Below are 288,358 nucleotides of genomic sequence, written 5' to 3' on the forward strand. Positions count from 1 at the left end.
GATAGTGGTTTAATATCAAGTTTCAGTATATTTTGCAGACAGTAGCAAGGAACAGTATTATTTAGTTTTGTCCTAGATATTTGTCATAATGTTGCAGTTTTTCAAATACCATTGAAAGTAAAATACTTTTAAGATTGATTATTTGAGTACGACGCCATTTTGTTTATTTTGGTACACTAATGAAAAGTTAATTGCGGCGTACCGTTTCTAATCGCGTTGGACAATGGAGGATGAAGTTGCAACATCAGGGACCACCGCTCTAGGGTCATTGGATCTCGGAACAAACCCATTACGGTTATGGTCACGGGAATATCGATACTTGTAACGGAACATCACTAGACTATGACATTTTTTTTTCTTTTCGTTGCTGTGTAATTAAGTATGTAATTAGGAATTACTGTATTTGATTTATATTAATTAAGGGTGAAATACTTAAATGCGGTCTAGTGTCTTTTACACTGGACAAAATTTTAAGTAGTATTTAAAAATTAAGTAAGTTAAAATTAGAATACTTATATTTTGTGGTCTATCGCACTAACATTATAAAGGTGAAGGCACACTTATCGGAGCCGAAAGAATGGAACGAGCCGAAAGAAACGAATTTTAGAATTATTTATATGAAATCTTATGAAACCTCGCACATTTTTGAATCTGGCAGGACCCCAGCGCAGCACCCGCACCCGCACAACGAATCGAATTCCTAGAAGGCCTTACAGCACCCGTAGCATGGCTACAGTAGAAATCCGAAAGTATAGACAAACAGCGGAGATAAACTGAAGGAGCCGTTCCATGGGCGTAGCTAGGATTCTACATAGGGGAGAGGCATATTAAGAAAATCCTAGACTTCAAATTCGTGATTTTTAATATTCAAGTATCTCACAATAGTATTGAAGGTGAGTTAAAAACAAAATATGAGCGAGCGAATTTTGATGGTACCTCGCTACGCCCATGTGCCGTTCCGATCTTTAACGCGGTCCGCGGCTAGCCGCGATCGACAAAAAATCGAACATAATGCCACTTTATGACATAGACGAAAGTCCTAAAAATTCAAATAAAATCCTTCTTTATGACGTCGACTATAGAGCTATGTCATAAAGTAGCATTTTAATTGAATTTTTGTCGATCGCGGCTAGCCGAGGTAAAGATCGGTACGGCACTTTCAGTTTATCTGTTTGTCTTAGATACTTTCGTATTTCTACTGTAGCCATGCTACGGGTGCTGTAAGGCCTTCTAGGAATTCGATTCGTTAGGTTCGGCTAAGTGTGTGTTCAGTGTTCACCTTTAATGGAATAATTTGTACTTGTGAGTTGTTATGTTTGTCTGTTGTCACTTTACACATTCCCCGCGTTCTACTTGACTTTAAAAACGATCAAAACGCTCAAAATGCCTCCTATTTTGAGCGTTTTGATCGTTTTTAACGTCAAGTAGAACGCGGGGTTACTTGATGAAATCCATGTATAATAGGATCCTGCTTTTTGCCCTAAAAGGAGAGTGATTATTTTTTATAAATCCATAAGTACCTCCATTTAATACAATATAATTCTTGTAATATCGAATGATAAAGCAATTGTTATAATGACTGTATCTGCGCCATTTTATGCGGAATGAAATAATGGTGAATGTTGAATTTTGTTATCAGACTTGTCTATTTGTGTTGAGTTTACATTGTTTCTTGTTAATGAAAGTAATTCTATCTCGAGATAACGTTCCATTCATTTCTCTATTCAAAACAGTTAATTAATCTTTATTCTTATTGTTATCTTAGCAAGCGCTAGAGGGTATTGAGGCGTCCACTTAATTTGGTATCAACAACACCGACGTTTACAAAATATATAACTAAGTTTCATCTAACTTGCTTGCCTCAAAATGTTCTCTTTTCATTCTTTTTAATCTAAAGCTATAATATAAAAATGAGTCGCTGAATGTGTTGCTAAGCGCAAAACTCGAGAACGGCTGAACGGATTGGGCTAATTTTAGTCTTAAAATATTCGTAGAAGTCCAGGGAAGGTTTTTAAGTGACACGAAGTTCACCGGGACAGCTAGTTTAGAATAAAAATTACTCACTAGAAATATCTCCTTTTTGCAAAAGTAGACTTCCACTCTCTACTATGATTAGGTATATTATTTATACTTGAGGGTAAGTTTACATTGCAACATTGCAAGGCCCTGCAGTTAGTTATTTAGTAATCTGTGGCGAATGCTGATGCTACGCATTTTTAACCGACTTCCAAAAAGGAGGAGGTTATATGTTCGGCTGTGGATATTTTTTTATTTTTTTTAAATTAAGTAATTCAAATTTTGAACAGGCAGCCCGACCGCGACACCGCGAGCGGCTAGTCTTTCAATCCAATGTACGAGTATTAAGAGGATACACCAGGGGCTAGAGAAATGAAAAAAAAGTATGTGTAATATCTATAGCTGTCTGTCTCCCATACCTCAAGCCTATACCGCAGAACGCGATAGAGACAACTGCAGAAAATCAACGATTGTCCCCTGATTCCTTCTCCAAAACTTAAGCGATTTAAGTACATTTTTTATTAAAGAATAAAGAAAGGCTTGAGCTGTGTTCCTATCTATGTTTTATTTTGTAAAATGTAGCCAAATCTGTTTTCTGGACGTTTGAACACAGCGGAAAATCTGGCCATTTTTGGGTTTTTGAACGTTCATATCTTATTTAATATTTAAATTATGAAAAAATAGAAAACATAGGGACATTGTATTAGTGGCCGCAGATATTCAGGAAAAAAAATATAACTCTACTAGCATTGTCCAGGGAGGAAACAGGGGACAACGTTTATATGGAAAAAAGGGCGGTGTGGACTCCTCTCTTCTCGTTAGATGTGTCCAGTTTTAAATTAATTTTTTAAACGCATTGCATCGACGCTTCATTTCAATTAGAATTTATCGTAACTTCCGTACACGTATAACTACGTACTAGTTAATAACACTAGCAGTAGCAAGTGCAATGGCGAATTAGAACTACCAAGACGAAAGTGGCATACCGCCAAATTGAAGTATGGCATTAGTGCAAGCACCAGCTATATTATGGCTGAGGAGCTGCGGCGAAAGCTATTACTCCCCCTCTCATCCTTATCAGTTTCTAGTGCATTATGAGCTAATAAGTAAATTAAGGAAGACTTCGTATTAAGAAGCTACGTTATTATTATAAAGTAACTAGCTGTCCCGGCAAACGTTGTTTTGCCATATAATTTTTTTTGTATGAAAAATAGATGTTGGCCGATTCTCAGACCTACTCAACATGCTCACAAAATTTCATGGGAATCGGTCAAGCCGTTTCGGAGGAGTACTCGTATGGCAACGAAAACTGTGACACGAGAATTTTATATATTAGATGTAGTTTTAGTGCTTGCAATTTCTAAAACAAGCTTTGTTCTTTTGAAAAGGTTGTAAGATAAGCACAAGAATCCTAGGTAATGTATCATACTAATATTATAAATGCGAAAGTGTGTCGGTCTGTCCTTCACGCCCAAACCACGTTCCAGCGGGATAAACGTTGAGTCGCGGGCTTCGTCTAGTGTCACAGATTCTAGTGTAGTAAGTAGATGATATTCCTGTCAATAGACTATAAATGATTTGAGAAGATTTTAGGGTTCCGCAGCCAAATGGCAAAAAACGGAACCCTTATAGATTCGTCATGCCTGCCTGTCTGTCCGTCCGTATGTCACAGCCACTTTTCTCCGAAACTATAAGAGCTATACTATTAAAACTTGGTAAGTAGATGTAGTCTGTGAACAGCATTATTTGATTTCATTTTGATACAAAAATGGAAAAATTATTAAAAATTTTAGGGGTTCCCCATAGGTACAACTGAAACAAAAAAAAATCATCTAACCGTGTGTGTGGAGTATCTATGGATAGGTCTAAATAAAAATCATATTGAGGTTTCTAATATCATTTTTTTCTAACCTGAATAGTTTGCGACAGAGACTCTTCCAAAATGGTAAAACGTGTGTCCCCCCCTCTAACTTCTAAAGTAGTCATGATAAGTCTAAAAAAATATATCTGATGTACATTTAACATTACTATAAAAACTACCAACGAAAATTGGTTTGAACGAGATCTAGCAAGTAGTTTTTTTAATACGCCATAAATGGTAAACCTTCATTATTTAACTATTCAACATTACTAAATCAACTGAAATATAAAATTTAATCAAAAACCTTTTGATTTCATAAAAATAAACCGGAACCCTCCATGGGCGAGTCCAAATCGCACTTGGCCGGTTTTTTTTTGTTCTGAAATAAACTTATAATCCTCCAATAAAATTAATTGTACAATACCCAGTGACTATTACCTCCTAATAGATTTTGAAAAGATCCAAGTAGCACGCAATATTAATACTTGACACAGCTTCAGTAGAATTGTTATCACAGGATCAATATCGTCGCTACAAGTATACAAGTATACACCCCCTACTTGAGACTGAGTTGAAGCACTCAAGTACTTGTTGTGACTGCAGCCGATAATGTTACATACCCGAAACATCAATTGCCTGCCATTTGCGAAAATCCCTTTGTGGGGTGATTAGCCTTTCCAAAGGATGATGCTTTGTAAGGTTAGTCAATACTGTGGTACAATTAGCGCCACATTCCTGCATCGCGCTATCGAAGTTTTCTAGGTACGTCGGTATATATATGCCTAGCCATAATATATATTCTGTGGCCTAGCTGCAATCGATAACGTGGGTTTCGTCCTGACCGATCATACCACCTCGCTCGGTCGGAAGATCTTCCTTTGCGGCCACCACGCAAAATCACATACTATTTAAAAGTTCCCAAAATCTTGACCTACCTGCAGCTATTAGACTACATGACGCCCGCAACTCCGTTGCGCCAAAATTAGTTTATCGCGTGGGAACCGTACATTTTTCCGGGATAAAAAGTATTCTATGTCCTTTCCCGGGACTCAAAGTATCCCCATGCCAAATAGCAAAATCGGTTAAGCGATTTGAGCGTGAAGAGGTAACAGACAGGAAGACAGACAGACACACTTTCGCATTTATAATATTTGGTCTAAGAGCCGGTGGGAGGTCGACCTTCACCGATCTGATAACCAGATGAGACATATTTTTTATCAAAATATATAATTTATAAACAAATATGCCTATAATTACTTGCCTATCTAAAAGTGCTCATTGGCTAGTTTTTATTAAATTAACTTTAATTGATATTTTTTTTCATCACTTTCATTCTTTTGATAACCAAATGAATTTTATTTCACTGTTAGTTTTTAACACACAGAATATGCCTCAGTACACTCAGTAGGCTTGCCTAGTGCCTACTCATTTCTATGTATAGCTGGCACGCCAATGTGAACAGGTAAGTCAATATAGGTGACTCCATCGTTCTGCTAACTTATCGAAAGTTATATCAAATTTTAGATTATTTTATTACAAAAACAGGCATATAGACTTGCCTGCAAAAAATCATACTTAAAGTACCTGTTGCCTAGCTAAAAACTAAAAAAAATAGCCATGAGCACTTATAGATAGGCAAGTAATTAGTAATTATTATAGGCATATTTTAGCATATTTGTTTATAAATTATAATATTTGATAAAAAATATGTCTCATCTGGTTATCAGATTGGTGAAGGTCGACCTCCCACGGTCTCCTCTACTAATTGGTATGGATTTCTCTGGTGAAACTCAAAATTTAAATTATTTCGTCATCCATCATCCTAGCCCTGCGAATCTCCGGTTACAATAAGCCCTTTATCGTAATGTAGCAGCAGGTATGAAGGGCGTGAAACGACTCCGTCGACTCCGATAGAGGCACGCGCTTATCACATCCCCATACATACAGGAGTAGAGAATCGTTGGTGCTGCGGTTTTAGTAGTTTGAGACACAATAGAAATTCTATTGTGTCTCGTTTTTCCACGATCGACGGGTTAATCCACATTACTAAGGGCTCTGGGTGCGTATAGTTTTTATGTGGAAAATAAAATATTATCTAGAAGGTCTATGTTGCTCCCCCGAAAAACCTTTTTTTACGTAAAGGTCGACGATTTAAAAAAGCCATTGGCGAAAATACCATATGCGTATTGTGAGGGATTAAAATTATTTATGTAAGTAATTAGTTAAAATTACCCATGTACGAAATCTGCCAGCCCCCTACGGACGCTGCCGCCCCTAACGACCTATATATAAATCCAGGGCTTATCATAGTAGCAAATTACTCGATAGTTTTGCTCTAGAGTCTAGACCTTTTTAGTATCAGTCTAAGAAAATGAGAACATCTAATTCACCGATATATCAGAGTTGATATATTAGTATGACCTAGGTCCTAGGTAATCTATGACGGAGCTGCGGCTAGACCTAATCCCCAGCACTGTTATAACCGCAGCCTATCAAATATCTCGTTAGTAGAACTTGCATCAATGATGTTACTACTAATTACTACGTAATGGTAAATGGCTAATTTAATACATACAAGGTAAATTAACATACAAGTCATGTAACGTCTTTACAATTAGGTATTGTACAGGCAACAGAGATGAACTTTGAATTTATGGTCCTAAAATATGGTCTGTTTTATTTGTAGGACAATATTACTCATAAATTATATGACTATTAATCTATCAATATACAAAAACTTTGCTAAACCCTAACAAGCAGATTTTTTGTACATTGATAGGTTAATAGTTATAATATTATAATCATTGTCCTACAAATAGAACAATCCATATTTTAGAACCATCAAGTCTAAGTACGAAATCCTTTCTATCTCTGTTAGCTACCGCTTTCAAGATTTTTCGCAGATAAAAATGTTGTCCGTCTTATCAAAACGAAGCTACTCACAAAAAATTAGCTTGATAGTAATAAATAAAATGTTCTAGGGCTCCCGTACTATAAAAGTTATATTGAGATAATTTTTGTTAAATTGGTTTCATTTAGTTTTGTTATAAAACGTAAAACAAAAGTAAAACAATGTTTAAAAAAATTAACGCCATTTAAAAGAAGAACTAACAGACAGACAGAACTGTACTTTTACATTTATTTCTACAAATTAAAATTTTAAATTACAATAATAATAATGAAGACGTTAGTGGATGAAGCATGTATGATGTAAGTGTCAGAAAAAAAATTGCCGTTTTTTGCATAAATGGAGGCTTTATGACCGGGTAAATGATTTGAAATAAAATAAAACCGGCCAAGTGCGAGTTGGACTCGCCCATGAAGGGTTCAGCAATAAGTTTTATTTATATGAACAAAATTCAATTTAAAAATTATTAGGAAACAAAACGGGAAAGTTGATTAGCAATATTAATCACTCGGATAAGGTAGATAGGGGTATCTCAGCAGTTTTTGTGTTCCCTCTGTAGGTTTAATGTACAGAGTGGATAAAATCATGTCTAGACTCGCTAACAGTATTCACGGCACGTCTTAGCAAGGGAGGCCAGGGCTGCTGGGAAATGATGGATAAAATGCACTTCAGCTTCCCTAAAAACTGTTCTTAGTGACTAGATGAGTGATGAGTGATGACCCAGCGAACTTTGTATTACTTTTCTCCAAATATAAACCTTCCCTGGACTTATACAAATACTTCAAGACTAAAATATACAAATCAAATCGGTTCAGCCGTTCTGGAGTTTTAGAGAGACAACATTTAAAATTCACTTTTATTTTTAGAAGATAGGCAAACTAAATGAGATAATGATCTTCTGGGAATATTCAGATCTAATGACGTAAAGACGTTTAGGCAGTAAAATATCTTACAGAAAAAAAATATTTTGTGTACTTACCTTACATTGGTTTAGTAGTTGAGGCGCGGTAGAGAATATTCAAAATGCGTAGTACATAATATTATGTTATTGGGAGTACGTATGTTTTATATATTATTATTTTCCCACTATAACAATATAATTATTCGTTACTCTTTCTTTTGGATTTACGGTGGTTAAGTAAAAAGACTTATAGTCAATTTTCGCCCTGGTTCTACGCACGTAGAGCTTACGTAGTACGTGCTACGTAGAACGTTGCGTGATTTAAGAAGCTCCGTTACATAATTTTTTCTCAACGAAATGTAATAGGCAATAGCTAATATCTAGCTTGCTTTCATGTGCCGGTTCTGCTTGCCTGGGCCTGGACCGGTAGGAGCCCAGGCTATTACTAAAAGGTACAATTCTGAAGGCATTACGGAATAACATTCAAAAATATTAACACCTTTGAATAATATTGTACAACTAATATTTCCCACACTTTTCTAAATCAGCGGGGCTAATATGGTCACATTTAGCAATTCCTCTCAGTCAATTCAGCAAATGAATTGTCAAAACTGTCAAACTGACAAATGTCAAATTAGTACGAATTACTAGACATAAATTGCAAGCAGAGTGACCAGTGATTTAAAAAAAAATTATCATTTTATGATTCATAATATGATTCTCCAAAGCGACCATTTTAGCCCCGCAGGACTGTCCTACAAAACCGCGTCTTCCTGGCTACCCCCTTCCATTCCCTGCACGTTTGTTTCCCCCCTGATTTTGTTATTGAAATATTACTATTGGAAGCCTCACCTCACGTACCGCGTTATGTTGATGTTTATTTTATTTGCCACTTTCAGTAATACCTTATGAAAGTTACTTCGAAGACCTTTGCATATTGTCCCAAGATGGTGTTATCAATTTTTGTACGCATATTTATTCTTAACATAACTCTCAATCTTCGGTGAATTTTTTGAATGTTGTATATATTTTAGGAGTGCGTTATTGAAATATTCGTCATATTTGGCTTTTTTTACTGACTTCGAAAAAAGCAGGTTATCAATTCGACCTGTATATGTACTATAGTCTATACCTAATATTTCTAAAACTGCCGAGCAGTTTTCGTATATATAATATGTAGTTAGTTTATATTTAAAGCATCTGAATAAATGTGCCCAAAAGTGTATGTAAGATATTATGTCTGTTTCTATTTTTGTGTTCGCATATCCCTGGATTCCCTGGTATTGTTTAACTTAGGGAATACTGCAAATTTCATCAAAATCGGTTTTGTAGTTACTAGTTTCTGAAATAGTGAATTTTAAGTAAACTTTAGAAGTTACTGTACTTTAGAAGTACAGTTTAGTAGTGTGTGTGTTTGTAGTGTGTGTAATGTTTTATTTGTTAAAAAAATTTATGACAAAAGTATAATTTCAAAATAATATTAGCTCGATGCACTCCTTCATCATATACTTAAACTATAACTGTGCAAAATTTCATTCGCCTACGTTTTCCCATTTTTCGTCAAAAGGGATACAAAGTTTTTGGCTCACGTATTAATATATAGATTTTAATATTATTATTTAGGTAAACATAACATAATATAATAGGTGATACGGTGAGCTTCGACTAAGTGATGACTGATGAGTGATGACTGAAAAACTTTGACGTGGGAGAGCCATGCTTCAGCACGAATGGGCCGGCTTGACCGGAGAAATACCACGGGATCACAGAAAACCGGCGTGAAACAGCGCTTGCGCTGTGTTCCGCCGAGTGAGTGAGTTTACCGGAGGCCCAATCCCCTACCCTTTTCCCTTCCCTACCCTCCCCTATTACCCTATTCCCTGCCGCACCTGCAGCTCTTTTGATGCTGCCAGTGTCCATGGGCGACGGAAGTTTCTTTCCTTCAGGTGACCCGTTTGCTCGTTTGCCTCCTTATTTCATTAAAAAAAAACTTGGTCGCTTGCGCCAACGATCGGAACGGTATCTTTAGACTCCGCGCTTCGAACTGCAAAATAGGTTTTATATTTTGCAACAAGTTCAAAGCTTGCAAGATTAACTTCCTCCGCATAAGGAGTTAAGTTTTGCATGTGTGTCTATCAGCATTCAATAAATCAATGTCAAAAGTTGCTAACGGCCAGAGTAGTTTATTGCATTACTCGACTACAATAATAAGGGGTTGTATTTTTTAAACATCCAATACAGTTTTTTTTTTTATTTTAATTTTTAATAGTTTGAGTCGTCTTTTCGCCTTTTTCCTGTCGCTTTTGTAGTATTTGTTCGCGTACAAAGGTTTACACTTTACAGTTTAAATACGGTTAACAACAAGGCTTTGGTTTGGTATATTATAGCTTGGATGTCTCACAAAATACCTACGGTTTCTCCACGTTGACCCCAGATAGTGCAATAAAAACAAATAACAATTACAAACATGTAGAGGGACATTTAATAATTACTAGAGATCGCCCAATGGTCGAAATTCGACCTTAGTTTCAACAACATTAGGACTACTACCTATATTTTGTAAAAAATGTTGACTTCATTTTTATTTCAACTCTTGTCTCTGGGACTTAGCTGATCTCAGACTGGCCGTGTAAGCATTGTCTAATAGTGTCTTAAGGGCCCCGAAGACGATCAAACGGTTTGACTCAAACACGTAAATTTTGGTTTGACTCAAACCGATTTGATCGTTTACAAAGCTAGTTTGAACGGTTTGTCAAACATTTATGTGTTTGAAGCTTGTTTGATGAAATTTCATATTTTCGTTGTGTTTGACGCGCCGTTTGATCGTGTTCCGACGCGTTTGAAGGTTTGATCAAACCCGGCTTAGTTTAGTGCTGGATTATGAAGAAGAAAAAAAGAAAGAAGCTGTAGTTTCTAGCACTTTCTGTAGATGTTCGTGGGTAAAACGATATTATGTTAGTCCATAGTCCATACCATTCTTTGGATCAGTCTTTTTTCTATGAAATAAGGGGGCAAACGGGTCACCTGATGGAAAGCAACTTCCGTCGCCCATGGACACTCGCAGCATCAGAAGAGCTGCAGGTGCGTTGCAGGCCTTTTAAGAGGGAATAGGGTGATAGGGGAGGGTAGGGATGAGAAGGGAATAGGGGAGGGTAGGGAATATAAATCGCGATCCTCGTTCTAGAATCTAGAGCATCTTCTGCATCACAAGACGTGTACTCGACAGCGCGTATTGAATGAAACTGCGCAGTGTCGTTTGACAAACCGTTCAAACCGACATCAAACGGTTGTATCAAACACGTAAGGTTTGAATCAAACCGTTTGATCGTCTTCGGGGCCCTTTAGATTCAATAAAAAAACTATAATCCATTTTCAATTTGTCAACTTGTTGTCAACAGACTTCAACCATAAATAAAAGAGTATAATTCGTATGTATAGGCTTGTCACACAAAAATCTGTCATTTTTCCTAGTAGTAGTGTCGTAGTGTGTATAACGTTTTATTTGTTAAAAATTTATATGATAAAAGTATTATTTTAAATATTAGCTCGATGCACTCCTTCACCATATAAACTATAACTGTGCAAAATTTCATGCACCTGCGTTTCCCCATTTTTCGTAAAAAGGGTGACAAAGTTTTTCGTTCGCGTACTTATTAATATTATGATGATGATTGTTCTTGGTAAATGGTAATTCATCATGGTAGCATTAAGACTTTCAAAAATTCTTTATTTTAGCTTGTTTACCTACTTAATACGGTCAACTTTTTGTGGAGTTCGAGTCCTATAGAATATAGTGAGGAGATCATAGAACGATTAATAAAAAACATCCGCGAACAGACAAAGAGCCGTGCCTCATGAATAAAGCATACGCACGTGCGTCCGATTAGGGCTACCAATTGGGGCCCGATTCTGAGGCGTCGAATGTCGTTTCGATCGCAGATTGTTTCACTAATACTATTTAACGCGCGAGTGAAGCAGCCTACGATCAAAACTATTTAAAACGACATTCAACGCTTGAGGATAGGTCCCCAGTTATACTTCTGCAAACCAATTACGATTTTGTAGTTAAGACAAGTGACAACCCTAGTCTTGTAAGTAAAAACTTCTTTAGCGACGTTCGGTACTTTTGAACCTAGCGCTACATAGCGTGGCCATAGACCGGGAGATGGTGACTCAAAATTCTTGGTCATTTGTACCAGGATGGCGGTTCTTCAGTGATCTAATTACGTAAAGGCAAAAATGAAAATGATGGTTATATAGCGCTCGCACTGGTGGCCCAAATGCGTGGGCGTCGGATAAATAACGAGTGTCGAACGATTTCTTCCACAAAAATGCTTGTATTTTCAGATAGTCGACAAAAGAGAAGTAGGCGGTAGCGTTCTGGTGTCTTCTTTTCAAGTTTCTGCTGGTACTCCCAGAGTGGTTTTGAATGTCAATTAAAGGCTAAAAACGGGACTCTATTACTAAAACTCATAGACTAAGGAAAATATACAAAACTTCAATGTCTGTCCATCTGTCTGTCTTCCATACAAAATGCCGTTTTACGGTACGGAAGCCTTCGTGCGCGAATCAGACTCGCACTTGGCCAATTTTTTTACTAATCTAAATATTTCTTCTAGTGTCTAACATAGACTTATTTATTGGTGTCAAATAACCCTGTTTTCCTAATGTTGGCAGCCCTGCGCGTCGTTACCAACATGCAGTAATGGGTTTGTGATGACATCGTATGCACCATATTGGAGATATTATGCTTCTTTTCAACACCATCAACTTTTTAAAATAATCTTTATGGAATAGTCCATATATTTTAAATGCGAAAGTTTGTCTGTTTGCCTATCTTTATTTCAGACTAGCTTTTTAGGGTTCCGTAGTCAACAAGGAACCCTTATAGATTCGGTCTGTCCGTCCGTCTGTCCGTCTGTCTGCCTGTGCGTCTGTCTGTCCGCGGTTCTGCTCAGTGACTATAGGACCTACAAAGCTGTAATTTGGCATGAATAAACATATTAATGATGCCGACAAAACGGTACATAAAATCTTAAAAATATATTTTTTATGGTACCTCCCCTACACATCATGCGGGAATGAATTTTTTTTCGCGCCCACCCCATCGTGTGGGGTGTCGTTGGATAGGTTTTTTGTGCTCGGGCCACACTAACGAGAAATGCCGTTAATTATCGCGATAATGCTAAAACTTGTTATAGCATTATCGCCTTTAATTAGTGGCATGTAAAGGCAATAATGCTATAACATGTTTTAGAATTAACGCGATAATTAACGGCGTTTCTCGTTAGTGTGGCCCGAGCATTAAAAATATTATTAGTATTCATAGATCATATTATATAAGAATACGTAAGTCATAAATGATAGTTTTCATCCTCGAAAGAAATACGATTGTCGATTATGTTAACTTAGGAATTTGGCACAACGACGGTGCTGGCAACACCTATTTTTCGTACAGTAAGTTAATATACCTAGCGGAATAGAGAAACAAAGGCCTGAGGAAGAGAGATGTCACTATCAGTAACACTGCGTGGTAAAAAGAGACGTGTGATACATGACAGCAGTACTCTTTTTTTGACGTCCAGTCGGCACGTGCCGCACGTTGACAATTTAATCTCATAGAAATCATGTTCAATCATGCTTGTGTAAGTGTATACGTATTACGTACACATATTTTTACACACAGATGAAACAAATTTCGGTTTCGTTTGACAGCTCGAGATTGTTGCTCTATAATTAACTAAAAGCAGTTTTGCGTTAGTACGTTCCATTTAGTTTATTTATTTCTAGTATTCCTAACGTTTTATTTCTAAATACAGTTACGGAATAAAACGTTAGGAATTTATTTTCTAAGCACTGAGCTAAAATCGCTTAAATCGATTTAGTATTTTAATCGAGCGAACAATAGTAATCTGTAACGGATCGTAAAACAATACGATTTGTAACCCAAGCCCCGTGTAATATTGCGTTGTGCTGCGTTTCGCTGCGTTGTGCTGCGTATTACTGCGTTTTGCTGCGTTTCGCTGCGCCGCTGTGAGCGACGGCCGGAAATTGCCTACTTGCACTTCGCTTCCACAACATTTGCTTATTACTGGCGTAAGGATAGATCCTGCCGATTGCTAAAATGTCTCCAGCATCAGTAGGCGCCCAACAACGATTAGATTAGATTTTCAGTAATGGCATTTGCCTTGTAGGATAATATTATGTTCTTGTTTTTAACGTATTTTTAAAACTTACTCAGACACTCCTAAATCATTCATAAAAGTTGACATAGATAAACTTTCCAAATCAAAATCAAATAATTAATTTTAATCTGAACTTGCAGTAAATATGTATGTGCCAATTGATATAACTAGAGTACTAATTAGTTGTGCAGAAGGGTAAAGATAAGACATTAAACGTTGTCGAAAACAATATGTATGGAACTTTCGATAACGTTACGAAGTTCGATTAAGTACCTAGATACCTCTCTACATGAACTTATTCTCTGTATGAAGAAGGAAGGAGTTTGTCCTATCCTTGCTGGAAAATCATCGTTGCACAATGTATAAATTTAATTCCGCTCGCTCAGCACTTTACAAGTCGGGGCAAATTAATAGGTTTCAACTACCACCCCACAGCTAATCCAGTTTCTAATATCTTGCTAATATTTTATGCACGCTCTTAATCTTATTACATTATGTTTTAAGAAGATGAGAGATTAGTTTCCTATGTTTTTACTAGACTAGCTGACCGGGCAAATGTTTTTTTGCCATCTAAAACATTTCTATAAGTATCAATATAAAAAGTAGATATAAACCTATTCTCAGGCCTAACGAATGTACTTAATGTACATGTTAACTAAATTTAATTAAAATCGGCTGAGCCGTTTTGGAAGAGTTCGCGCACAAACACTGTGGCACGAGAATTTTTATATAATATTAGTTAAAAATTTTGAACTTTTAAAAATTAAGGATGTTCAGGGAAAATTATTATTCGAGTCACGTAGTTCAAATGTATTTTTCAAAGCGCCAATGAATTAATTTAAAATTTACATATAAGGTATCTGAAACTTCTAATTAAAACGAGTATTATTCAACTCTTTCACCTTGATTAAACATATGTGTAAATAATACAGTTGGGAATCCGAAATGTTTGGCACTTTGTAACTTTATTTTTTTTACTGACGGAATTCCATAATAAAAACTAAAGCGTGTCTGTCAACCTGTCTGTCTTTTTTTAATGATATCCATACTAATATTATAAATGCGAAAGTATCTCTGTCTGTCTGTCTGTCTGTCTGTCTGTCTGTCTGTCTGTCTGTCTTGCTTTCACGCCAAAACTACTGAACCGATTGCAATGAAATTTTGTATACAGTTATTCTAGAGTCTGAGAAAGGACATAGGCTACATTTTGATGTGGGAAAATATCTTATTTCCATGAAAATTTCGATGAAAATGAATTCGCATTGCGCGTGGCCAGCGCTCATCTCGGGGGTCCTGGGTTCGAGTCCCGCAGGCGGAACAAAAAGTTTTCAATTTTCCTGGGTCTTGGATGTGTATTAAAATAAAATTTCAAAAATCTTAAACATATTTTATGTATAATATTATAAAAAATCCAGAAATATATCAATGGAATGAACATTTTAGTTCTAATACGATTCAACAGATGGCGTTTTATTTTTTACTTTATTGTAACATAGAACTAATCATACTTATTAGTTAGTATGTTTTTGTTTATAGTTTTTAATACGTTAGAATATGATGTTTAATAATATTATAATCCATACTAATATTATAAATGCGAAAGTATCTCTGTCTGTCTGTCTTGCTTTCACGCCAAAACTACTGAACCGATTGCAATGAAATTTTGTATACAGTTATTCTAGAGTCTGAGAAAGGACATAGGCTACATTTTGATGTGGGAAAATATCTTATTTCCATGAAAATTTCGATGAAAATGAATTCGCATTGCGCGTGGCCAGCGCTCATCCCGGGGGTCCTGGGTTCGAGTCCCGCAGGCGGAACCAAAAGTTTTCAATTTTCCTGGGTCTTGGATGTGTATTAAAATAAAATTTCAAAAATCTTAAACATATTTTATGTATAATATTATAAAAAATCCAGAAATATATCGATGGAATGAACATTTTAGTTCTAATACGATTCAACAGATGGCGTTTTATTTTTTACTTTATTGTAACATAGAACTAATCATACTTATTAGTTAGTATGTTTTTGTTTATAGTTTTTAATACGTTAGAATATGATGTTTAATAATATTATAATAATATTATATATATACTAGCTGTTGCCCGCGACTTCGTCCGCGTGGACTTTAGTTTATAGCGCGCGGTGTCAACAAAATTTGTGTCAAATTTAAAAACTTTTTAAAACCCTGGTAAGTGGTACCCCTCTTAGGGCCGCGCTACACCGGAATGGCAGCGCTGAAAGTGCTCGCCTCGCCGCTGCCATTCCGGTGTAGCGCGGCCCTTAATTAATCAAAATACCCAAAAACAGCTGTGCAGTGTGCACATAATCTATACTAATATTATAAAAATGCGAAAGTATCTCTGTCTGTCTGTCTGTCAGTCTCGCTTTCACGCCAAACGCCAAAACTACCGAACCGATTGTAATGAAATTTTGTATACAGATAGTCTAAAGCCTGAGAAAGGACATAAGCTACTTTTTTACTGGAAAAAAGGGTTGTAAGGGTCGTAAATTTGTTCAAAAAATTCATAATAGATGGCGCCGTGCGTCTTCTACATCGCGCTGACGCTTGCTCAAAAGTCTTTTTATAAGAGGTGGTATCATCTTACATTTAAGTCTCGATTTTTTTCGATTGTTATATCTATTCTACGGTATTAAATAACTCAATACTTTATCTGTGCAGGCAGTGACGTAACCTTAAGACCAAATTTCACCAACGACTGTTAAAGTTAATGATCGAATTAGTATCACGTTAGCTGTTTCGTTTTTCATATGAATGAAAGAGAAGACAGGACATTTTAACAAGCTGTTAACACTAACAGACGTTGGTGAAATTGGGGCTAAACCTATCAATGATAAATAGTTTATGGGTAAAGTTGTGTAATTGGGGGGCTAAATATGCTTTGAAATTTGGCATAAAATATAAAGTTTAATATAAAAAATAAAGTACTTATTGTGTGCACACTACACAGCTGTATTGATTTAAGGGGTACCAGGGTTTTTTTATAAAAGCTTTTGACACCAATTTTGTTGACATCGCGCGCTATAAACTGAAGTCCACGCGGACGAAGTCGCGGGAAACAGCTAGTATCTTATAAGGGGGCAAACGAGCAAACGGGTCACCTGATGGAAAGCAACTTCCGTCGCCTATGGACACTCGCATCATCAGGTGCGTTGTCGGCCTTTTAATAGGGAATAGGGTAATAGGGGAGGGAAGGGAAGGGAAGGGAATAGGGGAGGGTATGGAAGGGAATAGGGTAGGGGATTGGGCCTCCGGTATACTCACTCACTCGGCGAAACACAGCGCAAGCGCTGCTTCACGCCGGTTTTCTGTGAGAACGTGGTATTTCTCCGGTCGAACCGGCCCATTCGTGCCGAAGCATGGCTCTCCCACGTATAAATCTATATCTATATCTGTCTTTCACCTCTTCACGCTCATACTTTGGTATAATATTATTGACGTTTTACACGTGATCAGCAAAAGGTGCAACGAAAGGACGAGGTTCATCTAAATTCTAAATATATAATTTTAAAATACCGCACAATTCAATAACAAGAGCGATCTAAGTAGCTATATATGCATTTCCATAGTAAATTTTGATTTTTTTGCACCAACGAAGTACGATCAAGCTTAACATTTTTGTCAACTGTACTTGAGCTCTGGGTGTAAAGTTTATTCACAAAAGTCATCTAACAGACGTTAAACACAAGGTCCTTAACCGAGGGCGGGTAACGACGCCATTTTGTGTGAGTATGATGCCACGTAATGGCGGACATTTTATTGTTGGCGCGAAAATGTTATGGCGGTTTTAAAATGTGTTTATTTTGTTTCCTAATGCTTACACTTTATGAACTCACGAATGAAAATGATAGAAGCTTCGGATTTTAACTTAGATATTTAAATTTTTCATAATCATCAGCATAATCATTAATCGACAATCGGCGTCCCTATCCCAATTTAGGGTGGCCCTCACACGTTCGCTTCCACTTTCTTCTGAAACGTGTTCAGCTATTTCGAATATTGATTACCTTGTAATTAAGCGAAAAGTACTGACTTAAGAGGTAGGGTTGCCAATAAAAATAAAAAAGTACTTCAATCTACAGCTATTGATTATCTACGGTAATCTATTATACGGTACGGTACGGTATCTATTAAACGGTGATGTCAATAAAAGTATTCAAGTTCTTCCAACGCGCCTAAAGAAGTTTTTACTAACACAATGCGAAGTATTCTGCTCATTAACTGTCTCGTAGATTAAGTAACAGTCTAACAGACAGTGCGACTTAAAAATATATTGTGCAGGGGTTAAAACAAATGAAAATCTCTCCCCTGCAGTTAATAAGGGCGCGTATTTAAAACATTTAATTACGGGGGAGCGACCCTTTGATACGAGGATTCTCGCTCGCCGGAATGTGCATTTGTACAACCCTAGTTTGGACAGGTGGCTAATACCTAGACTAGTTGTCTCCCATTTGTACTATAATTGGTAAAATATGATGGTATTATGATATGACTTATGAGTAATCATCATTACGATGCTGTCTTAAGCATGGACAATAATTGATGATGAACATGGCCATAGACAAATATGTCATAACTAAATGTTAACCCCTTTACTTTTTCCAAATTTCTACTCAAAGTCTAAACTAATAATACTTTTGGGTTTTTTGGCAGAGGAAAACGAGATTTCTACAGTTATTCCGCAGAAAAAAAAGCTTTTAAATACTTTATCGACGGTTAGGTTCAGAACTGGATTCTCCTAAAGTAACCGCGATCGAAAATTCTTAGTTGCTGGTCGTTTTTACCTCTGTAGGGGTCAATGCAATGGTAAAATGACAAAAGTCTGGCTGGCCATCTCTGACACTTACTCTATAACTTCAATAATCGATATAAGTATTAAAATTTAATGTAGGTATAGGGGCATTATCTCTATGAAATACCTATAGTTGGTGAGGGGAAGAGGGGATTTCGGGAGTAGCTCGAGCGAGTCTGATTAAGCTTGCATAGGCTTCCGACATGTGTCTAGTTATCATGGTATAGAAATCAGATTTCTCACGTGGAGGGTAATTTTTTTTTAAATATTGAAATGTCGTCGGGTCTGTCAGATTAAGGTAGGGGATGTTTAGTATACCCCAAATAAGCTTCCTGGATATAAAGCACTGACGATTCAAAGGTTATTTAAGCCTGTAGGGACATTTTTAAATATAAAAAAATAAAGCTTCATATTTTCTTAACTAAGCTTTGCAGATATTTTATTTCGCTCTTAACTAAATGATTTAGACCTTGTTGTCTAAAACATATTTATAATTTACCTAAATAAGCAATTTTCTGAATATATTTTCTTTTCAAAACTTTAAAATGGCTGCAGTTTCTGAACCCACCGCTAAAGTAAAAAAAAACGCTCTTATTATTTTTTTATCAGCTTTACCTAATGTACAAAACCTACTAGGTCTCCATGACGCTCGAGTGACTACAAAAATACCACCCTCCCCTCCTCTACTACGAATCTTAAATCCAATTTCAAAGCTACCATTATAGTGAGTGTTGATTTAATCTCTGTACTATACAGGTGTGAACAGTCAAACATTACGCCGTTATTACGAGTACAGACAGACGGATTTACAACCCCTGACACAGCTGATAAGGGACACACAGACACATTTGTCATCGTGTTTGCGGACGTTACATTATATTTGACTCATTTAAATACTGCTTTACTGGCTGATTATATGGGCGTGGAGTAAAATCACACAAATATTATAAAGGTGAAAGTTTGTGAGTTTGTATGTTTGTTACTTCTTCACGTCCAAACGGCTGGAGCGATTTTAATAAAATTTGGTATGGAGTTAGTTGATACCCTGGATTAACAAATAGGCCACTTTTTACTGCGGGAAAATATCACAATTTATTTTCTCTAATAAACCGCGGGTAACACCGCGGAGCACAGCTAGTAAGTAATATACCTGACGTATTATAGAAATTAGAAATACATATATTGAGTGTTGCAAAGCGCGCACCTGGCAATATCTCTCTAATATTTAAAATTCTCGTGTTTGTGCGCGAACTTCTCCAAAACGGATCAACCGATTTCAATGAAATTTTGTATGTACCATCGATGCGCATCGGTGGTCGCTGGGTTGATGCAGTCAGCACTAAGAGTCGTCGAGTATTTGTGACAAAGGGTCAGGCTAACAGTAAACGCTGATAAGACGGTCTTGATACCTTTCACCAAAAAGAGGAAGTTAGCGGGACTAAAACCCTTAACACTCTTCGGGAAAACTATTAAGTTTGCGGGTGATGTCAAATATCTAGGAGTAATCCTAGACAAAGGACTCACTTGGATAAGCACATCGAGTATATTACGAAAAAGGCTAGATGTGCTCTGGGTTCCTGTTGGAAGCTTGTCAGCTCTAAATGGGGTTTTCGGCCGAAGGCAATGCTATGGCTATATACAGCCGTAGTGAGACCGATTACCACATATGGCTGCGCAGTGTGGCATAAAAAGGCTGAATAAAAGACTAAACAGCGTACAGAGACTGGCATGTCTAATAATCACGGGTGCACTCTCGTCAACACCCACCGCTTCCCTCGAGGCCCTGATCAACTTAACTCCGTTTCCTCTGCTTGTTCAGATGGAGGCCAAAAAGGTGGCTCTCAGGGCCAGGACGGCGGGTAGGACGAATTGGGTCTCCGCCCCATTTCGACAGCTGGAACAGTCTCTCAGTGAATCACCTATCATGGCCATGCCATCAGATGCCATGATCTAGGTGTATAGCTTTTCGAAGCAGTACCAGGTTTTTATACCTTCCAGGGAGGACTGGGAAAGAAAAATCCCAATCGATGTCCGCCCTAGCGACATAGTTTGGTTCACGGATGGATCAAGGAAAGACAACCGTGCGGGAGCCGGATTCTACGGGGGCAGGCCACCAAAAGGCAAATACGCCTGTTTGGGGGAGTTTGCGACCGTGTTTCAGGCTGAAGTCTTCGCTATCCTCGGTTGTTCACTAGAAAGCCTGGAGATGGCCCTAGTTAATAAAAACGTTTTTATCTTCTCCGATAGTCGAGCTGCACTTAAAGCACTGACTGCCGCAGAAGTCTCGTCCAAATTAGTTCTGGAATGCGTTGAGACGTTAAACATGCTAGGAAGGAACAACAACATCCGCCTAGTATGGGTCCCGGGCCACAGCAACGTCCCCGGCAATGAAACCGCTGACGAACTGGCTAGGCTTGGGGCCGAGAGTCTCATATATGGTCCAGAACCAGTCTGTGGTATAACTCCCAGTACCACAAAGCAAGTGCTCAAGGAATGGGGTCACAGACTATGCAGGAAGCAATGGGCTGAGACCCCTGGCCTTGAACACTCCAAGGCACTAATTCCTGACTTCAACAAGAAACAATCAGAATTAGTGCTCACCTTGGGTAGGAACCAATTAAGAATCCTTACCAGAAGCCTAACTGGGCACTGCAAGCTCAACAAACACCTAAACAGAATGGGTATTTGTAGCTTAACGACTTGCAGATTCTGTGAGGAGGAGGATGAAACACCTATTCACCTTCTCCTCGACTGCCCTGCTCTACTCCGGAGCAGGAACAGGCACCTTGGTCGCCACGAATACTCGTCCACAGAGGAAATTCGTGGCACCAACCCCAACCATATCGTTCAATTTATGAGCAGTATTGGGTTGGGGATGATACTCGTACTCTAGTGCGAAGGAGTCACAATAGATCCTCATGGGTCGCAGTGACGTCAGGGCTACAGCGACCTGCCTTCTTTAAGAAAAAAAAAAGTACCATCGAGGAAATTGATTCCTATTTCCTAGGCAGTTGACGGACCTACGTCATGTGGTCGACTTATTTCATCGCGTTGAAAAATAAATTCGGATGGGTTTGACTTAACCTATTAAGCCCCATAAGCTCACCGGTGAGCGAGACACAATAGAATAACAATAGATTTCCATTTACCAAGAATCCACGATCGAAGGATTAACGCGACCAAATTACTTGTCCGCCAGCTGCATAGGAAATTTTATGTTATGTAAAATGTATTCCTATTGAAGTATGTTAAAAAAAAACTCAAAATAGTTTTCAACTTTTTTCTGTCTACGCGCTGTCACCACACATATGTCTATATCTGCGCGTGTGCATGCCGCTCTAATCCCTGACTTCCTGCGCGCACGTGTCACATATTATATGTACCACTTCTGACTATATTCGCGCACATTTCATTGCATTTTGACGAGATGTCTCAATTTCATCGCGTTTCTCAACAAATGACTAATGAGCTTCATTATCGCGCGGCCGCGGTATGAGTACAAATTAGGTACTGCTTTTTGATTTTACAAATTATTCTAGTTATTTATAAATACTAGAGATCGCCCAATGGTCGAAATTCGACCTTACTTGCAATGACATTAGGACTATACTACCTATATTTTGTAAAAAATATTGACTTCATCATAGTTTTTTTTCAATTCTTGTCTCTGGGACTCAGCTGATCTCAGACTGGCCGTTTAAACATTGTCTAATAGTATCTAAAATTAAATAAAAAAAACAATAATCCATTTTCAATTTGTCAACTTTGTTGTCAACAGACTTCAACCATAAATAAAAGAGTATAATTCGTATGTATAGGCTTGTCACTCAAAAATCTGTCATTTTTCCTAGTAGTAGTGTCGTAGTGTGTGTAACGTTTTATTTGTTAAAAATATATAAGTAATATGATAAAAGCATTATTTTAAAATAATATTAGCTCGATGCACTCCTTCACCATATTTATAAACTATAACTGTGCGAAATTTCATGCACCTACGTTTCCCCATTTTTCGTAAAAAGGGTTACAAAGTTTTTCTCTCACGTACAAGTAACGAGTAAGTTTGTAGTTTTGTGCCATCGAGGAAATTGATTCTTAGGCAGTTGACGGACCTACGTCATGTTTGATGTGGTCGGCTTTTGCTGTGATCGGTCGGATGGCTTTGACATAACGCGACCAAAATATTACTTAGGTCCGCCATCTGCCTAGGAATCAACTTCTCTGATATATATTATGCACATAAACTAATACGAGCTATGTAAAAGTTTTAAACGAACTATGGCACTCTATAATTAAGCTCAACTTTCACGAAGTTCAACAAGCCAAGTGCCAGCAACGGCCAGAATTTCGTCATGTTATAAAAGCTGGAAGTTTTCCTGTTACATAATATTATGACCTATAAGAGGTAAGTACTAAGGATTAAGACCAGCAACAATAGAGTTTCGGTCGCGGTTACTCACTACCTCAAAGTCTTTAGGGCTTTTAAGGGTGTCTGGCAGTGGAAAGCAACAGTTAAAAGCTAAAGCTAGAGACCATCCATAAAGTATGTCACACGATTTTCGAGATTTTTAGACCCTTCCTCCCCCTCCCTACCTATGGACGTCACAAATTTGTAATTTTACATCTTTGGATGTCACATACTTCTTTAATGGCCCCTAGGCTAGCTAGCTAGCGTAGCTACGCCTATGATATCCCAAGATCAAGTAAAAAATGATTTAGTATGAAGTAAAGACGAGTAACACAAGAAGTGTGTCAAATTCGTTTATAATTACATCTGTAATCGTTTACAGGAATACTAATTCTCCGACTGACTCACTTTCAGCATATTGACTCTGTCGCAAATTACGTGTTAACAGCTGTTTCGTTTTTTTCATTAGGGTTGCCAATTTTGTATAATAATATAATTTAGGGAGGGATTGACGCATATAAATACTTTTTAAAAGGCCGGCTGCTTTTAAACCGCTAAACATTTTGATGCAGACATTCTTTGATTTTAGGAGAGCTATGATGAATTAATAATCGAAGACAAGATGCATAGGTATAATTTGGAATAATGCTTTGGATTCAAAAGAATAAATCCTGGGAAAAATAAAATATTTTTAAAACTTACAAACATTCACAGCCCTAGAAGACATCTTTATGTGTATCAGTGTAAAATATGACAAATGAGTGTAGGTACTGCGTCATCATCTTTTATTAATTTATTTTAACATATTTTATTCATGTTAACAGTACCGTTAAAATAAAAGAGGAATTGAAATACGTAATTTCTTTGAAGCGATATAGGCTTCGTGCTTTAAATTCGGATCTGCTACAACAACAGTTAAATTTATTTTAACTGAAAAGAAACTGTTAAATTTTCCGGCAGGAAAACTATCATATTTCCCGGGAATCATATCAACCTTTCATACCAACTTACATGAAAATCGGTTCAACTGCTTAAGCATGCTGTGATAATACACTGTTGCATTTAAAATTTTAGTACGGATTCTCAGTATAATCGGCCAAGTGCAAGTCGGACTCGCGCACGAAGGGTTCCGTACTGTTAAAGAGCAAAAATAAGCCAAAAATGGTGTTTTTTGTATGAAAATTTTATTATTAAATTTTCTTTTTATTTTAATATTTAAGTTATTAATTATTAAAGTAGGTGCACATATAATTTAGGCCTTTGTGAAAATTTCAAGTGCCTTCCTGTTGCCATTATTGATATCGAGCAAAAAAGGCCAAAAAATCAAGTTTGTTGTATGGGAGTCCCCCTTAAATATTAATTTTATTTTGTTTTAGTATTTGTTGTTATAGCGGCAACAGATATACATAATCTGTAAAAATTTCATAGCTCTTTTCTATTATTAATCTAGCTACAGCGGTTCTTGAGATACAGCCTGGTAACAGACAGACAGACCGTTGTCTGTCATAGTAATAGGATCCCGTTTTTACCCTTTGGGTACGGAACCCTAAGAACATAAAAATAAGGAGGAATATTATACCTACAGAAATTCTAAGTATTCTTATCACAGGTAACAGTTAACCGTTGGCTGAAGCGATCCAAAGGGTCACTGAGCCGTCAGAACATCGAGTGATCATTGATTTGACAAGCCCTTAACTTGATATACTAATACTAAACACAGTAATATAACCCTTATTGTGATATTAATAAGGTTCATGCGTGTATGTTGAGGGTGGTGCATGTTTGCCGGAATGTATGCGCCGGTACCTTTGAACGCGTGATACGTTGTGCAGTGACTATAGTTTTGAAAGTTTATGGATACATTAGAAACTAGATATTAGGCGTAATTTTTCATGCAGAAAATATAGTGTATTATAAATTTTGTATTTTGCTACAGTAAAAACTATTTTTACGTATCTAATTTCATCATAATCAGTTTAGTGGTTTTTTTTTTTATGAAATAAGGGGGCAAACGAGCAAACGGGTCACCTGATGGAAAGCAACTTCCGTCGCCCATGGACACTCGCAGCATCAGAAGAGCTGCATGTGCGTTGCCGGCCTTTTAAGAGGGAATAGGGTAATAGGGGAGGGTAGGGAAGGGAAGGGAATAGGGGAGGGTAGGAAAGGGAATAGGGTAGGGGATTGGGCCTCCGGTAAACTCACTCACTCGGCGAAACACAGCGCAAGCGCTGTTTCACGCCGGTTTTCTGTGAGAACGTGGTATTTATCCGGTCGAGCCGGCCCATTCATGCCGAAGCATGGCTCTCCCACGTATAGATAGGTTAGAATACTCCCTCTGTATGGACGCGCCTCACGAACGAGCGCGGCGGCCTCGGAATCATTGCGATGCTGCCTGCAAACGACTGGGCAAATCAAAAGATCGGTGGCTCGGGCGCGCGCCAAATGCCTCGCGAGGCTGTGTGGACCCGCCTATTTGCAAAATATGTAATAATTGCGAAGCCGTCTTTACCACAATAATTTATTTAATTGATATACGAATATGACCCTATAGTCTCTACACGTTTGTAATCGCTAGTTTTGTCCCATTAAAACAAAAACATAATATCCGATAGTTCCCTACGGTGTGGTCACCCGTTTAGCACTTAAGACGGCTTTGATGAGTTAAGTTGTCGGCGATACTTGTATCGGGATCTCGTTACTCGCAACTTTGTGCATTAATTTAATATAACAGTACCCTGGGTACTTGGTCAAGTTGCATTCGACAGTTCCGACAGGGCAGTTAGACAGAAAAATGTACGGGAATTGGCATATCGCTACGCCAAGTCACCAATGATGTCAAAACTCATACATTTTGTAAATGTAACTTCGCTCTCGAATGTAATTTGACTTAGTACCCTGCTGTCCGAAAGCTCGGTGGAGCTTTTAACAGCTTGCAGCTTCTGTTAAGTGCCTTCCGACTTCCTGACCTCAGGCAGACAAGAGACAGTAATGAAATTATGGATGGATGTGAATGGCATATTTAGTGTTACAGATATTGCCTAGAAATTAAATCTAATGTAATGTAATGAAATGCAGGTATGATTAAAGATGAGATGGGGACATGTGTTAAAAAATAACAATAACGACGGGTAGCGAAAAATTATATGATTCCCGCCTATAAGGTTCAAAGTTCAAACTTTATTAATTCATTCATTCATTTAACGAATTTGTCAGTTACTAGATGACGCCAGCAACTCCGTTGCGCCAAAACTCGTTTATCGCGCGGGAACCGTACATTTTTCCGGGATAAAAAGTATCCTATGTCCTTTCCCGGGACTCAAAGTATCATAATACCAAATTTCAGCTAAATCAGTTCAGCGGTTTGGGCGTAAAGAGGTAACAGACAGACAGACACACTTTCGCATTTATAACATTAGTATGGAATATAGACAATATGTTGAAATGGTTAACATTAATGTCTGTATACCTACAATGATGTAGACCATCATTGTGGTCGATGGTCGTTGCCAAAACTGCTACGTACAAATATTTTGGCAATGCAATTTTTACTAAAACTAGGATTAGGATAGGACCAGTTGTTGGCCACTTCTACACTAATTACCTATTAGGTGTTTGACTTGTCATGGATACAAAATAAGTTCTAGACATGTTCCAGAATTAAACAAGTACCGTACGTAAAGTTTATTGGTATTAATATTTTAAAAGCGAGCAAGAAATAAAATAAAGTGCAAAAACATTGGTTTATTTTTAACTGACTTAAAAAAGGAGGTAATAATTGACCAAATTTTTTATGCTAACATTATTATCATAAAGATTAACTTTACTCCACGGCAGTTTTGCAGAAAGAAAATGATTGAAATTTTGATTTTTTTATAACAAAAGGGAGAAAACGAGCAAACCCATCGACGCTCACAACATCGAAAGAGCTGCAGGTGCGTTGCCGGCCTTTTAAAAGGGAATAACCTCTCTTCTTGAAGGTTTTACAATAACAATTTTCCGAAAGATGTTGTTGGCAACATCTAGCTCTCCATCAATTACACACAATTAATAACACAAATCTGTTATTTTAAGAGCATTTTAACGTTAAGTCCCTCTAGGGAGGTGTATCTAGGCCACCAACATCGCTGCACCACGCTGGCCCGTCGCCAGCGCCGGCGAATCAGGTGACGACCGAAATAGGCGCTAAAAACAACCGCTAATCTGACGATCATTATTTAGACACGGTATTATTGGACCACCGACATTATACTATTCTTGTGTCGGGACTGTGGTGCAATTCTGAAGACACCTGCTGCTTGCCTGAGTTGCTGTTTCTGAGACTGTAGGAGAGGAGAACGTAGGAGTGCCATTATAGTGCCTTACTATTTTCGTGTTGGGTCTGTGGGGCGATTCTGAAGACACCTGCTCCTTGCATACACTGCACCGGTTTTTTTGACGGTTACGTTGAAACTAGGAAAAAGTAGGAGTTATCACTCCTACTTTTTCCTAGTTTCTATTTTCTAATAATATATTATAGTGCCTAAGTATGTGCGTTGTACACAAGAACTTGTAATCCAGTGGGCTGTGGGACCGATTAAACCGACACAACTGCCGTGATCAGGCGCAGATGGATCATCTTTCTTAACAGATATGAATTAATTAAGTAATCTGCCTTCATTGACCTAACTATATTCAAAACCACATTTTTGAACACATTACACAGAATGTATCAGCTAGTCAAGACTCAGGAGTCAGGAGTCACTTTGAAATCTACGGGAATGAAGGCAGGATTTGTATTTTTATGAATATGATTATAGGTCAATTTAATTTTGCCGCCCCAATGTACGAACTCTGCCGCCATCCTAGGGCGCTGCCGCCCCCCCCTAGGAAGCCATGGGACGCTGCCGCCCATAGGCCATGGCTTATACTGGCTATACATAAATCCAGAGCTGACTAGAATACGTAGGTTTCAACTACTTGCTGCATTCACTCAGTCAAAAATCACGTCACTGAGACTTCTCCTTCCGTAGAAATAAATCTTCCTATAGAGACCATGTTAAGCATGCAGATACTAATATAATAATACTATATTATGATGACGTGGCACAAGTGTCTCGCTTCGTTAGTCGTTCATTAGGAGCGGCCGCTTGCACTTCGCCCAGACACACATACAATCATTACGCGTCTGAACACAGCAATCTCTGTCTTAGCTTAGATTTTGATACTGCATAAAATCTCGTAGCCAGGGATCCACTATAATCTATGGTCTATCCATTATCTACAGCTTTATATTTTACTGACTCTCATTGCAAAAAAATAAAGATCGTAACACAAAAGAAGAAATAATGACTATCCTACTTCCTACTATCCTACTAGTCCTACTAATATTATAAAGGCGAAAGTTTGTTTAGATGTATGGATGTATAGATGTGTGGATGTGTGGATGTATGGATGTTTGTTACTCTTTCACGCAAAAACTACTGAACGGATTTTAATGAAACTTTACAATAATATAGCTTATACATCAGAATAACACATAGGCTACAATTTTAACCGACTTTCAAAATTGGGGAGGTGTTATCTTCGTTTTCTTATGTTCAACGATTACTCCGCTGTTTGTTAACCGATTTTCAAAATTTTTCTTTTGATATTGGGTATCATCCCAATTTGGTATTATATTCACAAAATTGGTGATCTGATGAAGGATCCATAAGTAATCGAGGGAAGTCCTCAAAATTTATGGGGAAACATGTGGTGACTTCGGTTTCGTGAGAAGTATTCTAAGCATATGCTACCAACAAGTAAGATTTTGCACCGAGGTACACCTGGTATACCGTGGTTCGGAAGGTGCTGAGAGTACTCTTGATTCTTTATAGATACAAGTTTGGGAGTTTCGGCGTTGTTTTAAGAACGGAAAGCATATGCTACTATGCAAATTACATTCATCATCATCATCATCACTACCATAATATTATACCATGCATCTTCTCATGATTATGAGCCTTTTCATATATTTGGCACTTATAGTAGTAGACCACGTGAAAGGAGTATTTATAGCTATTTTTATTTGAAAATGTACGGTTTCTGTGAAATTCCTAATTTACGCGGGCGAAGCCGCGCGGGACATCTAGTAATGCCTAAATTAACATTCATAGTTTACACACTGCCAAAATTGTTATTCTCCCTTTTCTCTTCGTCGTAATCTGTTAAAAAACAAAACTAAAGTATCAAACCTATCATGTTTCATTCCAGTAGATACCTAATACAAATAGCTAAAGTCTGTAACATAAGCATTCGTTTTTATCACATACAACTAGCATGAAGTTATCATTACTATGTTCCCACAAGTCATAACAGTCGCGTACCTAGTTAGGTTAGAACATGCATTCAAATTCTAGACTTCTGTGAATTTAGAGCTATGGTAAGCGCGGCCATTTTCAGAGATTCATTTTTATTAGCATCGTTGAGTGTAAGGACACACTGCAAACATTAATCAATTATTTTTAAGATCGCGTCGCGTTGTTCACAAAACTTTAGTACAAATTAAAATATATGATTCTGATTAATTTATTATTTCGATTTCTTTTGTGTTAAACTTGCATACAGAACTGCCAATACGATTTTCAAGGTACCCTATAAGTTTGAATCTCTAACTCAGTATCTAAGTACCTAGTTTATAGATTAAAAAAAACTTGTGAAAATTACCCCATCCTGGGTCGTTATTCTATTATTACCATTTTTGATCGAAAATATTACGAATGCCAATAATATCACTTTCTTCAAAAATGAGATTATAAACAGGTAATTGTGCTACTAAAATTACATATTTTTAACCGACTTCCAAAAAGGAGGAGGTTATACGTGCGTCTGTTTATATATATATTTTTTTGTATGTTCAATCATAACTTCGCCGTTCGTGGACCGATCTTCATGATTATTTTGTTGTTGTACAGGGTTGAATCCGAGGTTGGTACCATGTTCACAAAAATGGTGATTTGATGATGGGATCCATGAGGAATCGAGGGGACTCCTTGAAATTTATATGGAAACATATAGTGATTTCAATTTTTTCTGAAGTGTTTCAGGCATATACTACCAAAAAGTAAGATTTTGCACCAGGATGTACCCTGATTCCGAAGGTACCCAACAGAACTTTTGAATCCTTATAGATACAAGTTCGAGGATTTTGGCTTTATTTATACTACTCCAAGCAAAAGCCAATGAATTCTACATTATTTCTGCTGAACATAGGCTAAATTTGTTTTGGAAAAAATTGGGTTTCGTAAGATATTTGGGTTTTTCGGACGCCAGGTGTAAAATCAACCAGAAAAGTTACTTATTTTGCGTACGCTGCCGAAACTATATAAGATAGAACCATAAAATGTTCTAAGTAATTGTAGATCTTATAAATATCTACAAAAAAGTCCGCGACACACTATACTTACCTATGTCGAGTAAGGCACAATAACAATTTTGTTATTTAAAAATCTTGAATTTTTTTTGGACAACATTTAAACGCGTTTATTTTACTTATGCAATTAATCCTTATGAAAATAAATTATTTCATCACTAAGTACGGTTTATGTAGATAACATTGAATGATTAAAATTGGACGTTTAGTTTTAAAATTATGGCGAAATGAAAATATAACGATAGTGGACGTCACCAAGCGGGGGTGTTCGTGCGGGGGGAAGACAATCTGTGCTGTGTGCACTATAATATAGTATTCAGTCATTATCCGAAGGGATGCATATTATGCATCCCTTCGGATAATGACTGCGTCCACGTCGTCGATGTCAGTGTTGCAGTCTGTGAATTGACTTGAGAATCAGTTTGCTGACCGACTCTTTCCTGGGTAGGCTTTTTGCAGCCGTAACCGACATCCACGCGGGCGGAGCGGAGCGGGCGACCGCTAGTAATAATATGTACAACTCTAAGACAACAAGCTATAAGTAATATTATAGCCTTGTGGTGTCATAGGTAACTAAAAAGGGTAAAATTATTATTTTTTAACAAAAAATTAAAACCGACTTCCAAGGTAAAAACAAAAGTGATATTCTTAAAAATAATCTAAAAAGAATCAAATAATTCTTATTCGTTATTATAGTGCCGTCTTCAGACTTCGCTTTTGTTTTTACCTTGGAAGTCGGTTTTAATTTTTTGTTAAAAATAATAATACTTTAAATGTTATGTTTGGTACTCTTATTATTCCTATTACACAAAACGTTGTTATGCCACAGGCAAACTATTAAAATATCAACTCTATATTAATTTTAGCAGGATTATGCTTCCCCTTTATAATCTTCTCTTTGAAGTCTGTAGTGTGCGTTACACCCTGTGACGTCACTCGCAGGCATCGCCTACAGCATTCCTGGTTCGACGTGAGCATTGTGCCACAAAAACTATACCCTATCTCAGAAACCAATACACGTAGTCCGGTGGAGTATAGTTAGCGATGATTTTGAAACTATAGCGTGGCTTTCATAGCAGCAGCTGATGATATAGGTTGGGCTGTCTTTGGATAAAAAAAATTATAGCCGTAACCTCTGCAACTTCTATATCAATTGGAAAAACTGAAAGGGGCAATCGGTTTCTTTGTACTACTATAATATTTACCCGACTACGGCGAAGCAAAAAGAAGGGTTATGATTTTGGCCTGTATGTATGTATTTATGTATGTGGGTATGGATGTTCATCTGTTCCCTCGTAACTCTAAAACTACTTATCCTATTTGGACAAATGAGGTGTCGTTAGAAGCGTCTTGATTGTTCGCTGGTTATAGGCTACATGGCAACACGTTAAATTTACTTTAGCGCCAACTAGGGGACTTAAAGTAAAGAACAAAAAAAAATGCCTGATGGACGTGTCGTGTGAGGTATCAAATGATAGAGCTTTATTAGCACATTTGAAATATGTAAACTTTATTACCAATAATATCTAATTAGTGATCAGTGATCACTAATAATATATTCATTCGATTTCACTGATCTACACTGCCGTTGCCTATCGTTTGCCCCTGCGCGCATTCGCCTAGTCCAACCTTCGTCCAACCAAAGAGGCGAAAATCGAACATTGCGTCTATATTTTTTTTACAAAAATAGTGCTTACATATATTTAACATAATTTCTTTACTTTGCTATAATTGTAACTTTAACGCGAAATAAAAAGATTCATAAACATAAAATCGCTACGTATCGCGTAGCACCGCCGTAGAGGCGTAGCATAACTTTTGCATTTTCTTCGCTCGCATACTCTTGTTTTGTTGTAACTGTAACTTATTCTCCGACTTATTATTCTCGGTGCAGCACAGATATTGATCATACAGACTTGAATGGCTTTATTAAACTCGATAATAATAAATTGATATTGTATTTGCTCGAGATGTGATTGCAGACAAAAACGATGACTATTAAATAGTCATAGTTTCAAAAGGCTCATCTTACACCGTACACTTGTATATATATATATATATATATATATATATATATATATATATATATTTGGAATCTCGGAATCGGCACCAACGATTTTCATGAAATTTAGTATATAGGGGGTTTTTAGAAAATGTCATTTTATTCGTGTTTTATCGAATTCGGAGCAAAGCTCGGTCAAATAGCTAGTATAAGTTTAATAGTCAGTGGTCTGATGCGCTGATAAGACTGAAAGAGAACAAGAATAGAAGAGTCAAGAGTAGTGGTAGGGCTATTAAAGATTTCTACGTGTTCACGTAAGACAGAAAAAGAGATGCTTCAGCATTTGCAAATGTGTCTATCTTCTCACCATAGAACCATAAAGTTATCCCGCAACGAAAATGTATCTTAATCCGATCTTCTCACTATCGCTAAACGGATTAAGATACATATTTCATTGCGGAATAGTTTTATCCCGCAAAAAGGACGGTTTCTGCGTGCATTTAGTTACTCTATTATTAGTTACTCTACTATAAGTTACTTACGTACTTAACGAGATGTTCGATCTAGTTACTTTGGAGTACTTAACTAGATCGAACATCAAGTTACTCCAAAGTGCTTGAAATACATGTATCGGGAGTTAACAGCGCTGAGTACGGTAACCGCACATTAACTGCGGTTGCGGTCACAATTTAACGGTCCAATCTCTCTACTCTATCTGTCCAAATGCTCATCGTGACAACATGACAATGTCAACTATGTAACGAGGAGTAACTGACTGCAGGTGGGACAAACAGCTAAAATTATATAAAGGTGGCCATACACGGGACAGTTATTATCGTAACGATTTATCTCCTCGATGTTAAAATCGAACGACAAATTGTACGTGTGTAGCAATATCGCAAACGATTTTACGTTCAAAAGATCGATTAGACGATTTTCTTGACGATCGATCGAAACGACAAATTGTCCCGTGTACTTTTATAATTATATCAAATTATTACATTAACGACCGCTGTGGTTCAGTGGCTCAAGCCAGGGGTGGCAAGTTTGAATCCCGCTCAATCGACTGGATTGCGATTTGCGTGAAACCAAAAAAATTCAATGTTTCTAGGTCAAAGGTTTGAGCGAAGACTACAACTGGAAATCTAATTTCACGGATGAAACAGACAATATGGAATCTGCTAAGTGCCATTATGACTTATGTATACCAATTAAATAATTAAGACTCAAGTTGAGGTGCAAACTGAAAATACTTAGGTAATCATGATGAGGACAAATAGTAAATAGATTCAGCAATAAAACAATTACCACTACAAGAGAAACCGAACGAGTTTGGAGCAAAAACTTCGCGAATGGAGCTGTTGGCTGCTGCGGAGGCGTCCGGGTAATTGTTGACTAAACGGGCTGGTGCCAGCCCTTACATGGTTACTAGTGTAGACTATTTACACATAGAATGTTATAATATTTGATTAACACTAGAATTTGCGAGCGGCTTCGCCTGTGAATTTTTCCATGACAAAAAGAATTCTCCGTCCTTCTCTATAGTCTATCTGTCGATCTGTCTTTGTCCATCAAAATCGGCTGAGTAATTTCAGAGCCATGCAAACAAACAAATCAATAAACTTAACAACAAACACAAAAAGTTATGAGCACTCAGCTCAGTCAAGACTCAAGATAGTCCACTGCAAAACCTATAAAAAAATGCAAATCCTTGCGGTCTTTGTTTTTTAAGGTAAGTTTGAGCGTGCAAAAATCGAAAGTATTCATTTTACAAAAATATAACGCTCTTTTTATTTTAGTTAGGCAATAATGTCTCTGTATTCCTATTCTCTATCAAGCCATATTCGTAGGTTCGAAGTTGTGAGCTAGTTTTTGCGACTCTGTAGCCTCAACCATTACTGATCAATAGACGACCAATACGTTTCTTATTATGTCTGGTATGCTCAATTGCTCTGTAATTAATTATCTTATTTTAGACTGTGTTTTTGTTCACAAGAATGCGATGCGCTCGAAGTGACAGTCGAGTCATGAGAATGAATCCCCAGGATGAATGTGGTTAAGAATGAAACACCTATTATATCGGTAACATTATACAGGGTGTACAAAACTAACTGATAAAACTTTTGGGTGTGTATTAATAATATATAAAGTAGCAGCCCTGATAGAGTTAAGTATTCTTTTATTATTCTATAATCTATGAACTTTATGACGTTGGGGTATTTCAAATATTGATTATAAGTAACTCCTTCGGTGCTGCTACTTTCACAATGAACTCCTTAACATAAGGGACACATACACTCCCTAATATATTATATGTCCAGGGCACAAGAAAAACTAATCCAAACCCTGAAAAACCAGATTAAAAAATCCGAGTTCATTTCTAAAGGCATCTTGCCGCTAAAATGGTTAGTAATGTTTTTACACGGCAGCTCAGTCTGCACAATACTGATGTCAACGAACGCCGGTACAGTCAGACACTCATATTCTAATATTTTGTGTGCTGCAGCCTTCAGGGTCGGATTAGAATAGCACATGTAGCTAGTGTGCTATGGGCGCCGCGCTATTGAGGCCCCTCGGCATAGCATCTGCTCGCGGTCTGTTGACTTGAAAACGTCCAAATACTTTTCAAACGTAAAAGAAATTAGCTCTCAAACTATGTTTACTCGTGTTGACAATAATTCTGCTGTTAAAAATTTAAATATCTAAGGCTTCAGTTAGATTTTAGCCGTTATTTTGAGAAATTTGATATGGAATAAGTATTCTTTTTATCCCGGAAAAATTTACGGTTTAGGCGCAATAAAGGTGAGATAAAAATTAAAACAAAATATAAGAGAGCAAACTGGGAATTGGGAATTGGGATTGAATGCTTGCCCTCTCACCCCGCAACTCTCTCCGCTCCACGTTTAGATATGAAACTCATGAGCAATAGCGACAGATTGCTGCTATTTATTATCGGGAAATAATAAAACGAGCGAAGAAAAAATTACTTTGCGACTGATGATGAACATACTGTTTTAATAACATGAGCGGTATTAATTTGACTAAGCGAAAAATAAACTAAACTTACGACTAATATTGATTTATAATAAAATCCAGAACGAGCTTACAAAATGTGGGTTGCGATTAATCTATTTCAGATATTAAAATTCTATCCGAGCGACCGTATTACTAAGTGAGCGACTGGAAATACATAGCGGGCAACTTCAATATTAAATATAGATTCAATTTTTCTAAGTGAGGTTATTTATTAAGAGCTACTAAAAAGTTCATTTTGAGCAAACTTTTGTGAGCTGCTTAATTAATGATAATTGGTTTCTGATATTCTATTTGAGCTTTATATTTTATATTTTGATACGTGTTTTAATGAAAACTACATATTGTTAAATGCGTGCGAATTCGAATGGGGGCGGGGCGACGAATCGTTACAGTCAGGCGAGTTGGGCTGCGGACCAATACGACTTTTTTGGGTTAGGGTAGATGGCTAAGGCGGGAGCGTAGCGCAGCGAAGCTCCTGCCTTAGACATCGTGGTTATTTTTTGTAAACCACCTAGAAGTAGGAGCCCCGTGTAGCGGGGCTCCTACTCGAATATACGTCGAATCATAATTGAAGCCAGTTGTTGTTTTTTTGGTATAGGTCGCCATTAAAATTTTACCCATTTCTTTGACGTTGCGTTAAGAATTATAATTTGTGTAATTTATTAATGATTTTTATATATAAACGAGGTTTACTCCCCTCTCCCCCCTCCTCCCCTGCCCCCTAAATCGTTGGGTATGATTCTAAACTTTTACCGTTATATAATTTAAGTTCCTACAAATAGAACAATACACATTTTGGGATCATCAAATCAAAGTATGAAATCCTTTCTATCTCTGTTAGCTATCTTCACATATAAGCTGTTTTCACATATAAAATTGTTGTTCCTCTTATCCAAATGAAGTTACTCACAAAAAATTTGCTTGATACTAATAAAAAATTGTTCTATCCCTGTCCGTAGTAGTCCCTGAATATAAGTGTTTCATCAAATAGTTATTTCATATTCATTTTTTTCTTTTAATGTGTGCTCATTATACTCTGCTCATTAGTGTATTTTTCAAAGTGGTTTTTGGTATTCGAAACACTTCATTTAAAATAAAATGCCGCTCAGTATAAAAATTACATTTGCCAAATATTTAAAAAAATGCAGGACGTAACGTTGACACTCAAACAGATATTAGGTCGCTCAAAAATTATAAAGCTGCTCATTTTGTATTTTAAGTAACTCAAATAAATAATTTCTAAGTTGCTGTTCTGTTAATTTCTCATCACTCACTCTCAATCGCTCAAATAGTAATTCTATAACCCAAATTTAGTAATTTTGACACCTAAAATTGTAATTTACAGTCACTCGATTAAATACTACCCTTTATTATCTCTAGTCCGTTCTTATTTGTTATTCTTCTTGTTTGTTATTAAACAAACACAGCCTCTTACTACGTAGTCGGCTAACCGCACTCTACTATTTTTCTATCCGACGTTACCCTCGTGTAATGGGAGTCATTAGACAAATGCGAGCTGACAATGAGCAGCCTGCAGGCTGCACGGCACTACGCCAGCCTGACACAGCCTTCAGGAAATTTCATTTGTACTATTGTGTAGTGGTTAGGGGTTAGAGATTCATACACAGCTTTATTAATTTTGTGCACTAAAATAATATGAGAACACAATGTTTTGCGTTGAGCAAGGCTGCATTGATGCTGAATCTATTTTATGAAGGCCAGATAAACGACAATTCATCCGAAATGAGCGGCTATCTCGACATTTTATTTTATGCTCACCATTAGGTATAACGTACAACTTCATTAGTGTACGTAAGAACTGCATCCATATAAAATATAATTATGCTCTTGGTATGTTTATGATTTATCAAATCCATTAATTCTGGGATTCCCAATTTTTTTCAGCCTGCGGCGCGGCGCAGTTACACGACGCAATATTTTGTCACGGCGCCCTATTCTACCTCGTAAAGAATTCACTTTGAAAGTAGCAGCACTGAAAGGCCAACTTTTTTTTCACACACATTCCGGAAAATGTGTACTTATAGTATTATTTTGTGATATATATATTTGGTATTTATGTATAGTATTATTGTATATATATGTATATTTATTTATATATTTATAATAATATAATATTTGTATTCTTTTGTCTGCGCATGCACACTTATCTCTTCCACAATTTTCACCTTCGCTCGTGGTTGCCTGGAAGAGATTGCTACCTAGTAATAAGGCCGCCATTGTGACACCTATGTAAAATCTTGTTTAAATTGTTTGTATTCTCTATGTATTGTGTGCACAATAAAGAATATTTGAATTGAATTGAATTGAAAATGTTCTGACGTGACAAAATAAAATACGAAAACATAGACGTATTATTTTCAGTCTTATCGTCCCTCTAGTCTCGTTATGCAAGTTAACCTAGTAAGAACTAACCAACGCAATAATGCTTAAATGTATACTAATACTAGCGACCCGCCCCGGCTTCGCACGGGTATAAAATATATAGCCACTGAAAAAAATATTAAAATCGATTCAGCAGTTTTGATTTATATTCATTATTCGTGTCACTTTAAAACCTTCCCTGGGCTTCTACGAATATTTTAAGACTAAAATCAGCCCAATCCGTTCAGCCGTTTTCGAGTTTTAGCATTACTAACACAATTGAAAATCCATTTTTATATATATATATATATATATATATATATATATATATATATATATATATATATATATATATATATATATATATATATATATATATATATATATATATATATATATATATATATATATATATATATATATATATATATATATATATATATATATATATATATAAATTTGTGTATTTTAGGTTTAGTGGTATTAAAGTTCAAATTGACTTTTAAGCATTATCACAAATCTTTTGTATGAGAGTATAGAAAAGTGTTGTTTTTAGACTTTTTCAGAAAATTAATTTTTTTTAATAATTTTTCTCTCCGTAAGAATCATCCTCGTACTTCCAGGAAGATTTAAAAAAAAGAATTAGGGAAATCGGTCCAACCGTTCTCGAGTTTTGCGTTTAGCAACACATTCAGCGACTCATTTTTATATTATAGACTAGCTGTCCCGGTGAACTTCGTGTCACTTTAAGACCTTCCCTGGGCTTGTTTTTATTATTATTATTATTATTATTATTACGAACATTTTAAGACTAAAATTAGCCCAACCCGTTCAGCCGTTTTCGAGTTTTAGCGTTACTAACATAATTAAAAATCCATTTTTATATATTTTACTTTTAAGTATTATCACAAATCTTTTAAACGGGAGTATAGAAAAGTGTTGTTTTTTGACTTTTTTAGGAAATTAAATGTTTTTTAGAATTTTTCTCTCCGTAAGAACCATCCTCGTACTTCAAGGAATATTTAAAAAAAAGAATTAGCGAAATCGGTCCAACCATTCTCGAGTTTTGCGCTTAGCAACACATTCAGCGACTCATTTTTATATTATAGATTATAAATGCGAAAGCATCTCTGTCTGTCTTTCTTGCTTTCACACCAAAACTACTGAATCGATTGTAATGAAATTTTGTACACAGATAGTCTAAAGCCTGAGAAAGGACATAGGCATAAATAAAGTTCAATTTAAAATAATGAAATATTATGTGCACAGTGCACAGCTGTTTTGGGTATTTTGATTTAAGGGGTACTAGGGTTTTAAAAAGCTTTTAAATTTGACAACAATTTTGTTAACAAAGCGCGCTATAAAATGAAGTTCACGCGGACGAAGTCGCGGGCAACAGCTAGTAAATTATAATTATCGCGTTCCACTAGCTATACAAAGTACAAACGCTAACGCTCAATACAGCGCATTATGAAGTTTAGTGTTTTGAGCGGAGAAAAGTAAAAAAAACATATTTTTTTATACAATACTAACATTTCTATGAATATTTAATCATATTTTAATAACCAAACCACATACTTAGCATATTGTCACATAAAGGTAACAATACAGCGTTAAAGTAAAAAAAAAAAAGGAGAGACGAAAATTAGTATTTTATAAGAAAACATTAACATTAACCTTTCATTTAAAACAATTTCTTTTTCAATTGAAGTATTTCATTTTTTTTTTGATATAGGTACATATATTTACTTATATTAAAATTATTATTTCTAATGAAATAACAATAAGTATGAAGTTTTATTGTCTCTCCTCTTTCCTGAAAACTTTTCGAACATGGCTTTCGTGGTATTGTTACGTTAAAAAAACTAGAACGCCCACTTCGACCCAGCTTCTATGATGGATCGTTTTGAGCGTTGCCTGTTCACGCGGACGAAGTCGCGGGCAACAGCTAGTAAATTATAATTATCGCGTTCCACTAGCTATACAAAGTACAAACGCTAACACTCAATACAGCGGATTATGAAGTTTAGTGTTTTGAGCGGAGAAAAGTAAAAAAAACATATTTTTTTATACAATACTAACATTTCTATGAATATTGAATCATATTTTAATAACCAAACCACATACTTAGCATATTGTCACATAAAGGTAACAATACAGCGTTTAAGTAAAAAAAAAGGAGAGACGAAAATTAGTATTTTATAAGAAAACATTAACATTAACCTTTCATTTAAAACAATTTCTTTTTCAATTGAAGTATTTCATTTAATTTTATTTGATATAGGTACATATATTTATATTAAAATTTTTATTTCTAATGAAATAACAATAAGTATGAAGTTTTATTGTCTCTCCTCTTTCCTGAAAACTTTTCGAACATGGCTTTCGTGGTATTGTTACGTTAAAAAAACTAGAACGCCCACTTCGACCCAGCTTCTATGATGGATCGTTTTGAGCGTTGCCTGTTCACGCGGACGAAGTCGCGGGCAACAGCTAGTAAATTATAATTATCGCGTTCCACTAGCTATACAAAGTACAAACGCTAACGCTCAATACAGCGCATTATGAAGTTTAGTGTTTTGAGCGGAGAAAAGTAAAAAAAACATATTTTTTTATACAATACTAACATTTCTATGAATATTTAATCATATTTTAATAACCAAACCACAAACTTAGCATATTGTCACATAAAGGTAACAATACAGCGTTAAAGTAAAAAAAAAAAAGGAGAGACGAAAATTAGTATTTTATAAGAAAACATTAACATTAACCTTTCATTTAAAACAATTTCTTTTTCAATTGAAGTATTTCATTTTTTTTGATATAGGTACATATATTTACTTATATTATTAAAATTATTATTTCTAATGAAATAACAATAAGTATGAAGTTTTATTGTCTCTCCTCTTTCCTGAAAACTTTCCGAACATGGCTTTCGTGGTATTGTTACGTTAAAAAAACTAGAACGCCCACTTCGACCCAGCTTCTATGATGGATCGTTTTGAGCGTTGCCTGAGCGAAAATTAGAGCGCCGCGATTAAAACGACCGCGGTCGCCAAGTGGAACGGCGGAATCGGTATTGTGAGCGTTTTGATCAATTTTATCGTTAAGTAGAACGTAGGCAATATTATAGCAAGCATGATAATATGACGGTTGTCCGTAGACTTCACTTAATTAACAACGGATGTGAGGAAAATGATAATTTCCACCAAAAGTATTCTCAGGGGGTGACCTATCTGAAGGGGTCAAGCGAGGTCAAAAGTCAACGGGGGGTCAAAAGAGGAGGCACCGGGGGTGCAAGGCTGTAGGCCTACTACGAAACCGTTTTGAGACTCAAACAATCGGGCGAGAATGCCGCATCCTGCTCTAACAACGTCATTTCACGTTTGTTAGAGTAGGATGAGGCATTCTCGTTGGATTGTTTGAGTCTCAAAACGGTTTCGTGGTACAAGCCCTGGATCCGGCTACTTACCAGAGTCCGATAAGAGTGTATCAGAAATTATATTAGTATCGTCACTCACATAACACTTAACTTTTTAATTAAAATTGTATAAAACGTAGGTATGTTGCTTAATATTTTCTTAAAACTAATTTTGGCATTTTGGCGTGGTGAAATACATTTATCAGAGTAGGTTTTAATTTTGATTTTGTAGATTTCACAATAAAACATGTTTTAAATTAAATAAATGTCAAATAATAAAAAAAAAGGTGTTATAGCTATAAACATAAAATGAATCTTTAACTTTAGAGCCTCTATCCCTAACCCGCGGAACCGCCGCGCGCCGGGGCTTTATTTGTGGCCCGCGTGATATTAAACAATTTTGAAATTCACGTCCACCGAAGTCTACGTGATAGTCGTTAAATTTTTCCACTTTACTTCATTATAATTATATAATAATCGTTAATTTTTAAGAATGTTATTTTTTTAACCCTAAAAAATTTTTGTTGCAGCCCCAAACCAAAACATGTTTGTGGCCCGCACGAAAAAAAGTTTGGGGACCACTGCTTTACAGCATTTTGAAAGGACAATATTTATAATATTTAAAATCGTCTTTTGTAACCCAATAAAAAAAAACTAAAATTTTTCATAACATTTTTTCAAATTACTGTATTTTAATTTTTAACACAATTTCAATTTTAGAAGCTTTTTATAGTCGGTTAATTTGGTGTAATAAAAGTACATCAGCTAGTTATGCCCACAAAGCTTCGCTTTTGTAATTTTAAATGGAACAAAAAATAACACAAAGTTAACAGTTGTGTGGGTGAGCGTACGCCTCGGGCGAGCAGTCCGCAAAGAAATAATAACACAATTTGGTCAAAGCCAACAGGTAAATGCGGAAATCATTGTTCAGAAGTCAGAACACGTACGGCGAGCAACATAGACTAGCATTTTTTTAAATTGTGTACAAAAGCCTCTTCAATGTTGGTATTCAGATTAATATTTCGTACCTTCTTTAAAGTTTTCAGATTAATGTTTCATAGCAGGAAACATGAATCTGAAAACTACTGCCATATACTTATGCCGTATCAATTATACAGGAGCCTCAGGCCACAGGGCCAACGTGCGCAAGAAAAAAATTTTGATTTCAAGAAAGGCAACCCTTCCTAAGGGTAAAACAAAATTTTATATGGGGCCCCACCAAGGCACATTACGCTTCTGTTTCGTAGTTTCGTTTAACTAAAATTATAAATGCGAAAGTGTATCTATCTGTCTTCTTCACGCATAAAAACTAATTAATAACTAAAGATCGCTTCAGCTAGTGCGTGGTGACTGGTGATATTTGGTACATAAATACTTAGAAGTTAGAGTGTTTGAAAAGGACTTACGAATGTTATTATCAAGGCAAAATACATATACGGCTATACACGGCTTAAATACGGCTACCAAGCGATAAACTCATTCCTTCGTAACGAAGTTCTGGTAAAATATAATTAATACACATAACACAATGAAATCACAGATTTGTGTATTTAAAATGTAGACACCACAGATACCATACAAGTACTAATATTAAAAGTTTGTGAGTTTATGAGTGTATATGTTTATTACTTCTTCATGTGTAAACACAGGCTACTTTATATTGCGGAAAAATAACAATTTATTTTCCCCAATAAACCAGCCTGCACACTGCACAGCCAGTATGTTCTATAAAACACACACGCTAAATCACACGCAACGTATCGATGTCTGCTTTTGGACAAAACAATCTTGGGGTCCTTTTATCTTGTGCAGTCGAGCGAACACCACAACATGGGAACACCAGACCCCAACGAACACAATGCTGGAAAGACAAATGTCTAGCAGATGCTAATTACTGGTACACCTAGGTATAGTTCGCAATCAGGGAGCTGGCTCTACGTAGGATTTTTAACCCCGAAGAAAGCAGAGGGGAATAAGAAACGTGTCTATGTGTCTGTCTGATTTCCGAGGAATTAAGACGTGAAATTGAATAAATAAAATATTATGTATTTCGATAACTACTTTTGTTTCTAGATATTTTTCGTAATCAAACGCAGAACTATGCTAAGGTCTAGGTAGAAAATATCCCGAAGTAAGCAGAGGGATGTGTGTTATAAGATTCGTATTTGTCTGTTTGTGTATCCGTCCATCTTAGCTCCTGTAACGAAATTTTGGGATGCTTCGATCTAAAATAAGTAAGTATACAGGGAGTAACAAAAATAAGTGATAATACTTTAGGGTGTGTACGTGTTCCTTGTAGAGAGTTCACTGTGAAAGTAGCATCGCTGGAAGACCAAAATTTTTTTTCACTTTTGTATGGGGAAACTCGTGACGCTCGGACCCTTGCCCATACAAAAGTGTAAAAAAAATTTCGTCTTTTAGAGCTGCTACTTTCACAGTAAACTCTTTACAAGGAACACGTACACACCCTAAAATATTATCACTTATTTTTGTTACACACTGTATAAACCGATAAAGACTAATTTTTAAAATAAGGATAAGAATCTTGTCGTATTTTATAGTTTACAAGTATAAAGTAGTAGTAGTAGTAGTAGTAGTAGTAGTACCTAGTAGTAGTAGTAGTAGTAGTAGTAGTAGTAGTAGTAGTAGTAGTAGTAGTAGTAGTAGTAGTAGTAGTAGTAGTAGTAGTAGTAGTAGTAGTAGTAGTAGTAGTAGTAGTAGTAGTAGTAGTAGTAGTAGTAGTAGTAGTAGTAGTAGTAGTAGTAGTAGAAGTAGTAGTAGTAGTAGTAGAAGTAGTAAGTAGTAACTAGTAGTATATTATCTGAAAAGTTCTACGTGACAATAGTAGGCGCTGATAAATGTTATGGTAGTAATATTAGTATGCACTATACAACATAGTTACGCTTACAAATTAGGTAATAAACAGTTTAACTGCCAAATTAATCAACGCCCGTAAAGTTAATTGTTGATTAAATCATAGTGCTCTTCTACTTTTCATATTCAGAATAAACGAAAATACGTTAATATTCTGACAGACAATTAACACTAACAGGCGTTGGTGAAATGTATGTCTAAGATTACTGAAAGTAAATTTTATGAGTCTGGTGCACATTTTATAATTTATGTACCTCACTGCTCAGACTAATAAAATCTAAATGAAAACAGGTTGAGTGAATAATAAAACTTTTATCATTTTTATGTCTGCAGTGAAAATAAATAGAATGCGTCAACACATTTGCATTTTCTAGCGGGAAACTCTTTGAAAACGTCATTAAAATAAATTGAAACAACCGAGTTCACGCAGCGACTAGCGAGCTTCTAGCGAGATTACGCCTGTGACTTGCAAATGTTTATCAATAGCGCACGCCGAATCGCACAATAATTCATTCATCGCTTTCCCTACAACGCCGAACGCGGCTCACGAGCCCGAGAAGATATTATAATATGTACTCCAATTTGTCGACGCATCGATTCCGGTGCGTCGAAGGATTTTTTATCGCACACGATAAGCTTTTGAGTCTACTCGTAAAATAAAAACTTTCACTAGCGAAGTCGGAGTAAGCTCGAAAGCTCCGCGGCCCCGCGCCGCGATCAGTCTGCCGGCGGCTCTCGACCGGTCCACACGTATCGTTGCCGCTCGAAGTTCGCGCGCGAGTAACAGCGAGCATGCTCGCCCGAGCGCTGGCCCTGCTCGCCACCGCGGCCCTGGCTCTCGCGGCCGGCCCCCCGGACCCCTGCTACGAGGACGGGCGCCCGCGCCGCTGCATTCCGGACTTCGTCAACGCCGCCTTCGGCGCCCCCGTCGCCGCCTCGTCCGCGTGCGGCCGCCGCGGGCCCGAGCGGCTGTGCGACCCGCCCGGCGACCTGCCACCCGACGCCGCCTGCCGCGTGTGCGACGCCGCGCGCTCCGACCGCCGCCACCCCCCCGCGCACCTCACCGACCTCAACAACCCGCCCGACGTCACCTGCTGGCGCTCCGCCGCGCTGCCGCCCGCCACCTCCGACTCGCCGCCCGACAACGTCTCGCTCACCCTCTCCCTCGGCAAGAAGTACGAGCTGACGTACGTGAGCCTGCAGTTCTGCCCGAAGGCGGCGCGCCCCGACTCGGTGGCGATCTACAAGAGCGCGGACTACGGGGCGACCTGGCAGCCGTTCCAGTTCTACTCGAGCCAGTGCCGGCGCGTGTACGGGCGGCCGAACCGCGCGACGGTGACGACGGCCAACGAGCAGGAGGCGCGCTGCTCCGACTCGCACCGCCCGGAGGGGCCGGGCGCGGGCGCGGGCCGGCTGGCCTTCAGCACGCTGGAGGGCCGGCCGAGCGCGGCCAACTTCGACGTGTCGCCGGTACTGCAGGACTGGGTGACGGCGACGGACGTGCGCGTGGTGTTCAACCGCCTGCACATGGGCGAGGGCGCGCCGGGCTCGCAGGCGGCGGCCGGCTCGCAGCACTACGCGGTGTCGGACTTCGCGGTGGGCGGGCGCTGCAAGTGCAACGGGCACGCGTCGCGCTGCGTCGCCGGCGACGGCGGCCAGCTGGCCTGCGACTGCCGCCACAACACCGCCGGCCGCGACTGCGAGCGCTGCAAGCCCTTCCACTTCGACCGCCCCTGGGGACGCGCTACGGCGAGAGATGCCAACGAGTGCAAAGGTCAGCTCTAGCATAAGGCAGATGCGATAGACTTAACTAGAATAGAGGAGACTAGATGGAGACCAATAACCGTCTTAAATAGTAGTCATGGCAAATGGACAATGGTCTGGACTAGACTTAATTCTTGGTTAAATATCAGCTAATGTTTAGCCCCAATTTCACCAACGTCTGTTAGTGTTAACAGCTTGTTAAATTGTCATGTCTTCTCTTTCATTCATAAGAAAACGAAAGAGGTAACGTGATACTAATTCGAGCGTTAACTTTAACAGTCGTTGGTGAAATTGGGGCTTAACCAATGATAACCTGGAGGATAACCTAGGTTATTCTCTAGGTTAGAGCGAGAAGATTTAAGTCGCTGTAATTATGCTTTAGTCGTTATAAGAAGAGAGAGTCATCAGTAGCAGATAGTTTATTATGCTTATCCTAAAAATGTAGAGCTTATAATTTAGGGCCCCTCCACACAACGTTTTTTTATGCTCGTTTGGATCGATACTCGATACAAACGCTAGTTGAACGCTCAGCAAACGGAAGGAAGCCGACACGTTTTAAACTTTATATATATCTGCCAAAACGCGATGAAAACACGCAGAAGACGAGTGCATCAGAAACGCGCGTCGTCAGTGCACAAAAAATACGTCGTGCGGAAAGGCCCTTAGATGAGTATTGCTTTGCAATAAACATAGAGTAATCGAAAAAATATGAAGATTAATTACTGTCCAGTGTTTCGGCATTAAAAAAACGCTAGGGCAAATTTTGCAACGTGCGAAGATATTTTAGTGTATTCTAGAAATGTATAGCTTACGAAATAATTAATTTTATTACAAGACTAGCTATCCCGGCAAGTTGTTTAGCGGTTATCTTGCTATATGATTACGTAGTACTTATAATATCTCAAACCTCAATGCATAATGTAATATAATTATTTGTATTTAATAACTAAATCCTCGTAAAATTATTTCTTGAACTATTCATTTATACTGGCAAGTTCGAATGATCCTTTAAACTCGTATTCTGGGGACCGATCGAACAAATTACCAATCGACCTATCGAGGTGTTCCTGCCATAGACTAAATTTTGCGTTCCGTTTCGGCATTAAAAAAACTCTTGGACAAATTTTGCAACGTGCGAAGATATTTATGTGTATTCTAGTAAATAAAGCTTACAAAATAATTGATTTTATAATATCACTAGCTATTTTTGCGATTGTTTTGCAATATACTTATCTATATCATTTGTAGTTAACAGAGGCGGCGCAAGGCGTGGGCGGTGTGGGTTGCCCCGTCACTGGTAGTTAATACGAGATACAATAGCTTATCTATTGTTATCGCGGTCGCCGATGACCGCTTGGGGCTTGGAGTGTAATTTATTATCTAATGTAATGCCTAAGAATATAGCGGAGTCCACCAAATTCATTTCGACGCCCCCACGTGAGGTTTTTGCTGTTATGCGAATTTTGGCATCTAGAAGTCAAAATACATCATGTGAATTTTTTTCAGAATTTTTCTGTGGAAAGATATAAAAAATTATGTGTTTATTCCATAACAATACTTAAAATTGTATTTTACACCAAAAACTGGGCAATAGGCTATTGCGAAAAAATATGTCAAAACGAATTGACGATAAACGACTGTTGCATGACTATTCGGGTAAATAAATTGCTGCCTACTGCACACTTCCACTCCTGCGCATCTCACTTTCACACTCCTTCCACTCAGGTAGGCGCTGATCACCCGCCTCAGGTTCCCCAGACACCTAACTTCAGCTAACCGAACCTTTACAGCTGGCCACCAAGCATTGTCGAAGGCCCCCTTTGTGTCCAGCGATACCACAACAGAAATTTTCTCCCTATCTTATCTCTGATGTGGTTCAATAGCCTACAGAGGGCGTCTTCGTTGCACCTTTGGGGCATAAAGGCATATTGGTTGGGTTTTATTTTGGACAACTTGTAGAATCTGAGTCGGACGACCATCATATCGCGGTGATCATCTCAGTCCACTCACCTCCAGCCTCCAGTCTCAGACCAGCATCAGATCAGTCATCACAGAGGACAGGACCCAAGAGTCAGGAATTGTCAGACTTTCTTCATTAAAAAGAATAAGAAGTCCCTGGCTAGCTTTTTTGGATGTCTTAAGTCGATTAACTTCAACCCTTTGAGTCCTATTTTTGAGGAAAGAAGTCAAAAGGCTGAGTGCTGACTTGCTGAGTGATGAGAATTGGCGTACGAATTCCGCCATCGTAGAAATAACCGTTCCTACTCATTCGACTCGAGCGACCTTTGCACGGAATATTTCGAATGTGAAGTTTTGAGAATACGCAAACTGTGTTACATTCGTAAAAATCTCATAATTGGGTAATTTTTTCGAAGATGAGATTTTATCACATTCTGAGAATTGGCTTCCAGTTCAATAATCATAGGGTAAAAAATTAATTGAATAGTTGAACCACGTCCACGGTTCATTCGTACCCGGGGAGCCGGCTAGTTGTTCCTGATTTATCACTTTCATTATAAATACTGCTCTACATTTTTTTTCCTTTTCTTTTCTTCGCCCTAACTCACCTAAGTAAAAGAAATTGCTCGCATTAATATTAAAAGCCACTTCATTGTAGTCACAAGCTCGAGAAATTATAAGGTACAAAAAAGTAAGAAATAAAAAATATGTATAACGCGCAAAACTTCAATATGTTACCTATTAAATAATAAAATAAGAACATGACTGGTAATCTGGTAAATCATAAAACTGGTAAGCTAGAAGGTTAATTTATTTATTTTTATATGTAACGATCGTTTTAAATATAACAACCAGGCTATAGTATTCACTATTTAATATCAAGCTTTCTTACACAAATGATATAAAATTGTAGAGTTATATTTACAAACAAGCATAAGAAAGACCAAATAGAAACCCAATCCTCTACATGTTCCATACATTTATTTCAAGACCAAAACAACAAGCGTATTGAAACCATAAAGTTAATATACCTAGCGGAAGGAATATTAACTTAATGATTAAAACACAAGATATTAAATGTAGAGTTTATACAAGTAACGAGAGCGCAAGTGTTTTTAGTAGCCCTTATAATTTAGAATGAATAGTTAGTTGGTTATTTCAATGACCAATTTAATTATTGTATATTGTGCTATTATTTGTGTGTCCTTTAGTTTTCCTTAGCTGATTAATAAGATAACTATTGTAGGTAACACAAGTATTTAAATCAAATGACGTTCATAAAAAAAGAAATCACTCAAGTCTCACGGAACCTATCTTTTCCAGGAACAAAAACAATCTCCACACTAAATTACATCAAACACAGTTTAGCGACTTAAAGCAAAATGACATTTTTGCATATAATCTTACATTATAAATATGGATAGTAGAATAAAAGAAGCAAAGTTAGCTAAGGATACAGAAAGGTTATTGACAAATATTGCGTTCAACAGTTTCAACACAAACATAATATCATAGTAAACACACAAACGTAAATTTCCCCTAGGAAAGAGAGAACATAGACAAAGAGAAACCCGGGAGAGTTCTAATATAATTAATAAAACCCAGCTTGTTACAACAAATTATATCTAACGATGCAGCTTAAAATAACCAAACATTAGAGTCAAATTATACATTATACCAAACCAAATACTTATTAGACCCAACAAAAAGTTAATGTGAAAAGCAGAGTTAAGTACTGCTTTGAGTATTGTAATAGTTGGCTTATACCTCACGTGACCATATTTTCCTCAAAAAACGGGACATCTTGGAATCGCGAAATAAAAAAAATATATGCATGGCACTCGGGGCTGCCGCGCTAAAGCTATTGAGGTTAGTCAACACGCATACGTGTAGTCGCACGCACACAAACACCGTGCCGCCGGAAATTCCTTACCGCTGTGCCGGTTGAAGTGAGGGATGTTAGGTTTATCGATACTGAATTTCTTGAATCCGTCGCCGCGCTCATAATCGCTATAAAAGCTATGCAATAGTTAAATAATAAAATGCCATCTATTAGCATAAGTTTTTAAGGGGGAGGGCGCAGGGTTCACGATTCTTCCCCAAATCTAGATTATCTTTCAGTAATCACTATGTGGTAGTTTCATTTCGACATTGCATCTATAACCAATTATATTATAATTTAAAAAAGTAAAGCTATCCGAGGCCCCTCTCAAAATCTCGTACGACCCCGTAAAATTTTAACCTGCGATTAGCACATTTTCAAGAAAGCATAGAAGCTTTATTAATTTTATCCATACAAAGCGCTAACCTTGCTAGATCTGTGATTTTATCTAGTGCAAAAAACATGGCATTTTCAGCACTTGTCAACCTGAAAGCGGGACCGTCCCGGCAAAAGTGGGACATATTATGGTCACGTTATTATACCGAGGCTGTCATTACTGCATCCGCTTAACATTTCTAATTCAGTGTTGCTAGCTCCGAAATCGTTCTTAATCGTATGCAGCCTGTGTTTATTTTGTGTGCTTCTACACTCATGAACTCTAAAATAGAATGTGGATTTAAAAAATCGTATATAATATGACAAGAATGTTAGGTTCAAATAATAAAGAATATTATAACGTAGGGCTGCTTGGTCCCTACTTATATGACTTAAGGTAGAGTTTAACTGTACCTAAAAACGCTAATAACAAATCTGCGTTGACAAAAATAATTTTAAAAATACTACGTAGAACTGCTTACTTATAATATGACTAGATAAAGTGATATATGCTAAAATTTATGTATTTATGTATGATGAAGAAAAAATAACGTAAAATACAATTTTTCTTATACTCGCATTGTCTAAGACTTAACTTAAATATTTTATCATAATATAAGTTAAGCATTTAAAGTTTTAATTACGACTCGTCTATAAAACAACCCCAGACAAACAGACACAAAAACAAAAGCAATATACCCAACAAGACATTAAAATACCTGTAACTCGACTTTATCGGGAACACGAATCGTAAAAGTAACGATTTTCCGTCGAGGTGTATGTCATAGTGATGGAATGTAGACCTAGTTTACTGTCATAAGTTCATAACCAATATTTTAGCGGAACACCTAGCCTAGCCAAATTATTATTAATAGATATCGTGACGAGTAAGTTCGTAAACAAATATTGCCAAAAAATCAAGCAATTTTCTTTTGGAAATGTGCCATGCAATGCTAATTCATGTGTCAAATCCTGGGCGTTTAGTCAGGCTTCGCTAGATGTTTGGGCAGAATCTTAGAGTATACATTAGCAAGCTATAGAGCGCGCGCATCGCTCGTTCCCCGTTGTGCCGATCGTAAGCAGAAGTTCTATAGATACTTGTCAAACGTATAACGCAAGTCTAGTGATGTTCCATGCGCCATCGTTTGACGCTTATAGGAAAATATGTTCACACTCGTGCTTACAGTTCATACCTTGTTAGAAGCACTCTATAGCTTGCTATAATGTTTACTCTATGGGCAGAATCTTTTCAATTGCGTTATTCGATTGGTTACTATATAAACTTATTTGACAGCTAATTGAAAGCGCCAGTGCACCAACTCTTGTCAAAAAACATAAGTGTTGTTCAAATGTTTTTTTTAAATTGGTCGCCTTTCTTTCTATCTTCTTCAATAATAGTAACTGAGCTGAAGTATCAGGTACCTACTACTAAGAGATGTTTCAATCAATCATACTGATTAATTTCTTGTCTATTTTTGAACTACTGAATAAATCAATTAAACTTTTTTCAGTAAGTGGGCATTAGGCTACTATGATGATATCTGCATAGTGTCTGTGTAGTCTACTTCGATCTAGCTGCTCCTAGATTAAGTAATGAATAATATAGTAGATTTCGTAAGAACGTAAATCAAGTTCTTCCGAACATGACATTAAACAGAGCAAAAATTCAAATTTTGTCGTAAATTTTACTTCTATTATGATCAAAAAGATTTACAAAGCATAAAACCAAATTTATGCCGCTAATAGAAATGTTTATATTATTAAATGTTTATGTGAGTTAATTTACATAATGTTAACATAAGCATATAATAAAAGAATTTCTTAATATTTTTCTATGTAACACCTTACATCAAAAGTGTTTAAAGTTTTATAGGTTTTGCTTTAAATAAAGAATCGTATTTAATTTATCTATACAAATAAAATAATCGTAAAGATTTTGACTGTTAGTTGTTGTTTGCCTTGGTTTAATACTGAATCTATACTAATATTATAAATGCGAAAGTATCTCTGTCTGTCTGTCTGTCTGTCTGTCTCGCTTTCACGCCAAAACTACTGAACCGATTGCAATGAAATTTTGTACACAGCTATTCTAGAGCCTGAGAAAGGACATAGGCTACATTTTGATGTGGGGAAATATCTTATTTCCATAAAAATATCGATGAAAATGAATTCGCATTGTAGTTCTTACATGTGACAGCAGATGTCGTTTTTATTGCCGATGGCTCCGTAGCTCATGTGGTTAAGCGCGTGGCCAGCGCTCATCCCGGGGGTCCTGGGTTCGAGTCCCGCAGGCGGAACAAAAAGTTTTCAATGTTTCTGGGTCTTGGATGTGTATTAAATATTATATAATAGTATCATAATAATATTTCAAAAATCTTAAATATATTTTATGTATAATGTTGTAAAAATTCCGGAAATATATCGATGCAATTGTGGCGGTACCCACAATTAGCCTAACATTCCTGCATCGCGCTATCGAAGTTTTCTGAGCGCGTCGGTATATATACGACAGTTGCGATGTATCACGTAGGTTTCGGCCTGACCGGGCATACCACCTCGCTCGGTCGGAAGATCTTCCTTTGGCCGCCACGTCATTATCCCACACAATGAACATATTTTTAGTTCTAATATATGACAAAGATGGCGTTTTATTTTTTACTTCATTGTAACATAGAACTAATCATACTTATTATGTTTTTGTTTATAGTTTTTAATTTTAACGTTAGAATATTATGTTTAATAATATTATCACTTGGTATAATAATAATCAATCTATCTTATCTTATAGAATTCCTACTGCATTTCTAATTATGTGACAACTTGACAACAGAAGGCGCTCTTAAATAAAGGAGTTCGAGTGTACCGTGTTAGCCTATATTCCATCCAGAAAATATATCAATGCAATGAACATTTTAATTCTAATATATGAAAACAGATGGCGTTTTATATTTTACTTCATTGTAACAGATTACAGAACTAATCATACCTACTTTATTATATTGTTTTTATTATTCATAACTAGCTGTTGCCCGCGACTTCGTCCGCGTGGACTTTAGTTTATAGCGCGCGGTGTCAACAAAATTTGTGTCAAATTTAAAAAAAAATTAAAACCCTGGTAAGTGGTACCCCTAGGGCCGCGCTACACCGGAATGGCAGCGCTTAAAGTGCTCGCTTCGCCGCTGCCATTCAAGTGTAGCGCGGCGTGAGCGCGGCCCTTAATTAATCAAAATACAGAGAAACAGCGGTGCAGTGTGCACATAATCTATACTAATATTATAAATGCGAAAGTATCTCTGTCTGTCTGTTTGTCTCGCTTTCACGCCAAACGCCAAAACTACCGAACTGATTGTAATGAAATTTTGTATACAGATAGTCTAAAGCCTGAAAAAAGACATAGGCTACTTTTTTACTGGAAAAAAGGGTTGTAAGGGGGGTGAAAATGCGTAAATTTGTTCAAATTAAGTTAGTTCCAAAAGTCATAATAGATGGCGCCGTGCGTCTTCTACATCGCGCTGACGCTTGCTCAAAAGTCTTTCTATAAGAGGTGGTATCATCTTACATCCAAGTTTCGATTTTTTCGATTGTTATATCTATTCTACGTTATTAAATAACTCAGTACTTTATCTATGCAGTGACGTAACTTTAAATCTATCAATCAAAGAGAATATAATCACTACGTTTTACTATCAATGATAAATAGTTTATGGGTAAAGTCATTGCTGGGCTAAATAAGCTTTAAAATTTGGCATAAAATATGAAGTTTAATATAAAAAAATGAAATACTTATTGTGTGCACACTGCACAGCTGTTTTGATTTAAGGGGTACCAGAGTTTTTTTATAAAAGCTTTTGACACAAATTTTGTTGACATCGCGCGCTATAAACTGAAGTCCACGCGGACGAAGTCGCGGGCAACAGCTAGTGCTTTTATATGGAAGGTAATAAAGTATGCATTAAACTTACTATGTAGTATTTACGCAGAATGATGTTAATAATTATAAATTAATGGTAAGTACTTATAATAGTAAAGAACTCAATTTTCATCGGTATAGATTATACTGTAAAACGATCAGAGCTAAGTGCTCTGATCGTTTTACGGTGTACTATAATCAAAAGTAATAAAGCAGCTTATTGTCAGATTGAGCATAATGATAATATTTAAATATATTTGCTATTTGCCAATGCCATCTTTCACGACGTACCAGGGTGCTATATAGGGTCTCGTTATTAATACCGAATGCAGAACCTTAAACGCTTAAATATATCTTCAACATTTATCAAATAATAATAATTGAGAGCTAGAAACTTTAAATTTCGCACACGTACTGTGTTTCTCTTATGATGTAGCTATTATAATATTAATAATAAATAAGGGAATAAATTATATGGCAGGATTTACTTTACGCGGAAAGAAGCGCGGACAGTGCTAGTCATCAATAAAATTGCGCCAACTTAGAACAGGCGGCACCTCACACAATCACACATCCAAGGCGGTGTTTAAATCAAGCCCACGTGCTGCAATTATATCCGCACCGCAGGTTTAGTGTCCGCCATATTTGATTGAGGATTCGACCGTAAAATCCCAAGATGGCGACACTTAAATTGCCGCCAAAATAAAAACCCACGGCTCGAACAGTAGCGTATGACTTAATGTCACCCTTTTACCCGATTTTTGATTCATACATACTTAAATTAATAATGAAATAACGTAACATATTTTGTGTATTTAAGGAAAATATAAATTAATGGCAAGATTCTGAGATTTCTTTAATTTTTGACAAGTGCATCTATTCAATAATTACTTGTTCATTGGCTAATATTTAGGACCTAACATTAGACATTAAAAAGCCTCAGTGAAAACATAAGCTTCAGTCAAAATACCTCAGACACCAAGTAAGTATAATATAGTTCTTTTCGTTTTAGATCAAAAAGGACATACTTTTTTGCAGCATTTTCATTTAAGAAAAAAACATTTCTGATAACAGCGAACTTTAATTATTATCAACTTTATAATGTAATCCTCATATCTACTATTAGATAATAATAAAATATTTTATGTGTAAAGCTACATTATCCAGTAGGATACTCAAACTATTCCGAACTCGTAAACGTAGAGAATAGAGATAGAACCATCGAAATATAATATCGCATAGAATGCTTTGGACCGCTAAATATAGGCTCCAGATTGTCAATACACGTAGCTAAGGTACAGAAAATTGTATGACTGACCTGAGTAAAAAAGGTGAAATAAAAATATAAGTACTAACGTAAACTTATAAAGCAATTAATAATAAATAAAATAATAAAAAACTCTTTATTCAAACAAACAAAACAGATCAGTTTACACAAGTTACAAAAACAGAAATAGTTTGAATTGGCGGCCTTACTGCTGGAAGCAGTCTCTACCAGGCAACCATAAAATATAACTAAAAATATTTAAAATCAAAGAAAAATAATAAGATAAGATACTAATAGAATAATGTAAATAAATAAGTTTAATACACAAATAAATTTAATAGATACTTACTTATACTTTATGCCAAATAAAATAAATACATATTATATATATATATATATATATATATATATATATATATATATATATATATATATATATGAATCGAAGAAGAGGAGAAATCGTAAGGGTTTTAAGAGTTAGCAGCTAAATCTAAGTAATATTGTTTGAGTCTTTTTTTAAAAGTATCAATAGATTTGGGCTTATGTATGCTTTCGGGTAAGGAATTCCACAGACGAATAGCAGAGACGGTGAAGGAAGTGTCGTAGAAGTTAGTGTTGTGGGAAGGGAAGGCAAGAGTTAACTTATTGGCTGAGCGAAGTGTAGGATGCTTGTGTCCAAGAAAGGTAAAGTTTTGTTTCAGGTAAGCAGGAGATTTGGGATTAAATAGAATATTAAAAAGAAGATGAAGAATATGTGAGTTCCGACGCAACTTAACAGGTAGCCACTTTATTTTCTCAGACCAAAGATAAATCGGATGCAAAGATCTTGCAGGCGTTCAAGGGAAGAAAGAAGTTGATCATTTAGATCACTGTAGCAGACATCTGCGTAATCTAGGATGGGGAAGAGTAGAGCGTGAACTAATGAGATTTTGGTTGATACAGGAAGGAAGTAACTGAGACAATAGGCATGATGACTATTTTTTTTTCTTATCGGTAATTGAAGGACACTTAAAAAATAGAAACATCATTGAAAGAATGACTCTGATAGCTTAAAAATTCACCAAGATATGACAATTCAAATATCTCATAAAAAAGACCTGCCCGAAACGCTCCATACAAAGTGCTACGAAAGTATGACGTCAGTCTTTCGTAGTTTGTACGCATCGGGAGACAACTTTGTTCGACAGGTATATTAAATATTGCGTTTATGAAAGTGGTTTCATAACAAAAGTTGCTTTTAATTATTGCATAAGTTATCGAATTGTATACAAATATTAAGAAATTTAATTGAAAAAAAAAATCGACTGGAATATCCAACTTTAAAGGCGCATAACAAAAAAAAATACAAATGCTATCAAGCTGAAATTTTGGGAACACTTATTTTTTACCGTGATTTCTTTATTTTATTAACAAAATTCGCTAATCTTTGACCTTGTCATCATCCCTATTACTATATAGAAAAAAAATACAGCCGAATATAGAGCCATAGCTCTTTTTTTGGAAGTCGCTTAAAATTGCATTAAATGCATATTGCACACCCCATTTCGTGGAACAATTTTTTGACTCACTTTACTCTTCCATAGTACGGTTATATTTCGATGGCTAAAACTGTCTACATTAACGTAATGCTATTAATTTTAATATTATCTTTATTTCCCCATAAAATGCTATGCCCAATCTATGCCCACACCCACTCCCACTAAGATACAAGTGATTTATGAGGTTTCGATTAAAAACCTAATACCAAAGACTTGAAAGCAAGCAAGTTTTACAGGCTAGGTTTTTCAGCACGATTTTTTTTATGTTGTTAAATATTCGAAGATTAAGTGAATAAATCTTAATATGAAATTTATTTTCTACTAGATGTTGACCCTTAACTTTGCTGCGACGAAATTCGATCCACGCGCGAAATGTGTACATTTTAAGTCTGCAGTCATATAGGCAAAATTCACTCGCTGCGACAGCTTTCGACTTGTTAGGTCAAAGCTTTGAAAGCTTTTTAATTTGCTCTGACCTGCTAAAGATAAAGGCGGTCCAACAATACATTGCTTTGCTACGTGTACTTATATGATGATAATAGAGATATTAAAGGGAGGATAACCATGATTCGGCACTAATGAGTAGATTCAACTGACTGAATACCTAGTTTTATTAAAAATTTAAGCGAATTTGCAATACCATAGTATGAAAAAGTATAGGAATATTGAATATTTTTACTTATCATCAGTTGATCTATTTGCTGACTGCTTGTGATTTTTATATACTTAATTTTATAAATTTATGTATACTAGTGGTCTGTCTACTAACTTAACACACTACACAAACCTACAACAAAGCCGTTTTGGCGCGTGGCCTGAAGCAAAAATATCGCTGATATAATAACTCTACATTAAGAGACATTCTCATCATAGTGGCTCAATTTGCATTATTTTTTGCCTAACGACCACGCCCCCATTAACAATATTATCCACACGCCAAAACATACTTGTAATACTACTATTGAAATTTCCACAGCATGTTTCAGTAGAATTCACCGGAGCCCTCATTTAGAACAATAATTCTAATTATATTTTAATAAACACAAGTGCCTATTCACTAGAACAATGAGCCGAACTGGTAAATCAATTCCAACTAATACCAGTATAACATTATACTGGTACTGGGCACTTAGACAACGTGCATTCGATGTAAATAGGGATTTGACAATAATTAAAGACATTGCAAGCGTAATGACTAATGACTAATGATACTTAGCAACGCGTTATGTTAAATCTTCTTCATTGCTTATTTTGCTGTTAAAATCTGCTATGCTGGATACTGAGACAAAATGCTTTCAATAATTTGGACAGCGAAGTTAGAAATCTAAAATGTGTTGTGACTTCTTCAGTCTTGTCATAACGTATCGCAAGCGTGATATTTGGCGACGCTTTATGTCAAACTAGCTGTTGCCCGCGACTTCGTGCGCGTGGACTTCAGTTTATAGCGCGCGATGTCAACAAAATTGGTGTCAAAAGCTTTTATAAAATACGGACGGACAGACAGACATGACGAATCTATAAGGGTTCCGTTTTTTGCCATTTGGCTACGGAACCCTAAAAACCCTGGTACCCCTTAAATCAAAACAGCTGTGCAGTGTGCACAAAATAATTCAATTTTTTAAATTAAACTTTATATTTTATGCCAATTTTTTAAGCTTATTTAGCCCCCCAATTACACAACTTTACCCATAAACTATTTATCATTGATAGGTTTAATCTTCAAGGTTACGTCACTGCATAGATAAAGTACTGATTTATTAAATAACGTAAAAAAGACATAACAATCGAAAAAAATCTAAAACTGAATGTAAGATAATACCACATCTTATAGAAAGACTTTTGGGTAAGCGTTAGCGCGATGTGGGAGACGCACGGCGCCATCTATTATGAATTTTTGGAACTAACTTAATTTGAACAAATTTACGCATTTTCACCCCCTTACAACGCTTTTTTCCAGTAAAAAAGTAGCCTATGTCCTTTCTCAGGCTTTAGACTATCTGTATACAAAATTTCATTACAATCGGTTCGGTAGTTTTGGCGTGAAAGCGAGACAGACAGACAGACAGAGATACTTTCGCATTTATAATATTATTTCGCATTTATAATATTAGTATAGATTTCGATTTTGTTTAATTTCGCCGTTAAAGTTATCGAATGCAAGCTGTCTAAGTAGCCTGGTGTATAAAATATAACGTGCTATTACGAATAGTGCTTAAACAATTACAACACTAATACATTATGCTAAAGCTTCGACCAAATATTTCTGAATGGAAATATTTGATCGAAGTTCTAAAGTAAATTATTGCCCTTTATGCTCATGGATGGTGTTGTAATTTAGCTAGAACCATTTTTATTAATTTTTAAAAAATAACATTGTTCTTTTTAGCTTTAGCAAAATCAGCATTATACTTTTAGCTATAATGACAAGCGCGATGAGTTTTGTTAAAAAAATGAACGATCGATGAAATGTACTTAATGTTAATTAATAATATAATTAATTATATTTATTATGCTTGCATTATGTGAAGCTTATTTCACCGTGATTTCACCGATAGCTTTATGTCAAATAATCATACTTCTTCTAATCTTCTTATATCTCTCTTACATTTCATTTATCTTATATATTTTTATTTCATTTTATTCGTGTATTATCGAATACCGAGCAAAGCTCGGTCAAATAGCTAGTGTATTGTAAAGAGACCAACCTAAAGCTTATAACAAAATCAATTTAACACAATAGCATAATATTGATTCTTGACAGTATATGTTAAGGTGTACCCACAGCATCGCCAATAGAGGTCGACGATGGCCGCCCACGCAAAACATCAATCAATCGATACAGCTAATTATATTAATACGTCAGGGTTTTTACACAAGATATTAACGACCCACGTGGAATATGCACTTTATTGGAACTTGTGAAACCGATTAAATGGCAAAAAATCTAGTTATGGCTACTTTTTGTTGCAATAAAAATGTTTCAAAATTAATGTTTTCAATCAAGTTAAAATATGCGAGCAATTCTTGTATATACATATTATATACAAGAATTGCTCGTTTAAAGATATAAGATAAGATAATACATCACACATGCTTATGAGTAGACATCGGACTGTATGCTTTTGCATATTATGCAAATGCATATTATAATGGCACTTTTTAGACGTTAGTGCATATTTTAGCATATTTTCGTTAATAGTGCATATTTCAGTCGTTTTATGCACTCGTTGTCTGCAAACTGGCTATCATAATACAGACCGACGTCACGTAATAGAGGTACAATAAATCAAAATACTTCAATTATATTGTGGCCCCATCTCTATTTACTTACAAGACTTTCGCAGTACACCCGATAGGTACAATATATTTCTGGAAACAAAAATTTTCTTTGTAATTGGCTGTTGGTATCATTTGAAAAAAAATAATAAAGGTAGGTAATGAACTTTCATGGGCACTAAGATTGCAATCGGAAAATGTTGGTAGAAAATTATTATTGGTAGAAAATTATTTCATATGTAATAAGAAATGAAAAATCTGATGAAATGATGAATATTGGCGCATTTATTAAAGGCACCACCGGAAAACTCTTCAAAAAAATAATAAATTTTAATAATAAGTGATTTTTATTGAGCATATTTTGTGCACATTTCGGTCATTTTTCGTGCGTATTTGCATGCATATTTCGGCACTTTGATCGTGCATATAATCTGATAGTTATGCCTTATACATAGCATTTTCTTTTGTCTATGACATAGCTTAGGTAAGCTTTTTAATCAAGTATGCCAGTTGTATGTATATTACGTTCTCTATTCGGATGTGTGTGGTGGGCATTAGTTTGACCATAGGCAATTACCATCAACCTTCATATAATCAAAGCAACCTTCCATACATTTGTGATTGACCTGACGTGGTTGAAGGTCAAAACAAAAAATGACGGATGGCACGTTAATGACTGTTTTTGTAACACCATCATTTGCTAACGCAGATGTTAATATAGTTATGTACTTTTAAATATATTAATACATATTTAATTAGCTGTTTGTTAAACTAAATGTCTTGGCTACTCTGTCATAAGTATTTATTATGATGAGATGACGCCCGAAATCATTGCGCCAACATATTTTGTTTATCGCGCGGGAACTGTGCATTTATCACTTCCCGGGATTTTAGTGTCTCCATACCAAACAGCAAAATTGGTTTAGTGACTTGGGCGTGAAAAGGTGACAGACAGACAGAAATACACCTTTTCGTATTTAATAATATCAGAATGGATTTTTAATGAAAAATATTATTGTGCAGAAAGATTATTTAAGGAATTATCCCAAAAAAATACTTATTTAGAGATCTTGCTAAATTAATTACTGCGCGTACACTATAAATTTAGACTGTAATTTGATACTTTTTGTCTTTGTTTTATTAAGTTTGATCAAACTTAAATCAAGTGTACGTAACGGGTCAAAACAATAAGATACAACCGTCTAATATATCACGTACCTTGATCTCACAAGATAGCTTTAAAAAGGCCGTGTTTTAAGATTTATTTTATGACTGCTTCCCTTTCGTAAACATCGTCCTTTGACGCGCGATTGAAATAAAGTCGTAATTCGAGCGTCGTTAACAAATTCCTGATAACACGTTTCATTGATAAGGTGGTCTTATTTGTTCTCTCGGGTAAGTGTACACAGACGTTCGTGTCAATGTAAATATTATAAAAATGTTAAACGTGGCGACTCTCGATTGTATAGAGTTAAAAATTTCATAGACAAAATGGTAATTTTATATTTTACTAGATGATGCCCGTAAATCAGTTGGGCCAAAATTTGTTTATTGCGCAGAAACCGTATATTTCCTGTTACCTGCATACAAAATTTCATCGGAATCGTTTCAGCGGCTTGGCGTGAAGAGGTGACAGACAGACAGACAGTTACACTTTCGCATTTATTATATTAATATGGCTGTCATGGCTATCTTATATATAAAATTCTCGTGTCACAATGTTACTTATGTTATGTACTCCTTCGAAACGGCTTTAGTGATTTTCACCAAATTTTATATGCATACGAGCTTCTGCCCGCGGCTTCGCTCGCGTTAAGAAGTATTATTATATACAAACTTTCATCCCCTATTTTAACCCCTTGGAGGTGGAATTGATCAATATCCTTTCTTAGCGGATGCCTACGTTATATCATCTACCTGCATGCCAAATTTCAGCCCGATCGGTCCAGTGGTTTGGGCTGTGCGTTGATAGATCACCATGTCAGTCAGTTACCTTTGAGTTTTATATATAATATAGATATAGATGTAGATTCAGTAGGTCTGAGAATCGGCTACTGGCTACTTTTTATATTGATAAGTGCATTTGTTGAATAAATAGTAAATTATCACAACTCGAGACTGACGGCGACCATTGTTTGTGCGACGGGATAGCGATGGATGTACATAGCCATTAGCCATAGTGTCATGCTTATTTAGCCACTTCAATAAAATAATATGGGCGAAATACTTTATATATGGCAAAACAACATTTGCCGGGACAGCTAGTTCAATACAAATATTAAAGAAAATACAATTATTAAGCTAGTGTACACAATACTTGAAAACGGAGCTTTTCCCATAGCGCCCGAGTGCGTTAACTTACATTTTAATATTTTTATACGGAGAACGGAAAGCAAGCTAATTTGTTCCGCGCTTAAAAGGCATTTTAATTTTAATCGACATTTTAATATTCGTGTTCTAATATAATTACGAAGCATGAGGTTATCGCACCATGATGGATAACTTTGAACACTAAACTAGATTAATATTTAATATTATCAAATTATTTCATGAAAATTGAAATGTTCGTCGCTTTAGATCTTAATATTTTTATATCGCTTTGAAACATCGTTAATGTTTAAAATAGAGATATTTGAGCAGGAAGTCGTGTGTCTCAATCCTCCAGCCAGGAAAAACCACTCTTTGAAAATATTGCGGCTTTATGTTATACGCGATTGCTGGCAGTTTAGCAAAAATAAAAATACTAAAGGTACAGGAGTCAGGAAGCTATTCTATTCCTTAATTTAGAATGGAATATAATAATTATTTATTTGCAACTATTACTACTATACGATACAAAAATAACTTAAATCATGATAATATTACAACAGAATAAACTTTAACTTAAAATATTTAACTGTTCATTACTTTCGTTAAGTTAGAGAATAGGGACTTATATAATGGCAGTACAAAATACCAAATACCTTTTTTCTCAGTTTTTAATTCTGATTCGAAACGTGTGTTACAACTTACAAGTAGAACATATTTTTTTAACTTTTTTGGTAGAACTCTACCAGACAATAATAAGTTATAACGCCAAATATTTATCAACAAATAATTCAGAACAATTAATATAATAGGACAATACATTTCTCCGGCATATTTAAGTGCAGTAAAGTTGACGTATGCTGGTACTATGTGGTTACATTGTTTATAGTGTTATTGTATTACTAAGTAGCAGGGTTAAAGCGTCTACCACACGGTTCACATCAGTCATCACACGTATACGATTTGCAGTAAAGAATTATAAAGTATGGAACAGCAGCTTAATAAAACAATTTGACAACCTCTGTGGCTCAGTGGTGAGCGCGTTGGTAGCTCAAGCCGGGGGTCGCGGGTTCGAATCCCGCCGACGGAACAAAAAGTTTTCAATGTTCCCGGGTCTGGATGTGTATTAAATATGTGTATGATATAATAAAAATCTTAAATATATGTATAGTATAAAAGTATTAAATATATTTCCGTTGTCTGGTACCTGTAACACAAGTCCTTTAGGTACTTAGCACGGGGCCAGACTGACGTGGTGTGAAGCGTCCATAGATATTATATTATTATTATTATATTATTATAAAAAGCGCAGAACTTTAAGATCGTTAGGTGAAAAGGGAAACTCGATTACATAATATTTTATTACATCTCTGGATTAGTAATTAGACGGGTCGTTATATGTAGATCACAATATGACTGTTATTGGTAACTACTAACTAATGACCCGGGCCGCTTTCCGGGTGTCGAACCGGGTATTTGGAGCAAACAAAAATTGACAATCGGTTTACAGACAGTGCAGTGGAGTAATCGATGAAATTACGTAAGTTGTGCACGGCTTACACAATTCTTTTTGCATCTAATTGTAAAACAAAAATTGCAAGCCCAGCTTTGTTATAAGACTTATAAGTTGTAAGTTACGAATCAAAGTTAAAAGTAAAACTATAGAGAACGAACAGATCGTGCATTCGAAAAGATTAATGTTTTCACTTAGGATGTATAGACACAACACTAAAGCCACCGTGAAAAAAGAAAACATTTAGCGCTCGTCAAGCCACAGATAATAAATCTTTTCAAAAATCACTTAGCCGCACGCGGCATAGACAACGCATCTATGCGAACAATGCGAGCAAAACATTGCACTCTGCTTTTTGTAGTCTGCCTTTATCACTTCTAAAACCGTTTTGTTGTTCCCAAAATAATCACAATCTAATCTTGTTAAAGGCATTTTTACCCGAATACGGTGAAGCTAAAATGAAAGGTAACGATTTTATAATACAGGTGTAACAAAACTAAGTACTTAATAATACTTTAGGGTGCAATGATATTATATGAAAAACGTTAGGGTGGGTATGGGTCCTACTTACCTCATACCTGGCTATACAGAATTCGCTGTGAAAGTAGCAGCGCTAAAAGAGTAACTTTTTTCTACTTTTGTATGGGAAAATTCTTGCCAATAAAAATAAAAAAAATTGCTCTTTCAGCGCTGCTTCTTTCACAGTGAACTCTTAATGAGGGGCGCATACAAAGTACAAACCTTAAAGTATTATCACTCAGTTTTGTTACAACCTGTATAATGTATATGTGCCCACGAAGCGCCTAAGTTACTGGTCCAATTTTAACAAACTAGAGACCGCCCAATGGTTGAAATTCGACCTTAGATTCAACGACATTAGGACTACTACCTATATTTTGTTAACAAATATTGACTTTATCTTTTTTTTTTCAACTCTTGTCTATGGGACTTAGCTGATCTCAGACTGGCCGTGTAAGCATTGTCTAATTTAGTATTTTAGATTCAATAAAAAACTATAATCCATTTTCAATTTGTCAACTTGTTGTCAACAGACTTCAACCATAAATAAAAGAGTATAATAATTCGTATGTATAGGCTTGTCACTCAAAAATCTGTCATTTCTCATGTGTGTGTGTTGTAGTGTGTGTAATGTTTTATTTGTTAAAAAAAATGTATGATAAAAGCATAATTTCAAAATAATATAAGTTCGATGCACCCCTTCACCATATAAACTATAACTGTGCAAAATTTCATGCACCTACGTTTCCCCATTTTTCGTAAAAAGGGTTACAAAGTTTTTCGTTCGCGTATTAATATTATGATGATAGTGTCAGTAGATTACTAATGATGCCGCGTGTAATAAAGCGATAAACTTTTTTAATGTCGTATTTTTAAGAAGTCTACAAGTTATAACTTATAAGAAATTAATATTATAAAGTGTTTTTAAATTTATAAATACAATATACTTACTTAATTTTTGTCACTCCTTGGTCTAAAATTAGGTACATAAATATGTCCATGGACCATGTAGGTACTAATGTTAGAAATTCGATTGTGTGCCGATCCAACGCTACCGTTGATCCGATTTTTATTTTTGATGACATGGTACCGTACTTTGATTCCTAGGACATAACTTGCTATCGTTTTTATCGCAGCTAGTATCGCAGATTCCTAGGTCGCCGAATAGTTTAATCGCAGAAAATATATTATCTTATTGATGTTTTTTATTAGAGTTCCGTACCCAAAGAGTAAAAAGGGACTCTATTACTTCGATATCTGTCCGTCTGTCTGTCTGTCTGTGTGTCTCCAGGCTGTAACACAAGAACCGCTATAGCTAGACTTCTGAAATTTTCACAGATTGTGTATATCTGTTACCGCTATAACAACAAATACTAAAAATTAGATATTCGTAGGCACTTGAAATATTTACGAAATACTCAGTTTTATTTGTAAATTAATAATTATTTATAATGCAATTTAAATAAATGGAGTAATTAAGGGGGCTCCCATACAAAAAACACAATTTTCAATCTGTTTTTGCTCTATGGTGGTACGGAACCGTTCGTGCGCGAGCCCATCTCGCACTTGACCGATTTTAATACCAAACGACCTCATCGTTTTCAAATGCTAGTCGCTTTTAAAATGCTAGTCTTTGACAACATTCCAATTTCCAATGCACACTGAGTACCGTAGCGCAGCATAACTAATTCTGTCTACTCTGACTACTTCGTCAAGTTGCATTCGATATAATATTGTCAAAGCCAAGTTAAAGAATTTGACGTTATTTTTGCTAGTTATGGCCCGTCAAATTTCTTTTGGATAACTCCGCTTAGCTATAAAAACTATAGAATGCCAATCGACTAGTTCTCTACATTTTCATCCTTTGTTTTTATAGTCCGGCTTTGCATTGTAACTGCACTTGGAGGCAAATTAAGCTTTGTAGTACAAATGTTCTCTCAATGGTCCAGTCCCCACCCCCGCATAATCCGACAAAATCCAGTTTTAGCCTAATGGAACAGCCATTATGATAATATTACAACACAAACCGACTTGTATAGTCGGCATGTAGTAGGATATTTGCTTATGTAAAGTTGGCATTCGACATAATATTTTTGCTGTTTTAAGGCTTAAGCTTGATTTATATATGCGTCCGCCCGAACGCGCGGTTTGGCGGTTACAACAAGATAGCAAGCAATTGTGTGTAAACTATGGAGGCTAGATGGAGGAGAACTATCTTATATGGGGGATATTTGAAAAAGTGTCCAGCTGTATGCAGTAAATAACAGTTGAAAAATCCTCCAAGAGTGGCGCTAGCTGCAGCAAAGGGTATGGAATGAATGTAGCCGTTGGTGACAAAATATAAATATATTTTATTTAAATGTTATTTAAATAATATATTTTGAAAAATATAACCTAAAAAATAGCTGAAATAAAAGCAGCTAAATGATTTAAAATTTACCCTGTTGCTACTGTAGCGCCACCCTAATTTAAAGCATTTCAGCGGACACTTTTTACATACAAATATAGTTCTCCTCCATCTACATTCCATAATGTAAACAACAGCGCGAGCGGGCAGCTATTCAAATAAATCGTTACTTGCTTGTGTTCTCGCGGTGTAGCGGCTAAAACGCGCGTTCGCGCGGCCCCATATTATAAATCCTTACTAGATGTCGCCTGCTTTTTTGTGCGTTTAAACGTGAAAACTGAAAAGGTAAGAAGACATACAAATAGGTACTTTACATTTTATTACTATAGGCGACCAATTTCGGACTAATATAAGGTTTGATCAGCCGTCTGGCAGTGCAATGCCCTCCTTTTCTTGGCTACTTTTAAATGTTAATAGTATTAGACTCTACAATTTCGACATTCATATTCTGCTTCATAACTTTTTTACATAACGATGTAGCTAAAGACTCTGAAATGAATTCTACCAAACACTTACCAATTTTCGGCGTCAATTTTTACTCGTAAATAATGAGGACTTCAGAAGAAACGTTCCGAAAATGACGTCATAACTTTTTAAAAAAGCTAGAAAGAATTATCTGTAAAAAAGTGCAGATAGCGGGTTATTTACGTTTGCCCATTGGAGATTGGAGCAGGGTTGGCAACTGCATACAAAAGGAGGGATACGGTTGGTAGCCCTGTTGGCAAGCACTCAACAGTAATCTCAAAACGTCTGCACACTCATTAGGGAGAATCGTCACGGCAATGTGTAACTGTGTTTATGTATCTTGTGATTACGTAATTATGTTACGTGTTACTTACAAAACATAGGGAATAAAAAAGTTTTTTATTATAATAAATATTATAAAAATAAAAAGCTTTGAACATCTCACTTTTCAACAGAAGAAGGGGGATCGCAGACGGCACACTTTTTGTGTGATCGAGTCTGCGGCGATTTTAAGCTATTATATTTTAAGCTATTTAAGCTGCTTAAGAGATTTTAAGCTATTGCATAGCTTTTATCACTGGTTTTGAGCGCGGCGGCCGAAACAAACATTTCCGTAACGAAATTAAACCAAACACCCCCCACTCCAACCGCCGCGCTGTGCTGGCAGACTTCCGCACGATGTTCATGTGCGTGCGACTAGACGTATGCGAATATAATAAAAGTTGCATCAGTTGTTAAAAATGCTATGCAATAGCTTTACCGCGGCAGTCGTCGAGTTTCACAAGTATTTTTTTATTTAGTCCAATATCGAATTTTTTTGTTTTAGGTAATGGCTCTATGTACACTCTCCTTTTTAGATGATTACAATAATAATTTTCACCGACGAAAAGCTCATTCATTATAATCATCGCCACAGCTACATTACTTACCTATGACTCGAGTCTAGGAGACCGCTTAAGTTCGAATAAAGTCTGAAGGATAGGATTATGCTGTCCACCACGCTAGTCCTCTGTAGTCTGTGACTACCTAGTAAATTCTGAATGAGACTGTAGGTCTTGGATTCGAAATTAGGGATGACCAAGTCTATAGAACATAGATTTAAGTTGCTTATAGAACTACTAATTACTACAGCTAGTAAATAGAACTACTGGTTATTTATTTATTTATTTTTATAGACTCACCAACAGAACAGCATTTGTGACATTTTTTGTACATAAAATTTGTTTACAGATAAAATGAGTTCTAATGACAGGTGCGTATGCGACAAAAAATTAGACGAGATGAGATGTAGTGAATATGGTGATAAATGATAACGATAAAAATATGTGTGTAACAAAAAAGATATCTTGTTTTTTTAAACAAATAAAACCTTGAAATGAAACTAATACTAATATCACAAAAAATAAAATTTCAACTGTAACAGTACACCAAGTAGTTAATTATAAAATCATTATAGTAGTTTCAACTTTACTTGACCAAGGGATATTTATTAAAATAGTGTTTAAGATTTAGTGTTATATATGGTAATAGAACTACCTTAACGAAAAATGAAATTATAGCGCGGGTAGCTCTGCGGAAATGTAGGGGGGAAATGTTTATACAATAACATGCTAGCTACCAAAACCTCCGTTTGATCACAATCTACCAATAACGACTCACTGACCCACATTTAGCGTTTTCCCGTCCCGTTCACACCCCGCCCCACCAAAGAGACCTAAAAATTGAACTTCCCCTTCCATTTGTGCCGAACGATATTAAAGCCGTGCACCGCCGACAACAACTATTCCATTGTGCGGTATCCACCACCTCACAATCCTGCATCACGCTATCGAAGTTTCGGAGAACGGCAAGATATTATATAATATACAACGTCTGAAAATGACGTCAGTGGGCTTCGGCCTGACCGAGTATGCTAACTCGCTCGGTCGGAGGATCTTCCTTTTCGGCCGCCACTCGCATCGCTAAGCCATAAAATAGAGATTAAGCATTTAAAATTGCTTTATTACTCTTGGAAGGAACAGCACTCCTCGTATTGCATTCTGCAGCAGACGAATCTTTGATTGCTGATGTGTCATTAGATGGTTCTGTACGAATAAATCTCTTGCGTAAAATATGTCGTCAAACGCACAATAATTTATGTCTCCAATGACTCCGGATTATTTCAGGAATATGTCTTTGTTACTGATCAAAAGTATTTATATTCCATTTAGTATATTTAAAACAATAACATTCGAAATCCGTATGCATGGAATCAGTAGAAAATAAATTAACTGGAGCACACGCTCACCTTTTTTCCGAACGGAACGAATTCCGTACGTACGTTTCAAGTGCAAACCGGCGCGTTAGCGCGTGAAAAATACGAACGTTTGCGCTAGTCTGACGGAATTACAAATCGTAATTCCACATTATCGAAATCGAATACCGAAAACGTGTGTTTGCGGCCAGCCTGAAATATAATAATATTTTTATCTAAGCACCATATTTGGAAAATTGTTGCAGGCTGCAGCGTATACTGTTATCTGACTCATAGATTTACTTACATCTAAAGTCTAAACAGTATTCCATACTGTCCAATGTCCAGCCAAAGCAAAGAAGGCAAAACTCAAAAAACGCGTTTTCAGTCATCCCTCGCTATGAATTATATGCGGGGGCGGGGACAGCCGGTTAACTGGATGGCGGGTGACTAGATGGCTGGGGTAACAAAGTAGAGCGTCGCAATGAACTATTCAAATGATGTTGATTCAGTCGCGAGGTGTCTGAGATCATTAGTGACGCTGTAGAAGTTCTTTGAATTATGTTTAAATCTTGAATTTGTTACTGCGTTTTTGAGCTGATGACGTACTCTTATTCTGCAATTCTCAATGTTAATGCTTCGTTTCTTGGTCGATCTAGTCCGTTTCTTAATAACCGTATTCTAGAAATCCTAACCTAGAACTAAAGCCACGATGACTTTAAATGTAGAGAATTGTGAAGCTCTACGCAGAACTTCCATTTGGAATGGCTGCACGCTTTGCACTGCATAAAACAGCTGCTGGTGTCCTTACTTTAATGAATATAATTTTTTGTTATTATTAACGGCTTTGGTTTTTGTAATTATTATCGGAACAATTTTGGCCTGCAAACACACCAATCCAAGCACTCCTTCTGGCACTGCTCGTCAAAAATTAAGATGCAGTCTCACCAATGAGTCTCACTCATACAAGGCAGCGCATGAGACGGACGCAAATGTCATACATTCCCAACATAGTACAGCGAGATACCTACAGAATGGTGCCAATATAAATACACGGCATACTTGTAGTGCAAACGGAGCGAGCCAACTGTTTACTATGTGATTTACTACAATGGAGATCACAATAAGATAGCAGGAAGTTGGGAAGAACTGATTCGTTCCGTTGTTCTATTGTTGGTTGGTAAAACGAACTGCAGTGCCCGCACAATTTAGCGCAATTTCACTTTGTGATCGCCCGGGAACCGTACATTTTGTCGTCATAAAATTGTCAATAAGGGAATCCCATAAAATTAGGTTTTTCCAAATTCAAAATTCAGTCAAATTATATTTAAATCAATTCGGTGGTTTGGGACTCACGAGTACAATATAATATTGGCGTTCTTTTGATTTAAAATATTTACAGTAAATTAGTATAACGCTATGTGCAAAGTATTTTACATAAAATAAATTACCTAATTCAGTAAAACGGTTTCTATATTCAAGTGCATTTCAATGATCGATAGTCAATGTTCACTCCAATATAATTTAATGGATGTTCGTTCAGTAGTATACTGTGTGTGGTTATCGGTATCAGCATAATGTACATAATCAATTGCAATAAATGTATACATAAATTATTCCCGCACAATCTGACAGATCACAATTTCTTGACCTAGGCAACACTGTGTGGTCAGTCTGTCTCTTTTTTACGAGCGCACGCGATGATTTGATAGAAAAGGATGAGAACAATTTGTACTTGAAGATTCCAAATTTTTCGACTCGTGCCAGTCCCTCAATAAACTATTTCTTAAAGTTTCTTTATTGGAAAACCCCATAATTCTTCTTTGCTATTAAAGTTCCTTAAAATTCTTAAAGCGTGACGATTGCTTTTCAAAAGACAGAAGTTATCAGACGGTCACCCAGCACTTTAGCCCCAAATTCTTATCACTAACCGAAGTATATTTTGTTGTTTTTAAACTTTGCGTGTCAAACTACATTATTAGTTTTTTTAAATATTCGAATTCGTTTTAAAAAACGAAACAAGAGGTTGTGTACCTTTGCTTGTTACTTAATTGTTTTGTATATTTTTATACAAGTGTCAAAATTTATGTTTTTTTTTCACGTTTGGCGCCATAACTTGTTATTAGGCAAGTGCAAGTGCCACAGTCACACTTCCATTCCAGTTTATCTCATCGATGGTACAAATAAATATTAAAAAGTAATCGCTGGCCGCAGTTCGGGAGCAAAACCAGTTCCACTGGATTCTATGGCGCTATACCTCAATGTGTGTACAGATTTTGATGTATTAGCATATTCTATCTCCATTTCTAAAGAATGCAGCCGACCGATCGCTCTCTCGCATCATTTAACTGGGATAATATTTGATCATACGTAGAAAATTAGGAACATTTAGGTACTATCTTAGGGCGAGCGCTCACTGGAGACGTGACGGTCGAAAGACAAACTATGGCAAAACTATTTGTTTGTGTTTTGTATAGTTATAATCTGTCTTAACTATTGGACTTTGGTGTCTTAAAATAAGCCTTTGCCCTTTAGCCTTGTCCAATGACTAACCTCCATAATTAAATTAGGTATTAAAGATAATTTTAGTATCGTTGCAGCCAAAATATTTGTCTCCTAAAGTCCAACTTATGATTGAAGTTTGTGACAGCTAAATTGATAGGTACGCAAGCATAGTCCAGAACTCCAGACCCAAAAATAATTATTGATTTCTATTTTTCCCTTATTTCTTGTCGATTTTCATTTCCCACGTCCTACGAATCTTGCGGTGGCAATAACTATTTACTTTATGAACAATATTTATAACTTCATAACAATACAGGATGTGACAATTATTGAGACCTTCCAATCTGAATTCTTACCAATTGTGTCCCCCGCTCCTGTTTGCTCTTATTGTAAATTATACCTTAAATTTGGAGGCAGAAAGTTGAAAGTCACTTTGGATGTGTAAAAATAGGTTTATTGTTTTTTTTATGCCGTTAATGTGGCACTATAATTGATTTAAGGTGGTCTGCCCGCCCACATGGCGCACGTTGCTTCTTCGACGATTTTTTGTGGTCGGTACCTGTTGTTATTGTTTACGCGTGTAAATATTGACAGACAAGGCCTCGAAAACACATTGTTTACTAGCAAGTAGCAACAAGCTTGTTAAAGCTTACCAGCAAAATGTATAGCCAATTTCACTAAAGACGTTCGGAGATAGGAAATCGATATGAAGGAATTTGATGTGGTGAGGCTTGCGATTGTTTTCAAACCTTTATTTTTAAGATTTCACAGTAAGAAAAAGGACAAAAACATTTTAATTGTATTCAATTAAAATGTTTTTGTCCTTTGCTTGTTACTTAATTGTAATTGCTACGTCACTATATCTGAAGTAAAATTGAATAATCATTGTTAAACATAGTCAAAATGTTCAAGAGAATATTATAGCCGATGAATATTATAATGCAAATTCCAAATATAACCAAAATAATTATTTCTGATGGCAACCGCGTACATGTAATTTCTTTTTCCATTTTTAAACGCTTAATTTTTTTAAGCAGGCAGCCAAGTAAGGTGTACCTAGGTCATAATCATAACTTCCAAAATCTGTGATCATAACTCATATTAATACATATTATTAATAATTATAATGCGTTGCTAAATACTAACAGGTGGTCAATAATTACTTCCATTTTCAAAGGATTAATTTATTTTTAAGTAAGTTTAGGCAGCCAGCTAAGCAATGAGGAGGTCGTATTCGTTGAGCTATAATATTATCTTAAAGCACTCCCTAAACGGTAATTCATTCCCTAAACAATATCTAACATACATTTACTTGACAGTGTTAATTATTGTTGCATAAGCGATCATGCATGCAATTAAATGCACATATTGCAGGACGTAAAAATTAAAGAACTTGTCAATCAATGTACATACAAGCACGAAGTTTGCATGTCATTCGCATCAATAATTACAATCTACACTACAATAAACTATCATGCGTGCATTACAGCACGTAACGTATGTAATGCTGATTTACCGTCTAGGGAGTTGCAGGAGGTCAATAATTCGTTCCATATTTTTCTAGCGTGAATTTTTTTAAATTGAAAGCGACCATTTCATTTTCAAATGCTTATTTTTCTTCCAGCCAAGTAAGGCTGAGTAGTGAGTTCGTACGGAACAGGAAGCAATGAAAAGGAATAGTTATAATGAAATTTTACCACGGCATTTGTTTAAACAAGGTGTTGTAAATCCGTCCAGCGTCCCGACTCCTGACTCCCGAGGGACTGTTATAGCTCGGTTAGGCGCGGTGCACACGTGATGACAGATCTCACACCCAAACAAGTATACAGGGTGTAATAGAACTAAGTGTCTAATAATACTTTAGGTCGTGTATGGAACTAGTTTACTGAGAAAATAGTAGCGCTGAAACAGCAAACATTTTTTTGAGATTTGTGTGGGCAAGGGCCCCAACGTCATGAATTTTCCCATACAAAAGTAAAAAATCGGCCAAGTGCGATTCGGACTCGCGCACAAAGGGCTCCGTACCATTATAGAGCAAAATTAGGCCAAAATTTGTGTTTTTTGTATGGGAGCCCACCTTAAATGTTAATTTTATTTTGTTTTTAGTATGTTGTTATAGCGGCAACAGATACTCGTATATTATACAATCTGTGAAAATTTCAACTCTACCTATTACCGTTCTTGAGTTACTGCCTGGAGACATACAGACAGACAGACGGACAGACAACGAGGTCTTAGTAATAGGGTTCCGTTTTTACTCTTTGGGTACGGAACCCTAAAAAAATAACTTAACTCTTTCAGCGCTGCTAGTTCCACAGTGAACTCTTTATAAGGGAACCATACACACCCTAACGTATTATCACTTTGTATCTTTAGTAATAAGGGGGCTTATTAGATGACGTCTGCAATTCCGTTGCGCCAAAATTCGTTATCGCTTAGGAACCGTCCATTTTTCCAGCATAAAAAGTATCATATTTCCTTTCCCCGGAATCAAAGTATCTTCATGCTAAATTTCATCAAAATCGGTTCTGTGGTTTGGGCGTGACGATTTAACAGACAGACAGACGGACAGTAAGACAGACATACTTTTAAATTTTTTTATATTATAGTATGGAAGTATGAATAGTAAAATAGGGGGTATCCATGTTAGTCTGTACTCTGTCACAGTATATTATCCTGTGAGTATACCGAACAGTATAGCCCTAGAACCTACCTAGAACTGAAGTTTCTACTTTCAAGTGACTAGTAGGTATTATAAAACTTATAAACTTATCGTGATTTTCAGCAGTTGAAAGTTCAATAAGCTCGAGTTCCACGAACTTTATCGATTCAATATTCCTATTATAAGTTAGTGAGCTCTTCGAAGCAAAGTTCATAAGGATTAAGGAGCTTTTCAATAGAGGACGAACCAATTTTTGTATTCATAGTTATTTATAACTAGCTGTTTGACCGAGCTTTGCTCGGTATTCGATAAAACACGAATAAAATGACATTTTTTAAAAATGATTCCTAGCTAGACCGAAACCCCCTATATACAAAATTTCATGAATATCGTTGGAGCCGATTCCGAGATATATATATATATATATATATATATATATATATATATATATATATATATATATATATATATATATATATATATATATATATACAGGATGTAACAAAAACAAGTGATAATACTTTAGGGTGTGTACGTGTTCCTTGTAGAAAGTTCGCTGTGAAAGTAGCAGCGCTGAAAGACCAAATTTTTTTTTACTTTTGTATGGGGAAACTCGTGACGCTCGGGCCTTTGCCCATACAAAAGTGAAAAAAAATTTTCGTCTTTCAGAGCTGCTACTTTCACAGTGAACTCTCTACAAGGAACATGTACACACCCTAAAGTATTATCACTAGTTTTTGTTACAGCCCTGTATATATATATATATATATATATATATATATATATTTATACAGGGTGTAACAAAAATAAGTGATAATACCTACTTTAGGGTGTGTACGTGTTCCTTGCAGAGAGTTAACTGTGAAAGTAGCAGCTCTGAAAGACGAATTTTTTTTTTCTCTTTTATATGGACAAGGGCCCGAGCGTCAGGAGTTTCCCCATACAAAAGTTAAAAAAAAATATGGTCTTTCAGAGCTGCTACTTTCACAGTTAACTCTCTACAAGGAACACGTACACACCCTAAAGTATTATCACTTATTTTTGTTACACCCTGTATATATATATATATATATATATATATATATATATATATATATATATATATATATATATACAGGGTGTAACAAAAATGTTCGTCTTTCAGCGCTGCTACTTTCACAGTGAACTCTTTACAAGGAACACGTACACACCTTAAAGTATTATCACTTATTTTTGTTACACACTGTATATATATATAAGCGCACTTAAAAAATTTTGTAAAGAGATGATACAATATTATAATAATGAGATAAAATTTAGTATAAGGATATAAAATATTTTTTACCGTGGAAGAATACAGGCAGATCCGATTTTGAGGACATTTGTTGTGTTATTACTTTAACCGCCGTACCCAGAGACATTTAATTATGATTAACCTTCAATTTAATGAAGAGTTTGACCGATAATGTATGGAGGTTATGTCAAAATTTTGAATTAAAAAATTACAAAATATTTTAAGTACTTAAGTAATTAATGTTCCACTCTAAGTGCGGCAGTAAGTCCTGCAAAAGATCTATTTTCATGATAATGTGAAGTTCCCACGCGACATATCTACTATTTCTTCTTTTAATATTAGATTCAACATCTAGAAGATTTTTATGTACTTATATAGGTATAGTCTGTCAAGAAAGTGAAGAAATTAAAAAGTGGCAACATCCCTTTCAAATCAATCTATGAAAAAAATCTCCACAGCCGAACATATTATAACCGCCTCCTTTTTGGAAGTTGGTTAAAAAGGCATCCCTTTGAAGAAATTAAAAAGTGGCAACATCGTAGTGTCATCACACTACGATGTTGCCACTTTTCAATTTCTTATTTTTTGTTTTTTAGTTAAATCTCTGACTAGATTTCTTAGGTCTCCTTGATTGTAGGTAGTTTGTTTTGTTTCAAGAATTCGTTAAAATGTGATTAACTTAATTTAAGTCTTTAAGAAATCGTACTCAATTTTACGACTAAAAAATAAAATATCACTTCACAAAGGTGACCGGTTTTGACTTGACATAACAAGACACGACACGGCACGACACGACACACCACGGCACGGTACGGCACGGCACGGCACGGCACGGTACGGCACGACACGACACGACACGACACGACACGACACGACACGACACGACACGACACGACACGACACGACACGACACGACACGACACGACACGACACGACACGACACGACACGACACGACACGACACGACACGACACGACACGACACGACACGACACGACACGACAGGACTCGTGACTTTTCAATTTACTCTCAATGAGCCTTTTTATTTGATACCCATATTGCAGAAGTGCTTTAAAAATAACTATATTCCCCTATCATAGATGAGCCGCCATATTGGATGTAGAATGACATTACATTCGTTTCCGACTTACTCTCAATGAGCCCTTTCATTTGATACCCATATTGCAGAAGTGCATTAAAAATAACTATATTCCCCTATCTTAGATGAGCCGCCATATTGGATGTAAAATGACATTACATTCGTTTCCGACTTACTCTCAATGAGCCCTTTCATTTGATACCCATATTGCAGAAGTGCATTAAAAATAACTATACCTCTATCTTGGATGAGCCGCCATATTGGATGTAGTATGACATTACATTCGTTTTCGAGTTACTCTCAAAAAGCCCTTTCATTTAATATCCATATGGTAGAACTGCATAGAAAATAACTATTTCGCCATCTTGGATGGTCGGCCATATTGGATTTAGAGTGATGTCACATATAATATCATGCATTATCATCCAAACTAAACGTGCATGCAAAATTTCAGCTCGATCGGTTAAATATATACTTCAAAATTGAGTTCCAAGATTTCACCCGAACATACATACTTACATACATACAGAGCAAGTTAAATAAAAGCTTTTAAAAAGTGCGAAAGTAAATTGACTCTAGCAATACCGGGGTAATTGGAATAAAACATTTTGATCCTTTTTTTTCCTTATAGCGGCTTCCTCTGTGTGTGAAACATGCAAGAATATAAAGTTATCCAATGACAAAGGATATTTTTTGAAAAACTGCTGTCAGCCATCAGATTCTGGTAACTGAATAGTTTTTATAGGACAAAAACCTACGAATTATAAAAACTATAAAAACCAAATATTACTGCATTTTATGACTGTCATTTATTTTGACTATTAACATTTGGCTTGGCCATATAATATGCTAAATTGTATCTTACCAACGACGTGACGCAACGGATGAAACATTGCTGAAATGTCGAGCCTTATCTGTGAGAACATAAACCATTTTTATGTAACACGTATTGCTGATAAGAAGAGTTCAACTTTACTGCGTACTGTACTGCTAACTATTGCCCACAATTTGTTTCTATAGATACTCTACCCAGAGTCTTCAGTATAAGATTATTATTAGGGGTTTTCTTAATAATAAAATATTTTTATTTGTTTTTACTTATTAGTTATTAATACTTACCTAATTACCTGCTAGTCAGTCTCTTACTTGAAAAACTTTGCAGCTATTTCGGTAAGATTTCAAACCAAGCTCTCATATTTCAGACGAAAACTCCTAGTAAACTAATCGGAATGATTTAAAAAACAATCATTTTAAATCGTTTTTAGGCTTTAATTTTTTTGCATCTACTATGTACACTAAAAATCAAATTTAAAATTATTGAAGTAACTTTGAACTGAGGAGCTGGCGAACAGAACCGGGTCCGCGAGAAAAAAAATATACATTGGCTAAAAACTAGTATCAACTACTAGTACTACTACTACTGAACTAATCCGGTTTTGTTTGAAAATGGACTTTTGAAAGCCTTTTTAACCGGTTTTGATTGAAAATATTAACAGGGATTGACGCAGATGGGTCAAGAGAAGACGATTCGAAAAAAAAAATCTTTCGCACTCTGGTGGACATAATCGGTTTTGTTCGCCAGCTCGTCAACTTGTTTCACCAACTAGCTTTTAATAAAAGATACGGTGGATATTTTCTTGCATTTTTTCTGCTAAGTATAGGTTCCTACCTACGTCATACTGTATCCTGAATATTGAAATTATAAGTTACACTATTATTTCAGGCTTGTACTCTATTTTTTCAGTATTCGACATCCATTATTGAATTAAACAGTAACGAGACAGGCTACTTATATATCATTTTATGTCTCTTCCGCAATAACATGAGAAAACGTTCTGAAGGCCGTTAAACATCTCTCTCTCTAAAGTCTAAACCCTGTGCGACCTATGCATAAAACATGACATTGAATCTGCATTCATTTGTTTATCGCAAAGAAAATGATCGTATTTTAAACATTTAATACACAGTACCTACCTGGATGACCGAGCTTTGCTCGATATAGCAAACACTTCGTGTTACTTAACAACGCCATCTGCTGGAATAGCTTATATATATAAGAATATTATAATAAATCTGCAGTTTTTTTCAAACGTTTTTTGTATAATATGAACACGGCGATCTTAATTCTTATTTATTTTAGCAATACACTGTACTATTATTCAAGAAACGGTAGAAATAATTGAAATTGCTATAATCATTGTTGAATTTATGAGACGATCATGTTAGGCGTTAGCATTCTTACAATTTTTTCGTCATAACTATTAACTACGTACCATATCTATGAATTTTAATGACGATGGTTCTTTCACATTGCATGCCAACTTGCCACGGCATTGAATATTAAACGAATTTGATATTTTTATGTACTTATCCAGAGTTTTGTGCTTTGATTAGTTGTTTGTGCATTAATATCTTATTTATTAGTAATGATTATTTGAGATAACATTTTAAACTCGTAGTAGCATTACTACTTAAATAAGTCGCGTTAAGTCCCGATTAAAAAGTTTAATGAGTATTTGAGGTCGAATTTTGACCACTGGGGGATCTCTAGTTAAATTAAATACTTGTCAATTTGAATTTCTTTACAGAACATTACTTTTCATACCAGACATTACTTGTCATCTTGCACTTTCACACGTTTCCATGTGGACGGGGCCTTGCGAAGTGTTTATTTCTGTATTCCTGTGGTAACCGCGTCGTTACGTTCCGATTTACGACCAGCCACGACATGAAGTCGCATGTCTGTGAACTCTGTATTACTTTTATCGATTCGATTATACGCATATCGATTTTTACGTTTTTTATCTGTTTTTACGACGTCGTTACGTGGAATAACATTTTCATCTGGACTATCAGGAGTCGTATTTATCGCGTTTATAGTAGCTTAAGGCAGTGTAGATAAGGTCAAAAAAAAATTGAGTATAATTTAAATATGAAAGACAAGTCACAAACATCCAAATCGAACCTAACGAAATTCTAACTTAAATACAAAATGAAACTAATACCGTATCCCAAAATAATTGTGTACTAATTGTCCCTCATAAATCGTGATAAAGCGTTATTTATTTAGGGGCCTAAATCGTAATAAAGTAATAATGTTGCCAGATGTTACGAATTTCCGTTTCACCCCAACACTGACCTTTGTACAAGATGGCCGCCCCCAACTGTCAAAAGCAAAGAATTCGCGCGTGTTCCACTCGCATTAGCTAAACCTTTTCGCATGAATAGTAAGCCATATTGGCATATTGCTCTTTGTGCGGGACTGCCAAAATAAAATGTGTTTATGGGGAAATAAATGGTAGTTCCGAGGGCTCGAACTACTTTTGCAGTTCTGTCATTTATCGTTTACTTTCCTCATAAAATTATACTTTGCGTCTTTCTTTTATTTAAGCCCGGTTCTATCTTTTATTTCTATCTTTTATTCTATCTTTTATTTAAGCCAGGTTTGACAAGAACTTATCTATGTTACAGCGTTTTTTTTTTCAATTCAATTCAATTCAATTTGATTGGTTAATATTTTGTTAATAATCGTTGGTTATATTGGTTAATAATCGTTGTTGATTGGTTAATATTTTGACGTAAGCCAAACAAAATCGCTGGCGGATGGATAAACTTCCGTGATCCGTCAAAAAACCTGGGTATATGTATTTATATTTTTACGGGCCGAAAAAGAAATACAGTCACAAAACTCTTGCTTGCATGTCGAAATACAAAGCGATTTCTCTCACGGCCTTTGAGATAGCTCCAAAAGTTATCAGATTGTCTGGTTAAGCAACCTGTTAAACGTACGTATCAGCTCATCAAACATACGAACCATAAAAATAGACCAAAACACACAATACAGATATAAAAGCAAACAAAAACAACCATAAAATGTTGCTAGCGTCAAAATCATCAACAATGAATTTAAAAAGACGCAGATTTTAAACTTAACTTTTTACAATAAAATTATGTTGATTCTCAAGAGATAAAATAAAATATAATTTTAGCAACAGTTAACAAAATCAAGAGTATAATTATTATCATTAGAGTCTATTACACAATAATACCTACCTGGAACAATTTCGTTCCATATTGTCCCCATTTGGGCACAATTTGCCCGGACAGATTTGACGTCTGAATAGACTTAATTATAGTATTTGTATCCGTTTCATTGGCCACCCCCGGGACACCCCCGAGGGTGCGATGGGATGTTGATTTATATACCGGGGATTCCCGCGGATTTAGCGGGAAAAAACTTTTTTTGGCAGAATATACTGCGCGCACCTTTCTGTTTTTTTTTAGTGAATGCCGCATGTGCCCACGGCTTGTTTTGGCTGAAGTATTGTAAGTTGTCTATCAATTAATAATGTAGATATTATGTACTTACTATTATCTTACTCGATAAAAGTACTATACTATGATAAATCTTGTCAGTTCCAGGTTATTTGTAATATTTACTAGCTACTTCATGGTTATTGATCCTTGGCTACTATTTTCTAATCAATTTAAAGCCATTTATCAAAGGGACGCTAATTTTCTTTAATAAATATGGATGCCATTACTCAAGCCTGAGACCGCTGCAGGCACTTAGGCCACGTACTCTGACGATGGCGAATATTAAAACCGTGCAAGCAAATAAGGATGAGTAAGAAGATTTTGACTGAAAAGTTTAAAAAAAATCGGCCAAGTTCGAGTTGGACTCGCCCATGAAGGATTCCACAGCAGCAATAAAGTTTATTTTTATGAAATGAAAAGATTATTGATTATTTTTTTTTATTTCATATTTCAATATAGTTGATTTAATGAAAGTTAAATTAAAGTTTACCTGAGGGTTTACCATTTATGACATATGTATAAAATAAATTACTTGCTAGATCTCGTTCAAAATATATTTTTTTATAACTATCAAGCAAATTTTTTGTGAGTAAGCTTCATTTTGATAAGACGAACAACATTTTTATCTGCGAAAAATCTTAAAAGTGGTAGCTAAGCGAAATAGAAAGGATTTCATACTCTCACTTGATGGTCCTAAAATATGGATTGTTCTATTTGTAGGACAATGTTACTCTTAAATTATGTAACTATTATCCTATCAATATACAAAAAATTAGCTTGTTAGGGTTCCGTTTTAGGGTTCAGTAGTCAATCAAGTTTTGTTGATTACAGAACCCTATAACGGAACCCTAACGAGCAGATTTTTTGTATATCGATAGATTAATAGTCATATAATTTAAGAGTAATATTGTCCTACAAATAAAATAGTCCATATTTTAGGACCATCAATTTAAAAATTCTTTCTATCTCTGTTAGCACTTTCGAGATTTTTCGCAAATAAAAATGTTGTTCGTCTTATCAAAATGAAGCTACTAACAAAAAATTGGCTTGATAGTAATAAAAAAAAAGTGTTCTAGGGCTCCCATACTATTAGTAATTAGTAAATAGTAGTCCCATACTATTAGTAAATAGTAGGCCACGAAACTTTTTCGCTGCACGCCATCGCTACCGTCCTCGTTTGAGGACATAGCCATCACAAATGGCTGTCTGACGGAGATTGATCGTGGCTAAATGGCGTCGCATTGTATTCCAGACAATTATTTTGCATATTTGTTTCGGATTATGATACCAGATGCTCCTCCAGACCGGAAACAAATGACTTTCCGAGTGAGAATCCAATTGATAAAAAGCTAGCAGATTTCGCATTCCGTGAAAAGTTGTATTTTCTTGCAGATGAATATTAGGTTTGGAAAGGCGAAAATTGTCGACAAAGTGAATTCCTAATGTAGAGATGAGAAGTAGAGGATTCATTAATTTTACATTTTACAGATTGAATTTACTTTTACGCAAATGTAGTACCTGCATCTACCCTTAACAGTTAATTGTAACACCTGAAATACTAGTATATTATAATATACCTACCGATCTATCTATCTATCTATCTGTATCTTGAAAACTTCGATTAAGTTAGGAGGAACTCATAACTTGTGTGTCTGTTATTATGATTTAAATTAAGCTAACGTTAACAGAATACGTCTATAAACCACGACCTAATATCAATATTATTTTAATGTATTTTTAAGCCGTTTGAAAAGATTTCCAATCTGTATTGCTCCTGTTTGACACCGCGGTCACGCACGCCTCTCGCGGATTATCAGGCTTGTGCAAACACTACCCCTAATGAACTTTATTCAAATTGCGCCTCTGCTTCACATAATTATAGAGCTCAATTACGTATGCACATTACTAATAGATGCCCCACGCTAATACCAACTCTGTATACGAACACTTAAAGTTCTTTATTGCTTCATTTGAAAAGTTAGTTAAGCGTTTGATTTTCGAACGTTCTTCGATTCCTGAAGATGATTCGATCTAAATTCTACCTTGTGCTGTAAGTTTAAGGCTCACTTTCATTTGCATGTGTAATTTGTGTAAATATCTGTAGCGTCGTACGCGTGTCTACGCATAATCATGGACATACACTTATTAGTGATGATTTGTCAACTTCACCTGCAGCGGCGTTATAAGCTTTATGTGCACTACATAAAGTATATAATCGTGTGGGGTGTTGTGTTTATTTTGTCTTGTGTTAAAAATGTAGCTATGATACAGGAGACACGTATGAAAGGTTCGCCCTTCGGAATGGAAGACATTTCGATAATATTGTTTGCGATGAGTTATTGGATTTTATATTATTGTATACGTTTCCTGAATTTTGGTCTTACCAGTTACCGTACACGTGCCTTTGATAATAATATTCAATGTACAGGGGGAATATTTATTTCGTTTTGAGAAAAGTTGGTTTCGAAGAGTATTTAATCTACAGAGGCTCGAAATTCACCTGTATATTATGTACCTACCATCTGAGAAATTTATTCATAGGCAGTTAGTGTATTTACGTGATTTGGTTGGGCTATGTCAAGTCAATGTCAACATTTAACATTATCCGACCAAAATACGAAGCTCAGCCATGTGCCTATTAACTAATTTCTCCGATAGCACATGCAATGTATTTTCATTTTGTTTTATCCAAGAGATTTTGTATAAAAATAATCTTAATATCTATTTTAAATACCGTTACTCGGATTCGGGACCACCTACACTATCCATATTTGAATTTGGCTAAATCGGAAATGGTGATAATTGTGCTAATGGTATTACCATATGAAACAAAAGAAATCGTTAATTCGGTGATAATCTGACCCGAAAATATTATGCACGTCGAGATGAAATAATTGATATGGATTGTTTGCCTCAAAACAAAAAATACATATATGGTACAGACCACAGAAAATACTATATCCATTTCTGTGGTACAGACGAAAATAATAAGTATAACCTGCTCCTTCTTGGTAGTCAGTTAAACATTCCACAGCCGTGGAAGGTAAAGGCACAATAGACATAACTACGTAAAGGGTAGAACTAGAACTCTACTATCAGAAAAATGCACTTCCCCCATACAAATTATATTATTGATGCGAATTTGTCTGTGTTTTACATCTAGTTATCTTATATCTTTAAACGAGCAATTCTTGTATAAATATATATATATATATATATATATATATATATATATATATATATATATATATATATATATATATATATATATATATATATATATATATATATATATATATATATATATATATAATTGGAATCTCGGAATCGGCTCCAACGATTTTCATGAAATTTAGTATATAGGGTTTTCGGGGGCGATAAATCGATCTAGCTAGGAATCATTTTTAGAAAATGTATTTTTATTCTTGTTTTATCGATAATCGATAAACTGAAAAATGTGACTCTTCCTGACATCTATTGGTGAATAATAATACTATTTTATAAGCAACTAATTGCTTTAACGCCACAACAACAGCTAAAGCTATTCCAGCAGATGGCGTTGTTAAGTAACACGAAGTCAATGAGTGCTTGCTATACCGAGCAAAGCTCGGTCATCCAGGTACTAACATTAATAGCATGTATAATGTATGTCTTCCTTTTATTTATATTCTAGTTATAGCAATTGGTAACTATGTTGTTAAATCATTACTCTCTTTGTAAGGTGGGAAGTTAAGACATTAGGTACATTCTTCTGGCTAACGCCCAGTTATGAAGTTTTTGACTGGAGTTTATCCTTTCAACGGCGTTGTTGATTGATTAATTATTTCGACTTAAATGCGCAAGTTAGGTAATTCGGATGCTTAAAACATTGCTCTTTCGGACTATAATAGCCGCATTTAAAGATCTGAATGATGATGAATCTTAATATTTAAAGTAACTTTAATTTAAATGAAATTTTGACAAAAGCTCCATTAATTTTCTGTCAAGATCTTCATTTAATAAAAGTTAAGTAACCGTTAAATACGTAAGCCGGGTTGGTACAACATTGATCTATCTAAGTTCTAAAATATTGCCCTGTTACCTCCTCACGCTCAAACCGCTGAACCGATTTTGCTGATATTTTGTATGGAGATACCTTGATCCGGGAAAGGACATAGAAAACTTTTTAAGTTGGAAAAATGTTCTCGCGCGTAAAACTAATTCCTGCGCGTAATTTTTCATTCTCATTAGTCATTAATCATTACCCTCCTTCTATGTCGGGTAAACACAGACATTAGGGTCGCATATTACAGTAGTTTTATGAATTAATAATATCGCCATAAAGTCTACCCGGTAATGACAGGGACTGGTACAAGTTGACCATAAAGCCTTTACAGCTTCCTGCCCCGGATTCAAATGTCCAGGGGTTCCCAACCTCATTAATGTTTTAATATTTAACCGACTTCCAAATAGGAGGAGGTTATATTTTCCAAAGGTCAAAGTTTTGGTGGACGTTGCGCTGGAATGTTAGTTGGATATGGGTAAAATTTGGGTTTATCCAAATTATCTAAGTATACTTTTTAGGAATAACCTATTAGTCGAATGTGAATTAATTTGTGCATACTGCATACCTATTCCTTTGCATTCGATATAAAAAGCTTCTTGATGATTTCTTATAGGTAATTGTTATTGTGAAAGTAACAGTGTTAAAGAGTTAACGATTTTAATAACTAGATATCGCCCAATGGTCGAAATTCGACCTTAGTTTCAACGACATTAGGACTACTACCTATATTTTGTAAAAAAAATATTGACTTTATCATATTTTTTTTCAACTCATTATCTCTGGGACTCAGCTGATCTCAGACTAGCCGTGTAAGCATTGTCTAATTACTCTAATAGTATCTAAGATTCATAAAAAAACCATAATCAATTTTCAATTTGTCAACTTGTTGTCAACAGACTCCAACCATAAATAAAAGAGTATAATTCGTATACGTATAGGTTTGTCACTCAAAAATCTGTCATCTTCTTGAGTGTGCGTATTGTAGTGTGCGTAATGTTTTATTTGTCAAAAAAATGTGTGATAAAAGCATAATTTTAAAAGCAACCATATAAACTATAACTGTGCAAATTTCATTCACCTACGTTTCCGCATTTTTCGTCAAAAGGGATACAAAGTTTTTCGCTTGCGTATTAATATATAGATTGTATGGTCAAATTCACGATGTTGATTGTTGGGTTATTTCTCTAAGCCTGGGGTTTGCAGTCAAAATTAATTCTTGCAGCGCTACTTTTACAAAAGGTATTATTTAAGGAACATAATTTATTACACGCTTCAGTATTATCCCCCATTTATATACCGCGTTTAATAATATTAAACGAAGCCACCGGTTGCGTAGCCCTAACAGAGATAACGTCTAGCTTGCATGTTATTTGTCCAGTAATTAGCGACTAATTACTCGTTGTTAGTACATAGACTAGACCTAGATGAAGTTAGACAGGCCTGACATGACACTTGGTCAATTATTCACATGTCAGTTTTAATTGAAAGCAAAATTTTAACTATTTTCTATCTATACTAATTACTTCTTCACGCTCGGATCCGTTGATCCGATTTTGTTGAAATTTGGTATGGAGATATACAGTGTGTTGGTGTAAAGTGTAAACACCGTTATCCTTGAAACCATCAAATGAGCCCGTCAAAATGAACAACTTTTTCTATGAGAACAATGCTGGGAAGTCAAAAAAAATGCTGTCTTCATACCCATACGGATGCTCGGATCGGCAATTTGTATGGTTATAAAGACGGATTTTTTGAGTTCCCAGCATTGTTCTAATAGAAAAAGTTGTTCATTTTGACGGGCTCATTTGATGGTTTCAAGGATAACGGTGTTTACACTAACATCTTATTAGTCCCGGGAAAGGACATAGGAACTTTTTATTCCGGAAAAACGTACGGTTCCCGCATGATAAACGAATTTTGGCGCAACGGAGTTGCGGGGGTCATCTAGTAACTGATAATTGATAAATGACCTACTTACCGTAAACATAAGTTTATGTAGATAAATTGGCGAGCAGTATCAAGACGCGACGCGAGGCATTTTTAAAACAAACTTAAAAAATTCTAATAAACCCAGCACCGTGACACCAAGGACCACTTCTTGTGTAGTATTTCAAGTTCAGTTTTGAATGGCTCATTGAAAAATGTATAGCGTCGCATCGCCTACTCGCATTGTAATGTGAACAGACCCTTCGAAGATGGAGTTATACGTGGTTTACTGGTAGTGCAGACTGGTTGCGCCAATATAGTAGGTTAGTGTCCTCTTCCTATGCCTAGTTGAGTATAGGCAGGTAGCTGATGTTCCTTTGGACCTTTTTAACATAGTAATAAGAACGAATAACCCTGGATCTATCGGTGGCAGTAACTCTAATACTATGCCCATACTGATATTATAAATGCGGAAACTGTTTGCCTGTCGGACTAATTTTCTGTCTTCTTGTTTGTCTGTCTTCATATTGAAACTGTCGAATTGGTTGGTGGTGGATAAAGAACAGTTTTTATCACGACAAAATGTACGGTTTTCGCGATACTATACCAAGTATCAACGTGGACAAGAAGGTACATGAAGTCGAAAATTGACGCGCACAAAATATTATATATTTTTAGGCATTGAGAATCTTGATTTTGTTAATTTTACCCAAACCATGTCATAGCAATGTTTTCATTCTTAGGATATTCATTAAAAATTTCACAAAAATCATAATATGAAATGATAAGATAAGGAATGCACAGATTCATAAAAAGTAGAATATAGATTTTATAGTTTCGCGAACTGTTTCTTTGAACCAGTTCTAAAATAATAAAGTTGAATTTACATAAAACACTATTTAGCAATAAAAATGCTGACTATAAAAGTTTATATCATACAATAAATAGTAAGATAAAATCATAAGTGGTACAGAATGCGGATGACAAATTTCCTAAGCCTATATCTTGATCAATAAAAAAAGATCTTCTAATTAATTAAAAATTATGATAAGAAAAACCATAAACTAAAACAAATCTTTTCCTGACTTTTTTTGACTATAAATCGCTTTAATTTTCGCTTAACATAGTTTTGATTTGCAAAATAATATCTACTTAATTAAGATAAAAAAATAATAATCATAAAAACTTATGAATCTGTTCTTTCCTTAGATCTTTCAAGTTTCCTGTTGTTAAAACAATGTTATCTTGTCGATTTTAATTAGATAACATTATTTTTTAACATATTAAACAGTTTGACTCTACCACACACGTTCATACCAAATACCAATATTACAATCACATGTGGTTCTATGTTACCTCATCACGACCAAACCGCTGAACCGATATTGCTGAAATTTCGTATGGAGATGTTTCTATTATATATATTCTATGTTCTTTTCCGGGACTCAACGTAGTCCCGGAAAAAAACGTAGAATAGTTTCTATACCGGAAAATGTGAAAGGAAAGTGTGAACCGTTCACACACAGATAAATGAATTTTTGGATAACAGATTTGCGGGCATCATCTAATACAAAATATTGTTTAATAAATAAGTATAGTTTGCAATGAAGTGTACAAAACTGAAACAAAATAAGGCTGCCACTCCGCTTTATTCATTTATTCTCACGTTACATTGTGAACTTGATACATTGCTCCCGAAATTGATTCGGAATCGATTTACGAGTGATCCGATTTCGACTTTGATTCAAATTCGATGGTGATATACACCGAAGAAACTCAAATCGAAACTGATATTCTGTTGAGATCGTGTGTGAAATTCTCGATCCGTTGATTATAACCTATTGAGAGTTGATTAAATTATCGTATTTCGATTCTGGCGAGAGGTAGAGCAGAGCTAATGTTTTGCTAACAACGACTTATCAATATCTTTCTCTCACTCGGACTCAGGAATAGTCACTGTCAGATCATCACCAATATCATGATGATGATGTGGAATACCTAACTACTACAATAAAATCATAGTGACGATATAAGAAGTGGCGCTGCTCATACGTAATGATCATTATCATCACCATCACATGATGATGGTAACTAATAGAGCTCTTGGTGATGATGCAAAAAGAAGCGATGCTCATGTCAAAGGCGGTAGGTACTGGCTTTGTAAATGTTACTTGACCTACTAACAGTATGATCTAACAAAGGCTGACTCGGCACTTCTCGACAACCCTTTCTTAAAACTATACAGCTAAATCTCTTAAGGATAAAAACCGATCACTGAATCTTCTGAGAGGTTTTGATCCACTTAGCAGATTCATTCACTTGATTTTAAGGGTAGAAGGGTTAAATAATGTAGGGTAATGTTATCGGTAAAATATCCGTTACTAAAGGATTGATATTTTATAAAATGTTGACTTTTAAAGTCCCAAAACCCTTCTTGGGTCCTCAAAGAAAAGTTGACTTTGTAGAGTTCGATGTTAGAATATTACTTTTAGGGCCTGTTTCACCACTTCCTGATAAGGCTATCCACCAATTAACTTGACAGATCAAGTATGGAGAATCTGTCAAAAAAGTTGTGAGCCTATTAGGCACTTTATCAGAAAGTGAAAGGTGAAACAGGCCCTAAGTAAGGGGGCTATAAATAACAGAAAAAAATAGTGGTGTAACCTATACATAAAATACTCAAACACCTGCTTAGCCATAAAAACGTAGTAAATATCTTCACGATACAATTTGCATTAAAATTCTAAACAGACAGAAACTTGGTAAGTAAAAAGCCGTGTCTTGTAGTTATTGGTCAATAAAATACATTGTATCCAGCACACAGTATTACCATAGAGGATGGTAGAAATAGACGTAGCAGAGGCAACCTGGATAGATCTATCATCTAACTACATAGCGTATATAATTCTATTCTCTTATTTGATATTTTTAAATATTATGTTAGCTACGGCCTACGACTCCGCACGCATAGCGTCCTATGAAATATGAATTATGTTTTTGGATAAAAGTTGTAGCGTAAAATGTGAATCCAGAATATATCTAGTGCTTTATAAATTTTAAATTGTTATTTACATTCATATTATTATTTGAAAATTTTAATGAAATTGTGGGTGAAGTTCGTTTCTATAATAGAAACGAATTATGGGTACATAGATTTGTAGTTGATTTTTAGACATGTTATTAATTTTGAATTGTTACTGTTGTTTTCTTAATTCATTTATATTCAAACACGAAGATATAAGGTAAGGTAAGATATAAGATGTTGAGAACTTTGTCTTCGTAAACAAGATGTTAACGATAATTGACTCGATCTACAATAAAATTATTACGACATATTATTACGATATCACATTACACACAGAAACTACTGACTAGTAAGCAGAAAAATGTAATGGACATATTACATTACAAGAAAATTCTTCCCTTCTTTATGTTTCAACCATCCATTTAAGAATGCACCTGACCCTAATTTGACTACATACTTAAACTTAAATCTTAAAATCTGTAAGTTCTAGAAAACTGATTTTTTTACTTTTACTGATTTGGATCTTCGAAGTTTGGTGTCTTTCCCTTAATATTTTTTAATATCTAAAAATGCATCGACAAAACCTAAATTGGCTCAAAATACTTTTTTCATAATAATTATTATAGTTTGTCTTTTATTCAAGTACAACTAACTTGGCGATGAATCCGCGTCGTTCTTTTTCACCTGGCATATGAAAGACGGGCGTGAGTGTGAAGAGAGAAGGACGATATTTGATTTTTTGGGTCAGTACCCCTTTTAAATATGAATTTATTAGTAAACTTACATATTTTATTAATGCATCTGTATTTATTTGATAGCAGAATTCAAAAATTAATTACCTTTTTTTTTAGATTTTTTCAGGTAACCACAAAGTATTAGTATGTAGATATACATAATTATTAGTCTAAAATAAAATAAATATCTGAAATACGTACGTGGTCACAATTTTGTAAAGAGCCACGAAATAAGATCTATGTATTTTGATGATTTTTGTATCGAATAGGCTATGAGAAAATTTTATCTACATTTGGCACAAGGATGGATTATAGCAACTGCCAAATCGGTGTGGCATACTAGTATTCTATAAAGACCTAAATATTGCTCGTTAATCTGAGAAACCTAAGTCTCGAACAGGAAGCACTAAATTCCACGATTTGCTCGGAGGTTTTCGGTACAAGTATTTGCTGTACACGACAGACAGGTACAAGACTACACGGTGAATGCGGACAGGCGACAACCTGGAATACTTAACGGTATAATATTGTTGGATTTGTTGGGAATAAGGACTATTAGCGACATCAATTATTGAGGTACTAGTGAAAGCATAAAATAATGTGGGTAGAGCTAAATTCAGGCTCATTTTGATAGCTTAAAAGAGCTCGTCTTTAAAATGGCAAATATATTAAAAAATCTTAAATAATTTGAGACATTTTGTTATGAAAAATGTTTTACAACACAAAAGTGTTGTAAAATATTGTTTTTCTTCTAAGTATAAATAATTCAATATTCAAACTTAGAAGTACTAAGAATTCGGGGGTAAACATAATGATTATAATATTTATATCGATGCCATGCAGAAGCTTAATATTAATTTTATTATTTATTTCAACTTTTTTCACGGAATTACTTAAAAAACGTAATCCAAACAAATGAAAAATGAATGTAATTAAGTAGTTGATTTTATTATTACTTACTTACACATTTTGGCAGCATTATGATGCATAATATCTTACCAAATTATTGGTATTTGTTCTGGTCGTTTCAACTATAGACATAAGTAAACCATTAATTTACGGATCAATTTGTTTGTATAATTAATGGCAGTCAATGCAATGTCATAATTAATTTATCCTCCGACGTCGGTTGTGATTTATCGCTAAATAATAACCTCCGGCAGACAAATTGTTATGTAATTTGTTCACGAGTACCGTGGCCACTCTGAAATTACTTAATCGAAGAGTATAATGGTAAATTAATATTATCTTAGATATTGTAAAAAAAAGTTTTTTTGTAGGTAGGTCATTTCCCCAAAACCAAACGCCAATCTTCATCTTATACTTATATAAAATTCTCGTGTCACAATGTTAGGCCGCGTACTTCTCCGAAACGGCTTTACTGATTTTAACCAAATTTTATGTGTCGTAGGATGTCGTAGGATGATTTGATAAATCGAATTTTCGCGAAAATTCTAGGGATTTCGCGAAAACACGGATTTATCAAATCATCCTACGACATATGCATATTCAGTGGGTCTGAGAATCGGCTACTGGGTACTTATTATATTGATAAGCGTATTTGTTGAATAAATAATAGTAAGTAGTAAAGTCAATTATTACTATTGTTTGTGCGACGGGATAGCGATGGCGTCTTGCCATGGTGACATACTTATTTAGTCACTTCAATAAAATAATACGGCCGAAATACTTTATATGGCAAAGAAACGTTTGCCGGGACAGCTAGTAATATTATATTATTATTCACATTAAATTTCAAATGGCGAAATTTTTGTTTGTTTTTACTTTTTTACGCAAAAATTGCGTAACGGACTTTGATGAGCTATGAAGATAATGAGGCTGTGGTACAGAATACATAATTAGTACCTTACGGTAGGTGTGGACTTTTCAGATCCTTCCGTGATTCCTACGTCTAAACTCCTATCACATACGAGTATGCTGCGGGAATCATGCAGTTCATAAAAATTGACGCGATTTCCAACGATTACGAATAAAAGCCGAAGTAGGGCAGTGGTTCTTAACTGGTGGTCCGCGGACCACTGGTGGTCCCTGAAGGTATTCCAAGTGGTCCGCGAAGCCATCCTATATGTACAAAATACAATATTATAGTATGACGTGAGAATTCTGAAGTTAGTAAAGTGTATGCAGTCACAAAAATCGCATTATATTAAAATCTGTAACTTTTAGATATTTTCCAAATAAAAAAATGAGTACTGATCATAAAGTTGTGCTTGTTTTCTTTATCAAACAACGCTTAATTTAGGTAAACCAACTTGGTGGTCCCCGGCAACTCAAACATTTGGTAAAATGTTCCTCATGACTAAAAGTTTAAGAATCACTGAAGTAGGGTATAACATCAGTATACATATTCATAAATAGTAGAAGTAGATATTATTTTTAAGTAGTAGTAGCATATTTATAAGTACTTGTAGTATATTTTTTATAAGTAGCGGTATTACAAAGTAACGAATAAGTTATCTTCTAGAGGTCGGCTATCTCGGGGTCAGATAATATTGTGTACTGAAGGCTCTATTTAGTTACCATGTAACTGGATAAAGGACTGTCATCTACATAATACATTATCATAAAATTATACTTAACCAGATGAACGAGTGAACTTCGTATCACTTCCCTCCTTATACAAAACTTTCTTGGACCTCCACGAATAATTTCAAGACAAAAATAAGCCAAATCGGTTCAGCAGTTCTCGAGTTATAGCGAGACTAAGAAAGTAAGAAAATAATTTTTATTTCTATCGATAGAAGATAGATGTTGCCCTTAATTTAGTGGAGAAGAAATTTCTTTTTTTGTTTAGGAATATTTTTTTACCCTTTAAACCTGAACCGATTTTTATAAAATTAACTATTAATTGAATTAACCTTTAATGCTATTTTAAGTCAACTAATTCTCCTGATTAAAAAAAATGTGTTCAATTCTGGCAACATGATTTTTTTGACTAGTAACTAAATTAAAATATCATTTACTTAACACTTTTTTTCCAAATGTAATTTCGTAACCACCTTATATAGTGCACAGTACACACTGTAAAATAACTAGCTGTGATTTGTACAGTCACATACATTGGCTTTTGACCTTATGGCTATTTACCAGTTTTACAAATTGGGCTATTTATTTGCTTTCTAGGACATAGTATAATATTAACATTACAATATATCTAAGTAGTATGAATGTGCTACTGTTCGCTTAGGGTCTGCTCACAACGAGACGAGATGAGAAGCGACGATGTGGTATGCTTCACTTTTTTAATTTTGTATCATTATTATCCATTGCCTTGTCTAGTCACCTCGTCAGGACTCAGTGTGACCTGACAATTAGGAGTTTAAGCTACAAAAAAGGGTATTTTTGGTCTCATAACACGCAGAAAACAATAGTTTGTTGGAAATACTGGCAACGGCGCGAGGCGGAAAACTGATTATATGTCCCTCGCGGCTTCGCCCGCGTAAATTAGGAATTTTACGGAAACCGTACATTTTCCCATAAAAAATATCTCTTATGCCTACTCCCTTCACACTTGGTCTACTCTATATCTGTGCCAAATATACAAGATCGTCTCCTTTACATTGTAAGATTTAGCGATCGAACCCAATCTATAGTGGGCTATTTAATTACATTCAGATAAGTACGGAACCAATAAATACGGTATCTGCGCCATCAATGCTGATAACAATGTTATCTGAGATCACGCGATAAGTGGAACGTCATTAGGACCTCGTTTTAGGGTTCCGTATTTCTATTTATAGTAATAATTAATAAGTAGATATTTATTAGTATATAAAATAAACTTTTGCCAGCAGAGCAGCCTAAATATATCTATTGCAACTGTAAAGATTGTACTTTTTCGGGATAAAATGCCGCACCCCTCAGCCAGCAGAAAATACCATGCGAAAGTTGAAGAAAAAACGCTGATTAGTTTTGGCGCGAAAAATAATTAACTTGTGAAGTTACAAGCATTGACTTTTATTATTGGTCTGACGCGAAGTGCGAACACTATTGAAAATGTTGCTCTTCATATTATGTAGTACTGCCGCGTCTAGTTCTGTACAACTTTCAATAAAATATGGCACACAAAACTACTTTGCTTAAACACCTTACGAAAACCTTATAAATATAAAGTAGGTACTATATAGTTATTTTACATATTAAAACACTTTACATTGTCTTCTGTAGACATTAAACCATTTAAATCCACCGAAACAAAACATTACTATTCTAAAAGCGTAGTTTTATAATCTGTAAGCAGACTTATATAGCGCGAAATCCACGCGAGTCGCCTCCGGCAATATCATGTAGATCGCTTACCTGCAGTTACCAGCCTTACCATTCTTACCGGCCTTATTGTTCTTACCGCACTTAGAGCCCCTACTACGAAACCGTTTTGAGACTCACACCATTGAAAGAGAATGCTGCGTCCAACTCTAACAAACGTGAAATGACGTTGTTAGAGCAGGACGCGGCATTCTCGTCCGAATGTTTCAGTCTCAAAAGGTCTTAAAACGACACAACGAGACAGTTATTCGGCCGAGTATATCCATATTAAACATGCCGAGTGCTCGGCTCTACCCAGCTGTACTCGGTACGTCTGATCATGGCATAAACGTTGCCTGTCTATCCGTCTGGTAAACGTTTAGGAGGCTTCATTTCCGTTGTGAAACCTTTAATAAAGTTAATAAAGGGTCGTCCACACATCACGCGACATTTTAACTCTTTAAAAAGGAATCAAAGAATGTTTGACATATTTGTAGGATATCTTTGTCACGTACCTACTGCCACTAAATAGTTACAAAATAAATAAGGTCACAAAGGGGCTGAGCCATATTTTAAGAATTCTCTACAGGATAAATTATTATAAGGCCTAACAGGAAATTACCGGAAAAAAATGCTTAGGTTCGCTGATTACTGTGTTGGCGGTTTTAGAAATACCATTTTGATAGAATTTGATATAAGGTGTTAGTGACGACAGTCTACTCTGGTGACGAGGTGTCAAGATTTCTATAAGTCCATTTCTGTCAGCTTAGCAGTTAGCACTTATATTTTGACGACCTCTATCTAAATCCTTTCCTATTGTAGAAGTTGGGAATTTTATCCAAAGCTCAAGCCCTCATCACTGCAATACGTTTTAGATACGGTACATTTTGCTTGCGTTAATACACTTTATCAGAGTAAGGACGACGATGATGATGATGGAAGTATTGACGTGGTAATAGCCGCCGAAAGTGACCGCCCCTCCATTAACTAAGCGGTTAATTTAACCACGAGCGGTAATATCGTTAAGTGTATCTCCTTGATGCAAGTCGATCGGACAAATTATGGGAAATGTGTGCTCTAAGTTATAGGAAGTCGCGATTAACGAACGTATAGTTCGTAATGATTGGGGCTAAGAGGATCTTTTAACTCCTTATAATCGAGTGGGCTGAGACAAAAACACCAACAGCTTACCTAATTATCACCTCTAAACAAGCTTTTTTTTTTCAAGAAAATGTAATTACAAATCAACCAAAATCTTGTGGCACTTGGTAGCATTGTTATGGATACTAGCGATAGTTTTAATTTCGGCCACATCTTTGCATCGCGCGTTGCAAAAATCAGTAGACAGCTTTGTATAGCTACATTAACCAGCTTATTGTAAAACCTTTTTAAACAAAATAAATTACTATATTATGTATCGGGCAATCGGATTCCCTGATACATAGCGGTCGCTGACTTGCTGTAGTTGTTTGAGTAATGAAGAAAGAAATTAGAGAGATTTTCCTGAAGGTTTAAAACTTCAAGATTATACACCCGCTTTCGCTTACACCCTGGGCCAGCGAATCTGGCCCGAAGCGGTATAACACCTCCGCCTCGACAGAAATTACCGAAGAGAGCTGAGAAATTACACCGCGGGTAACTAAATGAAGTATTACCGCGCTTAGCCTGTAGGTTTTAGGTGATTAACTGGGAAATTGTTGCTCTACCTGCATACTTGGCATAGCAATAGACAACTATAGGAATCGTTACATTGTACTGAAGAAAAAACAAAGTATAGATCGAAGAAAGAAAAGCTTATCTTTTCATTTTAAAATATTGTCATTACAGACATTATCTCTATAGTAGGAAACGTTTCTCTTTACGGAAGAATAGACAAAGTGACTGATTGTAAAGGGAATCTGTAATTATGTCCCTTAACTTTGTCAGTTTTTCACTGTGATCATGTCTACTTTGCTGGCGAACTTTTGCTTTTTACATCCTATTCTGTAACAATCTTACAGCTTATTTCTCAGTCATAATAAAATTAATAATTGACCTTGTTAATAAAAAAAATATATCTTAATTACACAATAAATATTTAAGATAGTTTTTTCGCTACAAAACTGTTTGGCATTGCTTGTATTCAACAAAAACTTTCAAGGAATTTCTGAGAAGGACGCGCATGTCGAAGGATCCTTAAGTTTATTTAAACTTTATTTATCCTCGAAATGGATATTGAAAAAATATATCCGTGTACACTTTTAACGACACTCAAAACCCATTAAAATATAATGAAATAAACATCGTACATCCATTAGAATATTTCAAACTAGTTTTCAATTAACGCGATTGGGTGTGACCGGTTGATTAAGAAACATCTATTTGTGTTCAGCCGGTGTCAACTTTTGGTCTTTTAATGTAGGATCAAATTTACTGCCCATGCTTTTTGACACGCAAGATAGTTGTGCAGTAGCATTGAAGTAACTTATTTCATACTTGATGAACTGGTGAACTTCGTGTCACTGCCCTCTTCATATAAACCTTCCCTGGACCTCCACGAATAATTCAAGCCTAAGCTCATACGGTTCAGCCGTTCTCGAGTTTACGAGAGACTAACAAAATATAGGGCTTTTTATTTTTATAGATAGGAAAAGAATATATTTTGACCCTTTAGCAAAAAAAATACTGAAAGTATAGCAGGCAATTATGGTAGGTATACAAGATGAACCTAATAAACATAATATTATTGTACCTAAACAAGGTTATGAAGATGTTATAATGAGCTATTCAAGGTATCAATTTGTTGTTATATGCTATGGCCTATGGATACTATGATTATTATTGCTAGTTACTTTTCTTTGTTTTTTTATTTATTTAGATTTAACATAAAATGTCAAAGTAACGTCAAAAGAGTCCCTATTGGTCAAGAAACGACTATCATAAGCTTCCATCACTTTTACCTTCGTTCTGTCTACTCTATATGTTGATGTGCCTAAATAAATAAATAAATAAATACTCTGCTTTTACTGTCGCACTCAGAGACTTTTAATGATGAAATAAATTTAATGTAATGAATAGTTTGACATATAATGTATGGGTCTTATGTCAAAATCTTTATTTAATTACAGTTAAGTAATCAATATTCGTCTCTGAGTGTGGCAGTTAAAGTGAGGCAACGTAGATTAATATTATGTTTGTTGTTTGAATAACAGATTAAAATATCGTTGTAAACATAATTTAGAAGCCAATTGGGGTAACGAGAAAAGTTTCGGAGTAATTTTCTACAGCGGCAGCCATATTGCTAGTACTAAGGGCGCGTACACACTAAGCGACAGGACATGAACGTCGCGTCGCGTCGGCTCTACAGTCTTTACTCTAATATTTATAACTAATAAATATTATGGATTTTTCTATTTGTGTCAAGTTTTCATTAGTTTAAACCCTGTAAACATTTTGTGTTAGTTTGATAAAATATCTCTGGTAAAGTAGACATTGCTGTGTGTTCAGCTACAAAATGTGATGTTTATATGTTAAGACGGATTGTACGGCAAACTGATTAGTTACTACTTATCATCAAAAATAAATAAATTTTTTGACATTTAAACATTCATTCAAAATGAATGTTTTAAAATATAATTTTCGTACGTCAAGCTTACATTGATGCCTACCACCGCGTTCGGAAACTTGTCTGTCATTCAGAAAAATGGAAAATAATTATTTTATAATAAAAACCAGTACAAAAACTATTGACAGCTTTATTTCTTTATATTTTTCGCGATTGATGTTTTTTTTTCAGGATCCCTGGTTAGTTTAAGTGTGACTTCTGTCGCCAAGTCCGAACAGGCCCTTATTGTCGCTTTAAAGTTTAACGTGAGCCTGATGAATTGGTCATTGTGTGGAGTACCGTTAGTACCAGCACAATACCACGTATTTGTCGGTCGGCGATTATGCCAAATATACATAATAGTTCCTTTGTAACCTGCAATTATTGTAACACCGATTTTCTAAATTATTTTCATACCTGACTTTCGTTGTACCAAAATGTTGCATGTGAAAATGTTAACTTTTTCAGGATATTAATTATCTTTTGTCCTTTTCCGGGACAGTAATTTGAGAAAGAGGATAGTAACAAACTAATACACTTTCGCATTTAAAAATTATGTTACGTATTATTATATTGAATCGAAAATATTATGTTAAGGACAACATATACGCAATATACGAGTACCTACGCGTAAATTATCTCGTCTTCTATGCCTACACATGCATATTAAGGACGGGCCGCGTTTTGCATACATTGATCACTCGTTTTTATCTACTCTGATTTCAGCGTTTTAGGAATGTAATTAAACACGTAATTAGTTTTAGCGTTTAGAATCTAACTAAACATTTTGTAACTATGTAATGTACCATCGAGGAAATTGATTCCTAGGCAGTTTAAGTTGGCTTATGTCAATTCAATGTTAGCTGTGATCGATCTGATGATAGATTTGATGGGTCAAAGTTAAACGCAGAGGTGAAAACAGAGGTGGACTTTAACTTAACGCGACCAAATTACTTAGATCCGCCATCTGCCTAGAAATCAACTTCTCTGAAAGTACAATAATTAGTATTCGCGTGCAATTATCAGGTGTAGAGTTTTTCAAATATCCTACTTAATATAAGAATATTATATCCTACTTATTATAGGATTTAGGATAATTAGTATTTGAAAGACTCAAACAGACAAAGGCTTTTATATAGATTTTTAGATGTTATTTAATCACGTTAAAATTTAAATCAATACATTATACAATATTAGTTAACTGTCGGCTGAACTTAACATAACCCGACCGAATTACATAGGTACACCGTCTACAAACCAATTTATCTGATACTAGATATCGCCCGTCTACAAACCAATTTATCTGATACTAGATGTCGCCCGCAACTCCGGTGCCCAAAAATTTGTTTAGCAACAAGTAACAACCATACATTTTATTGGGATATCGGGACTCAAAGTATCTCCATGCTAAATTTCAGCAAAATCGGTTCAGCGGTATGAGCGTGAAGAGATAGCAGACAGACAGACTTACATTCTATAATATTAGTATGGATGATGACTGTAGGAATCTAAAGTACTGTTGAACGAATAAAAATAAAAGCATGTTACATATCAATTACGGTCTAGGCGTGAACAGAGATGCAATTTATACGGAACGAGTAACAGGCGTTTTATTACAGCGAGCTCTTCGTTTATGGTGGTTTTACTTCCATAAGAGTGGTTCTAATGTGGTTGGCATAAAGGCGCTATCAGGAGCAAAGTAACCCTGAACGTGTATTTCACCTCGTAATTTCTATTAAAGTGGTCCTTATGTAGTGGGCTTAAAGGTGATGTCAAAGGCAAAATAACATACGTGATGTCACTCCGTGTTCAGGAGAATTTAATACTATGATGATGCTATCCAGATGAAATGCAGAAAAATCTTTTGAAATTATTTTCCAGCTTATAAATAATAATAATTAGGATAATTAATAATGCATAAAAATATTTAAAGCAAAATGTATAGGAAATGTGGCAGGAAAAATCTTAAACAATAATGCGGAAATTTATAATTAATTTATATTATTGGTAGTTCATAATGTAAGTACTTATAAAAAATATTTAAAGTAAAATGTATGATAATGACTATTTTTTAGGGTTCCGTAGCCAAATGGCAAAAAACGGAACCCTTATAGATTCGTCATGTCTGTCTGTCTGTCCGTCCGTATGTCACAGCCACTTTTCTCCGAAACTATAAGAGCTTTACTATTAAAACTTGGTAAGTAGAATATTATGTAGTCTGTGAACCGCATTAAGATTTTGATACAAAAATGAACCGTCACCACTCACCAGCAGTATTTCCGGACCTATACGACCTGCAAACCTTCAAGAAGAGAGCGTATTCCCTCTTAAAAGGCCGGCAACGCACCTGCAGCTCCTCCTCCATCCTCTGATGTTGCGAGTGGTCATGGGCGACGGTAGTTGTTTTCCATCAGGTGAGTAGAGGTAGGAGAGTTATGGCGCATTTTCCCTGGTCGATAGGGCCCGCATGCGGGGTGCGGGAGATCATGCCACGACCAAAGACATGCACCATTCGTTGTCATAGACTCCCCGTATGCTGTATACCGTACGAGTTAAGAAAGGGCGCATTTTCATTAGTCGTTTACTAATGACAGTTTTATGGCTCCGTGATCGCTAGGAATATGTCACGATTTAAATTTGAACTTCGAAACCCCCGCGTTATTTTTTAAATTATTTTGTGACTTGGCTTTTCTGTAGCAGCCTATAAAATTATGTACTTTAAGATTAATAACATATAAATAAGCCTAAAGTCAAATAACATGATGAGTATTAAAAACTATCCCTCGACTAAACTATAATTAAATATACTTATCAGTTTATCCCTTGTTAACCGGATAAAATTACATAATTCAAATAAGTTCCGGATCCTTGTCGGCAAAGTCGGGTTGGCAAAGTCGGCTAAGTTGGCAAAGTCGGTTATCCGGTCATCCGGCTAATTGGCGGACTTGGACTTTGACAGTGGCGCCAACGCGGCAACGGTGATCCGGACAAATCCGGTTATGTGGAAGTTTATCAATAGACTTAATATATACTGTCGATCGGCTTTCAATTAGCTCGGGTTTGGATGTGTTGAGGTGCACATTATGTTGAGCTGGAGCGGGATATTATCATTACATATTCTCTCTGTCTGCCTGTCTGTCTTCGGCCAAACTCTACATTAAAATAAAGTTTATCTACCTTAATTATTAACAGGCTCTGAGTGCAGCTCTAAAAGCTATTGCTGTTCTTACCCGAAGTATAAACACATTAAAGAAACAAACCTGTCACAAGTTGATGTGTAATCGATATGTGGCTACATTATGCATGGCAATCGATTCTGCCTGCACCGCCACGACTTCGGAAACGCTCACTGGTCAGCTGGCATTCGACGGCACATCCCGCGCCTTTTTAGGGTTCCGTACCCAAAGGGTAAAAACGGGACCCTATTACTAAGACTTCGTTTTCAGTCTGTCCGTCTGTCTGTCAGCAGGCTGTATCTCAAAAACCGCTATAGCTAGACTTCTGAAATTTTCACAGATTGTGTATTTCTGTTGCCGCTATAACAAAAAATACTAAAAATAAAATAAATAATGAAGGGGGCTTCCAGACAAGAAACGTGATTTTTTTGGCTTTTTTTGCTCGATTTCAATAATGGTAACAATGAGACACTTGAATTTTTTATAAAGTCCTTTATTATATAATATGTACTTACTTTAATAATTAATAATAATATTAAAATAAAATAAAAAATGAGCTCCCATACAAAAAACACAATTTGTGGCTTACTTTTGCTCTATAACGGTACGGAACCTTTTGTGCGCGAGTTCGACTCACACTTCACCGATTTTATTTTATTTGTCTGAGAAAGAGGATGGATTGAGGCTATATGGACTTAACTTAAGTCAACTTTATAAAAATATTGTCGGCAAAGATTGCATGGCTTGAAAATTTTAGGCTTAGCAAGTTGTTTTTACCCGACTACGGCAAAGCAAAAGGAGGGTTATGATTTTGACAGGCGTATGATGAACATACGCCGTTCCCTCGTAACTTCTAAACTACTTATCAGAATTCGACAAATGACATATAATTAGAAGCGTCTTAATTGTCCGCTGGTTATAGGCTGTATGGGGTTTCACAAAATCTAATGTGGCAGTAAAACACTATGTCGAGATAAATTTTCATGTTTGGAAAGGCGTAGTCACACGTTACATATACCACAAATTACAATAGAGATAACTACCAGTACTTCGATTGCAAAGAAACGGACAGGTTTCAATATCTGTCAAATTCGTCGGGTTTCACTAGGATTATAAACGGAATGTGCCTCGCGCTGGCTGATATAATTTATTTTTAAATATTTAAAATAAAGATTTCAAAATTGGATTCTGACAATTTTAGTCACATGTGCCAAAACACAAACAACAATACGACCAAAGAGGAACACGTCCAGCGATTATGTCATAGTTTTAAATTCGTAGGTAACAAGTTAACAACCCTAGCGACGATTTTCGTCATAATACGTCAAATTTAAAAATTTCAACATCAGTTCTAAGTCGGTATACTCTATCATTCTGTCTACTCTGCATTTACCTCTACCTACCGTAGTACTTTGACAACGTGCGACTGCGGTTTTCCAAACATGAAAATTTATCTCTACATAGTGAATATTGCATACTTGAATAGTATTGTATGACATTATTGTCAATTTACAACGAAGGCATCTTGGTAGAGTCTCCTGTGTCCATTTACTTGCAACTACATTAGCAACTTTGTTCATATCAGTATTCTGAAAATCTTGTTTTATGCAGTGTGTAGTTGGGTTTTAGTTTTTTTACTTTTTATTATGTACCTACCTACTATATTCGGTACATGCATCCAAATGTTTTATATAATAATACGACAGTATATTATAAGTTTATGATAATAACTATTTAATCCAAACTCTTATATCAAAACTTTTTGCAAAATTACATTTTGCGAAAAATTAATTTGGCAGAAAATTACTGTTTTATAAACCAATATTTGCTGTCATTTCAAAAAGCTTGCAAATCTCTTTGGTCACATCAAACATTGTTTATTAGTCCTTCCGAAAAAAACATCCATCAAGTCCGTTTACTGTTTAGACTCGAGTACAGGTTGTTCTGATTATAATATGTGTTGTGACTTGTGATTGAGAATAATGGTCCTAGTGTCTAATTGAAAAGATCTGCACAACTCATTCGTTGCATATTCCTTCATTTATTGCATACATTGCTCTCCCAACAAAAAGAGGGATAGGCACCATTCAAAATGTTTAGTTTTTTTAAGCCCTGATGAAAAACATGGGGTGTTATAAGTTTGTCTGTCTGTTTGTCTGTTCCATATTTCATGTCTGTCTGTATATTGTGTGATATGTCTAGGCGTGGCATCGTAGCATCTACATTCTAAACTGCGTGGACCGTGTTTATCTACATACATATTTTTTTTTTAACGTGAGAGAGCCATGCTTCGGCACGAATGGGCCGGCTCGACCGGAGAAATACCACGTTCCCACAGAAAACCGGCGTGAAACAGTGCTTGCGCTCTGTTTCGCCGAGTGAGTGAGTTTACCGGAGGCCCAATCCCCTACCCTATTCCCTTCCCTGCCCTCCCCTATTCCCTTCCCTTCCCTCCCCTATTACCCTATTCCCTCTTAAAAGGCCGGCAACGCACTTGCAGCTCTTCTGATGCTGCGAGTGTCCATGGGCGACGGATGTTGCCTTCCATCAGGTGACCCGTTTGCTCGTTTGCCCCCTTATTTCATAAAAAAAAACAAAGTTCTTTTTGTTTGAAAGCTGACAATATAAGCTAGTGTTTTTAGCAATAGTGTGTGTTTTGTGTTTTAATATTTTCATCACTTTTCATCCCGGAAAACTACGATTCCCGCACGTTCGTTACGGGCGTCATCTAGTTAAAATACTAATACGCGAGCGAAAATTTTAAGTATATCCTTTTTTACGAAAAAATGCGGAAACTTAGGAGCATGAAATTTTGCACAGTTATAGTTCATATGCTGAAGGAGTGCATCGAGCTAATATTATTTTGAAGTTATGCTTTTATCATATTTTTTTTTAACAAATAAAACAATACACACACTACAATGTGCACACTTTTCTTTTTTGAATGACTATCTATACATACGAATTACTTAGGTATACCTATTCTTTTGTTTATGTTTGAACTTTGAAGTCTATTGTTAAATTTAAAATTTATTGTTGTTTTTTTATCAAATCTGAAATAGTCAATACTTTAAACGGGGAGCCAAAAGAAGAAGATAATTAAATTTAAGATCGAACTTCGACCATTGGGCGATCTCTAGTCCAGTTAATTTAAACCTCTACATTCCTAGTCACCAGTGGCGAAGAGTTCATATAACCCGATTCCCGTCGGCTTCCCTTTTGGAAAATCGAATCTATGGGCCAAATACATTTTTATGTAATAAATATTTTACATACTTAAAAAACTTTGAATTCACTAAACGCCTACAAAATTTTATATGCAATAAATTTTTCTCTCACTTGAAATAGTTTGAATTAATAATTAATCGCCTACAAATTTATATAGGCATCTCCGATAGAAGCCGATAAATTAGCGGGTTATTTTTTCATACAACGAAATTTCATAGTAAGCATCTGTCCTTTTCATTCCTGTGAACTGATCGTCATGTTCTGTCTCGTTCTAGCACGCGCGAATATACTCGGAAATAAGCCGATACTCGGCGAGTTATTACGGAGAAAGGTTAATTAGCAACGCACAAGTGCGAGCGAGAAAGATGAGTCATGAAGTAAAATTGTTATGAGTCAAATGGCGGATGAGTGTTTGTAAACAACTTATTTGTTTTGTGTTTAAATGTCGAATGTTATTTGTTTTAGCGTTAAGAAGAGTGCAGTGTCGCGAATTTAATTTAATTTGTATTGTGATTTGTTAATTGTGACTCGTACAACTGAGACTGTTGTCTGACAGATTATTTGCTGTCGAAGGAAACTTCGTTTTCCAAACTTAGTTTTGAATGACCGCATGTGCCGTCAGCCCGTCACGCATACAACTTAACTCAGAAGGCATTTTTCAAAGGCATCATTATCAAACTTGAAACTCGAACATTGTTGAACATCAGTGCTGAGCGTATTGGTAAGTAGATTTTTTACTCCGGCTTCCCTTGCGAAAATATTCACCCTTCGCCACTGCTAGTCACTACCACCATAATATACAATTATTTCCCTAAGCCTTTATTTCCCGGAGACTCAGTGCATGTCACATCATTGGATTACCGTGATGACATTACTGTAATGTCTCTAATTGTGTCATGAAGCCCCGCGCCCTAATTCCAACTCTATAGGATTTAATAAACACATTACCAGCTTTTGATTGTCTCATAGAGTAAGAGCCAGCGACAACCAGACTTTCGTTTTATAATAAGCTGCAAGATTTTCTGTATGGCCTCTATAATAATATTATAAGAACGACGAGCACCGTGTGAGGGAAATTTATTATTAGTACATTCCAAATTATAACACATTTTTATAGAATTACTAGCTGTCCCGGCAAACGTTGTTTTGCCATATATATATTTTTGGTATGAAAAATAGATGTTGGCCGATTCTCAGACCTACTCAATATGCTCACAAAATTTCATCAAAATCGGTCAAGCCGTTTCGGAGGAGTATGGCAACGAAAACTGTGACACGAGAATTTTATATATTAGATAAAAAGCGTGAGAACAATCTAATCGTAGTATTTCGCGCCGAATTAAGCAGCATTTTAATGACTTGATTTATTTAGGCTTCATTTTAAAACAGCTTATTCTAAATCAATTCTGGGTAAATGCTTAATGGTATTAGGTACATAAATCATTGTATTTAATACTAAATCTGTATAAGTAATATAAATGTGGATTAGCTAATTCGCTAATAAAGATATAAGTAGGTCCGCCCACCTGGCAGTATCACATTAATCATTGCGTAACGGAAAGGCGTGCAGTTTTAATGTTGCAACTAGCAATCAATAAAGGATTACATTAAATAAATGTGAGGGCTGAGGGTATTTAGGTACAAGTTGGTATAGATCAGCGGTTCTCAAACTTTTTTGGTGACGGAACCCATTTAAGAAGTGACATTTATAACAGACTTCTTAAAAAAAGCTTTGAATGATAATATAAAATATTGTCTACATGCTGAATATGTCTAATATCAATATGACATTTGTAAAACAATTTTGTAGGAGTCCCTACAAGTTCAAGTTCTCGGAGCCCCAGGGTACACAATTTTAAGATTGCTCGACCAAAACGGGAGGGAAAGGTTTAGTGCGCGCACGGGGACGCTAATGGTAGGTTAGTTATCACATATAGGTAGATATTGTACACATGCTTCCATTCGATGAAGTAACTAACATTTTACAACATTAGACCTATTATGCAAAAAAGTCAGTTTTTAAATTTATTAGTTACCTACTTCATCTACCTACTGTGGAAAATGTTTAAGCCCCGCATGTTTTAAAAGTATTTTTATGGGTTTTCGGAAGCATACGACCTTGGTGTTAAATTTCTCCCTCACTCAATTAACAATTTTTCTTTACCGTCAATGCAGAAGCTACCTACGAAGAATTTACCTACATTTCTGTCTTACTTTACATTTTACAATAATTTGCGCCCCTTCATCGTAAAAAAGAAAATGCTCAAATTACGTTTAACACAGGACATTTCCTGGAGGCTGTGTGCTTCTGTAGCAATCATTCTCTTCTTCAACCGTTTTCTTCAACTTAGTAAAGGCAAATATTTGTTGTTTTTTTACCCTCAGTCTATGACATACAAAACTCAGGGATTTAATTAACCTAAAATATTGCCAGCGACTCTGTTTTGAGCATCATTTCACGTTTTTGACATTTGTAGATGTAATTATCACATTAATAACATTGGAAATGTCGTGTATGGGATTGTTTTGTGACATTATACTTATGACGTGTATGTAATTGCGATTGCCCAACTAACTCGTACGAATTACATAAGGTTACATTGGTAACAAAAATTGATAGATCAGACTTTGAACAGTTGAAATACATCATAGTGAAAAACCTCATAATTTCATTATAGTCATTAAGCGATGTTTTATACAGTTATCGGCACAATAAAACAATATGGACAGCGAAAGTTTATGCATCCATATAAAGAAGGTAATAAATTTCGCCCATAAACCTACTGCTGCTTTTTTAGCTCACAAAAAGAAGCTACCTAGTAGGTCCTGTATTTTTTTTTTGTTATTTTTAGTCAACAGATTTACAATAGTCGTGGCCCGTGGGGAGTCAGGCTGAAACCTGATAGCACAGCATATGCCCACTGACCACTCTGTTGCGCCACAGTGTAAATTACATACATAGAGCTGTTAACCATGTCCTTGTAACATGGCTTAACGAAGATGGGTTTTACGCGCGTATTACTGCTTTGTTTTTGTTGTTTAAAAATATCTGAAATCACGGTAATGTGTGAGATATAATATAATATTATGTAGTGTAGTGTATGATGGGCTGTGGAAATGGACTACTGTTTATCATAATAATATTGTTGTTGTCCTGTGCACATGCTATAAATATAAGGTTTTTTTAATATCATGAAAAATGTTTCAAGTACCTACGGTCCCAAAATACAGTCGCAAACGCAAATGCAATAAAAATTTTAAATAAGTATGTTGATAATGTTAGAGATTAAATTGTGAATTAGGTACAGTCAAATCTTGCAATGACACAAACTTGTAATAATTATTGGCCTTTTTGTTTTACGTTAAACCTCGTTACGTGTTATTTTACTAAACTTTTCCTAAATAAAAAAAATGAGATCTTAACATACAGTCTACAGAACATAAAATTACAAAGAATTCATTGTTTTCAGTAACTTCTGATAACATTGTTTTAAATAAGCATTGCGGCCATAAACAAATCCTAATTTGTTTGTCTTAAGTTGTTCGAGCATTTAAGTCCGAATACACAATATTTTATGAGAACATAATTTTAATTATGTTAATAATTAAAGTACTTAAATAAAGAAAAAAATTAAATTTGAGAGCCAATCTCGATCATGTCGGCTTTAAAAAAAAACTAATTACTTATTTCAAAATTTGCCCACCCGTTTGGATGCTATGATGCCACGGACAGATAAACAAATAATATTATACAGACACGTTAAACTTATAACAACTCTTTTTTGCTGTCGGGGGTTAAAAATAGGGTAAGTACTTAAATCATTTTCTGAGAAAAATAGACCAAAAATTAAAAAAAAAAAACTAAAAATCTAAACACCGAACTCACTAATAATGCAAATCCGGACAAACAGACATGTGTAACGAGTAGGTATTCTCAATGCCCAATTAATTGAAACCTTCCCTCGTGATAAAACAAACCCTTTGTCCACTCCACAAGCGAATATAGCCTTTATTATTATTTGCATAAAGTCTAATTTTACACCACGACAAATTCCATGTGATACGATCATTGATTTGCGAAATTAAATTATATTGTTCCATGTTAGAGTTGATTTTTGAGTGTGATGTTACCTTTGTGTAGCTTTGTAGGGTAGACAGAGATGATGAGAGGTCAAGTTACATCGGATGGTGTGTTCGGACTAGAAATTATCATGCTCAGAATGCCCACGGCATTTTCAAATGTACAATGCCCTGAAAAAGTGCTTAAAAATGTATATTATATAATATTAAAATTGACAGTACCCCGATTCCCGACCGAATTTACCGACATCCATACTAATATTATAAATGCGTCAGTGTGTCTGTCTGTCTGTTACACGCCATAACCACTGAACCAATTTTGCTTGGTATGGAGATACATAGAATCTCGAGAAAGGATATAGAATACTTTTTATCCCGGAAAAATGTACGGTTTCCGAGCGAATTTTGGCGCAACGTAGTTGCGGTTGCCCTCCAATGAAAATCATAATTTTTAAATTAATGATTTCATTTCTTTGAATTAATTTAATCAAGATTTCCGTTATAATGTAGCAAGGGTATTGGATTACAGAAGCATAAAATTTTTAATCAAATCAGCAGTTTTAAGAGTGCCGGTTATGAGAGAAACCTTTAATAGATATTGGAGTATCGGAATTCGGCGCCAATCAGTGTATTTTTTTTTAATGTTTAAGGAAGTAAAGAGAAAATACACATATTTTACATTTAATTCTGTCGTAATCTGCAATAATTTTGTACAAAAAGTGTTTTAGACGTCTTTAGTCTCTTTGAATTTTTAAAATATTTTTTGTATTATTAACGTCATATTATAATTCAATTTGATACCTACTGACGTCACCTGCATTTTTATAAACAAACGGGGAATAATTAACACGACTTAAATAAGCATACGCTGCATAAACGTTTTTATTAGGGATCACTTCCCTCATTATATTATAAACCTTTCCTGGACTTTTACAAATATTTCAAGACTAAAATTAGCCAAATCGGTTCGGTGAGTAACAAAATTTTAAATTAATTTCTATTTATACATACTTAGTTGAAATATTAATTATTGTCATTCACTTGTGTCGTCGACTATACTTCAGGGTAACCCCAGCCAGTTAACAAGATCACTTTCGACGTCGCACGTGAGCCTCACAAACAAACATTCGTTACCTCACTCGGATTACTTACTTCATTTGCACTTCCTTCACTACAGACAGACACCTACACTTTACAGGTTTATAGGATTACCTAACAAGAATCTACTGAAACTGTAAATTGGCGGTGACTGAATTTGATTTGAAACATCATAGAATTTGATTATTCCTCGATCGTCGGAATCGCAGACACAATAGATTTTCAATTGTTATGCGGCAGCCGGCTGCCGCTTGGGATTGATGGGTTACGACTTATAGGTCGACATCTGCGACGAACTTATATTTTTTTGTCTGATTAAGACATGGGTAACAAAACAAAGTAACTACTCAAACTTTAGGACGAGTGCGGAGTGTCTTTTGTATAATTATTATGTACTTTACTATTTTACTGTAAACGTACCTAGCAGCACTGAAAGCTAATTTTGACGGGTTAGTTCCCGAACCGGTGGTAGGCACCTTAGTATCGACGTTCGGAAATGTTTTTGTAAAAATAATAATCTGAATCAAAATATGTATTTTGATTTGATTTGACTATGAATGGCGAATTAATTTTTAATGCCGGATAAAAATCTGACCGCCGCGCCGGAGAATTGACAACATCGGAAAATATCTGACTACAAAATAAAGTTCTTACGGTACGAAACTTCCATCATATAAATCTACAATTCAAAGCATGTCCTCACTGACAATTAGAACTGTCGTAACTCGCGGGACAGTTTGTCATAATTCCCCGGCCCGGCAGGGCTCCGTGACATTTAGGACTCCCAATTACGTCGGACAATCGTCCCAAATGATTTACAAGCTCCTTTGGTTATTCGGTTAGAGGATCCTAATAATAAGGTTAAATCTGTAGTACTTTTAGGACTCTTTTTAAGCAACAATTACTAACAATATTATACATATTAATATTTTAAACTTTTGTTTGGGCAAGCTCATGACACGGATGCGCATGCCCATACAAATCTCAAAATAATAGCTCTTTCAGCAATGCTACTTTCACAGTGAACACTATAAAATAATGATACAATATGGGATACATCCTAAAGTAATAGTAATAGTATGTGTACAGCACAACCTAAAGCATCAGTACAGTAGTTAGTTATGTTACATTCTGTATAGAGGAATTAAATAGCATAAAACATGTAACATAATATTTTAGTAATATTATTTTAGTTTACTTTTTGGCAAAATTACGTCTTTCTGCGGACAAAGTTATCGGGCAACCAACAAAGGTATTCGTACAAGGTATTCGTCGATATATAGTTTATGTTGTGAATTAGTCAATCTGTCTGTCTTATCTTATCTATCTATGGCCAATTAGTTCAACGAGTGGCGGCCAGATCTGGTTTTTATCTAACGCGAGACTTTCTATTGAATGTCGATAAATATTTAACTGCATTATCGATTAAAATGTAGAGAAATATAGAGTTTTGAAAATAATTTAATATTGAAATAAGACAATAACAAGAAAAATTGTCGTTACATTAAAAAAAAAGCTTAAGTAATTCTTTATTATAACTAAAAAGTAAAAAGTTAAAAGACTGTTCGATTGTGTTTTGAAAATTTAAAAAACCATAGATCGCATAATTTTGTTTATCTAAGTTATAATTTCTTTCAATCACGATTCTTTGCTTTAAGAGTGTGTTTTGACAATATCAGCATAATATTTACTACTTATTTCTAGACATGTGCCGACTAGTCGGTAAAGCCGACTATCCGGACACTTTTGTAGTCGGCGACTAGTCGGCAAAAAGCGCCGACTATCCGGCTTATTATTATTTTACTGTTATTGAAATTACATACAACTTAGCTTAATTGAGGATTTTCCAACTCTGCATGTGCATTGTAGGGCTGTTATTTACCAAATTTTATACATACTTTATGAAAATTAGGAAAAAAGGGCATAACATCAGGTTTCTAAGGTTTTATTACCGGAGTTTATCTATTCACTTGCACTTTTGAACAGATAAACTTCTATCAGATAACAAAAAAAAAATCTTCAGCTTAACATATAACCTTCTCGTTTTTTGGAAGTCGGGTAAAAATTAATACCGACTTTTATGTGAAAACAATAACATTTCTTATTCTTAAATGAACTTAAACCGGCCAAGTGCGAGTTGGAGTCCGCAGCAGCAATAAGGTTTATTTTTATGAAATTAAAAGGTTTTTGATTTATTTTTATATCTCAGTTTATTTAATGAAAGTTAATTTAAGGCTTACCATTTAAGACGTATAAAAAAACTACTTGTTAGATCTCGTTCAAACCAATTTTCGTTAGTAGTTATTTTGTCTTTTTTTGTCGACGATATTTTGTCTTTTTTTTTTAATTGAAAGTTAAGTTGGCCACTTTGAGTTGACCTCCCCTACATCATATATTTTTTTAGACTTTTCATGCCCTACTTTAGAAGTTAGAGGGGGGGGGGACACTCATTTTACCACTTTGGAAGAGTCTCTCTCGCAAACTATTCAGGTTAGAAAAAATATATGTATATTAGAAACTTGAATTGAAGTATCTTCCACCACTTCCAGTGGCGCACATTTTTGACAGTTGTTTCCCACTGCCAGACACTCTCAAAGTCTAATACTGTAAGAAAGTTTAAGTGTCTGTAAGTCTGGTACTCACATGTAAGTTACTTATGCAACCATAACTTATTTAATAACTTGAGTTTTGGCTTAATTAAGATTTCATTTGTTCAAGTTACTGCTACAAAGTACTAGTTAGTACTTTACTACTAACGGGAAACTTATTACGAAAGTTGTAGTAACAATTTTGCTGCACTAGAATTGTTTATTAAGTAGTTTTGTGCCCACCGCTTGTCTCTACTACAAAAGTTGGTTACGAGTTGTTTCTTATTTTTTATTATTCCACTAGATAACGCTCGCAACTCCGTTGACCCATAATTCGTTTGTTGCGCGGGAACCGTACATTTTTCGGGATAAAAAGTATCCTATGTCCTTTCCTGGGACTCCATACTAAATTTTATCAAAGTCGGTTCTGCGGTTTGGGCGTGAAGAGGAGAGACAGACAGACTGGCAGATGGACACACACACACACACATTCGCATTTATAATAATATTAAGTGTACGGTGCAACCGTACAAAGTCCTAATTATCAATTTCACATAGCCATTAATTTATCATTTTCACATGCGCGCTCATTTTATAGATATAATTTAGGATTAAGAGCAGTTACCGGAAAACCGTCGCGCCTTATGGAGCGCTATAACTAGCATTAGCATCTTATATCATAACAATAATAATATATACAACTTATTATCAACTAATAGTTTTATCATCTATCTATAGTTTTATTATCTAGCAGCAAACTCAAGGTGTACCCGTGGTGTACCCGTATGGATTAATAATGTTTTGTCGTTTTAATCTGTCAAAACTTCTAAAAAAAAAACCGCGAAATTATAAATCAATTGAGATGCCAGTTGCCACACATAATGAGCTAATGGGTTACGACTTACGAGTGAAGACCACCGGCAGCCAGCACCATCAATCTCATGAGACACCTGATGGAAGCGCCCAATTGTGCCATTCATCTCCAGCGATGTCTTTTAATATTATAGACGCACAACTGAATAAAGTTATACTGTTAATAAAAAGGTTTACAATAAAATATTTTAAGAATTTCAACTTGTTCGGTGTTTTGTCCGTTACGTTACAAGAGAACGTCGTGTAAGCGTCTTGAGTTATCATAATATATTAGCGATGTTTTTCGAAGTTTTTCATACTTACATAATATTTCTGTTTCTACTTCACTGTCAAATAATCGATCTAAGCTAAGTTCGCGTATAGTGTCAAAAAGCTCTAAGCTCCCTTATTAGCACACGGCATTTTTTTGTTTGCAGCGCTACTAACACTTGCTTCCCGCATTTGTAACGAGCGAAAAGTCGTAGTGTGCTAGGGCCCTAAGCTCTCTTGTCGAGTACTTACAATTATTTAAGACTTAAGTGCTAATTTCTCTTGCAATGAAACATCAATAAGAAGATTATGCGTGATTAGTTAGACCCAGTTCGCATATCAATTCAATTAATAGTGCGCAGACGCCCACTACTTACTTTGCTCGTTTATCACTCAATTATAGACTTCTTAAAGTTAAGAGCTTCTTAAGTTAGCCTGTTTCCTACGCTACATGACAAGGACAACAATATAATAGTGAACTTAATATTTGGCGAAAGATAGAATTGTCGGCTAAAATATTAGTTAATTGAATCAGTACGTGTTAACACAAAAGTCCTTCAGGTACTTACTACGGGGCCAGACTAACGTGGTGTGGAGCGTCCATAGATATTATTTTGTGGAAATCCATAGCATAATATGAAATGTAGTGAGTACAATATATTTTTTTGTATTTTTAGCAATTTTTCGTAAAATTAGTTAAATTACTTATTACTTATTAATTTAAATTACTAATACAGGAGCTGCGAAGCTAATGTAACATTTGATCAAATTATTTTCTTTAGGAAAAACACCAATCAAAAGTTCGTAAAAGTTAGAATGTTTGCCAATAACGGAATTTTACTGATAAAAACCCTGAATAATTTACCTTCTACCCCTCAGTCTAAAAATAATAAATTTTTTATATTTTTTCTAACACGAAAATAGCAATTATTGTAATTTCAGATCTTTAGGCACTAAGGAGGTGTCTAATTTGTTAAAAGAGGTACTTTGAATTTTACATTTCTTTGAGATTTCCTCCACCCAACGTCAATCGTCAAAAATTATGACTTTTTTGTGGAGTTCATGTCACTGCTGTAAATTATAGCTACAATAGCAATAATTTGTAAGTAGTCAAGTTCTTTTCTAACCCTTAAATACTTACAGTGTACAATACTGACCCTGGGCACAGATGTACACTTTCCTCTTTCGTCACGCGCGAGTATTGGTGTCACAAAATTCGACACGGCCCGTTTGTTTCACTCACAACACTATTATTATTAATGTTCATAATGAACATGCCCTCCATTTTAAATCGTTGAATGAAAACGTCACAACACTAATTCAAAACTTATTTGAGGCTGAACCGAAACTCTTTTTAAATTTAGTTTCAAATACTTAACTTCAATAAATATAATATTGAATTCAACCAAAATGTGTCATTGTATCTATGGGCGGGACCGTACAAGTATTATGTAATGCAATTTTTTAAGATTTAAGATTTGGTTTAGACTTACAACGCGCTGAAATTTATATAATCGCTTACTTCCAAAGAGTTTCCTTAAGGCGAGTGTTATACATTAAATTTCAACTGAACAGTAGTTTTCAACTCTGTTTACAAGTTGGCTTCTGGACAATGCATCGTGTTGAGAAGAACCATGCAGCGAAGTTAGATCTGTGAATCAGCAGTTAGGTTTTGCGTTTTGCACACAATTTGGATGTTGTATAAATAAATTACATACAGACTAGGTGATTTAATAAATTTAAGATATTTTGACATCCTAATTTAACCTTACTTTGTAATTGTTTGATTTGTGAGTGTGATCTTTAAATCCTCTCTATTCTAGAATCTAGAGTTTATTTTAGGGTTAAACAAGACTTTGCTGCACAATATTATTTTTATCATGTGCATCACGTTCTATCAGAAAACTTATTTTTAATATGATATAATATCATAATACACTTAGGTAAAATTTTCTACTGTTCCACACTAAACCCTTATAAACCATAATCTCAATTCTTGAACTGGTACCTACCATTATCCTAAACGGCTGCAAGAATTCCATTTATGGTGCAGGTAACAAATCTTTTTTTAGCCGCCGACATCAATGAATTTACGGCAGACTGGCTGGCTACAAAACTTTTTTTTACCATTTATAAGATCCAAACGTCTTAGCTCCGAGTTAATCAAGATTCAACTTAATTACCTTCGTGTAGGGTGTATAATGCCTCTGACATAAAGTTATTTTTTTTGTGTTTATTTAGGCTGTGATTTGATATAGGGATGTGTCACTTGTGTTCCGGTGTTTATTCTCTGATGACTGTGTAAACGCCTCGGAATTCCGCAAATTTCACGGACGATTAAAATTGTCCCGTTACTGGCAAACCTTGGAACTTTAAAACCTTGGTCTTATTTATTGATTTTCATATTATTTTTTGTTCAAATATACAATTATTACAAAACACTAAACAGTGGAACAGTTTGTTGGGGTTAAATAGTTTTTACCGCTATTATCTCATCTATGGTATGCTCGTAAATTATAATATAAGTAGCTCAAAATATTATCTATTATATTATCTCACGTACCTACTATAAAAGCAAAATATGTTCTTAATTAAATCAATTACTCGTGCCTTATTAATCTTCCTCCCTAGCCTAGGTTCCAACCTTGATTTTCAATGAAAATAAACGTAATAAAACAATCAAAACAACGCAATCATACAAATTACAATATTGAATATTGTTTGTATACAGAACAAAGTACACTTTTATCATCAATTTTATTTCCCATTAATTTTGTTAATGGCTCTTATCCTAATAGGGGATAAAAAACATAAAACTGACGATAAATGTGCCACTGATAAGAAACGACGTAGGTATAGACTGTATACAAATACAATATACTTTCTACATTATTTTAACATACTCACTTCACTGTTACATAAATGTAAAAGCTTGTAAATGGCTATTTGTTTTTAACTTAGTCGTTACTCGTTACTGAGATTTATTTAGCTGTAAGTTTTGCTGTACAAATAAAATAAAAATAAATAAAAATACAAATTTGAAATTTTATTCTATGGTTGGTGGCTCAGCCTCATTAAATATTTTAAAGAATTAAAAAAAAAGTTGAAGAATATATTAAAATGAAAAGAATGTTATGTTTCAATGTAAATCCTAAATAAATTACTTGACCGTATCTGTATTTTTGCCTTTACATTATTCCTATGGAATCTTGAGAGCAAGGATGTTATGATTTTTCGAAATGCTGACAAGGTACTAGTCGTGAAAAACGATTCACACAAGCACAGCACAAGACACATTAACTTCCCAGATAGAGTTTGATAAAATATAGGCGTTTTGATTTTACGTCCCATAAATGTTTAGGACCAGTTTTTAAAGCGTGTGTATTTGTGTGAGTGTTTTGCTGCTTTTTGCTAACCGTACCTTCTAAATCTTCTAATTATTTAATTACTACAAAACAATAAATGACGATTTATAACTAGTCTATCAATAAGTTGACTGAATGTTCATTCCCCTAATTAGAATAGTAACATCAAGGGCCTGTTGCACCACTTCCTGATAAAGTTTCGGATAGGCTATCCACAACTTATTCGACTGATTTTCCATACTTTATCTGTCAAGTTAAGTGGTGGAAGTAGTGAAACAGGCCCTAAGTATTGTATATTATAGTTCTTATCTATAAATTAATACGCGAGAGAAAAACTTTGTATCCCTTTTGACGAAAATTGGGGAAACGTGGGTGAATGAAATTTTGCACAGTTATAGTTTATATGGTGAAGGAGTGCATCGAGCTAATATTATCTTGAAATTATGCTTTTATCATACATTTTTTTAACAAATAAAACCTGAGAATGAAACAATACACACACTACAACACACACACAAAAAAGATGACAGATTTTTGGGTGACAAGCCTATACATACAAATTATACTCTTTTATTAATGGTTAAAGTCTGTTGACAAGAAGTTGACAAATTGGAAATGGATTATAGTTTTTTTATTAAATCTTAGATATTATTAGACTAATGCTTACACGGCCAGTCTGAGATCAGCTGAGTCCCAGAGACAAGAGTTGAAAAAAATATGATAAAGTCAATATTTTTTTACAAAATATAGGTAGGTAGTATTCCTAATGTCGTTAAAACTAAGGTCGAATTTCGACCATTGGGCCATCTCTAGTAAATAACAAATAGATCTAGCTTTTGTCATAGATCACCTATAACAAGTATCCAGTGGTTGAAATTTTAGTACTTAGAGCCAGAATAATATAACTTTGTGGTAAATTGAGATTTGTAGAGCAAGTTATAAACACTAGTAGACCCGGCCAAGGCTTGCTGTGGCTAAGGTTCTTGTTACTTGTTGTAACATTGCAGTAAACTATTCAAGGGGACCAGTAGGAGGACATTATACTCATGAAGACCACCATGCTTTTTTACATAGATGCCATTTGTAAAATACACGGCGACCTCCATGACTGATTTTCTAGTTACCGTTTAAATTGCTTCAGTAATTTAGTACTCCACTGCGGACAAACAACGTGTCACGTAATTTTTAAGTATAAAATTAATTCGTAAATTAAACAAAAATAACCTTTTCTCTTTAAATCATGTTTTTGTTGATATGGTGTACAAGTTTACCTAATTATTTTTATTTCCCACCAGCTCCATAGAACATTTCAAAACTTAAAGTATCGAACGTATATTTACCTTATATTATTATGCCATATCTATTTCCTTACCATATAGTTTAAACACGAGCAAAAATATTGTCATGCACATCGTGATGGCCATTGCTATTGTAAAAGCAAACCTCTTACATTGTATTTTGTATATCGAAACTCTTAGCGAGCATACAGGAGGCTTGGTGGTGGCACAGTGGTGGCAAATAATACGCGTTCTAGAATATTCATAATTGGTTGTTCAGCGAAACCTTACTTGCCAATTATGACCGTTGTCTGTTCGAGTTAGGTTCGCAAAGAATCAACAAAACTTGATTGTTTAATATTATTGTCAATTGCCATAATATTGTCAATTGAGAGACAGTTTTACATCCATTGTCATCCAAGTCAAAAAAGTACGTGTGGAACTCGGAGACTGCCGATGCCGTAGTAAAGCTATCTGCTATCGCATACGTCTAGTTGCACGCACACAAACACCATGCCGAAGTCTGCTGAGCTGAAGTGACCGGTCGGAGTTGGGATGTTAGGTTTATTTTCGTTACGGAATTTCTTGATTCGATCGCCACGCTCAAAGCCCGCGATATAAGCTAACAAAATAGCTTAACAAAGATCAGGCTGGGATCCATGAAGGTATGCAGGTCTCGCGAATATAGACAAAGTTAGCATGAAGTTGTATCAAATGCGTTGCTTGTTTCTATTTTCCAATCACAATAAATAACATTTAAGACGTTTTGCTATTACAAAATGTTAATATCCTAACTTCAAACTAAAATGTAAAACAAAAACATTCTTACAATTTAGCAAAATGCTTCTAAGCTTGCACTAAGCTATATTTTTCAAAGTTTACGTCCTAATATATCATTTGTTTGTTTGTTTGTCCTGGGTTATGGTAATCCAACTGCCCATTGTCTAACTGATGTCAACGGACGCTCCGGCTCTTGGACTATGTTCATTGTAATAAGTTTTCAGTCTACATTACTTTGTGCAGGAAATGTGTATGTTTTACTTAATTTTCAGTTTTGAGTAGCTCGGTTCTAGATAATTTTAAAGACAATATGTATTTAAATAGAAGTGGTGTTTCTCTATTGTTTCTTAGAAGAACTTTTAATATAATTGGAATTCTGCTCAAACGCAGTTAAAATTTAAAGGCATGAGTAGATAAGGTAGGTAATTTACAACATAAAAGTAATACATAACTCATTTGAACAAACCTGACAATTTAACAAAAAAAATTGTTTTATTTATAATTGTTTTAAAAAAAATGTTACTTCATCCATACACTACTCGGTAACTCTACAAATTACAATTGCTCTTCAATTTGCTACCAAAGAAATAAAACCTACTACACACCCCTGTTTCATACCTAATATTCCATCTCCATTTATCATCATGTCAGCAGGCTGGTATTCATCAGGATGCTGCAACTCGTCTGCTTTTGTTTACTGGCTGACTCAGTAAGGAGATTGAACAGATGAAATTGAAATAATATTATATAATACATACATGAACGGTAGTTTGCATTGTTGCACTTACCTGTAAAAGAAAGACAATGTTTTCTGCCTAAATTATTGAAAAGGCAAACCAACTTAGGGACGATTTTTCAATCGTCAGATAACTTTTACCTAAATAATAAATATATTATGACACTTTGACATTTTTTTCATATAAAATCTGTCAAAACGGCAAATTTTATTACAGTGAAGGGTATCACTGACAGAGCAGGTAATGTATATTATAGCACGATACATCTCGATACATCTTTCTATAGAAATCGTCAGGAGACCACACACAACAGCTATAATGTATATTTTTACAACTTCGTATCTTAAGATACAGAGCTATTTATATGAAAATAAATATTTATATTTTGATACATCTAAATACATCTCAATACATCTCAATCTCTTCTCTTCATAGGATGTTCAAAAATTTCTGTGATTATCTCTAAATAGTATAAAACAAAGTCGCTTTCCGCTGTCTGTATGTGTGTATGTATGCTTAGATCTTTAAAACTACTCAACGGATTTTGATGCGGTTTTTTTTAATAGATTGAGTGTTTCAAGAGGAAGGTTTATATGTATAACATATGCATAATATGGTAGAGAAACACTGATAATTTTAGAGGTTTCTAATGTTATGTCGTAAATAAATTCATTTTTTTGCGTTTATATTGCAAACGCTGGCTAAACCCTACGAGATAGATCAAAATAATGTACTACAGTATTGTACACCTTAATTAGGTAAACAAAAAAGTCCGCGATGGTATATGTCTATTTCTTAGGGATAACTCACAATAGCCATTTTTGTTCTTTACTTTTTACGAAAAATAATGGCTTATTTACGAAGCGATTTTAACAATTTACAACATTAACCCTTATCCAAATAAACATGTTTGGAAGCTAAGACATTAAATGTAGATTATAATTGTCTTTTACACTATACAATTTCGATCAATACTTTAGAAGTTTTCAAACGTATAAACTTACGCGGAATCAAAAAATATGTCGCGCGGCGGCGGCCGAGGGACATAGCGGTTACGGCAGAACCGGCCGGGGGCTCTCATAAGCTTCGGGCTTATGTTATTGTAGTAGATAGTGTATTTCGTCATTGTGTGGTTGTGCAGACGGTAACGCAGAGGAGCAACCACAGCGCTTTCTTTCAGATATTCATTGTTTCTGGTTCTTTGGTTTCTGAATTGTCGATAAAAATATATTTGACTTGCGTTAGAAAAACGGACTTTTGTTTTTGCTTTGCGATTGGGTTATTTGTTGCTTAGGTCGTAGTACAGTGAATGCCAAAAGAGCACGTTCAGCAAGAGATGAAGAATCGTCAACGGAACGTGAGACTCGCCTCAGCCAGAATAGTGATAGAAATCGGATACAGAGAGAAAGAGAATCGTCTGTAGAGCGTGAGGCTCGCCTCAGTCGGAAAAATGATAGAATTCGGATACAGAGAGAAAGAGAATCGTCTGTAGAGCGTGAGGCTCGCCTCAGTCGGAAAAATGATAGAATTCGGATACAGAGAGAAAGAGAATCATCTGTAGAGCGTGAGGCTCGCCTCAGCCAGAATAGGGATAGGCATCGAATACAGAGAGCAAGAAAATCATCCGCACAGACACATAGCAACACCGAACAAAACGAACAACCAAACAGCCACAGACCCGAGAGAGTAACTAATTCATGGGTAAATAAAGAAAATTCTGCCAATTTTTGCGAAACTTTTATCGTTTACGCAGCACAATAGGAAAAATCACCCGATTTTGAAACATTCTTCATTGGTGCTCCGCTTCTATTGGTCTTAGCGTGATAATATATTATAGGCTACATCCTACTAATATTATAAAGGCGAAAGTTTGTTTGGATGTATGGATGTGTGGATGTATGGATGTTTGTTACTCTTTCACGCAAAAACTATTGAACGGATTTTAATGAAACTTTACAATAATATGGCTTATACATCAGAATAACACATAGGCTACAATTTTAACCGACTTTCAAAATGGGGGAGGTGTTATGTTCGTTTTCTTATATTCAACGATTACTCCGCCGTATGTTACCCGATTTTTATATTCACAAAAGTGGTGATCTGATGAAGGATCCATAAGTAATCGAGGGAACTCCTCAAAACTTATAGGGAAACGTGTGGTGACTTCGGTTACGTGAGAAGTATTCTAAGCATATGCTACCAACAAGTAAGATTTTGCACCGAGATATACCTGGTATACCGTGGTTCGGAAGGTGCTGAGAGAACTCTTGATTCTTTATAGATACAAGTTTGGGAGTTTCGGCGTTGTTTTAAGAACAGGAACCATATGCTACTATGCAAATTACATTCATCATCATCATCATCATCATCATCATCATCATCACTACCATATTATACCATTTCATAGTCTTTTAGATCGAGACTCGAGTTTGTCAAGCGATAATTAAAAAAAATCTTTATTTTATGTCTAAAAATAGTTTGACGACCTCTGTGGCTCAGTGGTGAGCGCGTTGGTAGCTCAAGCCGGAGGTTGCGGGTTCAAATCCCGCCGACGGAACAAAAAGTTTTCAAAGTTCCTGGGTCATGGATGTGTATTAAATATGTGTATCATATAATAAAAATCTTAAATATATGTATAGTATAAAAGTATTAAATATATTTCCGTTGTCTGGTACCTGTAACACAAGTCCATCAGGTACTTACTAATATAACAACATTGAAGAGTATGTTTGCTTGAACGCGTCAATCTCAGGAACTACAGGTCCGATTTAAAAACTTATCTCAGTGTTAGATTGATCATTTATCGAGTAAGACTATAGGCTATCTTAATATATTATATATTTCTTGTGTGCGTGTGTATGTGACTGAACTCCTCCTAAACGACTGGACCAATTTTGATGAAATTTTTTGTGTGTGTTCGTGGAGATTCGAGAATGGTTTAGATTTACAGTTTGGTCTACTGGAAAATGTTTTTTCAATTAATTTCTTATTTATAAGGAGTTGTTGATTTTGGAATGTTTTACATTAGATCCGGCGGACGGCGCTATCATCGCATTCAATATTATTCTATTTCAATTTTAGTTTGTCCTGACAGATGGTGCTACGATTAATTTGAAAAAAAATTTGTTATTCAATTCATGTGCTGATTAAAATATTAAATAAATAACACATAGGCTACAATTTTAACCGACTTTCAAAATGGGGGAGGTGTTATGTTCGTTTTCTTATATTCAACGATTACTCCGCCGTTTGTTAACCGATTTTCAAAATTTTTCTTTTGGTATATAGGGTATCATCCCAATTTGGTATTATATTCAGAAAAGTGGTGATCTGATGAAGGATCCATAAGTAATCGAGGGAACTCCTCAAAACTTATAGGGAAACATATGGTGACTTCGGTTTCGTGAGAAGTATTCTAAGCATATGCTACCAACAAGTAAGATTTTGCACCGAGATATACCTGGTATACCGTGGTTCGGAAGGTGCTGAGAGAATTCCTGATTCTTTATAGATACAAGTTTGGGAGTTTCGGCGTTGTTTTAAGAACAGAAAGCATATGCTACTATGCAAATTACATTCTTCATCATCATCATCATCATCATCACTACCATATTATACCATTTCATAGTCTTTTAGATCGAGACTCGAGTTTGTCAAGCGATAATTAAAAAAAATCTATATCTACCTAATATTATAAACCTGAAGAGTATGTTTGCTTGAACGCGTCAATCTCAGAAACTACAGGTCCGATTTAAAAACTTATCTCAGTGTTAGATAGATCATTTATCGAGTAAGACTCATCATTTATCGAGAAGGCTATATTATATTATTACTCTAAGACTAATACGACAGAAGAAACTCAGGAAAATGTGGGAAAAACGGGGGAAATATTTTTTATGGGAAAATGTACCTACGGATTCTGTAAAATTTCTAATTTACGCGGGCGAAGCCGCGCGGGACATCTAGTATTATATAATATATTATCACGCTAAGACTAATACGACCGAAGAAACTCAGGAAAATGCGGGAAAAACGGGGAAAATATTTTTTTATGGGAAAATGTACGGTTTCTGTAAAATTCCTAATTTACGCGGGCGAAGCCGCGCGGGACATCTAGTATTATATATTATGACTGTGTATGATAGACATGATAGACACAGTGTTGCCACTTGCCACCTTAGCACAGCACGTCACAGCAGGAACTTCAGGCAGTCTGTTCCCCAGAGCCTATATTTTCAATCAAATATCTTCAATCCACATCGTTCTGTTTTTGACACAATATGTAACAATGTGCGCATCAAAATTACAATCCGAATCATCTTCTGATGAACTATCTAGTAAATCTAATATCATGTAACTCGAAAGGCCATATTATTACAGCATTAAAAATAAGAACAGCCTGTATAACACTTTAGCAGCTGAAATGTGCGTCAAGCGGGGCGTTTAGCATTGAAATGTAGGGAAAGATACATTACATTACCTGTTGTGTGTGTGATACATTAATATAATGTAAAGCTATACATCCCGGGATGTAATGTACGTTAATATACATTACCTGTCTGTCTATACTGTCTGTATAAAAATCTGATGATTGAAAAATCAGCCCTTAAATTAATTACTTATGTATTATTTTATAAATTATAAAAAATAAAAAAATTATGCGATCACAGATGAAAGACAATGCTTTTAGAATTTATGTGATTCCACATAAAGCACATACTTAATATTATAAAAGTCGAGCCGTTAATATTTTTACTGATAACTAAATCTATTATGCAATGCACATAGTTTAATCCATCAAGCCCCATAAGCTCACCGGTGAGCGAGACACAATAGAATAACAATATATTTCCGAGAATCCACGATCGAAGGATTAATGTAGGTAAGTACTAGATATTTGTTGCCCATGATGTGCCCATGACTTCAAACGTGAAAATCGTGACATTTTGCAGAGATGAAAAGTCGATATTCCTCCTCGTAGTATAGTTTCAAGCACGTGTGAACTAATATAATAATAATAATTATTATATTAGGGCTTACTGTGACAGTTTTAAGAAAATTTTAAAAGTCTGTCGAGTCCACAGATTTTATTTTCCTGTGAGGTCGTGTTCGAACTCCGAAGTAATACGCAACTCTACCTAAAAGTTACGTACTTTATTACTTCGGACACGACAGACTTTAAATTTTTGTATAAGCTCCATGATATTCATTAGAAATGAAGAAGTAATCCTTCGTAGTTCGTATTCTGTGTCTTGTGAGGGGTGGGCCAACAATGTCAATTCGTCTTGGCCAGATGGACCGTGAAATTGGGACAATCATGAGGAGATATTGTACAGCCGATTGTCTTACTACTGATACATTGTAATAATAATCGTTTTGATGGCTCCTTATGACCCTTATCACCAAACAGTAAAGTTGAAAAGTTGGGCAAAATAACTGTCGAAGACTGTACATCCACGCAAGAGGGACACGCCTAATATAATAATACCATTATGTACTTCATATTTCCATAGTCAATACTCAATATCAATTTTATAAGTGTGAAACTGTGTTGTTAACTTTTTATGAATTAATATTTAATCGTTAAACCGATATGGATGAAATTATATCATCATCGCTTTGCTAAAAGCATGGAGATACTATGGGTGCAGAAATGCAGATAGTTATGGCAAAAATTGTACGGGGCTCATACAATAAACGAGACTCTAAAAGCGTAGAGAAACACTTTTGGTACTTAATACAACACCTAGTAATCTTATTTCACTATTTTATACTAAAATAGTAGATCTTGATTCAGAAATAAAAATATAATACGTTATTGACACAATTCTTGAAAAGGCTTTAAGGCCTTTTTCATAAGCATCAAAAAGAAATACAGCTTTTGCCAACTGATAACCATTTTCGCGGAATCGTCCTCAAAAATGCTGCACAATTTTTCTCAGTATTCGTGACATTCTCCGAAACGGTAATAAAAATAAAATGTGCAACGATTTAATACGGAGCTGCAACATGCAACATTATACATTCTTATTTCGTCTTGAGATATATAAATATATAAATACAGTGTAATTATTTATTTATTTTTGAGACGTTGCGGAAGGAAACTTCTCAATATAAGCATTTTTACGGCCTCCGTAATATTAATTACTTAACAGCTGTAATTAAATGAAGATTTTGATATAAGCTCCATACAATATTATCTGTCAAACTCTTTATCGAATTCAAGCTCAATCATCATTTATTTAGGTTTTGAGTGCGGTCTAAAGAGGGTGAATCAAAAATGTAGCTTTGAATTCCGACGGAACTGCCGAATTCTCCAGACAGAGTCTGAATGTATAACATGTGTTTACATAAATCTGGCCCGCAGTCGCTGACCTCTGACAACTCAATTGTCTGGAAGATGGATGGCGTTGTAATTGCTATGATACAGGAATTGTCTCGTACCGCTGCCCATCCATACTAATAATATTATAAATGCGAAAGTGCATGTCTTCTATCTGTCTATTACCTCTCCACGCTGAAACTGATGAACCGATTTAGCTGAAATGGTAAATGGTATTACTTCAAGTCCCGGAAAACGACGTAGTAAAAGACTTTATCCCGGAAAAATGTACGGTATCCGTGCAATAAACAAATTTTGGTACAACGGCGTTACCGGCGTCATGTAGTGCAAATAATTGAATGACATAACAGTAATACGAAAACTAAATAAAATATTGTTGTGTGCATCAAACGGATACCTCAATCTTTGATACTAGTGCATACTGGCATAATAAGGCAGGCGTAAAAGAAAATATTTAATACTAGACTGTTACCTAGTATCTAAAAAAATAATAATATTTTTTGGATAGATAGGCTATTGCCTATTTGAATTTTGTCATAAAATTGTTGGTTAAGTACAAGTTTAGGTAATTTAAGAACGTACCTAGTGTACGTCATTGTGTGTTTACTTGACATTAAAATTAAATTATCAAAAGCCCCCATCACGGAAACGCCTTGAAGAGGAAATAAAGCTCTATTTAAATGCGAACAAATCTGATATATTTTTTGTACGTTATACTTATCATATTTTTATCTTTCGCAGGTAAGGACTGAGAGCAGCTACGAATACTAATGTCAGGTTAGTTCCAGATTATTCTACGAAATACGAAATTATATAGGTATAATATGTGTTATTATACTAATAAGTAATATAACATAGGATTGCTATGTCATGATATTGAAACCGCACCTTATATGTAGCGATAGCAAAATAGCTAAAAACACATTTTTAGTAAAAAATACGTGTGGCTGTCGCGGTAAAGCTATTTAATATTAATATATCCATAGCATAGTCTACACACATAAGTCTAGTCGCACGCACACAAACACCATTCCGAAGTCTGCCGAATTGAAACGACGTTAGACTTAGACGATCCACGGATTTCAACGCACCGCACCGCACTGCTCGGGGGGTGTTACTTGTTAGCTTTATTTTAGTAACGGAATTGCTTGATTCTAAAAGCTATACAAGCTATATAATATAAGCTATACAATAGCTTAAAACACACTAAGTAAGTCTATATTAATATAGACTTACTTAGTTTATATCTACAATGTTTTATGCATGTCTGATACGATAGCAAAGTGATTATAATGAAAGATTGGATAACTTTAACATGAAAGACCAATTATTATGTTCGCTGAAAATGAAGAAAATAATCCGTGAAGGACATAATGAGCCAAATTAAAATACTTTTAATATCAAGTAGAGTAAGTCGAGACTTAAGTGGAGATTATAATGTCGAGTGTTAGGCACTTACCTCATAAAATTTTTGATCGGTAAGCCGAAGGAGGAGGAGTATTTTCTTAAAAAATATTAAATAAAATTAATTCAGGGGTTTACTACTATGTACTTAATAACCAAAAACATAATAATTAAAGTTTAGCGCCCACGTAAGACACGTCATTATATTATGTTAGTCTATTACAAGAGATACATATATAAAAAATAAACGTAATAAAATTATAAATGTTACGTTATTGTACATTAACAAAAAGTTTCAGGGTTTATTTGAGTAAACTCTAGGAGCGACACTTTCTAAAAACCGTCCGTATGTATTATCTTATATTACTACAGCAAAATTAATTTGCAGGTGACGGACTAATATAATTTGGTTGGGTCATGCCAAGCTCAGGTGACAGATCACTATTATCATTGAATTGACATAACCGACCAAAATTAACAAAGATCCGCAATCTGCCCATGAATCGATCTCTTTAATGGTACATAATCTTGAGTCAAAACTCAAGATTGTCACTATCCGGCGCTCTCATATTAAAATAAAATACATGTTCTTATTGTAGTAATTCCGTTATGAAAATTCAATATTATTTTTCACAAACAAACAAGAGAATAAATCCAAATAAATCCGATACTCGATTATGTTGAAACAATGTGTAATTTTTGCGGACGGTGCAGTAATGAGGGGACAATCAGACAGCCATTACAAAAACATTAATGGTGTATTGTGATTGCTAACCAATTGCCAAGAAACAATCCGCTGCAATTTGATGCGCATCCATGTTTGTATAAATTTACTGTGATACAATACAATATTTTGTTGCCTTTATACTTTTATGGCATTTTAGTCTGGGTCTTGAAATATATTTTTATCATGTACTTAATTGAATACTATCTTGACTATGCTGGCATCTTCGTTTTAAAGTATTTTAGTTACAAAATGCTTAAAATAGACTAGATAGTTTTTTTCTCACAAGACTCTACATAATTTGTCACTAAAATGGTATGGCAAAAGTTTAGTCGCGTCGTTCTCGTGAAATTAAAAGTATACGAATAAAGTATTTTAAGTACAAATTAAGTTTAAGAATAAGACGTTATTAGTTGTTACATAGCAGTGAACTTTTAAAAAACTTGAGTTTCGATCTAAACTCTTAGACCTGGATCCCCGAAGGATAAGACATAACTTACTCTCTGATGGATGAATCCATAGGTTATTAGTAGTGCCTCGTGTACTTAGAATACCTGCGAATTCGTGTAGCTCTAAGTGTGACACCTGGTCAGGTACCAGGAACCAAAGTGGACTAAAAATGAGTCTTACTTTACTTATTTTCAAATGGCTAATATTTATATATAATTTGTAGATTATTGTTCTGAACTAGTATCATGTAGTGTAAGACACTTTTCAATGACCAAAACTATTGCCAGACGTTTTAAAAATAATTTGACCAAAAAATACTTAATTGTATCCATACTTTAATAATATTCACTACATGTTAGAAAGGGGAGGTACAGTCTGGATATGGACAGACAGACAGACGGACAGGCTGAAATATATTTGTTATTGGGTCCCGTTTTTACCCTTTGGGTAAGGAAACAGGGGAAAACTGTCCATCTTTGTTATTATACTATGCAGTATGCTGACACGGATGAATTCGCGGGCAACAGCTAGTAGAAAATAAATTCTTGCAATATCGTATTGTTTTCTAAGGTGTTATATTAATTTATAAAATAAAAATAATGCCTTTGAAAAAAAATAGCAACAAAGTTATTTTTAAAACGTCTGGCAATAGTTTTGGTCATTGAAAAGTGTCTTACACTACATGATACTAGTTCAGAACAATAATTTACAAATTATATATAAATATTAGCCATTTGAAAATAAGTAAAGTAAGACTCATTTTTAGTCCACTTTGGTTCCTGGTACCTGGACCAGGTGTCACACTTAGAGTTACATAAATTCGCAGGTATTCTAAGTACACGAGGCACTACTAATAACCTATGGTTTCATCCATCAGAGAGTAAGTTATGTCTAATCCTTCTGGGATCCAGGTCTATCTCAATGCAAAACACAATATAAAGCAGACAATGAATCCAACTCGACTGATATAAAGTCATACGCCACCGCTATGTCACCATAAACAACAGATTTATAACAGCCACGAGAACAAATAGGTAACAATAGGGAGTTAACGGTACATAATTCACTATTCAATATTTCCGCGGTCGTGACAGACGGACAGACACACGCTATTGACACTGAGCGGCTGCTGCGCTGTGGTCCAAGTCTTGAGTTTCTGAAGGATGCATGTTTGAATTTTTTTCAGCTATGAAATAGTAGTAATGGCTGCACTCAGAGACATAATCTTTCAAAGATGATAAATCTTCAAATTAAGAATAGTTTGACAGATAATGTATAGGTCGATGATATTGTACTTATACAGATATGTTACGTCCATACTACGAATAATAAAAACTACGTCCGTACTATTTTCCGGCTTAAATCTCTTCCGAACAATTTTCAAATTCAAAATTGCAGACATTGACAAATTTGACAGATGAGTGAAACAAAAGATACGAAAAACCATTTACATAAAAGAGACAGTTCTATTTTTAATCGTCGAATCGTATCGCTGTCTCTTTCTTCGCCTGAACTATGATGAAAATTCGATTTTTTCCAGATTGTTCGAAAAAAATAATTGAAAATGTAAATAATCGAGATATTTATTGCAATCAAGACATGTGGTAAGAGATTCCATGTGTTTTGTTTTCTTTTGAGTCGTGCACGACGTCATTTTCAATTTATTTAGGTAAGACAAGACGCAGCACGTTCGTGACTGCGCTCGATGCAGACTAAACAACAGACGGCCCAATTGGGCCGTATTTGAAGTTTCACAACGCGCGCGGTAGTAACATATCTGGTTTGAGTATTTCATCATTGGTATAGGTCTTATGTCAAACTCTTCATTTAATTACAGTTAAGTAATTAAGGAACGTCTCTGTGCGGCAGTTAGGTTCCGCTCTTGTTCACAAAACAAAGTCGTAAATCTTGTCATACTCAGGTCGGTCATACAATTATTTTTGTAATGAGTAAAGTGCTATAATATTATTGTTGGTACCGTATCTTAAACATGTTTAAATGGAGAATCTTATTTTGCTAAACTTATGGTAGAGATAAATAGAGTCTTGATAGAGATCTGATTGAGACAATCAAGGCGTTGTTAAGAAAATAAGTACTTATCTAAAATGGAACACTTTAATTATTATAATTTATTATTTTATTATATGAATTACGTCCTAAAACCGCTACAATCCTGTCACGTAAACAAGTGCATCCGCCATTGTTGTTTTGACAGCTGTCACTTCACGTATTGTTTGGGATCACTTTTCTATTTTTAAAAATAACTTTTTTTTGTTCTATTTAGACACGCTTAGGCGTATGCATTCGAAAGTGTTTGCCTCATTTCTCTTCTAAGTAGATGTGAATATTTTAAAATAAATTAAGCGTGCTCTTTGTAGCTTCAGTGTCTAGCAGCACTCTAGCTAGTCTTAAATCAGAAAGGATATGGAATTGATGGTGCTCCCACGAACCTGCTAGACGTATATCATTATGACCTAAGACTTCTTGAATCGAAGATTATATCTCACGATTTTATACGTACAGAATACGTGGGCAATACTTTAATCCAAACATATTGTGGTAACAGATAAGAGATTGCATTTAATACTAGTATTTTCATACTTACAACATCCTTGCTTACGAACTAACAAGCTTAATAAACATAACTGTCAAATAAATGAGGTAACAACTGTAATATTATTGAACTAGCCTAACCTAACAGCAAGTCTGTTACTTTTATGTGTTTTGCCTATTGCGCAGACTATTAGCACAGATTACTAAATGTGTAGTATTTGGTGCTTATTAGCGATCTATTATTCAGTATTAAACGCCATTTAAACACAAATGATAATTGTAATTTATAAATATGTCAACATTTACAAATTGGCCGCCGATTTTACCGCGCGCTGTCGCTTTCAATATCGATAAAATAATTCGTGCAAATGTAATTGACAGGATTGTTTATTTAAATTATATTATGAAATACTACTTTGCATAAAATTGTCCATTTTTCAAATTAATTATAAAAGTATATGAAATTCGAGTTGTAACTTGTTAACTGTAGGTACGGGAACGTGAACTGGGAAATTGATCTTCTATTCAAGTAGGTATTTCTATGAGCATCTATGTCATATAAAATCCCAAACTTTAATTACACATTATGAAATAGCTGCTGCTAAAAAAGTTTTATTTTGCAAACACATTGCAGATTTGAAACTAAATCACATTAACACGTGTGCAAAAAGATGCCATAATTGATCACCTGCACACTGTGGCCGTAAGCTCAGATTCTTTTGCAAAAAAATATCAGACGTAAAAAATAAAAGATGACTTAGCACTTACCACTGAACACGGGATGAAGCGACAAAACAGACCTAAGAGCATGACAACTTTTATGATGCACCGATTTTTCACGGCGATAATCCTAAATAATGGAAGGTCGCACTTTATAATCCACGCTATTTATGTTCAAAAGGAATGAATCGTGTTATTCAAATGGTTTTGGTTTTATTAAAAGGAAACGAAAAAAATTAGGAATTTTACAGAAACCGTACATTTTCCCATGAAAAATAGCTATACTCTCTTCACGTGGTCTACTCTATAGGTATATGTACATATTATGAGCCAAATAGTTCGTGAGATAAACCCTTTCTAATATTTCCCCCGTTTTCCCACATTTTCCTGAGTTTCTTCGGTCGTATTAGTCGTAGCGTGATAATAATATAGCCTGTAGCCTTACCCGATAAATGAGCTATGTAACACTGAAATTAGAAATAAGTTTTTAAATTGGATCTGTAGTTCCTGAGATAAGCGCGTTCAAGCAAACATACTCTTCAGGTTTTTAATATTATAAGTATAGATATTTTAAATTATCGCTTGACAAACTCGAGTCTCGATTTAAAAGACTATGAAAAGTACCAAAAACAGGCTCATAATCATGGGACGATGCATGGTATAATATGGTAGTGATGATGATGATGATGAATGTAATTTGCATAGTAGCATATGCTTTCTGTTCTTAAAACAACGCTGAAACTCCCAAACTTGTATCTATAAAGAATCAGGAGTTCTCTCAGCACCTTCCGAACCACGGTATACCAGTTATATCCCTATAAATTTTGAGGAGTTCCCTCGATTACTTATGGATCCTTCATCAGATCACCACTTTTATGAATATAATACCAAATTGGGATGATACCAAAAGAAAAATTTTGAAAATCGGTTAACAAACGGCGGAGTAATCGTTGAACATAAGAAAACGAACATAACACCTCCCCCATTTTGAAAGTCGGTTAAAATTGTAGCCTATGTGTTCTTCTGATGTATAAGGTATATTATTGTAAAGTTTCATTAAAATCCGTTCGGTAGTTTTTGCGTGAAAGAGTAACAAACATCCATACATCCAGACATCCACACATCCACACATCCATACATCCATACATCTATACATCTATAATACATCCAAACAAACTTTCGCCTTTATAATATTATTAAGTAGGATATAAGTAGGAAGTAGGATAGCAGGATTATTTGTCTAACTCCAGACGATGGTTCAGGGAGTAAATTGGGGGGTAGGTTTACTTATATGGAAAAACAGTGTTAACGTTTCCTTTTAAGAAGGGAATTTTATGTGTGTCAAACTTGGATTAAAAACTGAAATAAAATATGTATGAGGAAAACTGTATTAACATTTGAAAGAGAGCTGTTTTTCTTTTGTAATTAAGTCAACACTTAAAACTTAAATTTTCCGTTTCAATAGTAGATTTCGGGGAGACATAAAAATCTTATATGTTTAAACGAGCAATTCTTGTAAATATATATACGAGCTTTTGCCCGCGGCTTCGCTCGCGTTAAGAGGTATTATTATATACAAACTTTCATCCCCTATTTGAACTCCTTGGGGTTGGAATTTATTAAAATCCTTTCTTAGCGGATGCCTACGTCATAACATCTACCTGCATGCCAAATTTCAGCCCGATCCGTCCAGTGGTTTGGGCTGTGCGTTGATAGATCATTATGTCAATCAGTCAGTCACTCACCTTTGAGTTTTATATATATATAGATTTATAATTGGAATCTCGGAATCGGCTCCAACGGTTTTCATGAAATTTAGTATATAGGGGTATTCGGGGGCGATAAATCGATCTAGCTAGGAATCATTTTTAAAAAATGTCATTTTATTCGTGTTTTATCGAATACCGAGCAAATCTCGGTCAAATACCTAGTAATAATAATATGTGAAAGTCAAAAACTGGTGGTTTTCCAAGTATGAGGCCTGTTACATGCCTATGTAACAGTAACTGAGCCGTATTATTATAGCAAGTATTTTGATGAAATTCAGTAGTTACCTACCTAGGTACCTACTGAATTTCATGAAAATACTTGCTATAATAATACGGCTCAGACACACTGATCTAGAGTTATCTGTCTTAAAAATGACCCTCTATTAAATAATAGTTAAAAAATAAAAATCGGCCAAGCGCGAGTCGCACTCGCGCACCAAGGGTTCCGTACTGTTATAGACCAAAAGTAGGCAAAAAATGTGTTTTTTGTATGAGATTTATTGTAGTACAAATATAATAAAATATTTTGTGAATATTTCAGGTGGTTACCTGTTGCCATTATGAATTACGAGCCAAAAAAGCCAAAACAATCAGGTTTCTCGTATGGGAGCCCCCATTAAATAATAATTTTATTTTGTTTTTAGTACTTGTTGTTATAGCGGCAACCGATATACACAATCTGTGAAAAATTCGGAAGTCTAGCTATAGCGGTTCTTGAGATACAGCTTGGAGACAGACAGACATGGAAGTCTTAGTAATAGGGTCCTATTTTTACCCTTTTGGTACGGAACCCTAAAAACAATAAAAACACGGTTTTTTTATTAAACAAATTATTGCATTGTCATTGGCTCCTCATACGTTGCAAAGTTTGAAATTAAATAGATTACTGGAGATAGGTAAAAATCGTGCTCAAAGATTCTCATTTACATACATACAGCCCAAGACTATAAAGTGTAAAAGTGTGATAAAAATTGTATTTTAAATTCACCCTCAAGCACATTAGAAATTCCTGCACAAGAAAGTAATATTTAATTAGTTAACACCTCGTCGTAATCGAAATAGAATCGAGTCGGGGATCGATCAATCGGTTTGGAAATAGCGCGTTTGATCCGATCCGACTTTGATCGCTTGTTTTATGTACTTTCGCCGTTTTATGTCGGCGTTCTTTCAAGACTGCACTCTGCATGTTAAACATAGATACAATCTATATACACTTTGTCCTTTGATCAACAATTTGGTGGGTCACACTACGTGATTGTATTCACTGCTAGCGGGCCCGACAGAAGTCGTCCCGTCATATCTATGAAAAGCGTCAAAACCGGTGAGGTTACGTCATCAGTTATTGTTATTTTCAACGTAATTTTTATGACTTTTATCTCCGTAACTATAGTTAAAATTATAGTTTAACGTTATAGTATACTGTATAATCTTTAAAATAATCTCTAGGTAGACGAAAATAGGAGAAAGAAAGGAATTCTTTTTACATTTAAAAACTCTGACAACTGTAGGATTTGCGAACTGAATAAGCTTGGAAAATCTAGATCCGCTCTAAAATCCCCCAACTCGGAAACGTTTTTCGACCAGCATTTCCGAAATACCCCTTTAAAATATATCCTAGCGGATTTCAGAACCCCTTCAAATACAAATACTAAATCCTTTGACTAAATAAAGGGGTAGCATTAATTGATTTATTATTTGCCGGCGCATAACAAATTGTAGAGCAAAGTTATAAATTGTAACAGATGTTACCATTGGATAATAATTTATATCAATACGATTTTAATTGAATTTATGTTCACGCATGTTTCAGTTAACTTAGATAACTGTAAGCTATAATTATTAACGGTTAGAATTCCAGCGCGATTTAAAACAGAACCACCTCCATCTAGTGACGAAGTGAAATTATTGTTTTAAAGTTGATTTTTATATAAAAACTAGATGAAGCCCGCAACTCCGTTGCAACTTGCACCAAAATTCGTGCAGCAACCGTACATTTTCCCGGGACTTAAAGTAACACTATACCAAATTTCAATAAAATCGGTTCAGCAGTTTGGGCGTCTAGAGGTAACAGACAGACAGACACACTTTCGCATTTATAATATTAGTATGGACAATGAAACTAACAAGTAAAAAACCTTCAAGTAAAGTTATGTAGTGTTACTTAATTTATTAGGTAACAGCCTAACTTTATTAACTCCGTGAATACAATTAAACGCATTCCAAAATAAACCCTGCAACCCCTGCCCAAACCTGACATAAATACCGAAACAGAAAGAGAATGTTAAGCGTCGTCCACACTGATATCTCCGCTATTAATCAGCACGCGACCGCTATCGCGCGTCGAATCTGGCTTGAATCTGGCCGTCCCTTTACATCGCCGCTTTTATGATGTAAGTCATTTGACACTTTGTTTTTTTAAACGTCTCAACAATGCACAGGTATATTCTATACAGCCATCAAATTATTTTATATCGAGTCTCACAAAAAGGTCCGATTAGTGATCTCTGGATAGCTTAATTATTTACGTACCATCTTGATCAGATGGATAATTCGGTAATATTTCGGTTGCTAATATTTTCACTACATAATAGATTTGACAATATTTTATTCAATAATAACAGTTATTGGTCAGTGGTCTCTTGTTACTTTTAATGTAATTACTGATTACTTCATGAAATTGTGTCAATTGTGGATTGACAGTTGAGTTGAGAGCTGCGGTGAAGTTGTAAAATCGGATAACGATTCACTGTTGTTCTACTGGCTTCTTTAAACATGTTAAATCTCTTTATACAATTACTTACATTAAATAATCCATACCACGAATTCAAAAGTATGTCTTTCTGTCTCTCTGCCTGTTACCTTTTCACGCCCAAACCGCTGAACCGATTTGGCTGAAAATTGTACGGTTCCCGCGAAAAAAACGGATTTAGGCGCAACGGGTGGAACAAAACCTGCTATCCTTCTGCCCATCACTGGGGTCTGGACTAAAATAATAACACACCTAATTTCATACATTACATTTAGCGGTTTAGCGTGAAGAGGTAACAGACAGACAATTTAGTATTTGCAATATTAGTTTGGATTAAAACCAGACACTTGACAGTGGTCCCAACTCCCACAATTCGCGCCGTCGATTTCCATACATTATAGTTATTTACGCATTCGTTAGTAACATAAAGCAGGGCTCGCTTTACGCGATTGTATTGTTGATAAACTTAGCCGGGGCTAAAGTTAGAGAGATTTATACTGCGCCCACTGCGCCTGCATCCTGCTAGATCCAGCATCAGCCATAAAACCTCTATTGACACTCTGTTTTACCGCTTTTGGCTTTAAGAACTAAGAACTTCAAAAGTTATTCTTTTAAATTCAACGATTAGGTTGAATTTAAAAAAAAAATACTTTTGAAGTTCTTAGTTCTTACTTATCTTCATATTGAATTTGACTTCTTTCTGAGGTTTTGAATGATGATTGGTTTTTAAGAATCATATTTGACCGAGCTTTGCTCGGTATTCGATAAAACACGAATAAAACGACATTTTCTAAAAATGATTCCTAGCTAGATCGATTTATCGCCCCCGAAACCCCTATATACTAAATTTTATGAAAATCGTTGGAGCCGATTCCGAGATTCCAATTATATATATATACAAGAATTGCTCGTTTAAAGATATAAGATATAAGTGCAGTGTATAGATAAACAACTGACAAAAACCTCTGAAGCCGGGCATGTTACAGCTATTTAGTTTTGAAATACGAGCTTAAATTTTTTACGTCTGGTTCTCTATATTGGTGGCTCTACCATATTTTACTTTTATAATTTACATAGGCTCTTCTATCAATATTTTTGTAAATCATGTTCTGATTCATATAACACAATTATTGACACGTTATTCAACTGTTTCGTAACAATGATTTACAAAAAATGAGACGATAAAACAAACAAATTAAAAGTCAATTACGCGGCCATTTGTCATTTTTAATTTAAGAACATGGCTGCCTGCCGTCATGTAACCTGTAATTACCGTGCAAACTCATGTTCTTTATTCAAAATGCCTTCTGTATAAAACAATCATTCGAAATTTGAATTCGTATAATTTGTTTTTTTTTCGTAACGCATGGGATTTTTTCGACAAAAGAATTGTTGCTTTTATGCTTCTCGATTTGAAATGATAGTTTCTCATGGAGTTGAATAGCGATCATTGGTCAGCGTGACCTTTAAACTCGGTAATTTGGTAAATGTATCTTGTAACTTGTTACGAAATAAGTTTTAGAGCTTTTCGTTCGCAATGAGGTTTTTAAGTTTTACAACGCTCGCCCGATGGTCCTCCTATATCTGTAATCTGTAGTAAGTAGTTATTTCTGCTGTTATTTTTTACAAAATAAACATTATAATAATTAACACAATGCTATGCAATTCGCGCCACGATTTCGCTGTTCTAAATCCAATTTCAAATGTCAATAGAAAGAAAAGAGGATTTAATAAAGTGCGGTGCGCCGCACGGCGTGCCGTGAATGCGTCTATCTCTTTCTACTCGTGTTGTCCTGCTCGTACGTCGCGAAGTCCGTCTAATTAAATTCCTTTATAATTTTTATTCTGTGATGCTGGGCGCACATGTCGCGCGTATTAATTTGTCCCTCAGCAGTCATCGCTTGTCGGAGTCCAATTTATACGCGACAGCGATTTTAATAGAGTTCCCCGACTAGAGTTAAGTTGACGTTGATCCGACATCTCATGATGGTTAGTTGGTAACGTCTGCATGTGCAATTATTGAATAGTACGTGTATACTTTTTTGCAAGATTTAATTTTTCTTCATCCTCCAGCAGACTACGTATAGACTTACATACGTACTGACTTTACATTCCATCTTTCATGGCTTTTAGTCAAATTCTGACTTGACAAAAAGTCACAGTCTCGCTTAAAAACACTTCAATTTACATGTAATTCATTTAATTTAAACAATTCTTACATAAATTATATATATTATAATATTATAATGGAAAGCTTTGAACTTGCACATACAAATAAAATATAATAATTTGTGAAAACCTAAATTCTCGCTATCACGGTTCTTGTCACTTGTGATACTTATAGCCTGGTGAAAGACAGACGGTCAGACTGTAGACTGTAGAGTCTTAGTAATAGGAGTTTTTACCTTTTCGGTACAGAACAGGTTTTACTTTACATAATAATTATTTTATAATATTATCCTGAAAACGTTTCGGCTGATCGTATAACTTGAGGCAACCATTTTCAGACTGTCGTTACGAGCCGATGAAAGGTGTACTTCACCCGCGACGTGATGTGATGAAACACACGTCACACGGTAAACTCTACATTGTCTGAGTATATTTATCTATTAACTGTTAAACTTTCATATTCTTATATTACCAGTAGATAAATATATTGCAAAATGTATGTATTTATGATAGAAAGCTGCACTGATTAAAAATAAAACCGTTTTCACCCGCGCGACAATTTGACCCTAGGTTGGCCGCATACCCACGTCTTCCGATTTCGGTATTCGTTTTCCTAATGTGGAATTTCGATTTCCGAATTCCGTGAGACTAGCGCAAACGTTCGAACGTGCTGGCTGCATTCGAAACGCATGTGCGGAATTCGTTCCGTTCAGCGAACGTGTGGGCCAGTCAGTGTATTTTTTTTATAGATTCCATGCATCTGAATATCCGAATAAGGAAATCGAATACCAAAAACGTGTCAATGCCGCCAGCCTTATATTGTTTGTGGGACTCATGATTTTCACTTCTTTTCCGGCTTGAAAAAACATTTTCACTTATTTTTCCGGTTCGTAAAAAAGTAAAACCTAATATAGGAAGTGTTAACACTCAGAGTATCGAAAACAGTTCAGTCAACAAAGGGCAATCATGGTAGAAAACAATCAACGCACACCGCGGTCTGCGGATACTGCAGATTGCTGTTTCAAATTGGTTCACTCTCAAGTACAAATACGTTTTGGTGTTAGCTTTATTTTTTAAATTGATTTTATTATTTAGTTGGGAAATTTTTAACAGACGAATAATTTTAAGTTTCCAAGTCAACACGTATTTTTATAGACCTTTACCAATTCAATTATTTGTTGTTATGTACATGTACATGACGTTCGATGCTTTTCAAAGACATGATATTTTGAAAAACGGTTAGCAAACAGAACAGTCAGTCAGGAGTCAGGACTCAGGAGTTCAGGGCTTAGTTGATGGCCGCAACTCCTTTGCGCCGAAATTCGGGAACTTTTAGTGTCTAAACACACTAGGCCGAAGTTACACGGTGTAGATTCCGCATGATTTCGTCCGCATACAAAATACGGACGGAACGCGACGGAATAGTGTGTCATCGGGAATTTAAAATACATTGCGGGCGTAATCATGCGGAATTTACGCCGCGTAACTTCGGCCTAGTGTTTTTAGACACTTACGTGACAGGACAAAGGATACTTATTCTTTGTCCTTTTCTCAGGACCCGAAGTACCTCTATGCCAAGTTTCATCGAAATCAGTTCAGTATTACAATGTCCTAACTTGATTTTATTTATTAAAGAAAGTTCTCGAAATTCGAATAAGTAAGTGAAAACAACTACGCGCCACAAAAGTCTTAAAACCCATTAATTTAGTCCGTTTCTGTAATTTATCAGTCCAGTGTTAGTTAGTTTTCACACAATTTAAAACTATTCCAACTTAAAACGTTCTTACCTAGTAGGAACTTACTGAGGCAACTGTAAGAAATAAAACTTCTTAAATTTATCGCTTGCACTTGTGAATTGAAAAGGCATAGCAAACTTTTACATTGTGAAATTGAAAATATACCTATATCTGGCCACGTTGGACAAAGATGGATAACAATGATTGCCAATGATTGATTGGTTAATATAGATCACGGGACATATTATAATATCATAGACTAAGGGACTTTCCGATCTTTGCCATGGCTAACCGCGACCGACAAAAATTCAAATAAAATGGCACTTTATGACTTATGCTTAGGTTTCATTTTCTACTAACATATTTTTATTTGTGAATTGACCTATGCTGCCGTCGCTTGTAGCGTAAAAAAATCGGAACGGTACATTAAAAGTAGAAAGGAATAATATTATAATAGTATGCCCCTATCCATGCTTGTCGGCTCGCCATCATGGTCTTACGTGAAGAGGCGGATATTACAACGGCAATTACGATTTTCTTTTCAAACCAGGTCATTACTGTTAAAAAAGGACATTAAAAATAATGCTATGTGATCCCAAGGATAACACTGTGTCTTACAACTTTGTAACTGTTCAGAAAAGTTTTACACGGCATTTTGACATTAGTTTAGTCCAAAAGTAAATATTGAGGAATTAATAAACTACTCATAACTTACTAACTTACAAGTCTAACAACAAGTAATAAAACAGAATAATATTATACTTCAAGGTGTTACTTTTTGGTACTCTACATTACACACCCTAAAGCAATGATATTCTATGTTACTAACGTAACTAGATTGGAAGTTTACGGTACCAACGCGTTGCCACTTCGAAGATGCCTGCGGGCATATCTCACATACATAATGCCATAACGAATATATGACTTGACATTGTCTTTTGAACAAAAAAGTGGTTACGCATTTCTGAGAATCTTTTGTAAGACATTGCTACTCTAGTATTTTAGAAACTCATTGCCCTAAAGTGTTATCAGTTATCACTTTGTTTTGTTACAACCTACACCCCGTGTGTCACTAGATGACATCAGCAACGTTGCGCCAAAATTTGTTTATCGCTTTATCGCGCAGGAACGCTATACGACTAACAGCCGTACTCAGAGACATTTAATTACGATTAACCTTCGATTTAATGAGGAGTTTGACAGATAATGTATGGGGCTTATGTCAAAATTTTGAATTAATTGCATTTAAGTAATTAATGTTCCACTCTGAGTACGGCAGATAGAGTCGGGAACTTAAAGTACTTCCATACCTTTCAGCAAAATCGTTTCAGTTGTTTGGGCGTGAAGAGGTAACAGCCAGAAATATTTTCACATTTATAATATTAGCATGGATGTAAAGTTATGATGTAAATAGACAGTACTTACTATTTGTCTAACTGAGCCAAAAACTTTGTATCCCTTTTGACGAAAAATGGGGAAACGTAGGTGCATGAAATTTTGCACAGTTATAGTTTATATGGTGAAGGAGTGCATCGAGCTAATATTATTTTAAAATTATGCTTTTATCATACATTTTTTTAACAAATAAAACATTACACACGCTACAACACACACACACCTAGGAAAATGACAGATTTTTGAGTGACAAGCCTATACATACGAATTATACTCTTTTATTTATGGTTGAAGTCTGTTGACAACAAGGTGACAAATTGAAAATGGATTATAGTTTTTTTTATTGAATCTTAGATACTATTAGACAATGCTTACACGGCCAGTCTGAGATTAGCTGAGTCCCAGAGACAAGAGTTGAAAAAGATATGATAAAATCAATATTTTTTTACAAAATATAGGTAGTAGTCCTAATGTCGTTGAATCTAAGGTCGAATTTCGACCATTGGGCGATCTCTAGTCTAGAATAATTACGAAAATGCTTATGAATTTTCTATAATTTTTCTCGCTGAGATTTCTAACAAACAGTAGAAATAAATAATAACTAAAAAGTATTCTATTCGTAGATTTAATTAGTGAGATCATCACAGATCGTATAGATCCAACGCCTGATTATGATCCTGTTATTAAATGTAATAGATGGTAATTATGGCAGTAACACAATATGACGTTTATCCGACTGGGTAGGGCTGAATGTAATATGTTTTATTGTTCGTCAAATGGATAGTATAGTTAATTGAAATAGAGGTATTTGAATGCTACGCTTTTATTTTTAAAAGGGCTAGCTTGTAAATTAATTTGGCTTTGTTTCTATCAATTCGTAGTGAGTGAGTAAAGTGTTGAAAATACCATAAATATCAGACGATAAACAATGTTTCTATGCGTATTGCTATTGGTCTACAAGAATCTGATGGCAAAAAGTGAGAAAATAAATTGACTTTAGGAATACCGGGGTAATAGGATAGAACATTTTCATCCTTTTTTTTTCCTTTAGCGGCTATTTAGCGGCTTATTCTGTGTGTGAAACATGCAAATATAAACATTTATCCAATGATCAAGGATATTTTTTGAAAATCTGCCATCCAAATTTGCCATTAGATTCTGGTAGACCTATAATTATAATATGGTGAATGTAAAAGTGTGTCGGTCTGTTCGTTTCTGTAAACTCACGCTTAAACCACTGAAGCGCTTCTGATATTGCCACTTTCGAAAAAAAAAGCAGAATTATTTTTGACCCCAAAAAAGTACGGTTCCTGCATGATATACAAATTGAATCAATGGCAATTTAACAATAATTTTAAAATTAAAACATAAAGACGAATATTAATTACTTAACTGTTGCTGCTAGCTGACAGACTTAATCATTACAAGCACTGTTGTGATAAACATGTCTGGTATAGAGGCGGTATCACTCTTTGAATCATTTACCCAGGATAGTTTTGAATGTTATTTTAGTATTTTAATTTTATACACCTACTCACCTAACTGTAATTGCTAAATACCAAGAAGCTAAATACATAAAGATTTTGACATAAGTTCCATAGTCCTATACATTATCTGTCAAACTCTTGATTTAATTAAAGCTAAATAATCATTAAATATCTCTTGAGCGGCAGTAATGCTAAGTACTCACATGCGGTTTTGCTCGATAGTTTTACTCCAAATCGAGTAATAATTACTGTGTCGGCCGCAAAACTGGCAGCTCGAAGGCTCGCATCGAGCCAGCTTGATGGAATTAAATATATCGATTTAGAATAAAACTATCGAGCAATGCTGAATGTGAAATCCCGAGCCGCGGGTTTTGCTCGACGTTATTGCTCGATCGAGCAAAACCGTATGTGAGTACTTATCATAAGAGCTATTGCCTTTTCCAACGCTAGTTTAAAACCAGATATGACGTTCCATGCGCGTCAATGAATCTTCGTTTAGCCAATATGTACAGATCTAAATCACATTACAGTGCGCGGCTCGGTGTGGCCACAATTGGTACAATACAATTTAATATACATCACCGTTTGTTGGCAGGTTAGTGTGTTAATGTGTTGAGGTCATTTTTCGGTGGACGTCGTAGAGTTTCGGCTCATTTTTAAATTCAACAGAATTAGGAGCGGCGTTTGAAGAAAATTGAGGTGCCATAGACGTCAACACGTCATAATTGACGAATCTTATGGTATTCGACGTCTTTATTGTATAAAAATACTGATCTACAAGGCTCTAAGCATCCAGAATAAAAAATGATACCGTCATCTTGTAACACTAAGTAATTGTAAGATAACTATATTTTCATCCGCATCATTTTGCTGGTGGCTGAAATGAAAACTAGGGTCATGTCAGTCTCAGCTATTTCACTTTATTGTCAATATGGTCAATGTCAAAGTGCCACAAATCCTTGCAGGCGAACAAAAGGTAATTAAGTCTGGAAATGTTGCAAAACTTCATCAGAATCGGCCGAGTAGTAGAGCTCTACGCAAAAAACACCGTCTTTGTACTTTGAGAGAAGTTGATCCCTAGGCAGATGAGGGACCTACGTAGTTTGGTCGCGTTGTGTCAAACCCAGGCGACAGATCACAATTAACAGTCACAGTAACATTGGCATTTGGCGCAAGGTTTTAAAATGTATGCAGTCGAGGCGTCTATCACAATCTATTTATAAACAGTAGCATTTAACTTTTTCGTATCAATAAATTACCTTTTGTTTGCCTGTGCGTAGGTGGGTAAAATACGAGACTTCAGACTTCTATATAACTATTCTCGCTTTAAAGTACGTCCATTCAGAAATGTTTCGAACAAGTCAAAAGCTCTGCGTACGTCCCTTCAATTTGATCTTCGAGTGAAATATTTTGCTTTGTTCATATATTTTTGAATTGGTTACTTGCTAATTCAAATCAAAACTATATTTTAATATTATCTGTACAGCCGTAGCTAGAAGGGGGCATTGGGGGGAAATGCCCTACCTTAAAATCATAATGCCCTACCATATAAATATCAAAACCCTAGAAAATCAATCAATTATGACAATTTTTTTACTTCCGCCCTACCTGTATCAGATTTGAATTATTGTACCAACGCTACAATAATTCAAATCTGACTCTAACTACAGCCCTGATTATTCAGTGAAAAGTCTGTCAGTGGTACGCAAACCGTTGAACCAATTTAGATGAAATTAAGCGCGGCCGCACATTGTCCGAAATTTCTGATACGAAACAGTTGAACGTCCGCGCTGTCTCTTACATTTTGTACTGAGCTGAGTGAGCTCGAACTCGCCGGAAGGATATTTCGGATAGTGTGCGGGGTGGCGGTCCGGCGAAATTCAACTGTTTCTGCGGGGCTAAAATGGTCGCTGTGGAGAATCATATAATTAATCATAATATGATTAATTTTTAAACTCCACTTTGCGTGCAATTCATATAGTGATTCACTTAGGTTAATGATTGGTCCCGCGAGCGGCGCTCGCGCGCATAGACCAATAATTAATCGAATCGAATCACTTTTAAACTCCACTTTGCGTGCAATTCATATAGTGATTCGCTTACATCAATGATTGGTATCTCGCGCGGTGCTCGCGCGCGGCGACCGATCATTAATCGAAGCGTATCACTATATGAATTGCACGCAAAGGGAGTTTAAAAATGAATCATATTATGATTCAATATATGATTCTCCAAAGCAACCATTTTAGCCCTGCAGATCAGAATTCGGACAATGTGCGGCCGGGCTTAGATGAAATTAAATGTACACACTTTTATCCCGAGACAGGATTCATAAATGACGTCGCAGTTCCTGCATAATAACCGAATTTCTACACTTAAGAATTTTCAGGTACTTGTTTATATCATCTAAGAAATAGTGCATACTATTGCGGCGGCAGTTCATGTAACTTATAAACCAAATAGTGAGAATACTCGCTAAAGTTCAAATTCCAACCCTGCAGTTTTACCTTCTCATTTCGGGCGTAAAACTTTTATAATTTTTTCACTGAGTGCATATTTTAAATGATATTTATTGTCGCGTCAACCCGTTACTTTAATGCCGTCGTAAATACGCTGAAGTGCCCACAATTAGTATGCGATCGTTGATATCGTAACTCGTTTTTACGACTGTCACGCCAATCACTGCATCACCTACATTCGTGAAATAACTCTCTTGAATTGTCCGAGGAATGAAAATGTTCTATCTAAAGAGGAGAAAAGATGTCACACGGTATGTTGATAACTTGCGACAGTTTTGACAATGAAGTAAAGATCAAAATGTGTGGGATTTGACTTAACACACCTTACAAAAGGTGACATGCCCTAATATTATGTCGAATTCATACATTACTATGAAAATAATAGGCAAAAGGGATTGGCAATCGATGAACGAATATTTTATTACGTCATTGTAATTTTCTGTATGATAGCTAACGTCATAAAAGTCAATGCGTTTTAGCTGCGTATGCGGTATGCCCATGCCTGTAACACAATAGACATAACTACTGTCTACTCTGCCTGTAGTCCTGATTTTACACATTAAAAAAGTAGGACATTCAAATATGGAATAAAAGTGGAGTGGTTAAAAAACATGGCCGCCGCGTCCGGCTGCCGGGATATTAAGAGACATTCGTGATTCGATTGTCTCGATTCAAGATTTATCGATTCTTGTCTCTCCGATATGTAATGCGTGAAGTATTTCTTGCGCTTTTAACGTGTTTTTATCGGTTGAAAGCTGCGTGTCACGAGACAACTCACAGTTTATTGCTTCTGCTAGCTGTCTTTTATTTTTGAAGAATTAAAAAAGAAAAGTAAACAAAACTTCAGCTGTTTAAAAAAGTTGGTTAATAACAATCACAAAAATTATGAAAACGGTTTTGAGCCTATGCTTTTGACGAATCTAAGAAAAGCTTCTACAGATGTCAGTAACTTCGTTGCACTGACATCAGTTTAGTCTATGAGTTTATCCAAGACTGCCTAACTCCATATCAAAATTGATTAATCGGTTTAAACAACAAACAGGCAGACAGACACGTCGCATTTACTATAATAGTATGGAGTACTACAAGGCTAGTTTCTATTCTTTAAGCTAACAATAAGAAAAGCGTAAGATAATCCTCAATGGTAGCCCGGGGGCTGCGAGCCCGGACCACGAGCTAGATGCACGCAACGATCCTGTCTGTCGGATCGTTGAACTACCTATATCTAATATCTATTCCAGAATTACTGCTACAGATGATAATATTGAATAAGCAAAACTAGCTTTAACTGAAGCTAAAACGTGAGATGAATGAAATCTTGTTAATTTATTAAAATAGAACACCATTAAAAACTGATGAGAAGACCATAAAATACCTACATAAACCAAGCCATGTATTTAATATACATGGCTTGGCTTATGTATTTCATATACAAGTAAGCAAAAACTTAATCTTCAAAATATGTATAATTGTATCTACTGCATTATTATTATTATTATAAAATAGGTATAACATTATTATATACACGAGCGAAAAATTTTGGATCCCTTTTGACGAAAACTGCGGAAACGTAGGTGAATGAAATTTTGCACAGAACAGTATAAATGGTGAAGTGTATCGAGCTAATATTATTTTTAAATTATGCTTTTATCATATTTTTTTTAACAAATAAAACATTACACACACTACAATGTGCACACTACCATATTTTTGAATGACAAATTTGTTTGTTTTGTTTATGGTTGAAGTCTGTTGTCAAATAAAAAATGGATTGTTTTTTTATTAAATCTGAAATAGTCAATACTTTAGACGGGGAGCCAAAAGAAGAAGATAAATAAATTTAAGGTCGAATTTCGGCCATTGGGCGGTCTCTTGTATGGATAATTCAGAATTCTATAAATACTTACGTTATTGAAGAGAACATTAAGATAATTTCGAAGCTAAGTGTACCGTCGATCTATGCACGCTTTCATTTAAACACACAGATAAATCTATAAGCGGTACCCTTGCAGTGAAATCACCGTAAAACAAAATAATAGGTACGCAGCCGAGACGGTATGATTGTATGATTTAACTGCAGCTTCGGCCATATCAAGCCACGCCGTACACATTCAAGGCTTGCGGTCCCAGAATGTCGCCCTGAGGCACGCCGCAGCGTTTTCCCTATATCAATGTTAGTTTTGATTGATTAATGCTTGCATTTTCTCAGACAAATTCTGTACGAAGTTTACATAAATCTACATTATGGTTATTCTGTTGCTATACAATTTGTCTTGACTTTATTTGTTTTACACTTTTAATAACGGTAACTCACACTCAATTTTTAGTTATGATACATTACAATTTACAATATAGTTTTGTTAGGTGCTGTAAGTTTTCCGAATAAAATAAAATACCTATATTGTATATATCCATTTTTTTTTAAATAAGATTTTATTATATTAATTTCATATTTTTTCATTGTTTCAGGTAAAAAACCTACAATTATCTATAATATGGTTATAAACTGGTTATAAACTGTTCGAGGTCCGGATAAGTTTATTATGGTAAATAATTAATCAGAACATAATATTATAAAATAATATACCTACATAGTATTTTTCAACCATAAGCTAAATTAAATTCATTAAAATTAACTACGAGTACAATTTATGATGCATTTAATAAAATTAAAGTAGCAATTATAACATTTTATTAAAACAAACATTTAAATTAAATACAGTTAATAGTTACATAGAATTCAATTATTAATTTGTAAAGGAAAATGTACATTTTAATTGGCCGTGTAAATACAGTTTGTACTAATTAATAATTATACCATAAACATTAACAGTAATTAAGATTTCAAGCTCAGTATTTTGAAAATTAATATCAATTAAACGCGAAATCGGCCGCATACATTATTAATTGAATGGATATATAAATTGGACTAACAAAATATTGGTTCGGTATCGTATTTACTCTGTGGCATGTTAAAATGCTTTTTCACCGCTGGCAACACAGATTAATCCTTTGATGTGGTGCATTTCGCAATCATCCGACCGAATATCGTGTGTAATTGTAACATAATAGAGGTATATTTTCGGCGATTTAATAAAACGTATACAAAAATGTAGAGAGATTAAAGTGAAATAAATTGTTAGGTGAAGACAAGTTTACTTTCGAATAAATGGGTTTCGAGATTTACATTTCGCTGTGAAAATATTATGATGTTGATTGCAAACTAATAAACAGATCTTAAAATAAGATCAACGGGAAGTTTTTGCAAAATTTCTAACAAAAATAATGAATGCACACGAATATCGACATATGCGTTCATAACGCTAAAAAAGTTTCCACTTAAAAAATATTGTATTGCTACATTTTTATCGGATATTAAATATTATTAGGTATTGTAATGGCAACACCTACATCGGCGGCGAGACGTCTACGTATTATTCAGTGCCGGCGCTCGACTCGCTCCAATCCATCAGAGCCTATCTCTAATCACGGCCTATCTCCATCTAGACTCAGGTTCCAACTTCAAGTATACAGGGTGCAACAACACAAAGTTAAAGATAATACTCTAGGGTGTGTATGTGTTCTTTATAGAGCTCACTGTAATAGTAGAATCGCTATGTTTATATAAGAAACCCGGTGAACTTCGTGTCACTTAAAAACCTTCCCTGGACTTCTACGAATATTTTAAGACTAAAATTAGCCCAATCCGTTCAGCCGTTCCCGAATTTTGCGCTTAGCAACACATTCAGCGACTCATTTTTATATTATAGATGTCCCTACGTCATAAATGATAAACTCCTTGTAAATAGTAAAAACTCTTTATTAGGGCTATTTCCTTTTTTAATGGGCTTTGGCCTTTGGCCCTCCAGTCCCTCCACACATTCCCACCGCTGTATCTTCTGTGTCGCCAGGATCGACAGCGGTATCCAAACACGAAAACCCTTTGATAGGATTTCAGGGAGCCCGAGGGACAGTATGCTAAAGCTGTCGAATCCGGAAAGAAATTAATCAGAAGAAGATAGGAGGAGTAGGAAGTAGTAAACTCTTTTGGGCCGCATCTATGACAGTAAACTCTATATGCAACGGACCCATACACACCCTAAAGTATTATGACTTTGATTTGTTACACCTTGTATAGTATACGACAGTCGACACCCACCTGCGCGTAAATTTTTACTTCGATTTTGTATTTGTTGTTGTCGCGTGAAATTACTTGTCGTTTATCTGTCATCTTAGTTTCTTTCTATCTTTTTTACGTCTGGAGCCGAATGTAATTTATACTGAAGTGATAATAATTGCGAGAATCCTAGGTACCTGGTGTTTCTCACAATATTTTTACGTATATGTTATTTTAAATGGCGAAAAATCGAATTACACATCATTTATCATAATTATTACATTTTTAATTGATTTAAAATAAAAACACAAAACACACACAAAACTGAGCTTATATAAATATTAAGCTAAGCTATTGAATTATTATTATTATTTATTAATCATAATTAATAAGCGAACATGTAATTACATACCGCAACGTGCCGCTACATAAATCTTTTCTTCGAAATCAGGGTAAGCAGCCAATCAGATCACCTGATGGAAAGCGTTTACTGTCCACACTCCATGGTACGACAGCGAAGAAGTAGCTAGTGCCTTTCGTAATTCAAATGTTCGATGACGGCGGAAGATTTATTAGGAAATCGAATTTAGCCTATAGTCCTTTCAAATTTATTTTCTAGCAACGTTATTATTATCCTTATCTCGTTGGGGTAAGGGTTCAGATAAAGGTAAAATAACTGTGAACGCACTCGCCTACCTGATCCAGTGGCGATGTGACAGTGACGCTGGGACGTCGTTTTTTGTCTGGATGACAACGGTTATTACGTAAAATACACCAAGTTTTATTAGTATTTTGGGAAAGAAGATATTTACTATCAAAAAAATTGATTCATAGGCAGATGACGCGGACGGTCTAAGTTATTTGGTGTGCATTATCTTAGTCATGTCTTTTGGCTGGGTTTGAGATAATCCGGCCAAAATACGTGGGTCAACTTATGAGTTAATTTTCTTTATAGTCTTAAAAGAAGTTATCATTACAACGTTTGAACTCCTCGCCCGTTCAGAATCTTTCTCTCTCGGCTCTCAAGAATATTACAAGGAAAATGGCAAAACAAAATTTGCAGGATCAGCTCTAGTAGACAAGTGGCAAGCGATTATCGTAAACGCTAACAAAATGTATGCGTATGTAAAATTGACATATTAAGTCATCGCTTTGCTAGCGAATACTAATGTCAAATCCCATACATTTTGTTGGTTGGCGTTGCCGTATACGATAATCGCTTGCCGCTTGTCTAGGCCCTCAGTTAGTATCCTTATAAACATTTTAAAACAATATTCAATAGAAATCGATCGCCATTATCTGTAATAGCCCTACCGAAGACGAGCAAAAACGTCAATTGTCAAACACAAAAAGTAAACAGTGAGCGGCTACTGTTTTGGGGTTCCCGAAATACGAGATACTATCTACTACTTTCAATGAACCATACAAATGAGCTTGTTTCTTAAACAAACAAGCAAAAGGATAGGCTGATTGAAGGCTATTGGCTACCAGGTAAACCAGAGGCTATGGTAGAGGAGAAGCACTCGGAGAGATTTAGCCCGGCCGCACATTGTCCGAATTCTGATCAGAAACAGTTGAATTTCGCCGGACCGCCACCCCGCACACTATCCGAAATATCCTTCCGGCGAGTTCGAGCTCACTCGGCTCAGTACAAAATGTAAGAGACAGCGCGGACGTTCAACTGTTTCGTATCAGAAATTTCGGACAATGTGCGGCCGGGCTTAATGATTGAATACGTGAGTTAAAGAACACGATAAGTAACATTTTGTAACATACTGACATTTATAACTCATTTTTAAGGTTCCGTACCCAAAGGATAAAAACCCTATTACTAAGATTTCGTTGTCTGTCCGTGTGTCTGTTTCCAAGCTGTATCTCTAGAACCTCTATAGCTAGACTTCTGAAATTTTCACAGATTGTGTATTTCTGTTGCCGCTATAATAATAAATACTAAAAACAAAATTAAATTAATATTTAAGGGGGCTCCCATAAAACAAACGTGATTATTTTAGCCTTTTTGGCTCTATATCAATAATGGCAAGTGGTAGGCAATTGAATTTTTCACATATTCTTTCATTATAATATGTATACTTTAATATTTAATAATAATATTAAATTAAATAAGAGTTTAAGGGCCCCCCTTCAAAAAAACACAATTTTTAGCCTATTTTTGCTCTGTATCGGTACGGAATCCTTCGTGCGCGAGTCCAAGTCGTACTTGGCCGATTTTATTTCCCTTATAATTTGAACAAACCTTGTAAGTTGTAACTTATCTACTTCATCACATGGCTAATGTATGTATGTCATGTATTTATATCTGGCTACACATATAATGCACAGTTTTTTTTTTTTCAAATAATTATATCTGGCTACACATATAATGCAGTTTTTTTTTTTCAAATAATTTTCCGGCCCAAAAGCCTCAATCAAAGGCGAAAAAACGGCATTTTTTTTGTTCTTCTACTCACGTGTTCGATTATGGAAAGTTACATAATTTTAATTTAATGAAGATTTGGTATAAAATCCATATATTTTTGTCAAATTCCTTATTAAATTATGGTTAAGTATTTAACGTCATTGATTGTGGCTGTAAGTCAGGTAAGAACAATTACCATCAGGTGAATCAACTGCTCATTTATCGGTCCTACAGGGCTACGTACTATGGTGCAATCCATCACAATTCACAATAGCTGTCACTCGTTAACTACGCCTCGTAAAAACTATTCACACTTTTTACAAAACCGTATCTGTGCAAGATGCTAAGAATAGCTCAGAAATGGGTTGTGTATGGTTCCGTATCTGATTATAATAATTATCGAAGACGTGAGTGGAAGAAGACAATAAGTAACATTTTGTAACATACGGACATTTACACATTTTTTCAGGTTATAATTTGAACAAACCTTGTAACTTATCTACTTCACCTGGCTAATATATCTGTCTACACATAAAATGCAAAGTTTTTTTATTTCAAATAATAATTTTTCCGGCCCACAGGTCACAGCCACAAAAAAACGGATTTTTTTTTACTGTCAGCTCTGTGTTTTATAAAATTAAATAAAAAATGCTGTATATAGTGCTATAAGATACCGTATAATTAATATGTATATGTCGCAGCCGACTGGTTTAAATAGCCGTTCAATCAAACAGCTAGCCCTTTGACTGAACAACGCCATTCAATCACACGGCTATACGTCGTTTAGCCGACCTGTTGACTACAACGATCAACACTACAGCTAGACGACGTTTAGCCAACTGGTTTGTTTTTGTTTTGGCGGGGGGCTGCGCCCCCGAGCCCCCCTTTTATATGGCGGCGGTCGCCGGCTGCTGCCGCAGCACGCTCGCTGCGCTCGCTCGGCTCCCTCTGCGTTGTGGTCTAAGTTCTAACCTAACCTAACCAACTTTTGGACTTTCTGGATTGTGTTTGTTTTTGTTTTGACGGGGGGCTGTGCCCCCCGAACCCCCCTTTTAGGGGAGGCTGCGTCCATCCATTTCATAATCCCGTAATTTCTCCTCGAATATTTGTTGAAATTTTAATTCACTCTTATGTGCCTCCACAATTTTTGTCTCTTTAATAACACTTGTAACTTTTATTAACTACTTTCTTTCTGAAGAACAACCACAAACACCAACAAACACCTGCTAGTTGACGCCATATTGTAAATATAACGCACCTAGCGCCGCAGCGGTGCGCGCTGAACTACTTCAATTAGACGGCGGCTTTTGAATCAGCTGTAGTGTTGAACGTTTTGAGCGGCTAAAATATTCAATATAAAAGCTAGACGTGTGATTGAATGGCGTTGTTCAGTCAAAGGGCTAGCTGTTTGATTGAACGGCTATTTAAACCAGTCGGCTGCGACATATATAATATATTATAATACTCTTTTACAAAAATTTGATTTTCAGATTCCCAAGATAGATCTAAGGAATCTTATATATAAAAATGGATTTCCAAATGTGTTAGTCGCGCTAAAACTCGAAAACGGCTCTACGAACATTTTAAGACTAAAATCAGCCCAATCCGTTTGCTGATTTTAGTCTTAAAATGTTCGTAGAAGTCCAGGGAAGGTTTTAAAGTGACACGAAGTTCACCGGGACAGCTAGTCTAAGGATAGAAATATTAAAATTATGAGGAAGTGTGGTAGTACTTTTCAAGTAGAAAATTATTGATGTTTACAAAAATAAAAGTATTTAGTTATTTTTACTGGTCGGAATGGTAATCAACAGTAAATATATAAAGTCATCCGTAACACTTATTTTCCCACGGAACCCTAAAAGCAACTGACAGCGCATACTTAAAAAGGTAAGTAATTGAATTTTTTATGAGTGCATTTTATACACTAAATACCACTTCGTTTATTTTTGGTGATAACAAGCGTGAATTAACGAGACGTGATTATGAACCCTGCCAGAAATACATTCTAATATTATAAATGCGAAGGTGTCTGTCTGTCCTCCTCTCCACGCTTAAATCGCTCAACCGATATTGCTAAAATTTAGTTTGAGTCCTAGGAAAAGGATATAGGATACTTTTTATCTTGGGAAAAAATTTCATTAAAAAACAATTCAATACAACGAATTTCAAACAGGCAACATCTAAAATAGTAATGTGGATAATATTTTTATGCCTCCATCAGATGCTTTTAGGGATATGAAAAAATATTATATCGATATTTTTCGTTGCGTTTTATGAGTATTTGAGTGGCCAGAAGCCAGTTGAAGAGAGTGTGAAAAATAAGAAAGCGAATAAATGTGGGCGTGGGCAGACTGGTGCTTGCTGGTTTTATGTGCCTTTTAACATTATAGACACTTATACTGAATTGCTATGGCTTATTAATAAAGTTATTTTATGGGTAAGTTGCCTGCAACTTTTGTGCAGCAATTCGTTTATTGTACGCTTCTTTCTTACTCGAAACTATGTGACAAGGACATAATATACCCGTATAATTTAAAAATCTGATCTATTAATTAATACTTAATAATAATTAATCTGTTTCCTTGCGTCTTGTAAATATTTTGTCCAGTTGTTACTGTGTCCAGGTAAAGAAGCAGAAGCAAGAAGAATCTAAAAACTTAAAAGTGGTAGCTTTAGAAGTGTCTTCTAAAACTTGTGGGAATACATTCTAAACAATACCGAGTATCGCATTCTTTTAATAGACTTCTATACAAATGTTAAACGAGATTTTTAATTTGACTTCAAACAAAACAAACCCGAACCGCTGCGGTCCATGACAATTGTTCCCCTACGTTTCGCTTCAAAGAATATTTTTCGCGGTAGGATTTTACAAATTTCTTGTACCTTATGCACCTGGTTTTAGAGGTTATCTTTGAATAAATAATACTTAATTTGCGTACGAAATACGGTGCGTGGAGAATCGGAGCAAAACAATGACCGGACAGACCTTGACAGTCCGTCAGACGGAACGAAAAGTGAACTTTCTCAAGACATTTCTTCTTGTTGGATCTTAGTCCGGCGCTTTGGTAGGTAGGTAGCTAATAAATGTTGCCCGAAAATTCGTACATAAATTAGTTTATTGCGGTTGCAGTATGCTTATAAATCTGATTAAATTTTTTACGGGCTACTAGTATCTGAACGAAAAAATCGGGTCAGCGCGAAGACAGACGGATAAACACAATTTCGCATTATGATTTCCTGAGGTATACTAACTACCTGCATCCATTATTCTTGTGTTCAAATATTTTGAGGAATTTTAGTGCAATGACAAACGAGTATTGAATTTTGTTTTAAATGTGTATTCTACGAACAATAAATACTGCACGGTATTTCCTACTACTGTATTAATTTATTATGTTTCGATGTTTATAATTCTACTTTAAAATATTACAAGTTGCAACATAACATAAACCAAGTCTATTATTTGGTAGAACCTAATAACTAATAATAAACATAGAATTATTTCCAAAGATGATTTGTCTGACCTATATTTATTGCAATACCCTATAATGTTATAACACCTTTACACCTCGAGTATGGCAACACCGAGTCACGAACTCGGTAATTACTCTGTGATAGCAGAGGAATGCGTGTTTGTGTCTCAGCCAATGATGAAAAGTCTCAGTCGGGTTGTAAAATTCGGCGTATTACATCCCAGCTAGCCCTTTTCAAAAATAGAACCTTTCAAACGCCGTTTTCGAAACTGTTCTTTTTCAATTCAAGTTTCATTACCTACGCACCATGTTCGGTGCAGGTTCAGTGTGCACTGCTTATCAAGAGGCTACCTAAAATTTTTGTTCATGCTTTGATACTTCTACACAGCTATAAGTAATAAGATAGCTGTATAGAAGTATAACTACCTCAAAGGTTTCCGGTTTTTTCCGCACTGCCTACCTAATAATATTACGTAAAGGTCGGAGTAGAGGGCGCTGCTAGCACATGCAGTAAATAATCCGACCAATTAAGTCGTTGCATACGTCATATTATCAGACTATTGATAGAAACGTTATCAAACGTTTAATATAATAATCATAAATAATAATATCTATCGACGCTTCACACCACGTCAGTTTGGCCCCGTGGTAAGTACCTGAAGGACTTGTGTTACAGGTACCAGACAACGGATATATATTTAATACTTTTTATACTATACATATATTTAAGATTTTTTATTATATGATACACATATTTAATACACATCCATGACCCAGGAACTTTGAAAAACTTTTTGTTCCGTCGGCGGGATTCGAACCCGCGACCCCCGGCTTGAGCTACCAACGCGCTCACCACTAAGCCACAGAGGTCGTTTAATAAAACATTTTGTTAACTGTCTATATGTCTATCTGTGCATATCTGTGCTGCCGTCTAGCGTCAAAACGTATCAGTAAAATATCCTATTCTATTTTCTTAATGTATCAAACTTTCCTTTCCCGAAGTAATTCTTCATTTTGGAAACGGAAAACGATATGTCGCATCGCTGGAGGCATACCAAGTGCGTTCTAATGTCGTTAGTCTTAGCCCTGAGCCCTCAGCCCGTGGAACAGGGCTTTCGTTTTAAAAATATATTATATTAAAAGGGCCCCGCCGGCGGTGTGTGTGCTCGTAATGGTATAAGAATATCGGTAGATAATAGATAAGTACAGTATAAAGTCGGTTTCTAATATTTATGGTAAATTTTATTCCCTGTAATGTAAATTATTGTAAATATGTATTTGGAAACGTACTATGTAGCTGTTAGTTTGTCTATTTCCGGCCGCACCTCTTAGTCCTTGCCCTAAAAAGAGACCTAGAAATCCGACACTGCATCTACCCGTTTAAGTTTTTTGCTAAGAATTCTTAAAGCCGCGTGTGGCATATGCCTATAATATTGGATATTATAGCGAAAAAACAAGTTGTCACTTTGACAGATATGACGAAATATAACCCCGCGTGCACACTGCACCGGCGAAACGCACTTTATCAAGATTAGCGTGAGTAATTCGCGATGATAGTATCGAGACGTTGATCAATCGATTCGCGCTGGGAATCGATTTTGTCACTTGTATCGATTATGACAGCACTGACAACTCGCTCGTGGCTTTTGCAAATAATGCATTTTGCGGAATAACAGGTTTATGATAACTTTGATGTATCCCGCAATTTTGTTTGCCGCACAACCGTAAAATTTTCCAGGATAAAAGTATGAAATATCCTTTTAGAAGCATTCATACCAAATTTCAACAAAATTAGCCAGTGGCTTTGGAGTATAGAGAAACAGGGAAACATATTATTCTTGTATTTATAATAATATTATAGTGAATTGCAATGATGCGAAGTATGAACATTCCTCAATGCCCGGGCTGTGTTCGCGTAAGCCTATTAATGCGCTGAACCTTCATCATTTAACGCAATTCATTTGTTTCAGTGATTAAATTACCCTATTCGTGTGAAGTTCCCTAAGGGCAGGGCACATAAGGGCACATCTGAAGGGTGTCTTATTTCGTTAATTATTACGACATAATTGAACTGTTAAGTAACATTACGTGTACGAAAGTTTGTGAGGAAATGAAGGATCACATCAACAGGCTTAGCATCACTACAGTGGAAATGCGAAAGAAACATTGAGTTTTTGTCTCGAAAAATGTACAGTTCCCGTGCGATAAAATATTTTCAGCGCTACGAATTGTGGGCAACATCTATGCCATGCTTCCATACTTTAATATTATAAATACGAAAGTGTGTATGTCTGTTACCACTTCACGCCCAAACCGGCGTGAAACAGCGCTTGCGCTGTGTTTCGCCGAGTGAGTGAGTTTACCGGAGGCCCAATCCCCTACCCTTATTCCCTTCCCTACCCTCCCCTATTCCCTTCCGTTCCCTTCTCATCCCTACCCTCCCCTATTACCCTATTCCCTCTTAAAAGGCCGGCAACGCACCTGCAGCTCTTCTGATGCTGCGAGTGTCCATGGGCGACGGAAGTTGCTTTCCATCAGGTGACCCGTTTGCTCGTTTGTCCCCTTATATCATTAAAAAAAAACCGCTGAACCGATTTCGCTGAAATATGGATACTTCACAGATCTACTTTGAGTCCCGGGATCGAACTTAGAATGCTTTTCATCTCTGAAAAATGTACGGTTGACGCGCGACAAACGAATTTTGGCGTAACCGAGTTGTGGACGTTGTCTTGTTCTTTAATATATTTCACAAGAATTTTTTTTAAATTTCACTTATCATGATTCAGAAAGGAACCGTACCTACTGTATTTCTCCATACCAATTTTTAGCAAACTCGATTCAGTTTAGGCGTATGGAAGTAACAGGGACAGACAGAGCCATTTTCGCATTTATAATATTAGTATGGATCTACCAGTCCAGACTACTAAGACATCCCTAAAATATAAAACCTATCCAGTCCACATCAATTCAAAAGTATAAAACATACGCAAACTACGTTCGTTTTAATGAAATCCTGTAATGTTTGAAGCGTGGGGTTACTTCATTTCAGGACCCCTCGTGACCCCTCATTATCTAGACCCCTCATTAGGGGGTGCATTTCGGCGTTCCATTGAGGTTTGAATTCTCATCACTTCAGTAATTCCTCGTAAGAATTTCGCTGGGATTTGGTTATTTAGCGGAAATTATGTGTAGGTATGATCTTATTTTGCATGGTGTAATGTTTTTGTACGAAACGAATTAACATTTTAAGGTTTATACCTGTACCTACTGGATATTAGATGTTTAGTTTGAAGTGCCGAAAGAGAACATAACTGTTTCAATTGCTAGTTTAAACATTACTTTAACCATAAAGAAAAAAAAGTGTGGTGAATGTTATAAAAAAATGCCGGGAATTATTAGGTATACACTTAATTCATTATGACGGAAGCGACAGTAAAACGTATGTTGGGACACCATAAAAAAATCACTAAAAAAATAAATTAAGCTAATAATCTTAATATATATATTTCTTGTGTGCGTGTGTATGTGACTGAACTCCTCCTAAACGACTGGACCAATTTTGATGAAATTTTTTGTGTGTGTTCGTGGAGATTCGAGAATGGTTTAGATTTACAGTTTGGTCTACTGGAGTTGTTGATTTTGGAATGTTTTACATTAGATCCGGCGGACGGCGCTATCATCGCATTCAATATTATTCTATTTCAATTTTAGTTTGTCCTGACAGATGGTGCTACGATTAATTTGAAAAAAATTTTGTTATTTAATTCATGTGCTGATTAAAATATTAAATAAATAACACATAGGCTACAATTTTAACCGACTTTCAAAATGGGGGAGGTGTTATGTTCGTTTTCTTATATTCAACGATTACTCCGCCGTTTGTTAACCGATTTTCAAAATTTTTCTTTTGGTATATAGGCTATCATCCCAATTTGGTATTATATTCAGAAAAGTGGTGATCTGATGAAGGATCCATAAGTAATCGAGGGAACTCCTCAAAACTTATAGGGAAACATATGGTGACTTCGGTTTCGTGAGAAGTATTCTAAGCATATGCTACCAACAAGTAAGATTTTGCACCGAGATATACCTGGTATACCGTGGTTCGGAAGGTGCTGAGAGGATTCCTGATTCTTTATAGATACAAGTTTGGGAGTTTCGGCGTTGTTTTAGGAACAGAAAGCATATGCTACTATGCAAATTACATTCTTCATCATCATCATCATCATCATCACTACCATATTATACCATTTCATAGTCTTTTAGATCGAGACTCGAGTTTGTCAAGCGATAATTAAAAAAAATCTATATCTACCTAATATTATAAACCTGAAGAGTATGTTTGCTTGAACGCGTCAATCTCAGAAACTACAGGTCCGATTTAAAAACTTATCTCAGTGTTAGATAGATCATTTATCGAGTAAGACTCATCATTTATCGAGAAGGTTATATTATATTATTACTCTAAGACTAATACGACAGAAGAAACTCAGGAAAATGTGGGAAAAACGGGGGAAATATTTTTTATGGGAAAATGTAGCTATGGATTCTGTAAAATTTCTAATTTACGCGGGCGAAGCCGCGCGGGACATCTAGTAATTTATAAATTTTAAAATATAAGGTAAGATAACGTTGAAGTCTTTTGTACTAATTATGTTATGACACGGTTGACAAGTTCGTAGCCTGCCACTTGTAATGTAGCGTTGTGCTACGAAATTATTATTTTGTAGACAGACGCGTAGCAAAAGTTTTAAAACTTATAATATTATTCTAGTGTTCATGTGTCAATGTACCATTATTGTAGTGTTCTCGTACATACATTGGAATATAAACTCTACAATTATTATCCAACTGCGCTAGGAGACTAATGTTATAGAGCGATATGTTCATTGCTCATACAGATATACTGTACATTAATTTGAGCTTGTCTAGAGCCTAAAATCTTAATCCATTAATCCAACAATCGAAAATCTATTGTGTCTGCGATACCCACGATGGAGGTGCTACTAGTGTAATTTTTAACCATATAGCTAACATACTAACGCAAACAGTGTAAAGAGATCGTATTAACAACTTGCTATAGATTTTTATCGCCATTGCCCAAGGCAACAACAATAATATACACTTGGCAATCACCAATTTATTTTGACAGATTAAACGCGACGAGTGTTATCTGTCATCTCTATTATCTCCGGCCACAGACAATAATTAACCTTTACTTTTTATAATCTGTATCGAGCAATAAAGCGCCCACGCGACAGCCCTGACTGATTGCTTCCGATACGTAATAGCTGTGTAGGGCTGCCAACTTACTAGTATTTGTCCATACTAATCCATACTAATATTATAAATGCGAAAGTATCTCTGTCTGTCTGTCTGTCTGTCTGTCTGTCTGTCTGTCTGTCTGTCTGTCTGTCTTGCTTTCACGCCAAAACTACTGAACCGATTGCAATGAAATTTTGTACACAGTTATTCTAGAGTCTGAGAAAGGACATAGGCTACATTTTGATGTGGGAAAATATCTTATTTCCATGAAAATATCGATGAAAATGAATTCACATTGCGCGTGGCCAGCGCTCATCCCGGGGGTCCTGGGTTCGAGTCCCGCAGGCGGAACAAAAAGTTTTCAATTTTCCTGGGTCTTAGATGTGTATTAAAATAAAATTTCAAAAATCTTAAACATATTTTATGTATAATATTATAAAAAATCCAGAAATATATCGATGCAATTTCTAATACGAACATTTTAGTTCTAATACGATTCAACAGATGGCGCTTTATTTTTTACTTTATTGTAACATAGAACTAATCATACTTATTAGTTAGTATGTTTTTGTTTATAGTTTTTAATACGTTAGAATATTATGTTTAATAATTTAATCACTTGGTATAATAATAATCAATCTATCTTATCTTATAGAACTCCTACTGCATTTCTAATCAATACTATCCATATATCCATATATCCATATATAATATTATAAATGCGAAAGTATCTCTGTCTGTCTGTCTGTCTGTCTGCCTGTCTGTCTTGCTTTCACGCCAAAACTACTGAACCTATTGCAATGAAATTTTGTACACAGTTATTCTAGAGTCTGAGAAAGGACTATTTCCATGAAAATATCGATGAAAATGAATTCGCATTGCGCGTGGCCAGCGCTCATCCCGGGGTCCTGGGTTCGAGTCCCGCAGGCGGAACAAAAAGTTTTCAATGTTCCTGGGTCTTGGATGTGTATTAAAATAAAATTTCAAAAATCTTAAACATATTTTATGTATAATATTATAAAAAATCCAGAAATATATCGATGCAATTTCTAATACGAACATTTTAGTTCTAATACGATTCAACAGATGGCGTTTTAATTTTTACTTTATTGTAACGTAGAACTAATCATACTTATTAGTTAGTATGTTTTTGTTTATAGTTTTTAATACGTTAGAATATTATCTATACTAATATTATAAATGCGAAAGTATCTCTGTCTGTCTGTCTGTCTCGCTTTCACGCCAAAACTACTGAACCGATTGTAATGAAATGTTGTACACAGATAGTCTAAAGCCTGAGGAAGGACATAGGCTACTTTTAACTGGAAAAGGGGGTTGTAAGGGGGTGAAAATGCGTAAATTTGGTCAAATTAAGTTAGTTCCAAAAACTTAAAATAGATGGCACCAAGAGTCCCCTAGATCGCGCTATTGCTTGCTCATGCGTATTTCTATAAGAGGTGGTACCATGTCAAACTAGATTTTACGATTCTTTCGATTGTTTTACACGTCATTAACTAAGAACTCACCTACCAACTTAGATTAGATATCAAATTCAAAAACAACAGCACCAAAACTACTGAACCGATTGTAATGAAATGTTGTACACAGATAGTCTAAAGCCTGAGAAAGGACATAGGCTACTTCTTACTGGAAAAAGGGGTTGTAAGGGGGTGTTTATGCGTAAATTTGTTCAAATTAAGTTAGTTCCAAAAACTGGAATAGATGGCGCCAAGAGTCGCCTACATCGCGCTATCGCTTGCTCATATGTATTCCTATAAGAGGTGGTACCATGTTGAGTTAATATTTTCGATTCTTTCGATTGTTATACATGTTATTAAATAACTCACGTACCAACATAGAAATCAGAAACAACTGTCTACCAATAATAAATACTAAGGCCCGATTCGACCAAACTTGAAGTTACACGAGTATAACTATCATGAGAATAATTTTACTCCTTTAATTTACTCTAGGGTATAATCGTTTGCATTTTACCAAGTTACTCAAAGAGTATGAAATAAAATGTCAATTATAGTTCACAATGACACCGACCGTGACAGGTGAACCCTGTTATTCTCAGTTCTCAGCAACTATTCTCAGTTTAATATTTATTCCACCAAAATAGCCCGTTTAATTATTTACTCCCGTTACCTCATTCTTGGATTAGAAGTTGGAAAAACGCAAAACCAGCTTACTCTTAGATTAGGAGACAGTTATACTCGAGTAAAATTTTACTCCAGTTTGGTCGAATCCGCCCTAAATAGTTTAATGGCCTATGGGTATTGGCTATTGGGCAAAGCTAAAGTTGTGTAATGCATTAAGCAGCTAAGTTGTCTAAAGCTAAATAAGCTTTAAAAGGTATAAAAAAGTTTAATTAAAAAAAATCATATTATGTGCACACTACACGGCTGTTTTGGGTATTTTGATTGAAAGGGTACCAGGGTTTTAAAAAGCTTTTGACACCAATTTTATTGACACCGCGCGCTATAAACTGAAGTCCACGCGGACGAAGTCGCGGGCAACAGCTAGTAATATTATAAATGCGAATGTGTGTCAGTCTGTCTGTTACCTATTCACGTCCAAACCGCCGAACTGATTCTGCTGAAATTTGGTATGGAGATACTTTGAGTCCCGGGAAAGGATAATGGATAATTTTATCCCGGAAAAATGTAAGGTTCCCGCGCGATATACGAATTAAGGCGCAACGGAGTTGCGGTCATCATCTCGTATTCTACAATATGTAATATTTAAAATAATGTTGATTATAAATAATTTAATGTAATAAATAGTACAAGTACAAGATTTTGAAAGCATTACTTTAGTTGATAACCCTAGATTATAATATGTGAACCAATTCACAGTTGGAGATTCTTCCATAAATTATGGATAGAATTACTTTCGCTTTACAAAGTTTTTTTTAACTTCATTTTATAGTAGGTATAGTCGTGCCCGTGGCCGAAAATCCTCATACATGAAATCTGGAATCGCAGGAACTGTACATTTTCCCGCATTTAAAACTGTAGTTTATACTTTGTCTTTCCCATCGGTCTGCAAACAGCTTATTTCCCGTGGTCTGCTGCATCTGTGAAATTGTTTGTTAAAATTACTTCAAACATATTGCAATTATGTACAATTTGTGTGAAGTACACACAAATTGCGATTCCACTAGTAAAAATAATACACAGAGCGTAATGTTTTCATTAATTAGTGTTGAACAGAACAAAGGAGAGCGGCAGCCGCGGGCGCCGCGCGGACTGTGATTAAACCGTTTGTAAGCGTTTATATCGTAAAGCGTTTTTGCTATGGCCGTAGTGTTCTGGTACGTTACGTTGTTTTACGTTGTGTTACCTTGCGTTAGGTTGTGTTGCGTTAGCCCAGCGCTTCTCGCCGGGAGTCCCACATACCCCCGGGGAGCTTCAGCTTAACTACGGCACACCCCCAAACTGGGGCACCCATAAAGGTTTCCGCTGCGTAAAAAAAGGTTGTGTTGCGTTGTATTGTGTTGCGTTACAACTACACAAGAACGCATAATATGTCACAATTCTGTGTTCAGGAATTATTTAGGTTCGAACCCCGTTGCGACTTCACGTTGCATAGCGATGCGTTTTTAAATAAGCCTTTCTTTAGAACAGCAGTATGACACTGCGAGCGGCGAGTCTGTTAATACAATGTGTATCTTTTTGTGTAGTAAATAAAGTTTTTTGAATGGCTCTTTTAAAAATGCATCATATAGCATCGCGGCTTTACGTTGCAATAACAAATATCATCAAATATTAGAATGTTGAGCAACAGCTGCTTCGAATCTATGACAATGACATCAAAATACTACAAAATCATTGCCTAATACAAACCCGGTTATTTATCTACACCTCCATAAAGCATTCAACAATGACAAAGCTATTTCAACCCTTTTTATCCGGGGGAGATCCGTTCGTGGTTTTTAGCACTTTCTTAGCGGTCCCTGTACCATGCTGATACCAGTTGGACCAATAACAATCGTCACCCTTTTGAGGATTACGTGGCCGTGAGATGTTTTGGATTCGGTCGTGACGGTGTTTAATGTATTCCAACTATTTTGATCAAAATAAAATGTTTTTGTCATTTAAACGGGCATTGGGTCACACTCACAGGAAAGGTTTCTTGTAGAAAATGTACGGCTACCGCTCTAAAATCGCAAACGCAAACGACGTAGTTGCAAAATTGAAAAATGCTACCTTGGTGTTTTAAAATGATAAAAAATGCTAAATTCCAATTTCTCTATCTATCTAAACACTAGCAAACAACATAGAATTATCCTTGTACCTAGTGGTTTAAAGTTATAAATAGACTGTAAACAGTAGAAGCTGCGAACAGCCCGTGTGGTCTCCGGGAAACTCGTAAACTGATTGAGGACACACAAACGACGCGGTTTTCCCCGAAATACCGAACAATAATGAAAAATTTTAAAACTTTATTTTAGGTAATTGCGTGAACTAAGGGTCAGGTCACACAAAAGGAAGACGTAACGAAACGCGACGTGACGATGCTAAATAATTGAAATTTCAAGCAGTGTCGCAGACCGCAGTATTCGGCGCCTGTATAATTTGCTAAATTATAATATTTTTTTTATTTTAAGGGTTTACAATTATATGTTTTATCACGGGGAAGAAAATTAATATGAAGACAAAGCGATTTCCGCGTGATTTCGTTTTCCAAGTACCACCTAGTTTAGGCTAGCCCTCGTCAGACCAATTTACTATAAAATATTATTAATTTATACAATACATTCGTTGGCACTCATTTTTGCCCAAATAACTCTCTCAAGAACTGTTGCGTGTTTATTCCCATCATTACCTAGAATTTAGCTATGTTTATTCGGTAAGTTTCGGAATATTCTCCACAAGGACCAATTTCGGAAGTTAGAGATAAGATTATGACATCAAGTGGTCCACCGAGACCGATCCCGGTTTACCTAATGACAGGAACTGAGCAGAATTTCGGGCAGACTAAATAATACACGAAAATATGACAAAGAGAATAAGACAACGGTTGGTTGTATTTCAATTAGGTACTTTATACTTATAATTTTATTAATAATATAGATTAAAAAATATATAAGTAATATATATTATTATTATTGTTTGTTGTGATATCTTTGAATTTTGATGCTTCTCGCGAAAAGTATGAAATGACACTATGCGAGATAATTATTTAATGTTAAATATTATGAACAGAATAAAGTTATTAGAGCTTAGATTTGGGTAAGTTTTTATCGCGGAAATGTATATTAACGACATCGGCACAATTACAATATATCTGACGACTAGAGTATTTTCGTTTTTTTTTTTTACTATTAACTAAGAACCAAATTGTGATCACTAAAGCCGGCTAATATATAAATATTAAGCAAATTTTCATCCCTAAAATATTTACAAATTCTACATTATTTTAGAGGAAAATGTAAGCTCACAACAAAATGAAGTAAGCTAAATTGGACGCGCAGAGAACATTTTAATATTTCAGTCCCTAACGGAAACTCGGCTATAAATTCTACTTATGGTAGGACAAGGAAAAACGTTAATATTAAAGTTCGTAATTAGGTAGATGGTTTAATTATTATCATAGAGAAAGAAGTGCATAATATGAGGGAAAAAAAACATGGAATGTTTAAGAATTAGAATATTTATGTAAAACCGATGTTCTATTTATACAATATACATCATCGAATTTGATTTTTAAACAAAGTGTTTATGCGGTTGCGTTTTGATAACTCCTAAAGTAAAAAAATAAAATGATTTAGCCCATTACAGTTGTCCTTTCAAATTCAGTACGTTATCGACTAAGAGCTGACGACCAAATCGGTCATGTGGGTTCAGCTGTGTTGGCTTTTTTTCTGACGCGAGATTAGTTAGTATGTAATCCCAAAAAAATTGCTAAAAAAAGCCAACACAGCTGAGCCCACATGAAAATAATGATAATTTTCATACTTTTAATTAACGCTGGCTACCCCTTCCCACCACCCGATCGATTTAAAAAAAAATTTGGGTAGGTACACAGGAAGTACAGAGCAACAGTTTGGAAAAAAATATATAAAGTCGCTGAACCTAAATTTTTTCCCCACCCCACTACACCCACACTCACTGCCCACGGCCTGCCAGCTCGCAGATTATCAGAAAGGGTTGTTCAGAGAAGTAGCTAACGGAGTTTTAATACAGCTGAAGCCACATGAGTCATGACCGATTTGGTCGCCAGCTCTCCGTCGATTAAGGACTATCATTATCGATGATGACATGACTTTTCGAGCCAGCCGTTACAAGAAGGGGTTGTAACTAAAAAGTTATAGACGCGGTAAAATAAAAATCAGAAATATAATAATAATAATCTTTATTTAAAACTTTTAGCATCTGTTACAATGTGTAGAACTATAATATGACCTAGGAGTACAACACAGTTGTATATGAACTTACGAAGACAATAAATAACAGACTTTACACATATTGTATAACTTTGGCGCCTGCACTAGACTGAGCCTGGATATGCATCAAGGAAGCCAAATTATATGGCCCATTGGCATTTTCGTGGCCATTAAATCTCCAACATGTAATTAAATCCGCCGATCAGGACTTATCTCAGGCTTCAATCTACTAATCTCAAAGTCTAGAACACCCAGGCGCATGTAAAACAACACTCCTGTCATCTGTCACGATCGTGCGTCTCGTTTCATCTTACACTAACCTATATTATATCCATCTCTGTCTATAATTCTGGCACTTTCTACGACCTCGGGGTCAGGTGCGATATCTCTATCCCAAAGTTATGGATAGATGGTATCTCTCTGTTTATGGTGAGCTCACTAAAGCTAACAAAGGATAGAATACCTTTGCGTATCGTAATTATAGAAACAAAGCAAGTATCAAGATTTTTGCCTAATTAATGAGAAGATGTACCGTTATTGTAATACTACAATTTTTTGTCCTGATTAAGAGGAGTCCACACCGCCCTTTTTTCCATACAAACGTTGTCCCCTGTTTCCTCTCTGGATAATGCTAGTAGAGTTATAATTTTTTTCCTGAATATCTACGGCTACTAATACAATGTCCCTATGTTTTCTTTTTTTTTTCATAATTTAATTATTAAATAAGATATGAACGTTCAAAAACCCAAAAAAATTGCCAAATTTTCCGCTGTGTTCAAACGTCCAGAAAACAGATTTGGCTAGATTATACAAAAAAAGCAAAACATAGGAACACAGCTCAAACCTTTTTTTAATCTTTAATGAAAAAAGTACTTAAATCGGTTAAGTTTTGGAGAAGGAATCAGGGGACAACGAATCGTTGATTTTCTGGATTTTCTGCAGTTGTCTCTATCGCTTTCTGCGGTATAGGTTTGAGGTAAGGGAGACAGCTATAGATATTACACGTACTTTTTTTTCATTTCTCTAGCCCCTGGTGTATCCTCTTAAGCCACAGATACAATATATTTTGCTTTATCTATTACATTTACATTACGTTTGAAAAGTGAAAAAAAGAATAGGGTATGGGATTGGGCCTCCGGTAAACTCACTCACTCGGCGAAACACAGCGCAAGCGCTGTTTCACGCCGGTTTTCTGTGAGGACGCGGTATTTCTCCGGTCGAGCCGGCCCATTCGTGCCGAAGCATGGGTCTCCCACGTCTTAAACCCTCTTCTAAATTATAACTGCAATCAAGTATTTTCGATTGATTACTACCTTAGCATTAACACTTATTTTTTTTAACATTAACTTAAATAATAAATGAGCTGCCGATTCTCCGTTAATTATCCGCCATCTTGATTGCAAAAATAAATTAAGTAATGATTAATTTTTAATGAACCGAACATGTTCTTATAATTGATGATTCAAAATGGAGCGCAGAGCTGAATTAATTATTGTGCACTCATTATGTTAAAATTTATCACATTTCCGACGTAATTGTTACTTGTTGCATGCTTTCTAAAGAGGATGATAAAGAAAAATTGAATCAACAGTTACAGTTATTTCGCTTCTAAGGTAAACCTACAAGAGTACAAGAATACCTAACTTAAAGGTTTATAATAATTAATAATTAAAGATTTCAATACTCAGCATTATACTGTGACGCCAATAATATCAAGATGGTCTCGAGCTTTATAATATAATATATTGTATGTTTTTCACCTCGCCATGCCCCATTTATAATTACATACGTCTATGGTTATTATATTTGTTAGTGGGTGGGTGGTGGGATTTTTGCATTATTGCAAATACTGGAAATTAAACTACATAAACTTATACATATAGTGCCGATCTAGTGCCACACAGTTGCAACATCCCACCTTTTTACGACAGTAAACTCAAGGAATGATAATTTCATAAAATCAATCTTGACGCCACATTCCGTGAGCGCGACCGGCAAAAACTAAAAGTGCCATATTAAACGGCCAAGAATTAATTGCTCGACCGCCACGTTGCCTTTATTTGGCGGTGCAGCTTTCCTAATTAGGCGCATGTCTTGCCACAGGCCGACAAATTGCCATATATATTTAATAAGCATAAGATGCCCTTTTTATAGGGTTCCGTAGTTATAAAAATATGGAGGTTTCCGTGTTTGATTCAGCGTACCTAACTTTTTTGTCTGTTAGTTCTTAATTTAATGCCATAAACTAGCCTAATCGTGCTTATATCATTTCATTAGTTACCATAATATATATAATATATTGTTGTTATGCTAATATGCCATAATATAGCATAATAGCATTATATAGAAAATTTGAAAATGCTACTAGCATATTATAATATATGCTAATAGCATTTTAAAATTTTCCCACCAAATATAGCTTGCTTTCTTTTTACAGCGCATCCAACAAAGCAATACGTATCTGAAAGCCTTAATTGCGTATCGTTGCAACTTCATAATATTTGTAACCAAATAAACCCAGTTTTTTTACAGACACTTTCAGCCAAAAACACGTAACGGTTCGATGAACCAACACTTTGAGCGGCGTCCAAAGAGTTGTAATTTTTGGCAAGCCATGAATACTAACTAGTTTTAGCGCCGGCTCGCTTCACGCTTGGCGTTTAATCAAGCCTAGATTGCCTCCAATTTGCACTTGTTCCATCTAAAAGGAATTTTAAAGTTTATTGACAACACTTTTATATTGTCATTAGATTTTAGATTGAAATGAACCAGGAATGAAGCAGGCGAATCACCTGATGGTAAGCAATGTCAATGTCTTCGTGGACACTCCCACACACAACATCAGTAACACTTGTGAGTTGTAACTATACACGTTTGCCTTCTTTACTCTTGTAGGATCATTAATTATTAAGGACTAGAAAGTTTCATTAAAATCAGTTCAGTCGTTTTTGCGTGAAAGAGTAACAAACATCCATACATACATCCATACAAACATCGAAACTTTCACCTTTATAATATTTGTAGGATTTGAAAAAAGAAAAAGCTTTTGCTTTGTTTTTGTAACGAAATCCGCGACTTTTCCCTTGCGAGTTTCTTACGAAAATCCATCACCTTGGCACGCATAGTATACCCAGGATATTTCAAGTATAGTTCAGTCAGTCCGTCTAAATATTTCGATTAAATTGAACCCTATATAAACAGAATAAAGCCCCTTTAAAGGTAAAATAAATATGAACTACTTACTTCACAACACATAAAAGTCCACCTGCCTATGCGCAAGTACACTCGTAAACACAAGCGATATATATTTAATTGACAATAATTATTGGCCACTAAATATTATTGTACACTTAATACTAATGGCGTTATGTAACACGACGTTTTCACTGTTTTATCAAAATTTTACGATCACATTAAATATTTAGTTCGATAGGTGTGAGTATAAAATTAATACTACCACTTTCTCTCATTAAATTACTTAAAAAATACTATTAGTATTATATTTTATGTGTATCGCAATTCACAGGCAATACTAAAATAAAACCTAATATTTAAATTTGGTACATTATTTAACTCTACCTATGTAAGCAAAGGCTTTGGATCCCTTTTGACGAAAAATGCGGAAACGTAGGTGAATGAAATTTTGCACAGTTATAGTTTATATGGTGAAGGAGTGCTACTATGAGCTAATATTGTTTTGAAATTATGCTTTTATCATACTTTTTTTAACAAATAAAACATTACACACACTACAACACACACACTAGGAGATTTTGATTGGCAAGCATAACACACGATTTGTACTCTTTTATTTATGGTTGAAGTATATTGTCAAATTGAAAATTGATTTAGTTTTTTATCTTGAATTGAATCTTGCATTCTTGAATACTGCATTAGACAATAGACAATTATTACACGGCCAGTCTGTCATCAAATTTTTGCCTGTCGCAGCAATTATGTCTAAAAATAATAAAGTCAATATTTTGACAATAGAATATCAATAGAAAAGCGTTGATACCTATCTAATTATTATGTATATAGATAATTAAAAATTTTATTTGAGGTCGAAATTCGTCCATTGGGCGATCTCTAGTATTCATAAATGTTTGTAGATGTTATCTTTAAGCATAATAATTATAGTGTCCAGAATTTATTCTAAAAACATTATTGTCAAATATCTGTCTGTCTGTCTTTTATCTCTTTTAGCACTTTTGATTGACAAAGCGATTTTGATTGAAATTTAATTTTAAAGGAATGACCTTTACAGTGATAAAATATACTACAACTTGATACAGCGACAGCACTAGGGACAAATCGTCCATTCACATTTGGTATGGTGGTACTTTGAGTCCAGAAAAGGACATATGCTACTTTTTATCCCGCACATGCACAGCTGGTCCCTTCGATAACGAACAAAAATGAAGTGCGTACATCATCAAGAATGAAATAAAAATTTAACAGTGGTAAGAATTCTGTAGAAGCATTTACACTGTACAGTCGCCCACAAACTCGGTGTATCACTTTTCGACTGACAAGGCTAAGCTATTCCGTCGGCGACTGTACTTAACATCGCGAAAACGTTAACACGTCCGGTGTAGCTCGATTCGCTCGTAAAAAGTATCAAACAAGCCGCCACGGGCTTGCTCGCTGCACTAGCCGACAGAAACAAGCCCTATAAAGAACAGTATGGACTATGGGCTGGCAAGACCAACTCAAGTCACAATTATTCGTTGAGAGCTTTTAAACATTGGTAGAGTATCCCGGCAACGGACCTGCAACTCGGGTGATCCGTTTGATCGTTTGCACCCTAATTTTGTAATAAAAAAAAAACATTAACTTTACCCTAGTAACAAGATAACTTACTAGATATTCTTTGCTCGCTTTTCAAGCTGACATGGACAAGCCCTATTTCACACTATGGCTGTCAAGACAACCTCTCAAGTCTAAACTTGAGACAATAATAATTACCTATTCATTGAGCATCTTTGGATAAAGGTGAGACCACACTTAAGCGAAACAACGCTGCAGCGACGCGACGTGAAACTTCACGTTCTATAGAACTCGTTTTGTATCGCGACGTCGCGTCGCTGCCATGTAGTGTCGCTTAGTGCGGTCTAACCTTTAAAAGCATTAAATTTTCTCTAGATTAACTTCTTTGATACATTTAAATCTTAACTATTTTATGTTCAAAATCTTAACTTACTTGCACTTTTACCTCTTATTGTTGAGATGCACGTTATCATTATTATAACAATTTAATATTTTTCTGCGTACAACCAGTAATTTCATCTTTTCAAAGCACACAAATTCGCCGAAAGGCTACAGTTAAAGCAAACAAAGACTTAAGAGAATGAAACGGGTAACTAGAAATTTGAAAACTGAAGTTTTTTTTTCATAAATGGAGGTTTTAGGACCGGGAAAATTTGAAATGTGGATTCTATGTATAGCTAGATATATTAGCTGGATAATGCAGCAAGTTAGTTACAAGGTTTGTTCAAATTATAAGTGAAAAAATTGGTCGAGTGCCAGTCAGACTTGAGCACGGACGGTTCGGTACCACTTTAGAGTGAAAGTAGGCAAAAAAAAATTTCCATGGGAATTCGGATTATATAAGTATATTATAATAGTACTTATTCATTTTATTTTGTTTTTAGTATAACTATTATTGTTATACATATAGCGGTTCTTGAGATACATCCTGGAGACAGACAGACAGACGGACAGACATCGAAGTCTCAGTAAAAGGGTCCCGTTTTTACCCGTTGGGTGCGGAAGCCTAAAAATTAATAATTGCTCTTATGTTGTAAAATGTTAGTTACCCACTTTATCCACTCATGTCTTCAAATACGAGGGTTAACCCGCGTTATAATTGAACGTTGGTTTAACCGTCAGATCCCGGCTAGCCGGCGGCGGAGATCAGACGAACAATTACAGTATAATGCCGTCCTTTTGTTGTACTTTTGTACTCTACCTGATTTCAATTACGTTTCAGGAAGTATTTTATGTTGCCAAAGATATTAAAAGGGGAAAAGTTTGCAAAAATAGTCCAAAAAGCCAATGCTTAAAAATTAAGTTATTAAATTACTTACTATTTTATAGTTTATTTAAAGTTTTTAAACGGGAACTACGAGCATAAAGTTATTAATTTACGAAGTACTCTACTTTAAAAAGTTATCTTGAAGTTTTCAATTTACTAGTGTAAAAAGATACAAGACGTTTTGGAATAAACATCCCATTAATGTAATTAGTTATCCAATCTTTGAATACTTGTTTCATAATGTCGGGTAGGTATTTATTTAACTAGATGACGCCCGCAACTCCGTTGCGCCAAAATTTGTTTATCGCGCGGGAACCGTACATTTTTCCGGTATAAAAAGTATCCCATGTCCTTTACCGGGACTCAAAGCTGCTGCTGAAATTTGGTATGGAGGTGCATACCAAATTTCAGCAAAGTCGGTTCAGCGGTTTGGGCGTAAATAGAGAACAGACAGACACACTTTCGCATTTATAATATTAGTATGGACTTATAATTAATAGTGTCGGATACATAAATGTGTATCATAGTATCCATTATGATATAATAGAGAAATTAATAATCTATTAACGGATCCGACTAATGCCTGACGCGGAGTAATGGTTTATAGAGGCTTATAATAATCCTGGATTATCCATATCTTAACCGCGCCTAATGGGAACGTTATGATTATTGATTGACGGGTTAATATAATAATAATAACAAATCCTTTTTTTGCACACAAAAATCATAAAAAGTAACAAAAACAAAAGGAATAACAACCAAAAAATATAATAATTATGTATATAGTTATTAGTTATGTGTGGTTCTTTTTTTGAGTCGTCATCAGTTTCTTATATACAACCAATATTTTTAAATTGAGGGTTATATTTGAACTGACTTTTACCTCGATAGGTAAAAGTCAGTTTAAATATACTTTATTTACGGCAATCTTACAAAATGGTTATAGTCTGAAATTAGAAGCGTAAGTAACCATTAGTTTTTAGATTAAAAACCGTCAGAAATCGCGAAATTCGTTAATCAATAAGACAGATTTAGCTTATCACATTTTACTAGGCTGTAAAAATGTAAATGAGTGATCTATATCGGAGAGTAACACAAAGCGCAGATATCAGCCCGCGGGCAGTCAAGCTTGTTATAACTACACTCGCATACACAAGTGGTATACGGGTTAATATTTTAGAGTTAAAAATTAATTTTAAATTTTGTTAGTTTCTAAAACTCAGGAAAGGCTGGACCGATTTGACTAATTTTAGTCTTGAAATATTCGTGGTAGTCCGGGGTAGGTTTATATTAGGAGAAAATTGATACGATGTTCACCACCATCTAGTATTTTAATAATATGTACTTAATAAATTAGAGCTTGTATACACACGACTGACACGTGTAATCAGTACATTTTGTACTGATTACAAGTGTCAGAAGCAAAACTTTTGTCGAAAATCGTGACGACGTCGTAACGCAGTATTGTTATTTCGACCCTCATTTTTTATGTTGAGACTTGCGACCTTGAAATTTCACTCTTAAGTTCAACGCGCCTAAAGAAGTTTCAAAATCCTAAACCAAGAGTGAGCATCGCTGTGTCATGGCGCTCGCGATGCGTTATGTCAATTACTATCGCTATGACATCGCTATGGAAACTAGCGAATGTAATGTGACTAAGCAGTAAGCATTCTGTTCCGCTATAGGTACATGAACATTATTTATGTAGTACTAAAAACGCTGTCAGTTTCCTAGAAACTTTCACAAATATTACTATAGGGCATCCATTTGGAAACTACCCGACTGAATTTTTCATAAAAAGTAGAGCTTTAAAATATTAATACGTAGTTTGCACTTAGTACACTACCAGCGCCTTCCTTCTTAATAATACGAAATATTTTTACCTTAGGGACGGAAGTCTTAACCTAAGTGTCCATATTTTTGATACAGTTTGGCTTTACCCACTTCTATCAGCAATAATCACTTGCGTACTTATTTGTAAAAATGCATCAAAGGGCAGGTTAAGGCACTTTTGTGCCCAACAGTACTGTCATGGCTACGAGCCTACGACTTACGAGACCAATAAAAACATTTTACAATAAATTCCTAACCACTTGTCTGTCCGTCTGTCCGTCGTGATTGGACGTTTAACGACGGTGTAAAGATCGGCACGCGGGGCGTTAAACACGTTTACGACGATATCGACAGTTTATCTCCTTATTAATTACTCAAATTAATTACCATCACCATGTTTTTGTCCTACGAGCCGGATTTTAAGCTGGTGTTGGTTTTGATGGATTTTAATTTTCTACAGGCGTTTGTAAAATTGAAATATGATATAAATCGAAAAGCGAGCTATATAACTTGAAAAATGTAACATTTAATAAAATGACCAAATGTATACGGTCCATGTAATATTTTGACTGGCTTCCTATTTTAGATCAAATTCGGTGATATGATTTAAAAACAGTGCGGTTTGGTCGGTTCTACATGAAAGATGAATTAAAAAGGTTGCACTAAACTTCGCTTATACAGAATTTATATCTGCGTACCTACTTTGTAGGTACCTATTTAAGCGTTACGTACTAACAATTTTTTTTTTTTTTTTAGATTTGTTTAGAATCATAATATTATTTTGATTTGATATTAAATTTTGATTTATATTATTATTACTATTTTTTGCTTATTTTGATTGTTTAATAAGTATTAATTTTGTTTTTTGTATTAGAATTTTAATTATGCATGTGATTATTTATTATTGTTTAGAATAAAAAAATAATGTTTGCTAAAATGATGTTTATCGAGGAAATAAAAGGCTTTATTATTATTATTATTATTACTAACAATTTTCTCCTGTGTAAAGTATTTGCTGGACTTTCTCTGGTATTCGGTAGGGAACAAAGTGGCGATTGTACGAAGCTCTCATGAAATATTTATTCCTCCGATAATCGGACCGCAGACGACTTGTAGCGAATCAATGCATTTTCTACGAGATTACAGCGCACACGGCCACGAGAGGCGCGGAAGCGGGAGCGTATTTCTCTTTTTACGGGTCCGTAATTCCGTATCCAAAAGGGTAACAACGGAACTTTATTTTAAACGTTTATTGGGCCTCAACACATTCGTTGGCAACTCTTGTAGATGATCGTAGATCGACATCGGTAAATTACTAAAAGATTTTGCATGTCTATATATAATAAATATTATTACTCCGTAATTTATAGAATAAAATCAATAATATTATGATCACATAATATAAAAAATTTGAAGCATATAACAGGACTCAACAAGAATTTGAAGAAAAATCAATTTTCATGTGATTTCCCAATTCACGAATGTAAAACCATAATCTTATTACTTCGAAGTGTTCGAACATGGAACTTACACATTAAATATGAAAAACTTTTAAAAAGTCTTCCCAGATTATTTTTTAAGCCTTACGTCACGCCAAACTTTTAAAAAGTCTTCCCAGATTATGTTCTTTTTAATAACTTTTTAACTGGCATCTGAAAATGGAGAATTCTGTGTTCGACTCTGGAAATATTTTAAAGCCGAGCTTTGTGAGGGCTCGCATCGTTACACCTTGACTGACTGATGATAACACATCTACATAATATGAATAAAAAGTAGATTCCGAGTTTCCAATTATATATCTTATATCTTTAATCGAGCAATTCTTGTTATATATTATAATTGGAATCTCGGAATCGGCTCCAACGATTTTCATGAAATTTAGTATAAGTATAGGGGGTTTCGGGGGCGATAAATCGATCTAGCTAGGAATAATTTTTAGAAAATGTCATTTTATTTGTGTTTTATCGAATACCGAGCAAAGCTAGGTCAAATAGCTAGTAATATACCTATACAAGAATTGCTCGTTTAAAGATATAAGATTACTATGTTAAAACAAAAATCAATAGACGTGATCGGTGATAGTTTTTCCGTAAAATGTACCACAAAATGTACAGATTGTAGGATATACTAGGGCTCGCTTCGCTCGCCCTGATAAAATGAAAGAAATCGCTATTCTCTCCAACATGTCACCGGTCTACACGATTGGCCCAATGTTGGACGATTGTAGAATGTTTTATTCATCCGAGTCCCTTGGACGGGTCTACTAAATCAGGGTTCAACGAGGTCTACCTGTTACCTTTACCTATTGAGGTAATAGGTAAAGGTAGCAAGTAGACCTTTCCTTATTTCCTTACTTTTAAAATGCCCTACCTGTCATCGCTTTTTATACGAAAACTTACATTTAATAAATAAAAAATAATTTCAATTTTGTTAACTCGCTAAAACTTGAGACCGGCTGAACCGGTTTGGCTATTTTAGTGCAATTGACTCTTGTAATATTCATGAAAGCCAGGAAAGGTAAGTCCAGGGAAGTAAGTGACACGAAGTTCACCGGGTCATCTAGTATATAATATAAATATACATTTTATTTATGCATTCGAAACATATATTTTTTCTATTGATCGACATTCGACATCGACACAATATGTAAATTAGGAGTTAGAACACAAACATACTTCGGTTCAGCTGCGCCATACTAAGCCAACGTAAAACATGTCGTCTCTTTCGTCCTGTGTAATTATGAAAGAGAAAGATATACGTTGACAGACAATTAGCAGTAACCCATGGTGCAAATAGGTCTTTGAAACTCCATCTTCAAACGTAAAAAGCGCGTTTAAATCATACTGTACACAAGTCCGGAAGCACCTAGCGAACAGCTAATAAAACATACATAAAACTGCTGCAGTCATTGACGTATCATCTAAAGACGTCGCAACTCGCAACTGATTAACCTTTACCAATGAAATTGAAAATCATCGCGATAAATGGAATGTGCTGTGAATCACTGATTTTCTTCTCAACTACAATTTAATATTTACTTTGTGGCGACAATTTAGATTTTAGGCGAATTGCCCTTCATGTTGGAACGTGTAGAGAGGCGTATGGATGGCCCAATATGTGGCATGCCCATGACCGACGAAGTCACGTTGATTGTGCATACGGTTGTCATTGGTAACTGGTGCATCACGATTGGCCATCACGGGCCAACGCGAAAAGATTTTTTAATTTTAGTTTATTCAAATTCGTCACGTTGGGGCATTTCTCATAGATACAATGATAATTTTAGTGCCACAACTTTTACAGTGAAGGAACACGTACACCCCCTAAAATATGATCACTATGTTTTGTTACAGTCTGTCAAACTCAAACTCAATTTTTTTTATTCAGAATAAATTTTTGCAAATATTTTCTGAAAGTTTACATGATGCCTACCATAACCGGTTCGGGAACTAACCCGGCGAGAAGAACCGGCGCGGGCGGCGTAAGAAACTCGCAGGGGGGCTATATACATCCCATATACGTGCGATGTCCTATCACGAGTGATATGTCAATGTTCTCGACGAATATATCTCGCGTGTCACCGCGGAGATTATCGCGGACATCTAGCTGAATGACTAACCTGCGCCGTGCCAGGCTGTCTGGCAGGCTGCCAGCCTGTGCCAGTGGGTGCCAGGCCGTCTGGCACGCTGCCAGTGCCAATACTCAACACTTACGCGCTGTTTATAATTAATTGCTTATTGTTTTTACTAATTGTTTCTTTTTTGATAAATAAAAGCGGGGGACTTTAGTTAATTGTCTGTGTAAATTAGATATGATGAACATTTTCGTGTCCGAGTGAGAGATTTTTCAGTCGGACATGTACGTAAGCTCTGCGATTACAAACACTAGACGTTGACCGCAAATGTATTGTGCAGAATACGTATATTCCGCGCAAACTGTAAGTTTTTCCCATGTTTTTCCAGTATAAAAAGTAGTAAACACAAACAAACGTCGCAGTGTATTCACCAGTTTAAGTGTCAAGAGGTAAAAAACTAACAAACAGAAAACACTCTCTCGCTTTTATTTTTTAATAAGTACGAAAGTATGGATCTTATCAAGGTTGTACCTAATTAATCACTAACTGTATAATGTTAATGCTCGACTTGGCGGGGGCACTGCCGTGTCCCCAGATAATATTAAAAACATTTTTAAAAGCTATTGCATAGCTTTTATCGCGAGCTTTAAGCGCGGCGACCGAAACAAGAAATGCGGCGGCGTTTCCAAACCGGCACGGTGTTAGTGTGCGTGCGACTAGACGTATGCGAATTGTTGATAAAATGCATAAGTTGATAAAATGCTATGCAATAGCTTTGTCGCGGCAGTCCCCGAGTGGCACACTTATTTTTAACCACCCAAACACCAAAACTCCCAACCCCACTTAATTAAATAGTCCCATTAACTTCCATCATCCCATCAGGATTCAGGAACCATTAACCAACGGTGATGAACCATCCGTCAATCAGTGTCAGTGATCGATCGATCTGTTTTTGAACTCATCGCATCCGGAAAACGCCGAAAAACATCCTCAAATGAGAATTCGATATTATGCCAATTTTGAGAGCTTTTTCCCGCGACCTCGTATGCGCAAAATAAAACAAGGGGATCATCGCTCAATAAAAAGTAGCCTATGCAACCTTCCCGTCATCTCTTAGCGCCAAATTTCTAAATCTACTGCCTATTTTTAAAGATCTAAGCATACTTCTAAGATTTCAGCAAAATCGGTTCAGCAGTTTGGTCGTGAAGAGGTAACAGACAGACACACAGATAGATTAAGCTAAATTAATCTGACTCAAAAGATATTTTGTTTCCAAAACTGTATTTTGTGCAGAGTACGTAACACCCTGGCTACGCCCATATTTATACATATAGAATTAAAAACGTACAGACACACTTTCGCATTTATATAATATTATTAGTAAGTATGGATTTTAATATGTGTTGATACCTCACTCTGTACACATCCATAAACAGGCGTCACATTCGAGGCAGCAAATTGCGACAGATCACAATTAATTACTGATAAAGGTACGTGCCCCGAACCTTATTACCGCGATGTTACAGCCATTTGTTACTAGGGATGGGAACAGCAAAATATCGACTGTCGATAAAAAAAATTGTGTATCGTGTAAGAATGGCTGATCAAAATGACTTTGAATTTAGTGTTTTTATGATAAATATGAGAAAACTTTAACAGGATTAGGTTAATAATAAAAATGTTACATACTGTAATCTCAATCTGCCAAATTCTATTAATTATTCTGTGCGAACTGTGTATTATTGCTAGATGCATTAATCGGTACCATCTTTACCAGCTATCATTTCGCAATTCGCTGTGCTTATTGAATACACGATGCGTAAATGCTAAGTCACATCTCTACTCCATCTTGGCATTTATTAAATTAATAAACTCGTTAGCAAGAGTGGCAATTTAGCTCCTCCCGGTAATGTTATTACGCGTCTTAAAGTCGTGCACTAAACTCCATTACGGCTGAATCCCGATATAATTGGATCGGAAAACTGACATGTTATTGCTTTTAAAATACTTACATCGAATCCTATTTGACTAATCATATTTCTATATCTCTGACGATTTTTACAATATGTACGTGCGCTGGATCTATGTGAATATGAACCAAAAAAAAGTGAAAGAGTCATTTTATTACTGGGTGCCCAGTACATTTTACAGTGTCATCACTAATTTTATTTTATTTAGTTACACACTACACACTGTCGCATTTATAAAATTGTATGCTAAAATAACGCTTACTTGATACTAAGCTTAAATATAAAAGTAAATCGATATACAATTTAACAGAGAACAGAAAAATAAATATCGACAGCCGAACACAGATCCTCCTCCTTTTTTGGAAGGCGTTTAAAATAAAATAAAAAAAATAAAAAATATCGACAATTTCGACGTCACATCCTCTCTCTACTCCCTATTTTCGTTACGCAAGTCAATAATCTAGCTGTCCTAGTGTGAGGACACGGCCCGCGTGCTCTCGGATATCCTGCCCGCCTTATAATGCGGATCCCGTACGTGACCGTGACTGAAGAACCTTGGAGATGTATTGCCTAGGATCCCTGTCACGCGTTTTTTAAACGCACTGACGCAACTGTGCGTCGATGAAGACTGTAAGGGTTTCCGAACCTTTCTTCGCCCCCTCGGACCGTAAAAAGTAATTTTAGGAACCACTGATTAGAAAGTCCTGGTATCAGGGGTTTCTAAGCTTGTAAGGGAACATCTAGTAAACTGATTTTATGGTACTTTAAGAAAATTTCCAAAACAATCTTTGTATTCAAACTATGATTACACAAGATATTAAATAAATTTCTTTTACCTTGATTATAAGGAAACGACAATGTACTTAGATTAAGGCATACACATTCAAAACCTTCCGAAAGATCTGAACATTTTCGTCAGCTCTCTCGTCTTGGCATCCTTCTACATTATGTGTTTTTGTTTAGGGAAATAAAGTTTATACTTTATAAGCATCTGCAACGAATCGGTAAAAGTAACTTGACTTACCCCAAGATCAAATTGCTACAAAAAACGAGGGGCCATTTCAATAAATCACCCGAGGGCAGTGGGTTCGGTTCCCGGGAAAAATGATCCGTCATAAACAACTCGGACCCAAAATAGTAAGTATTATACGTAGGGGCATCATGGAACCAACGACTTGTGCATGAGAAGTTAATTGAATGTCGAGATCTGTACCCGCATTCTACTATTTTAAAGGTACAAGTTGGAAGCCAGCTATAGCCTACATGAAGCGGCAGCAGACATTAAGTATCGCTATAGCTTCGTATCGCTAGCTGCAGAGGGTATTTCATAGAAATACAAACCAGTACTGTCGTTGCGACTGGCGACACGTCGTCGTCTGCGGTTGCTTCATGTCGCCCGCTGCCAACCGTGAACCGGCACCATCGCAACATTAATGTAGCTAGATCCTAAAAGCTTCCTATAAAAATGCATTCTAAGGAAATATCAATGTGTAAATATCAAAATTCTAAGGAAATTTGACATTCTATGAGAATTCCATTTTGTAGTTTGATACGAGTAGGAAACTGCATTAAAATATTTTATAGTGCGGAAAACGACTTGCGCATAAGAAGTTTAAGTATATGTCGCAGCCGACTGGCTTAAATAGCCGTTCAATCTAGCTGTTTCATTGAACGGCTATTTAAACCAGTCGGCTGCGACATATACATTAATGGTAACATATCGATTAGTTGGACATATTAGCCAAAATGCAAAAAAACTACAAACACAAAAACAAAGAATCGTTTCCTGTACAATATTTTTTATTGTTACATAATATCCTTTATTAGAAAGTAGCTTACTAACTAGCGTCATAACTCGACATGTATCTCATTTGTTCATCCTTCTGTCAACTCCCTCATGTAGGTCGCTAAAGTAATTAATAAATACCAAAACATCTGAACCAATATATCGTTAACTAGTAACGTCATCGTCTTTGTCATCGTTTAAACAGTACGTGAAAAAGGATACCTTATTAGCTAGTTGTAGAGTTAAGAAATTACAAGATATTGCTCTATGGTCTTGTTGCTGTAGCTACTTACGAGTCTGCCTTAGCATGGTTTTATAAAACTTGAAACAAAATCTGAATTTTAAGCGCAAACTATTAGTATTATATGATTTACCGCGAAGATGTTATGTCAAAGGAATACCTTAAGACCGGCCATGGACGGACCGCCAGTTGCAGTCGCGGCCGAAAGCCCTAGAGCGGTCGCGTTGAAATTTGCACCGACCGCTCAAGAACTGCTTGAGCTAAATTCATATCCGCAAATCGCAATACACGGTGTAGTATGAAAACTGCAGATCGCCGTGCGGCAACCGCGTCTTGCAGTCGGTTCTCGACTGGGTGCGATCTGTTAAACTTAAAACAATAATCAACCAATTAAAAATTAGAGTAACTTTTCGTTTCCTTCACTAAACTCTAAAGTCTAAACAAACCATACAAAAGAACTATGTTAAAAAATAGTACGTGTGCGGCCATAACTCAATACGTTTAATAAATCCGTCATCACCGGAATAGTCGGCGAGTGACGCGGTGCAGATGGCGCTTTGTTCTCGCCCTACTTCACTTTACATCACAAATACTTCAATGTATGTTCTGAAATATTACCCACTATACTTGCCAGTGTCCAAGACGTCAATTTAGATTATCGTCATCGAGGCAAATACTTCTAAAGTGGCAAAGTCTTCGTCCTCTCGACTGCATCAGGCGTTAATATCTTCCATATTATTTCCCCCCTCTTAGTCATAAACTGGCTTTGACTAAGTGGAAGGCACTTAGTCAAAGCCAGCTCAAAGTATAAGCCTGTGCCAATGCGATTGCACTTCCTGCAAAATCATAATAATATGCGACAAAATGTATTTTATGACTTTGTTGGAAAGTCAATACGTCACGCTTGTCTCAATACTCAGATGTCCGGTATTTAATCCGGTATTTTCGAGGCCTGTCCGGTAAAAAATAAACTCCGGTCCGGTATTTTGAGGAACGTTTTTGTTACTGGTACCTAGTTTTAGGTAATTTTGATTTTTTTGAAAGCTCCTACCTTTATTTCGATAATATGTAAGTTATAGTATATGGCGACCACAATTTTATAACCGCAATAATAATATAAAAACTTTTTGCGACCTACCATACAAACCCCCCCCCCCCCCCCCCCCCTTTGGGGTTGTCCGGTATTTTTTCGTGACTCACCTGGCAACCCTAGATATGAAACGTAGGTAGGCTTGTTAGGAAACGTAGGAAATCGTGATGTCGTTACTCTTATTTCAGGATTAGTTCACATCGAAACGAGTCGCGACATAGCTTGATAGCGTTACAAAATTAAAATGTTAAGCGCTGTCACGCTTTTTTGTCACTTTTATTGATTTTATGCATCGTCCAGTCACACCTCGTTTCGGTGTCAATCTTCTCTAATACTTTTTAACTTTATGAAGCAATAAATAGGGACTAGGGAGATTTATAAAACTTAGAAGATTATTCAATCTAGAATAAAATTAAAAATAATCAGCAAAGTGTTGCTAAAAAAAATATATTTCTATAATGGATTCTTATTTAAAGAAGACGTTTTTATCACCCTTTACATTTTGATCTTCGATAACAAGTAAGTATTATGATGTTAGTCTCACGCTGAATTCAATATATCTTAGAAAGAAGCCAATACATTAAGTATTAAGCAACCGAGCCAGTAGTGTGATATTTCACAAAAAGCGCCACAAGTCGCGGTGTCACAGAGTCAGAGGTCGAACTGCGCATTAATCTGCGTTAATACGATCATGTATCACTTTCACGGGCTTATCTAGTATTTTATATCTATGGCGAAATCGTTTATAGTACAGTAAACTTTGCTGTCTGTCTTGTTAGTCTGGGCATAAATGAATAAATACTTATGTATCTACTACTTAAAATTGAATAAATATTACGTTTTTCATTTGTTTTATGTATTCACGACGGAAAAGGTATGATATTTATATTATAGATTTCATTGTGAAAATAGGGACACGTACCTAGTATATACGAAATCATCTATAAATAACGAAGATGCTAAGCTGCTTTGCTTTGCTTAGAATCATAATAATACTTATTGGCTTAATTTTATTAGCTTCAGTAAATATACCAAAATATGGAAAATACAGTCATACTAATTATGTAATAGACTATAGAATAACGTAAGATTATTTGTGACAATTTACTTACAAATTACGCCACGTAAATATACAATTTGACAGTCATACTTTACGGCTTAAATTGAAATATATGAATAGACACTCGCAAAATACGGCTATCAATCATTTTACGTAGATTTGTCGCAATCCGATAGTTTTGAGTAAGTATTACTTAAAACAGTCTATCGTATTTGTACGTATAAAAACTCTAGAATCTGTTTCCGAAGTTTACAATTACTCTAGTTGAGATTTCTAACTGTTCACTATCTGCGGTAGATCCGGAAAAAATTTGCATGCAGAATTGATTTGTGAAAAATAATTATAATATTTACTTATTTGAAAATCGTAATTAAAAAACTTCGATTTTAACCGTGTCGTCATAGATTGGTCTATCGCTGGCGCTCTGACAAGTGAGGGTAAAAGTTATATTTTCGGTACTCTGTTTTTCCCGATGATCTCTTCTTCCTATCCGGTCTTTAACATCCAGAAAACGGATCCTAAAAAGACATCTATCTATATGACTTCATGTATGAATATGTAAAGGTATTGTAATACCTTTACATACGTTTTGCCTACAATAATATAATCAACTTTTTTTTTTCTTTTTTTTCCAGAATGCAACTGCAACGGCCACGCGCGTCGCTGCCGGTTCAACATGGAGCTGTACAAGCTGTCGGGGCGGGCGAGCGGCGGGGTGTGCCTCAAGTGCCGCCATTACACCGCCGGGAGACACTGCCACTACTGCCGGGAGGGGTACTACAGGGACCCTACCAAGCCCATCACGCATAAGAAGGCGTGCAAGCGTGAGTTATTAATTATGCCGGAACCACACTTACAAGAAATGCCACGCTATAGCATAATATAAATATGCTATAACATATTATTATCGCAACAATGAATGGCATTTCTCGTTAGTGTGGCCCCAGCATTAGAGATACTATAGTTGTTGTCCGTTATTAGGGCCAGTCAGTATATCGCGCCGCGCGCGGGAACACTAATTTCTTTGAGGCGAGAATTGAAAACTATCCTATTTCAATCATACAATATTATGAAGCAGATTATAGTTATTATTGTAGTTACGTTTTTACTAATAAGTAATAACTAATACGTAATAAATACTAAGTAATGTACGGATTTTAACTTAAATAGGCATGGTAGTAGTTTAAGGCTTATGGATACTTTTTGTTTCGATAAAATACTGTATTTCCGTATGACACAATATTTTGGCAGGGTCGCAAGCAAAATCCAACAGTTAAAACAAATGTCAAGATAATATTCTGTTGCCAAACCAAGGTGATTTTTACCCAAGATATTTTAAGCATTCTGAAACAGGAAGACAAACCAATCTGCTACTGGATTGGTAACAGCCTATTAGGCTGTATGTTATGCAACATAACAGATGGGAAAGTTACGAAACAAAGGAGAATAACATACGACGATTCTATTACTAACAGAATCGTAGCTTTGCCTTTGTCTGACAAACAGTGTACACGGTACAGACAAAAAGACGATGTTAACAGAATAAATATACCTATCTTCTTTACTATAAGGATCCATGAACACGGAATATTATTAACAACTAAGAATCGCTTTCTATCTGTGTATCGCTGTGGTATTACCAGGGTTTGTGAAAATTTCCGATGCGACAGCGCATCATAAAGAGTGCTGCGTCTCGTGCAATGTCGTATCCGATGAAATTTTTGCGTTACGACTTCGCATCGCATTTTCGCGCGATGTTGTTTTTGCGATACGACGCCGCAACGCAGTATTGTGGCCTGGCTCAGGGTTTCCAAATTCGCATCGCATCGCAAATATCTGCGACAAAATTCATAATAAGAATGACATTATGATGCGATGCGAATTCGCAATTATGTGTGAGAGCCCGCCCGCCCTTATTCGCATTTATTTGTATAGTGCTAACAAATCCCGAAATCGAGAAAATATAATAATATATTTCTTCCTGTAGCTGTTTATCCAATATACCGACCGTATTGGGCTAACACAATAACATCAGTGATTTTTCTCTTGGACATTTTGAATGTAATCTCTATAACTAGCCCCTAGGGTCCAGGGTAACGGAGTTCAATGCGTTCACGAGTTTTCACGTCCTCGTAAAGGACCGAATCCTATTCAAAGTTAGAGTCCTCGAGAGAAGATTGTCCTATTATCCTTTTACCAATAAAGAATTGTGTTTTTAAATTTATGTACAGCTAGTTGAAGATTTGGCTGATAATATTTAATTATTGTTAGTATTATGATAAAGGAGAATTAAGTATGTATGTAACATAATGTGACTTGAAAATAGACTTTAAACTTAAAAGTGCGAGTTCGACTCGCCCATGAAGGGTTCCGCAGCAGCAATATGGTTTATTTCTATGAAATTAAAAGGTTTTTGATTTATTTTTATATTTCAGTTGATTTAATGAAAGTTAAATTAAGGTTTACCATTTATGACGTATAAAAAAACTACTTCCTAGATCTCGTTCAAACCAATTTTTGTTGGTAATTTTTATAGTAATGTACATCATATATTTATTTAGAATTATCATGCCCCTACTTTACCACTTTGGAAGAGTCTCTCTCGCAAACTATTCAGGTTAAAGAAAATAATATTAGAAACCTCAATATGATTTTTGAAGACCTATCCATAGATACCCCACACGCATAGGTTAGATGAAAACTTTTTTTTGTTTCGGTTGTACCATATATTATAAGTCTATGGTTGTACCTATGGGGACCCCAAAATTTTTTAATAATTTTACCATTTTTGTATCAAAATCTTAATGCGGTTTACAGACTTACATCTACTTACCAAGTTTCAATAGTATAGCTCTTATAGTTTCGGAGAAAAGTGGCTGTGACATACGGACGGACAGACAGACAGACAGACATGACGAATCTATAAGGGTTCCGTTTTTTGCCATTTGGGTACGGAACCCTAAAAAAGAGAGCTGGATACTTGAGCTCTTGCTGTTTTTCATAGAACCTAAATAGTATTTTTTTTAACCCCCGACAAAAAAGAGGGGAGAGAAGACACAACTTTATTATGCCATTTCGCCAAATAGATCCCGCCAGAAGAATTATTACCAGCATAACCATGCATATAGACAGCTTATTACAACCATTATTATAGATAGAACATATTTTTGTGGATATATCTGTAAGTATATATCCACAATATAACAACCCCATAAAAGAGTAACAAAAACAAATTTCCGATAAGGCCCAAACAAATAGAACACGTACAGTTAACTCCACATTCCCCGGGGAGCAATTCCGAAGCCCATCTTCAAGTTTGCAAGCCCATCGCTAACCCGGACTTTTATTCCGAAACTATTTCCGCCATCTTGTTCCTTAGAATCCGGAAAATCCGAAATGAAATTGTGTTTCAAAATGTTGCTGATCCCTTACGTGTCTCAGGATAATGTGGAGACGTTTCGTGTGAAACCTAATAGGATTAAGTTTTCTTTTCAAACTAGATTTTATTTCGAAAACGTTTGATTTTCCCGAACGTAGACGCCGCTGAAACCTATGCAATTAATGTTGTTTTTATTAGGCAATTATAAGTTGGTAGGTATTGTTTTAATCAATTAGATTATATTTTATTATATCCATTAATAAATAATGAACCATTAGAGAAATTGATTGATATATATAATAATATTATTGCGCTTTAATATCACTAGCTATTTGACTGAGCTTTGCTCGGTATTCGATAAACGACGACGGCATTTTCTAAAAATGATTCCTAGCTAGATCGATTTATCGCCCCCGAATCCCCCTATATACTAAATTTCATGAAAAACGTTGGAGCCGATTCCGAGATTCGAATTATATATACAAGAATTGCTCGTTTAAAGATATGAGATTAATTACTAATAGTAATAGTACTAACTAGTAGAGTATTGTAAGTTGAGTGCTTGTACTTTTTTACCCTAGTGGTAAAATAGTACACATTGGCAGCACAATAATGTTCAACAATACATAGATTGAGCACAAACTAGTCACTAAACCTCATATAACCAATTTCATCTATTTGTATCCTTTTAACTTCAATTCAGTGTCACACATAACAAAAAATATATTTATTCATACTTTGGACTTTAGACTTTACAGCGTACCATATACAGTGTGTTAGTGTAAACACCATTATCCTTGAAACCATCAAATGAGCCCGTCAAAATGAACAACTTTTTATATGAGAACAATGCTGGGAACTCAAAAAAAAAGCCGTCTTCATATCAATACGGATGCCCGGATAGACAATTTGTATAGGTATGAAGACGGATTTTTGAGTTCCCAGCATTGTTCTCATAGAAAAAGGTGTTCATTTTGACGGGCTCATTTAATGATTTCAAGGATAACGGTGTTTACACAAACATCTTGTATACAGACACAATACACGTACCTACTGTAACACTTGGAACTCGAAAACCTTATTAGTTATTAGGTACCTCCTCGGTAAAAAAGATTATAACGTATGACGTACCTTATGTTTAAATACATAATGATGACTGTCTCACTAAATAAAAACTATGGAATACTAAATAAATACGCTAAAACTATAATTTGGTTAAACTATCCATAAGTTGTACAAGTAAAATTGAATGTTTAGTTAATGTGAACGTGAAATAAGTTCCACAGGCCGGTGTCCGGTAATGGACGGAATAGCGAGCCTTACGACCGGGGTGACCATGAGTGTTGATTACAGCGGACATGTCCCGATTATTAAATGAAGATGGCGCTTTATTTAGTTACTAAGACCTACATAACTTTATATTATTTGTATAGCTTGTTTTTTGTAGTTAAATTATAGTAGACAGAAAATGAATAAAAAATATTTCTCAACTAATATGGCATCTTGTTCCAAGGAGTCTCTATCGAAGCAGAAAGCAAATATAATATTATGCTTAGTTAATTTGTATAAATAGGTATTTTCTTTAAATTTGATTTGTACTAATTTGGGAATGCGAATTCAAGTTAAATTCTTGCAGACATTTTATTTTCCAGACCTCCCAAATTAAAACTCTTTTTTTTCATTGGTGTGTTATAAAATACAATCCTTACAAAAAATAACATTCATCATCCATGTAATCTTCTTAATAAAGCGATACCATGGCAACCCTACGGGATAATTCATCTGCCCCGAGCAGTAAAATCCTCGACGCAAACTCTAATTGCGTGTAGTTACGTCAAAAAGCTAAACTTTAACAAAGCCCCTCGTAATTATAATAAAGGTTTATTCTAGTCTTTGAAATTGCTATTTCCACTTGGTACTTAGTCAATTCGTTAGATTCAAATAGTGAAGTTGAAAAAGGCAAATTATATAATTGTAAGTTTTGACAGAGAATTATTAAGGAAATTTGACATAAAGCATCGCTAAGTGGGATGGCGCTAGTGGTGGTTAATATAACGTATAGCTGAAAAAAATAGCGCGCTAGTTCTTCGCATCGAATAGCGCGCTCTATAAATCTATGCATAAGGCGCTACGTTATAACGTATCGCGCGGTCATTGACCTACCGCGGCGCCGCGCCGCACAGTGTTTTAGAAATCCCAAAATCGGACATGACTAAGTTAATGCAATGAGTCGATAGCGTCTTATATTTTAAATGCAAGAGTAGAACTCCCGTGTGCGCACTTTAATTCGTTTTTGAGAAAATAAATTTTTAAATTAGTCATTTTTTGACTCCCTGAATATGAAATTATTTTATTTAAATTAATTACGAGGGTTTGTAAACTTGCTACCCAGTTGATTAAATTGATCATTAAGAAACACAAATTTTAGTTCCTGAGATTTTAATGTTTTTAAATATTTGGACTTTATTTTTTTTTTCTGCTTTCCTATATGATTTCCGCACCTTCTGTCCAGACTGAAAAATACTTTGGTATAGTCTTTACACTACAATATTTTTATTTTTTGTGAATCGCTTGTATAATGGTGTCGCATCGCAATAAAATGGTGATGAATTGAATTGTCAAAACTGTCAAACTGACAAATGTCAAATCAGTACGAAAATACAGAAATGAATTGCAAGCAGAGTTGCATTTTGCGATTTTAGAAAAATGAATCATATTATGATTCATATCATGATTCTTCAAAGCGACCATTTTAGCCCCGCGGAGATTTACGAATTTCTAATTTTTATTGGCCCCTTAAAAATTTTAAGAGCAAAGTTTCATCAAATATATTTTTTTTATAATCAGTCAAATAATAAAACATTTACATTTTAAATAATCAGTCAATTATTTATCAGTCAAATAATAAATCAGTCTAATAATAATATATTTTATTCTTCATCACCTTGGTCGTCAAAAATGCTGTCCACATGTTAACACATGATATTATTTTAACACTTCGATGAAACTTTGTTCTTAAATTGAGTATGAGACGCGATTTACAAAAAATAAAAATATTGTAGTGTAAAGACTATACCAAAGTATTTTTCAGTTTGGGCAGAAGGCGCGGAAATCATATAGGAGAGCAGAAAAAAAAAACTAAAGTATAAATATGTGTGCGCATTTTACTGCGTTTTTGAGAAAATCAATTTTTAAATTAGTCATTTTTTGACTCCCTGAATACGAAATTATTTTATTTAAATTAATTACGAGGGTTTGTAAACTTGCTACCAGGTTGATTACATTGATCATTAAGAAACACAAATTTTGTACTTTATTTCATTCCTACAATTCAAGTAGTTCCTGAGATTTTAATGTTTAAAAACATTGTCCTACAATTCAAGTAGTTCCTGAGATTTTAATGTTTAAAAACATTAAAATCTCAGGAACTACTTGAATTGTAGGAATGAAATAAAGTACAAAATTTGTGTTTCTTAATGATCAATGTAATCAACCTGGTAGCAAGTTTACAAACCCTCGTAATTAATTTAAATAAAATAATTTCGTATTCAGGGAGTCAAAAAATGACTAATTTAAAAATTGATTTTCTCAAAAACGCAGTAAAATGCGCACACGGGAGTTCTACTCTTGCATTTGAAATATAAGACGTCATCGACTCATTGCATTAACTTAGTCATGTCCGATTTTGGGGATTTCTAAAACACTGAGCGCGGCGCGCGCCGCCCGCGCTGCCGATCGCGCGCGATTTCAGTTCGATTCGTTATATATAACGTAGCGTCAAAACTAGCGCGCTTGAAAGAATCGAGATTTCGAGCGCGCGAGTTTTGACGCTACGAGCTACGTTATAACGAATGAACTAGCGCGCTTGAAAGAATCGAGATTTCATTTGTTATAACGTAGCGTCAAAACTAGCGCGCTTGAAAAATGTAGCATATTCCATATAGCGTATTAAGAAAATATAGCCGTTAGGAACACCACTAGATGGCGCTTGCGATGCGCTGTATTTCCTAATAGTCATCAAAAATACGTTGTGTATTCGAAAATATGTTGCTAAGTTGAGGGGAATGGAATTCGAATTTCTATCTCTTATCATTGAATGTAACTTTCACTGGCTTGACATGCGTTTAATCTGAAACAGAGTGAATGGAAAACAAGGATGAAACTAACATTACTGCTGCATTAAAATACTTTAGTACTTTAACCTAACTTATCTCTTTCTCCAGCATGTGACTGCCATCCCGTGGGCGCGAGCGGGAAGACCTGCAACCAGACGAGCGGGCAATGCCCCTGCAAGGACGGAGTGACCGGCACCACCTGCAACCGCTGCGCGAAGGGCTACCAGCAATCCAGGAGCCATATAGCGCCGTGTATCCGTAAGTTGACTATACCTACACCTCTAAAATTAGCCTGACAGGTTGGACCATGATAAATTAATACTAGGTGAAAACGTGCAGTGCATATTTGTCTATGATTGCCCATGATCGTCAGTTTTGCAATCTTGGCGGCAGTCATGATTTCCATCATGACTCGGGCAAATGGGCCTTAAGCTTGCACTGCCTTAAAAAGCATAAAAAGTACTGCTTATGAAAGCTGCGAAGCTATTATAACACTATAATATAACACTGCATTCCAAAAAATCACTCTGTTGATCCTACCATACCATAAAAAGCTTATTATACAGTCACAACAAAATTGTAATTATTAAAATACAAAATATAGTCCGCTGTTGGTTTCTACTTAAACAATATGGTGTTACAGGAATACCCCGAGTGGTGACCGCTGTGCAGGCAATGGAGGCGGTGGACGCGGAGCCGGGCCGCGGTAAGTAGTAAGTGGAACTTCATTGCACCCTCATCTCACCGCATGCGCATTCCGTCACGGTACACCCACTAACTTTCACCAAACAGATTTCAGCAAATACAGCCAATACAATACGGTGCAACTAAAAATACCTGAAATACACTAATCGAATTTACCAAAATTCACTAGGGTGCGTACTGATGCGTCCGATTGCGCTAGATTTTACCAAAACACACTAGCATTTACCAAAACGTGCTAACCATTACTCAAACAAACACCAAACATACTAACGTTCACCAAAACACAATGGAGTTTACCGAAAGACATCTGGCATGAAAACTATCACCTAATTTCGTTTTAATTTTATAATAATATGTTAACTTATAGATAAGTACCTAAAACTAGCTTATTATTTCACCCAATGGAATTAATTGCGTGTCAAAATGAACCTTAGCAATAACGGTAAATCCATGATTATAAATAAATCGTTCCTTAATTAATTCATATTTGTGTATGCAATTAATCATTTCTGTGATAGTATTTTAATAATTTATAATTAACGGCAGTTGTCACAGTAACTAAAGATCTTATTAATGAACTAAAATACACATTGAAAATGTAATGACAATTTGTAGAATTTATAGCTACCTAAATTATTTGTTAATTACTGAGTCCCAGTTGAAAGCTGTCGTAAAATAATCAGCAATAACAAGTTTAATGACCGATAGATCATACTATAACATGTACGATCAGTATGGACACATAAATTATAACACGTGTACTTTAACGATCCATAATGTTAATCTGTTTATGGGTGAATAACTTTAAAAATAGTTGAATTACATAAATAAAGTTAATTATTTTGTTTTACTGCACGGATGATTAAGTAATTTAGAAAATTGGTAATTTATAATATTAATTATACTATTATTATAATATTAATTGATTTACCAAAAACCTCGAGCAAGTTTCACACAATCATTTCTATTCTACCAATACTGATTAATTGTAGCTAGGTAATTTATTATGCTGATATCAAAGGGTTTTCGTGGTTGGTTACCACTGTTGATCCTGGCGACACAGAAGTTGCAGTGGTGGCCTGGTTGCCGGATAAAAAAGAGAATTTATTATTCGTTTTGATTACTACTCATTTATTAATATTTTTATTTGGAAATATGGTAATGTAACTAATCTCACAATTTGACCCAAAAAGTTAAACTCTGTTATCAATAATATACCGTTTCTGAACTGACTGCGGGCACGCACAAAATATTTCTCGTAATTATCTTATAGATTTGACCACACAGTCACTAGCCATTAATTTATTGAATGTGGTTTTATTTACATTTTAAAAGATTATCTGTAATTTGTCCCAACCATGTATATTGAAAGCATTCTTACAGAAGGTTACTTAGATGTAAATCGCAGTTGGATGGATATAATTTCTAAAATACGTTTTACTTTCCTTAGCTACCTATCAATTTAGTGCTGTACTGAAACGATAATAAAAATTATCGTCAGTCGTATTTTTTTATTCATTTATTTAGGTAACAAACAGTCATTATACATGGAATTTTCTCTACTTTCTATGCGGTGCGATATAATACTACGTCAACTCATAAATCATAAACACCAGTCTGTGCCGTGATTGAGTGCATGTTAGTAATTGCATTTTGTAATTATTTATATGACAAGAGCAGCCCGTTAAGAAGAAATAGCATAAGCCGCGAAATTTATCGCGAACATTAATAACGTATTGACAGCCCTGATAAGTAGCTGTCGGGTGACAATAATTTAAGCATAATCGGGGACATTTAAATAAATTGCGGACCGCTTCGAGCAAGATGAGGCTTGAAAGTATTATAATGGCCGCCATTGCATACAATGTAATTCTTTAAATAAAAAAAAAAACAGCGTTCTTTGTTTTTCTTTTCAACAATGAACACCTGTGCAATATTTCAAAATGCAATTACTCATTTGTTATTTATTTGCACATTTCTACTTTGATCTAATTCCTGCAATTGTTTTTAAATCAAAAAGTTTATTTACAGGCTTGTTTTATATCCATCGTCTCATAACGTTTTGTTTTTTAACTTGTTCTGTGTATTGTCAAGTGATAAGGTAAACATTTTTCATGTATTTAATACTTTTTGATTTGGTTTTTGATTCGTTTTGTGAGTGCAATAATTGCTGTCAGGTTTAAACTTATTTTGTAACTAGATTTTTTGATAGTTTTCAATAATTATTGTACATCTGATGATACAATTATTGGGATCATTCAGTCCCTTTAATCACCTTTCATGCTTCAAAGTACTAATCGTAATAACTTTCCACTATTTTTTGTCTTTTCATTTTTATTATTCAAAAAACGTGTCTTTTAAATAAGTTTTTCTATTTTATATAATAACAGCGGCGGATCAGTGCGGGCGGTGTCGCGCGGGCGCTCGCACTCTCAATCTCAACAAGTTCTGCAGCCGCGACTACGGTAAGAATCTTAAGCAACTGATCTTAATTATTATCTCTATAGCTATGTGAACTGAAACATGTTTTATTTTAGAAGAGATTATTTAATACATAATTATAATTTTTTCAGGATTGTCCTAAAATTTAGGGAAGATTACCTGTTATTTTCTTTGCGGGTTTCAAGAGAGCTTTAATATGTCCCTCTGGCACCATGAGATCATAACAAGGGTCTTCATGGTTAGTTACCGCTATCAATTCTGGTGACACTGGCGTCATGTGTAATGGGCCAATCTTCAAAATAGAAAATACTGGGACTAGTTCCATTTTGGGCTATAGAGTACAGCCAATCGTTCTTTCCTCCAAAGGAAAGAAAGTCCAGACTTGGCCACCGGTAGTTAAGTTTGAACTTCACACAGCCTCGATTATTCTTGTGGCGGTAGCCCGGTACCCACAATTAGCGCCACATTCGTGCATCATGCTATCGAAATTTTCTAAGTGCCTCTATATATATATATATATATATATATATGTATTATACGACAGCTGAAATCAATCACGTGGGCATGACCGAGAATACCACCACGCGTGGTCGGAAGATCTTCCTTTGCGGCCTTCACGCACATATTCCCGTATTCTTATATATTACCCTTCGTCTATTTGTTGTGTCTTCGCAGTCATAATGGGTCGCGTGGTGGAGCGCGAGGCAGCGGCGGCGGCGGGCGGCGGATGGGTGCGTCTCGGGCTGTCCGTGCAGGCGGTGTACAAGCGCGGACCCCGCAGTCGCCTGCGCCGCGGCCCCGCGCCGCTCTACGTGCGGGCCGCAGACCTCGCCTGCAAGTGTCCCAAGATCAAGATTAATAAGTGAGTAACTACTCCATAAAGTATGTCACACCTAAAGGGGGTAGGGGGTCGACGAATTGTGACATGGTGTGACAAGGAGGGGTAAAGGTAGGGGTCCTACGTTTTGTGACGTCACACTTTATATGTACATACATATCTTTCGAATATATAACAAGGCTAGTCATCACAAATTTAAGGAGCTATGTCTATTTCAATTTTATGACCATCGTCTAATTTTTATTATGACACTTTATAATGCTCTGGTATCTGATGCACTTTGTAGATATATTAATCTCAAAGACACGATAGGTGACGAAAGGTTGGAATTATAATTTTAATCGTTTACTCACGCACACATACCGCGTTTCAAATTGACAGTAGACTGATGTTAAAATTCTGTACTTATCAGTTTACGTTTATGAATGAAATAAATATTGAAACAAGATATTACGGATTTACTGAATAAAGTCTAAAATATCACGGCGCAATGGGGCAAGTGAATAAAAATATTTTATTCAATAAGGATTTAGCTCATCCGTGGACCGTGTGCCCTAAACGTACGATAGCAAAAAAAAACTGTCCGTCTTTTAAACAATGCATATTCACCCTATCCTATCTATATTCTAAAAAGTGTGGCCATTCTAAAAATTCAAATTTCTACAGGTCCTACTTAATATTAGGAGTGGAAAAAGAAGGAGCATCAACTGGTCTGCCGGGGCTGACGGTCGGGGAAAGGACCTTGCTGCTGGAGTGGAGGGACGACTGGCATCGGCGCATCCGGCGCCTGCAGCGGCGCGCTGTCAACTGTCACTAAGCGTCGCCATCTTGGAAAACATCGAGCAAAGGAATCGCGGTATTCAGCCACAATGAAAATATATACAGTAGATAATGATACTGGATTGCTTGAGTCGGTGCACACATATTAATATTTTCATGTAATTTAGAGATGAAAACAATGAAAAACTTGTCTTTGTTGAGTGAGTTTGATTTCAAGGCTGAGTTCTACTGTATATATTTATGTTGTGGTTCAGCCGACAGGGCCTACTCAAAAGTCTGTAAGGTAAATCCGTCTATGTTCCGTGCATAATACTGCCATTTACGACTATTATGGATACATATAAGATAAAATATAATGGACTATTTTATGAGAAGGAATATTAACCTTACCTGAAAACTTACATAACACACCTACTTACTCGTTATAATTTGTTGTAACAAGGACTGTATGTTTTGTTAGGAGTTGCCAGTTGTTAAAGGATTGCTTCTTATTTTGCATCTGGCAACTAATCTTAGATTATTATTTATTTATATATTTATGGTAGACATAACATTTCGTTCCATTTCAATGCATTTTGTATAATTGTTAGTTTGTAATAAATTTTCGCCTGTTTAACTTGTTTTAAGTAGATACAGGTCGATCTTCCGTTTCTATTTTGTAGAGCGGTATTATTGAAAAACTGCACCCTAAAGTACCGCTTTTCGGGGTAATAGTTGGCGACAGGCAACACTGACGCCAAGTCCCGGGACGTCAAAAATTTTTGCGCGCCATTTTTGACAATTTGATATTTTTATTGTATTATGATTATAGACGTAGTTAGGTTACGACTTACGGTATAATTCATCTTCACAAAACATAGTCATAATATTTTAACGTACCTCATTTAGTAAGAAAGCTTAACGTTAAGACTTTAATATTTGTGTATAGCTCCTTCATTTATTTTAGTTTTTTTTATGGCAACCATAGAATTTAAGCCTGGGCTGCATTTTCTAATTCTGTATTTTCGTATTCCGTAATCTTCAGTTAACAAAATCTGTTGTAAAGTCCAGTTTTAAAAAATATAATATTCTTGCCAAAGTAAGTGTTTAAGAAGTAATCCCTAATATTAATTAATTTTTAATCGTCTTAAATATTCATAACTTAATAAAAAGTTTGTACAGTATTATTAGCTTTACTGAAACATTAATTATAACAATATTTTTTACCAGTTATAGGTAGGTAAGTACCACTATTTGAATACCACAGTTAATGTTGACAGAATTATGTATTTTTGGAGTAAAAACCTTAAGCTCTCAAATTCTGTAAGAAGGTGCAGTAATGTATTGCAAGAAACAACTATAATGTCTGACAATTAATGACAATGTAAACTTTGTTGATAGTACATCCGGATACTAATAAATCTTGAGAGAAAAGTTGACAAGATAGTTTATCAATATTAAGAAGTATTGATACTCGGTCGAACAATATAAGTGATCAGATTAAAGTACACTCGTGTAATCAAGCACAATTGAGCTGTCAAAATCGAACGCGATTGTACAGTTAGAGACACAATAGCTTAAATCATCTCTCAGCACGATAGAACAATTTACAATAATCTATTGTCAGTATTTGCGCCAACAGCCAAGAGGAGGCGTAATCGTTTTACGTAGGACGTACAAAAAGATAAGCTCGAAATTTCTATCAGCAAATTACTTAAATTTCCTATCGTTTATCATCCATTCACATTACGATTTCTATTTCACATGACTTGTCGTGGCCGCTACTGTGCCCCCACCTACAACTGGTAAACAATATTATTTAGATGGTATTTATGTGACTTAGAAGTCTCGCTTGAATGTACTAAGATTTGTAAAAAGTGTATTTAGTTGTAGAATCAATTTATTAACCTGTTTCTAGTTATGCATATCTTTAGATTTCGTAAATTATATAATCGTGTGCTTAATTAATTTGAATGTGTGTGTAATAGAGATTTGTCATTTCTAACCAGCCCTAAAAATTGGTATTATCTCAATATTAAATATTTTACAAATCCCGTCAAAAAAGCCTTCATGGAAAAATAAAAATTCTATAGTTAATCACTTTTACCTCTGTCTGCATTATAACGAAGAGAACGAAACAAGACGTGTTATTGTGACTGTCTTTCAAAGAGCTTTTTCAACGAATAAGACAAATAACAGAAATAAAATTGAAATAACGTTAAATTTTCGTTTATTGATAAGCCCCACAGATAAGCCCCCATTATATCGGTCCACGTAACAAAAATATTAAGAGTCACCTCTGGAAATTTTGGCACACGTTTAAATTAATTTCTACACATTACGCCACGATGTGAAAGATATTTATCGAGGATTTTAGAACAGATTAATTTTGTGGCGAGTGTAACCTCATTCGATAGATGTAAGATCGTATTTATAATGAATTTTAATTAAATTTTATTAAGACCTAATTTATTATAGACTTTTGATTTATATTGTAATCTGTTGTAATGCCGTTATTTAATTTCCAAGTCGCTACAATACGTCGCAAATTTACGATGTCACGTAAATTTTATTAACACTAAATCATTCGCGAAAATATTCAAGGAAAGTAACATAAAAAATCAAATATTACATTACGAATCGTAAAATGAAATGGGGAGAGTGTCTGTATTATCATTTTTTGTTTTATTAAAAAAAACTTATAAAAGAAGTGATATTTTCTTAACTGAAGCTAAAATGTCTGTTATTAGAACAATATACGCACAACTTATAATTGTGATTAAACGAGTAAATTAATGACGAGACGAGACTTGGCTAGGGCACTGCCATGGCCCCAGATACTACATGTATATCATCATTCAACACAGAAGATATTCGAAGCTTAAAAATCAGGTTCCTGCTTGTTTCATGACATAATGTGGCATGGTATAATTCTAAGTAAGAGCTTGCGACTGTGTTACAGCGACTGCACTTAGGCTATATTTATTGTAAGGATGTCAATTTTATATCGCGTGTTAGATGCAAGTATTTGCCGGCTAAGATAATTATGTTCCTCTGTGGATTTTTTTTGTAAAACATATTTGACGTCGATTTTACCTCTATTAAACTGAACTCAAAGGTAAATTGAATGTAGCCTATAGTCAAAACCACGAGGCTAGTCAGTGTTTTCTTTTTTAACAGAGTTGTTGATTTGTTAACTGTTTATCGCTAGCCAATCAAAAGCTTCTGCCAAAAAACCTCAAAAACTGGACGCTGCTATCTAAATATGTCAAAACTATGAGATTTTTGACTCCCGTCTTATTTTTTTTGGGTCATAGCAATAGAATCTCAATGAAAAAGGTACAGGCATCGAAACCAAATCGAAGTATATCAGCCGAATCGGGGTACTAATATAATTCTTGTGGCTTGTCTCATTCCTTTGTTTATACAAAGCCGGCAAATGCATTGACTTGTGTTTGCGATTGTGTTTCACGATACCCCGCTCCTGTGATGTATAGATGTTATTGGTTATATTATTTAAATAAATTACATTAATATACGAATCGTGTATTTTATTTTCCTTTTTTCGATACATCCTTTGCTTTGCTAATGTAATAAATGCGAAAGTCTGTGTTGTTACTTGGTTAGGCTTAAGCGGCTGAAACGATAATAATATAGATACTGAAAAGGACTTGCACTTCGTTTGGTTCGTCTTGGCAGGGGCATTATCGCGCCCCAGATAGAATTAGTTTTCGTTGTTGAAAAATGAACGGTTTCTGCGCGATACTAATTTCTGCGGAACGAAGTCAACAAGTCACAATTAAACTGGTATGCCCAGTCCAGCTTACAGATAACATATCAACAAACTCGAGCAAACATAATATTATGATATAATCGAGAAACAAGAGGACTACAACGGAGCTGATGATTCCATCGCGGATGACGAGGAAGAAATTTCGATTTGAGACATTTCGCTCAGTACTCAGTATGAAATTTCAGAACCGGGTCCATCAAAAATAGCGAAGCGAAGGAGAATGCGCAAAATTTTGTAATAGTGCAATAAAAGTGGATTAGGCCTAGTGGGGATACCACAAAAAAACAGACGAACGGCACGTGTCGGCGGCACGTGTCGGCGACTCGTGTCGGCGGCAGTCGGCGGCAGTGACGTACCGCGTTAAGGTAAGCGTCCACAGGTTGCGTACATTATACCAACGGACGTTTCGCATCAAATGGGTACTTTTGTACAGTACATCCACTATATCGGCAGCGTATGGATTACCGACTAGCCAGTATGTTTATTTTCAAATTAGTCCAAACAAAGTTCAAAGTATAAAAGACGAGAGAGATGACGTGATACTAATTCGAGCATTGACCTAAACAGTCGTTGGTGAAATTAAGGCTCTCTTAATTTTATAAATTACTAAATCCGTAGATGATCCGTTTACAAGAAATTATTATGGTACAAATCTCTCTTCACCATGTTTTGGATTTCGAAAATAATACGAATATTGTTCGAATAGCATTCAGACTGATTTTAAAGCCCTTTTCCACGTTATTTCTGAAAAATAACTGCCTCAATTCAACTTCAATTTAAGAGTTTGTAAGATAATGTATGGGGCTTGTTTATCCTTCTTCAATTACATATTATTATAGTAAGTAATAATTAATATTCATCTCGAAGTGCGGCAGTAATTATAACTAAAATAAAATGTAAATGTAAAACATAATATTTTACATTGATCTAAACATGTAAACCTAAGTTTTCAGAAAAGGACGGCACATATTGAAAATCTCTGACAGAAAATTCGAATTCTGAAGCACAATAAAAGGAGGACCATAGATAATTCGGTAGATTGTAACAGTGAAAGGTTGCTGAAGGGTGAGCCCCCGGGGGAAATCTACGTTGTGCTACGTGACGGCTACGGAGTACGGTGGACACGTAGACCCACCGTAAACAACGGGGCGTGAACGTCGTTACGTGATGGAGTCCGGGTCAAGTAAATGGCTATTCATTATGAAGTGATACAAAGATTTAGGGATGGAGTCATTTAGAAACTTCGAGAATGCTGACTTATCTTACAAAAGGAGTAAGTACTTATTATTTACTAAGTATAGGTCTACCAGAATCTGATGGCAAAAAGTGAGAAAATAAATTGACTCTAGCAATTATACCGGGGTAATAGGAATTTTGACCCTTTTTTCCTTTAGCGGCTTATTCTGTGTGTGAAACATGCAAATATAAAAAAAATTCAATGATCAAGCATATTTTTTTTAAATCGCTCTCAAAAATTGCCATCAGATTCTGGTTGACGTATAGTGATTTGATTTAAAATCTCTACGTTTCTTTGATTATTTAAAATTACCTATCAACAAATCAAATACTGTCACTAAAAACACCACGCAACATATTTTAACCTACGAATAATAAATTTTAACTTAGCAAATAAATATTAGAAATGTCAGAGTGTGTTTTACTGTATTTTAGGCCCCACGAAAGGACATAGGAATCACATCTTATAAAAAAATAAGAGTAAAAAGTCCTAGCAAGAAACGAATCTTAGTTTAAACGAAGCTGCAGTAAAAATCTATCTTCAGATGTACCTATAGCCTGTCAAAAAAGTGAAGAAATCAAAAAGTGGCAACATCGTAGTGTCATCTCTTTTTCTAAGAGGTACATAAGGCACTTGCAGATTTATCTTAGGCACAGCCGAAATGCGAAGGAATAGAAATACTGATATAATTTAGGGATCAACTGACAGATTTCCCTTTGTAGGTACATAATTTCACATTACATCACATTCAGATTCTTCATTGTTCTATCTTAGAAAGAAAATATTCTTGTTAATATGACCTTGCCAAGCGCGTTTTTGCAGGTAAATCTCAGCAAAATACTCGAAGCCCTTGACATAAAAGCAACAATTATTAAAAAGTTCAGTAATAAAATGAGTGCAGCTCACGCTTAGCTCCGGGGTGCAAAACCCTGCGAATGTGCAATTTGCACATCCACACTAGCAGCCTGAAGGGGCATGCAGTCTGTTATTATGTTGCCTATGAACAGTCTTTTGAGTTAAAAACCTATGTGAGTTTCTGAGAAGAAAGAATGTAAGTAACATTGAACTATATACTTAATAATAATAATATTATGTTTACATATAATTACACATAAAACATACAACATATAATTACATACAACATAAAAATTAGTTATTAATATTAAATAGCAACACCAAGCAGAGGACATCCATAAAATTTAAAATTATCTACTCATTACTGTCACAGAAGTTGGCGGGCCAGCGTAATTTGGAATTGTCAAACCCAGCCGACAGATGATGACAGGTCTTTGGATGATGACTATAAATTGACATGATCTGACCAAATGACGTAGGTCCGTCAACAGCCTATGAATCAATTTCTTCAATGGTACAATAGTATAACATGTTACATGGACCATGGTACAACTCTAATTTGTTCATATGCATGATTGCAGACACACGGCACACCTCAGTAATTTGGTCGGGTTATATTGTGTCAATAAAAAGTCAACTGACGCCTAGGACTCCTAGCACTCCTAGGGTCGATTTGCATGACGCCTCGCGCAATTGAAATAAATGTCAAATTCATACAAAAAAATGCATCTACGCGTCGCGTTTTGACCCTTTGACTAGGAGTGACATAATCCGACCAAGTTACGGACGTCGCCATCAGTCAATAAATCAATTTTTTGATAGTAATGACAGTATAGCAATATGACATCTAATATTGCTATACTGTGGTAACGATTACATGATAGTGGTAAGGAAGGGTAGCCATTGTTTCACAAATAAAATCAAGCGCCTGCAGTAAAGTATCCGCTAGCCGAGATCCGCCGCGTCTGCGCTCGTGCAGATTTTTTGATACTGAAAAGGTGACTACAGACCATAGACCACAGAAATAATCTATAATATAAAAATGAGTCGCTGAATGTGTTGCTAAGCGCAAAACTCGAGAAGGGCTGAACGGATTGGGCTAATTTTAGTCTTAAAATATTCGTAGAAGTCCAGGGAAGGTTTTTAAGTGACACGAAGTTCACCGGGACAGCTAGTATTATATATTAATAAGGAAGGCTTAGATATATTTTGAGATTTATTTTAAATACCGTTTAATATAGAAGCATTCGCCGTGCGACTGTAGCATAAAGTTAATATACCTAGCGGAATAGAGCAACAATCTCGAGCTGTCAAATGAAACCGAAATTGGTTTTATCTGTGTGTAAAAATATGTGTACGTATACACTTACACAAGCATGATTGAAGGATTTAAAAGAGGCCGTGCATCCAAGTTTCGATAGTACCACCCATAAAGCTTCTCGAGGCACACTATCAAAAGCTTTTTCTAAGTCAACGAAACATAGTAAAAGTGGTTGACCTTGTTCTCGGCTTTTCTCTTGAAGTTGGCGGATAGAGAAAATAGCCTCACATGTGCCCCGATTAGGCCGGAAGCCATACTGGGTCTCGGGCAAGATGTCTTCAGACAAGGGTATCAAGCGGTTTAGTAGGATTCGAGCAGAAACCTTCCCCGGGGCAGTTAACAGGGAAATACCTCTATAAGAATTGCATTCAGCTCTGTCGCCTTTTTTTCTTGTAAAGTGGGCAAATACAAGAGACTTTAAAGTCATCGGGAACATGTTCTTCAGTCCATAGTTGAGCGAAAAGTTTGAAAATGATTTGATGCAATTCTGAGCCACCGTACTTCAACAATTCTCCGGGTAGATGGTAACGCCGACCGCTTTGTTGTTCTTTTGTTGCTGTACAGCAACGACGACCTCCTGCAGCGTCAGCGGGGTATCCAACTCATTACTCGTGGGCAATGCAGACATTGAGCTGATGTGGGCGAGGTCTGCAGCTCGGTCAATATTGAGCAAGTTGTTAAAGTGATCTCCCCAACGATTAAGAACATCTTGCTTGTTGGTCAGCAGCTCTGTGCCGTCGAGTGATTTAAGGGGCACACTAATACGGCTAGCAGTACCAACAAGCTAAAGTTAAAATAAAACAATATGGGTGGAATAAAAATTGAGAGTATCTCAAAGTTGTTGTTGGGAATCGTATTGAATTGACATTAAAAAGATCCCAATTCGCACCCAATAAGGGTTCATATCTAGATTATACACGTTTAGGTTCGGTAGGTGCTATTTTAGTTTTAGTATATAACAACAGATGGTGCTTTTAAAGTAAAATGTATATAATTCTTCTTCACAAATATTGACTATCGAATTAATTACTTAAAATTGCTATGTAAGACAATTTTATGGTTAATTCAAACGAAAATCGCCGTCAGCTGAATATTTGCAGGTGGAAATGTCGTCTACGCGACGCCCTAGGATACATTGAGCGCGAAGTAGGGCTATATATGTTTATAGCTTATATCGCTGGCTGACGGGCTTTCCACCCGCATATTACTCGTAACGACTGACGGTGGTCTTTATTATTAAAAAGGTATCAACATTCACCTGTATAAATTTTGTACGGTATGAAATGACTTTATATTTTAATTTTTTTAACATACTTCAGTAACGCGACTGACGTTGAATCCCCCGTCTGCGATACGGCTGACGGTGCATTTTTGGTTGAGCATGACCTCAATAATCATCCATAAAAGTTTCATTCGGTATAAAATCACTTTTCACAATTATTATTTTTACAACTTTGAAATACTCTCAGTTAACATTCCACCACGGGTGTGGCGACTGACGCTGATTATATTGATTGATAAATATTAAGCTACCGCTGGACAAAAATTTGGTCGGTATGAAATGTCTTAGCAAACGATAGCACTACCTCCCCTACTATTAATCTATGGCCTATATTCCATCCAGAAAATATATCAATGCAATCAACATTTTAATTCTAATATATGAAAACAGATGGCGTTTTATTTTTTACTTCATTATTGTAACAGAACTAATCATACCTACTTTATTATATATTGTTTTTATTCATAACTAGCTGTTGCCCGCGACTTCGGCCGCGTGGACTTTAGTTTATAGGGCGCGGTGTCAACAAAATTTGTGTCAAATTTAAAAACTTTTTAAAACCCTGTTAAGTGTACCCCTCTTAGGGCCGCGCTACACCGGAATGGCAGCGCTGAAAGTGCTCGCCTCGCCGCTGCCATTCCGGTGTAGCGCGGCCCTTAATTAATCAAAATACCCAAAAACAGCTGTGCAGTGTGCACATAATCTATACTAATATTATAAATACGAAAGTATCTCTGTCTGTCTGTCTGTCTGTCAGTCTCGCTTTCACGCCAAACGCCAAAATTACCGAACCGATTGTAATGAAATTTTGTATACAGATAGTCTAAAGCCTGAGAAAGGACATAGGCTACTTTTTTACTGGAAAAAAGGGTTGTAAAGGGGTGAAAATGCGTAAATTTGTTCAAATTAAGTTAGTTCAAAAAATTCATAATAGATGGCGCCGTGCGTCTTCTACATCGCGCTGACGCTTGCTCAAAAGTCTTTCTATAAGACGTGGTATCATCTTAATTAAGTTTCGATTTTTTTCGATTGTTATATCTATTCTACGGTATTAAATAACTCAGTACTTTATCTGTGCAGTGACGTAACCTTAAACCTATCAATGTTAAATAGTTTATGGGTAAAGTTGTGTAATTGGGGGGCTAAATAAGCTTTAAAATTTGGCATAAAATATAAAGTTTAATATAAAAAAATTAAATACTTATTGTGTGCATACTGCACAGCTGTATTGATTTAAGGGGTACCAGGGTTTTTTTATAAAAGCTTTTGACACCAATTTTCGTCGCACGTTTCCGTTTCCATCGCGCGCTATAAACTGAAGTCCACGCGGACGAAGTCGCGGGCAACAGCTAGTTTTATATAATAGGACATGAATGTTATCTATACTAATATTATAAATGCGAAAGTATCTCTGTCTGTCTGTCTCGCTTTCACGCCAAAACTACCGAACCGATTGTAATGAAATTTTGTACACAGATAGTCTAAAGTCTGAGAAAGGACATAGGCTACTTTTTTACTGGAAAAAAGGGTTGTAAGGGGGTGAAAATGCGTAAATTTGTTCAAATTAAGCTAGTATGTAATAATCCCTATAGCAATATAGCATTAACCATTTTTATACTTTTTCTCTTAAAAACGAATGTAAAATTAATTTCTCTTTGCATAATCATAATCTACGCATTTCAACAAAAAAAAAGATACCGCACAATAACATTTTTTTGCTTAAAATAAGCAGAAAATAAAGATTATTCCAAAAAAACTTAAAACGCCGATTACTCAAAACTAGTCCGATGTGGAATGACACACCAATGCTTAACAGCGTCCATATATTTAGCGATTGCTAAATTATAATTATTATTTTAAACGAAACCACGGGCAAACACTAGCAAAATTAAATTATATCATTCTCCATGTAGATTTTCCACAAGACATAACATACTACAACTATGTAATTATTTTACTAACAAATACTAATTTACTAATATAGCAATTTGAAAGATTGTTAGTCTATATGGTCTGGGACCTTTTTTTGATAACTACCAAGCTAATTTTTTGTGAGTAGCTTCATTTTGATAAGATCAACAACAATTTTATTTGCGAAAAATCTCGAAAGAAGAAAGGATTTCATACTTACTTTGATTTGATGGTTCTAAAATATGGATTGTTATATATTTTGTAGGACAATGTTACTCTTAAATTATATAAACATTAACCTATCAATTTACAAAAAATCTGCTGGTTAGGGTTCCGTTTTAGAGTTCTGTAATCAACAAAACTTGGTGGACTACGGAAAAATTGTTCTAGGGAACCCGGACTATTATGCAATCTTTGACAGAAATTTATCAACAAGCAAATATTATGTTTCTTCCACAGTAGGATTGACAAACAGATCGTAAAATATATTTTTTAATTAAGTACCTACATAAACTTCCACGTTGGTATAATAAGGTGTACACAATCATTAACACTAGTAGTTGTGCCTTATGAGAAACAACAAGATGGGTCAATGAGGTTGATTTATTTAATACTACCGTAACTACAAGAGCTATATTCCTAATGCACAAGAAAATATTTGTAGCTGCAAGAAAAGAGAGATGAGAATGCGCTACTAAAGCCTTACGATTAGGGGTGGTTTATAGGCAGAATAAAGTAAAAAGACTTCGAAATTAAAGACTCACATAGTGATCAAAAGACTACATAAGATTAAAAAGCATTATCTCGTCTTTGACTATTGTCGTTATTTATATGTCGCAGCCGACTGGTTTAAATAGCCGTTCAATCAAACAGCTAGCCCTTTGACTGAACAACGCCATTCAATCACGCGGCTATACGTCGTTTAGCCGACTTGTTGACTATAACGTTAGCTTAATATTATGTAATTTGGGAGAATAGGAAAACTATTTGTATTTTTTTGAAAGTTTATTCTCGGAAAAGTTTTTTTTTTTTTTTTTTTATTAAATAAGGGGGCAAACGAGCAAACGGGTCACCTGATGGTAAGCAACTACCGTCGCCCATGGACACTCGCAACATCAGAAGAGCTGCAGGACACTCGCAACATCAGAAGAGATGCAGGTGTTGCCGGGTTTAAGGGGTGACCAAAAGTTTAATGCAATAAGTAAAAATAAAAAATTCTTAGGCGTGTTTTATGACGGTCGCCGGCTGCTGCGCAGCACAGTCACAGTTATAACCTAACCTACTTTTGTACTTTCTGGATTGTGTTTGTTTTTGTTTTGGCGGGGGGCTGCGCCCCCAGAGCCCCCCTTTTATTTGACGACGGTCGCCGGCTGCTACCGCAGCACGCTCGCTGCGCTCGCTCGGCTCCCTCTATGTTGTGGTCTAAGTTCTAACCTAACCTAACCAACTTTTGGACTTTCTGGATTGTGTTTGTTTTTGTTTTGACGGGGGGCTGTGCCCCCCGAAACCTCCTTTCGGGGGGGCTGCGTCCATCCATTTCATAATCCCGTAATTTCTCCTCGAATATTTGTTAAAATTTTGATTCACTCGTATGTGCCTCCACAGTTTTTGTCTCTTTAATAACACTTGTAACTTTTATTAACTACTTCATTTCCAAAAACAACCACAAACACCAATAAACACCTGCTAGTTGACGCCATATTGTAAATAAAACGCACCTAGCGCCGCAGCGGTGCGCGCTGAACTACTTCAATTAGACGGCGGCTTTTGAATCAGCTGTAGTGTTGAACGTTTTGAGCGACTAAAATATTCAATATAAAAGCTAGACGTGTGATTGAATGGCGTTGTTCGGTCAAGGGGCTAGCTGTTTGATTGAACGGCTATTTAAGCCAGTCGGCTGAGACATATATAGAACAAAATATTTATCAGACACTACTCCACAATTATATAAGTACAAATTCAGCTAAACAATAAAAAGACATGCTAGAAAATAGGGAGACAAAAATTTGTAGATGAAAATTAGAGGGGCTATAGAAAGTACAAATATTAAAAGAATATACTCACTATATTGATTAGATTCTCTTTTGTAAGTAAAATCTGTGCTACGCTATAGCTTGTTAAAAGACTCGAGAACAATTCTGTAAAAACTCTTGTATGAACACAGCTTTATAGATATCAATCCTAATAAATTGTAGTTGAAAACAATGACGACGCAGTTCCTATTTTCACATAGGCTATATAAAGAACGCCACCCGAGATGTAGCTCTAGTAAAAATATTGCAGCGCCATGGAAACTGCAACTTGTGAAAATTACTTTGAAAAATTTGCAGATCATAACTATTCCGATAATGTCAAAGATTCAATAGCTTCCATTATCAAAAACAATTGTTTCGTAAAATGCACTGTGAACATCAAGGATATAGATACGAACAATGGAAACTATCTTGCACAGCTGTACGAAGTCGATATTAAGGGGGAAACGAACAAAGGTGAGAAAGAAATAAACCTATTTTTCAAAGAGAGTTTGACGCTAGAAAAAATAGAAGTGTTGAACATTGACGAAGTTTACGACAGGGAATTATTTATATACCAAAATTTCGCAAGCATCGCCAATAAATTGCAAGATGAAGCCAAAATACCAGAAGATGAGAGATACGTTTTCGTGCCAGAATATGGGGGAAACGTAAAAATTATCATCCTCGAAAATTTATCCAAACAGGACTTCAAAACGTACTATAGAATGGATGTCATGCCTATCAAATATGCACAGCTAGCAATAAAAGCGTTGGCAAAATTTCATTCCCTCTCTTTTGTGGTAAAAGAAAAAATGCCGGAATATTTTGAGGAGCACGTGAAAACAAAGAAGGCTAATTTGAATTTTAACGACGATTGGAGTAAATTCATAAGCAATGTGTGTGAAAGCACAGCCAAATTAGTGGCAAGAAATCAGGAATCGATAAGAAATTATGCACCAAAAATGAAGGAACGCTTGATAAAGAGTATTATAATTCCCACGCCAATCAGCTGCCTAACGCACGGTGACTACAGGTTGAATAACATATTGGTGAAGGAATTGGTAAATATAAAAATCTTCTTATATTATGTAACAAATTCTTGCATTAGTTTAACACATTCCGTCTTAAAATGCAATTTTTGATGTTACGAGGGTCCACGGGCCATGGAATAAATAAGACGTGTCATATTAAATTACTTTAATAATTATTATTTATGCTTACACACAAAGTTCTAAATTTTATGATAGTTGAAGTGGCTATATAATTTTATTAAAATTAACTCTAACTTAGATTAACATTAGATACCTAAAAAGCCGCCACGAAAAACTTCCTCCTTTTGGAAGTCGGTTAAAAATTAAACTCAAATAAAAAAAAACAATGAAACAAGAGGAATTACATCAAAATGCAATACCTATAAATACTTTACTTATATTATTTTCAGGACGGTGAGCCCACCGCAGTAGCTGTAGTAGATTACCAACTGATAAACTACGGCAACCCTCTTCGAGACTTTTTCTACTTCATCTACACAGGAAGCGATAGAAAATTTCGACTCGACCACTTGGAAGACCTCAAGAACCTTTACTACCAAACCATGACTAATTTCCTGGCATATTTCGATTTAGATATCAATGATGTGTACCCCAAGGAGGAATTCGAAAAAGATTTTGTTGAGACTAGAGAGCATGGTTTGATGGTAGGACTATATTCAGGTGCTTTTATCTTTATACCAGATGAGGATAGTATTGACACCAGTAAAGTTGCTCTCTCTGAAATAGATTGCAGTAATCTGGACGTTCGTTTCAAAGAGAGAGCTCAAGAAATGATTGACGAATTCATTGGATTAGGGATTCTTTAAGAAAATTATATCTAGATGATAGGTTAAGTGTAAATTGTATAATAGAATGTGAATAAAATTTATGATTATATTGATGTTTTACTGTATTTTACTACCATAAGTTATACCAAATGACAATACCTAATAGTAGATTCCTTTACAGCTTACTGGAAGACATCAAAATAGTGATGTGCCAAATGCCAACTCAGAAAAAACAAAACTCAATTTAACCCGAGTTAAAATTCACGTAACTCGGGTTGAACTCGAGTTACGAGTTAATTTGATGGACGAGTGAATGCTTTTTGAATTTTTATCAGTTTAATCCCCTTAGCTTCGCATTAATAGTTAAAATATTGAAACCGTAAAATTTTATAATTCCTTTTTATACTTGAAAATAAGCCCCGAATATATTTATTACATAACATTAAAATATTAAGGGTAAATATATAATATGCACATTAACTAAAATACAGCGGAAAATCTAAATACAATCTAAAATATACAAATATATACAAACTTAAAGTATAAAGCTTTAAAAAGAAAAACTTCCCCAGGTCGTCCCTATCTGGCAGAGTGCCTAGCAAGCAATAGCATAGCAATTGCCATCCAACGTGGCAATGCTGTCAGCTCCCGGCTCTGGGGTCTCGTGTAGCTTCAATAAGCTTTTTAGATAACCGAATTGTTTCATTTTCTAAACATATTATATACGTACTACATTATAATATTTCCAAGAATTTGGTCTGAGCGAAAACACGATAATTTTGTCAATAGAAAAAAATCACAAAGATGCATTACTTTTCACGAATTTTTCATATATTGCTCTAACCGTTAATATTTTAACACAATGTATAAAATTCTATCATTGAGACACTGACCTGGCGGATTTTTTAAATGTTGTATATTTATAGAGTTATTAAGACAAAACTAACTTGGCGATGATTTCGCGTCATCCTTTTTACCTGGCATATGAAAGACGGGCATGATTGTGAACTTGTGAAGAGAGAAGGACGATGTTTGATTTTTGGCATTAGTCGCCCTCTTAAGTACAGAATTTGATAACACATCTCGATGCTGCTTGGGAGCAAGAGAACCTTACCTTAGCTGCTGAACAACTTATAATTGAATTAAAACGTACGTTGTTAGTTTTATAAAGGAGGCAAACTAATATAATATAAAAATTTATTGATAGACTCTATTTAACCCAAATCGAAAGCTAAAAACTTTCAGAAATCAGTATTGAAGCTCCTTCATCTATTGTAAATGCACCGGGACCCAAGCGACTGGATAAAACTAGATAATAATATATCTGATCATGGATAGACCCTATAACAACTACGGCACAACCCCGCTCTAAATTATTATTAATCCCTGGGTTCTACTGTAGTAGTATAATAATTATTATGGTAAGGTGTTTCATAGACCTTCTGCCTATCATAGGAAAAATCTCATTGAAAAATTAAATCTCAATCTCATCACCAATGTGTTCATGATGAATATCTGGGTTGACCCAACCAGGTGGTTGGTTTGTAAATCTGTACAAAAATGGTATAAGTAAATTATTAAAAACCTAAAAAATTAACGCAACAGCCATTAGAGAAATAGCAAAAAATCGTTAAAATGTTAGTACAAACATTTCAATATTTTGAACCCCCCTACTCCAAAAGGCTGCACGTAAAGCGCAGTTTTCTTTTTAAGCCTTATATTATTTAAACCACTAGAATTTTACTCGTTTCAAAATTAATCCAGTATGTCCTAGTAGTTTTTGCAAAAAATCTATATAAATAGATTCTTTCCCATACAACATTTTCGTAATTATTTTTTTTCATCTTAAAAAATACATTTTTGTTAAAAACTTATAAAGGATTTATTGTTAGGTACCGTACTCTTCTTAAAGTCTATCGAATTGTATTTTTTTCCACACCAAAATCCAACTTTTTTGCGAATGTCCACCATTTAGCGATTTAGGACCACTTTGCGGCGGGCCGCAATAGGCCCACTGCTGCACCGAGTTGATTTTTGACACCGTCAGTGCGATGGTAGGCCGATAAAGGCCTGCCGTGATATTTTTATAGGGAACACGTATAATTTTGAACACAATCTCAAATATAATATTATATTTGTCTCTGTCGTACCTTTACAAACACCTTAGATAATCGTTCCGCACCGAGTAAGAGGACATAGTTAATTTCTTCGTCCGCACCAGCTGAAATTCCGCGGCAGGCCGATTTGGGCCTGATCCGCAGTGAACGTGATCGCTGAACTAATGTCGATAAAACTTAGTATTTTTTTGTATTGATGTTTATGATCAAGGAATACGCGGTTCCTGCACAACACAACAACTGAATAAGAACGCTAAGGAAGAAGCTACGACCAATATATCTAGCGATTGCTAAATTATATTTATTATTTTAAACGAAACCACGGGCAAATAATAGCAAAATTAAATTATATGATTCTCCAGGTAGATGTTCCGCAAGACATAACATAACATCTAAGTATATATAATTATTAATTAGAAATTACTCACAAAATACCTGAGATGATATTATTATAGCATTTGAAAGATTGGTGGTTATGCATTATGAAATCTTTGACAGAAATTTATCAACAAGCAAATATTATCTTTCCTCCACAATAAGCTTTACAAACAGAACGTAAAATATAATAATTCTAGTTACATAATACATATTTCACAGAACACATTATATTACACATAATATAAGGTGTACACTAGTTGTGATTTATGAGAAACAACAAGATGGGTCAATGAGGTTGATTTATTTAATTTACAAACCTACTAGAGCTATCTTCATAATGCACAGGAAAATATATCTAGTTGATGATCTAGTTCATATCAGATATGAGAGATGAAATTGTATAAAACAAAGACGCAAATATTTATAGGCAGAATACCTACATCGAAACAAAAGACACTCATAATAACAAGATACCTAGATTTAGGGGTGGCTGTTCCTCTGATTGCGTTACAATGATAAAATAATGATAAGTATATTAAGTATAAAAATAGTAATACATTAGTTATCAAAATTACAGAAAAAAAACACTTTAATTTTTTTTTAGTAAAATCTGTGCTACGCTAACCTATTAAGACTATAAAGAACAAAATATATTAATATGTTTGAATTCTTGTATGAACACGGCTTTATAGATATAAATCCTAATAAATTGTAGTTGAAAACAATGACAACGCAGTTCCTATTTTCACATAAATTAGGCTATATAAAGAAAGCCATGTAAGATGTAACTGTAGTGAAAATATTGCAGCGCCATGGAAACTGTAACTTGTGAAAATTACTTTGAAAAATTTGCAGATCATAACTATTCTGATAATGTCAAAGATTCAATAGCTTCCATTATTAAAAACAATGGTTTTGTAAAATGCACTGTGAACATCAAGGATGTAGATTCAAGCAATGGAAACTATCTTGCAAAGCTGTACGAAGTCGATATCAAGGGAGAAACGAACAAAGGTGAGAAAGAAATAAACCTCTTCTTCAAAGAGAGTTTGACGCTTGAAAAACTAGAAGTGTTGAACATTAACGAAATTTACGACAGGGAACTATTTATGTACCAAAACTTCGCAAGCATTGCCAATAAATTGCAAGACGAAGCCAAAATACCAGAAGATGAGAGATACGTTTTCGTGCCAGAATATGGGGGAAACGTAAAAATTATCATCCTCGAAAATTTATCCAAACAGGACTTCAAAACGTACTACAGAATGGATGTCATGCCTATCAAATATGCACAGCTAGCAATAAAAGCGTTGGCAAAATTTCATTCCCTCTCTTTTGTGGTAAGAGAAAAAATGCCGGAATATTTTGAGGAGCACGTGAAAACAAAGAAGGCTAATTTGAATTTTAACGACGATTGGAGTAAATTCATAAGCAATGTGTGTGAAAGCACAGCCAAATTAGTGGCAAGAAATCAGGAATCGATAAGTAATTATGCACCAAAAATGAAGGAACGCTTGATAAAGAGTATTATAAATCCCACGCCAATCAGCTGCCTAACGCACGGTGACTACAGGTTGAATAACATATTGGTGAAGGAATTGGTAAGTATTTAAAAATCTTCGTATATATAATGTCGTAGGTGGATTGCATAATCCGCCGTTTTACATTACGGCTAGCTGTTATAAAAACAGGGCCGTTTCGTAATGCGGCGGTTTATCGATTCGCCGGATTGAATGCGGCTGAATGAAAAACCGCCGGAATGTATTTGGCGCCATACGTTATTCAAAACGGCTAGCCATCTATACTAATCTATACTAATATTATAAATGCGAAAGTATCTCTGTCTGTCTGTCTGTCTGTCAGTCTCGCTTTCACGCCAAACGCCAAAATTACCGAACCGATTGTAATGAAATTTTGTATACAGATAGTCTAAAGCCTGAGAAAGGACATAGGCTACTTTTTTACTGGAAAAAAGGGTTGTAAGGGGGTGAAAATGTAATTAGGGAGCTAAATAAGCTTTGAAATTTTGCATAAAATATAAAGTTTAATTTTAATAAAAAAATGAAATATTAATATGTGCACAATGCACAGCTGTTTTGATTTAAGGGGTACCAGGGTTTTTTTATAAAAGCTTTTGACACCGATTTTGTTGACATCGACACATGACTATAAACTGAAGTCCACGCGGACGAAGTCGCGGGCAACAGTTAGTAATGCAATAAAGCGAAAGATAAGTCGCCTCTTGTGCGGCCGATAAACCGACACCGCCGCCATTCCACGGCCAGCGCTGGCGACATCGGCCATCTCACGCCACTACGTCCTCCCCACGCTGGCCCATCGTGATGGACCACTACGCTGGCCCATATTGTAGAGCCGCTATCAAAGGACGATGGCCCAGCGATGGCGGTACGCCTCTACTGCACGTGGCCGGTACCAGCGGTACGACAGTCGCTAGTCGGTGACCGACTGTCGTACCGCCGCGCTGGTACCGACTACCGACTGTCGGTCCCCGACCGCGGTCGAGTGAGGACGTCGTAATTATTCGTATTACAATTTACGAATTTCAATCAAAATGACGAGTGGCACGTGGGTTCATAATGAATGAAGCTATATTAATATGATAAAGGCGTAAGTTTGTATGGATGTATGGATGTTTGTTACTTTTTTCTTTGACTCAAAAACTACTGAACGGATTTTAATGAAACTTTACAATAATATACTTAGCTTATACATCAGAATAACATAAAATCTAAAATTATTTTGCCCGACATTCAAAATATATGCCCCTCACACCGGTTTCGGTGACTGTGGCCGGTTTCATTGAAACCAGGCCAGGTACGCAGGAGTAATTTTATAGTGCCCAAGTGTGTGCGCAGTACACAAGAGCACTCTCTATTCCTTTACTCTCATACGTCATAACTCATAACCCAGTGGGACGGAAGACCGACACGACTGGCGAGAAATCAGGCGCGGGACCGACTTTTTACATGCCCATCCGACGCATGGTTTATCTAACGTGTCAGACAATCAGGCGATCAGCCTGCACTGTCCTAACCAAACTTGGAAATACATATCATGTTTCCAACGCGGGAATCGAACCCACGACCTCCGAGTCAAGAGCCACGCTCTTAACCACTGGACCACGGAGGCGTTTTTCAAATTCAAAATAAAGGAGGTATTATGACTGTTATTACTGTTACTTTGTAATAACTCTAGCTTATATTATCTTTAAATATTTAAAAATTAAACTCAAGCAAAGGAAAACAACGAAACAAGAGGAATTACCTCAAAATGCAATATAAATACTTTACTTATATTATTTTCAGGACGGTGAGCCCACCGCAGTAGCTGTAGTAGATTACCAACTGATAAACTACGGCAACCCTCTTCGAGACTTTTTCTACTTCATCTACACAGGAAGCGATAGAAAATTTCGACTCGACCACTTGGAAGACCTCAAGAACCTTTACTACCAAACCATGACTAATTTCCTGGCATATTTCGATTTAGATATAAATGATGCGTACCCTAAGGAGGAATTCGAAAAAGCTTTCGTTGAGACTAGAGAGTATGGTTTGATGGCAGGACTATATTTAGGTGCGTTTATCTTTATACCAGATGACGATAGTATTGACACCAGTAAAGTTGCTCTCTCTGAAATAGATTGCAGTAATCTGGACGTTCGTTTCAAAGAGAGAGCTCAAGAAATGATTGACGAATTCATTGAATTAGGGATTCTTTAAGAGTATTATAATATCTAGATGATATTATGTGTAAATTGTATAATTTGATAGAATATAAAAAATTGTGATTATTATATTGTTTTATTGTATTTTTGACCGACTTCCAAAAAGGAGGAGTTACTTCAAAAAGGAGGAGGCGACTTCAAAATTACGAAGATTGAGTACAGAAATAGTTGAGGTTTAGGCAAAGTCTGAAGACGGCACTATAATAAGGAATAAGAATTATTTGATTCTTTTTAGATTACATTTAAGAATATTACTTTTGTTTTTACCTTGGAAGTCGGTTATAATTTTTTGTTAATAATCTCATAAGTTCGTTACCTAAAAATATACTCGCACAGAATATGATTGTGATACTATTATTGAGATATAAGATAACTAGAAGTCCCGCGCGGCTTCGCCCGCGTAAATTAGGAATTTTACGGAAACCGTACGTTTTCGTGATTGTCCTATAACCCTTCACTTGGTATACTCTATATCTGTGCCAAATATTGCCATAAAAATTGCTCCAGTAGTTCGTAATTTCTAATATTTCCCCCGTTTTTCCCACATTTTCCTGAGTTTCTTCGGTCGTATTAGTTTAACCGTGATAATAATATTATAATATAGCCTATAGTCTTACTCAATAAATGAGCTATCTAACACTGTAATAAGTTTATAAATCGGACCTGTATAGTTCCTGAGATTAACGCGTTCAAGCAAACATACTCTTCAGGTTTATATTACTAGGTATGTATATATTTTTTTTAATTATCGCTTGACAAACTCGAGTCACGATCTAAAAGACTATGAAAAGTACCAATAACAGGGACCTTATATAGGCTCGTAAGTCATACCATATTATACCATGCATCGTCCCATGGTTATACCATGGGACGATGCATGGTATAATATGGTAGTGATGATGATGATGGTGAATGTAATTTGCATTTGCTTAAGCTTTCCGTTCTTAAAACAACGCTGAAACTCCCAAACTTATATCTATAAAGAATCAGGAGTTCTCTCAGCACCTTCCGAACCATGGTATACCAGGTATACCTCGGTGCAAAATCTTACTTGTTGGTAGCATAACCATATGCTTAGAATACTTCTCACTAAACCGAAGTCACCACATGTTTCCCTATAAATTTTGAGGAGTTCCCTCGATTACTTATGGATCCTTCATCAGATCACCACTTCTGTGAAAATAAGACCAAATTGGGATGATACCCTATATACCAAAAGAAAAATTTTGAAAATCAGTTAACAAATGGCGGAGTAATCATGGAACATGGTCTAAAATTAGTTCAGTATAAAAAACAGATAAATAGTGTATTTAAAATTTAAAATCTAAAATATTTTTCTGCTATGTCTATTTACCTTGAAATTCTAACTATTCTATTTTGTAGTACCTATTGTATTGTTTGATTCTTCCAATGTAATGTTATTTTTAAATTCATATTACTCTATTATAGAATTTTGTTGTTAATTTTTATTGGTGCATGTAGTGTTTGTCTGTAAGAAGTTGTAACACTGAATGGTAATTAATTAAGTGTATCCTGTACTTTATTATAAGTGTTAGCAATTGTTGACAAACCTTTTAAAATAAATAAAAAAAATAAAATAAAATAAATAAACATAAGAAAACGAACATAACACCTCCCCCATTTTGAAAGTCGGTTAAAATTGTAGCCTATGTGTTATTCTGATGTATAAGCTATTTTATTGTAAAGTTTCATTAAAATCCGTTCAGTAGCTTTTGCGTGAAAGAGTAACAAACATCCAAACAAACTTTCGCCTTTATAATATTAGTAGGATAGTAGGATAGATGTCCCGCGCGGCTTCGCCCGCGTAAATTAGGAATTTCACAGAAACCGTACATTTTCGAATAATAAATACTCCTTTCACGTGGTCTACTCTATATAAGTGCCAAATATTGACATAAAAATTGCCCCAGTTCGTGAGATAAACCCTTTCTAATATTTTCCCCGTTTTTACCACATTTTCCTGAGTTTCTTCGGTCGTATTAGTCTTAGCGTGATAATATAATATAGCCTATAGCCTTACTCGATAAATAAGATAACTAACATAGTTTTTAAATCGGACCTGTAGTTCCTGAGATTAGCGCATTCAAGCAAACATACTCTTCAGGTTTATAATATTAAGTATAGATTTTTTAAATTATCGCTTGACAAACTCGAGCCTCGATCTAAAAGACTATGAAAAGGCTCAAAATCATGGGACGATGCATGGTATAATATTATGGTAGTGATGATGATGATGATGAATGCATTTGCATAGTAGCATATTATGCTTTCCGTTCTTAAAACAACGCCGAAACTTCCAAACTTGTATCTATAAAGAATCAGGAATTCTCTCAGCACCTTCCGAACCACGGTATACGGTATACCTCGGTGCAAAATCTTACTTGTTGGTAGCATATGCTTAGAATACTTTTCACGAAACCGAAGTCACCACATGTTTCACTATAAATTTTGAGGAGTTCCCTCGATTACTTATGGATCCTTCATCAGATCACCACTTTTGTGAATATAATACCAAATTAGGATGATACCCTTTATACCAAAACAAAAATTTTGAAAATCGGTTAACAAACGGCGGAGTAATCGTTGAACATAAGAAAACGAACATAACACCTCCCCCATTTTGAAAGTCGATTAAAATTGTAGCCTATGTGTTATTCTGATGTTTAAGCTATATTATTGTAAAGTTTCATTAAAATCCGTTTAGTAATTTTTGCGTGAAAGAGTAACAAACATCCATTCATCCACACATCCATACATCCATACATCCATACATCTATACATCCAAACAAACTTTCGCCTTTATAATATTATAGGAGAATAGTAGGATATTAATAGGATACTTTTCAGCGTTAGTTTGGATATTATGTTATGCCTGTGGTGTCTCTTCAATTAATAGACAGCAGGACTAGGTACGTTGATAAACCAAGAAAACAAGTTGGCTTCTAAGGCTTCTTACAGACGAACGGCACGTGTCGGCGGCAGTCAACGGCAGTCGGTGATACGTATTGGCGGCAGTCGACGGCAGTTGACGGCACGTGTCGGCGGCAGTTGACGCCAGTTAACGGCAGGCAACGGCAGCCGTTGACAGTTTATGACGCTTGCAGGGGACCTACCACGACCTTTCCTAAAACGATCATGTCTCCAGAAAACTTTTTTGTAAGATTACAATAACATTACAGTACTACTCACTTTTTAAATATAATTTTACTAAAAAAAACCGGCCAAGTGCGAGTCGGACTCGCGCACCGAGGGTTCCGACAGCTTAAAGGTATTATAGACCTGAGTATTTGGTATGAATTTCAATTTAATACCTCTACGCGTTTATGAGGAAATGGGTAGTAAGTTTAAAATTATTAAAAAAAAATATATTATGTGATGTAACTAAAAATTTATGGTTTTCGTAATTTTTCCTTTATCTATGCTATAAGACGTTGCTTCGTACCAAATTTCAAGATTCTGAGTTCACGGGAAGCACCCTGTAGGTTTTGATTCCCTTGCAAGTGTCGAAAATTTGCGGCATAAACGGCTGTATCTTTTGATTGCGTTGGCTTAGAAGTTTGATTTTTTCACAGCTTCAAGGGACAGTAGACCTGAGTAATTGATATAAATTTCAGCTTCATACCTCCACGCGTTCCTGAGAAAAAGGGTCTTGACAGACGGACGGACGGACAGACGGACAACAAAGTGATCCTATAAGGGTTCCGTTTTTTCCTTTTGAGGTACGGAACCCTAAAAACAGTAAAAAATGCACATTTAAATATAAGTTTAATACTAAAAAAACAGTTAAATCAGCTGTGAAAAATCAACTTTTTAAGATCGCTAGCTTGACGTTAAAGTAATAAATGCTTATCTGTCAAACGGTGTCGCTTAGTAGAGGTGGTGGTAGGCCCCCAGTTGTGACGTACCGCCCAAAGGTAAGCGTCCACAGTTCGGTATCGTACGCAACGGACGTCTTGCATCAAACGGATAATTTTTTCACAGTACATCCGCTGAATCAGCAGTGTACGGATTACCGACTAGCCTAGTAAATGAATGCTCAAATGGGGGGTGTGGATGGAAAAGTCGAAAGCAGAAATTTCGACTTAGGAACTTTGTTTGGACTAAATTGAAGATAAATATACTGGCTAGTAGGTAAATCGTACGCGTATCCGTTTGAAGCGAGACGTCCGTTGCGTACGATACCGACATGTGGACGCTTACCTTTACGCGTTACGTCACAACTGCAAGCGTGATAAACTGTCGACGGCTGCCGTCGACTGCCGCCGACTGCCACTGACACGTGCCGCCGACTGCCACTGACACGTGCCGCCGACTGCCGTCGAGTGCCGCCGACACGTGCCGTCGACTGCCACCGACGCGTGCCGCCGACAGGTGCCGTTCGTCTGTAAGCGCTCGAAAACAACATGACTTTTTAAAATGCAACATTAACAATAAAGTTTTATAAATTAATAATGTGGGCGTAATATTTGTTTAAAGACTGATAATTAAATCACATGTTTTAAACGTCTCTGAAAACAATTTATATATAAACAAACAAGACTTTATTATATTACTTAGGTATATGAAGGTAAATGCATAGTCATAAGTAGGAAATAGGAAAATTCCTGTACTATTATAGGTACTATCAGAGAAATAGATTTAAAGCAGATGGTGGATCAATGTTATTTGGTCGGATTATGTCAAACCCAGCCAATAGATGACTACTACCATATCTACTACCATAGAACTTAATATAGCCTAGCGAATTAACGTAAGGCCAGAGTCTACCTATGAATCAATTTCTCCGATACTTTACTTGACAAGTGTAATTGGTCAAAATATAAAGCTTATTTAACAATATTATAGGGAACTCAGATTTTAAATGTGTCTCGAGTACTGACTGAAAAATTATAAATTACTTTTTTGTATTCAATATCAACGCCGTCGGTTTTTAGACTTTTTTTTATCTACGCTTCACACCACGTCAGTCTGGCTTCGTGCTAAGTACCTGAAGAACTTGTGTTACAGGTACCAGACAACGGAAATATATTTAATACTTTTATACTATACATATTTATTATTTAAGATTTTTATTATATTATACACATATTTAATACACACCCGGGGACATTGAAAACATTTTTTGTTCCGTCGGCGAGATTCAAACCCGCGACCCCCGGCTTGAGCTGCCACACAATCAACCAATTGAGCCACAAAGGTCGTCGTTGTATAAATAATTGATTCCTATCGAGCTACCACAAATATTAAGACGAGATAACATAAATTAATTATATTTACCATAGCCGCGATTGTTGCATATAAATACAGAACAATCATGAGGCTTTAGACTTGAACATTACCTAAAGGTTTCGTGACAATATTGCTATGGGAAGTATAAAAGTAAACATCGAAAATGTTTCGGAAAAAATCAAGGGATCCGTTGATTCTATAATCAAGAGAAGTGGATTTAGAAAACAAGAAGTAGAGATACGGAGAATCGACACGAATAAAGGTAACTTTCTAGGACGATTGTATGAAGTAAACATAAAAGGTGTGACTGACACAGGAGAGAAGGAATTGAACATTTTTTTCAAAGAGGAGCTAGTTATAGAAAAAATAAAGTTGGTTGATGTAAAAGAAGCATACAGCAAGGAGATTTTCATATATAAACACTTTGCAAAGATTGCTAATGAACTACAAGAAGAAGTGAAGGTACCAGAGTCCGAGAGATACAGATTTACAAACGCGTACGATGAAACAACAGACGGACTGATCATTCTTGAAAACTTATCGATGAGAGGTTTTAAGACTTACTTCAAAATGGATGTAATGCCGATCGAGTACGCAGAAATAAGCATTAAAAATTTAGCAAGATTTCATGCTCTGTCCTTTGCAATAGAGAACAAAATGCCAATTTTTTTTGAAAGAGAAATCAAAAGTCTGAGTAAATCTTTTAATATGGATGACGATTTTCATACATTTCTCAGGAATATAAGCGAAACTACTGCTAATATGTTAGATGAAGACGACAAACAAAAACTTCTAAAGTTTAAGCCTGTGTTGACAAATAAATTTTCGAAATACTTTGTTAATGAAGGAAAATTTAAATGTTGTATGAACCATGGAGACTATCGTATAAACAACGTTTTGGTTAGAGAAGAGGTAAGTGTTAAAATAAGGATTGAAATTTAAATACAAATCCAATACTTTTACTAGGTATAATAAAAATAATTGTACTCAGAGAAGTAGATTCATAGGCAGATGGCGGACCAACGTAAATTGGTCGCGTTGTGACCTATCCGATAGATCACAGTTATCATATCCGACCAAACGTCGTAGTCATTCAACTGCCTATGAATCAATCTCTTCGATGGTACTAATGATAACAATAAGTTAAAGTCGTTTTCGACCAAAATAAGTACTTATATATGAGTTCACGCCTTAATGTAATAAGAATATTTGCGTTTATAATTTAGACTATTTTTGATTTACTCAATACTTTTACAAAAGTTAGTAAATTGTCGAGTAATATGTTGTCCTTCTATCTTGAATTTTTTTTTTCTAGGAAGGAGTACCAAAAGAGGTGATGGCAGTTGACTACCAGCTTATAGACTACGGCTACATTCTCCGAGACTTCATGTTCTTCATATTCACCGGAACCGACAGAGAGTTCAGGCATAAACATCTAAACAACTTAAAAAATATGTATTTTGAAACGATGAAAACATTCTTAAGATATTTCGACTTGGACATAGACGATATTTATTCTAGAGACACGTTTGATGAGGAATATAAAGCTATGCTAGATCTCGGTCTAATGATAGGCCTATATTGTTCTATATTTGTGTTTAGCGCTGAAGATTCTGACTTCAGTCTGGAGAGTAAATCTCTGACTGAGCTGGACGTTGGAAATCTGGACAGGAGGTATACGCCGAGACTAAAAGGGTTAGTGGACGATTTTATTGAATGGGGGATTTTGGGAATATAATTTTAGCTTAGTTTGGTTGTTTCCATTTTAAAATCAGATAATATAAAGGTGAACCTGGAGGTGGCCTTTCGTGGTAGATCACCTAGATCTGCGATGAAAGGCCAATATGTGTAGGCCAATATGCCTTATACACTACGGTATGTATAATAGAGATGTAGTTATTGTAGCCACTGCACTGTAACAAATAATAATTGAAAAAAAATCAAATGCGAAGTTTCCGCTTATTTTTAAACTATTTAAGTTCCTTATCTAAAACCACAATATAAAATTTGATCATCTCAAATTACTAGCTAACATTCATTACGTATGATTCAGCCTTACATCAAGATGATCTACTGCAACTTAAATATGCTATTAGCGGAAATAAAGTTCATAAGGTAAGCAATTGCTCAACAAACCACGTGTTCAAACAAAATGCTTAATAATAATTCAATATCAGAAGTATATTTTGTAATTGTGCAATGTGCAGTAAGTCATTGTTAAAGGGCACGCTTTTGTTATATTTTCATTTCACGATAAAGGTGCCAACTGCCAAGATAAGAGTGGTCTAATGCGTCATACTACGCCAACTTAGATATGCATTGAAGATTATTAAAACTGAATTTAAACTTATGATTCATTAAAAAAAAAACTAAATCACGGCCGCAGTCCGTTGGACCTAATTCGTTTATCACTCGTATGTTTTCCTTTCCCGGGACTCAAAGTATTTCCATACAAAAATTTCAACAAAATATATTTAGCTATTTGGGCGTGAGGTAACAGACATACAGACGGACACACTTTCACATTTATAATATTAAGTATGGATATTAATATGGATGGAAGACGTGGCCCATGACCGGGAAAAATGGTTAAGTTTGGAAGAGGCCTTTACCCGAGAGGGGTTCCTCATTTAAAAATATTTACATAATTATATATTTTTCAAAAAACTTAAAAAAAAATTGTAACATTTTTACTAAGTTTATATTACTGTAAATAATATGTATTATGTAGAGTCAAAAGAAAAAAGTTGTTAAAGCACTAGTAAAATATAGTAAATTGTAAAAGTAGCTTAAGTTAGAGGAAAAAAAGGCTTTTTTTTTATTTATTTATTAATATGGATACTTTGTAATAAATAAAGGTGTGACATTTTCATATTTTTTTTTCAACTCCTCTTCTAGTTGAAACGTTAGTCCTCGGCTCCTGTCGTTAAAACTACGCTCTAAAAACATGATTATTTCGCAAAGCAATTGAAAGTATCCATTAATTACAAACCAAACAGATGAGGACGTAAGGCGTCCGATACGTCGTTAGTGCTGAGATTACAGGATTTTTTAATGTTTTTCCTCCCAGGGCTGGCACGAACTAGACTTAACTTACTTTTTGACTATTCTAAAACGATTTGAATTTACAAATGGATATAATCCAAAAGACAGCGACAGCAAGACTTTCGTCTCTTTAATATAGAAGCTGAAAGTTTTATTAGAATGCAGAATACGTTAACGTGCACATTACCTAGGTAATCTGCAGATTCCCTGATATTTTCATACTTTAACGGACGGTCCGTTAAAGTATGAAAATTTAAAGTAAAAAAAGCTTATATTTGCACTTCACCTAGTTAGTTTGCATTCTCTTCCTTCGTAAAAGTCCTAAAAACTATAACTTAAGCTTCTCAACCTAAGACTTTTGTTGTTTTGATTGTTTTTTTTTTTTTAGTTGATACAATCAGTTAAATTTTATTAATGGACAAACATTTAATTAAATTTTAATAATTTATTTCTTTGTCCAAAAATATAATTCTCTACAACTAAATAACACGTTTTATTCAAACAAAAACCTGTTTAATGTAATTTAATGACAATAGAATAAACCTTTTGCACTTTAACTGACTCACCCAGATAATCTGCAGACTACCTTGTTAATCTGCAGTCTAACTGGTTTACGCACATTATCGGTAACATAAATATTGTTCAGTTTTTCAAGCCCTTTTATTCGATATGTATATCTGTGGATGTACTAAAGCTTGGGTGCGGACTCCATATAAAAATGCCCCTTGACCTTTTAGCCATAACTCATAAAGCGTGCGACTAGACACATGCGAATTATAATTGAATAAGTTGATAAAAAATGTTATGCAATAACTTCACCGCGGCAGTCCCCGAGTGCCACACGTATATTTAAATATTTTTTGGACACACAGTTTGCGCCAACCCTACCAAAGGTATTACTGGTATTACCGTGTACATTGTGATTTATCAGATCCGGGTTCAGCATTACGGTACGGTTCCTGGGGGATTCACGCCCGCAGATAATGGGAACTTAATCTACATTTAATTGATCACTCCGACGTTCCTAGATTCGTCCATTATCGATATTGTTTTTCGACTTTATCGAGTCGATTGATTTATTGGTATTCTCCTGCGCTTTGGATTTAAAGAGTCGAAGAGAATAATTAAACTTAAATTAATTAAATGTTAAGACAGGTTGAATAATGAACATTTATTCGACGAAAATTTACACAGTACATTTCTAAATATAAGCACCTCGTGCATTGAAAAAACTTTCCTATTTTTAAAAAGTCTGCTAGAGTAGAACCCAGAAACTAAAATGCAAAGAAACGCAGTCTTCAAACGAAATCAGTAATAAAAGTGGTAGATTTTCTTTTAAGACAAAAGATAACGAAACTATAGTGAATCGACAGCACTTAGAGATATTTATTTATGACAGTTTAATAAAAAGTTTATCAGAAAAATGTATGGACATATTATGTCAAAACCACAGAACATCTCTGTGGTCAAAACCTTCATTTATTTAAAGCTTCACAATCATTTAAGTATTTGAATCAACGATTTTGTTAAGTACTCTGGCGAAAAACCTCAAGTTATAAGCCCAGTTTCTTGACGACTATGCAATAGATAGGTAATAGAAAAGATCCCTATATTATTCTAATGGGCGATAACGTAAGAGCGTTTAAGATAAAATATATTATGAATACAATCGTTCGCCAGGCAAGCTTGTGCCGTTTTAATCATTCTAAACCATATTTCAACAAAGACACTGTGAAAATGGAATAGACAATTTGTACGAAAATTACTTAGAGTTCCAAGGAGGACGGGCAAAAATGTACGGGAAGTGTACCCACCATCTACAACTAAGAGAGGTATCTCGTTAAGAAGGTCTTTCCTTGGATATCATTCGTTATTTTATGGGGACCATTCTTATGAAACTGGTCCCCATAAAATAACAAACAATGTGGGAAAAAAATTATAGCTAAAATAAATCAGTGAATAAAAAGATCTATATTTATTTCATTCTCGGTAAAATTCCTAAAACCACGATGTAAATGCGTACGTGCACTGTTGCCGTTCCGTACCCATCAGCGGCATGGCCCACAGACTGCTCCTGAGTTAGGTTAGGTTAGCCTCCTGGGTTAGATCAGGTAATAACCGTCTAACCTAACCTAACCTTACCCAGGAGCTGCGCCGCTGCGCTGCAGCTGCTGAGTACTTACGGAATGGCCACAACTGTACTGGTACTCATTTCATGGTGGTTTTAGCGCGTAAATATATTTATGGTTTCTAAATTACGCGACAAAAACCATTTTGATGACCTTTCCATTTCTTGCTGTTCCATTTCTTGTTTTCAATAAAATTGAAGCGTAATATTGCGCAATACAATTGATCGTCTAGGGCCCGGCTAAGCTTGCCAAGGCTTAGCAAGCATCCACAAGGCACAGGCGTCCACAAATCTCGCTTGGCATTTGGAAGTAGTCTAGACGCTTTTGAATGCGTCTGTGTATTACGTACATCCAAGCAAGCGCCCTTTGATGTGTCCAAAGACCAACACTACACCAGATCGGATACAAGCTTCACAGGCTCACGCAAGCCAGATACTTACTCTCTTTACGGTTTACACGCTCGTGCTCGTGGACGCTGGTCAAGCCTCGTCAAGCATGGAAACGCAGCATAAGATCCTATTTTCCATGATTTACTTTAAGTTTAATGTCCAGTTTCACTTGAAAAATTTAAAACAACCGATGGCTTATCCAGTACTCTACGCAATATGAGCTGGTATGAGCCCGCAGTAAATCAGCACACCATTGTCCATTCAGGCCGCAAAAGTCGCCATCTAGATATCTTTGTTCTAGACCAGTTCCTGAGACCTAGACGTATTCAGATGTTAGGATCTGGTACAGGTTAGGTTTGTAATATACAAATAGTTATAGAGATACTATAGTTGCCGACTGCCGTACGGTCTATTCAAATGCAATATAATATACTTACTATCTATATATATAAAAATGGATTTTCAGTTGTGTTAGTAACGCTAAAATTCGAAAACGGCTGAACCGATTGGGCTAAGTTTAGTCTTAAAATATTCGTAGAAGTCCAGGGAAGGTTTTGAAGTGACACGAAGTTCACCGGGACAGCTAGTTATTATTATAAATACGAACGTGTGTATGTCTATCTGTCTGTCTGTGGGTGTCTCCCTCTCTTTTACCTCTTCACTATCTAACCGCTTGTGCTGAAATTTAAGATACTTTCACTTTTGAGTCCCGGGAAAGGGCATAGTTTTATCTCGAAAAATGTACGGTTCCCGCGCGATAAATGAGTTTCATCTAGTCTTATAGTTTACTATAGTATAAAGCCTAAAAGAATGTAGTAACTTCGTTGCGCCGAATACACGGTCTCAAAGTATCTCTATACGAAATTTCATCAGAATCAGTTTAGCGTGGTAAAACGTGAAGAGGCAGACAAAGATAGACGTGCATAAAGTCAGACAGACACAATTTTGTATTAAGATTATGAAAGTCTTGAAAAATATTTTTATAGAGACATAATAGTTAATATACACTTTACAATTTTCTTCTTAAAAGTAAGTCTGCTAAGAAAGAATTCAATCTTCATAACTCTTCTCCTCTATAGAGGGTGAAATTTTAAAGTTATCTTTATAATATGGAGTATAGACAAAGGAGTAAAGTTACCAACTACATACTTACTACTTAGCAATTAATTGTTGTCTCCTTCGCATTGATCAGGTGAAGTAGTTAATGTCCGCCATAAATAATAGTCAAGACTCGGCAAGGGAGATAAAATTACGCGTTATTAAGCGTAATTACGCGCGTAATTATTATTTATTACGCGCCATTAACGCGCAAAACAACGCGCGGCAAACGCATAACGCGCGTGAAATGGAATACACCATAGTGTATTAATGCATGTGTAATGCATAATTTATTACCCAGAGACAACAGTGTAATGAAACATAGTATGTACAGTCTGTCAAGAAAGTGAAGAAATTAAAAAGTAGCAACATCGTATTGTCATCCCTTTCAAATCAATCTAAGAAAAAAGGGATGACACTACGATGTTGCTACTTTTTAATTTCTTAACTTTTTTGACAGACTGTATTATCAAAAAAAATATAGTAAGTACTAGATCGTATCACTGTCCTCATAGTATTAGTATTGGATCCGACCGTAAAATCCTGCATTAATCGTTTTTTTCGATCAAATATATTTTAAAATAATCTTTATCAACGTATAGAATGGATTCATGTTGGGTTGCCTTGTCAAAAGTAGCCGCAAGTACCTCTAATTAAGTTTAATGTTCATGAGATAAATGCATAATTTGTATGTATATTTTTTTCAGTAAATTTTACATCATTTGAAAGAAAAAGGCGGACAGGCGACAGACGGACAGACGGACCGAAACTATAAGGGTTCCTCGTTGACTACGGAACCCTAAAAATCTGTACTGAGCGAGCTCATAATGATGAATTTATAGTAGAGATGTGCCGATCATGACTTTGGACGACTAGCAGACTAGACAATTAGTCGGCTGTAAAGAAGCCGACTAATCGGCCGACTAGGCGGCCAAGCCGATCATGGTTTCGGAAGTTTCCGTATCGCTTTTTTACTCCTGGTTCGCGGGTAGGTCACACACACGCCGCCTGCGAAGGTGTCGGATCGTGTCATGTTTACTTCACGTACGTTACTTTTTTTATTTTTGTACTTGATAGTTTTCAAAAAATATTTCATGTACATATGCAATCTTAATTGAATAATACAATACTTAATTTGTTTTAAAAAAATATTTCTTTACTAGCAGGTAATTTCAGAAACACTTCATTTAATTTTAAAATGTATAAAACTGATTAAGTGTTATATAAACACATTATTAATAATCAAAGTTTTTCTTAAATGTAATTCCAATAATTAGCAACAATGAAAAAAAGTAAAAAGCCGGATAGTCGGCGCTTTTTGCCGACTATTCGCCGACTATTCGCCGACTACAAAAGTGGCCGGATAGTCGGCTTTACCGACTAGTCGGCACATCTCTAATTTATAGCTAAGAACACTCTCGATCATGTCAGCTTTCAACTAAATCGAAATCGAACCAGCCGCTTGGATGCTACGATCAACGATGCCACGGACAGACACACAAAAATCATAACAACGCTGTTTTCGTTCGGGATTGAAAAGCAAAAACAAAAAACTATTGGGATTTAATTTAAAATCCATATTTTAATATTGTTAATGCAAAATGTGTCTGTCTGCTTTTCTGTACCTACTGCGTAAATGTAATCTCGTCACGTAGTTCCGATCTTAATAATATTAGGTATGTACAACTTTGTTGGGGGCTTGTATGGGACGCAGAATAGTTTTATAGCCGGAAAAAAAAGATTCTCCCACAATAAACGAATGTCCTCGTAATTTTTTTGGGTACTTAATGTTAATTAAAAATACTACGGACAGAACAGGAGAAAATATTTTAAGTATTCAGATTTTATACAGTCAATAATATTTAAAAGTATATTAATAAAATCATTAAGTATTGTTAAACCTCTGAATGTGAATTAGCCTGTGGTTTGAATGATATAGTCATTAATAACTGCTATTTAACCTGTAGTTCAGCTTGAACTTAAGAATGTGTTTGTAACTTTGTAAGGTGGTCCGACTTAGGTGCTACTTTTGCATTTAATGCCTCAGAAGTAATACATTGGTTTAAGTAAAACTCAGTAAAATCTATTACAGAACATCCATGTTATTACATAGTACTAAATCTTTAAATTACGCTGTGGTACTAATATAACGTGACCATACGTCCCGCTTTCAGGCTGTCTGTCCCGCCATGTCCCGCTGTCCCCCGCGAGGCCGAAATTGTCCCTCTTTTGCAAACAGACCAAACGACAATTTAAAAGTATTTGTATGTTTGAAATGCCTGTGTAATGCCTGGAAAGTGGAAGTAAGTACGTACGAAGTAAGTAAGTAATTACCAAGATGGATATTATATAATTCTGTTGTACTCTCTTTGCCGATCAACCGGCCCAAACTAAAAAACCTGCATAGGAATCAACTTCCTCCAGTGTACTTAGTAACGCATTCCCATTCAACAAATGTGCTTATTCCGATTTCTGCCATATTTTGCTTTAAGGCCCAGTAGTCCCTAAAATAAGCAGGTCGATGTCTGTCAGTACGAATATCGACGTTAAAGACATTATATTAACATTCATATCAGCGCGCCTTGTACAGTGGCTGTTCCGCGCTCGCCGCGTGCCTTGATAATAGAAAATAGGAGTAAAAACCTTTTGTTTTTAGTATTACTTGGTACTACTAATATATATTCTGTGGTATTACACAAATCAAATATATCAAATCGTTTACGTTAGGTTACGACACATATAAACTACATTTTTTGTTTTTTCTAGAAAGTGTGTTATTTAGCCATAAAATGATTTATTTATGAAAAACAGCGTTATAACAGTCATCTTTGAGATTTTTTTCTATCGAGCAGAATTTTTCAAATTGTGTACTGATATACCTTTGCGTATAGGAAATTTTCTCAATTTTAAAACGGTATTTATTTTATACTTAAATAATGACATTTCCTTTACTAAAAACGTGTTTTAAAAAACCCATTTTACGTAGTTGCAACAACCACAGCGCCTTAAATAGGTACAGATAGGCATTAGACATTCACAAAATACTCAACCTCTATACTTTCATAAATAATAATAAAATGAAAATAAAATTTATTGGGGGGATTGTCCGTAGATATGTCCCGCTCTGACAAAAAAATATACTATGGTCACTAATATTATAAATTCGAAAGTGAGTCTGTGTGTTACCCTTTCATGCCTTTGCCCATATTTTATATAGGATAGTCATGAATTATTCACTTTCGAATCCATTTTTTCTTTTTGGAGGAAAGGTCAAGGTGGCAAAATGTACGATTACGGCGTGTATCACGCTGTAGTACACGCTGTTTTATCAAGCAGTTATTAAGTACTTAGTAATTTTCTGTATTTTCCTTTCCTGAAGTAAATTAAAATATTAGTAAAGAGTTTAAAAGATCATGCTGCGAGAATAATAAAGATAAAAAAGATAGATTTTTCTGGCTGAAGTGGATCCACGATATTTAACATATTCACTTTCAAATTAAAACAGCCATCTTCTCACAAACAGCTGGCGGGCATTCGCCTCATCCCCAGATATTAAAACTAAAACCAAATCAAATATTTGACTTGCAAAGTCGGAGTTCATTTTATTATTTAATATTTAATATCCAACTTAAAACGATTTAAACCCCTTTTATATCAGGCAAATATTAAGAGGAAGATTTGAAATCAATTTCAGAGTTCAAATTGTAATTAGGTACTTACTTACATAGTTTGGAGCCCGTTCGGTGACGGAAAAATTGCAGTATCGTATGTGTAATGTGTGTAATCGTTGCCTAAACATTCTTCCAGCATATCGTTTACGTGTAAAGAATGCTTTACTGGTAAGTCCTCAGGGTTTGTCAATAAAGAGGAGGAGGTACCAGCCGATATTGGTGAAATGTCGGACCGTATATTTGTTTTTGGTCACCCTCGAGTCTATATTACAGTCTTGGTTCAATCCAATCTTATATATAAAAATGGATTTTCAAATGTGTTAGTCGCGCTAAAACTCGAATACGGCTGAACGGATTGGGCTGATTTTAGTCTTAAAATATTCGTAGAAGTCCAGGGAAGGTTTTCAAGTGACACGAGGTTCACTGGGACAGCTAGTAAAAGATAAAATGGACATTGATAATATTATTATATTTATAATGCAAGAATAGAACGAAAATTGAGCAATCAAACAAGCAAGAAAGTTCTGTAAATATATCGCCTTGAATAATATTTCAGCAATGTCGAAAATCGTGTCGCAGTCGTAAAGGTACGTCTAGGCAATTTAATATCCACGATAAGCCAGGTAAATAAACAGTAACGACGTAATAAAAACGTCCGAAATTATACGGAACAGAGGGAACAAAGATCTTGAAACGTCAAAAGAAATAAAATGACATTCGGCGGTCCAGCCGAGCGTTTTAACGAGCCCAAACAGTCCCGGCCACGCCACCATATACGTATGTGTACACACAGATCGTATTTTCACACAAAAACGCGCGGTTCTAAAGCGGTAATGAGGAAACGTGCGTAATGATGGTGCTGCTAAACGACAATCATTAAAAGGAAGCTATCGCAAGTGTTCCATCGGCAAATTTACATCACTCGATCCGTCTGCTCATTTCCATAACATGCAAATACATAATAACATTGTGTGTAATAATAAAAATATATATTATCGAGATACTATATACCTGGCATATAACAAATAAATAAATGAGCCTTTGTCCGGAACTATACTACCAGCGCGGTAGTAATAGTAGAGCCTACGGCCTACGACCACCGCTACGAGAGAGCTACTACGACTACGGCCTACGATCACAAAAAACCTACTTTAAAAATCCTATCAAAGTATCATACAGAATTACCGACGAACGAATTTTATATACTTTAATTACTTTTACTTAAGTACAGTGAAATAAATTATTTTCAAAACACACAATAATAATAGTTATTATTATTTAGGTGATTACAAACTAAGCACTTTAGAAAACGCACACAAAAGAAACTCCCGTATGTTTCCACCTACCCTCCCAGTCCCTCTCAAACGTTAGTAATCACCACGGGATTTTATCAAATATTATTTACGGGGCTCTGTTTACCTAACGACTTACAGGATAAGGCCAAATTAAATAAGCCCTTTGAAGTGGCCAGTGTAACTTGAGCTCTCCTCATAATATTTGGTCCTTCACATGATTTTTAACTTGGAATATTGATATTTTGAAAGTGTGTTTCTCTGTCTGTCTGTTACCTCCTTTCGCTTAAGCCGCAATTTTTAATAAACTTTGGTTTGGAAAAACTTTTATTGACGGGAAAATAGGATGTTTTTACGCAAAAAAATGTACGGTTCCCGCGAGATATAGGTACTAAGTTGCGGACAACATCTAGTTAGATTTCAAATCTAACGAGATGTTTTGAATAAGGATCACATAATATTTGCGTCTACCAACAATATACTTTTTTTGTACCAACAATATACCTATAGTCCTTTTCCGCCTTTTCGTATCAGACAAGTACAAAACATTGTGTTCCTCTACAAATCCATATCCAAGCTAATGTTTAAATTAAATTCGAAAGTGTGTCTGTCTGTCTGTTACCTCTCCACGCCAAAACCACTGAACCGACTATACTGAAATTTGTTATAGAGATGCTTTGACTGCCGGAAAAGAGCATATAGGATACTTTTTATCCCGGAGAAATGTACGGTTCCGGCGCTATAAACAAATATTGGCGCAACGGAGTTGCGGGCGTCATCTAGTAGTTGCATAAGTGGATATTTTAATTAGTATAAGGGTCAGTATTAACCTACCAAATTTACACAAATGAAGCAACATGAATATACAAAGCCGACCCAAGGGACCCAAATATTATGTCCGCTGTCCTGCTAATAAGCACTGGCTATAATCCCAACATGGCATCCGATGACAACTTTTATTGTGTCCCACAAAAGAAGTATTCATAACTGCTATTCTGGCGAATATTATGTAACTAAGGGCAAGCACCTTATACCTCATTTTCCTTTCGACTCACCAAAAGGAGGAAGTTATCAAATTAATAATTGTAGTTGTTCTCTTTTTAAATTAATTCCTAATCATCAATTTCAAATCGATACAATAAGGTCCCTCTTACTCCGGCTAATCTCGCATTTTTGACTTACATTACAGTTTGTTCTTTCTTTATACACTAAAGGTGATCGCACATTTATCAGCACGCACGTGCCGTACGCGCCGCGTTTTAGAATTCGTTGTATGAAATGATGTGAAACCTCACACATTCGTCCGTAATACCGTGCGCGCCGCATTTCGCGTACTATGCGGAAGGGCTTGGAAACCGATATTTTTTAACCGGTTTGACGAATTTACCCACCGAACTTTTTGATAAAGGTTTCGTTCCTCTAAATCGGTTTTTAAAAATATGGGTATTTTTTTAGTAACCGGTTATAATTTCTAACCCGGGAAATGATTTGCGGCCCATGTTCATAGAACGTGCGTAGGTAATGGTCGACAATACTATTAACACTGAACAGCGCGAGCAACGCACACAGCAAATAGATACTTCGATCAAGTCGCGACTCGCGGCCGATCTCACTATTATAAACTGGTTTATTTAGGTTCAAATTAGTATCGTTCCTATTTGATTCCGCTCCGCGCCGGAATGAAACCGTATGACAAAATTATTGGTTTAACGCTTAAAATACCGGTTAATGCTGAACCGCTTTCAAGCCCTGCTATGCGGCAAAGACTTCTATATGCGGTGCGTTCAATGCGTACGGCGTGTACGGTGCTGATAAATGTGCGATCAGCTTAAACTAAGTTCGGCCTTCCCAACTACTAATATCAAAATAAGAACGTCTTAGATGTCTATGTACGAAGCATAATATAGTATCTATAACGTATGCCTTAACATGATCATTAATAAGGTGTGACATATCGTGAGCTCTCACCCGCACGTGCGCCTGATTGATCGCCGCTAATGCGAGAGCCAATTGTGAACGTTAATTACTGTATAATATTATATTATGTCTACAATAATTATATTATGCTACAAATTACACAATATAGTATTGTCAGAGTAGACAGAATGATAGAGTATGCCGTCTTAGAACTGATGTTGATGAATTTTTTAATTTGACGTATTATGACGAAAATCGTCGCTAGGGTTGTTAAATTGTTATCTACGAATTTAAAACTATGACATATTCGCTGGACGTGTTCCTCTTTGGTCGTATTGTTGTTTGTGTTTTGGCACATGCGATTAAAATTGTCAGAATCCAATTTTGAAATCTTTATTTTAAATATTTAAAAATAAATTATATCAGCCAGCGCGAGGCACAATCCGTTCATAATCCTAGTGAAACCCGACGAATTTGACAGATATTGAAACCTGTCCGTTTCTTTGCAGTCGAACTACTGGTAGTTATGTCTATTGTGGTATTGTCCAACATACCACGACGCGCCCCTCCCTTGTACAGTACAAAATTTCCCATTTATATATCAACTAGTGAGGTGGAGGGGTACGTAATTGCAAATAAGACATACACGTTATTATTTATTTAATATGGAGCTGCAACCAAAATGCAATGCAAAAGCAATGCGAAATATTCTGCACATCGCAGACTAAAGCTTAGGCCAAACCTACGCGACCAGGCGACTGCGAAGCGGAGCGTCAAGTTGTCAAATGTGATTTTTGCCTTCATGTCGGACCATGATGATTGCCCATGATCTATGTCGATTGTGCACTAGATAGCTTCGCAATCAAGTAAAGGTGACAAGCACGGTTATTCATCTTGGCCAAGAGAGAAGTACAAAAAGCTGACTGATTTTTTACAGAAAGAAGATTTAAAAGATCCATATTATTTTCTTTCATTTTGAATGAAAACGTAAATAGTTGTATATAAAAGAAGAATGTCGACTTTTCTAACTTTTGCTTTCGGTAAGGATCCTTATATGTTTTTGCATCTTTTTAACCATTAAATATTACAAAATAAACATGCTTAGGGTTCTTAGATTGCCGCTGCTTAATAAAGGAAGTGTTCCTTAACTTTTTTTAATCTTCTACACTCCTAGCATACACTTTAAACTAACATATTGATCTACAGACCCATACTGTAAAGCCTATTGTCTTTCAAAGCTTTTGTGAGTCGACCAATGTAAGTTGATCCCTCGCTCATTCACACACCCCTATGCTTTAGCATCGCACATGATCTAGATCCATCTTGCTTATCAGCTATAAACATTATGCTTTTTATAAAAGAGTATCGTGTCGGTTCGTGCTTTGCTTACAGTTTTTATTGGATTGGTATTTGGTAGTCCTTCTCTAATGAGCCTCAAAACTACAAAAACCAAAAGAATGAGACTTATACTATATTACATTTATATAATTGATTGTACTGTCGGTTCTTGGTGGAAATTCATTTTAAACACAAATAAAACACAATATTACTTGCAATTTTTCCCCTATATTCATTAATTACTACAAATTTAACTTAAACACGACCGGTTTCGATATAAATGACACCTGATGATGATTTATATCGAAACCGGTCGTGTTTAAGTTAAATTTGTAGTAATTAATGAATATAGTGGAAAAAGTGCAAGTAATATTGTATTTTATTTGTGTTTATATTACATTTGGCATTCAAAGCGTTTCTTTGAGTATTTGCAATACGTCATTTTAAAATTAAAAACCACAATAAACTGTATTTAAGGGTAGAGTATATAGCAAATAGTAGTACAAGTGTTATTTACTCAAGATAAGCACTTTGTTTTTTACTTTACTATACTAACTAACCGTCTGTTTGACTGACTGAAGCAATGATATTCTATGTTACTAACGTAACTAGATTGGAAGTTTACGGTAGCAACGCGTTGCCACTTCGAAGATACCTGCAGGCATATCTCACATACATAATGACATAACGAATATATGACTTGACATTGTCTTTTGAACAAAAAAGTGGTTACGCATTTCTGAGAATCTTTTGTAAGACATTGCTACTCTAGTATTTTAGAAACTCATTGGACTGAAGTATTCACCATTAAATCAAGTTCAATAAAAAGTGTGAAAATACTTTGAGTCCTGGGAATATAATTGTGGCGGGGAAAATACGATTTCCGTGTAATAAATGAATTTTGATACTATAAAGTTGCGGACAACACTATTTGTTAGAAACAAGAAAAGACTTGGAAATTGCTTATTCAAAACAACTTCGTACAAAATACAATTTATTCTGCACTAAATAACAAACAGGGATCGATTAGGTACAGATTACAAAGATATTTATGGATTAGAGACCGAACGGTATGCGGCTACGGGCGATTGTAGGGCGAATAGAGGACGGGCCTTCTAGACAGGTCGAGCCCCCTCCTCAGTCCTCGATGACGTAGCTGATGACGTGAAGCGGTGGGGCCCGCCAACCATTTAATTGAAGCGCCTTACAGAAGAAAATAGCAATCGCTCGCTGCTGGTTCTCGTGGTTATGTTAATGCCAGGCTTTAACATAGCTCCCCCCCTGAAATCCCTGCGGGCATTTCAGACCCTTGATCAGCTGCTAGCAGGGGGCACAATCGTGTTAGGGTTCTCCGCACGACTCCTCTCTGAGTGGCGACATCAGCCACTCTGACGACTCCGTCGACACCGGGGTGAAGCTCGAGAACACGACCCAGGCGCCAGTGTAGTGGAGGGCTGTTGTCTTCGTGGAGAAGGACGAGGTCTCCCACGCTGAGGTTGCCTTTGCTGTCTCGCCACTTGAGACGTTGTTGCAGCTCATTCACGTACTCCCGCTGCCATCGACTCCAAAAGTGTCTTCGAGCTAGCTCGATGCGGGCGTAGCGCTTGTAGCTGGAGCTGCCGTCGTCGTGGGTTGGATCCGGCAACGATGTCAGCGGCCGACCAACCAGAAAATGCCCTGGAGAGAGAGATTGGAAGTCGTGAGGAGAGGAAGAGATAGGACACAAGGGGCGGCTATTCAAAATAGCTTCCACCTGTGCGAACAGAGTAGATAACTCTTCGTATGTAAAATTTAAATTAGCCATCATCCTTTTTATATGGTGCTTCGCAGACTTGATACCAGCTTCCCATAGGCCGCCGAAGTGAGGGGCGTAAGAAGGTATGAAATTAAATTTGATCCCTTCATTCGCGGCAAACTCAGATATAGTGTTTGAATTATCTTTTAAAAAATTACCAATGTCTTTGGCGGCGGCAACAAAATTATGGCCATTGTCGGAGTAAATTTCCAATGGCTTTCCGCGTCTAGAAATAAATCGCCGTAAAGTCATTATGAACGCGTCCTTAGATAACTCTGTTACCGCCTCCAAGTGAACACACTTGAAACGAAAACACACGAATAGACATAGGTAGCATTTTAGAGTTTTAGCACCGCGACCTTTTTTATTTAAAATGGTGAAAGGACCAGCGAAGTCGACCCCTGCGGTTTCAAAAGGGAATGATGGAGTCGTACGCTGCGACGGTAGATGTCCCATCATTGGTGAGTACGTGCGACCTTGAAACCTTTTGCATCGTACACAGTTTCGCGTGGTACTCCGGGCTAGACACCTCCCCCCAATGGGCCACACATATTCACGAACTGAATACAATAATAGTTGTGGGCCGGCGTGCATTTGCCTAATATGTTCGTATCTAAAGATAAGGGAGGTTAAATGATGTTTAGAATGTAATATGATGGGATGCCGTTTATCATAGTCGTAGTCTGAGTGGGCTAGTCTGCCACCAACTCGCATAACGCTGTCCTTATCTAGAAAAGGACTAAGTGATAATAAATTACTTTTACTAGAAATAGATTTATGTTTATTTAAAGCATCGTACTCAATAAAAAAAGATTGCAATTGAGAAAATTTGCATAGAAAATGAAATGATTTAGTTAACTCGTTCACGGTTAGAGCTCCGCTTATCTTAGTTTTAGGAAACCTAGCGTTATGTAGAAAACGTAAAACATAAGCGAATGAACGTTTTAGCCGCATAAAATTAGAAAACCGTGAGAAATCTATAACTGGCTCAAAACTCTGCACAATATTGCATTTTATTTCCGGTAAGTCTACTTGTGAATTGACATTTAGTATAGGCCATTCCAACTCCGATTTCAATAAAAAGTCTGGACCCGACCACCAGAATTTGGATTGCTGGAGTGTATGTACCTGGGTTCCGCGTGAAATTAAATCACCGGGGTTAGCATCTGTAGGTACATGACGCCAATTCGTAGCCGAGGTAGTTTCGCAAATCTCGACTATCCTATTCGCAACGAACGTTTTTAATTTGTTTGGAGAAGTGTGCAACCACCCTAAAAGGACACTCGAGTCACTCCAGTGAGTGCAGCGAGAAATATTGCATCGCAAAGACTCGAGAACCGACTTGCACAGCCTAGCGGCCAGCAATGCTCCCATAAGCTCCAGTCGCGGTATAGTAATAGGCTTATTAGGATTCACCTTAGACTTAGCGCAAAGTAAATTGACTACTACACGACCGGCTGAGTCCGTGGACCGTAAATAAACACAAGCGCCGTGAGCCGACATTGACGCATCACAAAATGAGTGAAGCTCAATACTAACCGGGGAATCGCATAAAACTAACCTAGGCACAGTGACTGACGGTACATTTTTAAACTCCTGAACCAATTCGTGCCAGTATAATCGAATGTCAGAAGGTACTGGCTCGTCCCAGTCAAAATTTCGACGCCATAGCTCCTGCATTAATAACTTTAAGCGAATAGTGCAAGGAGAAATTAAACCGAGTGGATCGAAGGTTTTAAACATGTTAGATAAAATCGAACGTTTCGTTGTTTGTTCGTTTATATTGTCAGGAGTGTACAACGAAACATGTAATGTGTCGGAAGGCGGCTTCCACTGTAAACCCAAAGTATTAGACGATTCACTTAAGGTTAAAGTCTCGAGTGGATTAATTAGCGTGTTTTCAAATATAGATGGCACATTAGATTTAAATTTTCTAAGTGGAAAACAGCCTGAGCGCAAAACAGAAACGACAGAATTTAAAATATGACGTAATTCACTTATGGAATTAGCACCAGTAATTAAATCGTCTAGGTACAGATCATGCCGGATTACCGTACGGATTAACTCATCGGGGCATTCCTGTCCTAACTGCCAAATGCACTTCGTACTAAGATAACTAGCACTAGCAAAACCATAAGTGACGGTATTGAGTCTTAGTACTTGAATAGGCTTTGATTCGTCCTCCCTCCATAGTATTAATTGAAGGTCACGATCGTCTTCGTGGAGATTAACTTGCCTAAAGAATTTCTCGACATCTCCTGTAAGAACATATAGGTACTGACGAAAGCGTAATAATATAGAAAAGAGTGAATCTTGTACAGTAGGACCTATTCGTTGCAAATCGTAAATAGATAAGCCCGAGGAGGTGCGAGCGGATCCGTCGAATACCACTCGTAGCTTAGTCGACTCGCTATTTTGTTTGAGAACCGCGTGATGACACAAAAAATAGCACGGGTTCGGCTTATAATTATTTGTAAGAACGGAACAATGACCTAGACTAATGTATTCGTTAATAAAATTAACGTATTGTGATTTAAGCTCGGGATTAGCTCTAAATCGCTTTTCTAAATTAAAAAACCTTTTCTTAGCTAGAAAGTATGAATTACCCAAGCAATTAGGCGAGTCTTTGAGAGGCAAACGCACACAAAACCTGCCGGACGAATCGCGAGAAGTGTGAGTCTTAAAATGCTGCTCACATGCTTTCTCGTCGTCGCTTAAAATTGACCTTAGCGGCAGTTCTTCTAGCTCCCAAAATCGACTCAGAAGTTTATTAAAGTTATCTGACTGCGCCTTAGAAAAATTGCAACTATAATTATTAGAGATTCGCGAGTTTAAACAAATAGGACCGGATAAAATCCAGCCAAACTCCGAATTAATAAGATTAGGCTGTTTAGAGCCGAGCGATTGTCGCTCACTACCTACGATGTTCCAAAATAGATCAGCACCGACTAGCACATCTATTGGAGAAGGCCTATAAAAACTAGGATCGGCTAGCTGAACATCCGTAGGTATATTAATAAGCTTAGGGTCCATCGTAAACTTGGGAATTTCGCCAGTCAGATCAGATAGCACTGGGCAAGTAAGTTGCACAGTATAATCACTGTGTAATGATTTTAATTTGAAATCACAAAATTCGTTTACCCAGTGTGAAGTTGAATTGCCTATGCCTACAACGTTGATCGAGCCTGCGGGCCGTGATCGTAAACCTAACTTGTCCCTCAGACGCTTAGAAGCTAGGCTGCACTGACTGCCGCAGTCGAGTAGCACACGGATAATTTGACGCTTATTATTGCACGGATTAATCGCCAAAACCATAGCCGTAGATAATAAAGTGAAAGTATTTTGACCTGAATTTGTCGTGCAAAGAGTTTGAGTAATTGAATCAGAATTAGATACATTATTGTCTGCAGGTGACTTTACTTGACCTTGAGAGTTATCATCGCAAAGTAAAGTATTGTGTCGTCGTTTACAATTACGACAAACACCAAATTTGCAAATGAAAGCTTTGTGGCCCGGACGAAGGCAATTTTGACAAAGCTTAGATTTTATGACTAAACTTTGACGCTGTTCAATAGGCATATTCCTAAACTTATCGCAATCGTAAATGCGATGTTGTTTGTCGCAAACAATACAACTTTTGAAAGTGGTATTATTGTTACCTACGCTAGAAATTTGCGCTGTAAATGAACTATTATTGTTTGACATTGAACCTAATCGCCTTTTATTATGATTGTTAGATATTTTATTAGAACTCGTATTTAACTTATCCTCGATACTTCGGCTGTGATTATAAGTTTCTAGGATATCAGCCCGCTGTTTTAAAAATGAATTAAATTCCTCAAGTGAAGGTGACCCCGAGAGAGTATTTCTATATTCCTCCCACTTCATACTGGTTTTGCTACCTAGTTTTGAGGAAATAATGTGAACTATAATTGAGTCCCAGTATGATGTTTGTTCACCTAAGCTAGATAGGGCGCGAAGATTTTTATTTGTGTTGTCAATAATAGACCTAAGTGTAGATGCGCTTTCGTTAGATTTTACGTCAAAGTTTAGCAGGGCATTTAAATGATTTTTAATTAGTAATCGCTTATTGTCATAGCGCTCGCGTAACAAGTCCCACGCTTTATTATAGTTAGACTCTGTGACCTCTAAATTGCTAATCACACGAGCGGCCTCACCCTCTAAGTATGAATTTAAGTAGCAAAATTTGATTGGAATAGGTATGTGCTTGTTTTCGTGAACGAGGGAACAATATAGGTCGCGAAACTCAAGCCACTTGTAATAGCTACCATCAAACTTACCTATTTGTAGTGTGGGAGGCTTAAAACCTAAACCTGGGCGCTCATGACAGCATGAAGACGTGCTTTGAGCATCACAGAGCGGAGGTGTCTTACTACCGTTATACCTATTTTGGTACTGATGGGCTAAAGCAATTAAATGTGCAAATTCCTGCTCGATTACATCGCGCTCCTCTAACTCACTATCTATGTCTGTCGAATTTAACACTTCTATCTGAATTTGCAAATCTTCGAACGCACTAGATAAGCTCTCAATTTTAGGTAATTGAACGTTAAGTTTAGATATTTCGAGCTCATCTAAAACGTCAACTTTCTCGAATGAAGCTAGATAGTTTTTAAATTTAGTTAAACGACCCTTTACTGAGCTACGTTTAGCGTAAAGTTCCTTTAATTTAGCATCTGACATGTTTATGAATCACTAATAATTGTTAATTGAAAAAATTGATAAGAAATTGTGAATGAATATTGTAATCTTACGCCACTCCAAGGTATTGCAACCGGTTTACCACGCTAGCCAGGCCGGCGACGCGCAGATTACCTACGTGGTCAGCTGATATCAAGTCCACCGAAGTTCCTGAAATTCGCAGTTACAATAATGTGAATCGTAGGAAATATAAATCGAAAACTGCGATGGAAAATTAAGTTAAGGCAATTAGTTAAGTTAGTTAAGTTTTGTAAATAGTTAATTCTTGTAAATATAACTTGTAGTAATACAAATTATTGTTTAATTTTAACCTTAGAATACATAAAACTTAATATAATTTAATTGTGTAAATAGATTAGGGAAAAATAGCTAGAATAATAGCACCAAATAGCTTCGATAAATTACGTACCGAGTTTGGTGGGTAGGCTAAAGCTAACTATAGCCTAAATTATAGAAATAAACGTTTAGATTTAGCTTGAATCTTATTATTTTGACTGCAAATAGCTAAAGATTGAGTTGCGTGAATCGATCCCTTGTGAAATGATCTATATTGATCGATAAGATCCACGTTCTTTGCACTACCGCTATCCACACAGGTATGAAACTACTAGAAGAACGGGATTTTAGGAATAAATGAGAAAAGGAATAGGGACACTTAGCTGGTTGGCTGACGCTGCGGCGCGAAGAGCTGACCGGCGTGGTTCTAGAAGCTGTGCCACCTGCCGCTGGGAATAGATGAGTCGTCTGCGATCGCTGCAGACCTCACGACGGCTGATGATGCTGCTGAAGATTCCTCGGGCTGCGCTGCTGCGGCGAAGACCTCTCACCGGCGGCGATGATGTCCCGAGAAAAAAGGCAAACCAATTAAGTGTCCTGTCACGGTCGCCAATTTTTCTTGTTAGAAACAAGAAAAGACTTGGAAATTGCTTATTCAAAACAACTTCGTACAAAATACAATTTATTCTGCACTAAATAACAAACAGGGATCGATTAGGTACAGATTACAAAGATATTTATGGATTAGAGACCAAACGGTATGCGGCTACGGGCGATTGTAGGGCGAATAGAGGACGGGCCTTCTAGACAGGTCGAGCCCCCTCCTCAGTCCTCGATGACGTAGCTGATGACGTGAAGCGGTGGGGCCCGCCAACCATTTAATTGAAGCGCCTTACAGAAGAAAATAGCAATCGCTCGCTGCTGGTTCTCGTGGTTATGTTAATGCCAGGCTTTAACACTATTAAAGCCATAAACCTATAAAATTAAATTCCTCACAAAACTTCCCAGTATTCTTCTTTTAGAAACTTATTTTTTTAATTAGAATCATACAACGCACGGAGCACGATTTAAATAAGTATTTCGTAGAAGGGTCACGTTACGCTGGTCACTCGTGGAGCTCTAGCCTTATAGTGCCCGTTACAAAATGTTCGAGATGTTTCCGATAAATCTCTGATCATTTTCAATATGACATTCTTCGTACAGCGTCTTTGATATTAAAAACATTGGCATTTTAATTGAACTAGAGATCGCCCGTTGGTCGAAATTCGACCTTAATTTTAACGACATTAGGACTACTACCTATATTTTGTAAAAAAAATTGTGACTTTAACATATTTTTTTCAACTCTTGTCTCTGGGACTCAGCTGATCTCAGACTGGTCGTATAAGCAATGTCTTATAGTCTTATAGATTCAATAAAAAAAAACTATAATTCATTTTCAATTTGTCACCTTGTTGTCAATGTTGTCAACAGACTTCAACCATAAATAAAAGAGTATAATTCGTATGTATAGGCTTGTCACTCAAAAATCTGTCATTTTCTTTGTGTGTGTGCTGTAGTGTGTGTAATGATTTATTTGTTAAAAAAATTTATGATAAAAGCATAATTTCAAAATAATATTAGCTCGATGCCCTCATTCACCATATAAACTATAACTGTGCAAAATTTCATTCACCTACGTTTCCCCATTTTTCGTCCAAAGGGATACAAAGTTTTTGGCTCACGTATTAAACAGCTTGTTTATGTTTTGCATGAATATTTCATACTGGTAATATTCACTACACGAATAAAAATAATTAACACAGTCATTAACTTGCAATATAAAGAATAGCCATGCTTCTGCACGAATGGTTGCTCTCGACCCGATCACGATTTTTAGGGTTCCGTAGTCAACAGACTACGGAACCCTAAAAATCGTAAACAATGAACCCTTATAGTTTCGGTCTGTTCGTCCGTCTGTCTGTCTGTCCGTCTGTTTGGCTCAAAGACTAGGACCTACAAAGCTGTAATTTGGCATGAAGAAAAAGATTGGGAACCCCTGGCTTAGACGTTCTACATTTAAATCGACACGCGCGAAATTGGAACGCGTGCCGGGAATAATTTGAATTTCCCGTCTATAGTCTATGGTTTTTCATTGGCCATGGGCGCCATGGCGGAAAGAAATTTTATAAGAATTCAAATTCACGAACCAGTGATTCGGATAATAGTGCGTGTTGGAGTGAATTTTGTAGGATCACTGTGCGATCCCACTGCCAGTTCATAGGGTAAAAAGTGATAAAAACGTTTAAAGAAGATTGAAAATAATTTTGTTTTATTTTTTTATAATTCGAAAGGTTGTGGTTCTTTAATTCTTCAGTCTTGACTTTGAACGCTAATTCAACATAGGCAAATTATAGAAATTGAATGTTTGTACAACGCAATAAATATTGCAAAATGCATCTGTGAAGACATCACAAAAGATTAAAAGTTATCGCATAATATGGAAATAACTCGATTTCCGATAAAACGGATATATATTCCGATAAAACGAACATAATAGTATACGATTATGTTCGTTTTATCGGAAATCGAGTGAAACTGCTACAGCAGCCGTTTAAGAAATAAAAGAAACTTTAAATCGTGAAGCTTATTTCCGGCCGGCGAAACTGTTTAGCGCCGAAGACCAATGATGTATTAATAAAGATGGCGTATGCTCATACAAAGCGGTCCTCAGAATTTGTTCCTATACGACGTATAAATACCTACCTCTGGTATATATCTATAAATTACAACAATGAATGCGACAGATAATACGTAACGAATGATATAGAAAAGGATTGCTATATATTTTGAGTTGCACTTGACAGGCGTATCGGCGCGCATGCGCGACATAGATCAAGAGAATACTGTTGTTGAACAGAAGAGACATTTAATAAAACCAATAAAACAAATTGTTTGTTCGATATTTTTTTATTATTCTATAAGTACATATTATAATATAATAAAGTCGGTCGTAACTCGTAGGAAAACGAAAGTGTACCCAATGTATATAATATTTTAAAAAATCCTAATACATGGGGCGTTTAACGTGTAGTTTTTTTTTTTGTCTGTATACATACAGGTACATAATATAGAGTTACTTTAGGAGTTTAGTCCGGATATACGTCCGAGCTAAACTCTTAAAGTACTTTTATAATCCATACTTCCCGGAAAAAGGTACAGTTCCCGCGCGATAAACGAATTTTGGCGTAAGAAGACGCCCGCAACTCCGTTGTGCCAAAAATCGTATCGCCCCTTATTTTTAGTATAATATATATTTTAATCTTAAAATAAGGGGGCAAACGAGCGCATGGGTTACCTAATGGAAACAACTACCGTCACCCATGGACACTACATCCCTGATCCAAAATGAAAACAGATTGACATACATCGCGACATACTGACTAATAAAGTCACTACTCACTAGTCAGGAGTCAGGACCATATTGAAATATTATTCGGAGATATTCGTCGACACGGAGGCTATAATAACACTCCAGATACAATTCAGTTCATAATAACACTCCAGATACAATTCAGTTCAAGGGCATTTATAAAAAAATATTTAACCACATGGAACTGCGGTCTTCTTTTACAGAAAATTGTATACTTACCGGTGGAACATTTTCCAATACTTAATTGCTCATCAGCAGTTAATAACATAAATAACACTTGTGGTGGACGCATTTATGGTTAAGAAGATCTAGCCGAGGATGATATATTTTTACCAAGTGATAAAAAATCTCAAGATAATGTTACAGTTTTAACTGATATCCTTTACGAGGAAAACGATTTATGTAACGTGGAACAAATCGTTGGATATATTTCAGGTTGGGTTTCCAGAAAACTTTGCATACGTTTGAAATATGAAACGTGTCGTTCATCTTTGTTTACCGATGAAAAATTATGGTTTCACAAACTGGTCACATTGAAAGATAGGAGGTTTATGTTTTGCTTCATCCAATGTTTTTTAGTCTGCTTATCAGAAAAATTATCAAAAAATGCATTTAAAAGAACGGTCCCTTTTTCGGTAATTCTCGAGACATTCATCAGTTTCAGTTACAATATACTATTTTGAAATTTTTTAATCATTTATTTTATTTATTTATTTTGTTCAATACTGTATAAAATAATATTACAAAATACAAGAAATCTTGCCGCAAAAACTACAATGAGTTTATCTGGACAAGATAAACTCATTGTAGTTTTTGCGGTTTTCGCATTAGTTAACTTTACACAATAGATGTTTTTAGGGTTCTGTACCCAAAGGGTAAAAACGGGACCCTATTACTGAGACTTTGATGTCTGTCCGTCTGTCCGTCTGTCCGTCAATTGATAACCTCCTTTTTTTTGAAGTCGGTTAAAAATTGTGCTCTCTTGCCGATGAAACCACAGGCACCGCAAATTTTCTAATCCTTTTGGCGTAGTATATTTGTCTTGGTCTTCAAAATGGGCAGAACATTGCAGGTTGGTGCCTTCTGATTATTTCAATTGATTATTCTATTATCTGTCCTTATCACGCTGAATTTCTATGTCAAGTATCTCAATTCCGGACTGGTACAGACTTCATAAGAATGAAAATTGAGAACAGACTGTTGAGGTGTCGAATTTTGAAGAATAAGAATTATTTCCACATTTCATACTTTTTACATCATTTTAAGAATAAGTATAAATGTTTTACCTTGGAAGTCGGGTTCAATTTTTTGTTAAAAAATAATAATCTGTTACTCGTCATTTTGATTATAGTAGGCGTACATGTATATTGTATATGTATATGTAAATAATTAAATTTTTAGTTACTTAGTAAGGAATATTTAAAATACGACAAATTTTTTGAGTAAATAATGTAAACACACTGTTTTAATTCATTTTTCTGTTTTAATTCACTGTTCAAATTCATTCACTGGGTACGGTTGTGCCAGGGAACGGTTGTGACAGTCGTCATAACAGCGAAACTATACGGAATATGGGTACGGGTGCTAAGAGAGAAAGACGCGTCTTGCAAGTCTGAATGCTTCTCCTAACAATGCTTCCGCCAGCACTTGACGATAACGTTATTAGGGGCCTTCATTGCTTTTTAACAGTCGAAAGCAAGTTTTCTTGCTTGATTTATTTCAATGTTTACTATTTTTTGCATACAAATAACCTATGTCGTGTATTTTCTTATTATAAGTTGATCATTAATAATTAACTACAAGTGATTATTTTTTACGTAAATCGTTTAGCCGATTCGTGGCACTTGTTTGATAATTGAAATTCTGTGTTGGGTACGGTTGTGACATACATTTGTCCTATATTTTTTCTTAGATGTCCTAAAAACGCTTGCAGAAGACCAAACGAGCGCAGGATATTATCAGTCAATACGAAAATACTTACAAAGAAGTCAAATGTAGAACTTATTTACAGATAACGGCGAAATTCATCAAATGAATCGGATGTCGTTGTTTTGGTCGATAAATATGTTTAGAAATAGACTATGTTTTGATACGCTAGATAAATTTGTTTAGAATAAGATTATGATGTTTTATGGTACATTTTTAATGAAATAAAAATTATATAAATAATTTTTTTGAAGGTGTCACTACCGACCACAACCACTGTCATAGCATTATAGGTTTATGGTCACAACCGTCCTTGGGTCAGAGTAGACAGAATGATAGAGTATGCCGACTTAGAACTAATGTTGAAATTTTTAAATTTGACGTTTTATGACGAAAATCGTTGCTAGGGTTGTTAACTTGTTACCTACGAATTTAAAAATATGACATATTCCCTGGACGTGTTCCTCTTTGGTCGTATTGTCGTTTGTGTTTTGACACATGCGATTAAAATTGTCAGAATCCAATTTTGAAATCTTTATTTTAAATATTTAAAAATAAATTATATCAGCCAGCGCGAGGCACAATCCGTTCATAATCCTAGTGAAACCCGACGAATTTGACAGATATTGAAACCTGTCCGTTTCTTTGCAGTCGAACTACTGGTAGTTATGTCTATTGTGCTTGGGTGGTCGGTTGTGACAATTTCCCTCTTTCTTTTAAATTTGATTCCATGAGTCATGACTCATGAGTCATGACTAATACATCGCATTTTAGCATGATATATAAGTATTTTTATGTAGACAAATAAACTATGGTTTGTGACAAAATTTTCCTAGCTAGCTGTAAAATTAACAAAATTATTGTCTTTCAAACCAAAATTGTCACAACCGTACCCAGTCTACCCTATATTCTGTGCCGTTATTATTAAATTAATCGCACAATGTACCTAAAGTGGAAATAATATTGAAGTAGTCGAGTTAAGTATATTAATAATATTATAAATTTAAAAAGGATTTATTCAATTAGATGTATAAGTAACGAAAACTTTACCTACTGGCTGATCCTCTGAACCAGGGATATTGCGAATGTTCGCATCCGCATTCGCAAATGCGGAGCATCCGCGCAAATTTGGACATCTGCATCTACATCCGCTTCCGCATTAAATCAATGCGGATTTTCATGCGGATGCGGATTTCATACGAGTTTCGACAAGAAAGAAAAGGGGTTTGATTAACGAACCTCTGTGTAAGTCGTAATCGCTTTGACTTGGAAAAACGGCAATTTTACTACTTATTAAATACTAGACGTTCCGCGCGGCTTCGCCCGCGTAAGTTACATGTTTCAGACAAGTTATGCCATCAAAATAGCAAAAAATTACCCTTCAAGTGGTCTACTTCATATCTGTGCCAAATAACAGAAAAAATGCTCCAGTAGTTCGTGAGATAAGCCCTTTCAAATAAATTCCCCCGTTTTTTCTACATTTTCCTCTATTTCTTCGCTCCTATTAGTCATAGCGTGATAAAATATAGCCTATATCCTATTTCGATAAATAGGCTATCTAACACTGAAAGAATTTTTCAAATCAGACCAGTAGTTCCTGTGATTAGCGCGTTAAAATAAGCCCTTTCAAATAATTTCCACCCGTTTTTTCCACATTTTCCTCTATTTCTTCGCTCCTATTAGTATTAGCGTGATAAAATATAGCCTATAGCCTTGCTTGATAAATGGGCTATCTAACACTGATTTTTTTTAAACGGACCAGTAGTTCCTGAGATTAGCGCGTTCAAACAAACAAACAAACTCTTCCGCTTTATAATATTACGAGCTTTTGCCAGCGGCTTCGCTCGCGTTAAGAATTATTATTATATACAAACTTTCATCCCCTATTTTAACCCCTTGGAGGTGGAATTGATCAAAATCCTTTCTTAGCGGATGCCTACGTCATATCATCTACCTGCATGCCAAATTTCAGCCCGATCTGTCCAGTGGTTTGGGCCGTGCGTTGATAGATCACTATGTCAATCAGTCAGTCAGTCACCTTTGAGTTTTATGTATATTATAGATAAGTAAAGATAATGCTCCTATTTTTAACTTCGAGTATTAATAAAAAAATTTATAGATGACTATGCATATGACGCGACGGGACGTCGTCCGTCGGGCTCGCTAGTATAGTATATTTATATATATTTTATATAGGATCCGAAACATCCGCATCCGCATTCACATCCGCGGATGTGAGCCCCTTAAAATCCGCATCCGCATTCACATCCGCGGATGTGAAAAAATCGGGATCCGCAACATCCCTGCTCTGAACTCCAAAGCATTTTTTATTGTAATAAAAAGTGGACAACATTCGAAAATCGAACATAATATCCCCCAAGGAAAATTTAACAAGAAAATTGCTCCCGAGCTCCTTTGAAGCGATTTAAATTCAACACGCGTTTTATTCCCGAACTTCGCTCCCAATCAAAGTTGCCACGGAAAATAACCTAAAACTTGGCGCCAAATTGAAGGTAACTCAAGCGCGACACGTAAAATGGCGGGGTTCTGAATAAATTATTCTTTTTTTATGACTAAAAAGCTTTAGAATCCATTATACTAAATCCCTTTTTATGAATCTAGACTTATACCCGCCATTGTGTCCGCACTAAAGAGTTTGTTGAACAGTCTGTGGGATCAGCGTTTTTAAAAGTCAATGTTTATTACCTACCCATACAGCATACTAGACCTTACTTAATCGAATTAAAATATTAAAAGGGAAGTAAAAATGTGTGCAAAAATTCCATAAATAATCTTAATCAAATTACGCTCACAGAGATTTTTCCGGAGAAGTCAGCTACACTCATTAAGAAATCAGGAGCTCCGCCCAAACTTTTGAAATTAGATTGAATCTTTATGAAATTAAAAAAATAATCAATTCAGTCTGGGGGCTGTGTCCCGAACTTTATCCATTACATGCAAATCACCCAAGTTCTCAACTAATTGACTACAGACGGCAACAGGGGGCCTTGTTACTATAACTATGATGTAACTACTAACTAGACGTTGCTTGCAACATCGCTCGCAAAAATTCGTTATTCGAGTATCATTTTGCTGCAAAAAGTCCTAATAATACTACTCAGTAGCGGCGTTAGGAAAGGGCGATGCTGGGCGACCACCCAGGGCGCCCAGCCTCTCCATTTTCTTCCCTCATGTCCCTTGACATAAGGGAAAAAAGCGAATCCCTTTAATCTTTAAAACTACGCAACGGATTTTGATGCGGTTTTCTTTAATAGATACAGTGATTAAGGAGGAAGGTTTATAAGTTTAATAACATTAATTAATTTTGGGGTTTCAATAATTTCATTTTTTCCCGCTTACATTGCAAACGCGGGCTGATCCCTACGAGATTTATCAAAATCATTTACTTACTAAGTATTGTACCTGTCTCCAGGCTGTAACTCAAGAAGAGTTACAGCCTGGAGACAGACGCACATACGGACAGACAATGAAGTCTTAGTAATAGGGTCCCGTTTTTACCCTTTGGAACCCTTAAAAAGAGCCAAGTTTAATAAAAACATGATGCTTGTCTATGGACTTTGCCGTAAAAAGAATGGAGATCTAAGGAGTGCCAAGTTCTATCTTATCTTATACATATATAAGAATTGGTCGTTTAAAGATATACTAGCTATTTGACGGTATTCGATGAAAATAACATTTTCTAAAAATGATTCCTACCTAGATCGATTTATCGCCCCCGAAACCCCCTACTAAATTTAGTATAAATTTCATGAAAATCGTTGGAGCCGATTCCGAGATATATATATATATATATATATATATATATATATATATATATATATATATATATACAGTGTGTAACAAAAATAAGTAATAATACTTTAGGATGTGTACGTGTTCCTTGTAGAGAGTTCACTATGAAAGTAGCAGCGCTGAAAGACAAAATTTTTTTTACCCTTTTGTATGGGCAAAGGCCCGAGCGTCAAGAGTTTTCCCATACAAAAGTGAAAAAAAATTTTGGTACCTACCATTTACTACCGATTTTTGTTTCGTATAACAGTGCGAGAAAATCGATTGACCAGTTGACTTGACCCCACGCATATCCTTGTTATAGCTTTGATAAAAATGTAGGAAGCTAACGTCCAAATTATTTCAACAGTAATACATCGGTTTACTTTTCCCAGAAGAAAAACGCTGTAATGGCTTCCTCCGATCGCATAGACATTATAATCCAGCCGATGTAAAACAAATTCTGATTTAGTTGGTCGAAACGGTAGTCAAACTCGTCGTTTTCTTTTTTTTTCATATCCTTTGACTGCCTTGGCCAACAGTATCAATTGCACAATAGCCAGCAAACCCTAGGAGTAGTGAAAAACTGGTAAAAAGACACATGGTTGCGAATCATAAAGTTAATATACCTATCGGAATAGAGAAACAATCCCGAGCTGGCAAACGCAACCAAAATTGATTTACATCTGTGTATTATACAATTATGTTTACGTGTGCGTGTTAGTGATGTACCTACCTGTAATTCGACAAAATATCGATCATGGAATAATTATTGTAAGATTGTAAAAATAATAAATAGGATAAAATAAAACTGCATAGAATAATAATAATATTGTAATTTTGGAGCAAAATATTACTTTTATCATTAAACATTTTTGAAGCAAAAAAATAAAAGATATACTTATTTATAAATAATTCATTTATTTATTCATGCTAATATTATAAATGCGAAAGTAACTCTGTCTGTCTGTCAGTCCGTCTTTCACGGCTCTACTTCTGAAATAGCAGCTGCTATTTCTTAGAAGTCACGTACAGACTACAGTGTACGCGACTTTTAATTAGTATCCTACCTACTCCAAAAATGTGCCATCGTTTATAAAATCATTGACCTTATAGGATAACTGTAGGATTTGGCACACAAACGTTCTATGACTACTTTTGTAAATTTATTAATGGAAAGATTTTGAACGTTTTCCGGGATGTTATCGTAAAGGCGTATACATTGACCTGTAAAAGATTTACTGACTTTACTAAGCCTGATCACCGGTAAATCTAGCTTGCGCTTAATTCTGGTGTTCCTACAGTGAATGTCACTTTTAGCTTTAAATTTACTTACATTGACATCTAAAAGATTTACTGACTTTACTAACTCTGATAACCGGCAAATCTAGCTTGTGCTTATTTCTGGTGTTCCTACAGTGAATGTCACTTTTAGCTTTAAATTTACTTAGTTAATCCTGTAACTTAGTGCATTTAGATATAAGATTCTTTTCTTTTGATATAAATTCTAGTTGAAAGGAGGTCGATGGTGAAGACAGTTGTGGCAGCGTTGGTGAGGACGTAGAATGCGGTGACGATGGTATACATATAATTGTGGCTAATTCTGGTGGTACAATGTCTCTGTAAACGTAGGATGAGTGATGACACAGTGCGCCTAGGCTTTATCTTGATCTAAAACAAAAAAATGGCTATTACTGTTACTTACTACTATATCATACTTTTTTAATTTAAATCAATATGCAGATCCTACTAATATTATAAAGGCGAAAGTTTGTTTGGATGTATGGATGTGTGGATGTATGGATGTTTGTTACTCTTTCACGCAAAAACTACTGAACGGATTTTGATGAAACTTTACAATAATATAGCTTATACATCAGAATAACACATAGGCTACAATTTTAACCGACTTTCAAAATGGGGGAGGTGTTATGTTCGTTTTCTTATATTCAACGATTACTCCGCCGTTTGTTAACCGATTTTCAAAATTTTTCTTTTGGTATATAGGGTATCATCCCAATTTGGTATTATATTCACAAAAGTGGTAATCTGATGAAGGATCCATAAGTAATCGAGGGAACTCCTCAAAACTTATAGGGAAACATGTGGTCACTTCGGTTTCGTAAGAAGTATTCTAAGCATATGCTACCAACAAGTAACATTTTGCACCGAGATATACCTGGTATACCGTGGTTCGGAAGGTGCTGAGAGAACTCCTGATTCTTTATAGATACAAGTTTGGGAGTTTCGCGTTGTTTTAAGAACAGAAAGCATATGCAAATTACAGTCTTTTAGATCGAGACAGTTTGTCAAGCGATATTTTTAAAAAATCTATACCTACCTAATATTATAAACCTGAAGAGTATGTTTGCTTGAACGCGTCAATCTCAGGAACTACAGGTCCGATTTAAAAACTTATCTCAGTGTTAGATAGATCATTTATCGAGTAAGACTTATAGGCTATATTATATTATCACGCTAAGACTAATACGACCGAAAAAACTCAGGAAAATGTGGGAAAAACGGGGGAAATATTTTTTATGAGAAAATGTACGGTTTCTGTAAAATTCCTAATTTACGCGGGCGAAGCCGCGCGGGACATCTAGTACACAATATAAAAACAGACAAACTAAAAACTTTTCTAAAATTTTAAACGATTTTTGTTTTGTAAAACCATAGTTCTATGATTCATGGCATAGTACAATATAAGGCAAACAAATCGGTTCGTTTAATCATACAATTTTTTATGATGTGTGGAAGATTATCTAGCTTATTTACTGACGATGCCCTTCACCGAGCTCATCTTCTATTGAATGAATAATCTGATACCTGATCTAGTGAATATGCCATAGCCATATTGGATGTAGAATGACATTACATCTGTGGAAATTTCAGAAGTCTATTACTATAGCGGTTCTCGAGATACAGCCTGGAGACCCGAGACAGACAGATGGATGGACGGACAGACGGACAGACGGACAGACGGACAGACGGACAAACAGACAGATGGACAGTCGGACGGACAGACGGACAGGCAACGAAGTCTTAGTAGTAGGGTCCCGTTTTTACCCTTTGGGTGCGGAACCATAAAAACGATAAATTATGTATGAAAGTATATTAATATAAACTAATAATAAAGTACGGATCAATTACGTTATCAATTATCATGTCAACATTCCTAGATAATTAGTATAACTAAAAAAATATATCCATATCGATACTACTTATCGATAAGATGCAGCCCTAGTGTAAAATAGATGAAAATTGGGAAAATTGTTTACACAAAATATCCTTAAATTGTGCACCATGGCTAGTCAAGTTATGTTTTCCATATAAATAAACATATTATATAGAAGTGAAATATCAAAATCAATACCAATAACTCGTAGGGAATTGGCAAAAATAAACTTAAAATTAGGTCCTGTCGATGTAGAATAATTCACCTGTGAAATGAATATATTTTGTCCGGGTTTTTTTTGATGTGTTGTGCCACAATCACTCTTGTTACCTTGTTTTTAAAGCAGTATTTCTGGAAAAAAAATACTATTTCACATAAAATCACAATTTTTCTGATAGCCCAAATTGACAACGTGCCGACCGGATCAAACAGATTGTCAAACAACAAAAACAGATGCAAAAAGAGGTATACCACCTCAAATCACGCTTCTCTTTCTACCACGCAGTGTTACTGATAGTGACATCTCGCTTGCTCAGGCGTTTGTTTCTCTATTCCGATAGGTAATATTAACTTTATGGTAAGAATACGAAAGAGTGACGTTATGTTTTTGTATTATTTTTAGATTATTTTCCTAAAATTGTGACAATTTTGGTTTTTAAAGTGTAAAGTTGGTAGAGTATTAACCATTAAATATTGATGACTCTTAAAAAACGACTTATTTCACGAAAAAAAATTTTTTTTCCCGCCATATTTTACTTGACACTGGCCATGATTAAAAAGCCAAGCGCCATATTATGAAAAAAAAAGTCAATGTCTGGGTGACATTTGTGATTTGATAGTTTAAACGTCAAAATTACAACTGAACTGCGTGTGCACTGTGCGTGTTTTGCGAATTCTATTGAAGAATTTTATCAAATTTAAATTTTATTGTGAAACCAGAGATGGCTGGAAAACTGAATAAATTCGAAAACCCCAGTTCCGCTAGCTCAGATAGGTAAACCGTGTGGGCTTAACCTTATTTATTGTTTGTTTGTACAGCTGTCTCACGTCAACAGATTTTAGCAAGGATTTTGCAGTGCTAGTTCGCTCGTATATGAATTTACTCACCAATATTGATGAGTAAACAAATGTTAATATTAACAACATTCTTGGTATCGATGTCTTGTGCTACTTTCAGTCATAACTCATAACCTCCGCAAAACGCATTGTGTTTTATTTTTAGACATTTATTTAGTACATTGGCATTGCTTTGCGCTAAATAATCGAGCGTGAATCACACACGTGTTCAGGACTACAGCCTTAACCCGTGACACATGAAAAAATTTACGTGAACAAAAATGGAAGCAATTTCTAGAACCACAATAAACGCGTAAGATTTCCGTATTTTTTTATAACCGTTGTCGTGTGCTCGTGCTTTTTATGCTTATGCTTTTCAGGAACAGGTATTATTTTGCAGTCATGCAAACACATATTACATTGAATTGCAACTACAATATGTAATTCTTCAAATTCTAAACACAAGCAAAAAGCAAACAAACTGGTGTATGTGACCTTGGACAAGACAAATAAAGCTGTGAAGCAATGACAGATTTTTATCAAAATATTATGATCCCACATGATAAGATATTTTTGTGTTAGAAATTCGCTCTTTCAAACTAGTTCTTTGAAATGTCATGTTATTAAAACTGTATTTGCAATACAAACATTTACAAAATTAACTAGTTTTAGGTCATTACTATGTTAATTAAAAGATGTTGAATATTTTATTTTCAAATTAATATAGTTAATTAAAATATTATATTACACCTCCATCGTGGGTATCACAGACCAATAGATTTTCAATTGTTATGTGGCAGCCGGCTGCCGCATAAAAAATAACAATTGAGCCTATCAATATAAAAGCTACAAATATTGCTTGTGCAACAGCTAAAATCAGAAAAAACAAAGTAATCAAATTGGATAAAGGTACCATAATTTTTACATAATGGCATTTTCAATCATAAATTATGTGCCAACTCCATTTCTTTTTCATGAGTCAATAATAAATATTGATTTTCAAATATTTTAACTTCATACCTACCAATTATTATCTTCTGATGATTATTACTTCCATTGATTGACTTCAGGCTGATGATGGTAACTACCAATTAGTTCCAGCAGTCGGACTCGGCTACGCTGTAATTGTCATCAAGGTTATATGTGGCCATTAATTAGACTGTGTCATAAGATAATGACAAATAATAAATGTAGAGTTCAAAAAGTAAGTTTGTGTTTGTAAATACATGCAACAATATAATATTTCCTCCTTGTAGTAAATTAGGTTTTACATTTAGTACTTAGTTAAAATTCTATGGTTTTCGGAAATAAAAAATTCTAAAAAATATTCATGTAATTAATAGAGATGATTGTTAAAAAGTAATCAAGTATATTAAAGTAACGCATTAGGTGTATTAATTTTCTCACAAACAAAATTTACAGATAATAAACAAAGTGAAGTGTTTGAGTTACAAACCTATGAATAATAAAAACTAAGGAAGCGTAACTCCCATACTTCAACCGTTTTTAATTTGGTTCCTTTTCGCGCACTAAAATATGGCAATAGCAACGAAACACTAACACTCAAAACGAAATAAAGCTGTTGACATTAATTGTCACTTCTATATTTACACAAAATTGTGTACCGAATACATGCATAAAGTATGCATGTATTCAGGTCACATTTTGTAGACTCGTGGACAAATTTTTTGACACAGTAACTCATCCTTAGTTTTTATTATTCATAGATACAAACCCAATTTACCCTTTGCCATATCTTTTGCATAGTGATTTTTTTAAGTCAATTTGTTATCTTGTAATCTACCTGGTTCAGGTATCAGGTAATTTTTGAATTTCATGCCTTTCAGCCAATTAAATTAAAATAATATGTGTGGCACTTGGGGATGCCATGGTAAAGCTATTGCATAGCATTTCTTATCAGTTATCAATTAAATATGCAATTATAATTTGCATAAGTTGATTAGAATGTGTTAGGGTTTTTTCGTTACAGAATTTCTTGATTCGGTCGCCGCGCTCAAAACCCGTGATGCAAGCTATGCAGTAGCGTAAAAATTTATAATTTAAAAGTCAATCATTGTAGTCTATGGTTTAATTATTTTTTTTAGTGATACAGAGCTGGCGATAGAGATCAGCGACCCTGTTTTCGACGATGATGACTACACCCGTGCCCCGGCGTCGCCCACCACAGTGCCCAACGTCAGGCCCTTCAGACCGCCGTCTACTGGTGAGTTGGACTTTTTTAGCACCAGACACAAGCAAAGGTATCGCCTAATGCTTAACTGCACTCTTCTTCTTTAGAAATGGCCTCCCATAAGGAATAGCCAGTGCCAATATATAGAAAGACTTTGCTGCCAGTGGTAATAACTTTGCTCCAGAGTTGGCCTTAAAGACATTAAAATATGATGACTTAAATACAATTTAAGTCATCATAATATTTTTATGCCTCTGAGTGGTTGAGCGCGTGTTTAGCGCTGAAGCCGAGGGTCGAGGGTTCGAATCCCGCCGACGGATCTAAAGGTTTTCAATGTTCCTGAATCCTTAGTCATGGATGTAGGTATATTAAATATGTGTATCATATCATATTCAAATAAAAATCTTAAATGTACATGTGTAGTACAAAATTATTGAATATATTTCCGTTGTCTGGTACCTGTAAGTTGTAACACAAGTCCTTCAGGCACATAGCACGAGGCCAGACTGACGTGGTGTGAAGCGTCCATATATTATATCCATATGATATATACTATATGGACAAGACAAGAGTTTCATAGGAAATGTGTGGAATTTTTAAATTAAGTTGGCTTCAGAAGGTAACAGTTTCAATATTAAATGACACTCACTCCAGTGGCGTAGTTACTAAGAGGCAAGGAGTGGCAATGCCCTGGGGCCCCAATAAAAAAATATATTTAAGTTTGTGTCTGTTTGGATAAAAATTAATTAAAATAAACTAATCCTATTTCACATATTAAAACTACGTGATAGAAGCATTGGGTCTGTTTTGGCGGTACTTCAAAGTGTCACAGACTGCACTTAACATTGATTACTGATAAGCGATACCTAGATAAAAGCTAAACTAAATCAGATAATAATGGCGGCACATGTAAATACTAGAATTATTGATTGCAAATACTTAACAGACCGATGGCTTAATGACGAACTAGCTATTTGACCGAGCTTTGCTCGGTATTCGATAAAACACGAATAAAATGATTCATTTTCTAAAAATGATTCCTAGCTAGATCGATTTATCGCCCCCGAAACCCCCTATATACTAAATTTCATGAAAATGGTTGGAGCCGATTCCGAGATTCCAATTATATATATATATATATATTAAACGAGCAATTCTTGTATATATATACATATATACAAGAATTGCTCGTTTAAAGATATAAGATTACTATTTACAACTCGGAAACGCAATTCTCGTATTTAACTTAATCTTTATTAAAGCGCAAATTGACAGACCTAGCATTCTAATAAAGATCAGGTTTTTATTCACTTAAAACAGAAACTGCGACATAAAAACTTAATAGCAAAATAATCCTACTAACACAAAATAACATAAGTTGTGTGTGGCTATCACTAAACGAATAGGGTAGGGGATTGGGCCTGCGGTAAACTCACTCGGCGAAACACAGCGCAAGTGTTGTTTCACGCCGGTTTTCTGTGAGCCCGTGGTATTTCTCCGGTCGAGCCGGCCTATTCGTGCCGAAGCATGGCTCGCGCCCCGTAAGGTTTTTTTTAAGATTTACAAGTTTGGGTCTTCAAATTTTTGTAAATAAAAATTGTGTACCAAAAATTCTTTCTATCAAAAAAATCCGTCCTTTGCGTCCTCCATCAAGAGGCCTCGCAAAATATGTAAGTATATCATGTCAACATCAAATTTAGGTCGTGCCCCGTCACTGTACATAGTAGTAAATAATCGGCCAAGTGCGAGTTGGACTCACGCACGAAGGGTTCCGTACCGTTATAGAGCGAAATTAGGAAAAAAATATGTTTTTTATATGGGATCCCCCCTTAAATATTTTTTTATTCTAATTTTATTATTAATTATTAAAATATAAATATAATTAAGGATATTGTGAGTATTTCCAGTGCCTACCTTTAAGCATTATTGATTACGAGCAAAAAAAGTAAATAAAATACGTTTGTTGTATGGGAGCCCCCCCTAAAAGGTTTAATTTATGTTGTTTTGAGTATTTGTCGATAAAGCGGCAACAGAAATATACAATGTGTAAAAAAATCAGAACTCTAGCTATAGCGGTTCTTGACCTACAGCCTGGAGACAGACGGACAAACGGACAGACATCGAAGTCTCAGTAATAAGGTGCCGTCTTTACCCTTTGGGTACGGAACCCTAAATAGAATGTAGAGCACAGTGCTAACTAATTTAGATGTTACTAGTTCAACAGACTGATGGTGATCTCATCACCTTATTAATGGGAAATGTGGTTTCATTTCATTTCGTTCATACACCAATGTTCAAAAGACTTTAGTGCGTAATGGAAATAATATCATAAATCATTATTACAACAGTAATAGATTAACATAAAAACTTCGTTTGATATGTTTTTTTTGGCGCGCGATAGCTTTATGAATGTGTTACTTGATAGACTAGATAACTCTCATCATCATCCAAAAATAATGTCCGATAATCTAACAAAAATCTTATATGATCAATACATTAAACTTCTACGTCATTTATTCTTTCAGGCTCAAACATACTCAAATCACCGCGCGCGCGGCGCGTGCGCACATCCTCCATGTCGCAGTCCAACAAGCGGACCGCGGCAGAGAGTATACTGCATGCTGACAGACGCACCATCTACACCGCCGGCCGCCCGCCCTGGTACAACTGTACCGGCGGCCAGGAGGTCGAGCCCTTCCTCATAGGTACGTGTAGCCATCTGCCCTAGCACATGTTGGAGTCCAGGACATGAGTCCTTCCTTATAGGTTCGTGTAACGTACAGCTCTAGTACATGATATTGGAGTCCGGACAAGAGAGCATATTACACGCTGACAGACGCACCGTCTACTTTCATCATAGCAACTCGAAAAAGTTATACAAGGCTTGGCTTGGCCTCTGATGAACGTAAAACAAACAATATTGTGTTAGCTACGTTGTATCTACAATTACAGTAAAACAAATTCTCTGATAACTTGGAACAGTGTTTTGTAAATATTGCCACATTTTAATCAATACTTTGTCACTACCAAAAATATATTTGTGAAAAAAATATGATAATATTATTGTGTCAATATTTTAGGAATTTGTGGTGCAAGTGCATCGGGAAAGACCACAGTGGCGACGAAAATCATCGAATCTCTCAACATACCCTGGGTCACCATCGTCAGTATGGACTCCTTTTACAAGGTCAGTTGTTCTATGTTATCCTGAATACTTCTTTTAGTTTATGGGTAATGCCATCTCGATATAGCGTGTAGGCGATATAGCGTGCCGGCTCAATGTCATACCGAGCCGTACAAGTTCACTGTACGTGTTAGTGAACCGTACATCTTGCCACTCTAAAAGAAAATAAGAAATCTAAAAAATATAAACGTAAATTAAATTAAAAAATAAAGAAAACTAAACATTTAACAAATTAAGTAGTAAAAAGGAAAGATTTAGTCTATCCGGGGAAGTCTGGGGAATGTGACCGTCGATGTCGATGGCTGGTGACGAGCGCTGCTGCCGCCGGTGGATGCGCGCTCCTCGTTCCGGCAGAGGCGCGCAGGCAGCGCGTAGGCGGGAGGCGCAGGCGCGGGACTGGCCTGCTCCTTGTACCTGTTAGTCAGCAATTGGGTTTGTGATGACGGCGTCTCCCGACTGCTTGATAGTCATAGATGTTCGCTTTCTTTGGACCAGGAATCTGTTGCTGTATGGTCCCATACACTCCATCGTCTCTTTTTGTGCTAGGTATGGAGACCGATGTAATAATAAAGTTATTCAATGTTGATGTTGTAGGTAGCATAATTCCTTGCTGATGTTGCATTTTGATATTGATGTTGTTCGAGTTGTGACGACCCAGCAACGTAAAGGTGTCTCCTTTCACACTCGAGTCCTGACCTGGGACACGTATGCTGTTTGTGGTATCATTTTCTTTACGTATGTGACCCATTGACTCATTTTGATGAATAAACTGCTTGAGGCTATCTGATGACTCTTTGCTGTTGTTCTTGATTTCCCAGTTCTTGGATACATTTTCTTCTTGTTTTGATATTGCATATGAATAGTGACGTTTCGGTGTTTTGCTGGAATTTGGAGCGTCTGTTGTTGAGAGCGATGTACTCGATGTTGACCGCCACACGTCCACGTTCTGCGATGTTTGCAGTATGCTGTTTGAGTACACGACTGACTCATGAATTTTCGTGTTATGCGGTCCATTGCACTGCTTGCAACGCCGCGTTGATATACATGGTCTATTATGATGCGTGTAGAGACAATTTATGCAGATATTATGTTTTTGCAAAATCTCTATTTGCTCTCTGCCTGATAGGTTAAAAATGTTGTACACATGTAGAGATCGTGGAATGCCTTACATACAACACATGATTTTTGTCTGTATGTTACAAAGGCTTGATATTGTCCTTTCTGGGAATGTTCGTTTTGATATTGCGACCATGTCGAGTTTTTGTTATAATTTGACGATCTCGGTGCTTGATAAACTTGTTTGCTTGTGATGTTATTTTCCTTTTCCCTGCGCTGAATAGGCTCCAAGGCTGTAAACTTGCTCTCGATAAATGTCATGAACTCTTCAAGTGTAGGAATAGACCGTGGCTCCTTGCGGGACTCCTGGTAGTTGGTGTAGGTGTCCACATCCAGTTTTTTGCAAAGAATGTGGACCAATAGCGGACCCCAGCTGTTAGTATCCACTCCCAAATTATGGATGGCGTGAATACATTCGGTAGTGGTGTCGTAGAGCTTCTTCAGTTCATAAGATGACTGTTTGTGACTGGTTGGTTGACTGAGAAGGATTTCGACTTGTTTGGTGAAAAGCAGCTGAGGATTGTTGTAGCGATGATTTAAAATTTCCCAGGCGATCTCGTAGTTTTCTGCTGATATGTGAAGATGTTGAATTATGCGCTTCGCCTCCTCTTTAACTTTACATTTTAAATGCTTCATTTTTTTCGCGTCAGTGATATATTTGTTATTATGTATTGCTTCGGTATATGAATCGTGGAATGTTGGCCATTGTTCATAATTACCAGTAAATATTGGTATATCTATCTGGGGCAAAGATTGTTGTACATGTGCGTTAGAGCATAATTTTTGATTTAAACTTCTTTTTGCGGTGATATATTTTGACTCTATTTCGGTGAATGCTTCCTCGTAATGGGTGTCGGTTCCGGATGATAAAATGTCTATGCGCAGGTGAAATTCGTCGATGTTACGCCATCGCTGTTGAAGGTTATGCAGCTCGTCCTCGATCCCCCATTTCTCTTCGATATTTGGTTCGCTAATACGTTTTAATTGCCGCTCTAGTGCCCGAAAATTGGCGTACTGCTGTACCAAAATCTCTTGATAGTCCAGTCGAGGTTTGACTTGTTCGAAATTAATTTTTGGAATTTGAAATAGAGTTCCTGCTCCTCCCTGCAATGTGTTGTTATTAAGTTCAAATTCACCCCACAAGTTGTCTATTGCCGCAATGCGTTTTTGAAAGTATTCCGGCGTTTTTCTAATTGCGGAGTCCTTTTTATAATTTATGTGGATCTTCTCGATCTCCTTAATTATAGCGCTCTCACGTGCCAGTAGCTCCTGCATGATGATGAAGGATGTATTTAGTGTATTAAGAGTCTCTTTACAGTATGTGCGTGCTGTCTCAACTCTTCCAGGGCGACCCGCTGGTGGGAGACCGGTGGAGCCGATTCGCTACCGTATCAAGACAACAAAACACATAAAATAATAAATTATGTTCCTCGCAGTAACGATGTTGCGCTGTACCTACGTCTTGAGCTGTTGTGATCTTGACGATGTTTCTCCTTATAGTTTCTTCTCAATGCTTCATGTTGATAGGCGATGTTCCTGATGATCCACAGATGCGTTGATTCTTACTCCTTTCGAAGGACCAAAATGTAGGGTATTGCTCTGCTGTTGCTCTGCTGTTGCGCTGCTATTGCTCTGCTGTTGCTCTGCTGTTGCTCTGCTGTTGCTCTGCTGTTGCTCTGCTATATTTCGTCGTAAATGCATAAATGTATACAAGTTCAAACGTGCCGGTCAATGTCATACGGAGCCGTACAAGTTTAAATGATGAGTAAGCAAATCCACAGATGCGTTGATTCTTACTTATGTCGAAGGACCAAAATGTAGGGGTTGTCTCCTACAGATGCTGGATGCTGGATGATAGTGATGATGCTGATACTGATAGAGATGCTGATGCTGATAGAGATGCTAATGCTGATGATAGATGTTAAATAATACGCTCTTGATGCTTGATAATGCTCTGCTATTGCTCTACTGTTGCTCTGCTGTTGCGCTGCTATTGCTCTGCTGTTGCTCTGCTGTTGCTCTGCTATTGCTCTGCTGTTGCTCTGCTATATTTCGTCGTAAATGCATAAATGTATACAAGTTCAAACGTGCCGGTCAATGTCATACGGAGCCGTACAAGTTTAAATGATGAGTAAGCAAACGTGCCGGTTCAATGTACGTGCCGGCTCAATGTCATACCGAGCCGTACAAGTTCACTGTACGTGTTAGTGAACCGTACATAGCGCAAAGACAATACAGAGATAAGTAAACCGTAATATACGTCATACTTTACAGTATGTGCGTGCTGTCTCAACTCTTCCGGGTCGACCCGCTGGTGGGAGACCGGTGGAGCCGATTCGCTACCGTATCAAGACAACAAAACACATAAAATAATAAATTATGTTCCTCGCAGTAACGATATTGCGCTGTACCTACGTCTTGAGCTGTTGTGATCTTGACGATGTTTCTCCTTATAGTTTCTTCTCAATGCTTCATGTTGATCGGCGATGTTCCTGATGATCCACAGATGCGTTGATTCTTACTCCTTTCGAAGGACCAAAACGTAGGGTATTGCTCTGCTGTTGCTCTGCTGTTGCGCTGCTATTGCTCTGCTGTTGCTCTGCTGTTGCTCTGCTGTTGCTCTGCTATTGCTCTGCTGTTGCTCTGCTGTTGCTCTGCTATATTTCGTCGTAAATGCATAAATGTATACAAGTTCAAACGTGCCGGTCAATGTCATACGGAGCCGTACAAGTTTAAATGATGAGTAAGCAAATCCACAGATGCGTTGATTCTTACTCCTTTCGAAGGACCAAAATGTAGGGGTTGTCTCCTACAGATGCTGGATGATAGTGATGATGCTGATACTGATAGAGATGCTGATGCTGATAGAGATGCTAATGCTGATGATAGATGTTAAATAATACGCTCTTGATGCTTGATAATGCTCTGCTATTGCTCTACTGTTGCTCTGCTGTTGCGCTGCTATTGCTCTGCTGTTGCTCTGCTGTTGCTCTGCTGTTGCTCTGCTGTTGCTCTGCTGTTGCTCTGCTGTTGCTCTGCTGTTGCTCTGCTGTTGCTCTGCTATTGCTCTGCTGTTGCTCTGCTGTTGCTCTGCTATATTTCGTCGTAAATGCATAAATGTATACAAGTTCAAACGTGCCGGTCAATGTCATACGGAGCCGTACAAGTTTAAATGATGAGTAAGCAAACGTGCCGGTTCAATGTACGTGCCGGCTCAATGTCATACCGAGCCGTACAAGTTCACTGTACGTGTTAGTGAACCGTACATAGCGCAAAGACAATACAGAGATAAGTAAACCGTAATATACGTCATACTATTATGCATTTTCTCAAAGCATTTGTAAACAAACGTAAATTCTTCTTGGAAGTCGGGTATATAGTCCAGTCGAGGTTCGACTTGTTCGAAATTAATTTTTGGAATTTGAAATTGAGTTCCTGCATTTTCCTTGGAAGTCGAGGGAGTTGAAAGCTGCGAGATTGTGGGTGTCGCAGGTCTTTCTGAATCCGCTGTCACGGTGGCTCTTAATGTTGAGTAAAAATGCTTTACCTCGATTTAGATGTCTTTCTTGAAATATTCTGATGACTTATCTTCGACTCCCTGCAATGTGTTGTTATTAAGTTCAAATTCAACCCAAAAGTTGTCTATTGCCGCAATGCGTTTGTGAGGTGTGAGTTTGGTGGAGCCGATTCGCTACCGTATCAAGACAACAAAACACATAAAGTAATAAATTATGTTCCTCGCAGTAACGATGTTGCGCTGTACCTACGTCTTGAGCTGTTGTGATCTTGACGATGTTTCTCCTTATAGTTTCTTCTCAATGCTTCATGTTGATAGGCGATGTTCCTGATGATCCACAGATGCGTTGATTCTTACTCCTTTCGAAGGACCAAAATGTAGGGTATTGCTCTGCTGTTGCTCTGCTGTTGCGCTGCTATTGCTCTGCTGTTGCTCTGCTGTTGCTCTGCTATTGCTCTGCTGTTGCTCTGCTATATTTCGTCGTAAATGCATAAATGTATACAAGTTCAAACGTGCCGGTCAATGTCATACGGAGCCGTACAAGTTTAAATGATGAGTAAGCAAATCCACAGATGCGTTGATTCTTACTCCTTTCGAAGGACCAAAATGTAGGGGTTGTCTCCTACAGATGCTGGATGCTGGATGATAGTGATGATGATGATACTGATAGAGATGCTGATGCTGATAGAGATGCTAATGCTGATGATAGATGTTAAATAATACGCTCTTGATGCTTGATAATGCTCTGCTATTGCTCTACTGTTGCTCTGCTGTTGCGCTGCTATTGCTCTGCTGTTGCTCTGCTGTTGCTCTGCTATTGCTCTGCTGTTGCTCTGCTGTTGCTCCTCTATATTTCGTCGTAAATGCATAAATGTATACAAGTTCAAACGTGCCGGTCAATTTCATACGGAGCCGTACAAGTTTAAATGATGAGTAAGCAAACGTGCCGGTTCAATGTACGTGCCGGCTCAATGTCATACCGAGCCGTACAAGTTCACTGTACGTTTTAGTGAACCGTACATAGCGCAAAGACAATACAGAGATAAGTAAACCGTAATATACGTCATACTATTATGCATTTTCTCAAAGCATTTGTAAACAAACGTAAATTCTTCTTGGAAGTCGAGTATATAGTCCAGTCGAGGTTCGACTTGTTCGAAATTAATTTTTGGAATTTGAAATTGAGTTCCTGCATTTTCCTTGGAAGTCGAGGGAGTTGAAAGCTGCGAGATTGTGGGTGTCGCAGGTCTTTCTGAATCCGCTGTCACGGTGGCTCTTAATGTTGAGTAAAAATGCTTTACCTCGATTTAGATGTCTTTCTTGAAATATTCTGATGACTTATCTTCGACTCCCTGCAATGTGTTGTTATTAAGTTCAAATTCACCCCACAAGTTGTCTATTGCCGCAATGCGTTTTTGAAAGTATTCCGGCGTTTTTCTAATTGCGGAGTCCTTTTTATAATTGATGTGGATCTTCTCGATCTCCTTAATTATAGCGCTCTCACGTGCCAGTAGCTCCTGCATGATGATGAAGGATGTATTTAGTGTATTAAGAGTCTCTTTACAGTATGTGCGTGCTGTCTCAACTCTTCCGGGCGACCCGCTGGTGCGAGACCGGTGGAGCCGATTCGCTACCGTATCAATAAAAAAAAAATTAAAAAAAAATGTTTTATTTCTGAGTAAATTTGAATCAAATTTTTTCAGAATGTCTACCTGATGCCTACCACCGGTTCGCGAACTACCCCGGCGAGAAGAACCGGCGTAAGAAACTCGCACGGGTTCCACTTTTTACCAAAAAAGTGAGGGAAAAATTATTCTTTTAAAATAAAGTTTACAATTTTGTAACTTAATATTATATACAATGTCAACATACATAATTGTAAGTCATAATATAATAATGTAGAAGTAGCCTTGCAAGAAGCCATCCTACTCCTAAGATGTGCCATCTTCTATGAAATCATTGACCTTATAATAAGCTTTGGCACACAAACGCTCTTTGACTACTTTTTTAAATTTATTAATGGAAGGATTTTGAACGTTTTCTGGGATTTTATTGTAAAGGCGTATACCTTTAAAAGATTTACTGACTTTACTAAGTATGATCACTGGCATGTCCAGCTTGTGCTTATTTCTAGTATTTCTACAGTGAATGTCACTTTTAACTTTAAATTTATTTATATTTTTTCTAACATATATTACATTATCCAAAATGTATTGAGAAGCAACAGTTAGAATACCAATTTCTTTAAATTTATCTCTCAGTGATTCTAAAGCAGACATTTTATAAATAGAACGTATGGCTCGCTTCTGCAGCACAAATATTGTATCAATGTCGGCAGCGTTTCCCCATAAAAGGATTCCATATGACATCCTACTATGAAAATAACTAAAATATACTAATCGTGCCGTGTCTTCGTCAGAAATTTCTTTAATTTTTCTGACTGCATATGCTGCAGAACTGAGCCTACCTGCTAGATTAGCAATGTGAGGACCCCACTGTAATTTACTATCAAGTGTAATACCTAGGAATACAGTGTTATCTACCAAATTCATCTTCTCATCATTTAATAGCACATTGGTTTGGACTTGCCTAACATTGGGCAAAGTTTTACTAGAATTTAAAAGTAAGTTATTAACATTAAACCAATGTACTATTTTTGAGAGAGCACTGTTTACCTCGTCGTAGTTCGACTGTTATCGCTTCACTTTAAAAATAAGTGAAGTGTCATCAGCAAAAAGCACTATCTCATTATTATTATCCTTTACTAGATGAGGTAAGTCATTTATATATATGAGAAAAAGAAATGGGCCTAAGATAGATCCCTGTGGGACACCTAATTCTATTTTGGTTCCATTGGACCTTTTACTATTTACCTCAACCCTTTGAGTCCTATTTTTAAGGTAAGAAGTCAAAATGCTGAGAGCAGAGTCCTTTATGCCGTAGTGGCGCAGTTTCCTGATCAATGTAGCATGCTCAACACAATCGAAGGCTTTGGAGAGATCGCAAAACACACCTAAGGCATCCTGCGACTGCTCTCAAGCTTCAAAAATACTACAAAGAAGTCCTATACCAGCATCCGTTGTGGATCGACCCTTAGTAAATCCGTATTGGTTATCGTGCAGCAAATTATTTGAATTAAAATGCACTAGTAATTGTTTTAAAATAATTTTTTCAAATATTTTACTAAAGGTCGGTAGAATCGATATAGGCCTGAAATTAGTGGGATCCGATTTAGTCCCGGCTTTAAATAAAGGAACAATCTTGCTATGCTTCATCAAGTCAGGAAAAACACCATTTTTTATGCAGTTATTAAAAATCATTGCTAGATGAGGAGCTACGATATGAATTATTGATTTAATAATTTTTGTAGACATGCCCCAGAGATCTGCAGTATTTTTAATATTCAACAATTTAAAGGTATCAATAATATCTCTGGGGTTAATTTCTCTAAACTTATCACACTCCTTTACATTGTCTCTGAGTAGCTTTTCGGCAGCTTCAGGTGAAGAATTTAAATTTTTAGTCGTTGAGACCGGAATGTCAGCAAAAAACTTTTCAAAGACCGTCGCAACTTCTTGATCATTAGTAATATTTTTATTTTCAAAGTATAGTTCAAAATCAGAGCTGCGACAGGATACATTTCCAGTCTCACCAGCTATAACCTGCCATGTTGTTTTTATTTTATTTTTAGAGTGTTTAATTTTGTTTTTTATGTACAGGGCTTTAGCAGCTTTGCAAACTTTTCTAAAGGTTTTTGAGTAGTTTTTAACATATGCTTTAAATACTTCACTATTGTTAATACTCCTTTCATCATATAGTTCATATAATCTTTTTCTACTAATTTTAATCCCCTTTGTTGCCCATTCAATAAATTTAGTTTTTTTATTACTGTTTCTAACTGTTTTAGAAGTAAATATTGAATTAAATTGAGTTCTTATCACCTTAAATAATTTATTAAAAGCTTCATCAGAGCTATGTGACCTATCCAATAAATGGATATTTGAATTTAATTTACTTCTAAATTGCTCAATACGTTTTGTGGTCACAGGAATAAACAAAAGTTTTTTCTTCGCGTCACTGTCACATTTCATATTAAAAGAAGCTATTTGTCCACAGTGATCAGAACTTAGCTTATTAATTATTTCTTTTTTATCAGGAATAAAATTAATAAATATGTTGTCAATACAAGTGGCTGTAGTCTCACAGACCCTTGTAGGTTCCTGAAACAAACTGTAAAGGTTATACGATTGAAATAAAGATGTGAATCTAACAGTAGTGGAGGTTAAATCTAATAAATTAATGTTAAAATCACGACATATAATAACCTTTTTGTTAGATGCACATATTTTTGACAAAATTTGTTCCATTGTTACTTCAAAAGAATCGTATAACCCTGATGGAGGCCTGTATACGCCCACAATGATTAGATGGCTCAGCTCTATGCAGGCCATCTCTATTATTCGTTCAGTAGAGAGACTCACGATATCCTTACGTTCCTTAAACTATCAAGACAACAAAACACATAAAATAATAAATTATGTTCCTCGCAGTAACGATGTTGCGCTGTACCTACGTCTTGAGCTGTTGTGATCTTGACGATGTTTATCCTTATAGTTTCTTCTCAATGCTTCATGTTGATAGGCGATGTTCCTGATGATCCACAGATGCGTTGATTCTTACTCCTTTCGAAGGACCAAAATGTAGGGGTTGTCTCCTACAGATGCTGGATGCTGGATGATAGTGATGATGCTGATACTGATAGAGATGCTGATGCTGATAGAGATGCTAATGCTGATGATAGATGTTAAATAATACGCTCTTGATGCTTGATAATGCTCTGCTATTGCTCTGCTGTTTGATTGAGGAATATTTGTAGCTCAATCCGTATGATTATGACGCAGTGAATCATAAGACGTCGATTATTTATACGCCGTCAAAACACATCAAACCCAAACGAAACCTGTTATAAAAGTATCTTCCAAGAATCTTTAAGTTTTTCCAGATACAAAAAGATTTTCCTGGAGCTAAATCTGGATTGTTTACAACTTTTGTGTCAATACTCAACAGCCACTTGGCGTTAACGGAAAATTCTCATAAACAATATTGTATTGAAAAATAAAAAGTTATACTTAACAATGCTACACCGTACGTACACGCAATTATCTAGTGTTTTCATTAGTTGATTTTTTTCACCTTAATCCCAATTTCTAATGTGATCAATATTTTTTCCTAATATTATAATAACTTTAATGAATTAATTTACAATTTAATTTTAATAAAAAAAAAATGAAATAAGGGGGCAAACGAGCAAACGGGTCACCTGATGGAAAGCAACTTCCGTCACCCATGGACACTCGCAGCATCAGAAGAGCTGCAGGTGCGTTGCCGGCCTTTTAAGAGGGAATAGGGGAGGGTAGGGAAGGGAATAGGGCCTCCGGTAAACTCACTCACTCGGCAACACAGCGCAAGTTCTGTTTCACGCCGGTTTTCTGTGAGAAAATTAGTATTTCTCCGGTCGAGCCGGCCCATTCGTGCCGAAGCATGGCTCTCCCCGTCTAAATTATAAATTAGTTCAGCCTCTCTTTAAGTGAACAATGTAATGTTCTTTTATAACATAAATAATAAACTTAACCTCAAAAACCTAACCTTTCTAACTTGTAGTAAGTATTAACGATTTTAAGGTTATGTTGTAGGTACTGAACGAGAAACAACATCAAGCGGCGATGCGTAATGAGTACAACTTCGATCATCCGGACGCCTTCGATATAGAGCTTCTGATATCCGTACTCCAGCGACTCAAGGAGGGCAAGAAGGTGGAAGTACCGATATACAACTATGTTACACACTCGAGAGAGAATAGGACGGTGAGTTGGCTTTTACTCGGTATCTAATGAAATATCAAATAAAATAGAAAATGAGGACGGGTAAAATGTACCCACGACCAATAACGCAGAGACGTACCTATGTCGATGTCGTTAGGAAGCTGGCTATCATATTTTGTTATTATGGGGACCAGCCTCATGTAACTGTGGGAAAAAAGTTATACTAAAGTTTGAGTTTGTAAACAAAACGTCGAATGCATTGCTACATTAGGATAGACCGTGGCAGCACTTGTCTAGTAAATAATAATCAATTTTAAGTTTCGGATTGGCGTCACCAGTTCCCAGCACCAACGTCGCGTATGTTTCCAATCGTTTTTCAATTTTTTAATTATAGAAAAAAAATGGGTCTCACAAATTGGCGTGTCTATCTGTTTGTCTGTATGTAATACCATTATGACATAAAATTTTCTTTACAGAAAACAATGTATGGCGCGAACGTGATAATATTCGAGGGTATACTCGCGTTCTACAGCGCCGAGGTCGTCGAGATGCTAGACATGAAGGTGTTCGTCGACACCGACGCCGACATACGGCTGGCGAGGCGGCTGAGGAGGTGAGTGAGACAGATATACGACGGAGTGAGATAGCGGTATATACCGGCCGGCGTCCTACAGCACCGAGGTCGTCGAGATGCTGGACATGAAGGTGTTCGTCGACACCGACGCCGACATACGGCTGGCGAGGCGGCTGAGGAGGTGAGTGAGACAGATATACGACGGAGTGAGATAGCGGTATATACCGGCCGGCGTCCTACAGCACCGAGGTCGTCGAGATGCTGGACATGAAGGTGTTCGTCGACACCGACGCCGACATACGGCTGGCGAGGCGGCTGAGGAGGTGAGTGAGACAGATATACGACGGAGTGAGATAGCGGTATATACCGGCCGGCGTCCTACAGCGCCGAGGTCGTCGAGATGCTGAACATGAAGTGTTCGTCGACACCGACGCCGACATACGGCTGGCGAGGCGGCTGAGGAGGTGAGTGAGACAGATATACGACGATATCTGTCTCACCTCCTATAGAGCGATAGATATAATATAAGATGGGGCATAGGATGCGCACACTTTAAAACTTGCTCGATGACACTGTAAATATAAAATTAGCGTATGTGTGTACTAATAATAAAATAAAACTATTATTGTGGCAATAACTTGTCACCGCCTGAAGGCGATCTACCAATAACGATTGTGTTGTCCCCCAAAAAGGACTGATCTACCAATAGCCTGTCCCCATGCGCGCTATAGCTCTACTTACTCCTCGCCCTCAAAACCGAACTTTCTCCAACTTTTTATATCTCTTGTCATACTTGCATAAAAAATATCAGATTAAATTTTTGGTATGTGTTTTCCTCATAATATTTGCCTTTATTTGTGTCATAAATTTCCTCCATTTTTTATTTAGGGACATAGTACAACGCGGTCGCGACTTAGAAGGAGTCCTCAAACAGTATCTGACATACGTGAAGCCGGCTTACCAGAGCTACATTGCGCCGAGCATGGCTCACGCCGACATAATCGTGCCGAGGGGTGGCGAGAATAAAGTCGCCATATCGCTCATAGTGCAGCATGTGCATAAGCAGTTGCAGTTGGTATGTATATGACACGGTGCGTAACCTTGGGGTCTATTTTGACCGCACTCTGTCGTGGAATGTTCAAGTCCAGGAAGTTCGCAAAAAGATATCTGCCGCCTCTGCTTCCCTCAGACGTTTGAGTAATTTTCTCCCTGTTCAGACTAAAGTCACTCTAGCCCAATCTCTACTCTTTCCGATCCTTGATTACGCTGATGTTTGTTACAGTGACCTTAATGAACTCCTCTCTTCCCTCCAACGTCTCCAAAATTTATGCATCCGGTTCGTGTTTGGCCTCCGCAAATTTGACCATGTCTCAGAACATCGGTCTAAGCTTAAGTGGCTCCCGATTAAATTACGCCGTCATTCTCATATTCTTCACCTTTTCTACAATATTCTTTTCAATCCTACAACCCCTGACTATCTCAAAGTTAAATTCAGTTTCCTTGGCCATAATAATCCTACTGTACGTTCAGCTAACAAACACACTCTTGCCTTTCCTTCTCATAAAACTTCTTTCTATGACTCTTCTTTTACTATTTCCGCTATCCGCCTCTGGAACTCACTACCCGAATCTATCCAAAATTCTGAATCTATCAAAATATAATATCTTTAAAAAACGTTTAAAAAATCATTTCTTGGACATAACTCTTTCAATGTGAACATATTTAGTGGATATAAGATATTATGATATGTATTATATTTAAGTATGTATATTATATGATTATTAATTATTATTATATGCTTTATATGTGTAAATCGTAAGTATTTTGTAGTTTATTTTATATATATAATACTAGGAATAATAAAAACATTACTTTTATAAGTTATATCTTTTACGTAAAAAAAAACTTAGTTTTAAGAGTTAACTTAGTTTGTCATTTTATTTCTTTTTTGAATATCCTTTTTTATGGTTGTCCGGAAGAGGCCGCTTAAAGCGGTAAGACCGCCAATTAGCGCTCTTCCTAAAAATTGTTTCTCTTTCGCATTTTGTATTTTTTTTTATGTGCAAATAAAGAGTTCATTATTATTATTATTTATTATATGCATATGCACCTTGGCCTTGGCCGGGTAATATCAATTCAATGTTATAGTTTGTACGTTTTATGATGATATGGGTGACACGTCATAATAATTGACAATAGTGGAAGTTACCTAAAAAATTTATCGATAATTTAAAAATATCGAATCACTTCGTAAAGAAATTGCAATCGAAATTATAGATTTCGTACTTAGTTTCAGAGTGGCGCCGGCGATTTAAAATGGCCGCCCTTTTTATCGATTTGATTTCGATTCAACAGTGTCAATCTCTATTGGAATAAGTTCCGTTTATGCTGCATGTCACATTTTTCAAATATTTTCGTAACAATAATTTTATACTCCTATTTCACAGTATACAGGGTGTAACAAAAATAAGTGATAATACTTTAGGGTGTGTACGTGTTCCTTGTAGAGAGTTCACTGTGAAAGCAGCAGCGCTGAAAGAGCAAAAATTTTTTTCACTTTTGTATGGGGAAACACGTGACGCTCGGGCCCTTGTCCATACAAAAGTGAAAAAAATTTTTCGTCTTTCAGAGCTGCTACTTTCACAGTGAACTCTCTACAAGGAACACGTACACATCCTAAAGTATTATCACTTATTTTTGTTACACACTGTATAAGTTTATATTAATAAGTTAGCATTTAGCAACTTTTCATTTTTATTTATTTACAATTATAGGAAACATTTGTTTTTGATGGAATATAATTTATTACATTTTGTTTTTTTTTTTTTTGTTTTCTTGTAAAAAAAACCGTAGCAAGGAATATGAGAACTGTCACTCATATCATCTTAAAACGCACAAACTATAGTTGTTATCTGGCGACTGGGTTTGACATAAGTAATATATTTTGAATGTTGCATTTGTATGAATTTCTTCTCAATAGATTTAGAGTAAAACCGGTTAAATATAAATTATTTTATCAGGGCGAGCGAAGCGAGCCCTAGTATATCCCACAACCTGTACATTTTATGATACACTACGGAAAAACTATCACGCCTATAATTGATTTGTGCTTTAACATAGTAATTTTTATTTATGTGTAGATGTGTTATAATTATCAGTCAGTCAAGGCACAGTATAGCAATATTAGTCCCTACAGTAACGAAACGCCTTTGACTTCGCACGATGCCGCCACCGATGACAGGTACCGAGCAGATATGCCAGGGTTGTCACGAAACGGGAAATAAAATAAAAATAAGATAAGCGAGATATTCGGGAGTATGGGGATGATGCAGCAGTGAATATAGCACACAAAGTGCCTGCACAGAGCGGCGCTGACGTACTGGTAACCAGTGTAGCTTGGAGCGATACGAAGAAACATGGTATTATTTTCGAAGGTTGAATAATATGAATCGGAGGCAATTATTAAACAATCGGTCGAGTTTATCGAGTTTGTCGGCATTAAGATCTAAACAGCTCACGTCACCATAGTTAATTATAGGAAAGATAAGGGACTGGACCACCAAGGTCTTGATCGAAGTGGAAAGAAAATTTTTGAGCCGGTAGATGAATCGTACATATTATGTCGTACTGCCAGATATTTACGTGAAACTTTATTTTTAGATGATTTTAGTTCTCTATTTAAAAAATTAATTAACCCATCAAGCCCCATAAGCTCACCGGTGAGCGAGACACAATAGAATAACAATAGATTTCCAAGGATCCACGAATCACGATCGAAGGATTAAAATAATGAAGACGCATTCAAAATTTCGAATATGTAAAATATCCAATAATTAATCGCACGTCAGGTGTAACAGAAGCACTTCAAAACTCTTATTACGTGCGCGGTAAGGACGCGGTATGTTACACTTGATATGTGTACCTGGGTAGGTAGGTACTAATTAGTATGTAACAGGGTATTTGACAGATTTTTAATTTATTCTATATTGTTTCTCTTCTTGTTACACTTCTTACAACGTAAACAATAAAACAGAGATGCAAATACATGCCGCCAAGGCCAACACAATATTAGTGTAAACTGTGAGCCGATATTTATGAAAATTTAAATCCTTTTTGTTTTTTGAATCAGATTTACATCCGTACACTGAAAATTTATTATAATATCCCATTGTTTATAAGATAAGTTATCGTTTTACAACACAAAATTCGTAGAAAACGCGCCAACGTCACCCCTGTGGGCGCAGGTACACAAACTTCGCGAGTTTGTGTACGCGGGACCGCGCCCCCCGCTTCCCCGCGGGTACCCCTCCGTTGCTCTGCGCAAGTACATTCGTTTCACTACTGTAGGGATATGTCATATTGCTATACTGTGGTCAAGGTGTGACGACGCGAGTCCTCACAAAGCTCGGCTTTTAGCTAGAGCATTTACTTATTATGGTTTTAAATAACTTTTATTGTGTATTTCAGCGCGGTTTCAAAGTCCGTGAGAAGCTGGCTGTGGCGCACTCCGGGCAGCCCGTGCCCGACTCGCTCTACGTGCTGAAAGATACGCCACAGGTTTGTTACCATACGTACTAATATTTTATATGCGAAAGTGTGTCTGTCTGTTATCTCTTCACGCAGAAACGGCTGAACCAATTTAGGTGAAATTTGGTATGGACTTATGGACTTTATGTCGGCACTACATAATATAGGCGAACGCGCTGGCCGACGCGTTGGCCGGCGCGCTGGCCCAATGTGTAGAACAGGCGAAATACCTACCGCCAACGCGCGAACGCCCGTTCTACACATTGGGCCAGCGCGCCGGCCAACGCGTTTCCCTATATGTAGTGCCGACTTTAGGCGAAGGGAAAGAACGTAGAATAGTTTATTGCGGAAAAATGTACAATTCCTGCGCGATAAACTAAATTCGGCCCAGCACAGTTGCGGGTGTCATCTATTTAATACAACTAAGATAATGGTATATTTGATATGAATTTCTCTCAACTGACAAATGACACAAAATTCTCTGAAGTCCGAGCACGAATATATTTCGTCCGCGAGTACGTAACGTAAAATTCGACAAGGCTTTATATTATGAACTTGGCGAGAAAAGGAACTAAACGCTTGTATCATATAAAAACGTCATTTTTGACATGTGTTTGACAGTTCTCCCTTACCGGCAGCGCTCCCGTCAATGTCACCCACGTTCATATAAAGCCTTGTCAAGTTGTCAAGCTGTACGAAAAATGTACTCCAAGAACAGACTATACATTATACCTTTTGCTTATAAATGTTGTTATCTGTCGATACTCCATATTCAAATACTGCTATCCATCCATTGAATACACCATAATATAGTGATAGTTAATACCCAACTATCGATCATACCCAACTTCTGTTAATCTATCGACCCACGGTGCTAAGTGAGTGTTGTCTATCTAGCAATACTCGATATTGAACTATTATTATCCGCAGGTACAAGGTCTTCACACGTTTATACGCAACAAGGACACGCCGCGCGACGAGTTTATATTCTACTCCAAGCGGCTCATGAGACTCGTGATCGAGTTCGCCCTGTCCTTACTGCCGTATTCGCCTAGAGCTGTTGACACTCCACAAGGCTTCACATATGAAGGTGAGAAAGAGATAGATATAGCGATTAGTCACGTCATAATATAAAAAATAACGTGAGACGAGTTCATATTCTACTCCAAGCGGCTCTTGCGACTCGTGATCGAGTTCGCCCTATCCTTACTGTCGTATTCGCCCAGGGCTGTCGACACGCCTCAAGGCTTCACATACGAAGGTGAGAAAGAGATAGAAATAGTGATTTGTAACGTCACAATGTAAGTACAGCACGGGGCGATTTTACATTCGACTTCAAGCGAATTAAGAAGAGAATCATGATAGTTCGCCCTCCCAGAACCGTTGAAACGCAGCAGGGGTTTACATAATATGAATGTGAGAAAGAGATAGAAATAGCGATTTGTGATATCACAGACTCACATGTATTAAAGTATAGTTTATACACAGCCAATACTGGCTGCCAATAAGACTGGCAGCCAGTATTGGCTTAGTATATGCCGCGTGTGAACAGTTTTTCAAGCCAGGCCAACGCTGGCTGCCAGTACTGGCGAGAATAGAGCGCCCGTCTATTTTTCTAGCCAGTGACCTCCGCCCGCATACCCCTCGACCCCCGCGCCAGCGTTGCGGACATATTGTGTAGATGCATCTCACCAGTCACTAGCGAACGTCTGTACGGTATGCATGTGTTTGGAATTTCTAGGATAAAATGTCGAGAAAATTCAACGAAGAAGATACTTTAAAATTTAAACAACTTTATAGGGAGCTCGAATGCTTGTAAGATAACCGATGTGATTCATACAAAAATATTATACAAATACGCGCTTCGGCACTGGAACAACTTCGTGCCGGAATGAATACTAAAAAAAATAGTTTCGTTTTATTTTTTCTATTTTTTCAATCAACTCTTCTCTTAATATTTCACGGAATATGTTCCTTAAACATTTCTTTTTCAACAGACTTTGGCGCGAACTCATTATTTTTTTAACTGTAAACGTGTGCATACACGACGAAAAATCCATGAATGTGATGGCTGTGTCTGAACAAAAGGGGCCAGGCCAGTACTGGCTTCTGCAGGACTGGCGCCAAGATTATTGGCTCTGTGTAAACTATACTTTATGTGGTACAAACTCACAACGACCTTGTGACACTTGGATGACAATGCAAGTGTCGCAGCAGCTATTTATTGAGATACAATTTACACGACGCGACGGTGCGGCATTATTTTCGATATTGGCCTTTTAGTTCATTTACATGTTACAAACAGACAGACAGATACACTTTAGCATTAGATAAAACTATTGATTTATATTGTTTCAGGGCGCAAATGCGACGTGGACCTAATATGTGGCGTATCAATTCTCCGAGCGGGCGAGACTATGGAACAAGCTGTCTGCGACGTTTGCAAGGACATACGCATCGGCAAAATACTCATACAGACGAACCAACTGACTGACGAACCAGAGCTATACTATCTCCGACTGCCGAAAGACATAAAGGACTACAGGGTAATACTAATGGACGCTACTGTGGCGACTGGCGCGGCAGCCATTATGGCTATAAGAGTGCTGTTGGACCACGATGTACCGGAGAGCAATATTAGCTTGGTCAGTCTGTTGATGGCGGAGATAGGCGTGCATTCGATTGCGTATGCGTTTCCACAGGTATGAAACTGGTACTGTATTCGCACTATATTATATTAGCTGTCTACGACTTAGCTTGTATTATGCATAACTAGCTATTTGACCGAGCTTTGCTCGGTATTCGATAAAACACGAATATAAAATGACATTTTCTAAAAATGATTCCTAGCTAGATCGATTTATCGCCCCCGAAACCCCCTATATGGGTGATTCTACAAAAATTGGGTAACTCGCTGTCACCAGTCAATATATATTAAATCACATTCTATTTTAAAGATTTTATTCTTAATTTTAAAAGTATGTAATCTCCTTTAATTGGTCACTCAATTTCAGATACGTAATTTAATTAGAAATTGTATAAAATTAAAAGAGTATGCTCAAAACGTCAGTTCTTTGGCCTGTCACAAACCCAAAAACGTTCAATCAAGAGACTGTACATCAAATTCTCCGATTGATTTCAGACAACTCGATATATAATTACAATCTTTAATGTACGTAATAATGAAAGTCAGGACTTTCATAATGTAAAAATATTTACAATATATTTAAAAAAGAGAGGAAACTTTGTCATAGATTTCATTCGTCAGTCCTTTGTGTAACTTTCAAATGCGAAAATTTTCACCAAAAAAAAACTTATACATGGTCAAATACCTATTAATTATGTTTAGTTGGTAATATTGTCAGCTAAGAACTGCAGTATTTCTTTGCCACTATTACAGTATTTCCGGACCGAAACGACCTGCAAACTTTCAAGAAAAGAGCGTATTCCCTCTTAAAAGGCCGGCAACGCACCTGCGAGTTGCAGGTTGCCGGCTTTTTATTATTTAATTCTGATGTTGCGAGTGTCCATGGGCGACGGTAGTTGCTTACCATCAGGTGACCCGTTTGCTCGTTTGCCCCCTTATTTAATAAAAATAAAAAAAAGTATGAGTGCTAGCTCTTCGGATATAACATAATCTTGCGCAGGGCCAGTCAAAAACTCAGTACTGAGGGTAAGTCGTTAATTCCTTATAAATCTTAATTTTAGTTTTATTTCTGTACTGTTTACTATGATTAGTAAAAATTTAATATATTGATATAAGAAAATACGAAAACAAACGTTAACTTTAATTATAACCCTAAATTTATGTCGAAATCATCAGTCCTTTGGCGTCAGTCCTTTGCCTGAAATCGTGCCAACGGACTGATATGTTGCCAGAGTACTGATGTTTTTTTCTTTAAGATCACTTTTATCACAACAATTAAGTTGTGTTAACCATTTGTTTATTTATTTTAGTGTAAAACACAATGTCGCCTACCACAAAAGACAAATTTGACCGAAGAATAATATATTAAATAAGAAAAGAGAAGCTGAAAAGACTTTCTTGCCGGGAATCAAACTACCTCTTCAAATAAGCTGAATTAGCAAAGAAAAACATAGATTACAAAATGTACTTAAGAAAAGGATAAAGGGCAAAGAAAAAAATGTTAAGAGAAACCTCGAAAGCAAACGGTTAACTGGAAAAAATTGGTCAAGTGCGAGTCAGTCTCCAGCACGAAGCCCTCGTGACATAAAATGGCTATTTTCGTATGAGAGCTCCCTTTAAGTGTTTATTTTATTTTAATTTTACTATCTACTATTAAAGAAGAAAAAAATTGTATTTTGTGAACATTTCAATTGCCCACTTGGTGCCATTATTGACATTGAGTTAAAAGGAAAAAAAAAGTATATTCTTTGTATAGGAGATCCCTTCAATATTTATTTTGTTATAACTTTATTGTTTATTATTAAAGTAAGAACAAAATTGAGTATTTCTAGAGTATTTAAAATTACCTGGTTGCATTACTGACATCGAGCAAAAAAGGGCACAAAAGTCACGTTTCTTGTATGGGAGCCCTCTTAAATATTTATTTTGTTTTTAAATTTGTATTTTCGTTATAGCTGCAACACAATTATACGTCATTTGTGAAAATAAAAACTACTCTAAAAAATGACTGTCCCGATTTGCAACAATATATTCATTATATTACCCATCTTTTAAACTCAAAGATGTCTCAATTTACCATAAAAACGACAGTAAACAAAATATCCCTAAAAGTTACCCAATTTTTGTAGAACCACCCATATACTAAATTTCATGAAAATCGTTGGAGCCGAATTATATATATACAAGAATTGCTCGTTTAAAGATATAAGATAAGATATAATATGTACTCTAGTGATTGTGGTCTAGTGAGAGTGAGCCAGGCTCTCGACTTGGAGGTAGTGGATTCAATACCCAAGGAAGACCAAACTAAATTAAAAACAGCAAATCAATGATTTCTTATTCTAAAAATTACGAAGCATAACGTCATACAAAGAGTATCTTCGTAGACACTGCTCACACACTTGGCCTCTATAAAAATTACTCCTGCGTATTGCGTACACCGAAATCTGTGTGGGAGCTATTTTTTTAATTTTTCGATCATTTCACTTTCAGAAAAAATGTCTTTCGTAGCTATAAACAATTTTATTTTCAAATAAAATTGTTTATGCTTACTCTAAATAGTAAATAGGTAGTTGACAAACTTCCATGGAGATTCAATTACTTACGAATAATAAACTTTCTATTAATATTAACTATAATTTCAGGTAAAAATCATAACTTCAGCTCTCGATCCAGAGATCAACGAGAAATTCTACGTCCTACCCGGTATAGGTAACTTCGGCGATCGCTACTTCGGTACAGAACCCGGCGATGAAGAGTGAGCTATAGGTATAGTATACTTGTATAATGTATATTGTATACCACAGACATAGATCTAGATAGATAACGCATGTGTATGTACTTTGCATGCCATATCGCGCTTCCAAACGACAAGCAGCACTCGTCTTTCGTAAGTCTGTTCTTTAGTCTGCTATCGGAATCGGACGTCAATCGGAATTTTTAAAATGCCTGAATGCCTAATTGTGCCGTATTGAGCTGTAGAAATTCGAGTAGAAACGTTGGCTTAGATAATGGACAGTAGGTAGGAAAAAAGTGGCACGCTCGTTTTCATACAAATGGAGGAACATGCAGTATCTATCTTGATCTATGTCTGTGTTGTATACGCATTTTCTTCAGATACGAAACGGTTGGTATATTGTCTCAGTCAGTAAATTGACATTATAATGTTTTCTCGTCGGTTTGGAAGTAATATGGTTTATATTATGGCTCTATGAAAGTTTTGTGCTTGATAGTATCTGCTGGGAAATAGGGATGGAAATTATAAAATTAGAAGTGCATTATGATAATTTCTTGGCTGAGATAAATTAGAGTATGTATTTCTAAGTAAACGGTAAGAATCTGTACATAATGATTCAGATTTAAACCATACCATAGTTAATGGGAAATATCCGAAATATGTCCGGTCAGAGAATTTAGAACCCTGTACTGATACAAAACTATACGATTTTTTTAAATACCATGCGTTCTTTTTTCCGGTCGGAAAGATTCTGAATAGTCTTATATTATGCTTGCTAATAGAATAAATTACTTGTTAGCAATGTACAGATTCTTACACGTTTAGAGCTACTTCATAACAATGTGTCTGATTGTACCCAAAAAGTGTATTTAAACGACTTACACCATGTAGTCAAATAAAAACTACTTATCTAGCTGACTGTATAGCTTCGTATTGTAATTTGTATGCGAAACATTGGCGTACTTACTAGTATGTATTGAATACAATGAGTATATACATATGTATAAAGTAGCGATTTTATTTTAGCGGCAAAATTTAAAATGCAGTCACTTTATTTAAACTTAGACTGATTTATATAAATATTTTACCGTTAGCAAATATTTTTTAGTTTAATTTTCAGCTTTTTTTTATTATTTGCTGTGTTATATTTTTGTGTAAGTAAGACAAAATTCGATATGGGACATTTAAATTTGACTAACAATGACTTACCTAAAATACTTCCTAAAGACCACCTTCTTTTCAACTATGGTGATCTTAGTTTGAGCTTCGTATAAAATATAATAAGATGATGTTTATAGATTTATTAATTATTATTTAAATTAATATCTATTATTTAGCTTTGGGAGTGTTAGTTTAAAAAAATAATCAAAAGTTTGTAGATTTATAAGTAGTTAATAATAATGTCTAGTCACATATTATAGTAGTCTGATTTTTTGAGATGTTTAAAATTTATTTATTTAACAAATACCAAAGAAATTGTCGTTCCTATACGTTTTCTTGGTACAAAAAGCAATATTAATCAAATTTACTTTAATTTTATTGTAATAATGCACAAAAATATTACCCAATTAACAATTAATTTAACAAAAAAAATTTGCACGCAAATCTGTACGTACCGTATACGCAAATTGCGTTTAACACTCATATAAAACTAACACTTCCATAGCTATAGGTCTGCCAGGATCTGATGGCAAATTTTGATGGCAGATTTTCAAAAAATATTCTTGATCATTGGATAAATTTTATATTTGCATGTTTCACACACAGAATCAGCATCTATAAGGAAAAAAGGATCAAAATGTTTTACTCCAATCACCCCAGTATCGCTAAAGTCAATTTCTTTTCTCAATTTTTTTGCCATTAGATCCTGGTAGATCTATATTTTCTTTTACTTGAATATCGTTAGTAAGAAAAACAGTAGTAATAAGTACAATCATATATTTTTATTATTTGCATTAACACATTTTTAAAATAGTATTATATCAGCTATTATTATTATTATTTATAATACGTTTTTATAATCGCATCTACAAATTAAAAATCGAATACATAGCAAACTTAATTATTATGTTAACGTAATAACACAGACTACTGCTTATAACTGTCAATTAAACTTATTTTTACAGAAACATAGGTAGGACTTTGCTTATAGGATAATGGGAAAGATGCAAAAAAAATTTGATGAACTGTACGAAGATAGTTCTATATGCATTGAACTGATGTAATAATTTTCAGCATGCTTAGCATGATCACCAAAGAAAGGGTTTCTTTGTAAAGGATATTGTCACTTTGTGTGATAGATATACAAAGGAAATACATAATATGTCATTTTGTCTTCGTGTTTCTATTTTTTCGCTTTTCTATAGTGGTAATGCTAAGCATGCTAGTGTTATTGAATAAAAATAAATGTACTGAGATTGGAAAAAAGTAGTGAGTAGATAAAATCTAAACACATAACCACAATATAAATAATGGTGCTTTTACAAATGTGTTCCAAAACATAGAAATCCATTCCATATAAAGCTGCCTGCATTTGTCACAACCATTTCGAATCAATAATCATAAATAGATTTAAAGTCTAACCAGAATATGACCAGTGGCAAAAATATAACATACCCCTCTGTCTCTCTTTCTCGTTCATTTATACAAGTTAAACAAGCGAGATATCAATATTTAAAAGAAAAGTAATGGTTATATTTTTCAATTACTATAATTTTGGCAGGATTGTCTATATTTCTGATCCAGGATACATACGAAGTATGTCAAAATATTAAATTTGTTAAGCTTACCACATTTTAGTTATAAAAAATTTCCCAACAAGAAACAAAGCACAAAGTTGAATCATTTGCTGTATGTCAAGTTAAATTACAATTTGTTTATAAAAAAAATAAGTCTATTCTGGTTAAAAGTAAATCATAAAGTACCTATGTCATCACTCATTACTCTCATTCTTCGTAATTTTGAAAGAGATATTTCAACAAACGATTAGCATTGAGTATTAACCTAGACTGGAGCATGTAGACTTAAATGAAGTTAAAAAAAATTATAACTAAAATTACAATCAGTTATTAAGGGGGCGACTAACCCAAAATTGACGATTTTATAATTCATTTTTATACTTGAAAATAAGCCCCGAATTGTTTCATTTTCTAAACATAGATACTACATTATATTTCCAAGAATTTGATCTGAGCGAGAACACGATATCTTAAAATTTTCTCGATATAAAAAAATCACAAAGATGCATCTAATTTTCACGAATTTTTCATATTATA

General features: G+C 35.8%; 5 protein-coding genes across 7 annotated transcripts; all 5 read left to right on the top strand.

Moving 5' to 3' along the window:
• Positions 1-44,937: 44,937 nt before the first annotated feature.
• Positions 44,938-200,750, top strand: LOC121739167 (netrin-B-like). 2 transcript variants are annotated; one of them, XM_042131510.1, is made up of 7 exons: positions 44,938-45,969; positions 186,407-186,595; positions 193,374-193,523; positions 193,909-193,971; positions 196,361-196,435; positions 197,088-197,274; positions 197,917-200,750. In XM_042131510.1, the coding sequence occupies exons 1-7, from the start codon at positions 44,988-44,990 to the stop codon at positions 198,065-198,067; spliced, it is 1,797 nt and encodes a 598-aa protein (XP_041987444.1). In that variant the 5' UTR covers positions 44,938-44,987; the 3' UTR covers positions 198,068-200,750. The 2 variants fall into 2 exon arrangements, with proteins under 2 accessions (XP_041987444.1, XP_041987445.1); XM_042131511.1 differs by having other exon boundaries at positions 193,909-193,978; positions 197,917-197,997.
• A 9,894-nt stretch (positions 200,751-210,644) lies between these two features.
• Positions 210,645-212,351, top strand: LOC121739270. The gene is made up of 2 exons (XM_042131634.1): positions 210,645-211,484; positions 211,865-212,351. The coding sequence occupies exons 1-2, from the start codon at positions 210,696-210,698 to the stop codon at positions 212,279-212,281; spliced, it is 1,206 nt and encodes a 401-aa protein (XP_041987568.1). The 5' UTR covers positions 210,645-210,695; the 3' UTR covers positions 212,282-212,351.
• Positions 212,352-215,474: 3,123 nt separating this feature from the next.
• On the top strand, positions 215,475-219,945 carry LOC121739419. The gene is made up of 3 exons (XM_042131885.1): positions 215,475-216,338; positions 218,064-218,508; positions 219,935-219,945. The coding sequence occupies exons 1-2, from the start codon at positions 215,550-215,552 to the stop codon at positions 218,478-218,480; spliced, it is 1,206 nt and encodes a 401-aa protein (XP_041987819.1). The 5' UTR covers positions 215,475-215,549; the 3' UTR covers positions 218,481-218,508; positions 219,935-219,945.
• A 3,888-nt stretch (positions 219,946-223,833) lies between these two features.
• Positions 223,834-225,482, top strand: LOC121739420. Its single transcript, XM_042131886.1, has 2 exons — positions 223,834-224,647; positions 225,051-225,482. The coding sequence occupies exons 1-2, from the start codon at positions 223,871-223,873 to the stop codon at positions 225,471-225,473; spliced, it is 1,200 nt and encodes a 399-aa protein (XP_041987820.1). The 5' UTR covers positions 223,834-223,870; the 3' UTR covers positions 225,474-225,482.
• A 33,093-nt stretch (positions 225,483-258,575) lies between these two features.
• LOC121739417 (uridine-cytidine kinase-like 1) lies at positions 258,576-285,269 on the top strand. Of its 2 annotated transcripts, none has more exons than XM_042131882.1 (11): positions 258,576-258,706; positions 260,874-260,992; positions 263,485-263,664; positions 264,040-264,146; positions 274,470-274,640; positions 275,075-275,211; positions 276,061-276,247; positions 279,640-279,729; positions 280,630-280,789; positions 282,058-282,401; positions 284,992-285,269. In XM_042131882.1, exons 1-11 carry the CDS (start codon positions 258,654-258,656, stop codon positions 285,106-285,108), a joined length of 1,665 nt encoding a protein of 554 aa, XP_041987816.1. In that variant the 5' UTR covers positions 258,576-258,653; the 3' UTR covers positions 285,109-285,269. The 2 variants fall into 2 exon arrangements, with proteins under 2 accessions (XP_041987816.1, XP_041987817.1); XM_042131883.1 differs by having other exon boundaries at positions 258,635-259,081.
• The last annotated feature ends 3,089 nt before the right edge of the window (positions 285,270-288,358 follow it).

Source organism: Aricia agestis, chromosome Z (genome assembly GCF_905147365.1).
Source record: "Aricia agestis chromosome Z, ilAriAges1.1, whole genome shotgun sequence".
In the NCBI taxonomy this organism is placed as follows: Eukaryota; Metazoa; Arthropoda; class Insecta; order Lepidoptera; family Lycaenidae; genus Aricia; species Aricia agestis.

Bases quoted from the DNA above. Each gene is read 5' to 3' on its own strand.
- LOC121739270 (XM_042131634.1), top strand. From the start codon at position 210,696: ATGGAAACTGCAACTTGTGAAAATTACTTTGAAAAATTTGCAGATCAT. The intron at 211,485-211,864 runs GTAAATATAAAA...TATTATTTTCAG, and splicing joins ACATATTGGTGAAGGAATTG to GACGGTGAGCCCACCGCAGT.
- LOC121739417 (XM_042131882.1), top strand. From the start codon at position 258,654: ATGGCTGGAAAACTGAATAAATTCGAAAACCCCAGTTCCGCTAGCTCA. The intron at 274,641-275,074 runs GTGAGTTGGCTT...TTTTCTTTACAG, and splicing joins ACTCGAGAGAGAATAGGACG to AAAACAATGTATGGCGCGAA. The intron at 280,790-282,057 runs GTGAGAAAGAGA...ATATTGTTTCAG, and splicing joins ACAAGGCTTCACATATGAAG to GGCGCAAATGCGACGTGGAC.
- LOC121739419 (XM_042131885.1), top strand. From the start codon at position 215,550: ATGGAAACTGTAACTTGTGAAAATTACTTTGAAAAATTTGCAGATCAT. The intron at 216,339-218,063 runs GTAAGTATTTAA...TATTATTTTCAG, and splicing joins ACATATTGGTGAAGGAATTG to GACGGTGAGCCCACCGCAGT.
- LOC121739167 (XM_042131510.1), top strand. From the start codon at position 44,988: ATGCTCGCCCGAGCGCTGGCCCTGCTCGCCACCGCGGCCCTGGCTCTC. The intron at 186,596-193,373 runs GTGAGTTATTAA...CTCTTTCTCCAG, and splicing joins GCATAAGAAGGCGTGCAAGC to CATGTGACTGCCATCCCGTG. The intron at 193,524-193,908 runs GTAAGTTGACTA...ATGGTGTTACAG, and splicing joins CCATATAGCGCCGTGTATCC to GAATACCCCGAGTGGTGACC.
- LOC121739420 (XM_042131886.1), top strand. From the start codon at position 223,871: ATGGGAAGTATAAAAGTAAACATCGAAAATGTTTCGGAAAAAATCAAG. The intron at 224,648-225,050 runs GTAAGTGTTAAA...TTTTTTTTCTAG, and splicing joins ACGTTTTGGTTAGAGAAGAG to GAAGGAGTACCAAAAGAGGT.